Source organism: Peromyscus maniculatus, chromosome 22 (genome assembly GCF_049852395.1).
Source record: "Peromyscus maniculatus bairdii isolate BWxNUB_F1_BW_parent chromosome 22, HU_Pman_BW_mat_3.1, whole genome shotgun sequence".
NCBI lineage: Eukaryota > Metazoa > Chordata > Mammalia > Rodentia > Cricetidae > Peromyscus > Peromyscus maniculatus.
In genome coordinates this window covers 54674127-54962484 of record NC_134873.1, presented here as the reverse complement: position 1 = coordinate 54962484, position 288358 = coordinate 54674127, and the positions used below count along the sequence as shown (strand labels likewise).

Sequence of the window (288358 nt, the reverse complement as noted above, 5' to 3'; positions counted from 1 at the left end):
TTGGGAAAACTCACCAGTATGTCACCCTCATGACAGTCCCTCGCACACACAAAGGGACCCGGTGAAGCCGAAGAGAAAAAGGCCACCTGGCCATTCCTCCTCCCTTCGCTTAAAAACTCACTGTGACTCCTTCACCCTCCTTGTCAGGCAACGTTTCCTGAGTTCTGACACTGTCGCCACAACAAATGGGGATACTGGACAGAAGAAAAAGAGGCCCCCTTTGGCCCAAAGGAATTTGCCAGCATCCGAACCTGAAGAGAGACAGGCAATAAGGCAATCGAATAGAATACATGGTGGCATATCACTGTAACCCCAGCACTCGGGAGGCAAAGGGTTATGAATCTGAGGCCAACCTAGGCTACCTGGAAAATCCCAGGTCAGCCTAGGCTATAGGTGAGACCCTGTCCCCAAAAAAGTTTTTTAAAGGACGAGACCGTGAACCAAGGCTCTCAAGAAAGATAAATGCAAAGGGGCTGCTGTGCCTGTGCACCCAGAGGTGTCCCTCCTGAGGAGAGGCCAGGAAGGCTGCGAAGGGAGGGAGCTGAGTGGCTTGAGTCAGAGCTTCTAAAGACAGGGGAGAGCCGTTGTGGGAACAGCAAACCACTCCACCTGTCTTGAGTTGTAGGCTGTCTACTACAAACAAGACTAGATGGAGGCCAGCTTATAAAAAGTGAGGTCATCGGCTGGCAAGGTGTGACTCGCTGCCCTCTGTGCATTGAACCCTCTGTTACAGCTGCCTCTCTAAGATCCCAAGTGATGATTCCTGCAAAGGGGCAGCCACCACACCCTCCATGCTGGAGCTACAACCAAACCCTATACACACAACCAAAGCCTAAGAGAGCCGGGCTCCTCGGACCACGCCTGTGCTTGTCTTAGATCGGCTTCTTGTCCAGATGGGCTCCTAAAATGTATTTGTGGCCATACCCAGACCTGAGAATCTGGGCTCAAAACCCGAATCTCACCCCTGTGGCTTCTTGCTCACGTAACTGACACCCTCCCGTGTGTCCTTTCTCTCTATCTCTCCCCTCCCCTCCCCTCCCCGCCCCACCCCGCCCTGGGCTCACTGCTGTTTGCAGCAGCTGCTGGATTTCAGATATCTGGGAAGTCCATTAACTTGCTGTTTATTCACATCATTAGTGGAGCCGTTGGGCTAACTCAAGCCTGTCACCCCAGCTCCGCCCCGCAGGGAGAAGCATCCTCTCTGGCTACAAGCATGCTACCCCCCACCCACCCACCAAGTCCTTTCTGTTTGCTTACTCCCCCAACTGGAGATTCATATTTTGTACCAAGTCAGGCTGTTGATTCTGCCAAAATAAAACTCTAAATGTGATGGGATTCTGGAAGAAAACAGTCCCACCAATTCACCTGATCCAGGTACTGTGTTCTCTCCCCCCCCCCCCCCGTGAGATTGTATTTTAATTACAAGATTTCTCCCTGCTCTTTTCCCCCTCAAAGCCCTTCCATATACTCCTCTCCTCATCTGGGTACTTTTGCATACATCTATAGTTGTAAGTCACACATGAAACCCCGGCTTAGCCACTTTTCCAGAAGCTTGCCCACAAAATGAGCATAGGTTGCCCAAGCTGCAGTCAAGCATGACGTTTGCACGTGGCACCCGACGGAGCATTTGTGGAAAGGCAAGGCAGCACCAAATGATGTCTGCTCCATCCAGAGCTGCCTGGAAATTGAAACGAAATCTCCAGGGAGGGGACCGGAGCTCAGCCACTCAATGGGAAGCGCTCTCTCCCTCTCTCCCCTTTCTCTCCTGTCAAAGGCTGCTTTCCACTCGCTCTGCCTGGAATGGACGTGCACATGAGTTTTAATACGCTCAGTTTCTCTAGATGTAAAAGAAAAATGCATGCAGGTTAAGAATCCCTACTCTGAAAATCCAAAACGCTCTAAATTCATCTCTTTTTCTTTTCTTATCAGCATAACTCAGAACATTTTGGGGTTTGGGGTGTTTTGTTTTGTTTCATTTTTGTTTTTCAAAACAGGGTTTCTCTGTGAAACAGTCCTGGCTGTCCTGGAACTCGCTCTGTAGACCAGGCTGGCCTCGAACTCACAGAGATCCACCTGCCTCTGCCTCCTGAGTGCTGGAATCAAATGCATGCGCCACCACCACCTGGCCAGGGTTTGGGGTTTTTAATTAGGGATGTTTAACCTTGTACATCCCACACAAAGATTCCAATCTAACAAGCTCCAGAATCGGAAACATTTCCGGGTCCCAAACATTTTGGATGAGAAATACTCAACCTGTATACAACGGAAGGATGGAGGGACAAATTCCAGCTCCCTGCAGGGACATCTGTGTGCTGATTCAGCAACAAAAGCTTGCTAGGAACTGGGTGGTCAGTGGAGCTGGTGTAGACCATTCACTCTGGAAATCGGACGCTCAAGAGAAGGGATCGATTCGAAACAAGGATCAACTACCAGTCAGCTCCTGAGAACGGAAGCAGGCGAACTCCTAGGACATCCTCATAGCACCTATGAGGAAAGCCACCTAAAGAGTGAGGTCATCATCAGGCTGGAGCAGTGGTTCTCAACCTTCCGGAGGCTGCATTGCGACCCTTTAATACAGTTCCTTGTGGTGTGGTGACCCAGCCATAAAATTATTTCATTGCTACTTCGTAACTCTAATGGCTACTGTTATGAATCACAATGTAAATATCTGTTTTCTGATGGTCTCTTTGGGGGGTTGAGAACCGCTGTGGTAAAGAAGCAGCTATGAAACCTCCATGGTGCCTTGAGGTCCACAGTGAGTGAAGAGCACCAGCTGGACTCCACCCCTCCATGTCTTCCCTCTTAGGGGGAGGCTCTGGTCAACATCTTTTACTCTGGCTTTTATCTGTGTTGTCCTTATTTATTTTGGTTAAATGAATGATATAATTTTCACCAACATTTTGGCCAAGAATCAGACAGAGTCAAAAACCCATTTCAAGAGGTGGATAGTACAGTGCTGTCCAAGGGGCCAGAGCTCTTTAGTGCCCCAGGAAGAAGAGCAAACAAGACCGGGGTGGCCAGGAGGACAGGGTAAGGCCAACAGGGGGCGCTCTCCTCCTAACCGCTGCAGGTGCACACAGGTGGGGAACTAGCTCTTGGTAAGCAGAATGTAATCACTGCCGGAATATCGGAGTGGTCTGGTTTATTGGCGGCTTCTTGCTCAGCAACATCCACTTGTAATACTGGGATAAATGCAATCTCAGGGATAGATAACATCCAGTATTACTACGGTCATTCATGGAAGAGTGGTCATAAAGGAATTGGCTTTCACTTTGCACCGAAGATAGGCCTTGTCGACCGGTACAAAATAAATCCAAGGCAGGGAAGGAAGCTAGAAACACAAAGGAAATGGGGGAGGGGTAGAGAGATAGTTTAGTGGTCCAATGTCTGCCATGTAAGCATAAGGGCCTGACTTCAATCCCCAGCACCCACTGAAAAAAAGTGGGTAGGGTAGCGCATGCTCATAATCCCAGTGCTGGGGAGGCAGAGGTTGGGGAATCCCTTGGGGCTGGCTGTCCCGTCATTCTAGCTTAAATTTAGAGCTTTCAGGTCCCAGTGAAAGACCTTGTCTCAAAAACCAAGAATGATGGATGGTGACTGAGGCCTGACACCCATAGTTGGTTGACCTAAGTGAGAGAGAGAGGGAGGAAGAGAGAGAGGGAGGGAAGGAGAGAGAGGGAGGGAGGGAGGGAGAGAGAGGGAGGGAGGGAGGAGGAGAGAGAGAGAGAGAGAGAGAGAGAGAGAGAGAGAGAGAGAGAGATATCTCGATCAGAAAAAGAGCTCTGTGGTGAGAGATCTCGCCCAGGAAAAGAGCAAGAGTTCTGTGGTGGGAGCCAGGAATCACATGACCAGCTCTAGCATCCTAAGCCCTCACCCCCTGGTCCTCAACTGCCAGGTTAGGGCCATTAGCACTTCTCTGCTAACATTAAAAGGTTATACTCTAATATGCTGGTTATCGCTGATTCTATTGGAATATTATATGATTCTAATTATTCTGAATATTCTGCTAATAGTCTGATATTGGAAGAAGCCACATGGTGGCCAGACGTCGCTGTACAGAACAATCCGGGAAGCAACTTCCTCTGCTTCCCATGAGATTTCCAGCTGGATGAAAAAAACGGAGAGTCGGATTCTCAGGCCCCCACTCGCCCCCACAGGCTCCTGTCATGTCTCCTGCTTATTAAGAAAGGCCTGCATGTTTCAAAGCAAATGAAAAGATGATGCCTGTCGACTGGTTTCTTCGCCCACCACACAGCCCCGAGGGAAGGAGAATACCAAAATGAAGATGCGAAATGGAGAAATCTGCGCCTCGACAGAAACACCGTACAAGGGCAAGGAGAAATGCATGTACCTCCACTGCTTCCTGCCAAAACCTTCACGGGGATTTGGAAAAACAAGGTGTCTCTGTCAGGGCCCCAGCAAATCCAGTGTAAAGAACTGTGGCTGGTATTTAACAGGGCCCCAGAAAGCCTTTTTTTTTTTTTAAATCATTTTTTAAAAGGTAATTATTTTAACTGCTGATGTGTATAATAAACTCTTGTCAGCCTGACATTAAAATCTGTTTCTTTTCTTTGCTCCCCACCTCTTCCCCGGGAGCCCTTACATCCCACAAGCGTGGCACATGTTCTATTCTTGTTATTTCGGGGTTTCTACACAGAGCTCCTTGGTGGGCAGTTCTCCTGTGAAACCGTGATGTGTTTGCTTCAACACAAGACACCGTTTCCCTGCAGGGATGGGAAGGGGGCCTGTGATGTGGGCGGCCCTCACGCTGCAGTACAAGACTGGGTCCTTTCTGGGGGTGGCGAGGGCTTCATTACAGGCATTGTGGGAACAGAGCGAAATGCAAAAGGGAACATTACCGAGATCGTTAGAGGCTCGCGGCAGGAGAACACAGTTGCCGAGCGAGAAAAAGGAGGAGGACTGAGAAATCTTTAGGCTCTGTGATAACCTGAATTTGGCATGGCTCGAAGAATAGATCTTGGCTTTTGGGGGAAGTCCCCTGACTTTTCAAGATGGACAAACTCTTATAAGAAAGAATTCCTTATCTCTTCCGTGAGTTCCAACAGGGCAGAGAATGTGGTCAGAGCATCTTGCACAAGGGCTTATTAGCACTTCACAGGCATACTGAAGGCCTAGAAAGGCTATTCTCTTCCCAAAGTGACAACCTTTACCTATGATCCTAGCTCTTTTCAAGAAAAAAAAAAATCCTCACAATCCAGCCTGATGGTCAAATCTCTGAACAATTCAGGAACCTCAACCTGGTCACAGACCCCCACCCCCACCACCAAAATATAACCCCCCTGAACCTGGCCAGTCTGGTTGTCTCAAGAACACGGCACATTGCGTGCACGTCCTCCACCTACCTGCCATACCATTTCTTTTATTTTTCTCTCATTTTTAATCTGTCTTAATGAATTTTACACAATGTGTTTAGATCATATCCACCCTTTCCCCCAATTCACTCCTCCCAGACCCATACCCCCCTTTCCCTACTCATCCAACTTCATGTGCCCCCCTCCACCACCACCCCCCTCTCTTCCAATCAAGTCCAACTTGTTGCGGATATATTCTTGGATGTGTGCCCTTCCACTTAGCACGGTTGATCTACCACCGGCTGCATCCTTCAGACAACTGACTCTCCCTTTCCTAGCCGTTATTCATTGCCAAGAGCTCTTCATCTCGGGGTGGGACTTTGTGCCCACCTCCCCTTCAATGCTGGGCTTTCGTCTGAGCTGAGCCTGTATGGATTTTATGCATGTTGTCACAACCATTGTGTAACTACCGTCCTGTGTCTGGAAGATACTGGGCTTTGTTTTTTGTTTTTGTTTGTTTGTTTGTTGTAGTCACCCACCATCTTTGGCTCTTAGAATCTTTCTGCTCCCTCTTCTTCAATGATCCCTGTGCCTCAAGAGGAGGGGGTATAATATAGATGTTCCCTGATACCATTTCTTAATCACTTGTCCTAATAGCCCGTTGAAACCCATCCATACCATCCATGAACCTTTTCTACCACTGTTACCAAAATGACTTGAATCTTCTTTTAAGAAATAGTCAAATATATAAAAATATTTATATAGTTGTGTGTGTGTGTGTGTGTGTGTGTGTGTGTGTGTGTGTGTGTGTGTGTGTCTTGGAGAACTCTCCTCTCCTCTACTAGGCCAGATCAAGCTCTGAGTCCCATGAAGCAGAAAACCCACTCCTCTTTTTATCTACCAGATACAAAATAGAGCTGGACTGACCTTATGCTTTGGGACCCAAGAGCACAGAGTGAGGTTGAGGTGGTCCACCCCAACACTCCTGAACTCACCCTCATGCTCCTGCCCCCACACTTTATACACAGGGCAGCAGAGGCAAGGGGATAGCATGGTGCTGCTCTGAGTGGTGATACGGGAAACCAGTTATTTCCAGGGGCAGCCTCCTCCAGGTTGTCTGTCTCCAAGATGACACATTCCATGAGACTCGAGTACTTGGGCTACAGAAATTCTACCCAGGAAGCAGAGTCCTAGACACCCCCAAGTTTCTGTGAAATCTTCTGGAGCTGGAGAGTGAGCCTCAGTTCCCATGTCTGTTCCATGGGTAAACAAGTCCATTCCTCGGTCTCCTGGGATAGCAGAGAACTATCGGCAAGACACTGCTTTGGATTAAAATCTCCACTCTTCAGACTTCTTTCACTCAACGACCCATATCTAGTATCCCTATAACTCCCTTGGAAATCTCCATTAAATTCTCTCCCTGCTATCAGTCCCACCATGCCATCTTTTCTAGAAATTACCTCATCAATTAATTACCGTCTTTTCTGTCTATCTGACTTACGGAGTTCTTCTCTTTTCCCTGATTCCCATTTCTGCTTGCTTCTCGACATGATATTTCTCAAGAGTAAATCAGTACTGACTACCTTCATCCCACCTCCCCTTAACCTCTTCTACTGGGCAAGCTTTCTCAAGGTGGGCCTCTCAGACAGATCTGTCGGCCTTCTTACTTTCCATTCTTCTCAGCCAGAATGAGGTAGGCTACCTGTTCCTCTCCCCTCCATCCCGTCTGTCCAGCCTGAACTATCTCCTACGCCTGTCCACTTGGCTCCATTTGCCCAGGCTTAGGCCTTGCCTACCCTCTCTCCTGCCTCTGTCCACTTGCTCTCTAGGTCACCTCGGCCACTCCTGAGGTCTCAGGTGTCACGCCGGCAGCCATTCCAATAGCCTTGGCCTCTCCTCCAGAATGCCAAGCTCGGGTTTCTGACTTGGTGCCAGGCACCTCTACCTGGGGCTATAATGATCTCAACACACTTGCAAGCACACTGAATGTCTTCACTTCTGGACTCACCCTCCGTCTAAGCTCCTCATCCTAGGTGAAGGACCCAGCATCCTTCCTGGAAGCCCTGTCCAAAATAAGGGCGAGCTGTCCTCTGACCAGCTCTCACCTAGTGACACACTGCTGTCTTACATCAACCTCACCCTGCAAAACACACACACACACACACACACACACACACACACACACTCCCCTCCCCCCACCTCTCCATGCTCCAACTTCTCAGCCCCCCACCATCCTTGAGTTCAGGCTGTCCAGAGCTACTCAGGGCTAATGAAGAATTACACTAGTCTCTAGTCCCCCTCCACACACACACACACACACACACACACACACCCTATTTCTTCTAGAAGCATCTTGATTTCCAGGCCTGGCCATAGATAGTGCTTTTGCAACTTTGCACATCAACAAATTAAAAAGCCCTTCATTGCTCTCTTCTCTATAGCCCAAATTCTACCCATTTTTCAAGGCCACAAGCCAGGGATAACTCAGCAGAAACTCCATAATGTAACCACTCTGCAGCACATTACAGACGCGTGCTTGGTGCTGATGTATCATCTGTTGACACACATGTATGTGAAATGCTCCCTTGAACTCTTGCCGCAGTACAGTGTTTGCCCCTGGGCTTCTTTAAAAACTATCCATCTTTTTTTGCATCAAATTCTCTACTAACTTGGAAGTAAGTATTCTGGGATACATTTTTGTATTGCGCCCTCCTCAAAAATGCTTCACAGAAGCCCTCATTTCCAGTGCTTGTGACCCCATTTGGAAACAAGGCCTTTGCAGATATAAAAAGTGAAGATGAAGCCATTGGGGTAAGCCCAAGATCCAATGACTAGTTGTCCTGTCCTTAGAAGAAGAGCCAGTCACGGGGAGGGGAGATGGCCATGCAAAGACAGAGCCAGAGGTGGGGTGGGCTAACACATGCCATGGAAAGCCAGGGCTACGGGTGGGGGGTGGGGGTGGGGGGTGACCATCAACAAGGAAGGATTCCCTTCTGGGTTTCAGAGGGACACAGAACTCCCCATCCTTTTTCTCCAAACTTGTAGCTTCCCAGAATGCATTTCCATTCCTGTGAACAGCCCAGTTTGTGACACTTTGGATGGCCGCCCTGGGGAACAGAAGCAGGTAGGAATTTGCTCACATTTGCTTTGTGACCCCTCTGTGTCCACAGAGTCCTTGAAACTCTCAGTGAATTAACTTCTTAGTGAATTTGTAAACGAAATGAGCCAGGAGCACCAGGAGACTTTTGTCATGAGTGAAGATTTGATAAAAATTATCCCTTCAACGTGAGTGTCATTCATATTTAAATGATCCTTTGTATGTCCCAGGGTGGATATTGGGGATTGAATCCAGGGCCTCATGCAGTCACACAGATGTGGCAACACTGTTCCTCTTACTTTGGTTGGTTGGTTGGTTGGTTGGTTTTTTGTTTTTCGAAACAAAGTTTCTTTGTGTAGCTGTCCTCGCTGTCCAAGAACTGCTCTGGATCAGGCTGGCCCCGAACTCACAGAGATCCGCCTCCCTCCGCCTCCCAAGTGCTAGGATTAAAGGCGTGTGCCACTGCCTAGCTTCCTTTCCCTTTTTATTTTGTGTCTCAGCTCTCTAGGTTGGCCTTAAACTCAGTCCAGAGCTCAGAGAGCTCTGATTATAAATATATACAAGGAGACCCAACTAAGCCATCTTTTTTTTTTTTTTTTTTTTTTGGTTTTTCGAGACAGGGTTTCTCTTGTGTAGCTTTGCGCCTTTCCTGGAACTCACTTGGTAGCCCAGGCTGGCCTGGAACTCACAGAGATCCGCCTGCCTCCGCCTCCCGAGTGCTGGGATTAAAGGCGTGCGCCACGACCGCCCGGCTTTCAACTAAGCCATCTTTAAAAAAAAAAAAATAGTCATCATGTGAGTGAGTGCGTGCGTGCGTGCGTGCGTGCGTGCATGCATGCCTCTGTGTGTGTGTGTGTGTGTGTGTGTGTGTGTGTGTGTGCGCGCGCGCGCGCCATAGTGTGCATGTGGAGGTCAAGGACAAGGAAGTTTTGAAAGTCAGTTCTCTCTTTCCACCATATGGGCTCTGGAGATTAAACTCAGGCTGACCAGCTTGGCAACAAGTACCCTTACCGAGTGAAGCTTCTTGCTGGCCCTAAAATACGCCTTTTTAAAGGTGTGCCTACTGATAATAGAACCTCAGAGCTAGTCTTTGCATGCAGGAAAAGTGGATTTGAACCGCTTTTGAGTCACCTGTCCCCACCTGTCCCCACCTCTCTCACCTGGCCTCCCAACAGCTCATGAAACAGTGTCATAGCAGGTGGCTGGCCTGCAAAACCGTGACCTTGTCCCCATTAGCATAAGACTCCTTCATGAAACTAATGACTTCAAATACCAGCCAGCAGAAGGTAGATTCCCTGGAAGGGGAAAGAAGACGGACAGCTGATGCAGGCTTTCTCTGCATGCCAAAGGAAGGGCGCATAGATGCCACACCAAGATGCCAGAGCTGACACGGAGCTGGTTTCAAGTCAACCAAGAGAACATTTGAACCAAAAGCCTGGGTGAGAAAGACAGCTGTAGAGGAGGCTGGGAAGAGCATGCATTCTTCTCTCATTCACATGCTGAAAACCAGCTTGTGGGGAACATTCCAGAAAACCCTTTGATGGACAGAGAGGAAACACTTCTAAGCCTGGGTCAATCTGTCTGTTGGTCTCCACCAGTGCGGTGGCCATAAATAATACGTCTGAGTCACAGCAAAAATCCACAGTCTCTCTGGGGACACAGGCAGCCGGCAACAGGTGCACCAAGCCTGCTCCTGTGAGGAAACAGAGCCGGAGGGTAGCAAAAAAGACCGTCCCTGCTACAAAAAAATGCAAATGGGGCATTCTTCTCCACAGGGTAAAAACACAGAGCCACCAGGCCTGGCCAGTAATAGAGAAAGTCCCTTATTTCCCAAAGCCCCCTGCAAGCTCCCGATGCCTCTTTCATCTCTTAGCCCTGAAACATGATGCTACCCATGCAGTTAATTTTAATGGAGTATAGTCATGATCTCTGATACCATAGTCTTCATGAGAGTAATTTTAAATAAAACTAATGCCAGGCCACAGGGAAGAAAGTTCCACACAGTTCAGGCTTTTCTCGGGATGACTGTCTTGAAGTTTGTTTGTAATTATTAAACATAAAGCCCTTTCGAAAATAAGTTTGAAGTGTCCCGACTGGTACCCTTGGGGTAAGTCCAGTGTGGTCTGTGCCAAGCTGGTCCCAAACCCTGGGAACAGCATGATGTTCTGGTGGCCTTCTGATGTCCTGTCTCACATCTCCCAGGTATCCTAGTCTCTCTACTTGAACCCTTTGAGCTCAGAGGAGCAATCACCCTCGGCCGTCCTAATGCCATTGCTCTCTCCTTTCCAACTCCTTACTCAATCCTTTCTTTAAAGGCTCATCTGTAACCCATGGGGTTTTTAAAAACTCCATTAAAAAAGGAAAGTCTTTTCACCATGGAGTTTTTCATCTACATTTTGATAGAGCCCTTTAAGCAGGGACCTATCATTCTCAGGAACCACAGGTTCCCCTGCATAGAATCAGCAGACCGAAAGCACTCATTCTCACATCCCCGCCATGAGGGAAGATGTGTCCTCCAGCGGCCGCTCTGCTGACAGATGGTGGCTTGTATCAGCCTTGCCTAGCTCCTCACCTAAGTGTGGTCAGGAACTGATAACATCTTGGTTTGTGTCTCTCCAGAGGAGCTATATATCTGGCTTCTGACAACCATTTCTTCTCACTCAGTCATCTCTGGCATCTTTCTAAATTAACTGTGGAAGTCATAGAGATGAAGAGCTGTAGGGGAGTCAAGGAAAGATCTATATAAACAAACAAAATATTCATGAAGACACCAGTTAAAGTGCTCACTGGAGCACTGATGGAGACCCCGGGTAGAATCATCACAGGGAAGAAAGTAAACCAAGATGAGTGTAATAGCAATTTGTAGAACCTCCAGATAACAGAAGACACAAAGATGCACATGTAATCTGCTGAGAATATTTCTGGAGAGATATAGAAGGCGCCAGCCTCTTGGGACAGAAGAAGAGTCTGAGATAAGGGGACTAACCTCCAACCACTTGCCTGTTCATGATTGAATTCTTTACTGTGTTCATTTATTAATTTTTTAAATATTAAAAATAGAAATATAATTAAGAAATTGCAAAGTTGATGATACATTCAACAATATAAATCCTAACTGAAAATCTATCACATTACCCAGACATGGTGATTTATGTCTGCAACCCCAGCATTTGAGAGGTGAAGGCAAGAAGTTCAAGATCTCACTCAACTACAGAGGGTGAGTCAGTCTGGGATACGTGTGTATATATGTATATGATGTATATATTATATGATCCTGTCTCAGAAGACAAAAACAAAACAAAAAATCATATTACAAATTTTTGCATTAATTCACTCTGTGACAATTCCATTCATATATATAATACATTCTGGTCATACTCAGCCCTGGACCCTCTCTTCTCCTCCCACCCTTACCAATGCCCCTTCCTCCCACCACGTCCCCACCCCACTTTCATGTCTTTTTATCATTGCTTTGTGACCCTTGGGTTTAACCAGAGCCGCTCACTTGGGCACGGGTTCAGCACTACCTCCCAAAGCACGGTTAACAAGGAGACAGGCCCTGACTCTCCAATGCCTTCTCTTCACCATAAGGACACCAAAGAGAACAAGTAGCCAAGGGTTGCTGAAGGCAGGCCTGCTGGCCCTTCCTTCCCTTCAGTTCCTCTCCCCCTCCACAACATTCTCATATGCATGCCCACACTCTAGATGAGGATGCCTGGCGGTCTCTGCTTCGTTTACATGGCATGCATTCGCTTGACATCTAGGTGATCTCTCTCTTTGTGAATTAATCTCTGTTCCCAACGGGCCCTGGGCTGGGCTTCCAACACTTGATTCTTGTAAAACAAGAAAGCAGCCTCCAGCTTCCTCGGCTTCTCTAACCCATTTCCTTTACGAGGTTTCCCTGAGACAAAGAATACCCGCGGCTCATTCACTGGTCCCTGCAAGGACGCCATGTTCTTTCTTCCTTGGGTTCTTAGGTTTTGCCCACACCATTCCATCTGCTTTGAAATGTGAGCTCTCAAAAGGCAGTGACTCTCATGAATCGTGCCAGCACAGGCCATTCAGACACCTTCTGACACAGCAGTCCTTTTAGCTATGACACACTGGCTGGGGGATCAAGGAGCATCGGCCACGAGTCAAGTTATAAACTTACCACAACAATGAAGAAGTGAGCTCCTCCACCTCCTTTGGAAGCTTTCTTTTTGCCTGTTCGCTGCTCCCTGCTCTTCCTGACTTCCTAGCAATGCAATCGCTGCACTGTTACATAAGCCGGGGAGCGTCTAAATACTTGGTCTCTTTCAAGAAACCCACAAAATCAACACAATCGTTTGGTGGTTAGGCACTGGCCATCAACAAAGCCCAGACCGATGCTCTGTTGGTTCTGTGTAAGACATTTATCCCAGCTAAATTCTCTTCATTTGGCTAAATTCTATCCTTGACTGTTCATAAACTAGTTATTTTATTTGACCTGATTCTGGGGTCGAGTGGGGAGGTGGAAGTAAACCTAATCGTACTTTAAAATAATATTTTGAAGGAGGAAAGCTCTTAGAAACCAAAGTTTGAACATCAAACTTACTTTCTTCTCTCCTGGAGAGAAAGCAACTCTGACATTTCACTCTGGAGAATTTTTTTTTTTTTAATTTTAATGTATATTAAAACTTTTTAACCTGCCCACTCATTAATTAATTGAAAATATTTCCTTCTGGCCTCTAACTGCTCAGGGACCTCTCTGAGCAATTTCCTCACCTATAATTATGTGGATGGGCTGAGTAACAGGCTGCATTATTATCAAGTCAAATTGAGGTTGGTGTGAATGTAATGCTGCCCAATCAGAGGGCTTCTCACCTGCTGGGACCCAGATGACAGAGATGGTTTTCCCTGAAGGTATTCCCATAAGGAGAGAGCTAGAGTCCCCCAAATTGGTGGGGGGAGGGCAGAAGGTACATATCATCTGGGTGTTAGCATTCCATCTCCAAGGGGCGGGGCTGTAATGGCTGCCAGCAACCCCTTCACCCAGTTTCCAAGCAGGGCACTGGATGCTAGGACAAAGATGTACATGCAGAACTACCATGATCTGACTGCCCCTATTATGATACATCTTTTAGTCTTTCTCTGTGTGTGTGTGTGTCTGTCTGTCTCTCTCTCTCTCTCTCTCTTTTGGTAGTACTTGCAATCAAACCCAAGACTCACCACATGCTAAGCCAATACTCTCTCAGTGAAGTGTAACTCTAGGCTTATCACCCTAGCATGTCTCCAGGCACAGGGTAATTTCCTGGGATTGAGGATTCTTCCCTTTCCTGAAATACTAGGACATTGTCCTAAAGTGAGGGTGCCTTTCATGGGTCAGGCAGTCTGGCTCACATCTGAACTGCCCAAGTATCTAGAAACCAGAATCTTTTCTTCCAGCTCCCAAATGAACAGCACAACCCAGAGCAGCAAGGTCCATTCAGACACCCGCTAACAGCCTCACACGTATTTTTTGTAGAGCATTTTGGAGGTGGGATTGCAAGAAACCAGCGTATATGTTTACACGTCAATAACTGTTGGGACACAGCGTGGTGGGAGAGCCTGTGGTTCGAGTGGCCTAGACTGAGTTCCAAACTCAGGTCATCATCAGGCTTACCCAGCAAGGGCTTCCAGATGCTGGGCCATCTCACAGGCCCTTTCATTCGCTCATTGATTGTTGTTGCTGCTGGGTTTTGTTTTTGTTTTTTCCACAGTGTGTCACATGATCTCAGCTGGCCTTAAACTCCCTTGCAGATCTGGAGAAGGTCTTGATCTTAAAACTCCCAGTCTTCCCGGCTCCACCTCCCCTCTCCAAGTGCTGGGCTTACACGTGGCACCACCCCCAGTTTATGAATTACTAGGGGGTCCTACAGCCTGTGATTCATTATGCTACAACAGCCCTCTACTGATGGAGCCAGATCCCCAGCCCCAAGAACTGCGGCAGGAAGCAGTGATTGCATGCCTCCTCGTCTGTGGCGACACACCCCTTAAGCCTCACGTCATCTTGCTGCCTCTGTGTTCTACAAACCCTGAGGAGAGGAGATAAAGGAGGACATGCAGGTGCTGATGTCTACTCTGGAGCCCAGGTGTAGTGAAACTCAAGCAGGAAAATCACAAAACAGTACAGGCCCCTCTCTCTGCACTACCCCTGTGTTTTCTCTGGGTTCTACTCGCCTCCTTTTCCTCTCAAAGCTTTACCACAGCTGGGGGGTAGGGGTGGGGTGGCGCACGCCTTTAATCCCAGCACTCGGGAGGCAGAGGCAGGCGGATCTCTGTGAGTTCAAGGCCAGCCTTGTCTACAGAGCAAGATCCAGGACAGGCACCAAAATTATATAGAGAAACCTTGTCTGGAAAAAACCAAAACAAGCAAACAAAAAGCTTACCACACATTAGACGGACAGGCATACGCTTTGTGGATATCAAATACAAAACAAATATTTTTTTTTTAAAAAAAAAAAAAGCTAAGAGTGCATTCTGAAGACTTCCTGTGTGACTCTCCATTTTTCCTACCAAATTCCCTGTACTTAAATTTTTATATAATAATAATGGCCAAAACCTAGTGAACTATAACTTGCCCCTTGGGGCTCCTGGGTGGTCAGGGTTCTTCCTGTAGGTAGGAGGTAACCACGCTGCCAGGTCTGTCCTGAACAGGCTCTCTTACAGGTATATGCACCACAGCAGAGGGGTCCTGTCTGCAGTGTACAGGGTTTCAGGCAGTCCAGGAAGGCCCAAGCCATGTTCCACACTCCTACAGAGCCTTCCCACAGCAGGGCACCAAACATGTGGCAAATGACTACTAGTCATCCACCAAAGCTTCTATCGCCCCTCCCCCTTATCATGACTGGTAACTCTCAGTTTTTAACTATGCACATAAATATCTAGAATAAATACCATATTTCCAAACCTTCCATTCAAGTAAGTCCAAAGGGCAGGAAGATGGCTCAGTGAAGTACTTGCTATGCATGCAGGGGGTCCTGAGTTCAAATCCCTAGCGCCCTTGTAAAAAGCTGGGCAGGATGGTGGCACCTGTATCCCTAGAACTGGGAAGGCAGAAACAGGGATTCCTGGGTTTCACTAGCCAGAGAGACCACAGCATCAGTGAGTTCCAGGCTCCGTAAGAGCCCAGGCCTGAAAAATAAGATGGTACAATAGAGGAAGACACCTGAACTAACCTCTGGCTTCCATATGCATGGACATCTGTTTGTGCTGGAAGAAGTGCTGCCGGGGGCATTGGCGTGTATGCATGTATATACACATACACAAACACATACATACATACACACATATACATACACCACACACATACATACACCACACATACACATACATATACACATACCACACACGCCTACACACATATGCATACACCACACATACATACACACATACCACACACACATACACACATATACATACACCACACACACATACACACATACCACACACACACATATATATACACCACACACACGTACACATACACCACACACATATATACACATATACATACATACCACACACACACATACATACACCACACACACACAAATACACATACACACACACACCACATACATACACACAAATATACACCACATACACACGAATACACATACATGCATACATATATACACATACATACACACATACCACATACACACAATACACACATATATATACACGCACCCCCACACACATATACACACCCCACACACATACATATACCACACACACCACACACACCCACACACACACCACACACAAATGCATACACCACACACCACATACACACATACATATACCACACACACATACATACACAAACACCACACACACACACACCACCACCACCACCACCACCACCACAACCACTCACATTTTAAAAAAAGCAAAAGCAAGCATGAATGCCTTCCTCTCTGCTCTCTTACAAGAAGACTATGTGATGGCTGGAGTTTCTGGCAGCCTTCTTGAACCCTGTGGATGAAGGCCACACCCCAGAGATGATGGAATACAAGCCATGGAGCCAAATGCCCAATGTAGTCACGGGACACCATATAAATCCCACCTACTCGCCATCAGTGAGAAATGTGAGGGGCTGGCAGCATGCTGGCAGGAGGTGCAGTCACCGGTGACAACAGCCAGGAGGACACGGGCACATGGCTCAGGTACCGCTTCCGGCATCTCATCCTCGTTCCCCTTAGGTCCCTCTCCCCACGCTTGGGGTCTGAAATTTTGCCAACAGTGGGCACACAGCACCGTTAACTTTCTGCTGTTTGGATCTTCTGCTTTAGGCGGGCACCCTAACCTCTAACTGGTACGTAGTAAGTGGCACCCTACCCAGTCACCACAGAGGTAGGTGTGGGACCGGTTCTTACGTGTGCGCATTAGTTTTCCTTTCTCAGCTCTGCCCCACCCCGAGGATCTGTCCACCCCACTCCATCCCTGGTGCCGAATCAGTACCCAGGGTCACGATGGAAATTCAACAGATATTTGCTAATGACAAACTTGGAGGGACACAAAAGAAATGCCTGCGCTTTGCAGGGTGTTATCAGGCGCGTGAGAGGGAAAGAAAACTATTTTTCTTGCCCTAGGAAACCTGGCAGATGTTCTGTTTGCTTTAATTAACTCCCTGGCACTCCCTCCTGGCACAATGGCCATTGTTGGAATCAGAGCAGTCTTGTCCTCTCAGCCTTCAGGAACTATATGCTGAGGAATGGGCCAGAAGAGAAGTCGGGGCGCGGGGGGGGGGGGGGGGGGGAGTCAGGGAGAGTACCCATCCACAAGAGCCGGTTTAGAGCAAGGGGGACCAGAGCCTTGAGCATGCTAGGCAAGCACTCTACCACCAGACCACATTTTCTACCCCTACTCCTTTGATTTTTCCGGTTTGCTTGCTTGTTTGTTTTTGAGAGACAGTCTAGTTGTGTAGCCCAAGTGGGACTGGAACTCATGGTAACCCTCCTGCCTCAGCTTCCCAAGTGCTGGAATGATAAGCATGTGTCACCTTAAACAACACAGGATCTGACTGGGTCCCAGGCTTAGCTGTTGGTCACTTTTGTAACAATGAGATTTCCATTTCCAACACAGAACTGATCCCCTTTATCCTGCACACAGAAAGAAGCCCAGCTCTTCCCCTTAGCCAAATGTGAGTTACCTATGAGTCCCCGGCAGGGTTGAGGTCACCTGGGCCTCTGCTTCTCACCTCAGTTCAGCAGCTTCCCCATGGCTGACCCACTTTCCCACTGCAAGAGCGGGGTGGGGACGGGGACTGAAGGGGAGCCAGGTCTAGCTTCTGGAAGCAGCACCAGAGCCAGGCAGGCGGCTGTCCTCCTGGCATCCTCTCACCTGTGACTCCACCTTCTGTCGCTCTGCATGGCGTACTGCAGGCATGCTGCCAGCCCCACGCACCCTTTCCTACCGACAGAAGGGCTTGCAGGGCATACAAGTCCTGTGCCTCCTCCTCTCGGACACACGGGCCTCCCAGCATGCATTGCCAAGTGCACTATCTGAATGGAGTGTCCAACTGGAAAAGAAAAGAGAGCCAAGGTGCAAGCCCACACCCCTCCCCCCTAACACCCCCCCCCCACACACACACACACACACTCAGGTGTGAGAAATCCAAAGCCTCGGCTTGGCGGGGCCCATCTATCACCTGTCACTACTGGGTGGTGAAAATAATTGAGTAGGACCAAGCAACAACCCTTTAGTAAAATAATAGGCTATTAACACAGATCAGACGCCTCACATGGAGAAGGGTAGCCAGGGTCCAGGCCAGCTTCCTAAAGCCCGGCCTCCAGCCTGCGCCCAGGTGCTGGAGTAAGCATGCACTTAGGCAGACGTCCCCAGTCCACTCTCACAATGCCTTTCCCCCTCCCATCTTTCACTTTTTTTCACCAGGGACCACGACCTTCCTATTCACTACAATCAAAAAGACAAAAGTTCTGAAAAGGGACTCACTGACTGGTGCTCACACACTATGTGGCCCCTGTGGGTGTCCCCGAGAGCACGTCCCTCAGGCAGACAGCGACCACCCCATCACTAAACAGATAACAGGGGACACCCCTTCTCAACCCCCTCTGTCCCACTCTCAATAAGCCTCCTCTTCCTTCCCATCCCCCGATACAGCTCTCTAGCTACAGGCTAATCACGCCCTGGTGGATTGTGCATTTCGCATTCTTTTAATCCCTACCACAAATGACCAAGAACCAGCTACCGTGGAAAAAAAATGTGTGTCCAGACAAGGGATGGAAACTCAGGAACATCCCACTAAAGGCAGACACTGGATCTGGGAGTGTGACTGAGGGGACACCCAAGACTGTCAGGGGATGACTGTTCACTTAAGACGGCATTTGCTTGGCATCAGGATACAATCTTAGGTCTAAGAACTCATTCAAGGTAAAAAGGATGCTTTCTAAGATAGCCATAAATACTACTTCCAAGAAACAAAACTTTAGCCAGGAATGGTAGCATATTCCCACAGTCCCTTCACTGGAGAGCCTGGGTGAAAGGATTGAAAACTCCAAGGCAATCAAATCTAGTGAGTTCCGGGCTATCAGAATACCCTACCTCAAAATTCTCAATCAAACAGAAATATGGGCTGGGGATGCAGCTCTGTGGGTAGAATGTTTGCTCAGCATACAAGGAGCCCTTGGGTTCAATCCCTGGCATTGAATCAACCAGGTTGGCAGTAATGCCAGCATTTGGGAGGTGGAGAAAGGAGGATCAGAAGTTCAAGGTCATTCTTGGCTACACAGTAAATTCACAGCTGGTCTTGGATACGTGGAATCCTGTCTCAAAAGGGAGGAAAAGAAAAGATATGCAATGGCTTGGTTACATTCCACATCCCATTATTTCCAACTAGAGACTGAAGTCTATGAGAGCAAAGACCATGGCATCCTTTCCCTGCACTCCTCGGCCCTCAGTGGGATAGAGCATACTGGTGGCCTGACACCTACCCCAGGGTGCTTTTTTTTTTTTAAATCTCGCTGTTTCCCTGTTTCGGAGGAAGGCCGGACCTTCAGAGAGAGAATCTGGAAAGAGTTTCACCCTTTTGGTGAGTCCAAAGGAAGACATCGCACATTTCCTAAAGCCACTTGGCGGATGGCTTGGGGAAAAATGGTTCCAGTCCACAGGGGTGCTAATTAGAATCAATTAAAACTCTGCTGGGCTGCCCTGGCACTGGCTACCTTGTAGGACTTGCTCAGCCCTGTGAAAATCAAAGAGGACTCCCGAGAGAAAGAGATCCTGTTGTGATAGAGTCTGCAGTAATTGGTGTATGAACTCACTTACCCTGACAAGCCTCTTGACCCCACCCCAAGCCAGCCAACACCCCTAGGAAGTCAAATCTTGGCTGTGTTTGTCAAGAGGATCAAGGGCCTACAGTTGCTGACACCATGATGAACTCTCCCCCACTTAAAAAAAAAAATCAAAGAAATAAAGAGGGCTGGGAATACAGCTCAGTGGTAGAGTACTTGCCCAGCATGAGGGAGGTCCAAGGTTCAAGTCCCAGCACTACTAGATGGATGGATGGATGGATGGATGGATGGATGGATGGATGGATGGATGGATGGATGGATACATAGATAGATGGATGGGTGGGTAGATGGGTGGGTGGGTGGGTGGGTGGATACATAGATAGATGGATGGGTGGGTAGATGGGTGGGTGGACGGACGGACGGACGGACAGGCAGACAGACAGACATTAAGACTTCATGGTTTTGTACATGTGTCTACCAGTGAACAGTTATTATTGCGTGCTATGCCCCATCTCTAACCCAAGTAACTATATAACTGTGAGGCAATGCACATGACCACTGAACCTATTGTGGTGGGGTGGGGTGGAGTGAATTTCTTAGTCAAGTTATCAAGTTCAAACTTAAAAATTGTGACTAAACTTATGGTTTGTCGTATGCCAGTGATGACTTCACGGAGCCATTTTAAATTCAACACATCAATTTATTAATTTTTCAAATAAAAAACCCCACTCCTATATTTTAATAAGGCCCTCATCCACATTTTGTAAACACAAATGAAACCCAAGTTTGCTCCCCGTGAAGAATTTCTGGAAGGGATAACTCTGTGTCCACACTGCTAAGCCAGTGTATGCGAAGGCCACTAATAGCCTAAGACCGGATGCCGTCAGGGCGAAATGAATGACTCAGACACTGTGGCTCTCAAGAGTTGGGACTGCTGACTATGCACACAGGGACATCAGCCATGCTGATCCTGGGGTACAGACAGCACAGACTTCCCAAGTTTTAGAGCTTGGTGTCCTCTTCTCAGTACCCCTGTATGTCCTCTCCTGTGGCCCTGGCTAGTATGACACCAAGAAATAACCTGCATTCTGATCCTCACCTCAGACTAAGGAGGTAACAACTAGCAGAGCCAGATGGACTCTGGAATACTCACTCTCCCAGATATGATCGCTCTAGCAATCTGGTGGGGCCTTCCTCACCAGCATAAACACTAAAACCAAAATAGACACGATGCACCTCTGTTTATGAACATCATGAATTCCTGCTTGTGTGCTCGGGAGACGTCAGAACTATTTATAGACACGTCTAGGAAGACCGTTTTCCAAATGGCCATTCCCAAAGCATCTGGTGAGAGCCCAGGGTAGCCCCACGGCCTTTGACCTGACAGCACAGTTGCTTCCCAGTGACAGGCGAATGGAGAGGAGCTCCAGTGGTCCTGTCTGGAAAGGACACTTAGAGTCTGCAATACCGAAGTCATCGTAGCTTTAACAGCCAAGGCAGGGCCTAGAACACAGTCAATACATGTCTGCTGAAGGAAGAGCCCGAGCGCTGCCTGCAGAACTTTCGAGGATCTATGGCCCCTCTAATGGCTGGATGTGCTAGCCTGCTTTTCATCCTAAGTACCTTGGGACAAACCATGTCTTCCTTCTATACACAGGCTGAGCTCAAGAAGGTGCTGGGGTGGGACTACATTATCCACATTTGTTGTCCGCTCTCCTTGCTCTCCTCAAAAGCATTCGCCAGCAAGACGCCTTCAATCTGCAAGTCTGCGTGTGCCTGCAAGCGTGCGATCGCCAAGCTCAGCTGTGCTCTCTCGGGCTGCCTTGATCTTTCCTTCCCAGTTTGGCTTGCCATGTTCCGACCATGTAAACAGTCCAACTTTAATGTTTAACTCTGAGGACCATAAAAACATCACTCAGAGGCACAGACTGGAGCCTAAAGGACAAGAGTCAGCATCCCACCCCAGGTTCGCCCCTATGCGAGATACCGGGAGCGTGACCCTGTTTTTCCATCCTAGATCCCAGTGGAGGCCAGAGGAACATATGGAGCAGCATCCTGTCACCTCCGACACACTAGATCTCCTCACTTGGAGGGAACAGCCCTTGGTGCTGGCTCCCCCCATGACTGCTGATCTAAGTATCCAAACCCCATAAAGTTGCATACTATGAACAGCAAAGCAATCCCCATGCCTTGCCTGGTGACTTTTATTATTGTAAGAGCAATAAGTACTGGTCTGTGGGTGAAAGCCCCAGACTCATGTCCTAACCTTTCGTGCAAGCACACCCCTGTTTATCTGAGTGTCTCTTTCGGCCACTCTCTCAAAGTTATTAATCTCTCTCAAAGTGTTCTCCTTATACAGGAGAAGCCTCATGAAATAAAGTTCTAAAACAGGCTGAGCCTAGATTTGGACAAGAAACTCCTCATGTCCTTTGCTCTACTAGGACTTCACCTTCATACCGCATAGTCCTTTGGTCACACTTGGAAGAGCTGAGCTGAGCCAGCCAGCCCTCTCTGTCCCAGCCAGAGGGAAACTAGATAAAGAAAAATCAAAGTGCCTACAGAGGTCAATTCGAAAACCCACAGAAGGGTCTAACGTGTATCTGCAATCCAAGGCCCTGTGCTCTTAGAAGCACCCCCTATGCAGGTAAGCAATGCACCTATACCGCTTCCCTGGACTATGCCAGCCCATTCCATTATTCCAGCTCAACCACTGCAAGAAGACCTCCTAAACCATCACATCCATAGACCCACGAACTCAGCCTCCTTAGATCTGCACGGCTGCCTATCTGAAGCATCTACTTGACCCTTAAACAGACTCAGATTTGCACACACATGTACCGTTCGCCCACTCGCCTGTAAACCGAATGCAGGGTGCTCCCTTGCATTGTGCTCCCACCTTTCTCAGAGTGGGCATGCTATATAAACGTTTGTGAATGCATGTGGAAGAAAGGTCAAGGATTAATACTAGATCTCAAACCTCCAGCCCTGTGGAAATAAATAAGGCTTCCAATGCCTTATTTTTCTTTCGGAAAGGACAGGTGTGCATGTCATTTGGCTTCGGCAGCGTAGGATGGGCTACAGAAGGCCATGGGCAGATTTTATCATTGCCACGTTGCCATTTGCTGCTGCTCGCATATTTGTGAAAAATTATCCTTTTCTCGGGATAAAATTTTCCACAACTGCTTCAGATCCAAAATAAGTCATACTCCGTCTCTGTCTCTCTCTCTCTCTCTCTGAAAATCTGAACAATAGCCAGTCAGCCACGGAGAAGTCAGGCATCAGTAAAACAAAAACAAAACAAACAAACAAAAACAGAACGACATGGTTTCGTCTTTCAAAATCAATGCAAGCCTTTCTTCTGAAACGAACTTCAAGACTCGGGAACTTTCCATTTGTGTAGACCTCACCAAGGATGTGCCTTGTTACAGATAATGTGAGATCACGGGACAGGGACAGATCACAAACAAGAGGCATGTGTATTTCTTCATTGTACTGGCTTCAAGTTTCACACATTCCCAAAGTCGTGTTCCTCTTCCCCTATCTTCTAGAACATAAAAATGTGCTGTACTTGCAAAACTCTCAGAGTTCACTGGGCCTGAGCTAAATCTCAGGGAGATGGGGGTAAAGGGTATAGATAACCCAGGGAACTTCCCGGCAGCTCTCGCAGTCAGCCATTTGCAAAGGAAGATTGTCTACAACTGTTGCCAACAATGGACTCTTCGGCCGTCTTAGCTCTCATCTAGAAAACAACGTTCAGGCATAACATTTGTTTTAAAACTCTGGCCCATGCATGTACATTCTGATGCCCATAAAACAGGACGAAATTTTGGAACTCTCTGGTCACCTTAGCTAGCAAATGCATCTTTCATTTGGCCGTATCAGCTCCAAAACATCTGCAGTCTGCAGAACACTACAACATTAGGCAAACTTCTAAACCTGACCCCTAGTGATGTTAGCAAAACCCTACATCACAACCAGGGACCACTGCCAAAGTAAAATCGGTCCGTCTTAACCTTGTGTTGTTTTATTATTACCGCTTTTTAAGAGACCCTTTAAAAATATTCGAGGGTCTGAGGATGTAGCTCAGCTATAAAGTACTGTTGAGACTGAGGAAGGACCTAGGCAGTGTGTTCAAAAAAAGAAAGAAAGAAAACAAAAGAAAAAAGAAAAAATTGTCATGTAGTAATTCATACAAATTGCATATGTTCTGAATACATTTGAACATAGATACACTACAACGCAGATTTTAAAAAGAAAACCTTAAGTTTTGACATGACACATACATATAGCTCAAACCCCAAAAGAGAATAGGTAAAAAGGGGAGAAGTTGGTGTAATTCCTTGCAATAGGGCGAAAGAATGGAGCTCCCCTCCTGATGAGCAGACAGACCAGCAACTTGTTGGGCTGAGTTCTTAAAGACTCCCGGTCTGCTCACAACAGAAAGCTGACACTGACCTTGTAGAAGCAGAGAAGAAAAAGAACAGCTACCGACGGGCTTCTACTGGGTCCCAAACCTCCTCACACCTCCCATCCCTTCTCTCATGGTCCAGCTGTCTCCTTCGCTGCCTCTTAACCAGCCATATCTCCGACAGACTGTCCCAACCGTATCTAAAGCACCGACCAGAGAAACCAGCGCCCTCCCAGAAGCCAGGTCCCCAGTCAGTAGAATTAGACTGAGCCTACAGTAGAGAGAGAGAGAGAGAGAGAGAGAGAGAGAGAGAGAGAGGCATAGAGAGATAGAGAGACAGAGAGAGACAGAGGCAGGGGGAAGAGGGAGGGGGTGTGAGAGAAACTGACTGTGCGTGTGTTTGGAGACAGGGTTTAACGCAGCCCACGCTGGACTCAAGCTACTATATGGCCTAGGATGACTCTGAAATCTTGATTATTTTGCTTCCTCCTTCCAAAGTGCTGAAATTATAGGTATGTACCAACATCTCCAGCTAGGCCACAGTATTAGTAACTAATTAACTAACTAGTCACAACTTATTTTTTTTAAAAATTCCATCGCTAGTCCAGTCTCCAAGGAAATTAATAAAATCTGGAGCTAATCGGGCTGTTCCTTGCCTTTAAAATCCTTCCCTGGCTCCTCTATTATTACTCTCAGTATAAAGCCGACAATCCCCAACTGCTGTTCACCTGAAGCGGCCCCTATGATTCCACGGTTAAGTCAGAAAGGAGAGGGAGGAGGACAGATTCTAGGTGACAAAATCTGACATGTCCTCATGCTTCCCGCGCCCTCCCCCCACTTCATGGCAGTCCCATTTCTCTTCCCATCAGATCTCTGCTTAAAACTGTCTCCTCCAAAAGGTGCCCCGGCCCCACAACACCAGACTGGGGCCCCTTGGGGTGCTCTGATGGCGTCTATCACAGTGCCTTCCACGCTATATGATATGTCCCTTCGTTTATCTGTTCCCTGATTTAAACATAAATGCACAAAGTCCATATCTAGCCTGTCCCCAAGGCCTCGCATGACCATAGCCCATGAGTGTTCCAGAATGAGAAGTTGGATGAAGGAATGATCTAGAAAGTAGGAAGCAAAAAGAAGAGATGAGTATGCTCGATGCTTCCCCTCAGTAATGGCGACTGACCCCAGAAGGACGTGCTGCCCGGATTTGTCACCTGTGAGGACTCTGGACTCAGCTGTCCACAGCCCTTTGCATTGTTACAACCTTTCGTCACAATGTAGCAAAAAATGTGTCTCATTAACAGTGAATAAAAGGGAAAGGGAATGAATCGGATCAAGCACATCACATACATGTATTAAAGTATCACAACGGAACTCACTGATTTGTGTAATCGATACATGTTTATAAAAATTGCAAAAGAGACCTGGGGAGATGGCTTTGTTGGGGAAAGTGTGTGTTGCCGTGTAAGCAACGAGGGCCTGAGTTCGATTCTCCAGGACCCATATCAAAAATATTAAAAAGCCAGGAGTGGTCGTGCCTGCCTGTCATCCCAGTCTTGAAGAGGAAGAAACAGGAGGATGGCCTTAGGGATTGCGGGTCAGTTAGTCTAGCTGAAACTGCATGTTCTAGGTTCAGAATGAGAACCTGTCTCAAAGGTAGAGAAGAATTGCAAAAGGCACCTCAAGGTGATCTCTGGCACGCTTCTGGCTTTCCCTCTGCGTGTGGATCAGAATTTGCATCACAGGAGAAACCCCATACTCTCTATCTATGCTCTAGATCCAGCTTTCCTCCTCATACTGATGTATTCTGAGCTACATGTGATCAGAGTGGACTAGGCTCATGTGCTTTGAAGATATTATTATAATATCTCAGGTGGTTCGGCTGTACTTGTCTTGATTTTTTTTTAAATGTCTTTGTAGGTAAGCAACAGACTGCTGTAGATTAATAGAGGTGACCCACCAAAGGTCCACGGGTTCTCTATAGAGAACCCACCAAGGGTCCATCCTGAGCCTGGGGGAACCTGGAGACAAGATCTCTACTGACAGTGATTGGGGAGGTTGACTGAAGTCATCCCGGGGCTCCCAGAACTTCTCGGGTCTAAGAAGATCCCCCCACTGTGATGCTCAGCTTCTCCAAAACAAAACAACCGATGTCCGTTCACCACCGCCGTGATGCTGACATCAAGCAGAGAGATGTCATAGCAGAAGCTCAGCATGAAGCGACCGCCAGAGACAGAACTATCTCTGGCCTGAAGGAGGAGCAACTGACGGCAGAGGTACAACGTTGAGCCATTTCCATCCTGTGCCTCCCCAGCCTGCCCATGCTGCAAGCCTGGAGGCTTCCTGGTGGAGGGTTGCATCCTACCCAATTCTCGACCCCTCTGTGGGCTACAGTTCAGCCCTCCAAATACCTCAGGTAAATTCCTAGTGCAGGCAAGTGATAAGCACAGGCCTGAACTCTTGGTGCACACATAACCTTCAGCCCAGCCAGGACCCATCCTCCCCTCTGCCCCACCTTCGATGATCAGTGATAACCATGCCCAGCAGACCGGCAGCTGGGAAGGAGCAAGGTGAGATGGCGTCAATGGCAACCCAACCTGGATATGCACCACTGAGTTTTCCCCAAAACGGACTTTGAAACTTGTCAGACCGGTTTAAAATTAGCTAATGCCCAGGAGAATCATTTATTAAATGCATCTGGGATGATTCATTTAGATCCACTCCAGTTCTGAAATGATAAACGGCAGTGAAAATGACTGTATTTATCTCCCCAAAAGAGGACACCAATGCTCTCACCGCCCTCGAGTAAAAGACGGGACAAAGAAAGCAGGTGAAGACTTAAAACTAGTATATTATCCACGGGAAGGAAAAGAGGGCTAAGAAGAGCTGAGGCACAGGCTGAGATGCCAAGCGGCTCCCGGAGTTTCCTGGCCCCAGGAAACATTGCTAGCAAGGAGACTGCTTAATGTATGCCCATTCCAGCCCTGTTTGGTTTTGCAACTTGTAATGTTTTGGACTGCACTGTGTATTTGTAATTGACGGTGGAGTCCAGTCCCCAGGATTTGCCTGCCTTCCCTGGGCTTGGCCAACCTCAGGAACTCCCATCATAACTCCTTCCTTTTTCCTTCTCTGACGTAAAGCACCAGGCTAAAAATCAGGTATGTAGATGACCAGAGGCAAGTGGCAATCGAAATACTAGACAGGTGGATCATGGGTAACGCACTGCACAAGCATGAGGACCTGAGTTCGGATCTCCTCTCCCACATACAAAAGCCAGGTATGGCAGTGCACACTCGTAACCCCAGCACTGAAGAGAGCAGAGACAAGGGCATCCTGGGCATCCACTAGCCAGACAGTCTAGGTGGAAAAGGGAGCTCCAGGTTCAGTGACAGACCCCATTTAAGATAATAAGGTGGGAAGTGATAAAGGTGCCTGAAGGTGACCTCTGACCTCCACACGTGTGCATATGGGTGTGTACCTGCACGTACACACAAACATGCACTGGTGGTGGTGGTGGGGGACTGAATTGATAAAAGTCATAATCTAACACACATACAAAACAAATCTTATTACCAAAGATAATTGCTTCTCTCATTCATTTCCCAGACTGGAAGTCCAGTGTCTGCTCTACTTTGACCTTCGAGGTCATCAGGAAGACCTGGCCAACTACCTGTGCCTGTTGAAATTAGGGACCTTCGATGGGCACCTACTACTGCCATTTCTCTAAAGCCATAGAATTTCTGAATACTTACCCTGACACCCACAGATTTATGCACTGCCCTTGACCAGAGGCGCTTATTTTTGCATCAGACGCCATTACAGAAAGCCCCAACTGGTCAACTGCAGAGAACAACTAACCATGAGGTGTCCAGCTGATCCATCAACAACCCAACCCTTACACCTACTGTTCAGGCAGCATTGAGGACAAGGGACGCACAGACTCTAAGAAGCTGAGGGCCAAGACATCTGCTGTAAGATAGTGTCTTCCACATATGACGGCGATGCTGCACCCATGACATCTCAACAACACAGTCACCTAAACATGACTTGCACAATGACAACATCTGATGACATGCCAACACGCGTGGGAGGAAATCTCACAAGGCCCCATCCTTAGATGAAGAGCCACAGGCAACTAATATCTGCTGACAGAGAATCGGTCTTCTCTGAAGACAAGTTCCTGCCTGATAAATTATCCAATCCTAAGAAACCAGCCCTAAAAACACATAAGAGCAACATGAGATGAGATCAGCAGGCTGTGTGTGTATGTATGTGTGTATATACACACATACATACATATATATACATACACACACATAGGTAATAATAATTGAATAAGAGGTCATGAACTGGGGAGGGGCATGGGAGGAGCTGGAGAGGGAGTGGAAATGATATACAGTACTCATGTATGAAATTTTCAAAAGAAAGAAAAGATGAGGCTTGAAATAAAGCCAAAGGTCAAAAAAGAAAAGAAGGGAAGGAGGTGGGGAGAGAGGGGGAGGCAGAGGGGGGAGGGACCCTGAATTGTCAAGGCCAGCAGAGCCGGCACTGCTGTGGACTCTCTCCTCCTCCAGCTTCAACAGCTGCTTTCTCTTTTCCATTTGATTTTCCATCAGGAAGCTAGAGTTTTCTTTTTCTTTGGCTTCCAATCTGAGCTCTGGGCAGAGCCATAAAATTCCTCAGTCATTTATGGCCTGTTTTTCCTTTATAGTAGAAAAAGCACTAATCCCTCAGATTGAAATGTGATGTAATCAAGAAATGTGTCCATAAAGCAGTTAGCTGGGGCCTGACCCAGCACTCAGAGTTTATGTAAAGACCGTCCAGCACTTGATAGAATGTGGTCTCAGACAGAGCCCTGTCATGGGTGAGGACCTAGTTCAAGAGTCTTCTGAACAATCTTTACCTGTCACTGATATGTAACAACAATACTCTCTGGGAGAAAGAATACACGCTCTGCAAAACGTTTCTAAAACACCAGCCTCGGGGGCTGGAGAGATGGCTCAGCAGTTAAGAGCACTGGCTGCTCTTCCAGAGGACCCATGTTCAATTCCCAGCACCTACACAGTGGCTCATAGCCATCTGTACCTCCAGTTCCAGGGGATGTGACACCTCCATAGGACCCGGCATTCATGTGATGCACAGGGGCATCACACACGGACAGAACGCTCATACACACATAATGTCAATGTCAGCCTGGGACAGAGCCATGCACCTCACTGTGAGTGAGTGTCCCAGCCACAAAGAAGGAGGGACTCCCAGGTGAGCCCTAGGAAATGACAAAGCACCAAAACCTAAAGTTAGTCTCCAAGTCAGCCCCCAGGACCATGTTCCCACCTTTGCAACCAAATGCTGAGATCCACCTCGGCAGCAGAGCTTGAACGATGCCTGGCTTGGCCCATGTCATTCTATATGTCTCCAGAAGGGCAGAACTGGCTTTGCTTTCTAGTGTCACATAGCAAGAATGAACTCCTAGAGTATCATTAAGTCCTGCTGGTCAGGACTCTGCCCACACTATTTTCATATATAAACAATTATACAATCTATCTTCTTTCTTTTCCTTAGGCTCAGGTGCCTGCAAAAGGACATGGGAGTCTACTTTCTTCTTCTTCTTCTTCTTCTTCTTCTTCTTCTTCTTCTTCTTCTTCTTCTTCTTCTTCTTCTTCCTCTTCCTCTTCCTCTTCCTCTTCCTCTTCCTCTTCCTCTTCCTCTTCCTCTTCCTCTTCCTCTTCCTCTTCCTATCCCTATTCCTCTTCCCCTTCTGACAGGGTCTCACTATGTAGTCTTGGCTGGTCTGGATCATATTATGTAGACCAGGATGGCCTTGAACTCACAGAGATCTGCCTGCCTCTGCCTCTTGAGTGTCGGAACTAAAGGCAACCACCACCACATACTCTACTTTAAAAAACAAAACAGGATGGGCAGTGGTGGCACAAGCCTTTAGTCCCAACACTAAAGAGGCAGAGGCAGGTAGATTTCTGAGTTCAAGGTCAGCCTGGTTTATAGAGTGAGTTCCAGGATAGCCAGAACTACACAGAAAAACCCTGTCTTGAAAAAACAAACAAAACAAAACAGAAACAAACAAAAGAACAAGCATTAGCCTTTATGATAAAAAAGGGGCGGGGAGGGAACCACTAGCAGAAAAGAATACTGAGTCTTTCCTGCTCAGCACATTGGCCTCCCCCACAGCCCGGGGCATGGACTGTTTGAGTTTAGTGACAGGAGGAAGACTGTGAGGAAGTGTTTCCAGACGACAGCTAGAGTCCTAAGTGCTGTCCCCCGAACAGTGCCGCATGATGAAATGAGTTTGGAAACATTGCTCACATCCCGGTCATCTGTGGAAAGCAGAAATCAGAGGCAGGCTGTGCAAAGTCCTGCAGGGTACTGAGCTGCTCAGCCCACCACCTTCCCGTCTAACTGGAGTGTGCCCTGAGCACTAACCGTGTCTCAACCCCTTTGACTATGTGGGACACAATCTGGGGACCCCGATCCAGGGAAACTGGTACAACTCAGACCAAGGAAATCAAGCCAAGACCAAGCATGGTAGCGTATGCCTTTAATCCCACCACTTGGGAGGTAAGGGTAGGTCTTTGGGTTCAAGGCCAGCCTGATCTACATAGTGAGTTCCAGGACAGTCAGGGACCCCATATGGGGAAAAAAAAAAAAAGAACAACAAAAAAGAATCAAGTCATTCCCATGGGCTGATGGAATCACAAAAACGAACATACCCTGATACTTCACAGAGGACAAAATAGACACAAAAGCCGACCTAAGAAAGTTAAACAACACCAAACCCAAATCCTCTGCTAGCTAGTTTTAACCACCCTTCCCACATAGAGAGACCAACCACCCATGGGCAGGCAAAGTGATTACTGCAACCAAGAAGACAAGTTTCAAGTTCGATCAGTGCAGAGGGTAGTCACTCAGGCCAGCCTCAGCCAAGGTTGAGCAACAGATCGAAAGGTCAAGTGAAAGTCCTAGGGTACTAAACCTTCTGGAAAAGTCAGTGGCATTAACACACCACCAATAAACTTGGGTGGATGGAAAGATGAATGATGAATAAGGACGGACAGATGGGCGATGGATACAGATGGATGGATGGATGGGTGATGGATACAGTGGATTATAACATGACCATCACCCCACTAGGGATCAGGAAACCTGTTCTTTCACATTTACATTTACTAGGATCCTTTTTTTTTTTTTAACTTTGATCAAACCACTTAACTTCCAAGCCATTTGTTTCATTTATAAATGAGTAGTTAATGAATATCTGATATTAGACAGTAGAGTTCTTTTTCATTTTCAGTTGGAAGGAAAATGATGTATGGGAATTTCCCACACATGGCTGTCCATAAGAGAAATACAAGGGACAGTGAAGAAGGGAAAGAGAAAGTAAGGAGAGAAGGCATTGTGACCACTAGATTGCCTTTTGAATACAGCTTCCACGTGTAACTGAATAATGATAATCCATGCACAACAGCTCTGATAGCGGTAGCTCTGGAGCCAGGTCCTGACAACCTAGGCATGTGCAGCTAATAGCCCCCATTAACTACATATTATTATCCTAAAATCCAAAAGATCTGGGTGCTGGTCATCTGTCTCAGCCACCAAGTCATCCCATCATTTCCTTGGGTCTTGTTCCTCAAATGTCAAGCTAGGAATATAGATTTATTACTGTGGTGGTTCAAATAAGAATGGCCCATATATCTGACTGCTTAGTCACCAGGGACTGGAACTCTTTGACAGGATTAGAAGGATTAGGAAGTGTGGCCTTGTTGTAGGAAATGTGTTCCTGGGAGTGGGCTTGGAGGTTTTCGTAAGCCCATACCCAGGCTAGTGTTTCTCTCTTTCTATCTCTCTATCAATAAGGGTGTCGCTCTCAGCTCCTTCTCCAGCACTGTGCATGTCTGCCTGTTACCATGCATCCTGCCATGATGACAACGGACTAAGTCTCTGAAGCTGTAAGCCAGCCCCCGTAAATGCTTTCCTCATCAGAGTTGCTGGGGTCATAGTGTCTCTTCACAGCAACAGAATAATGACTAAGACAACTACCCCACTAGTTTGAAGGAAAAAAAAAAGAAGAGAACATGCATATTGTTAAACAAATGCATAAACATTGTGTAGTCTCACAATGGATGAGGCCAAAAACACTACATTCTCTGAAGTCTCTGTACAATAGTCAGAAGAAGTAGAGCTGTCTTGGGCTGGCTGGGATGCAGCCAGTGCTGGGAAACCCACCATCTACTACGGGGCACGAACACTAAACTCTCTAACCCTGGATGCCAATGACTCCACTAGGAACCCGGAGACACCACTATCTGATGTTGAATGCCACTTGCAAGGACTTCAAGAGATGGGGGCTCTTGGAAAACAGAAGGTTTCGGTTCACTGGGGGCATGTCTGCATCCTTAGCTGTTACAGATGCAGTCCTGAGGAGCAGGCAGGCAAAGGAGCATAAGGGTCCATGCATGCACATCTGATCCATCCCCACCCGATCTTTAGGACCAAGGTCAATGTCAACCCCTCTGGGAAGCCTTCCTTTGTCTCTCCCGGGACAATCTTAGCATGTCAGCCTTTATCAACTGTCTGAGCTGCAAAATGGAGGTGCTGAGTGCAGGGACCCCCTCTTCTTTATTTTCTCACCTCTACCTCGTTCACCTTAAAGTAGGCTGGGTGAGAAAGTCTTCCAGGACACGGTCTTTTTTTTTTTTTTTTTTTTTTTTCTAATTTGGGCCCAACATTAAGAAAACAGAAGCTGGGGAGACGCCTTGCTGGGTAATGTACTTGTGCAAGTGTAAGGACCAGACTTCAAATCCCCAGAGTCCGTGTGAACATCAGCCAGGTGTGGTGGCTGCCTGTAATCCCAGCACCTAGGAGGCAGAAACGAAGGATCTCCAGAGCAAGGTGGCTAGCCAGACTAGCTGAGTAGGTGAACTCCAGGTCCAAGTGAGAGAAGAACTCTTCTTCAACATAGAAGGTGGGGGAAGACCAAGGAGGACATCTGGCATTGACCTCTGGTCTCCACACGCATTTGCACAGACACGTACACCAGCCCCTCATATACATACATCCCACACATGTGAATACATACACACATACACATGCAAAAAAAAAAAACCCACAGGGTTTAGAAATCAATACTTACCTGCCTACAAGGCATTATGATAATGACTATAGCGTTCTATTTTCATATTTAAAATTGCCATTTGAGATTTATTTAAATTTGAGCTGGAATGTCAGGAAGTGACAGAGGAACCTACTTAGCATGTACACGATCCTAGGTTCAATCCCCAGGAGAGAGTGACGGCAGGAGAATGAGGAGAAAGACTACATTTGGAAAGGAATAAATAAATGATGCTGAGTTTCCTAAAACCCAGATCCCATTAAAAAGGCATTGTCAACCTTTCTGTGAGGAAGGCTACCTCGCCAGCAAAGACAAATGGGATCTGGATAGCTTACAGAGAATTAGTGTAACATAAACAAGCAAGTGTGCACACGCACTCATACACACACACAGACACGCACGCACACACGCATGCACAAACATACTAGTACACATGCACCCTGATACTTAAAAATGGAACTGGTAGTGTCTATTACAAGCATCTTAAGCTTTGAAGCTACTACTTGCCAAGAAGCACCTCTATTCACATCTTGCTCTCCCTGTGACCAATGATGTCTTCAAACGCGGACCCCACAATCCCTTGTGGGGGTCCCCTCTGTGCCATCTCTTGCACTACAGAGAGAACAGCCTGGAGATGAGGCCAGAGCACCAGGCAGGGCTCAAGGGCACCCATCTGAGCTATACATTTCCTTCATGGGGGCCTAACTTGCTCTCTAGGCACAGAGGCTTCCTCAGCCCAAGCCACAGCTGCAAATCCCCCCACCAAGGGTCAGACACGTGACTCCACCCTCACCTCCCACCCCTGCTTGTTTCGGAATCTTATCTGTCTTCCTCCCTTCTTCCCCTGAAATAGTCGGGCTGTACGGGTGCCTGCACACAGTCATGATAAGCAGTGATAAAGAGAAACTCTTAAAGAGCCATGTAGGGATAAGGAGGCTGAAACCATGTTCTCTTGCAGGGGTGAGGAGGGTGCCTTCTACAACACCAGTATCCTAGAAGCACATTTTAAATCTTCACCCCCAGCAATGTTATGCATGATGCAGACAGTCAGGCTAAGAAACCAAAATGCTGATGAACCTGGGAAGTCTCTTGCCTCCATGCCTTCACTTACATACTTTGGATGAAGATATATCACTTCTCTCTCCAAGTCGCAAAGTGTCCCTCATTAGAATTTAGATGTGCGTGACTCATTTTCTTTTTTTAAGGCTCTACAACCCAGGGATGTGAGTAGACCCAATGTCTACTGCTGTCCCACTTCACAACGGAGGAACTCGACGCTCGGAGAGGTTAAGTCTCTTCCCGGAGGTCACAGAGCTCATCAGCAGCGGAGTCAGGCTGGCGAAAATAAACAAGCGAGCTGTGAACGCCACACTCGGTGACTATATACTGGCCTATAAATGCTTGAAAGCGGGCAGCGAAGGCAAACTTGGCAAACCACAGCCATTTGCCATGCGACTCATTATAACGAGAGCTACCATCTGTCTAAGAAGTAGCCCTCAGATGAAAGGCACCCCCTAAACCCACGCGATAGTCAGACACACAGAGCTTCAGTCAAATGGCCTCCTTAACAACATAATCAGTCTCAAACCACAGAAGTCAAAATTTACATTTCACAATAGAGTCCTAATAACCAACATTTTTGTGTGCTTATCATCCGACAAGCATTTTCTAAGTACTTTGTATACACTATGCTATTTATTCCAAACAACACACTTAGATATCACAGGCTTTGTGCTACAGATGAAGAAATAAAAGAGGTTACGCAATTGGTCCATAGGTCATGTCGCTGGTTCAGTGGCCAGGGAGGAAGGCAGAGACTAGAACTCCCAACCTGCTAATGCAAACCCTGGCACCATGGTAACCATGGAGTTGCCTGCTTCAACATTTAGCACTCTGCTGAGCCCTTCTCAGGTTCTAAGTTTAAAAATATATCGGGCCGGGCGGTGGTGGCGCACGCCTTTAATCCCAGCACTCGGGAGGCAGAGCCAGGTGGATCTCTGTGAGTTCGAGGCCAGCCTGGGCTACCAAGTGAGCTCCAGGAAAGGCGCAAAGCTACACAGAGAAACCCTGTCTCGAAAAACAAAAAAAAAAAAAAAAAAATATATATATATATATATACACATTAATAATTAGAGTAGAGGAAAGTGTGCGGAGTGCAGTGGCACTCTGTGCCCTCTGCTCCAGTTTTTAATAAACCAAATATGGCTTCAAGAAGAAGAATGAGGGCTGGTAGTCAAGCACTTGCCTAGCACCCACAAGGCCTTGGGTTCTAGCCTCAGCACTGCAGACAGTAATGTTATTATGATAGTTGCAGCTTTAAGGGTGATGCTAGATTCTAAATAAATGATTGAAATCACCCCTGCCTTTTCAGATTTTAAGGTGTGTGTATGCTCACAAGCACCCAAATGTAATTTTAACACCACATTCTAATTTCATAGGAAAGGAAGAAAAACACTCCAGCACGAAAGAGTAAAGAGCATATAACTTAAGCAGCTGCACAAAATGTTTATCTAACCAGTCCAACATCTGTGCACAAGGCAGTACACCAAGTGATGGCACCAGACAGCAGGACTCTTCCTGTCAGAAATCTTCCCTGCCTCTCCTGGCGAGCAGGCAGGAAGCGCCCCACCGTACGTCAACTGCCAGACAGGAAGACTTCCAAACAGAGGCACAGACAGTGGATAGACACCACCGTGATTCAAAAGAGCTGCAGCCAGGAGCTGTCCAGAAAAAGGGAGATGGGGAGGGGGGTGCTCTAGGAATGGGGGTGTAGAAAGCAGAGCAAAAGGAGGACATGAAAGACCAGGCTTCAGCAGGGAAGTTCCTGCCAGGAAGTCAGGGTGGCCACCCCCCGAGCAGAGAAAGGAAGATGGTGTGTATCCCACAGGCCCTGGAGAGCTGGCCAGGTAAGGAGAATGGGGTCTGTGACGCAGGCTGTGATGAGCACAACCCCTGGCGCTGAATGGAAAGGTCTATGCTACCACAATCCTACACAGATCTCACACAAGGCCCCTGGGCTCCTTAGAAGTAAACTAACAAATACACAATAACTGATCTCCAAAGCTTCTCCATGACTTAGTTCTCAGTCACCTGAACTCCAATAAAGTATTCTTTCTAAACTGACAGCCAGTAGGGTCACCATGACCAGGCATTACACACCACTGGGGAGCAAAGCCTTGACCGTCAGTGTGGGAGGAGAGGTGCAGGGTCCCATGGCACATGACAGGATAATTCACGAATTGAAGCTCCCCCTTGGTGATGGTTGATACCTGTTATCAAATTGATAGGATCTAGAGTCATCCAGGAATGAGAGTGTTAATGTGGGCTCGTCTATGGCAATTATCTTAATTATGTCCCTGGAGGTAGGAAGACCTTGAATGTGGGCTGCACCATTTCATAGACTAGGCCAGGACTTGAAAAGCAGAAAGAAAGCTGAACACAGGCATGAGAGAACTAATGCAAGGCCCTCCACTCTTGATGGTGGATACATTGTAACTAGCTGCCTCAAATTGCAATAGTCTTGACACCCTGGCCCCTCGCCACTTCCGAGGACCGACTGTAACCTGAAACTGTGAACCACATAAACCCTTTCTCCTTTAAGTTGTGTTTGTCGGGGGATTTTTTTTTTTTTTTTTTACACAGCAATAGAAAATGAAACCAAGACAGTTGCTCCTGTCATAACCACAAGAAAAGTAACAATACACATCTGATGGCAGAGATGACCACTGTGATTTTACGGACTATGGAAGGGAGCTGCTCATCACAAACATCTCTTCTTTTGATTACTGCTAGAATTATTTTAACAAAAAGCTAATGTCCCTCCTTTGTCCTCAGAGGAACAAGATGCCAAGCATGACAATCCATTCCTGCTCATGGCCATGCTTAAGTAGTTGCCAGCACTGTAGGGAACAGATAGCCTCAGGACACTGCTATAAAAATAGAAGTCCCCGACTACATTTTATTTCCAGGTGAACACTGATACTTTTTTTTACTATAAGTATGCCACCCGCAATATTTAGGACACATCTTTGGTTTAAAAAAGAAAATGATTCGCTGTTTATCTGAAACTCATATTAACGGAGCATCCCGTATCTCATCTGGAATCTGGGCTCAGGGTGGCTGCAAGAAAAAAAGGTGGGTATTTCAGGGCAGCCAGGGGGGACAAAGGAAGGAGCTCATGGCTGCCAGAGAATACCTGAGGAAAACACCTTAAGGAGGGAAGGGTTTGCTTTGGCTCACAGTTGGAGGAAACCGTCACCGAGGCAGAGAAGCTATGGTAGCTGGGACCTGAGGCAACCAGCCACATGGCATTCATAGTGAGGAGGCATGGAGTAAGGCTGGTGTGCTCAGCTCAATTTCTCCTTCTCTGCTGTCTGGGACCCCCGCTCCTGAACGGTGCTGCCAACATTCAGGGGTGGATCTCTTTACCTCTTTTTCTAGGGTAGAAACTCCCCCGCAGTTATGTCCAGAAGTCTGTGTCCCACGTGATTCCAGACCCGGCCAGGTTGACAACATTAACCATCGCAGACTGACTGTTTTTATCTGCTCCTAGATGTGGCGCTGAGGATGCAGCTCAGTGCTAGAGCACTGGCTTAATATTTATGAGGCAAAGGGTGGGTTGTTCTCAGGCACTCATCAGCAGGACAGGCGCAGAGATATTTCTTAAATGCCCAAGTACGGCCATGTAACATTATCTAATTTAACTCTTATTACAACAACAACAGCTAAGAAGACAATTATTAACCCTTCTATAAATTAGCAAGTTTCAAGAAGTTAAGACTTTCTCCATCTCAGCCGGGCGGTGGTGGCGCACGCCTTTAATCCCAGCACTCGGGAGGCAGAGCCAGGCGGATCTCTGTGAGTTCAAGGCCAGCCTGGGCTACCAAGTGAGCTCCAGGAAAGGCGCAAAGCTACGCAGAGAAACCCTGTCTCGAAAAACCAAAAAAAAAAAAAAAAAAAAAAAGACTTTCTCCATCTCACAAAACAGAAGAGCCAGGCATCTTATTCCATCCTCCTACCCCAGCCCTCTTACCCCCCTCCTACCCCAGACCTCCTACCCCAGACCTCCTACCCCTGCCTTCCTCCCCCCCACCTCCTACCCCGGCCCTATGACTCTAGCCTTCCTTCTCCAGCCTCCTAGTCCTGATAAACCCTGAACACTTGGAAGATAGGCAAGAACTTCACACAGTTGAGAAAGAGAAGAAATACGGATGTCTAAGAACAATCATTAATGACAGTCAGAAGAGCAAATGGCCTTGTTGATTTCCGTCACTTACAGGCAATTATCTAAAATGAAGTCCGAGCTTAAAGATCAAGCATCATACTAGCTAACTAAAAAGTAAGCGTCTAGTTCTTCAGAGGAGTATGGCCTGGCTATTCGATGTTCTGGTGTTGTTTATTTGTTTGTTTTGTACTTTAACTCTTTAGCTTAGCATTTAAGTAATAGGTTTCACCACGGTGTTTTGTTTCATTTTATTGTATTTGCTGAGTTCTTTATTGAGACAACTCACACTGTAGCCTGGACTGGCTTGGAACTTGCAGCAACATTCCTACCTCAGCTGCCCAAGTGCTGAGGTCAGAAGCACGTACCATCACCCTCTCAGGTGTTTGCTCCTTAGGAAGTCCAGCACTGGGGTCTGAAGCCAAGTTTTGCTTTCCAAATGAAGCATCATGCGCACTGCCCGAATTTAGGCCAGAACAACAGAACCATCACTGTGTACTGTCCTAGAGGTTGAGTTTCTATAAGGAACCCAGAGAAGGAAGATGAAGGCAGATGTTTCAAACCTGAGAAATGAAACAAACTTCTAGATGTCGAGTGTGAGGGGCGGAGCCTCAAACCTCAGTGACCACACTAGGCCCACCAGCTACTGCGGGTGATGTAGGTCAGAATGTAACACTGTGAGAAAAATGTTATGCTTGTTCTGCCTGTCTCTGCTTTTTCTAGTCTCTATGTATCTGAAGTAAACTGGTGGTAGGGACTGGGTTTGCCAGGTTCCAAATGTGCATAAATCCAGGACTGGCTGACACCAAAGGCCATAGTCCATTCTTTAGACCCATTAGCTTGAACCAGCCAACTTTTAATTTTATGAAAAATGTGCCATTGATAGAAAGTTGTCCTCCATCCCCATCAAGTTATCAATATATATATATATGAAGCTGAGAACACCACATGGCGGATGGAGGTTAGCCCTTACACTAGATTCCTTAAGAGCTAAGAGTTTGACATATAGTGAGTGACTTGGTTCAACCTCTTGCCCCTAGAAAAGTTCCTAGAATACAGAAGGTACACAGAAAGTATTTATTGAACAGCTGCCTGGATAGATGGATAGATGAATAGATGAATACTCATTCTACTTACTGTTTCAACTTGGTTTTGCCCGTGTATGTGTATTTTTATGTTTTAATTACTGATTGGATTTTTTTCCCATTGAAATCTTACTTTAATCCCAACTACCCTGCCCTTGCTCAAAATACTAAAACCTACTTGTCTTCTGGCCCCACTTCCCTGTCTGTCTAGATCTCATTTTCCTCAAGGCCTGGATTAAAAGCTTCCCAGAAACCTCTGCCAATCAGCAGAGCCCATACCATCTCCTTCTCCTTGAGATCCCAAACTCACTGTTTCACAAAGGGACGTTGATCTTCACTTCCCAAGAGGTCCACTTGAATATGGTTCACTTTTTCTTTTTCTTTTATCTAATTATGGATATATGCATATATATATGTATATATATATATATATATATCATAAAGTGCTAGTTATTGATGTCTCACAAATACTAGTATTTATGATAAAATACATCTGGGAAAATGTCTGGCTATGCAGAGGTAAACAATTCCCTTTGCTTTGGGTCTTCGTCTGTGTGTTTGTGTGTGTGTGTGTGTGTGTGTGTGTGTGTGTGTGTGTGTGTCCATGCACGTATTCACAGGTACACACACATACATGCTACATGTGTGTAGGCCAGAGGTTGATGATAAGTGTCTTCCTCAATTGCTCTGCACCTTATTATTCGAGACAGGGTCTTTCTCTGAACCTGGAACTCACCCATTAGGCTAGACTGGCGGGCCACCAGGTCCTAGGGACTTCATGTCTCTCCCTCTCCAGCACTGGGCCTTCAGGCATGCACTGCCAGGCCCAGCATTTGACACTGGTGCTAGTGGAGCCAATCAGCTTCTAATGCCTTCACAGCAAGCACTTCCCTGAGCTATCTCACCTCCCCAGCCCTGTTGGGGCCCTAAAGTCTCTGACACATTAAGGTGCATCTGACTTTGTAACATTTCCCAGCCTCTTTAATCACTGAGACCTAAAAACATCACAAAGCTCCTACCCCTTAAAAGACAGTCTGACAAACACTGGTTGATGCTATCTATGTTCCATCTCTAATGGCTGATGGCTGAGTCTCTCGGCTACCTGAAATGGTTGAAATAACCATCAATGCAGAAGGCAATGGCATAGGATCCTAGATCTTACATTCTAGAAGGTCTGCTTGCTTCCTGGTTTGCTTTTAGAATATCCCCAATGGTTCTACGGCTTGATAATACACAAAGAGAGATCATTTTACATTTACTTTTTGTGGTCCTTGGACTCTAGGTAGAGAAGCAAGCTATGAAAAGTAGCTTAGTGGTCTTACAACAATGGAGAAGGATAGAGGGGGAGGAAAACTGGGCACTTTCCAGAGTAAACAAGACAACTTTGGGGAAATGAAAGAGACAAAATATTATCAAGAGGCAGGCTGGACAAAGTCAAAACTCAAAATGCAGGGTTTGAGAGGTCAGTCAAGACCACTGTCAGCAGGGGCCCAGAGAGCATCTGGCCATGCCAGCCCCTGACTTCACATGTGTGGAATGTAAGCACAGTGCCACTGACGGACAGGCATCATCTGACTCCTCAGTCAACAAGTTCCTGGGAGAAAGAAAATGTCAGCCCACCTAGCCCTGCAGAGGTAGGTCTAGGTGTTGCCGCACTCTCAAAGATCGCACTAAGCGCTTCCTCTCTGTTGTGAGTTTACACACCAGTGTATTTCTGATACTCCTTGATAAATAAGGTGTCTCCTACGCAGCTATCTGCTCACATGACGTGCTGCCCAGCACAGAAGGCATTCAATAAACATTTGCCCAATGGATTAAAGGAAAGCCAGAATAATAAATGACTACTCCACTCTGGCCATTGCTCAGCATCTTCTGTGTGGCCCACTGCCTTAGTTAGGGTTTCTATTGCTGTGGAGAGACACCATGACCACAGAAACTCTTATAAAGGAAATCATTTAACTGAGGTGGTGGCTTACAGTTTCCGAGGTTCAATCCATTATCGTCATGGTGGGACATGGTGGCATGCAGGCAGACGTGGTGCTGGAGACGTAGCTGAGAGTTTAACATCTTGCAGGCAACAGGAAGTGAACTGTGACACTGTACAGTGTCTTGAGCATATATGAGACCTCAAAGCCTGTCTCCACAGTGGCACACTTCCTCCAACAAGGCCACACCCACTCCAACAAGGCCACACCCAATCCAACAAGGCCACACCCAATCCAACAAGGCCACACCTCCCAATAGTGCCACTCACTCCCTTTGGGGCCATTTTCGTTCAAACCACCACACCCACCATCTTCCTTTTCTGCTCAGCTGGTGAGTTTCTAAGAGTGCATCACGAGTCGACTGGGTTACAGGATGGGCAGATGGACACTCCTACAAGACAGACCCGGAAGAGGGAGCCTCCGGCGAGTCCATTTGACTAACTGGTGAGTGGGTTTCTCAGACTTCCTGAACAGCTCACACTCTGGAGAGCCATCCATGGGTGAGAAAGGACACTTCCCATTCACAAGATGCTTCTATCTGCCTGGGAAGGAGACTGGCACTAAGGGATGCTAGGCTCCGAGAAGCAAACCAACAGCTCTACTCAAAGTGGATGTAGGTAACATCAAAGCGTACTTCCTCCCCCCACCCCGTCCCCAATAATAAATTCTAGATTCACCCACCATTTTTTTTTTCTTTCCAAACTCTTCTTGAGTTGATTACATTTCTGGCCTTAAATACTTTCCAGGTGGCAAACTCAGTGCGTGTTTGCTATGTTACCAAATAAAAGAGTCTCCTCCTTCCCCCACCTCCCAAATGCTGCTGGGGTTGCAGGCACACAGCGACACACCTGGCCTAAAGGTGACCTCCGAGAAGAGGGAGATAGGATGGGAAGATGGGAGGCAGGAGGTCATTGCAGCACCCAGGGTTTGGTGGCAGGCTTGAATTTCTCTTCTGGGCAGGCTATTATAGAGTCCAAACCTGTTCCCTCTGGAATTTCTATTTTGTTTGGATATGGGTGAGTTACAACGACACAGTACGTCCCTGTCCTCACGATTCTCTCAGCCCAGCAGAGGCTTTTGGCCATTTCCCATGGTTTCTGTCAGAAAACTAAATTTCAACCAGGTGCAGCCCTGCTGATTAACATTATAATAGATCGTAATTACTTAACAAGCCCATATATACCCAGAGGAACTTGGAGAGAAATGTGTTTTGCCAAGTGAAGCTTTTATTTATGTAAAACAGTGCAGGCCTGCTCTGGAGTTCTTTGGGCCTGTGTGAAGCCCCTGGAAGCTGCAGGTACATAGCTTCAGTGAGCTCCCTGAGACCAGGGGCTGGTGTCTCACATTTCATGTCTGGCCATGGCCAACTGCAAGGTTTTTTGGGGTTTTTGTTTTGTTTTGTTTTTTGTGGGTGATACCCCAGTAAGAATTTAAAGTTGATTTTCAACTCTGCAAATAAGGACAAGTGGGCTTTCTGTGTTTCCTCTTACCACAGCACCTTATACAGGCCCTGGGTACCCAGAGGGTACACAGCTCCCGCTATTAGAAGCTTCAGACTTCATGAAAAGTCTTTGGTATAGTGCAAATTGACCTGTGGAGATAATAGCGCATTCTCCTGTCAGAACATCTGCAAAGACTTCCACAGAATCCTTCCTCCTCTCTTTCAACTGTACGAAGGGATTGTTTGTGTAAACCCAGAAGCTAGTGCATCTCTCAACCCTCACCAGAGAACCTTCTTTCTGCGGTAGATGGAGATCAATACAGAGATCCACACCAGGACTACTACATGCAGATGATGTGAGACTGCGGAAAACTCGGCTCTTAATGGACCGGCTGCATCACCCCCTCACCCTGCAAGGCTCAAGGACCATTCTGGAAGAGAGGAAGGAATGATTACTAATAGTCAAATGGATATGAAAAAAAGAAATCCTCTCAAATGCTTGCCCTTCTGGTCTTCTCAAGCACATGTCAAGCTCTCAGGCTCCCAAGAGGCAGGAATGGTGCCACACACACCTTCCTTCCACCTGACCAGCACCCCACTACCTACCACTGTGCCGAGCCAGGCATGGTAGGTGAACGCATTTCTCTATTGGCATTCACCAATACACTAGGCCCTTGTTGGGTTGCTGAAAGGCAGAAATGAATAAAAACTTCTGTATTAATAGGACTTCTATCTTAATGCTAGATAAGATAAATAAGACAAGATAAGAAAAATTCGAAGCATGGGAGACAAAGATAAGAAAAAAAGAAACCATGTAAAGGGGTGTATAAAATGGAAATGGGGAGAGAAATACAATCAAAGTACAATGACAGATATATATATATATACATATAAATATGTGTGTGTATATATATGTGTGTGTATATATATATATATATACACACACACACACACACACACACACACACGTGTATGTATGTCATGATGAAATCCATTATTTTGTGTGCTGCCTTAAAGAGTAATTAGCCTTTAAAACTAAAGCAGTAACATGTCCGGGAAAGCCAGGCATGGCGACTGTTATCCCCATACTTGGAAGGTTAGAGCCGAAGAACTGAGGGTTTGTGACATGGTAAAGCTCGGTCTCAAAACAATATCCAATGATAAAAACAAAATCATAAATCCTGAAAGAGAGTGACAATTTGGATAAGGCCTCTAGAAAAGGCTTTACTGGGAAAGTTACATTTGAATAAATGTTTGATCCAGGAGGCTTTCTGTAGAAGAAACACTCTAGAAAAACGAGAGAGAGATGAAGGAAGAATGGGGCGGGGTCATGGTGAGCATGATACTAAGGCGACCCTGGGCCCTTGTGACAGCGACTCACAAACAAGGTGAAGAGCAGTAGGCAACAGGCCTGGCTAGGTTGTCTTACTGGAAGGAATTGGTTTTTTCGCCCCCCCTGAGGGATTTTTTGACAAAGTTCAGGCAAGGGGGAACCAATTAGGGCACGGTTGAGATAATCCAGACACAACGTAAGTGACTCGGGCCCAGGAGAGACATGGAAAATGGTAATACTTGGGATCTAGTCTCGTGGCAGACAGGGCAGATGCTGCTGCTGTGGAGGCGAAAATGAGAAGCATCAAAGACAACACCTCCTGGTTGCTGGCCTAGGTCTAGAAAGGTAGAGTTGATGTTACTTAAGCTGAGGAAAACTAGCTTAGATTGGTGGGGGGTGGGGGTGGGGCGGATTAGGCATACAATACCATACATATTGATTTTTAGATGTACCGTGCACAATCAAATGTCACTGAAGATAAGAAAAGCCTACATATAACTTATGGAGTTGCGAGTCCGGTATGATCTAGAGACAGGATCTAAAGTTAACAGTGTTGAAAATGTATTTAACTCCTCAAACTAAATAAGGCTGGTACAGTCAAACCAACACCAGTTTGTAAAGGCTCCTATATCTGATCACTAATCATCCTCCTTAAGGAATGAAACTTTGTCCACAATAGCCATACTTCCTAGGTCTTCCAAAGCAATCTGATCACAAGTAATTTAATTGCTTTCAAAATCTGAGGAGCGATTGGCAATTGATAGCTGCTGAGGGAAGGAGAATCGGGTTTTTTTAAAGAGTCTGGCCACTGGCTGGTCCACCACGCTCCAATGGATCCCCACACACTTAAGAGTAGGTGGGCAGCACAGACTGGAGTTGATGAGTTTTGAAAAATGATGACACAAAGTTGGATGGCTAAGGAAGGGGGCTGGATCTTGGAGGAGTTGTGGAGATGAATATAATCAAAATACACTGGATATATAATTCTCAAAGAATTAATAAAAAAAAATGTTAAGTATAAGTAAATTAAATTCATTTCTAGACTATCTAAGACTTTTCGTGAAAACACATTCACAGAGCAAAGAGAAAAATATCCTTCACTGGGCCATATGTTCATCTTAAGATGTTCATCTAAACCTATGATCATAATTCTTCAGATATTAACAAAATTGCTGAAGTGCAATGTGGCCAGGTCTTTCACTGCGAGCTTCATGTAACTTCCTTACTTCATTCACACAACAACCTTAAGAGGTGAGAATTATCATTTCCCATTTTACAAACCAAAAAACAGGCGTCCAGGGCTTAAGTCACACGTTCAAAGTCATAACGAGAAAGTGTCTGGGAAATACAGTGAGAACTCAATGACTCAGTGGCAAGTGACCACTGGGAAGCAAGAGAGTCTCAGTTATTCACTACATTGGCTGGGTGTTGAAGATATGAGAGAGAGAGAGAGAGAGAGAGAGAGAGAGAGAGAGAGAGAGAGAGAGAGAGAGAGAGGGCGCTAATGCTTGACTGCCATGAAACAAGAGTGTGGATGTGCTAGCCCTAGACCAAGAACTAACTGATAAAATAGTTATACAATACCCTATATGCCAAGGGAAGCAATACTGAATTAGATGGATGGCAAGTATCATAGGAATAGGGAAGGCATATACAAGTTGTCTTGGATGGACAATTCCCAGCCTAGTCATGTCCCCATTATCGAGCCTTTCCACTGAAAATTGTCAGAAATTCCCTAAGAGGATAGAGATATGTCCTTGTGCAATGTACAAGGACCCCATCAGGAGGATGTTTAACAGAGCCATGCCCCCAGAATCCACAAGGTTATCAGAATCAGAACAGCTAGGGGCTGGCCCCTGGCATTGGTGCTGTAAGAACCTCCCCAAAGAGATTCTTGTTGGCCAAAGGCAGAGCCAGCCCACTAGCCTACCCTTTCCAGTCCTGGGGGATTCAACAGGACAATTATTAAACATTCTTCGAGTAGATAACTAAGGGCCAGGCAATGGTCCAAGCACACTGTGTGTATAAACTCAGTTCCCCCACAACCACCATTTCAGGCAGATGATTTTACCATCATCCATTTTTTTTTTTTTTAAACAGAGGAAGAAACCAAATTTCAGAAAGGCTAAATGGCTTGCTAAAGGTCATGGAAGAATTAGGTCACGGGGAAAGGTGGCCTTAAAACCCAAGCAGTCTAGCCCCAGCATGGACCCTTCACAGCTGTCACAGTGAGCTTCAGCTGTCACTTTGACATATCCGGGAAGAAGGAACCTCTTCTCCATCAGATTGGCCTGTGGCATGTCTGCGGTGTATCTTCATGATCGCTAAATGAAACAGGAGGACCCAGCTCACTATGAGAGGTGCCACTCCTGGGCTGGTGGTCCTGAGTTAGATGAGAAAGTTAGCTGGGTACAAGCTGGAGAAAGCCAGCCAGTGACCAGTGTTCCTCCATGTTCCTGCTTTCGTTCCCACCTGGGGCTCCTACCTTGGCTTCTGATGGACTACAAATAAACCTTTTCCTCTCCAAATTGGTTTTGGTCAGAGTGGCTTATCCCAGCAACAGAAGGCAAACCAGGACAGGCACTCTGAAGAACTGCCTCCCTCTCAAAGGATGATGCCGTTCAGACATAGCCACTCTATTATAAATGCATCTGTGCCCGGCGTGGCGGTGCACACCTTTAATCCCAGCACTCAGGAGGTGTGCAGACCTCTGAGTTAGAAGCCAGCCTTGTCTACAGAGCAAGTTTCAGGACAACCAGGGCTACACAGAGAAACCCTGTGTCTAAAAACCAATAAGTACATCATAAATAAATAAATAAATAAATAAATAAATAAATAAATATATGTACTTGTAACAAGATAAATCAAGGAAGTGGCACAAGCCAAAGATGTCTGCCAGCATAGCACAGCCGGTCAAAGAGAGAGCCGAGCTCAGTTTGTACATGATTGAAGCAATAAGTGAGGAAACCCAGAGTAAAGGGGCCAGCAGCTGTCACTTACAGGCTGCCCTCAACGTCTTCTCCCTAGCTTGTGTCCCCTAAGCCAAAGCCACCACATTTAGCCCTCATCCAACTTCTATCTCAAACATGCATCCCAATATGTAGAGTTGACACAATTACCCTTACAAGTCTTGTTTTAAGAAATATGGGACTAGGAGATGACTCAGCCAGTACGGGACTTGTTGCGCAACCCTGAGGACCCAGGTTCTGCCTCAGGGGTCTTTAACCCCAGCACTAGGAGGCAGAACACGTGGATCCCAGAGACCGGCTATCTAACCAGACCAGTGGAAACAAAGTTTCAGTTTAGTGAGGAGACTTCCTTTCAAAAGATAAAGTAGGGTCAAGCGAGATGGCTGGGAAAGGTGCCTGCTGCCGAACCTGACTGTAAGTGTGATCCCTGGAACTCACAGGGTGGAAGGAGAGAACAGTTCCTGCAGTGTGTCTCTGACCTCCATGCATACATCCGTAAACACATGCACACGTGTGTGTGTGTGAGTGCACATAAGTGTGCATGCTAAGTAAATCAAAATAAGTACAGGAAAAAAAATGTGGACATCAATAAAGAACGACATCCTGACATCAACCTCTGGCCACCAGAGACTCTGGAGCCCTTCTTCTGTTCACAATTCCCACTCCAGCTATATTTCTCAAAGCAAGCCACTCAGAAGACAGACCACTAAACATGCCGATTCCTCACAATTCCCTCAAGCCACAGAATCCGGAGCTCTGAGCGGGGCAGGGCAGAGCATCTACCTTCCTGGTACCTTTCCCCAGTGACTCCTATGCACACCTGAGTCAGCAGCATTTCATCCCGTTCGTCAAAACCTTAGTTCAGATCTGCCCTTCTCTTTGCCTCGAGCTGTGTCGACAGCAGCCCCCTCTGTCACCGTAACCTGGAGTGTCTGCCTTCTGCGATGTCTGGAGGAGGGTTCCCTGCGCCGGGGCTTTTCACATTCTAAGATCCATCCCAATCTTCTAAACCTTCTTCTGCTCTGGAGTTTCAGTGTTCAGCCCCACATCCCTAATGATGTCAAAAGGCACTGGGATAAGCTTCCTTTCTTTATATTCCACATCCATATTTATCTGAATGTCAACCAAGAAAACGAAACAAACTGAAACCATCAAATCCAAACCTGGGATTCTATAAGGCAAAGTGGGGCTTGGGAAAAGATTAGCACAAGAAAAAGAATCAGTTTGGGGTTTTTATTGTTTGAGGCTTGTTTTTTTTTTTAATATTAAATTATAGTTCAGGTGGTAGTCAAATGAAAAGTCTTGAACGGGGCAAACATTGCTCTGTCTTGTCCTCAGCTCAGCCGTACTTATGCATTCCACAGCCCAGAACACAGGCGCTCTCCATGCCTTTCTGCCAGTGGTGCCCAAGCTTGGCACACTGTGTGCTCTGCAGGTATGTCTTTGAACATGACCTACACTTTTACACTCAATGTGGATGCTTCCTCCTTCCAGGAGCCTTCCTGGATTCTCCCAACCCTCCTAGCACACCCTGGTTTTGAACTTCCAACCTACTTTAGTACCACTCATTTGGAACCAAATGACCACTTAAGTGTCTATATGCCGCGGTTTAGTGCCCTTTCCCTAGAGAAATGCAAGCCCCTCGAGTGTAACCTGTGGCCTCTTCTTTATCCCTGGGTTACTTAAAATGGTTTAAGAGTCGCCGGCAGGATTTGATCACATAAGAGGAACTCAGTGGACAGGTGAGTACAGAGCCAGCTGAGATATTCCACAGAAAAGAGAGGCGCAGCCGCTTTGTGCTCTCCAGATGTTCTGCACATCCGATCACTTCAGGCCGGGTTTCAGAGCCATACCTACAAATGGGCATGTCTCTTCATTTCTTCCAGGAGGGGAGGGAGCACAAAGGTTTGAGCCCAGGAAATTCTCCCTACAGCTGTGATGCTGTGGGTGTCCTTGGGTGACAGACATGGGGAAGGTGGCCCTTTTGCACCTGTCTCTGTTTCCAGGCTGGTTAACCGTGTTGCTGGGGTCCCCATATTCATCTCAGAGAGCAGCCCCAGCATCCCTGAGTCAGAACCAGCTCCACGGTTTGATTCATTCTTTGGGCTGCTCTCGGTCTTGTTTTTAATCTGTCCAATGCCTGTCACATCCAATTCACACTTGCTACAAGGCAGAAGAGATAATGATTTTGAAAGCACTTTACGTTATCGCACACAATAAAAATGTCAGGGCCACAGCATATGAATCGGCAGGGCTAATAAATAACCTGGGAGGCCAGACAGGCTGTTCCCCACTGGGCAAACAGTGAGGAAGACGAGGTGAGGGCTCAACCTCCAACCCACCTGTGCTTGCCATGCGACCTTGGGTACCCACTTAGCTTCTCTGGAACTCAATGTCCTTGTCTGGAAATTTTGCCTGTGCACTAGAAGATCTGGTCTAGAGCCAAATCCAGCATAAATGTAAGAACCTTGGAGAATGGCTATCAAGCCACGAGCTAGACTGCACACTTCCCTAGAAGAGCTGAGGAGGAGAGAGGGTAGCATCCTGTTCTGCCTGCCCTGCGTCTGGAGTAGACCCCAGTTCAGTGTTACCAGAGACACTCTGAAGCAGCCTTCCAACTGGAACATGCATGTGGAAAACACGGACCTGCTGTTCACCTTCACTGCTCTCAGCCCACTGTTTATCCCTGCTTAGCACCTCTTGCAAAAAAAAAAAAAAAAAAAAAATGCCCCACCTTCCTGCTACTGGAGTCAAAGTGTTCTTCCCCTTTTTATGCAAAACCCCAGATGCTTAACACTCAAGTCTGTTTCTGAAGTTAGTGATCCCTCCATGCCCCTTTGGGCATCACCATGGATAACAGTAAAATGACAGGGGGCCAGAAGGGAAGGAAAGCTGAGTTCAGGATCCTACGGTTTGCCTGCTGTCTAAAGAGGAAGCCACCGATCTCTTAGAGCTCCTCAACTCATGTGGTTTACTAGGGTTGACCTAAAAGCCCCTTTAGTAACCATGGTTCCCGGAAGGCTCTATCACAGCCAGGAGCGTGAAAAGAGCAGTTTTCCCCCTATTTCCCCCTAAAATTCCCTGTCCCTGAAAAATATGTTTAAAAATATGCTGTAAAGGGATATGCCAAGGACATGTGCACCCTCTGACCCCTAAGATATTCATGAAGTTATCTGTGTTTCCAGCAGAAAGCGATTCTTCTGCAACTCTTCAGGAGAGCAGCACAGACAGCTCTGTGCAAACCAAAGAATCTTGAAAATATATTCATCCCATAGCAACACTTGCTCCAGATAGAAACACGCAACAAATCTGAAGACAGAGCTATTCATTTCCTAATTTAACACTGTTCCTCCAAGAAGAGAGGGGGTGGGGGAGGACTGGTTTCTCCAACTGTCCAAGTGCCAAGGTTGAATGCATTTGGTTTAAGGTATATTGGCAGGGCCTTTTTTTTTTTTTTTCAAAGTCCTAATACTTGACAGTGTAATCAGTTAACAATTAACTCAATTTCAGAAATAGTGTTTGATCATACAGTGTCTTGGCAATCAAACCATGGAAGCATGTCATCTTAAGATTCAGAGTCCTGACTTCCTACAACCATGAGCAGAACCCCCCCTTTTTTTTAAATACAGCATTCTAAAGAGATGGGCAAAACAAGCTGGCCTGATGTCTCTGGGACTCACACCTTCTTCTTGTATGTCAGCAGATGGACTAACCAGTGATTTAGGAACAAGGAGGTTTTGCACCAGAGGGATCTCTAAAGCTATTCCCTGGGCTACCCAGAACAACGCCAGGATGCACAAGAAACCTCCAGTCTGAGCTCCACGTGTCTCTCCAAGGACGGAGAGACTCACCCACACACAATCACTCAGCCAGCCCACCAGGCACTTGCAGAAGGTGGCAGGTGCCTCCGTCAAGCTATGCACCTGCATTCTGGGGCTCTCCCAACTTGCAAGCCCCCTGTACTGCCCATTTTCCGGAGGGCACATAGGGGCCAAGGGACAGTGCCCACCTGCCACATCTCATATTTCTTATCTTAATGTGTATGTCTCTCCAGCTACGAAATGAAACGTGCCTCTTCAAGGAAATTCACACACACACACACACACACACACACACACACACACACACACCCTTGAGCCCCATGACCAATCCTGAGGCAGCAAGTCTTTCCCTGGGGCCCCGGGCTCCTGGACGTGGAGGGGCTGGACTCACCCAGTCCTCGAAGTGATGGCTCCCATTCTGCAGCAACTCCTCGAATTGGATGGTGCAGTTGGCCACGAAGTCGTCGTAGCCTATAGGAGCATCGTGAAAGACAGCCAGCTCGATCTTGCGCCCATTGCACACATCAGTGACGAACTCATCATGCCAGGCCGGGCTGTTGGTCTTCTGCTTGGTGGCTGTTTGGCCGATGCGCGAGTCGTCCACATTGAGAGCAATGTAGGGGTCCAGAAGGAAAGTCTGTGGCCGGGGTCCCACTGCATGGCGTAGCGACCAGGCTGTGGGCTTCAAGCTCACGGCCTCGCAGATTTTGATCTTAAGAAGGCCATTGAACACTACCATGGTCGGGGCAGGGAACTGGAGCCGGGGTCACTCTGTCCGCCCCGAGGGCAGGAATGAAGAGCAGGCAGCAGGCGCGCTGGGAGCCTGGGGGACTCGTGGGTCCCCTCTCGCCCCACCCCACTCTCTCGCTACACCTTGTGGCGCTGCGCCCTGGCGCCGGCGATTCTCAGTGAGTGCATGTATTTCCTCGCCGGATTCCTAACGGAAAACAGGGAGGGGGGAGAGCTGGAGACGTCCGTTTTTGGAGCAAGTCTCTCCCCCCACCACCGGCGACACCTCCACGGGAGGAGACGAGCTGTCGCCTCCGCTGCAAGCCGCGGGGGCTGCCTCGCTGGTTCTCTGGGTCCGTGTGCGGAGAAGCAGGCGCCGCGCCCGGCGCTCACCTACCTTTCCGAAACATAATCCCCCGGCAATTTCGAGTCCCGGAGGGGGAGGGGGCGGCGGGACGGGGCGGGGACGAGAACCGGGGGCGCAGATTTCAACCCGGATCCTCTTCGCCCACCCAGCGCCTGCCTCGGACAGCGCGGGGCGGAGGGTGGACTGAAGGATGTGCAGTCTATCCGGAGGGATGCATGTCGAGAGGAAATGGTCCTCCCCGGAGCCAAATTTTTAAAAAATCCACAAGCCTCACAGTCAGCCCGGCCGCCGCCTCCGGGGCCAAGCCGTGGAGCACCTCAGCCGGCGATCGGGAGGCGCCCGGCTCCCGGGATCTCACATCCGCGCGGGCTCGGGAGGTAGAGGTGGCCGCCACTCGGGCTCGGGGCGCAGGCCGGCACCCGGCGGTGCGCAGCGCGGCGGCGGGGCAGGGACTGCGACTCGGCGCGGCCCCTCCTCCCGGCCGCCGGCGCCCGCCCGCCCGCCGCGCTCCCCGCGTCCGCGCTCTCGGCTGCCGCCGGCTCTCCGCCCGCCAGAGCGCTCAGCCCGCGATCTCCTTCCCTCGATCGCCGTGCGAGCGATTCTCCCTCCCTCTAATGCAGGAAATGCGCAAAAGACGTCAGTCTGTGTGAGTGTGTGTGTGTGTGTGTGTGTGTGTGTGTGTGTGTGTGTGTGTGTGCACGCGCGCGCGCGCGCGACAGTGTTTGGGGAAATAGAAAGTTTTGCCGGTTGGGGGAGCAATACGGGAAAAGTGAGCTGAGCAGAAAACAGCAGCGAGCCGGCCAGCCCGGTCCGGTGGCGGCGACGCGCGGGGGAGCTGAGGGAGGACTCGGCGAGGGTCCCAGGAAGGTGGCGGCGCTGGGATGCCGGGGCGAGTGTCGCAGGCCGAATCTGTGCGCCTCTGGTCCGCACTGGGAGAGCCGGGTCTGCACCCCGAGAGCAGGGAGGCCGCGCATTTCTCGCGCACTCTGCTGCCAACACTATCTTTTAGAGCCTGGGCTGGAGGAATGGAGGGGGTCGCAATGTCCCAGAAGACACAGCACCTTTCCCGACTCTGCCTGGACGGCGGCGGTCACCAGCCGCCCGCGGTAGAGCTGGCCTGGCTGTCACTCTGTCCCGGGATTCTCTACTGTGCCGCGGTGGGGGAGGGGGGACCCGGACTGTTGAGCTCTTTTGCTGGGTGTGAGTTTTGAAACCTAATTTTCCTCTTCCTTCTCCTTGGGGAGATTCTCCCCTCTGGGGATCTGTCCCGGACTTGCTCCGATTGCGAGAACTTGTTGACAAGTGGAAGCCTGGTAGAACCCCGGCCCGGCTCGGTTCGAGTGTCTGTTTACTTCTCAAAGTGACTCCTCCTACACATGCGGGACCTCGCGTGTGCCCCTGAAGGGGACGAGGCTCGGATCCACGAGCTGACAGCGGGCGCCCGGGCTGCGGGAAAGCCGGCTGCGCCCTCCTGGGGGCCGGTGGCTGTATCCATGCTAATTTCCTCCGTAACCTTTAAACTCTCTCTGGAAGCGGCGGCGGCGGCGGCTGGTCACGTGAGGCGAGCCCTAGGCTGCTAGGGAAGAATTTCCTCCGCCTGGGATCGGGACCGCGGAAGGCGGCGGGCGGGAGACAGCCCTGAGCCGAGGGGACTGGGAACCTAGGAGGGCCGGGAGGAGTGCACCAGGCCCCGGGAGTCGAACAGCGGGAACTTCCAGTCTGCGCCCGGGAAGGGGCTGGTCCAGCAGCTCCGGGCTGTGTGAGTGGAAAAAGAAAACCTCCGCCCTCACTCGTGTGCCAAGGCAAGTCCGGCTGTTTGTAGGGATCGTGAACAGCTGGGTGTTTATCTGGCAACTCTGATAAGTGTAGACCAAAATGTACAAACTGCATCCCGTCCACTTTTTCCTCTGTGAAAAAGGGTTATCATTCCCTGTGGCTTAAAGACGAGGCAAGAGGCAGTCTCCAGGAACGCCATATCAAGTGCAGTACAACCCCCCGCCCGGGCCCCGACACACACACACAAAAAGAGCTCAGGAGTTTCACTGGCATCCAGCAGATCTCCCAAAGTCGAAACCTGCAGTCACGCCCCCCCCCAATTTACTGATATTAGCTGGAGACGGTCCTGTTGCATGGGATAACTTGGTGTGCAGATAGTGCTAAAAATGCAGCCTTGGGGACGATTATGGTCTTAAGATCATTAACACTTAAAAACAATAATAATTTAAAAACTTCCTTTCAGGACATGCAGTATAAAAAAAAGTAATGGTAAATGAGACTGTATCTTCAGAATGTGTGTTTAGGAAGCAGGCCTCGTGCTAAAAAAACAAAAAAAAAAAAACCAAAAACGATTCTAAGCTTAAAGAATACCAAAAACCTCATTAAGCAAGAGTATTTAAGTCATTTTTTAAAGTAAAAGGTAATATGAATTTCCAAGATGAACAGAATATGCCATTTTTAGATCATTTTTAAATAGTTCAAAAAGTACAATTTGCTTTACTTAGTTTATTGCCACTCATTAAGCTTTTTACCTAAATGGAATGTTTCATTTGCCCTACCCTAGCCCTGGGCCTGGTAGGCAGTCAGCAAGTCAAGGATTGCTTAAACTTAGAGATCCTGGCTTAACTAGTTAGTTGGTGTTTCTGATTTAACTAGTTGGTGTTTCCCACTGTCTTGCTAATTTTATTCATCAGACCCTATCTGACACGCAAATAGAACTGGTCTAAATCTCTTCTTTTGGGCATATTAAACAAGAAATAAGTTTGGAATTAAAGAAACACTGAATTTGAACTTTTGGTATAACTCACCCCCTCCCCTTCTCTCTCCTCCCACACCCTGCTTCCTGCAGGCGAACATATTCAAGACTTAAAATACAGGAGTCTTTTGCTGTCTCTATGACTATCTTAAAACAGATAAGCTGCATCCTTCCAATACTGTTACCCTGCATCCTGGTTAAGATTATAGGAGGGAAAAAAAGTGCCTGTCTCTTAAGAGACTATCCATGTACACAATCAGACTGCCATTCTCAAGGGTAAACAATATTAGTCTGCTTTCAATTACAGGTCTTTTGCATGGGGAATACAAAACACTTGGCCAAAAAAAAAAATGCCAGTAGTATATTGGATGAAGCTTTATATTAAAAGGGAGAATGCTGGTGCTCTCCACAAAAGCAATTGCTCTCATTACATCCTTATTCTTAAATAAATCTCCCACCTTCCCACTCTCCAGCTTAGCCACAGGAAGATTCCCCAGGGACATTATGAATATGTGTGACAGCAGCTTGTCAAAGCACCCCTCCCCCGACCCTGATTTCAAAACAGGGTCTCACTTTGTAGCTCTGGCTGGCCTGGAACTCTGGCTGGCCCTGACCTCCTGGAGATCTTCCTGCCTCTGCCTCCTAAGTGCTGAGATCAAAGGCATGCGCCACTACAATATAAGGGAGCATTATTAAATTTACCTGGAGGGGAGATTCATCTAAAATAACCCGCTTCAGACTCCAGATGAAAAGGAAAACAGGCCCTTGCCAGCTAGGGCTTAGAATGTAAACTTCTGATCATAATTACTGCTTGGTTCATCCTTCTCTTGGCTCTGTATACAAATGTAAAGGACAGGGAGGCAACTGTATATATAGTGAGTAAAATGCCCTTTTAGATTGTAACAATAGTCTTAGATTATTTCATAATCTTTGAGAGAGGGCAGAAGAGAGGAAGAACAGTGATGTAAGAATGTAACAAAGACGATCACGCTGGGGGCATGGAGAAAGGACTAATAGTACAGTGCGGCAAGTCTGCCCAGGGCCGCACAGTCCATGTCGCAACAACAGTTCCAGGAAGAGGAGCAGCATCCCTTGCCTGGGGGAGCTGAGGGAAGCATCACTACCAGGCCCTTTGAGCCAGAATTCCGTCAGCAGCAGACAGGGAAAGACATGGGAGGCAAGGAGAACAGACCATGAAGCCTGCGGGAAGGAGCGTCTAGCGTGGCTTGTTCAGGTAGGAACAGAAGGCAAGGTGGGTAGGCACAGTTCCTAGGGCACGCAGATGGCTTTGAACTTCTTCCTAGAGAGACCCTGAACATTCTAGTGGTTGGGAAGTGTTGCTAGAATAGATTATTTTAAAACACAGTTTAATATAACTTAAGGGTATAACTCAGGGGTAGAGCCTTTCTCTAGTGTGTTTCAAGGGGGCCCTGGGTTCACTCCCTAGAACTCCAGTGGGGAGGCGCAGAGAGGACAGCAAATGGATGTTTTTCTCTTCTGTAACTTTGCCCCAGCAGACTCACCTCAAAACGGGGTACCAGAGATTCACAACTGAAGATGATTTGCACTCGGCTCAAGAAGGAAACCTTCGGTGGGTGTTGTTTAGATCTGCTAAAGGCAGCAGGGGCCAGAACCTTAGAGGCGTGTGTTAATATCTGTGTCCCTGCTGCTGGCCAAGTCTTGCCATTTAAAGGCACTTAATGGGCCTCAAAAAGGTCACCATGATCAGGGTCTATCGTCCATCCCTCGCAGGCCCCACTGAAAAGAATTCAGCCACCTGAGCCTGGGGAGATGGCATGCCCACCAGCAGAATAACAGAAGCCTTCCCTGGCCTTGCCAACCCAGCTCCATCCCAGCTCCCGCACACTCCCAACTCCGTCCTCGGCTCTCTGTGGGCTGCCTTTTACCCGGCCTACCATGGCTAATTTTGGCCCTGGCTCTACTCTGAACTCTGTTGCTGTAACTCAGAGGTCAACTTTCACTTGAACCTGCAAGGAGATAGTCACCCTATAAAGATTAATGGTCACCCCCATAAAGATTAAAAAAAATGGATGCAGGGAAGTGATAGCCTGATACCTGCTTTCCATCGTTCCCTGGAATGGCACCCCACTATCTAGGACACCACATGGAGATAATATCCTGTATATGTGCTCCTTTCTCTTGTGTTGTGCTGTGTCTAGAACCTTTAAATACCCACGAATCCACAGGTCTTTACTAACTGCTTGCTATGTAATAGGTTCAGGGATAGAGGGCAGGGTATGTGGCTCAGTTGTAGAGTACTGACTGGTCTTGCATCTGGGAAGCCCTGGGTTCAGTCCTCAAGAACACACCCACCCTCCCACTCCCCCCACCCCACCCCCACACTCTTCTAGGATGGGTGCTCTGGAGAACATAGTTGTTGACTAATTCCTCCTCAGCCAAGGAGATGAGTAGATCATTGCATTTAATTGTTTATTAGTCAGGGTGGAGCCGTCATTGGTTTAGATGAACTCAGATGTGCTGTTGGCTGCCACGACATGATCAGCAGTGCCCAGGTGGCAAGACACGTGGCACATTGGTGGAAGCTCTGTTCCACCTAGCATCACTCTTGTCCCTGTGTCCAAGCTCACTCAACATAACTGGTGACAGGCACAGAGCAGGGGCTGTCTGGAGGGTCTTCCATAGGCAAATAGTGATGGGAAACAACTAAGTCTCTGCTACTCACCAGCTGATAACTAAAACCAGTAACATAATGTGACCCCTCTCACCTGACTGCAAGGGGGCTGGACAGTTCTACCATCTGCACAGGCAAGGTTCTGGAGTATTGAGTGAGTAGCCCTGAAGACTGCTGTCGATATTACTCTCAAATAATCGGTACAGTAAGTCTGTATCCACCATGGTAGATAAAGAGCTCAGCTGGTAAGTGCCACAAAGGGGGTGGAGCATGGTCCCAGCCATGATCACAGCAAGTTTGGGACTGTCTGGTCCCCAGCGGACCTGAGCCACCACATAGAGAAGACATGGGTGACATGGGGAACCAATGTCCCCCACCATGCTCCCTTCTTTCCTTCATAGGTCACTCTGCAGGACCCAAAGACCCTTAATGCCACACTGGAACCAAGACAAACTAAGGACACAGCCACAGAGCTGAGGGGACTTGTTTGCTTCTCTGCAGGATGTGACAGAGAACTTTATCTATCTTTATTGTTAGGAATCTGGGACTAGAGGAATCTGAGACTTGCCAAAAAAAAAAAAAAAAAAAAAAAAAAAAAAAAAAAAGACAACACCAGCAAAAGAAAAACACTCATTAGAGGTCTAGACCCAAGTATTAAACCTCCTAGTTAAATTTACTGCTAAATAAATAAATAAACAAGCAAACATTGTCATACTGAAACCAATACAGCATCGTTTAATGATGACAATGTCAGTTACATTTAATTCCTTAGTAGCAATATTTCTGCATAACCAAGGTCTGGGCTTATCTTAATTTATTGATTCTAAATCAAACTGACCTTATACCAGTATATTATAATTCTTGTAACAAAGTACTTAATATATTATGATAACGATATACTTATGCCAAAGGGACAATGGAGTGCTTGTGTTGTTTTGGTGATTAAAAGGCCTAAAACCAAGCCAGGTAGTGGTGGCACACGCCTTTAATCCCAGCACTTGGGAAGCAGAGGCAGGTGGATCTCTGTGAGTTCGAGACAAGCCTGGTCTACAGAGTGAGTTCCAGGGCTACATGGAGAAAAATCTTGTGTTAAAAAACTGGAGGAGGGGGAATATCTCTCTCTCTCTCTGTCTCTCTCTCTGTTTCTCTCTCTCTGTCTCTCTCTCTCTGTCTCTCTCTCTCTCTCTCTCTCTCTCTCTCTCTCTCTCTCTCTCTCTCTCTCTCTCTCTCGACAGAGTCTCACTGTGCTCTGGTTGGTCCAGAACTCACAGAGTTCCTCCACCTCCTGACTCCTAACGCTGGGAGCCAAGGCATGCACCGCCCTGCCCGGCACAGCCTTGTTACAGTTGTGCACCTTGACTCCTGACACGTCTAGGCACATCAGTGTCGGCATATGGCTTCTGACACCTGTACAACTGCAACAGATACTCCCGCTGGCTTCCCCGTCTCTAGCACACTCTGGATGTCTAGCCGATCCACTTCCCCTTTCTCACCTACCTTTCAGGATCAACAAGGGCTCCAGGGCAGGGAATATTGCAGCTTATCACTGATGAGAATCAGGCACAATAAGTCTACTCACTCTGTTGCTAGACCTTCCCTTGGTAAAGGCCCTGGCCCTCCATGGACAGGGCATCCCTGTCCAAGCTGAAGCTGGAGCCCCCTTCTGGAACTCCCTAACACTTTCTCCTTTACCTCTTTATTCACGATAGAGTTATTTGATGCCTGTCTTAATCTGCTACTTCACCAAAAAAAGGAAAAAAAAAAAAGATTTAAAAGTTCAGAGGCTCAAGCATGACTCGTTTTTTGGAACTCCCAAGTATCCTAATGATTCTTCTGTGATAATGCTACGGATAGGGTTCTTTAGGGTGTCAAGAGTCAAACAAAAGGACTTTTTTGTATTTCAAACAAAAGGACATTTTTGTGTCGATAATGTTTGATCTAGAAACATTTAAAGAAAACATGGGTGTTATCAATGGCTTTCTTGTAGGTTCGCCATTGTTTCTCCAAATGCCTGTTCAGCATCAGTAGGATCAGGGAGGGCTGGGGCAGCACCTCCGGCCAGCGCCCGCCCGCATGCCATGCCCTGCTCTGCGAGCCCACGGCGCCCTCTGGTGGACGCTGGCACAGTCGCTGCTGTGAGTTGAGCTGGGGAAGAGGACCTTCCCTTTTTGCCCTGGTTTGCTCTGGCTTCTCCCTGTTAGATGCTGGGTACCCTAGTTCACAGTCCAAACCAGCGATGGACGGATTGGGGAATGGAGTCTAAGGAGGGGTCCAGAGGTTCTGTCATCTCGTGGCGAGCATCTGCAAAGTAGTTGGGCAAGGGAAAGAGTTCTTTTTATCTCTACCAGGGCTTTTGGAAGAGGCACCTAAACCAGGAGAGGGTGCGATGGGCGCCACGTAGTCCTAGGAGAATTCTGCTCTCACGTCACATGTACGCCATTACCCTCTCTTTTCCTCATTAGTCGCCATCTTAAGAATATGCTGTTGTTCTGATATTCTGTTAGAGAGGCTGCCTTGACTCAGTTGTCCAGGCTGGCCTCGAACTTCTGATCTTCCTACTGCTGTGCCTCCAAAATGCCCGGATTGGATATGCACCACCATGCCTATTTTTCACCTACTTTGGATACAATTTTTTTTTTTTTGAGACAGGGTTTCTCTGTTTCTCTGTGTAGTTTTGCGCCTATTCTGGATCTCGCTCCGTAGACCAGGCTGGCCTCGAACTCACAAAGATCCGCCTGCCTCTGCCTCCCGAGTGCTGGGATTAAAGGTGTGCGCCACCACCCCGGCGGATACAATATTTTTAACCCTTCTTCACTTCACCTTTCTCTCCTGCCACCGCTCAGCCTCAGTCCTTCCTCCTCCCATTTCTTAAGTTCCTTATTTTCGCTGCCTCCATTTCTGCACCACCTGCCTCTGAGCCCACCCACGGTGCTTCCTGGACCCGTCTCCCATTTCCACTATCCTCAGCCCTGGTTTGTAGGCTGCACCTGACAGAGCTATGCTCTGCAGTAGACGACGTAGGGGCCCCTCCCTCCCTGGTTTCCATGACATCTGAGCTCTCCACGCTTTTCCCCCACCTCCTGGCTTCTCCTCTCCAGTTTCTTTTGTTTTCTCTTTTGGCCTTCCTCTTATGTGCATCATCATTCAGCAGGCATGATGTTGAATGCCGAGATAAAGGCCCTCTGGAAGAGGAGAGGTGGGAAACGGGCCTGGGGACAGGAAGGTGGGCAAACGTCCCACTAACTGCGCAGAGAACTAAAGATGAGAGTTAACCCAGTGGTGTGTGTGTGTGTGTGTGTGTGTGTGTGTGTGTGTGTGTGTGTGTGTGTAGAGAGAGAGAGAGACTATAGAGAGAGACAGAGACAGAGAGATCTACAAGGGGGCTCATGAGAGGGGAGGAAGAGATCTTCAGAGAGGTGAGAAATAGGGTTGTGGGTGGCATGAAGTAGGAAAGGGAATTAGAAGGGAAGGGGCACAAATGTAAAGAGGGTACAATGAGTGTCACATGCATATGAAGGTGGCAGGATAAACCTATTACTGTATTCTAACCTAAAAAGTTAATTTTTTTCTCTTAAAAAATTGTTGTGGCATTTATTTCATAGATGTTGGAGTCAGAGGGCAGCTTTCACTAACCACTTCCTTCCTTCGACCACATGGGTCTCAACACTCCAACTCTTGTCATCGGGATTGGGGACAGCTTGCCGGTCCTGAAAAGTTAATTTAAAAAATTTAAAAGAAAAAAAAAAGGCTTAATCCAATGTGCTGGCTGGGTGTTTTGTTTGTTGTTTGGTTTGTTTTGTTTTTTCCCCCCTGTAAACTTGACACAAGGTAGAGCCATCAAGGAAGGGTAGCCCTGAGGGTGATAACCAGGACAAGGATGACACAGCAGTTAAGAACACCTAATGTCTTTGCAGAGAGCTGGCATCACCCATGTCCAGATGAGATCCTAGACCTCCACACACTCGAGGCCTCTCTCTCGGGCCAGGCTTGTCTACTACATCTAAGCAACAACCAGAGGCTCCCGGGACATCTTACTGGCCTGTGGGTGAGAGCTGAAGCTGGGTCACTTGCTGGGTCTTCTCTTTACTTTCTACTGCAACCTGGCCTGTGGACGCTGCTGGAGTTAAACTGCGGCCAGTTCCATCGTGCCTCACCACCCAGGCACCGGGTCTCCCTTCAGGGAGAGTGGTCAGAACCTGACCATTAGAGCACTCGGCTGGCGCTGTCTTCCTGAGAGGTCCCACTATCCCACCTCTGGGCTCAGGTGGTGTCTCTCACATTCTCACCTCCCAGAGGCACTTCCTTTTCTGAATCCATCCTCCATCACCCCTCCTCCCTTCCCTCCTGTCTTTTGGAACCTGTGGAAGAAGCTTTTCTAGGGGGCTAAGTCTTACAGACATAAACTCATAAACTCAGGAAAGCAAGGCTGGTGGAGGCTGTGTTCTTGGAGGGTGGGGAACAGAGGACAGGCGCTTTCTTCTGAGAGACTCAAAATTTTCCCAGAGATCTCAGGGGGAAGCCAGCAGCCCTGACTGGGATGGTCCTAGTAACCTGCAGGACTGGACAACTCAGGGCCCTGCGTTATGAGTTCCTAGGGGATCTGGTGAGGGGAAAGAAACGGAGGTGGTCCTTGCCTTCTCCAGAACTCATGCCAGTCCCCTTTCCTCACCCAAGTCCAGCACATGGGTTCTCCCTAACAAGACTCTCTGGTCCTGCCTGTGAGTCTCAGCATTGACAAAGTTCTTCGAGAAGATTCCGTTGATCACCACTCGCTGCAGCTCTGGAGCCTCAGGTTGCCATGGCTGGTGTACCGGTTGCCATGGCTGGCGTACTAGTTTGCTTTGCCCTAGAGCAGTATTTTAGCAGCACTAACATGGCTGAAGCCTCACTGCCCTCACGAGCGTACTCTTGCGGAGAAGCATACTCTTTTGGAGGAGCGTACTCTTGCCAAGGGCTGGCTTCCGATTTGCTGCTTTGTTTACGCCTTCTGTCCTTTGCTTCCTCTCTCCTTCCTTCCTTCCCTTCTTTTCTTTGGCAACAGGATTTTACTATGTAGCCCAGGCTGGCCTTCCACTTGAGATCCTCCTGCCTCACTCAGCCTTCCAAATGCTGATTGATGGAATTAAAAGCATGTATCACCAAGTCAACAGCTTTTTCCTTTCCTTTCCCTCTCTCTCCCTTCCTCCCCCTTCCTCCTCTTTCCCTTCCTTCCTTCCTTTCTGAACATCCTAAACATGTACTCTACCACTGACTTACAGACTCAGCCTCCATTCCTAATTTTTACCCCTCTTGTATTCACCTTCCCAACAGGGCTATTGAAAGTGTTTAAGCTTTAGCTCCCATGAAACCTGGGTCCACCGTGGCCTTTCTCTTATTCCTGTTTAAATATGGTTGGTCCCTTCCAAAACTCATACTGGAGTTTGTGATGGTTATTCTTGATTGTCAACTTTACTGACCTCGGAATCACCATGGAAACATACCTCTAACTATATGTATGAGTAATTTTTCCCCAAAGGATTTGACTAAATAGGAGGGCCCCACCATGAATGTGGGCCACATCATTCCATGAGGCCAGTCTCGGACTAAAGAAAAAGGCTAAAGTGAGCGAGCATCAAAATCCCTCTCTCTGCTTCTTAAATGTAGACATGATGTGAGAAGCTGCCTTATGAGCCTGCTGCCGTGACGGACTGTATCCCTATCATAAGATAAGGCCTTCCCTCCTGGAGTTGCTTTGGCCAGGCATTCTGTCCCAGCAACATTGCTAGTAAAGAGTTGAGTCCCTATTGTGAGGAATTAGCCAGGTGAGAGAAACTTGATTCAGCACTGCTATTTAGAAATGGAAACTTAGGGAGGTGGTTGGGATTAGACAAGGCGTCAGGGTGGATTCCCCAATTGGATGCTGGAGCCTTAAATTTTTTACTTTCTTGTGTGTGTGTGTGTGTGTGTGTGTGTGTGTGTGTGTGTGTGTGTACGTGTACGTGTACGTGTACATGAGGACGCCAGAGGTTAACATCAGATATTTTTCTCAACCTCTATTTTATGTATTTTCTCTCACTAAACCTGGAGCCCACTGCCACACTAGACTTTGTGTGGGTGCTAGGGATCTGAGTTCAAGTCCTCATGCTTCTATAGCAAACATTTTACCCACTGCCGCTACCTTAGTACTGTTGTCTTTATAAGAGGACGCATACACTCACATACACGCATGCACAGGTTTGATCTGTCTCTTGTCAAATGAAGTTCTGTGTCACCTCAAGCCTTGATTCAGCCAATCAAGAAGCCCATTCTCCTGATCCTGGAGTATAACTCTGAGACCAAATAAGACCTCTTTGCTCTACACCTTCCCAGCCTGGGATGGTCCGTTACAAGCAACAGAAAACAGAAATGCTACACCATGGTCGGCAAGCTCCCTGAATCGGGGACTGTGTGTCAGATTGCCAGTTTGTCTGCAGCACACACAAGGCTCCCAATAAACTCTGGATAGATGAAAGATGAAAAGAAAGGGTCCTTAGTATCCACTTAGCTAATGTCTCTCACAGAGAGTCCTCAGCACTGTCACCTGGGCAATCCAATGGCTGGCCTGAAGTGCCTGTCCCTCCAACACAGCCCAGTTGGATGCTTAGGGACTTTGTTCTGGGACCCTGGGTAAACTATCCATCACTTCATGGGCCTCAGTACAGTCAACTGTAGACCGTACGGAATGACCGGCATGTGGAATTAGGGATAGGAACAAGTAACTCTTAGGAAATGCCCTCCCTGGGAAACATTTTGTTCTTAATCCCTTTATCACCAGCTGCCAGCAACTTCTTCCCCTAAGGTGACTCATGGTACACCAAGGGATTTTCCTTGGGCCCGGCATCCTACTAAGGACAGCCATAAGCCCAGGTCTGAGTGGCCCCCACCCCCTGCTCTGCTCATCCCTGAAATAAGACACGAAGCTGCAAGGGGAAAAATTCAAGGAACCTGTGTAATAATGAAAATTAAAGCATGAGAACCAGCATGGCTTGCCAGCTTCCCTATGCAGCCGAGGTCAAATTCTCCCATCATCTCACCTAACAGAAACCCCTACTTAGGCGGGTCCCTAGCATGGCTGCCAAGGTTATTTACCTGTCTTGCACAGGACAGACCACAACAGAAGTGAACTGAGTCATGGGCTTCAGGTGCCAGAGCTGACAAGTGGTAATACCAGAACTGTAGCCTGTAGTGGGTAGCCATTCCAGCTTGGATCTGGAAGTTCCAACCCCCATTGAGACTCTGGCAACTGTCATGCCTACGAGGAGGGGCGAGGGGAGGCGCCTGGAGACCCGAGAGCTGGATGGGCCAGCGCTCTCTCTGTGCGCTCTCTGTGCCGGGAAGCTGAACGGTGAAGGTGGACTGTGCAGAGCTCCAGAGAACACCGCTGGACTGCGATACACCTTCCCCAGACCCTGCGACCTACCTTTCACTTAATTTGTGAGTTACGCCATTAAATAAATATCCTTTTAACTACGTGGAGTGGCCAAAATAATTTCTCTAATATCTGACGCCCAATGTGGGGCTCGAACCCACGACCCTGAGATTAAGAGTCTCATGCTCTACTGACTGAGCTAGCCGGGCCCGTGTCCTCCCTGGGCATGACATCGCCTCCCTAAGCTTCCACCCAGGCTGGTAACATGTGCCCCTCACTTATCTGGTCAGAACCAGAGTGCAGCCTTGTAAGAATGAAGCCCGATGCCACACAACTTACCTTGTGGCTGTGGGTTGTCTCCAAGAACAGAAAAGCAAGTGCTGAGGACTCGCATCTCTCCCTCTCCTCTGTGTTTGCACAGGCCACAGCTTAAAAATCACCAGCAAATTCGTTAGGGCACAGAGATGGAGGGTGGGGTTGGAGAAGCAAGCATTTTATAATCATTTCAATACAGGTTTCACTCTTCTTTCACAGCAGTGATAGCAAACCACAATTGGCTGAGACTCCTAATCAAAACAGACCAAAGAAATAGTATCGCTTAATTTCTCTAAATTTTTTTAAATCACATGTTAACATTTTATAATCTGTGCTTTAAAAAATGAATTGTTATAATTGCTGAGGTTTTAAGATTGGTGATGTACATGTGTGTGTATTGTGGGTCTGTACATGAGCACAAGTCTCTGAGGAGACCAGAGACTTCAGACTCCCTCTGGAGCTGAAGTTGGAGCTACAAAGCGGTTGTGAGCCACCAGGCACAGGTGCTGAAAACTGAACTCTTGTCCTTTGCAAGAGCAGTACGTGCTCTTAACCTCTGAGCCATCTCTCCAGCCTGTAATCAATGATACCCCTGCGCCCCACCCTGGAGCCAACAATTCCCCTGCTCCGCCCCCCACCCCTGCTGTGGATATCATTCTATATAAATAAAACACTGATGGCCAGTGACCAGACAGGAAGTACAGGCAGGACAAGGAGAGAGGAGAATTGGGGAAACAGGAAGAAGGAGGGGAGACACTGCAGCCACCGCCAGGACAAGCAGCATGTAAAGACACCGGTAAGCCACCAGCGACGTGGCAAGGTATAGATTTATAAAAATGGGTTAATTTAAGATAAAAGAACAGTTAGCAAGAAGCCTGCAACGGCCATACAGTTTATAAGTGATATAAGCATCTGAGTGATTATTTTATAAGTGGATTGTGGGATTGCGGGGCTTGGTGAACCTGGAGAGAAGCCCTCCAACAACACACCCCCTCTCACACACAGGTGGCCTTACCTCTGTATCCCCAGCTGACCTGGAACTCACTGTATAAACCAAGCTGGCCTGGAACTTGAGATTTGTCTGTCTCTTCTTCCTGAGTACTGGGAATAAAGGCCTCCTCAGGAGGAGGAGACATACAAGCAGGCAAAACACCCTTTCACATAAAATAGAGGAAACTTTCCATTAAAATAGGCCGGGCGGTGGTGGTGCACACCTTTAATCCCATCACTCGGGAGGCAGAGCCAGGCGGATCTTTGTGAGTTCGAGGCCAGCCTGGGATACCAAGTGACTCCCAGCAAAGGCACAGAGTTACGCAGAGAAACCCTGTCTCAAAAAACCTAAATAAATAAATAATAGTGTATTACATTGGTTGGTTTTAAAATTTGGACAAGCCTTGTCTTCCCAGAATAAAGTATACTTGGTAATAAGATACCGGATTTTTATATATTTCTCTTTCCAATTTACTGTAGCTGGAGTTTTGCTGTGTCCTGCCTGGCCCGCAATCAAGACAAATCTTTCCCATTCATGTCCCCCAAGTAAACACACAGAGGCTTATATTAATAAAAACTGCTCAGCCATTAGCTCATGTGTACCACTGACTAGCTCTTACACTTAAACCCATCCCATTTCTGTTAATCTATAAGTTGTCAGGTGTTCCATGGCTTTACCTGTATGCCATTACATGCTGCTCCCTGGATGGTGGGCTGGCATCTTCTGACTCAGCCTTCCTCTTCCCAGAATCCTCCTTGTCTGCTTATCCCACCTATACTTCCTGCCTGGCTACTGGCCAATCAGCATTTTGTTTATCAACCAATCAGAGCAATACATATTCATAGTGTACAGAAAAACATCCGCAGCAATTTACCATTATTTTGTTGGGGACTTTTGCATCAATACTCTTGAATGATACCGATCTAGTTCCCGCCCCCATTCTTATTTCCAAATGTAAGCATTTAGTGGTTGAAATGTCCCTCTGAGGGCTGCTTTAGTTATGTAATTTTCATTAAGTTCTATAATATTTTAAAGTGTCCATTGACGTATTTTTCTCTGGTCCATGGATTATTAATAAATAATAGAGAGCTCCAAGTTTGGAGGGAAAGAGTCGCAGATATCTTCCTGTTATGTACATCCTGGTCATATAATATATTATTTTAAATATAAATTGAGGTTAACTTTATGATCTAGGATATAGTTCGTTTTAGTGACGGTTCAAGAGCTCTTGAAAACACTGTAAATTGAGCTGTCAGGATGACTCAGTTGATTGCTGCCGGATCCGATGGCCAGAATTTGTCCTGGGAACCCACATGGTAGAAGAGAACTGACTCCCACGAGTTTTTAATCTTCACTGGTATTTTGTCACACCCACAGGGAGGTTGTGGATATGAGGCAGGGACCCGGCTCCGAGCTTCCAGGTTTCCATAGGAAGAAGAGCACATTTGGCAGATTCATCCCCTCGACTGAACCTGCCTGGGTGACCCAGGTAGCTGGAAAATCTGGAAGAGGTGAAAAAGGAAGGTGGGGACAGAGAATCGATGCCTTTTGTACAAGTATCTCATGATTCACTGGGCCCCACGTTAATTGAATAAGAAAAATCTCACTTGAATCCCATAGAGACCACCTAAAATAAGTAGTAATTGTGTACATGGAAACAGAGGGTCAGGGGCGGGGGTGGGGGGCATTACAAACATAATCGCACAGTTCCGAAATGTGGGAAACAGAGTCAAGTCGGTCTATCTGAGTCCATGTTTTCTAGATTAGGGATTGCTACCTTCTGTTGGAATCCTGAAAAGTCTCTAGAATGAGGTCAAAGGTGGCTGAGGACAGCGGCAGTGACACCAGCCTTCACATGCCTCACTGGCAGCTTTAGCCGCTCCAGCCCCTCTGGGATTTCTGGTCGCTCTGTTCTGGGTTTGTTGCTGACCTGCTCTGGTGACTGGCACAGGTATGAGCCAAAGTTACCTTGCAGAGGTTCTTGCTTTTGACCCTTTGTAGCCTACATCCCCCAGGCCCCAGCCCACACTCTCTGGTCCAGAAAACAGAATATCCCAGAAAAGGCACATCTGTCGTGTTTGTGCTGGGCCAGGAGGTCTCAGGGGTAGATTAACTGGGAACAAGCCCGAGTCCCCCTTCCCTCAGCCCTTCTGAACAAAAAAAATTTTTTTTCAATGAGCAATAGCTAAGCTTTAAAGGGAAAAAGTTAAGCAGACAGAATATTACCATAGAAACACAATGTCTAAATCCCTAAATTTCCTAGTTATCACCTGTTTCTCTCTTATATCCCACAGTTTAGGAAGATTATGCTTCCTTCCAACACTCTCCTATCTTCTTTAGACAATAATTGTCCTTTACCCAAGAAAGGAAACTGTCCAACTATTCAGTTCTCAGATCAAGCAAACACACATTTGCTCCTTGAGTTAATAAGCATGGTTGAGAAGAGGCAGGCGGAGAGCTCTGTTTGGGAAAGGATTCTGGAGATGCACGTTAAGGCTGGTTTCCTCTTCAGTGGTTTGTTTGCTCTAATTAGCTTTGAAGTCTATCAAAGGTTCCTCTGGTTGCCTCCCACACCCATCTACTCACCTACAGCTCAGTTTCCCTATGACATTTCTCTTAGAACAGGGAGAAGATGCAAGTTTCCAGGTCCCTGTCTGACGAGTTAGCAGCTGTGTGAACTGGAGCGAACCCCTTAATGTCTCTGAGTGCCAGTGTTTCCATCCACGAAGGAAGCAAGTCATCTCTGCTTCCTACTCACACTGAAGCTCACAGCCCGGAGGAGGCTCGTGAAAGCATTGAAAACTCCAGAGGCCAGTGCAGATGTAAATAACAGCTTTGTGAAAAAACAAAAAAAAAAAAACATTGTTCTTCCAAGGTGACAGCTGTCATTTCATTGTTCAGAACTCAAGATTGGACAGAAATCCTAAATGTCAGTAGTTTGTAGTTTAATGTAGAGAGAACATTTCTTTACATTTCAGGCAAAAGCTCGTCTATGATCCACTCCAAAATGTAGGTGTGTCCTAAAACTGTATCCCAAACAGGGAAAAATGCCTTCGGATGCCCTGAAGGAGCTGGCTTTTCTTTCTCCACACAGACTTCCTAGAACAACACTGCCGTGCACCATGGAGCCTCCCTCCTCAGGACCCATCTGTCAGCCCTCCCTAAGGATGCTCTTCTCTTGTGGGTCAGTTATGATTGTTAGAAAATGACTCTGGAATGAGAGTCTGAACGTGCTTCCACCTAGCATTTTGCCTGCTAGGTCACACAGGAGATCTGCCCTTCATAGCCTACAAGTCTTTCACACACAAACTGGGGGACCTTGTTGGACTCCCTCATCCCAGACAAGACACCTGGAGTGCACCCCCCCACCATCTTAATTAGCTTTCTAACTGCTGTGACCAAGGCAACATAGAGGAGAATTTATACTGGACTTCCAGATTTAAGGGGTTAGAGTCCATGACCAATATGGCAGCAGGCAGGCAGACATGGCCCTGGAGCCATGGCTAAGAGCTTATGTCTCTTCCCACAAGTATCAGACAGAGAGAGCTAACTGGGAATGGTGGGAGCTTTTGAAGCCTCAAAGCCCACCCCCAGTGACATACTTCCTCCAACAAGGCCACACCTCCTAATCCTTTCCAAACAGTTTCACCAGCTGGGGACCAAAGCATTCAATTATAAAAGCCTATGGGGACTGTTCTCATTCAAACCACCACACCCACACAACAGGGCTTCCAATTCCATTGTCTACCTGATGATGGTCCTTGGGACACACTGAGGTTGTCAAGGTCCCTTCAAGGGTTCCTGGGTTAGTCTCCTGTTGCTGTGAAATAAATTGCCCTAAACCCTCATGACCTAAGCATATATCATATTGTTCTCAGACTCAGGAATCCAGAGATGATTTAGCTGGGGGTTTTTACTCTGGCTCCATCATGAGAGCCTGAATGTCATCTGATCTGGAATGGATGGAACCTAAACCACATTTCATCACTTTTGCCAATATATCATCGCCAACACTAACAAACTCAATATCTTCCAGATTCAACTTGGCCTGTCAAATCAGAGTCAAATGTAGCTGGTAGAAAATTACTTACGAATCAATATATAGTTGGGTGTGGTAGTTGAGACTCTGACTAATAAACTCTCCTATAGGAGATCTGACTGAAATTTGACCAAATTGGAAAAAAAAAAAAAAAAAAAAAAAGATGGCCTCTAAGCCAGGGATTGAAAACGCAGTGTCTGGTAAATGGGCCACATCACAGTCATTGGAATCTGATTAAAAGGCATATTCCCTGAGTAACAGAGGTACAGCTCCACATTAGAAAGCTTGCCTGCCCTAGGTGAGCCCTTGAGCCCTGGATTCAAGTACCTTTATGGAAAGGATCTGGAATTCAGACAGGATGGTTGGTGTGGGGGTGAGTGGGTGGGGGTGGAGCAGATGTCAGTATGCTTGGAAAGCCGTCCTGCCTACATCTGGACAGATGAAGCAGAGGAACTTGTCACAAGAGAACAGTATTTTAAATATTCTGCTAGTAAAACTAAAGGTTTTTATTTTCCCCAAACCAAGGGACTGGAACATTATTCCAGTTTCCCACTGGGATGCTAACAAATCTCATCAGGAAGCCAGACCTACAACTCAGAAAACTCATGCAAGATAGTGGCTAGCATAGATCTGTCTGCCAGTTACTAAGGGGCCTTCTCTCTGGAAGAGAAGTCCTTTAAAACAATGACATGAATCTCAGAGGTCAACAGTATAAACATGAACTGTTTCAGATGGAAAAATGATTATAAGAAAACTTCACTGCTGATGCCAATAGCTAGGAAAACAAACAAATAAACATCAAATGATAAGCTGGGGGAAAGATTCATAATCCATATTAAAGGGCCTTTGAATGCTCCTTTCTGGTGACTTTTTCCATTCTACAGGGTTTTGAGGGAGGTTTGCTGACTCTTTTTACACTTCACTCTTGCTGGAAGTGTTGCTGAGTCCTTAAAACACAATCACACAAACAAAACCTCAGCTGTTTTTGTACAAAGCATCCAACAGCTACCATGGCTTAACCAGCTTTCTGTCAGTGTAAGTGAAATGACTGAAGTCACGCCATCTTGTCATGATCTTACCCTAGCTTTACTTTATGTCTGCTTGGGTGCTTTTTAGTCCTTGACCCTGAACAGTCACACCTTGGCAACACATTAGGAACTTTCCATGATCCTGACCATGGTCCAAATGCATGACCAAAATATCCGCTTAACGTATAGCACAAACAAAAGTCACCAGGTTCCCCTGAGCTACAGCTGACAATAATGTCACTGTGCGTTTTGGCTTTAAAAACTCTGTACCCCAGAACTTTGTGCCAAGAGTTTTTCTGAGGCACTAGTCTGCTCCAGTTTAAACAAAGAACTCTAATATGGCCTTATATGCATGGTGATCCATAACGTTCTCACCTGGCCTATAGCATAACAAACATTGCGGACAACTCATGAAGAGAAAAAGTCTATTTTGATCACAGTTAACACTTCTAACCCATGGCTCATTGAACCCACTGCCTGCTGACCTCTGGGAAGATAGCACATCGCTATGGGGATGTGTGGTGGAACAAAACCATCAACATTATGGCCAAATAGCAAAGGAGAGAGGGAGAGGTTCTGCAATCCTTTCAAGGCCCTATGCCGCTGACCTGAAGACTTCTGGTTAGGCCTCACCTCCTAAAGGATCCAGCTTCTCCCAGTAGTGCCACTGTGGGGATCAAACCTTTACCATGTAGACTTTGAGGGGAATTTAAGAACCAAACTACAGCTTGAGGTTCTTCTGCCCATCCTTTGGTGAAGAGATAAGCCATGAAACAGCTCCCTATGGCCAGAAAAGTGAAGAGGGAGACAGAGTCAGGGAGGCAGCAAGAATTCAAAATGAAGGGCTGGGAGGCAGGACCAGGGAATCACCATGTGAAAGAGTCTCCAATGGCGGTTGTTCTGTGCATAAAAGTTGGGAAACATTAGCTTATGACTTCTGGAAACAGACTGACAGTTACAGGAACAAATCTCACAGGAGGAAGTTATAAATGGCCCTCACACATGCAATTCCTCCTTTTTCTAAAGTCTAGCTTCAGCATCCAACAGCAGTTTCCTGGTGAACTATCTGAATTTCTTCATTTTCAGATCATGGCTTAGTCTAAACATACCCACCAGGCTTATAGCTTAGATGATAAGCTGTAATCTATATTATTATAGATTTAGACTACAATTCACACCTCCTAAGGTCAGCTTTCACTGTTTTGAATCATTCCTTTATGTTGATAAATTAATACATTTTAAACTTATCCTTTTATCAACCATGAAATTGGGTTGTTGTTGTCTAAAGAATGTTTCAGTCTGCAGTGGTGCTGGTGTTGGGCAAGTCATAGATGTAAAAACGTTGGCAGTTTTGAGTCCACTTGCCAGTGACTCTCTTGAAGGACTCTTGGATATGTTCAAATTTTCTTTATAAACAAAGAGGAATTGGTTTTGTTGTTGTTGTTGTTGCCTAACTTCTTTGTTTACTTATAATGGCTTACTTTTTCCTCCAGGCAAGCTTTATTTATTAAAGCACAAATAAAATGTCACCACACAGTGTACAAGAGCATTATCCCACAGCAAATATAAATCAAAACTCTAAGGAGATAATACTTTAAGTACCTAATGGCATGGTAAAAATAAATAAATAAATAAATAAATAAATAAATAAATAAATAAATAAATAAAAGATATCAAATTCTGGCAAGAACGTAATTCAAGACAATATTAATTACTTTTCCATTGCTGTGAAGAGACACCATGGCCAGGGAAACTTATAAAGGAAAGCATTTCATTTGGGCTGAAGTTTACAGAGGGTGAGTTAGAGTCTATGAGTATGACAGTAGGCAGGCAAGCATGGTCCTGGAGCAGTAGCTCAGAGCTTACATCTGATCCATGGTATGAGGGAAGAGGGAAAGATGGAAGGATGGATGGAGGGAGAGAGAGAGAGAAGGAAGGAGGAAGGGATACAGAGGTAGATAGACAGACAGACAGACAGAGAGAGACAGAGACAGAGAGACAGAGACAGAAATACACACACACAGAATTGGGATTGTTATGGGCTTTTGAAACCTCAAAGCCCACCCTAATGACACACCTTCTCCAGCAAGGTCACACTTCTTAATCCTTCCCAAACAGTTCTACCAACTGGGGACCAATCATTCAAATGTATGAATCTATGGGGGTCATTCTCATTCTTTTTTTTTTTTTCTTGGTTTTTTTTTTTTTTGAGATAGGGTTTCTCTGTGTAGCTTTGCTCCTTTCCTGGAACTCACTTGATAGCCCAGGCTGGCCTCGAACTCACAGAGATCCGCCTGGCTCTGCATCCCGAGTGCTGGGATTAAAGGTGTGCGCCTCCACCGCCCGGCGGCTTCATTCTCATTCTTAATTCTTTTTTTTTTTTTGCCGGGCGGTGGTGGCGCACGCCTTTAATCCCAGCACTCGGGAGGCAGAGGCAGGCGGATCTCTGTGAGTTCGAGGCCAGCCTGGTCTACCAAGCGAGTTCCAGGAGAGGCGCAAAGCTACACAAGAGAAACCCTGTCTCGAAAAACCAAAAAAAAAAAAAAAAAAAAAAAAAAAAAAAAAAAAAAATTCTTTTTTTTTTTTCCAGAGCTGAGGACTGAACCCAGGGCTTGCCTAGCAAGCGCTCTACCACTGAACTAAATCCCCAACCCTCATTCTTAATTCCTATGCACTGCCAGTGGGAATGAAAACCATTGCAGTTACCATGCTAAACAACTTAGTAGTTTCATATAGAATTAAGCACATATACCACATACTCAGAAATCCTGTTTTTAGATATTTATTTACTCAGGAGAAATGAATACATATGTCCACACAGACACATGTACTGGATGCTCAAGCAGCATTATTTATAATGGTCACAAAGTGGAAACAATTTAAATGTCCATCTGATGAATGGATAAACTACAGTGACCTACAAAGTGGGATACAACTGATTATCAAAGGAAATGAACTACTAATACATGCAGTGAAATGCATTAATCCCAAAGGCATTATATACAATGAAAGAAAACAGCCTGAAATGATTAGCCTAGAAGATTCTAATTTTATGGCACTCTGGAAAAGGCAAAATGATCAAGAATAGAGAGCAGATCACTGATCACTGGCTGGAGGGCACCAATTACAAAGAGTAGTGTGTGTGTGTGTGTGTGTGTGTGTGTGTGTGTGTGTGTGTGTGTGTGTGTTTGTATGTGTGTGTGTTTGTATGTGTGTATGCATGTGTGTTTGTATGTGTGTATGCATGTGTGTATGCATGTGTGTGTGGGGGTATGATGGTAGTGTCTCATAACTTGACCAAAGATGCTGTTCATTATACTGTTGTATGAGTTTTTTGGGTGTGTTCTGACAAATAAAGCTTGTCTGGAGATCAGAGGGCAGAGCTAGCCACTATCTAACTATAGAGGCCAGGCAGCGGTGCCACACACCTTTAATCCCAGCATATGGGAGGAGGAAGCAGGAAGATCAGGAGTTCAAAGCCACTCTGGGCTACACAGTCAAAAAGAGAAACAAAACCAGGCAGTGGAGGCTCACATCTTTGATCCCAGCACCAGGGAGGTGGAGACAGGAATATAAGGCAGGTAGAGACAAGATCACCACCATTCAGTCTGAAGATTCATAGAGACAGCATCCCCCTTAGTCGGTCTGAGATTTGTAGAGGTAAGAAGTCTCTGGTGGCTGGCAATTCCTGACTCCGCCTTTCCTCTTCCCAGCATTTTTAGTTTGGTTGTCCCACCTATACTTCCTGCCTGGCTACTAACCAATCAGCATTTTATTAAACCAGTTCCAGTGACAAATCTTTACAGTGTACAAGAGGGTTATTCCACAGCATTTCCCCCCTTTTTGTCTAATTAAAAAGGAAGGTTTTAACTTTAACATAGTAAGATTATATACAACAAAAATAGTTATTAAGTAAGAATTACAGTAACACTATCTAATCCATTTGTATTTGGCAAAATTAGAGAAAATACTTAATTATCTATCTTATCATGATGAGTCTAAAGTTTTGTATCTAATTTGCTGTCTATTATAACTAAGGAAAACTATAATTATACAACTGTATGTGTTTGTTAGAATAAAAAAGTTGAATTTTAGCCTGGCATGATAGTGTACTTCTGTTTAGCACTTAGAAAACACTGAGGTAGAGAGATCACTAGTTCAAATCCAGGCTGAGCTACAGAGAAAGACTCTGTGTCTAAGAACAAGTTGAGATTTACTTTATGTAAATTATAACTTAATGAATTTGGCTTAATAAGTGCACATTTACTTAGACATAGACTTATTTACTTAGACATAGTAAACGATGTTTTTCTGAATTGAAATTCTAGTTACTATATGAATAACTTTAGTATTAAAAGTTTTAGTACAAGAATTCCTCAATTTTTCAAATAACCTTTTAAATATGATTTGTTATTTTTACGTATGTATCTGTTTGTGTGTGTCCCTGTGTGTGTATATGCACACATGTGCAGGTTCCAACAAAGACCAGGAAAGAGCATCAGACACCCCTGGAGTTGGAGTTAGGGTCATTGTGAGCTGCCCAACAGTAGGTGCAGGGAACCAAAATCAGGTCCTTGGTGAGCATAGCAAGGCTCTTAACCGTTGAACTATCTCTCTAGTTCCTTCAGTAAATGTTTTTCAGAATGATTTACTAAGTTTACTAAGCTGGAATTTGGGCCCAAATTACTAGATATATCTAAAAATCCAGTTCATATATATAGAAAGCCCAGATGTGTCCCCTTATAGTTAGTCTAGACAAAACTAACTAAAGGCAAGCCCCGTTCACTGTGCTATACCATTCCCCTGTTCTCTGCCACTCAACCATCCATGGTAGCATTAGGATGTGAATGAGCCCCTTTGGGCTCCCATGCTTGGTTCTCAGACTGTTTAGAGAATTTAGGCCTTTGAGATAGTCCCTAATGAGAAATTTGCCAAGAGGAACTTGTACAACATGTCTAATTGCAACCAACTAAATGTCTCCTACCATGCGAATTTGCCAGACAAGTGGTGAGTGGAACAGTGGACCCCACAGTAGGTACAGTAATTTATCTTTATGCTTTTTATTGAGCATTAGCCCATGGAGATCAGAAGAGACGCTGGGTCTCCTGCAACAGGAATTACAGACGGTTTGTGAGCTGCCAGGTGGATGCTAGGAACTGAACCCAGGCCCTCTGGAAGAAAGGTAAGTAAGCTCCTATGAGCTGAACTATATCCACAGCCTCGATTGAGTGTTAATTTGTTTCTAATTGTATCCAGCACAAAATACTTTAGTATATAAAAAAATGAAGTGGGATAACACATTGCAAATTCCAAGTTTTTGCCTCAAAATAGAAATTACATTCTATAATATAATTCAATGTGTAGGTCTCATCACTCAGTTCATGTGAGAAATTTAAACATATGTAATCCCTTTGATCCCAGTTCCTTGAAAAAGCTGTACAATTAGCTTCCTTAGGTTTAATTTATGCCTCCTCCAGATCTGTTTAATATTTAAATCAAAGCTCAGGATTTTGATCCCTTGAATCTTTCTTCTTTTATAAGGGAGACTAACAAGCTTTCATAGGTTAAAAATCGGTCTTAACGCTAGGCTCTCACTTTTGGATTACACTGATGCTTCTGATCTGATTGAAAGAGTAACATGACAGGCCATAGGCCAAGTTTGAGAACTCCACCTATCAGTCCAGTTTACTTAACAAGACTTAAAAAAGGTGTACCAAGGAACTCCTTTCTCATTTGTGAGACAGAGGACAGTCCCATTTTGTGTACCAATTTCTTAGATTTTTTTTCAATAAATCTCTAAATTACTGGCTGAATTATTCAAAGAAGTTCACTGGGCCAATTTATTTTACTGTCTGGGACTCTTAACCATAAGTGGCTTCTGATGAAATGGGAACTAATATGCACATTCATGAAATAAGACCCATTTCAATTTGTGCATTGTATAACTTGAAACATTCTTCCATTATGATAATTTATAGTTGCCAGGTCTCTCCGGAGAAACAGAGCCTAAATGATTGATATAGATAAGATATGTAAATAGGTAGGTAGATAAACAGACAGGGGATTTATTAAAGGGATTGGTTCATGCAATTATGGAGGCTGTCCTGCAATCGTTGATCTACAATCCAGACAATCAGGGAAGCTGGAAGTATGGCTCACTCTAAATCCAAAGGACTCAGAATCCAACCTGAGAAGCTGGTGAGCAAAAGGATATAAGTCCTACAATTCCAAGGACATAGACTCTGGAGTACAGCATCCTAGGGCAGGATAAAAGGGATGTTCCAACTACAAGAAGCAGAGCATTCCTTCCTTCCTTCCTTCCTTCCTTCCTTCCTTCCTTCCTTCCTTCCTTCCTTCCTTCCTTCCTTCCTTCCTTCCTTCCTTCCTTCCTTTCTCCCTTCCTTCCTTTCTCCCTTCCTTCCTTTCTCCCTTCCTTCCTTTCCCCCTTCCTTCCTTCCTTCCTTCCTTCCTTCCTTCCTTCCTTCCTTCCTTCCTTCCTTCCTTCCTTTCTTTTTTCTGGACAGAGTTTCTCTGTGTAGTTTTGGTGCCTGCCCTGGATCTCGCTCTGTAGACCAGGCTGGCCTTGAAATTACAGAGATCCGCCTGTCTCTGCCTCCTGAGTGCTGGGATTAAAGCCTTGTGCCACCGCTGCCCGGCTCAGAGCATTTCTTTTTCCTTCACCTTTTTGTTTTGTTTTGACCCCCAGACTATTAGGTAGTGCTCACCCACATCATATGGAGGATCTTTTTTGTCTGCTAAGTTCAAGTATCACTGTCCTTGGGAAGCACTCTGACAGGCACACAGAGAAATAACTCCTTTCCATCTAGTGGGTGTCTGTTAATTGAGTCAAGTGGATATGCAAGATCAGTCATCATACTAAGTGATTGATTCTAAGGACAAAATGGTTTGCATTTTCACAAGTACAGTATGTTTTAAGTGATAGCCCTACTTTCTGTGCAGCAGGAGTTTCGACCATGTTTCTAGTATGGAGGAAGTTTTCCTTTACTCTGGTCTAGGGTTTGGTCTATTATTTTACTGAGAATTATTTATAAAACATTATTTGTTACCATACAGGTAGGAAATGAGGCAGGTGTTAAAAAAATCAAGGCCTAGTTTTTAGATCCATGTATCTTAGAATTCAGTTGGTGGACCAGCTGTGCTTAGATTGAGACTTTGTGTTTGGTTGGAGAGATGGCTCAGAGGTTAAAAGCACTGGTTGCTCTTTCAGAGATCATGAGTTCAATTCCCAGCAACCACATGGCTCTCAACTATCTTTAATGAAGTCTGGTGCTCTCTTTGGGAATGCAGTCATACATGCATATGGAACACTGTATACATACCAAATAAATAAATAAAAGAATTTGTGTTCACATGAAGCCAATAGAGAACACAATTTTATTACATTCCAAATGGATAGATAGGACCTATTTAGTGGTTCAATATTTATAGAGCAACTACTACATATATCTAAAATCTAGTTCACATATATAGAAAACCCAAATATGTTCCCTTATGGTTAGTCTAGATCAAACTTAAGTCAAATCCCATTCACTATTCTGCCATTCACTTATTCCCTGCAACTCAACCAGCCAGGGCAGCATCAGGATCTGAACGAGCTCTTTTGGGTTCCCATACTTGGTTTTCAGACTATTTAGTGAATTTAGACCTTTGAGATAGTCCCTAACGAGAAATTTGCCAGGAGAAACTTGTATAAAGGTTCAAAGTATTGTAGGGGATCCCAGAGTGGAGACAGAAAAGACCTTTGCTTTAGGCTGGTGGCATATGGATTTCTTATGAAGCAAAGTAGATGAATGAGTTTGAATCCTGGGTCTACAACTTAGTATCAAAATGTGAACTGAGATGAATTATCTTGCCTTCTTTAGTTTGTCTTCTTCTCTTGTATAAAAATGGGATTACAAAATCTCATCTAGTTCCTATGTGAATTAAATACACAGGGACATGCAAAAAGAGTTAGTTCTATGCATAAAGTGGGTAGTCAATAATGGTACATTGTTATTATTTCATGTTCTCCCCAGAGATGTCAAACCCAGAGAAAGATTTGACAAACAAGACAATAATACACAAATGGTAACAAACCAGTGAGGACCATGAGACGGTGAGCTGTGTGTTTTGGGATAATAAAATAAGTAACGTTCAGATAAATCCCCCCAAAAGTTCTAATTACTTCAGAACTTTATTGCATAGACTCAGGTGGGTGTCCAAAGTATCCCAGGCTGTGAGTCTAAACCAACGAATTTCTTGGAATTCAGTACTAAAGATCCAAAGGTAAACAAGAGATTGGGCAAGACAAGAGATTTTAATGGTGGGGCCTGGTTTGTACTTAAGTGATTACAAATTCCCCTGGACAGCTTATGGTGGGAGTGGCTGCCTTGCAGAATGCCAAGGGAAATGTCCTTTGGATGGTCTTCCTTGCCTTTGGAGTAAGCCACCTCAGACATATTTTAGTTTCAGATGATTCTTCCCCAACTTTTATTCTTCCCAGATGTCTGATGTCTAAAACTTTACCAGTTTTATTACTTTAGTAATTTTTTTCTATATCCCATGTGGAAGGCAAATAACCCTGTTGTTGGTTGAGGTTCAACAATGTGCTGGTTAACACCCACTCTCCTTCTCATTGTGTAGTGTGGCTCTTATTCCCTGCTTACCTCAAGCCATGAATCTAGCGGGCTTGCTTGGGTTGTATCTAGTTTCTAGAATTGTTTTCAAATTTCTTCAGGGAATGGCTCATGTAGAAATACTTTGTAGAGCCATGCCTTTAATTCCAGCACTTGGGAGGCAGAGGCAGGTGGATCTCTGAGTTTAAGGCCAGCCTGGTCCTGGTCTACAAAGTAAGTTCCAGGACAGCCAGGGATATACAGAGAAATCCTGCATCAAAAAACAAACAAGCAAACAGAAGAAAGAGACATACTTTGTATAACAGTCATTCACCTGGGCCTTTACTATCTTCTCTACCTTAAATGTGTCTGGCACATTGCAACACCAAAAGAAACTGAATACTAAATAGTACATTTAAGACTTTATTACCTACATTTTCTTCCTATAATAGTGTGTTCTCTGGCAATCTTGCAGACCTGTGAACTGAGGAGCAGGCAATATAAGACTGGAAGTTAAGAAAAAAAAAATGTTCAAAGAAATCTCAGGAACTTATTGCTAGTGGCCAATGGTTTAACACAATTTGGTTTGCTGAGTTTAAAAAGAGCCCTGCTGTTCTTCCCATCACAAAAATTATCTAGCGAAACATAAGCTCTTAGGATGGATCCGCAGCAAGGCCCACTCCCAGATCATTTCAATACCTTGCATTTCATTACCAGAGCCCCCTGGTAATGAGAGATAAGTAGAAGAAAGCTATTTTCTAGACTCTTCTAAAACAAATCCATCTTAAATTTTTTAAAATTATATTTTACTCACTTATATATTTTTATGTGTCTGTGTGGGTGTACATGTGTGGAAGTCAGAGGACAACTTGATTAGCTGGTTCTCTTCTCACCGTGTGGAGTCTGGAGGTCATTAGGGTTAGTAGCAAGTACCATACTCACTAAGCTGTCTTGTCAGCCCACCCATTTCCCCCCTCCCCCAAGACAGGGTTTCTCTGTGTAGTTTTGGTGCCTGTCCTGGATCTTGCTCTGTAGACCAGGCTAGCCTCGAACTCACAGAGATCTGCCTGGCTCTACCTCCCGAGTGCTGGGATTAAAGGTGTATGCCACCACCGCCCAGCCTACCCATGGGTTTTTTTTTGATCTATGAAATTATTATTTGAGATAGAATTTTCTGTAGCCCAGGCTGGCCTCCAACTATGTAGCTGAGGATGATCCTTCTATCTTTACCTCTCAAGTGCTGGGATTCCAGGCCATGCTCCGCTTGATGAATGAAATCCCAATCTAGACTAACAACAGTCTCATTTCTCTAATTTAGAACTTGATTTCTTATGATGTTCCTGTGAGTTTAGAGTTTAGTGGGGCTGGTAAAAATGATGGCACTGAAAAAGATGCGTCATCTTTAATTTCCTCTGGGGACCGACTTTGAGATGTATTCAAGGTAGGCAGGAAGAATTGCTGGAGAATTCTTATAAATGACTTAAAAAAAAAAAAGGTGAAGCCGGACGGTGGTGGTGCACGCCTTTAATCCCAGCACTCAGGAGGCAGAGGCAGGTGGATCCCTGTGAGTTCGAGGCCAGCCTGGGCTACCAAGTGAGTTCCAGGAAAGGCGCAAAGCTACACAGAGAAACTCTGTCTCGAAAAACCAAAAGAAAAAAAAAAAAAAAAAAAAAAAAGGTGGGATTTAGGATATCACGGTGGGTTTAAAATTAGTCTCCTTCCTAACCCAGAGAGCAGCACGGGAACTTTCTGTGGTTTAGGGTATAGCTTCTGCCAGTCTATTCACTTGGGGACTGTGCAACAGCCTCTGCACTTGATGTGACTAAAACGGACAACAAAACAAAAACCTGCCTCCTTGTGGAAAAGAAGTTATTTAAACCTAATTGAATTAAAAGGCAGAAGCTGTTCTTGTGTCAGAGGACAGCTTTGTGTTGTTGGTTCTCTTTTTACATGGGTTCCAGGAATCCATCCTGGCTTATCAGGTTTACTTAGCAAGCAAATTTATCTGTCACCTGAGCTCAATCACCAGCTCTATTTTTGTATTTTGAGCAAGGAAAACAGGGATATTGAATGTAAAGGGAAACGTGCTGAGGCTAGTGCATCAGGATTGTGGTCACTGTGTTTTTCACGGGACTCTGAGTGTGAAATAGGGCAGAATTTCCCACTCTCTGAGAACGATCTGTGTTGGTCTCAAGTTAACAACCCAGAGACTATTATTTCCATGTGCTGGGTTATCTTAACAGGTTGGATATAGTTAGGGGCTGGGGAAACAGGTCCAGAGGCAAAGCGCAATTTGTACAAATCTTCTAGGAAGTTTCTCAGAGGGCTCGGCTTCCAAATGGATGGATGTACTTGGCAGTATACCAAACTGCCTGAGACGGGAGTAAGATGCAGATGACTCTCCAGCTAAAGTCTCTCATTAAGTAAGGTTCCCCATGGGGTGAATGAGGACTTACCAAAGGCAGAAAAATGCAGACATTTCATAGCGTGGTGCAAAATCTATTATTTCACAGTTTAGAAAATAATGAAATATGCTATAAACATCCTTGTGGACGTCACTTAACGTTTTCAAGTGACAACAGAGCCTAACTCCAAGTTTCTCTGTCTAACTCCTTTTTATTTCCCACTACAAACGAATGATGCAATTAAGCGAACCATTCCTGATTTTTTTTTTTTTTTTTAAAAAAGATGAGTCAGGCTTTGTGGCCGAGACAAGAGGACCAGCAGGGGCAACGTGGTGGGAGAGCTCCAGACAGAACTGGGCTGTAAGAGTGAGATTCTGCCTCAATACCACAACAACAAAAAACCCCCAAAAGCCAAAGTTAAGGATGGGTGAAAAGAGCATAAAGCAGTCCAAGAGAGCCCAGAAAAAGGAAAACCAAGAAGCGGGCGCACGTTTGCCAAATCTTTACCCCCTCCCTGGGGTAAGGGCGTACCCCAATTCCCCGCAGACTCAAGTTGCGCCCCGCCCCGCCCCGCCCCGCCCCGTCCCGTCCCGTCCCATCCCGCCCCTCCCCGCCCCGCCCCGGTAGTCCGCTCTGGGAAAGCAAGGCGGGACTTCCGGCATTTGAAAAACTTCCGGCGGGAACCGGAAGATTCTGCGACAGAACTCCAGTCTACTGACTCGCCAGGCCGGAAGGTGAGCCTTGTGTCTGCCCGGGCGGCAATGCTTCGGTCTCGCTCGCATCTGTGTCCGGGCCCCGGTATTTTAGGGGCCACTTAAACGTTGTGAGTGCTCGTTTGGGAAGGAACAGTTTTTTAAACGAAGCTTTGCTACCTTTTAGTATCGGCGGTCAGTCTCAGAATCGACACCTGGGGAATCTGTCACCTGGCGCGCCCTTTCATTGCACAGGCTGTTAGAGCATGACAGGCGTGAGAAAGCCAGGGCGAACTTTTTTCTTTCCCCCATGGAGTCGGAGGTGAGGGAGGAAGCCCTGTCAGATCGCGGTGCGCGGTCAGATCCCATCTTCAGAAGTGCCCTGGGCACCTCGGAGGCGCTCCAGCTGTTGAGGATGAATGAGACGTCTAGGCAGCTTGCCTCTGTCTTCTCACATGGCAGCTCCTCTTTAATATGCCACCAGAAACGAGGATAGTGTTGGTACTTGTGGCTCTGAGTTCTAGGACCATTTCATCCCCTTGGGTCTCAAGATTCTCATTCATAAAAGAATACAGCAGGGGTTTCTCGTCGCCGAGGCTAGCTGCAACTCTCCTGCGAGGTTTTAGGTTGTTGGCTTTTTTTTTTTTTTTTTTTTTTTTAATCGCTTGAGGATCTCTGCTAATATCTGAAGCACTTCTGTTAGTTCCCTCAGGGAAACATTTAGATGCCTCTTGAGTTCTCTGTCTTTTCTCTTAGAAGTTTACATGCTGTTTTCCCTTTTTAAATATCAGTGGTGTGTATGTGTGTGTGTGTATGGTCTTTTCTAACTATTTTCACTTTCCAGAGTTTATAGTTCCTCCTCAGTGACCTCACAACAACCCCTAACTTGGAATGTGCTCATCCCTGCAGAGATAATTCAGAAGAGGGAATATTCTTAATCACTAAAGAATGGGGGCCTTCTTAATGTGTCATCACCTTTTCCAAATAGCGGTGAATGTTATGCATGGCACTGCCTAAGAGTGATAGAAAATGTGTTTATTTTCTCTACGGAGACCATATTTGTACATATATTTATTCAGTAAAAACTTACAGATCAGCTATTAAATTCTGGGCCCTCAGGTACTGAAGCAAAGCAAGCGTTTCCTTTTCCCCTGAATTTACTAAATTGAGGGGATCAGAAAGAAAGCAGAATATTGTACTTTTGGCCTGTTATATACTACTGCATACAGGATAGAAGGGAGAAAACAGGATAGAAAAACCCATTTTAGGTAAAAGAAGAAATTCGGGGTGAGAAGTAGCCAGATGTTTGGTATGCATAGGATTAGAATACTTCAGGTCGAGTGGACCTTATGTGGTAAAGATTCTTGCTTGTACGGGGACCGAAAGAAGGTGATGAGAAGCAAGCAAGTAGATGAAGGAATAGATGCCGTTAGGAATGGAATGTGTCAGCCCCGAAGAACGTCTTAGTTTTGATTCTGCGGAAGCACAAGATGGAAAGTCACTGAGTGTTTTCAGAGCATTTTAGGAATGATCTCAGGGAGACTGGGCGGTCGGGGCAGGAGTGGAAGAGCTTGAGGGCCACTGAGAGGTTACTGCAGCAGTCTAGGTAAGAGCTAGAGACTGCTGTGGGTTGTGTCCTGTGTCACCTCCAGATTCATAGATTGGGAGGTAGGACCTTTGCAGGGTGATTTGGATTAGATGAGGTCATAAGGGCCGGCCCCCATGATGACACCAGCATAAAAAGCAGAGGCAGAGAAAGCTCAGCCATGTGATGCCTTCTGTTTTGGGATAGTGCAGAAAGAAGGCCTATTTCCCAGTCTCTGGAATTGTGAGAAGGAAACTTGTTTTAATTAATTACCCAGTCTCATCCTCTGCTATAGCAATGGAAGACAGACAGAGCTTGGGGGCTCACTGGAGATGCTGGTGAAATAAGATCTATTTTGGAGGAAGAATTCATGTTATTTACTAATAGGCTATATATTGGGGATGGAGAAAAAAAAAAAGATTCTCCATTTTGGCTTTTCAAGTGGCCCTTTGGTGAGCGATGGGTATACTCATCTTGATTGTGAAATGTGTGTACATATGCCAAAATGTAGCAGATTTGAACATTTTAAGCATGGGCAGGGTATTTTATGTTAGCTTCCTCAGGGAAGCTGTTAAAAAAAGTCTCCAGAATTTGAGCTGAACAAATGGATAGATACTGAGATTGGAAAGAAGGGTAGGAACAGGTTTTAGAAGGGGAACAATTGTCAAGAGTCCCTCCCTTTATGGATGTGTCAAACTTGGGAAACTATGAGACCTCTAAGTAGTTTCAGAGGCAGTCTGTGGTATAAATCTGAATCATTTTATATGTGTATGTGCTGTGCATATGCACATGCATGTGCGGGTGCCTGTGCTCGAGGCAGCCAGAGGGCAAGGTAGGATGTCTTCATTTAATCACCTTACTGTTTGAGGCAAGTTCTGTCTTTGAAGTTGGAGCTCACCAATTGCCTAGACTGATTGGCCAGCAAGCCCCTGCGATCAGTCCTCTTGCCTGCCTCCCCAGCCCCATGTAAATCTGAACCTTAAACTCTGGACAGAGGAATTCGGATTTTTAATAAGTAGGTGCTATAGGTACAGCCTTGTACTGATTAATGATGTCTGGATGGATGCCAACAGAACACACACAGCTACAGAAAGTGCTTTTCTAGACTGCCTCACCTATATAGCTGTCTTAGTTAAGTACACTGTAGTGCTCAGGTGACAGAGTTGCCCAGTGATGTGTTTCTCAGAATGTGTCCGTTAGGTGACGCGTTATCTGTGCTTCAGACAGGTCAGTCATTGAGATTTTGGTTATCCCAACCAGTTTTATAGACCTGGGAGGTGGAGAAACAGGCCTTTAAAGTGGAGTATACAAATTTCTGAGAGGATACTTGATATAGTTAGTTGTATACAATTAATAATTTCTAGTTTCTCCATACACTCTTTCTAGAGTAGATCTGCCTGAAATTGGCCTGTGTTTATATATTTTCCTCCCCCCGCTCTCTATATTTTCTGTTTGTAAATAGGTACTTGTGTCTTATCCAATTTTCCATGTTCCATTAACTCTATTATCTATTTATTAAAGAGGTAGTTCAAACTGTGTGCTTAGGGAAAACTTTAAAGGCCCATGGTTAGTCTAAATTTTAACTATGATGGTTAATCTTGGTTGCCAGTTTGACAGACCTGGGAAGAAGGAGCCTCAGTTGAGTAATTGCCTCCATCTAATTGCCCAAAGGCATGTCTGTGGAAGAGAGCCGCCCCACTATAGGCAAAGCCATCCCTTGTACAAGCAATGGCTTGGCTTGTATAAGAAAGATAGTGGAGTGAAAGTCTGGGAGCAAGCCAGTAGGTAGTGTTCCTCTGTGGTTTCAGCCTCCAGCTCCTGCCTTGGGTTTTTGCCTTGGCTTCCCTTGATGGACTGACTATAACCTGCAAGAGGAAACTTTTTCGACACCAAGTTTCTTTGGTCATGGTATTTATCACAGCCACAGACAACCAACTAGGACATTAACCTACCAAGGATTTGCCTTTTCTAATTTAAATACCTTCCTGTTAAGGCTGAATTGTAGCAACAGACTTGGCATATAATTATGTGTTTTGAATTAAGATATACTAGTTCTCCCTTTCAAGACCCCCCAAGTGGAAGTCTGAAATGTTTAATAGTACCACACCCTACATATACCACGTTTCTTCCCACGTATACATACCTGTGGTAAAGCTTAACTTATACATTAGGTACATTAAGAGATGAACAACTACTAACAAGATAAAATAGTTTTAACTATATTGTAATAAAAATGTTAGCATTGCTATTCATGTTTTGGGGCCACACTTAAGTATACAGATTACTTGAACTCAAGCTCTGCGATATGGTGACAGTTGAGGTGACCGCTAAGTGACTGACATGTGTGTACAGAATGACTACTGGGCAGAGGGGCTAGCTAATTCATGCTCTTGGCTGGATAGAATAGGATGGAGTTTTGTTTTGTTTGTTTGTTTGGTTTTTTTGTTTTGTTTTGTTTGTTTTGGTTTTTTGAGACAGGATTTCTCTGTGTAGTTTTGGTGCCTGTCCTGGATCTCGCCCTGTAGACCAGGCTGGCCTTGAACTCACAGAGATTTGCCTGGCTCTGCCTCCGAGTACTGGGATTAAAGGCATGCGCCGCCGCTGCCCAGCTGGATGGAGATTTTTATCCTGCTGCTTTAGAATTGTGTGCAACTGAAACCTATTGATTGTTTATGTTTGGAATTTTCTGTTTAATGTTTATGGACTTGAGTTGACTGAGATAACTAAAACTGTACAAAGCCAACTTTTATAGAGGTGGTCTGATATTGCTCTGTGGTGTAGATTGGGATGATCAGAATAGTTGTTGGGTGACTGGAGTGTGGGAGGGATGCTTGATGGGGAGCTTGGCATGTTTAGATGGTTTTTCCATTGTTTTCTTTTGAAGCAGGGTCTCAAGTAGCACAAGCCGATCTTGACCTCTGATTCTCTTGCCTCTTCTTTCCAGCACCTTTAGATTTTTATGCAGGCACCAGATTCTCCAGGAAAGCATCTTCCATTGTCTTTCATGAAGGACAAGCATCTAGCTGGTGGCTTTTTGTTCGTTTGTTTTTGAGATAGGGTCTCTTGTATCCCAGACTCATTTTGAACACACTGTGTAGCTGAGCACAGCTTTAAGCTCCCTATCCCTCTGCCTCCACCTCCCAAGAGCTGCCCTGTCATGCCTGGTTTATAAGGTGCTAGGGATTGAACCCAGGACTTCATGCATGCCAAGGTAGCACTCTCCCAACTGACCTATACCCATCCCTGTCACTCACTGGTGACTTGGGGGGTTTAGCATTCAATTTGAATGGTTTGTATGTAAATAGTTGCATTCAATGTCTTCTAGTTTACCGACTCTGTTCTGGAAAGTAAACGTCTAGACTTTTTTGTGGGTCAGTTGCCTAGTAACGTGTGGGCTAGGGCACCCAGGAAGATCCTTTTGTCAGAGATATCCAGCCCCAGATTTTTTCACCCTTGGTCCTAACAATTTCAGCAATCATATCTGTTGTCTGTTTGTCCTTTCTGTCTTCCTTTGTTCCTTCCTTCCTAACTTTTTTTTTTTTTTTTTTTTGAGACAGGGTTTTTCTCTGTGTAGCGTTAGAGCCTGTCCTGGAACTCACTCTGTATTCCAGGCTGGCCTCAAACTCACAGAGATCCACCTGGCTCTGCCTCCCAAATGCTGGGATTAAAGGCGTGAGCCACCACCGCCCGTTCTTTCCTAAAAATTAAAATAGTTAAAAAAAAATTCTTTTTTAAAGGTGAGACTTGGGCTGGAGAGGTGGCTCAGAGGTTAAGAACACTGGCTATTCTACCAGAGGTCTTGAGTTCAATTCCCAGCAACCACATGGTGGCTCAAAACCATCTGTAACGAGATCTGGTGCCCTCTTCTGGCCTGTAGGCATACAAAATAAATAAATAAATCTTGTGAGTTCAAGGCCAGCCTGGGCTACAAAGTGAGTTCCAGGAAAGGCACAAAGCTACACAGAGAAACTCTGTCTCAAGAAAAAAAAAAAAAAGTAAGACTAAGGGCTAAATTGGTTTGGTTCTAAAGTGCCCCAATTACTGGCTTGGGATTTTAATTTTTATCTTGTGAAATCTTTTTGGCTTTGAGTTTTGAGATATGCCTGTGCCATCTGCATTTTCTCATCCTATTCAACACGCTAAGAGTTACCTTTGCTTCTTGTAGAACTTTTAAAGCTTTGTTTCATGTGATTTAAATCATTTGACATCTTTGCTCCTGAGGAGGGTGTGGAAGTTAAATACTTGCTTTCCTTCAGAGGAGCAGCTCGTTGTCTTGTTCCCATTTACAGAGTGAATGAATGCATGTTCTTCCCTGGCCTGGGTTGAATTGGCACTCTTGTCAGCCATCAACTTCCTCTTATTTATTCTTATTTATTCATTGATAGGATCTTAGTGTGTAGCCCTGGCTAGCCTGAAACTTTCTATGTAGACCAGGCTGGCCTGGAACTCTTAGAGATCCTCCTGCCTCTGCCTCCTTAGTGCTAGGATTAAAGGTGTGCCACATTCCTGTTCAGTTCTCTTTTTACATTTTATTTTTATTGTGGTAAATTGTCCATAAGAAATCCTATTTGCCTGTTCCCTTGTGGTAATAGCTAGAACTACTTATGTGAGGTAGGATGACCCCATAACCCTAGAAATTCCTAACAGAGAGCAAAGGACGAGAGGGGAGAGTGTCCTGTCTGCAGCTAGGAGACTGATTTCCCTCTGTCCTTCTGTTTCTTACCTAACACGGTCTGCCTCATAGTTCTGCACTCACTGGATGGAGCTGCTGGGAAATCATGTTCCTCTTTGTGACAACTGGTTTAGTATTTGTCTGTGGTATTACTTCCTCTTATGAGTGGTGTTAGAACCAGAGACTTACAGTATCCCACTGGTCCAGGGACTTGTCTCAGAGATTCCAAACATGCCAGTCTAATGCAGTTTTTATGGCTTGACAAACATTTTTGGGGGTAATAAATGTTACCAGTTTAAGTAAATGTATTTGCTAATTGTATTCAGTGATGTCTCTTGTCATTTGTCTTAATTATTTTTGTGTGCTGAGCCTTTGAATATGGTAAATATTTTTGGTGGCGTAGTGGTTAATCATTTATATTGCCAGAGGATGTTTGTTTTGTATAGGAATAACTTTGTTGTTTACTCAGTTAATTGGCATCATTTGTTCGACTCCTAACTTTGTGAAGATACTTCTGTTATAATGTAATCAGAAGATACAGAAGAGAAAAAAAAATATTTCTTATATTTGACAAAAACTTTAATAGATGACTTATAATTTGTTGACTGGTAGTGTCAACATAAAATGATACTTGTGAAATACTCATTTAATTCTAAAATAAACTTATTACCCCATAGGATCTTGTCTTTTTTTAAAAAGATGACCCCATACTCCTAAGGTATTTGAGGCCATTGGAAGGCTGCTGGGTCCTCTTCTGATCAGCAGGCTACATCCTATGGGAAGCCAGTGTTTGGGTTTGTGAATAAACCTTTTGTTTTTCTCCCCTCTATGGCATTTCTAATAGCAAAGCTTTTGGAGTGTTAGTTTTGAATGGAGAATCATTTTGTTGCCAAACGAAGTGATAAAACTATTCATGTCACACTGACTTCATGTTCTATTTCTTCCAGATGTCCTCATTGCCAAGAAGAGCAAAAAAACAGGCTCAGAATGTGGAATCCAAAGATGAATTTTCTTTCTTCTCCGAATTGTAAGCATATTAGTGTAATATGTTGTCGTGGGAATTGTGACTATTCTGTCACTTAGAAACTTAAGTCATATGGGTTGAAGAAATGTGTGTCCTTGTCATTTATCCATACAATAGCTATTGAACTCCTGCTGTGATCCAGGAGAGAAAATAGCTAACTAAATACATTACATAATATTTACCCTGGAACCAGGCTGAAGGAGGGCATGCTGTTGTTTACATTGCTTTAGAATAGTGCTCATAATTTTTAAAGCATTGCCACTGTGTGTAGGGTCACCTTTTGTTGTGGGGGCTACCTATGCTTTGTAGGATGCTTAGTGGCATCTGTGGCCTCTTACCAAATAGATGCAATAACCAAAAATGTCTTTAGATAATGCCAAATATCCCAGGGGCTCCAAATCATCCTCTGTTGAGAATCTTTGCCATAGAGTGTAGTTGGACATTTCCTGTCCTGACTGCCCAGTCTCAAATAACTGACTCAGAGGCTGAATATGAATTATAAATCCTTGGCCGATAGCTCAGGCTTGTTACTAGCTAACTCTTACATTTAAATTAACCCATATTTCTACTTATACTTTGCCATGTGGCTCATGGCTTGTTACCTCATTTTCTACATGTCCTGCTTGCTCGCTGACTGGCTGGCTGGCTGGCATTCTCCTTCCCATCATCCTTAGTTTGGTTGCCCTGCCTATACTTCCTTCCCAGCTACTGGCCAATTAGCCTTTTATTAAACCAATTTGAGTGGCAAATCTTTACAGTGTACAAGAGGATTATTCCACAGCAGTAGAGTACCATATAGCATATGCCTCTGATATTTGTAAAGAAATAAGTGATTACTGTTAGTATTATAGCATTATAGTACTATTACAGGTAAAATAATTATAGGTAAAATAATAGTATTATAAGCATATAAGTATTATAAAGTATAATAGTATTATAAGGTAAAATTAAAGGCGGTCAGGGGTTAGTAGTAGGAGAGCATTTTGGATAGAGCAGTATGGTGTTATTTGGAGGATATGCCAAGAGATCCATATAAGATTTTCTAGGTGCTGTGGCTTGGATAAATGTCCCACAAAGGTCACTACCAGGGTATTTAGAGAAGACACTTTTAAGAGTTGGGGGCTAGCCTGAGGCTCTTAGGTCACTGGAGGCAAGCCCTCCAAGAGAATTGTAGCACCTTGACCTGTCTTCTCTTTGTTCCTACCTCAAGATGTGAATGTGTTTCAGCACATGTTCCTGCGTTTGCCACCTGCTGTTGTTAGCAGAGGCACAAGCAGTGGGGCCACCTGATTTTGGAATTGAAGCTCCAAGACTGAGAGATGAATGAGCAATTTACTAAGTTATGTCAGCGTGGTGACCCCCAGCTTACAAGCACAGGAGCGCACACTGGAGTAGAGATTTAGATTGTGTTACAACAGAGAAGGCAGCAAACACAGACTTCAAGACAGGCATGCGCTGGTGTGCTTGGGGACCAGCAAGAGCAGTGTGCTCAGTTGGGAGCCGTCATGTCAGAGAGTGATAGGAAATGAGACTGGAGTTGGTGGGATCTGAGAGTCTATGAGGAGATGCTAGGACTGTGTTTGAAGGAAGTTAGGAAGCCACTGGAGGGTGTGGGCAGCCATCTACTTCATCTGGCTTCTGTGTGTAAAATATCGTTAGGGTTTCTTGGTGTAACTGACTATGGGGGACAGGAGTGGAAGTATTAGGGTGAAGCAAGGAGGTTGGTGTAGGAGTGGGAATGGTGAGAAATGGTCTAATGTGGTGTGTGTTCCTGAAGGTGGAGTGGAAAGGACATGGTGATGGTTACAGGCTGAGAAGACTAGAGGGATGGGCAGTGTCAGAGCCAAGAGTTCTGTTTTGCACTTGGCAAGTTGGTGGTGATTGCTAGACATCTAATTGAATGTGGATGTGCAAGGGGAAATGTCAACTTGGAGATATAAAACTGAGATTCCTTTCATGATCTCTAGGATATGACAAACTAGAGAGAGGAGGGGCTGAGGACTAAAGACTGGAGATTTCAACATTTCGAGGTTGGGGAGAGAGGAAAAGGTCAAGAGGACTAAGGAGAGGCGTGGGAAAGATGTGCTTGCTATGAGTGCTAGCCACTCCTGGCAGCTCTCATGGCACAGGGGATGAGCATTGACTCGCTGCCTTGAGCTACTTCCTGTGTGACAAGTGATTTGGGCATTTGTGTTTTCTTTATAATAGTGAAAAAAAAAATCTGTACAGTTAGCAACCTACCCCTGTGAAATAGGGTTAGTTCACGGTCCTGTGTGATATAGGTGATTAGACAGGAGGCTAGAAGATGTCCTGTTTCGTTGACAGTAGGAGGGGACTCTAAGTTCCTTTGTCTTCTCCTTGCCATTTCCTTTCCCCCTCCCCCTTCGCTCTTTCCTTCATTTTCTTTTCCTTCTCTCCCTTTCTCTTTCTTCCTCTTTCCCTTTCCCTTCTTCTCTCTTTCCTTCCCCTTCCCCCTCTGTGTGTGTGTGTGTGTATAGGGTATAGGTAAACATGGTCAGAACTTGTGATCCTCCTGCCTTCAGACTCCCAAGTACTCAGAGGACTATCTGGCAGAACACAGGTTTTCAAATGACAGTTCCCTTTGACTCTACCATTGGAGGGATTTTGATTTTTGTTTTGCTTAGTCTCAGGCTGCTTACCGACCTCTGAAAAGAACTCTTTGGTGATGTCAGTACTTTGGCCTGCCATTGCTATATTTTCTTGGAATGTAATTTAGGTGAGAATTCATCCAATGAGGTTCTTGCCTCTAGGCAGAACTGAGACCATTCAGGAAGTCAGACAGCCTCATTGATTAATCTCAGGTCATTCTTCCCACCTATACTGACCTCTCTAGGGGAGAAATAGAGTGAACCAGATGGGCGGAGGGCTGTGCTTTCTCTGCTCCTGATGTGGGTTTGATTCTTGTTAGACAAGCAGTGTGGCTACCCCTGACCCAGTCTATTCAGGGCACAAATCTATTCTGTGAAAGGAAAAAGGGTCAATAAAATAGTTAGCTGAAGGTCTTAGTGATGGCTTTTTATGCAGTTTAGGGTGTTTTAAAAGCTATTTCTCAGTCCTTTCATTGGGTTGAATAACTTAGTACATTTTAAATGGATTTGATTGGCATTTAGGAACCTAAGTGCTTTTTACTGTCAAGATTGAAAGGCTCACATTGACAATGGTGCGACATGACCCAGTAAGTGCCTTGAGGTAATGGTTGATTTTTTTTGTGTCATGATGGTGTGTGTGTGCTTATCAGGTGGGGGAAGGAGAGGGGAGAGACTCTTGGTAGTGTGTGGTAGGGAGAGGGCTCTGATCACTGTTCACTTCTTAGCAATAATTGTGCACAGCCTGTGCCCATATCGCTCCATTTTCTATCACACACTTTTAATTATCATTTAAGAAACATATGCCTCTTTTGACCTTTGTCGTTTGGTTCCATTTTTTCTGGAAGTTCTCCTGTCAATTGACTTCTAGGTCATCTGGCTCTGAAGAAGATGACAAGGAAGATAGTATTTGGGAACCTCAGAAGAAAGTCTCCAGAAACAACCGTAAGCAGCCTGCTTCCAAGGAAGCAACCAACCGTAAGCAAAGGCCGCGGGTGAAGAAGAACATCCCTCAGATGGATGATGCATCAAAAGACGTGGCTGTTAAGGAGGAGTTGGTAGGTGGTGTTGCCAGATGTGGGGAAGGCTACTGTATTTTCCAGATGGGGAGGTACTGTAAATGACAAAAACTTCAGGGCAGTGGTATCCCCTGTCACAGTCTCAGGAATACATACCTTTCCAGCAACTGTTTACTCAGCTACTTCCACTCTAGGCTAGGTGTGGAAGTGCTGGTTTGGATCATGATGTCAGCAAATATCTGTGCATATTGTGAGCCAGGTAGCATGCTCAGCATTTCACTCCGAAGATCTTGCTTGATCCTTATAACCATTGGGAATGGCTGTGGTAACTATCCTGATTTTATAGATAAGAAATCTGAGGCAAAAAATGTTAAGTGACTTGTTCATAGAACACAGCTAGTGAATGATGCAACTTGGTTTCTAAGTCAGCAGTTCAAAAGCTGATATTCGTCTCAGGGGAACTTTTATATCAGCCATGCTTGCAAGAATGATGTATATACCCGGAGTGCTGGTTTAATAAATACTACCTAGAATAATCATCAAAAGTGCTTGAAACTCTTACAGGTAGTGCTTTTGTTCTTGGAGGCTGAAGTAGGGGATTGAATAGTTAGAAACGTGCTTGATGAACATGGACTGGGAAGAGGGCCTAGACACGCCCATTTCAGTTTATTGATTGCCTCTGTGGTCACGGCTCTGGTCCTCACAGTCATTCTTGCGGGTCCTAATTGTGTGGAGTTAAAGTGTCTGAAGCAGCTATCCATCTCACAACAGGCTCTCTTATCAGTGGGGCTGAAACTCAGGATCTGTTTGTTGACTTTGCTTTGCTTTATTATAGATAGAAGAAAGCTGATCATACTTGGTTTTTTGTGGGTTTTTTTTCCTATTTCTTTGATGACTTCCTTTATGATAGATGCATTCTTTAGTTATGCCAACTCATATGACTTGTAGACTCAGTCATTTTATCTTCTTATCTCTGCTTGGATCCATTATGTTTTGAGTGCAGGTGTAGCACTCAGAAAACTGTGTTTTCAAGTACACAGGTGGTGGTTGGCCTTGGGTAGAAGTGTCCTCACTGTGGTTCTCAGTACTTACTGTCAATCATTCTGGAAAAGTCCTTGACAGAAGTTTAATCTCGAGTAAAATGTTCTTGCGGGTTGTGTTTGTGCTGTCTGCGCCACTGGAATGATGGACAGGCCAGCCTGGGACTGTAAGCTCCTTGAGGGCAGCCCTGGCGTTATTGCCGCCACCCCCAGTGCTGAGGTGGCTGTCAGGTAATGTGGCACATCGGCAGGGAGCAGTGGTGGCACAGATTGCTTCCTGGGCATCTGGGTAGGCTGCTGGGCAGCCTCCTCTCAAAGAAAAAAGATGCTGGCTATGGTGCTGTACACCTGTTATCCTAGCACTTGGGAAGCTGAGGCAAGAGAATTGCTCTGAGTTCAAAGTTAGTCTGGGCTCCATAATGAGTTCTAGGCAGCCAGGGCTATAGTGTGAGACCCCATCTCAAACAATACAAAACAAAAGGAGAAGAAAACTTCCTGCCTTTGGCTGCTGCTGCTGCTCTGTTTCCGGTCCCCCGTTTTCTGTCTGAGCAGGTGGTAGGTGTAGTCTGCTGAATTTCACAAGCATGTGGATGCTATTCTCCCTCTAGACAGTTGACTTTGATTGTATTTGTTTGTTTATTTATCAATTTCTGGATTTATTTAAACAAGTCAATTTATTTATTTTTAAGTCAGGTCTCACGTAGCCCAGGCTGGCCATATGACTGGGGATGACTGTGAGCTTCCATTCCTCTTGGCTCTACCTCCCAAGCCCTGGGATGACAAGCATGGGCTGCCATGTCTGGTTTTTATGAGGCTCTGGAGCTCAAACAGGACTTCGCGTATGCTGGGCATGCATGCTAGGCATGCTCACACTCAGGACTGAGCTGCATCTCTAGCCCATGGCTATAACTTAGTCTTGTTTCTCTGGCACATGTAGACCTATCATTTACTTGTTTTGTGAAATTCAACTTTATTTGTAAATCATCCATATGTTATTATAAGAAATAATAGAGAGGGATTCCATATACCCTTTATCTAGTTTTCCCCAATGGTAAAATTTTAGTGTCTTATGTTAGTATAGTAAAGTATAATGACCAGGATATTAACATTGGTAAAATTCTCTGTTTATCTAGCGTCCTCTGGTTTTCTATGTGTTTATTTCTGTGTGGGTATTTGTATTTAGCGTTGTACAATTTTATTACATGTGTGGTTTGTATAACCATTGAAAAGATCTCTCATGTTGCCCTTTCTTTTCTTTTTTTCTTTTTCTTTCCTGAGATAGGGTTTCTCTGTGTAGCCCTGTCTGTCCTGGATCTCGCTCTGTAGCCCAGGCTGGCCTCTAGCTCGCAGAGATCCAACTGTCTCCCAGGTGTTGGGATCAAAGGCGTGCACACCGCCGCCCCCAGACTTCATGTCGCCCTTTAGTGTCCCCATCACTGCTGTCCTTCCACCCGCTCCTGTGACTCCTGGGAGCTCTGCTCTGCTCTGGAAAGTTATGTAAATGTACTCATTTGTTTGTAACTTTGGGATGGGGTTTTCCCAACTCAGCATAGTTCCCTTGAGATTCCTTATAGTTGTTTTTATATGTATTGATAATTTGTTCCTTTTCCCTTCTGAGAATATTCCAGGGCAGTTGCTTTCTAATCTTGTAATTCTCATGCTTTCTTTTTGTGATTTCACAGAATAGCCCTGTACCTATTGTTGGTGCCGATTTGGAAGAGAAAAATCACAAATTGCATACGACAAAGACTCTGAAAACTGCAGCAAAAAAACAAAAAAACTCAGGTCCGAGGGCCAAAAAAAAGTTGAAAGTTGATGAGGAGACCAGCCAGCCCAGCCCCTTAGAAGGTGGAAATAGCAATATGGAGACACCATCAACAAGCACCACATGTGAAGATGTGTGCAAGAAGGAAGAAAGTGAAGACGACTTCACGTTTGGTCAGTCCCCTCGAAAGAGGATGAAGACTGAAGTGTGTCCTCAGGGGAGGCCTGTCAAGTTCCCCGAAGGCGCCAACAGCATTAAAGAGGAGGTGGAAATGAACTGGGACATAGTGCAGGTGAGTGTAGCCTGGCGTCACCTGTGTGCCGGGGGTCCTGGCCTGGCACACAGACTGCTCACTAACATAGTGCAGGTGAGTGTAGCCTGGCGTCACCTGTGTGCCGGGGGTCCTGGCCTGGCACACAGACTGCTCACTAACATAGTGCAGGTGAGTGTAGCCTGGCGTCACCTGTGTGCCGGGGGTCCTGGACTGGCACACAGACTGCTCACTAAGGGAAGTGCGGAGTTTGGAATTTGCTTTTTCAGTTTGCCAGGGATTTCTGGAATCAAGCTTTGGCCACTATTTCTATTCTTGGCTGTGCTGTTTTGTAATCTGGCTTATCAGTGGCAGCTCTTTTGCTAAGAACTGTGACTTCAGTCAAGAAAGGTCGTTGCCATGGTACGTTCTTGCACATCATGGTGTAGGTATTTCACACCAACAGATGGAGGCCTTAAAGGCTCATTGCTACATTTTTTGTTTTGAGTTTGGATAGTATTTCTCCATAGAAGCAGTATGATTAGGTCATTTGTTCATGTGTCCAGTATATTAGGAACAAGACCCAGCAATGTTTCAAAGACAAATTCTTTTTTTTTTTTTTTAAGATTTATTTATTTATTATGTATACATAGTTCTGTTTGCATGTAACCCTGCAGGCCAGAAGAGGGCACCAGATTTCACTACAGATGGTTGTGAGCCACCATGTGGTTGCTGGGAATTGAACTCAGGACCTTTGGAAGAACAAGCAGTGCTCTTAACCTCTGAGCCATCTCTCCAGCCCCCAAAGACAAATTCTTTAAGAATTCTAACATGAGTGCTGGGCGCGGTGGCACACGCCTTTAATCCCAGCACTCGGGAGGCAGAGCCAGGCAGATTTCTGTGAGTTCGAGGCCAGCCTGGTCTATAGAGCAAGATCCAGGACAGGCACCAAAAGCTACACATAGTCTCGAAAAGCCAAAAAGAAAAGAATTCTAACTTGAGGATTTCTCCAGGTTTCCTTTCCTTTCCTCGCTGCCTCCCTTTCCTTTTTAGCTGCTTTGAGGGATGATAGAGGAGACTAGAAGGGAGGCTCATGAGCAGTGAGCCTTAACCTTGTCTGCTCCAACACATTCCGGATATCAGGGTAGATGAGGGTGATCTCTTCCCTATATGTCCCAAGGGCATTCTAAATGGACTCTTGGCTGTAAATAGTTGCTGTAGAGCCCAGGATTTTTTGTAGTCTAAGACTGGGGCTGTGGAGTACCCTTGTTCTTTAGAGGGACATGTTTTGGGCCATGTTGCTTTTTTTGTTACCTATAGAGTGTCACCAGTAGTTTTTAGTCGTGTTTCTTCTCTTTAGCACACAAAGGTGTCTAGAAAGGTGCCTTACCGATTTCTCTGTCTTTTTACTGAAATGCACCTTGCAGAGAGTCATTGAGAAGCAGGCTAAACGGCTTTCTAAGTCTTCCTTGGCATTATTCGTTCAGATCTCCTAGGCAGTGCTTTCACAGAACAGGTCATAGCCACCGCACCAAATTCATTCTGAAGACTTGAACGAACGTCTTTAAACTCCCTCCTTGGTCCAGGGCTGCAGGGCCAGTGGACACGCCCCACCTCCCTTGCCTTGCTCTTGGTTAACGTGCTCCGCTGATGGCTTTTGCCAAGGTAGATCCACCTCTGGTTGTTGACGATGCACGGGAGGCAAAAAGGAGGGCTTCAGAGTCCTTGAAGTCTGTGACCTTTCAGACTGACAGTAAGCCATTCAAGTAAAGAACTGCCTTCTGTAGGACACTTTACTTCCTGTCCTGCCCTCCCCCCACAGCTTTGTCATGGGAAAAGAGATGAATATAGCCCATCCTAGCTAGTTTTCTCTAGATTACAAGGCATAGAAACTTACTTTCTGTTATAATTTTACATCTGTTATAATTTTACATTTATTTATTTATTTAGAGTGTTGGGGGGGGCTGGGTGGGTTCTGTGAGGATGATGTGATAGGCTGCCTAAAAGGATGCCCTTCAGGTGAGATAGGAGTCTTTAAGATAGTATGGCAAGAGACAGGCATAAAGAATGTAAAGCTGTGAATTTTGGTGATGACTGGGCTCTTGTGACAATTTACACACACCCTGTTGTAATTTCAGGTGTTTGCTTACAGGTCTGTAATTGCTGATAGGTAATAAGGCTTGCCATTTATTTATAACTGACTTCATGAGCTAGGCTCCACACCATGCACGCTAGTGGATATATTTGTTATCATAGTGCATTAGAAGAAATAAATGGGTAATCTAAAAAATCAGTTATGGTCAGGAGAATAGTCAGAATTCTTGTCTGTATAGTAGAAGCTGAAGAGAACCCATCTGAAAGTTACAAATTACTGACAGTAACGTAGTGTGGGAGTTCATAGGTTGTATCCTTTTTCTAACAGGTATCGCTAAAGTTGATCCCAGATTTTGAGAGATTTTTGTTCTGAAATGTGTTAATGTGAACTTTTAATTCTTTTAGTTTTAAATCTGGTTTTGTTTCTTTGAGGCAGGGTTTCACTCTTTAGCCCAGGCTGGCCTGGAACTCAACTAGGTAGCCCTGGCCCCAAATTACTGATGCCTGGGATTATAGGTGGGAGCCACCATGAGCACCAGCTTTATATTTTGTGTTAGCAGTGGTTACTTGAGTTTGCTAATGAGTTCTATAATGCTGGTGAGAATGCAGTAAACAAGGCATTTTGTAGTATACGCTCTCTGCTGGAGAGAAAGGTGGGGGATGAACTACTGAGAATGAGGAGGGGAAGCATGATGAGGAGCAGGTACCTGGCTGCCAGTGTGCGGGGCGGAAGCAAAGCAGCAGGAAGGACTCTTCCTCACAAGCCAGAGCAGCAGCATCCACTGTTCATCCCAGTATCAGCTGGAAACTCGGCCACTCGTTTTAAGACCGTAGGATCATTTCACGGCCATGGCCTACTTGAAGGATACAGATATACTAGTTTTTCCTTTACATACCAAGCAGTTTTCCCTCCTGTTAAGTGGAAATGATTTTACTTTTAGTTGAAAACAAATTTTAAATATAATACATTCTAATCTCTCTTTTCTCTTCCCTACAACTTCTCCCAGATCCTCTCAACTCACCCTTTCTCTCTCTTTAAAAAACAAACAAACAGGAAACACATCCCCAACACAAAACCACAAAAACAGAAACCAAAATCTACATGCATGAGACCAATAAAAAAATGCCCCAAACAAAATGGGACAGAAAGTCTACAAAAATACCATTGAATTAGTTTTGTGATGGCCAACTACTCCTCTTGGGCATGAGGCTACCCTGCAATGTAGTTAATATACCAAGTGAGACTCTGTTGGAGAAAACGACTTTTTCCTTTGCTAGTTGTTATCAGTTGCAGATAGCTTCTTGGTTGGGGTGGAGCCCATGTCCACTCTAGCTGAAGGCCTGCCTGTCCTCAGGGAGTCTCAGCTCCATGTCTGTGATTTTGGAGGGTGCTGTGAGAGCTGGCTCACCTCTGTTGGCAGTGTTGTTAGTCAGTCATATTTCAGGTAGAGAAATTCCCTGGGAAACCAAGTGGGAATTTATATGCTTATTTCTCTTAATTTAACCTAACGAACCCTTCCCTAACTTTAACTCTCCAGACAGTTCTTATTTTCTATGTGAACTTCCTTTTCTATGCTTTGTAAATCTCAGCTCCCCACACTAAAAACAAACAAACAAACAAACCTTGGTGAGACAGGAAATAGCTTTGTCTTAAAACTGTGTTGCACCTTCCCAATGTGGCTGAGGATAGTGCAGGTGTTGCAGAAGGTGGAAGGGAGGCGAGTTGGTGATACAAGTCAGAGCGAGCTATCCCAAATCGGCCAGCTATGTGTGCATTAGGGGTCGGGCACCTGGAATAGTTACGTAGAGATCAGACTGAAAGAAATGTCTAATGTGCACACCTTCTTCCACAAAATAAATATCCAAGTTTCGGGGCCGAGCCTAGGCAGGTGCAGCAGCCCTGTGGACCGTAGTGACATTCGCTCAATTAGGGAGGAAAGCAAGCAAACCCTTTCCGTGGCTCCTTTCCCTTTGTTTGAAGAGATGATAAGAGATGAAGTGCGCGTAGACCCAGACAAAAGTAGGGCAGGAAGTGGCGTGAGAAGGGACCAGTGTCTGAGCTGGCGACCTCACTGCCATTCTGCATTTGTATAGGTGCAGTAGTGCTGGTGGATGGAGCCCATTTGCTCGGGAAGAGGTTAAAATGCTGTTTTTATTATTATAATCTAGTTGGTGGCATTTGTTTTCGGCTTTAACAAGAACAAACCTGGATGTATTCCATACACATATGAGGTTGTCTAGGATGTTCAAAAGTCTAACCAAGCTACTTCCAGACTGTAAACAACAGAATCCCTCTTCATATGCCTTTTCAACCCCCGCCCCCCATAACCTCTTTCTGATTTCTGGCAGTGTGTATTAGATGTTCCCACTCGTGACATAGCGACATGATGAACTCTCTGGGTCAGGTGGTGAGCAGTAGGAATCAGCGGCTTTTCAGAAGGGAGCTGTTCAAGTTGCTGGCTTGGGAATGATTCTGAATAGAAAATTCTCTCCCTTTTACTCATTAGTGAGCCATTGAATTTGATGTTAACTCTTTTAAAGTGCAGATGTTGCTGGGTGATTAAAGCTGTAGTGGATTTGCTGAAGCCCAAATGTCCTCTTTTTAACTGAGGAGATGGGCATTTCCCTTTAGCGCTCTTGGGACACTTGGGGAAAAGGCACCTTTCTGGATGTTTCTGACAGCTAGAGGGCAGTGTAAAGGCATTCTGTCTTACCTGCTGCCATGCTCAGGAGAGCAGAGACAGTTTAAGTCCTTTGTACTTTTGCCTGATAAACCCTTTGCTTTGCATACAAATTGAATTTTTGAAGAGGAATATGGCTAGTGAGACTTGGGGCAATTTACTTCTTGGGCTCAAGTTTTCGTGTGTATAAAATGAGAATAATATTATTATATCTCATATACTTTAAGTGAGTTAATGCTGAGTGTGGAAGCATTCAGAACATAGTAAGCCTTATACAGGTGTCAGCATAAACAGCAGCACAAGTAAAGTCAACATTAAAGTAGTTAGGGTATTCCTCCATGGGCCCCCCCACCCCTCTGCAGTTCTTTCTCACTGTTCCTTAATAAGCGCATACCTGCTTTACGTACGTAAACAAGTGAAGACATACGTAAATACGTAATTAATGTGAGTACCTTAAAAGTGAAGACCACAGTCCCTGCCTGCTCTCCACACCCTGCAGGCTTGCGCTCTGCTCTCTGTTGGTGGTGGCCTCATTTCTCTAGGGCTTACCCTAGAGTATCTGACTCGGTGTATTGTAGGTGGGACCTAATAGCTTTCATTTCAGCAAGGTTGTAGATGCTGCTTATGCTGTCCCTCGGGACTGCAGACTGAACTACAGCTGTGGTCCACAGAGCTCACGGCTTCCCAAGCGTAGCAGGTACAAGTTGACTCAGCAGCTGACCTGGAGCCATGAGAGATCAGATGTTGACTGGCTTGTAGCTAGAGTTTTCCTGCCTTGCCCACAGTCAGGACAAATCTTTGTCACCTGCCAGTCCCACAGCCGCTCAGACCCAACCAAGTAAACACAGAGACTTATATTGTATACAAACTGTATGGCCGTGGCAGGCTTCTTGTTAACTGTTCTTACATCTTAAAGTAACGCATTTCTACAAATCTGTACCTTGCCACGCGGCTCGTGGCTTACCAGCATCTTCACATGCTGCTTGTCCTGGCAGTGGCTGGCAGCGTCTCCTTCTGCCTTCCTGTTCTTTTATTTCTCCTCTGTTAGTCCCGCCTATACTTCCTGCCTAGCCACGACCAATCAGGTTTTATTTATTGACCAATCAGAGCAACTTGACATACAGACCATCCCCCAGTACAGCCAAGTGCAGACCATCTCAGACACCTGCACTCAGGCCCATGGTCCTAATCATCCTCTATGCAAACCTGCTGAGTAACGCCACAAGGAACCCAAGAAGGGCTCCCACAGGACATACATTAACATCCCACAGCACTGGCTTCTTTCCCAGTTAGCTTTTTGGAAAGAGGATTAGTTTTTATTTTTATTTTTTTTTTTTTGCAGTGCTGAGAATTACATCCAGGGCCTTATGTATACTAGGCAGGCACTTTACCACTTAGCTGTATTTAGTCCTGAGTCTAGCAGGTCTTTCTTGTCGGACTTTATTTGGACTGACAGCCACCAAATAATGACATAGATTTCTTATTAATTATGAAAGCTTGGCCTTAGCTCAGGCTTGTTCCCAACTAGCTCTTATAACTTAAATTAACTCGTCTCTGTTAATATATGTTTTGCCATGTGGCTCTACCTCTCCTCCATTTTGTATGACCAACTCCCTCTGTCTGACGGGCAAAATCCTCATGACTAGATTCACCCCCTGAGTTCCTCTCTCTGCCTGGAAGTCCCACCTCGTCTCTCCTGCCTAGCTTTTTGTTAAACCAATCAGGTGCCTTAGGCAGGTGAGGCAAAACATAGACACATCTTTGCCCAGTGTAAACAAATATCCAGCAACACCTGGGATTTTTTTTTTTTTTAATGTCTTGACTATCACTGGATTAGCATGGCCTAAGATGCTTTTGAGTTAGAGTCTAAGGAAACCATCATGTTCAACAATGAAGGTTGGCAAGCAGCTCATGGCTAAAGGATGTGGTGAGCCTCAGAGAGTAAGTGAGAAAGCTCGGCATATCAAGGAAACATACTTTGGCTTAGGTTTTCTGAAAAAGACATAGAAAGAAATGCTTTTTACAATACTAAAAATGGTAAACAGTGAAAATCTGAAAGTTAGTACATCAGGATAGGAGTATTTTGTTTGTTGTTGTTTTTGTTTTTTGGTTTTTTTTATGTTTTTTGAGACAGGGTTTCTCTGTGTAGTTTTGGTGCCTGTCCTCGGTCTCGTTCTGTAGACCAGGTTGGCCTTGAACTCACAGAGATCCACCTGGCTCTGCCTCCTGAGTGCTGGGATTAAAGGTGCACGCCACCACGCCTGGTAGGATAGGGGCTTTTGAGAAGGGTAAATATATTATCTTATTAAGGAAATAATTATTATTCCCTCTACCTCTTTCCATGTTTTCAGGTAAATCTGCTTTTCAGGGACTTGGGGGGTAGATTCCTGCCAGGTGATTGATAGGGCCAGCTGAAATTAACTTCTCACGGAAGAAACAATAGAATGCAACAATCTCTGAGCAGATCAGAATATCATATCTCCCAGGGCCAGAGGCATTCCATTCTTTTGGCCAGGACACCTAAAGAGGGAAAGTCGTGGTTACCAGGTAAACAGGAGGTGGGTCCAAAGCCAACCATGAGGGAAGGGTCTGACCTCGGTAGCTTCCAAAGCTACTAATTCCTGTTTAACTGTCTAACGTTAGAGTGGATTCCAGATGTTTTGGGATATCAGTGATGGTTTTGACCAGTTAAATGACATGATCTAGTATACATTTTGAGAGGAATGTTCCCCATGCTCCTTGTGGAAATAGGAATAGATGAGACTGGAGTGCCTGCAGGGAGAGTGTAACTAGAGTTTTCCTGCCTTGCCCACAGTCAGGACAAATCTTTGTCACCTGCCAGTCCCACAGCCGCTCAGACCCAACCAAGTAAACACAGAGACTTATATTGCTTACAAACTGTATGGCCGTGGCAGGCTTCTTGCTAACTGTTCTTATAGCTTAAATTAATCCATTTCTATAAATCTATACCTTGCCACATGGCTTGTGACTTACCGGCGTCTTCACATGCTGCTGGTCATGGCGGCTGGCTGGCAGTGACTCCCTTTCCCTTCCTGTTCCCTTAATTCTCCTCTCTGTTAGTCCTGCCTATATTTCCTGCCTGGCCACTGGCCAATCAGTGTTTTATCTATTTATCAATCAGAGCAATTTGACATACAGACCATCCCACAGCAGGAGAGAGGTTAAAGGCTGTCCCAGTGACATAGGCTGGAATGAGACTATGCTGTGGGGTGGGAAAGGGAAGAGAATAAAGAAATGTTGTGTAATTGGAGTTGACTAGTTCTTACATGAATCAGACTTATGGTTTGGATGTGGATGCCTTTTCTAGTTTGAATTAGTGTTTGAAAAGATAGCACGTGAGGAATAGTGGAGGGTGTGTAAGTTTGAGAGGAGGATCACTGTACAAATACAGGGTTGACATACCCACTAGGTTTCTGGGAGACTGTCTTAAATAATTGGCTATGGGTCTGGTGGTAATGTGGAGAAGAGCTGAGCCTGGAGATATGAATTTGATATCCTCACCAGAGATTTGATATCATCCCTTAGAATGACTGCTAAGATTTAGGATCAGTTTTTAAGATGCCTAGAAGGTGAGACATCTTCATAGTCTCTGGGGTTCAGCCATTTACTGCATCTGTTGTTTTGAAAACAGTTCTGTCATACATTTTGGTATGTTTGTTCATCATCATCATCATCATCATCATCATCATCAGATGATGATGATGATGATTTTGGATAGGGTCTTACTTCATAGCCCAGACTGACTTCAAACTTCTGGTAGTATTCCTGTCTCAGCCTTCCAAGTATTGGGATACAGGCCTCACTGTTTATCTTTCTTTGCAGGTTTTATCTGAGAGAACTAATATTGAACCTTGGGTTTGTGCCAACATCATACGCCTTTTTAATGATGACAACACAATTCCCTTCATTGTACGCTATCGAAAAGAGCTCATTAATAACCTCGATGCCGATTCCTTGAGAGAAGTTCGCCAAACCCTAGAAGAGCTACGGTGAGAAACCCAAGGGAGGGAGGGAGGAGTGGGTGGATCTCATGGAGACAGAGACTTGAGCACTTGAGGGGAAACGAGAGGAAGTGAGTTACTATTTGGATGGGCCCAGTGCTCTGTTTTTATTAATTGCTGTCATTTAAATGCAGTCCTCTTTTGCCAGGCAAGTCAGGTCTGTCTTCTTACTTAGGCCATGGGATCCCTATGCTGCCTGCTTAGCTTGGGCCTATATATCTATGGGAGTTATCGGCATCTTTTTTCATTGAAATGATTGGCTATAATGGCAGAATCAGGACTGCTAACAGGAAGCTAAACATGTTATTTATTCTAAGTCTTCAACAGCTTGCATAGCACTGTCCTCTTACCACTCCAGAATCCCCGAATGGAGAGTTCTTGCCAGTATAGTTAGTCTTTAACCTACAATAGAGTGACTTAATTTTGCAACTTCATGATCATCAAAACCATAAGCATTCAATAGAAATTCTACTTTGAATATTTTGAATTTTATTTTTTTTTAATCCTGGCCTGGCAAGATGCTATAGTGACTTTTACGATGCTGCTCCCAGTCAGCCATGTGATGATGAAAGAAAATGATACTCTACAGTACTGCCAGTGATTTTTTAGGAATAGGTGTTGCCTTAGTTTCTTCTTCTATTGCTGTGATAAATACCCCAACAAAAGCAACTTCAGGGAGAAAAGGCTTATTTTGTTCTCAGTTCCAGGTTTTACATCACTGTAACCCATCACTGTAGGGAAATCAAGGCGGCAGGAGCTTGAAGTTAAGAGCCTTGGGTTAATATATGAATGTTGATACTCAGCTCCTTCATGCTACCAATGCCACTGCTAGGTAGATTTTTGTAAATCAGAACAGGTAATGAAGTAAGATTGGGATTATGACATACACAGCAGGATTGCACATTCACAGTGAAAAAAAAAAAATAGTGAAAATTAGAGGACCTGCTGGCCTGCCCTTCCCCTTGCCTTGTCTGTGTATTGATTCCTAGAATCAGCTCTTCTCCATGGAATCCAGTTCTTTGCCAGTGGAGAACAGTGTGTAGAAATCAGTTCTGTGTGTTAAGTGTGCCCATCCTGAGCACCACTGCTCCAGTAGCAGTGACCATACCTAATAGTCAAAAGAGCCAGATGTCCAAGTGACATTCTTAGGATTTCAGTGCTTAGGAGGGAAAAAAAGATGAGCTGGGGCTAGCTGTGGTAGAGAGTAAAGAAGAACCCGGAGAGTAAAAGGGGCAAGTCAGAAGCATATGGCGGTTAGCTGGGATTTGAGCAGTCAATATGTCACAATGGTGAATTATAACCACCAAATAAAAAATAAGAAACCAAAAGTCTGTAGGGATATGAATAAATCATTGAACACATCAGAAGTTTAGTGAGGAATACGATGGTCTCAGAGTATCCCTACACAAAACACGTATTGGTTACAGAGGGAAAAAGAGAATGCTTATATCAGAAACCACAAGTGTCATCTTTGTTGTTAGTAATAGGCTACACGGAAATCTTTTGTCTCTCAATGAGATGTAGTAAAAAGAACAGTCTCACTTGTATGCTATTCCTGCCACGAGCCCTCAGAGTTTAACTGTAAGGTGACATCCCAGGAGCCCAGACTTGAAGTAATGGGTAGGAAGCATTTTAAAGTCAGAGATTTTGAAATCCAGGAGAGCCTGGAACATTGCTTCAACTCAGAGACTGCACCTGCCAGCTACCTATACTCTAGTGAGACTCCACAGAGGCCTTCACCAGCACTGTTGCTGAAACCTTAAAAGGCCTCAGGTCTGCGAGGGAGAGCATAGTGATGGGTCAGGGTTAACTGCCCGACACTGGTGAGTTTATTGCGATTTACTGGAAATGCAGCCTCAAGTATTTGGGGGTGACGTTACTGTCAAACGCGTCAAAGAGAAAGCAGTGTTGTGTTCCTTGTTTACTTCCCCTGCACCCTCTCTGCAGTGTGAGGTAGCCTTGGGAGAAAGATTGGACATGTAGGTCGCATATACTATGTAAGTTTTTAATTCCAGGGCGGTTGCAAAGAAGGTTCATAGTACAATCCAGAAAATTAAGAAGGAGGGGAAGATGTCTGAGTGCTTGCTAAAAGCCTTGCTGAACTGTAAAACATTTGAAGAGCTAGAGCACGTGGTAAGGAACTTTATCTTTTAATGTAACATCTCTTAATGCCTGAATGCTTATGATTTGGGATCTTTTATCACTAAGAAAGAGCACACTGTAAAAAGCTAAAGCCATCGGCCACTGGGATTTAATTCATCAGGGTTTTTATCTTTAGTCAGTACATATTTACTGAATGCCTCAGGAACTTGGGTTTACACATACGGTAGTAAGTAGTTCTTACCCTCAAGGAATTTCTAGTCACGTGAGGAAGGAGAGTAGATTGTACAAGTGTGGAATGCAAAGGGGATGGCGCAGCTGGAGACCAAGCCGTGAATTCTGTGGCCTGTAGCTGGCACAGCTGCCATGTGGTTACTTGCTGGTTTTACATCTGTGTGCTTAGTCAACCACAGGTGGAAAATATTTGAAGACTATTGTCTGTATTGAACAGGTACATACTTTTAAAAATTACCCTCCCCTAAATAATGTAGTCTAACCAGTGTTTACATAGCACTTACATTGTCTTAGTTATAGGTAATCTAGAGGCGATTTATGTTTACCAGAAGCAGTACCTAGGTTGTATGGAAGCGCCACTCCGTTTTCTATAAGGGACTTGGTATTCACAGAGGCCAATCCCTCATGGATTCTGTGGTAAGGTTGTTAGAAGCTATGGGCCTGGAAAAATTCACTTTAGGAAGGGTTTGTGGATGAGCTTGTCAAGGTTGACCACTGGGAAACAGCAGCTTTTAAAATTCAAGTGAGGAGGCCGAATCTAGAGGACATGTGGGAAAAAATGATCAGAGAAGTCTGAAGAGAATCTGGAGATGATGATATGTGGAACAGAAGGAAGAAGGCTTGTGAGTGAGGTGATGAGTAGGGAAACTCAACATCCAGATGATGAGGGTTTAAGATGAGTAAATCCAAGCAAAGATTACATAGAAAATTATAAAGATAAAGATATGATGCATAACACTGATACTGGTTGTAGTATTAAAGCAACTCCACGTAGTTAAAAGGAAGGTTTATTTTGTGGGGTAACTTACAAGTGAGGGGATAGGTTACAGGGTCTAGGAAAGGTGTGGCGCAGTCTGGCCGTGTTCTCTGGAAAATTCTGCTCAATCTACCTCCAGCATCCAGGATCCAGGAACCAAGAGTGCTGGCCCATCTGGATCTCAGGTCTAAAGGGCTCCTGTCTCAGCCCCGCCTACAAGGTGTGACAGTTACCGAAGCCTCAATGGGGGTAGTACTTCCAGGTCAAAGCTGGACTAGCTAGCTACCCACCACACACCTCCGTAGTCTTAGATAGTTAGTATGAGTTCATCTCTGAGGGGAGAGGGCAGAGCATCAGAGGGAAGGATGTCTGTTTCATTCTTAGCATGTCCTCTAGCCCTGCAGCCTCGTGTTCATTTTGGCTTTGAAAACAGATTCCTATGATATGTTCTCTGCCTTTTTTCCTAGTCTGCTCCATATAAAACGGGGAGCAAAGGCACCAAAGCCCAGAGAGCAAAACAGTTGGGACTAGAAGGAGCAGCATGGAAACTTCTGGAAAATCCAGGGCAGCTCAACCTGCTGTCTTACATCAGGCCTGATGTTCAAGGTACTGGCTTCCGACACGATGTCAGCCCTACTGCTGCGTAGCAGCGTTTAGAACACAAATGCTGAAGTCAAACATGTCTTCACTAATGACCATATGACTGCCTGTTAACAGCAGGTAAAGAGCAGGCGATTCTAGCAGACATGTCCTGGCCAACCCCTTGCTTCTGACAGCCTCCCCACTCCGGGCTTTGCCTGCCAGGCCTCTGCACTCTTCTTCCTTCACTTGCAAGTGTGTTCTCATACACGTTTCCCCAGTTCCTGCTTGCTCTTTCTTTAGTCAATAGAAGGCCTTGGTTCCATTATTAATTTATTAATCTTTTAAGATAACTGACATTTTACTGTTAATTGAAATCACTCCATATCCCAAGATTATACCATTCTCCTATTATCTTTCAAAGCCTTTGTTTTATTTCTAATTTATTTTTCAAACCAAGTAACTCAGATATCCTCTTCAAAAAGAATTTTAATACTTCTGGCATGCACAAAGTACAAATTGGAGCCTGCTCTTATATTTCTGTTTCTAAGTAATAAGGGGACTTTTTGTAAAATTTGCTTCCAAATGTGTTCTGGCCTTTTCATGTGAGAGAGAATGAGATGGGGCCCAAGAAGAAGATTTAAAAGATTACTGTTGTTTTTTGGAGACTTACTTTTCAGTCTGGACATGAATTTGCTGTTTTCTTGCCTCATCTTCAAACTGAAATTACAGATTTCTCAAAAACATGGATTCTCTTATGTTTAAGTAATTATATGTATTAAGATATACAGTGTTTCTATACATATGCAAAATTAAGTTCTTTTTGTAGTCAAACAAAACTGACCTGAAATCAAATTAATATGTATATTGTCTCACACAGCTACTTTTTTCTTCTTTTGGTGGTAAGATCACCTAAAATTTATTTTCTTCGCCAAACTCCAGTATGCTATATAATGAACGAAATCCTTACGCTTGTGCATTAGATTTCCAGGCTTATTTAGCCCGTACACCTGCAAGTTAACTCCAACTCTACCCTGTATTTTTCCATCCCATTTCTAGTTTTTCTTTGACTTTCTGTTAATTCTTCAAACTGGGAGACATGCATGTCAACAGGGGGCAGTCTATGACAACAAAATCCATATCGTGTACAGAATTATAGAGATATACAGTGTATCAGCCATATTCCAATGGATGGGAATTTATGATCTTAAAAATTGAGTATATGTGTCTGTAAAATTTAAATTATCTGTTCACAGAAGCACATACATTTTAATATGTTTGAGAAAGGACAGGAATATAAAGGATTATTTAAAGTTAGAAGTGGATTAAAATTAAAAATTTGTTTAATTTTTAATGCTTATTTATAGTTATATTTTCAATGATTTACATTTAGTTTTTTAGTTTTTCCTTTGCTATGCTTTGCCTTATTCAGTTACACTCTTACAAAGTCTGACTCCATTTCCTCTCTGGGCCGGGTGCTGAGGACTGGATCCAGGAGCAGTAAGCTGAGAGCTCACATCCTCAGCACAAGTGTGAAGCACGGAGCAAAATGGGTGTAGGGTGAGGCTGCGAACGCTCGAAGCCTAGCCCAGCGAGCACTTCTTCCAGCAAGTGTTCAAATGCCTGAGCCCACGGGGACATTCTCTGTCAAACCACCACACGCTGCTTTTTTTTTTTTTTTTTTTTTTTGTTTTTGGATTTTCGAGACAGGGTTTCTCTGTGTAGCTTTGCGCCTTTCCTGGATCTCGCTCTGTAGACCAGGCTGGCCTCGAACTTGGCCTCGAACTCACAGAGATCCGCCTGGCTCTGCCTCCCGAGTGCTGGGATTAAAGGCGTGAGCCACCACCACCCGGCTACACACACACACACACACACACACACACACACACACACGCTGCTTTTTAAATTTTGTCGAACTGTTCCTTCCTTCTCACTTCCCCTTACTCTTCATGCATGACACACATACATGGTCACTCTCAATTCTATTACCATGTTGTTGTTTTTTTCCTAAAGAAATATTTTAATAATTCCTATTATTCACCAGAGAAATACTTTTAGAAACCATATATTTTGGTTTGCTTTTTTTTTTCTCTCAGTAGAAGACATTTCTTACTTGCTACAGACTAAGAACTCGATCTGAATGAAAACCTATACTGAACCGAAGATGGGCTTTGTCCTGGGATCCCAGCATCCCTGTGTTGATGGGCCTGATGGTGCTGGTGCTGTGAGAAGGCCCAACTACAGACGAAGTGTTAAGAAATGCTGGCTTTTCAGTTTCTTTTTATAGTCACAATTACTATTCCAAAATGTCTCCGATTCTGTCACTGTATAGATTTGATTATTTGATTTCCTGGTTCACTGCCCCTTCTTTGTCTTGATTTTACTGAAATGCTCACCTTGGAGCCTATAGTAGAACAACCAGGAGTGGGGCTTTTTCCAACGTGCAGAGAGCTTTTCCAGTCTTTCTGGCTAGAGCAAACAGGCATGCAGTAGGAAACGGCTGCCCGAAAGGCTGGTGATTTCTACCTCTCCCTGAGAACCACTGCTACAGAGAGGTGACTCAGGGACTCCCCTAGCAGTGATTTTACAAAGCTTTTGTCACAATCATCTTTGATGCTCCCATTGTCTGAGAATCTGCAATTTTGACCCAAGGACAGTCCTCAGACTAGCATAATTTTAATGATAAAGATTGACTGCATGTGTAAGACTTCTAAATGGTGTTCTTCCATGTGAGGAGGGTTTCCAAAGTCCCTTTGTTGTAGCAAACTTGTCCATTCCTTCTGTTCGCTGCTTTCAGTAATGGATTTCATTGTAGGCCACTTTTAGTAGTGACTTATCTCCCTGCTGCTTCAATTTCTCTGTGATGATCCTCTGAGGTGCTTGGGGCTTGGGTGATGATGCTCTGAGGTGCTTGGGGCTTGTGTGATGATGCTCTGAGGTGCTTGGGGCTTCAGGTGTTAGTGCATAGTGAATAGTTTTCTTAGCTCAAGCTCCATCCAGGGAGAATAGTAGCACATGACTGCATACTATGTGCTGTAAGCATTCTAAATCCTTAGCATATACAGGTTTCCATATTGTAAAGTAATTTGTCACTGAATTTTTCCTCATATAGAAATTCTTTTAAAATGTAAGTAGAGTTCTTATTAATTTCAATTCAGGTTTCTTTACAGTAAGTACTACTTCAGTATTACTATACTGAAATTACTATAACATAACCAAATAGATATTTTTATCTTTATAAATTATGACAGAATAAGTTCGTTGTTCTGTTCTCTTTGGTTTTTCTACCTTTTACACATGAAAACGATGTTCACAGAAAAAAATATATATGACATTCAGGGTTTCTGTAATTCAAGTCTTGATGTAAATCAACAAAAGCAAAATGCACACGAAATAATGAAGACGAGAAGTGAAGGAGCACACAATGCAAATGCTCTCTTGTCAGCATGTGAGTTGACACCACAGGGGCCGTGCTCTGTCTGAATTAGCGAGCCGAAAGTGCTTGCAGCCGTTCCACAGACTGCCTGTAGACGGTTCACTGTGAAGATGAATACCTAGTGTTGTCTTTATGAGATTAAGAAATTCAAATGGGGGGCTGGAGAGATGGCTCAGAGGTTAAGAGCACCAACTGCTCTTCCAGAGGTCCTGAGTTCAATTCCCAGCACCCACATGGTGGCTCACAACCATGTGTAATGAGATCTGGCACCCTCTTTCGTATACATAATAAATAAATAAATCTTTAAAAAAAAAAAAAAAAAAAAAAAAAAAAAAAAAGAAATTCAAATGGGTCACTTACAACCTGGAAATGCCTCATGCTAAAAGAGCAATATTAATAAAATTGCTTGAAAGGGTAAATTTTTGTAACCCACAAAGTTCCGTATTTGGGATATGATTCATGAAAACATGTTTCTTACAGCATTCAATCTTTGTAACTACATGAGGGAAATAATGATTACTCCATATTTATGGGAAACTGAGGCAGAGAAGGCAAATAACCTCTTCCAGGTCCCAGACTTGTTAAGTGGTAGAGCCAAGAGTTAAGCAGCTGAGTCCGAAGCTGTGTGCTCTCCAGTGCATGGTGTGTTAGGAAAGGGCGGCATGCTGCTTCTAGTGTTTCTTTGGGAATGGAAGTGAGTCACTCCCGTGATGCCTTTCTGTCCTAAGTTTGTTAATTTAAGATTTTTATATTAACTAGAATTTAGTTTAATATGTCTAATTATAGACCTTACAGCCAATCTTATACTGCCTGCTTCTGGTCTCCCTCTACCCTCCTAAAGGCCTTTCCGAGCTCAAGGACATCGAAACAGGAATACAGCATATTTTAGCAGACATGATTGCTAAAGACAAAGATACACTCGACTTCATTCGGGACTTGTAAGTAATTGTTTTGGTGGCTTTCTGCTTTGTGGGACTCTTGCTATCAAGGTCCCACGGTTAGTGTTAACCCAGTATTCTTTTGAAACTGCTTTTCAGGCTTTTTTTTTTTTTTAAAGCTAGAATTCTCTGTTCAAATGACAAAGCCCTAAAATAGCTAAAGTTGTTTTAATTGGATTATGGGAAGGGTCCTATCGGAGGCTCTGACGAACATAGTTTAAAGCCATTGCTTGACATGGTGTGTCTGAGAGGGATGCGTGTTCCTTCAGAGTCGGTAGTATTGCTTCTGCTGTGTGCTCTGTTGACAATTCATTTCCGGGATTTACCCGTCGTCTCAGTTCCTCCTGTGTCATCGTGGTGAGAAATCTGACGTAACCAACTTAATGGTTGGCTCACGGCTTCAGTGGGCTCAGGCCATCATGGTAGAGAGGGCGTGGTGGAGCCCAGCAGTTCACACGATGGCGGCCCAGAAACCTGGGCAAGGGGCAGCAGTGCTGGCTGGCTTTCTCCTTTTCCCTTTTATTCAACAGTCTGTGTGAAGTCCATCCCCCATCGTGGGATGGTGCTGCGGCTCTTCTCCAGTCCTTCCTCTTTGGCAGCACACTCACAGTGTCTTGGGTGTGCCTCGTTAATCTCGTGGGTGTGTTTAAATCCAGTTAAATTGATAAACCATTCTCTATGCCAGTGGTTGGGTTGCCTTGGCAATGTGTGAGGCCAGGTATGGATGAAAATACTGACCCAAAGTGCATAGCTTTGGAGAGAACAGCTGTGGCATCACAGTCTAGTTTTATGAGGTTAGAATATGCTTTTGTCAGAGCCTACTGGGATTACAGTTTTTATCTCATGTAAAAGAGACATTAAGTCAGGTGTGATGATGGCACAAGCCTTTAATCCCAGCTCTGGGGAGGCAGACATAGGAGATGGAGAAAGAGGGGTGGGGCATGGGTACAGAGACAAACATTCATTTAAAGCTCCTCCCTCCCTCCCTCCCTCCATCCCTCTTTCCCTCCCTTAATGTGTCAGATTTGTGGTTTTGGTTGTGAGCCTCCCCTTTAACACATGGGCCATCTCTGACCCAGTGGTTCTCAACCTTCCTAATGCTTCAGTTCTTGAATACAATTCCTCATGTTGTGGTGACACCCAAACATTAAATTATTTCATTGCTGCTTCATAACTGTAATTTTGCTATTGCTGTGAATTATAATGTAAATATTTGATATGCAGTCCTGAAAGGGTCAAGACCCACAGGTTGAGAACCACTGCTTAACCCAGCGTACCAGTTTTATAAATTGTCCTGGTACTCCTTTTGCCCCTTCTTTTTTTATCTTTAAATTGACTGTGACAGCTGCACTGATTAGAGAAGGGTGACTAGATGATTGGTCTGATTCTCATCAGTAATTTCAGTCTTTTCTGCTCATAGAGACTATCTGAACTCAAGCATTTTGGATGGTTTGTGTTGTTACATAAATTGATTTTCAAGGTCTGTGCTAGTATGATTGTCCATTTGTTTTGAGACAGGATTTCCCTAGGTAGCCCTGGCTGCCCTGGAACTTGCTATGTAGACCAGGCTGACCCCTAAACTCATAGAATTCCCCTGTGTTGAGATTAAAGGTGCCTGGCTGGCAGAGTCCTTTTCATGGGGTAGTAATGCCAGTTTCTTATTTGGACACCATTCACTAAATTTCATTTGGTAATGGTTTAATTCTTTTTTCTTTCCTTCATTTCATATAAATGTGTAAAATGTAAAGCATACATAAGTGTTTGTTTGTTTTTCGATATTTGTGTATCTGATCAGGTGCCAAAAAAGATACATTTCTATCCAGTCATCTCTTGCAAAAGTATCCTCAAAAAAAGTAAATGAGAAAGATGTTGATAAGTTTCAACTTTACCAGAACTTTTCCTGCAACATAAGAAACATCCACCACCACCAGGTAAATAAGAACACTGCCTCTGATAGTAGTAATAATGATACTACTTCATTAAGAATTTACATGTTTTATGCTATTTTATTGACTAGTTTGTAGACAACTTGTAAAACACTGTCATGTTTTCCTGACTTCACAAATGGAGAACTGGAGACCCTGAGAAGTTAGTGACACTGGAAGTTTTCACAATAGTATTCACTAGTGTGATAACCCAGGTGACTTGCTCCTGTCTGGTGAGGTCCATTAGCCCTGCTTTCTGTGTGCTGAAGTGTGAGCACAGGCCATTCCCAAGACAGTTGCAGCCCAATTGTTAGAATACGGTGTATGTGGTCTCATTTGGTTTTATGAACCGTAGTCATCATATCTCAGCCTTCTAATTTCATTTTTCAGCTTATCTACCTACATATCTATTTATTTTACTAGATGTGGTCATAGGTGGTATACTGTGCAGAATGTAATTTAAATAGCACAGTGGCAGGAGGGGCGTTACAATGAAAATAGCACTGGTTTATCTATTTACATAAGTAGTTACCATAACCAGTGTTCTTTATTTCTTTATATGGCTTTGAGCTATAGTTTAGTGTTTCATCACTTCAGCCTTAATGACACTAATATTTCATGGGGAGCAGGTCTAATAGAGTCAGACTCCCATAGATTTTATTTGACTAGGGAGTCTCTTTTTAAAATTAACTGTAGTAAACCGTCCACAGTACAGAATGTACACTCCTCACCATGTACATGACGGTTAGTGGTTTCGCAGTGTTGTGAACCAGCTATCCCCAAATGTGAATGCTGTTTTTGATTTGAGAAATCTGATGCCAGTCTAATTCTCTGTGCCCTATGAATGCTAAAGACGTCCTGTATTATTTCATTTATTCTTTTTATTGATTTTATGGTTCTTTTGAGAGGCAAGGGGTTGGTTTGAATTAGAAGACTGCCAGTATTCTCCCAAGGCGAAAGTTCTCATTAATCATTTTAAAATGTATTTTTTTTCCCTATCTACATTTTGCAGCCTGTGTAGAGAGGCTAATAAAACGTGTTAGAATTCTTTACCTTTTGTATGATAATTAATTATTTGATTATCACAGTGTGCTTTTCAAAAAATATGGTTATGTAAACATGAAACTCACCGTTTTTACTCATTGTAGCATGACATGAAGAGTCCTCATTCACCCCACAAATACTTCTTGAGTATTTATGTTGTGGTGGCTTTTGGAGTATAGAGAGGACATGACCACTGCCCTTTAAGATTTGAAATAGTTCACTATTTTTTTAAATACTTTTTAATTTTTATGTGTATAATTGTTTTACCTGCATGTATGTATGTGCACCATATGACATGCCTGTTTGCCCACAGAGGCCAGAAGAGGAGACTGGATTCCCTGGAACTGGAGTTTACAGATGGTTGTAAACCTCCATGTGGGTGTTGGGAACCAAGCCTGGGTCCTCTGTAAGAGCCGCAAGTGCTTTTAGCCCCTGAGCCATCTCTCCAGCCCTGTTCCTTTTTGTCTAAGGTTCCTTATTTTACTTTTTTGTCCACTGGATTTGTCATAGGTGATGAAACACATACTTTACAATGTTTAGGTGCAATGTAGCTATTTCACTTAGTTATAGACTACAAGTACAGATAATAAAACAGTGATTTGTCATGCTACCTACAGTGAGGGCTGAGGGCATAGTTTTGGTAAAAAGTGGTTGCCTAGAGTGTGGGAGGCCCTGGCTTCTTCCAGTCATTATTACACACACACACACACACACACACACACACACACACACACACACACACACTATATATATATATATATACATATATATATGTATATATATGTATGCATATGTATATGTATGTATATGTATGTATGTATATATATAAATGTACCAGTGACCATATAAATTTACTAAAATTCATTTTGCAGAAATGACTTTGGTATCATATTTTGTCTCTGTGTGTGTGTGTGTGTGTGTGTGAGTGTGTGTGTGTATTTAAGCAATGTTTTGTTTCATACATGTCATATCTGAGTTAGTGGATGAATTTAAATTTATGACTGATACAGGCTTCTGGCGATGATAGTGCTCATGCCTGAGAAAGCAGAGTAGTTTTAGAACGTTAGTTTGAAAAACACTCTTGTGTTGTGTGAAGAACTTTTAGGTTCTTGCGTGCCTGAGGGGTGCTGCCAGGTCACAGATAGTTTCTAGTCTCTGAGGTAGTGAACCCTCCTTTTCTCTTCCGAGTAAATATGTCAGCATCTAACCCCTCTGGAGACTGATGGGCGAGGTGCCACAAGGCTGGGGCCAGCAGCACTGCAGTAAGGAGCAGCTGTCCCTAGGTCAGTCGGTCCTCAGCTCCTGGACTGACACCCAGCCTGCCTTCGTCCAAGAACCCTTCCTTCCTTCCTTCTTCTTCCAGGAGCCCTTCCTTCTTCTTCCAGGAGCCCTTCCTTCTTCTTCCAGGAGCCCTTCCTTCTTCTTCCAGGAGCCCTTCCTTCTTCTTCCAGGAGCCCTTCCTTCTTCTCCTTCCAGGAGCCCTTCCTTCTTCTTCCAGGAGCCCTTCCTTCTTCCAGGAGCCCTTCCTTCTTCTTCTTCCAGGAGCCCTTCCTTCTTCCAGGAGCCCTTCCTTCTTCTTCCAGGAGCCCTTCCTTCTTCTTCTTCCAGGAGCCCTTCCTTCTTCTTCTTCCAGGAGCCCTTCCTTCTTCTTCCAGGAGCCCTTCCTTCTTCTCCTTCCAGGAGCCCTTCCTTCTTCTTCTTCCAGGAGCCCTTCCTTCTTCTTCTTCCAGGAGCCCTTCCTTCTTCTTCCAGGAGCCCTTCCTTCTTCTTCCAGGAGTCCTTCCTTCTTCTTCCAGGAGCCCTTCCTTCTTCTTCTTCCAGGAGCCCTTCCTTCTTCTTCCAGGAGCCCTTCCTTCTTCTCCTTCCAGGAGCCCTTCCTTCTTCTTCTTCCAGGAGCCCTTCCTTCTTCTTCTTCCAGGAGCCCTTCCTTCTTCTCCTTCCAGGAGCCCTTCCTTCTTCTTCCAGGAGCCCTTCCTTCTTCTTCCAGGAGCCCTTCCTTCTTCTTCCAGGAGCCCTTCCTTCTTCTTCCAGGAGCCCTTCCTTCTTCCAGGAGGCCTGTCCTTCTTCCAGGAGGCCTGTCCTTCTTGTTCTTTTCTGGTGCTTCTCTCACTGTTGACCTTCTTCCTCTGCTGATTTTAGTCTGTCTTCCTTACTGCTATTTTCTGTAGTAATTCTGCCTGATCCCACTTCAGAGCTATAGCTTAAGTTTCTGCCTCAATCTCTGATTTCTGTGTTTAAGAAAATAGGGTCAAATCTCAGTTGGAGTGTTTTCATCAGGTAGGGTTGCTGGATTTTACCAGATGTTTCTGTATCTATTGAGATGATCATGAGCTCTTTTTAGTCAATTGACATAATTCAATATATCAATTGATTGTAGGGAGTGTGCGTGTGTGTGTGTGTGTGTGTGTGTGTGTGTGTGTGTGTGTGTCCACGCGCGCATGTGTGTACATGCTTGATGCGGGCAGTAGGATCCCTTGGAGCTGGAGTTAGAGCCCTGATGTGGGTATTGGGTACCCAACTCACGTCCTCTGGAACAGCAGCAGATGCTCTTAGGCACTGAGCCATCTCTGCAGCCTCTCATCTTAGCTTTCGAGATAAGGTCTCTCACTGACGTGGAGTACATCGATTTGGCTAGACTGGCTGGCAAAAAGCTCCCGAATCTTGCCTGGCTGAGCCACCCTGGTGCTGCCATTACGGCACAAGCCTCTATGCCCTGCCTTTATGTGGGTTTGAGGGATCTTAACTTGGGTTCTCATGCTTGTGTGGCAAACACTTTTCTAACTGATCCATTTGAAGAAAGTATAAATTATTTTTCATATGTTCCTTTGTAAATAAAAAAATAAGAATGATACTGTTTTTGGCTATAGGTGCTTAATTTGTTTCATAACTATAGACTGGTTAAGTTTATCATCGTTTCATTGATTATCTGTCTTTGCCATGTGTTTGTGTCAGATTCTGGCCATTAACCGTGGAGAGAATTTGAAGATACTGACAGTCAAGGTCAACATTTCTGATGGAGTGAAGAATGAATTCTGTAGGTGGTGCTTACAAAACAGGTCTGTTTATGTCTATCCATAAAATTTGCTTTCTAAAATACCATACTGATATTACTGTCTATTGATATGAAAAGATGTATATTATGTTAAAAAAACAAGCGACAACAATGTATATTATTTTCATTTTGCATTAAAAAACTAAGTATGGGGCAGAGAAATTGCCCAGTGGGTAATGAGACTTGCTGCAGTGAGTTTGGTCCCTAGCGAGAGATTACCAATTCTCGGAAGTTGTCCTCTGTGTGTGTCTAATAAATTAATGTTTAAAAAAAGTATATTTGAGACATATACCTAACTAGAAAGTAATCCATGAAGGGGATAAGGTTATTAACGATGATTGTATCTGAGGAGAGGACTTTTCCTTCATTATAGTCAGGTGCTATATAAAGTGGTCATTGACAACATGTATGTGATTTTGGTTCCATAATTATTATGGAGTTGAAAAATCCCTATTGCTTACTGGACACACAACTAAAGAAGCAGCAAGAATGAAAGTAGCTGCAAGACAAGGAAAAAGAATGTCCGAGAAAATTCACAGTGACTCGTGCTATAGAGGCTTGGGTAGGCCTTCCTGGGCTCCTCAGAAAGCCTGAAAGCGTGCATCCCAGCACCAACGTTAGTGCTCCTTAAAGAGAGCCCCAGGGAGACTCTTGGGAAGGCACTTAGGGAGACCTTGTTATCATGAGACACCAGATGACAGCTCCCCACATCTTACAGCCACTGAAGACCCTCCACTGACAAGACGCTGAGGTAGAAGCAGCAATACTGATGGTTCTCACACAGTGTAGCCCTGAGCTAATATGTGAGTTTTTAACAACAACAACAACAACAACAACAACAACAACAAAAAAAAAGACACACCCTAAAAATGAAACCTACGAAGGAGAAAAACTTGTAGAGTGAGAATATAAAGAGAATATTTTCATGTAGCTTTGATGTATTTCAAACTCTTTTATTGAAGAAAGAAAAAAATTTAGTAACTTTGGTGCAGCCTAAGTGCACAGTGTTCAAAGTCTTGAGTCATGTCCTTAACCTGTACCATCACTCGGTGCTCACTGACTCACCATAGAAGTGTAGAGACCTGCCAGCTCCATGTGAGTGAGTGACTTGCACAAGCACACTGTATGGTATAGCTCTATACCATACTGTTACTGGGCCTGTTCTGTGTGTAAGTGTGTTTAGGGCTATAAATCCCATTTTGTTATACTTGATGCAGTTTATAATGTAGTGACAAGCTGTACAGATTCACAATATGCCAGCAATCACCTATCCATATAGGTTCTTTTAGGTGCACTCTGCGAGGTTTGCACAGTGACAGCATCACTTAATATATTCTTCAGAACCCATCTTTATCATTAAGTGATACATAAAATATCTTGTTATGCCATCTATTTCATAGAACATGTTGTTCCTTGTAAAAAAAACAAATTAACAAAAATGTCATCTATATATTCATGTCTGATGTGTTTTATCTCCTAAAGATTGAAACACTAATGTCATTTATATCATATTACAGTATAATTGAACAAATTTATCTAAAATATCTATATTGATCTAAAATATTTTGCACAGTAAGGATATTGAAATAATGATTAAACTTACCAGATTGTTAAGAAAGTTAATTTTTAAAATTAAACTTCTCATCTGTTAATGATACCAGCTTTGAAGATACCAGCTATGTTTATATAGGTTTTTAAAGACTTTTAGTTTAAATTTTGCTTTATGTCTTGGAGCCTCACAAGAGCCTATTTGATTGCTACAGCAGATTTTATATCTACCATTTGATGCGAAAGCCAATGCAAAGACATAAAGAGACTCACATTGCTGCTGTTGTGGATTTTGTATATGCTGATTACTAGCCCCCTTGGGAGAGCTTGTGGCGGGGCGGGGGGGGGGGGGGGTAGGAGGAGGGAGCTTGCCAGGAAATCTACTAAAAAGTTAGATCAGATGTTCTTTAGGAATTAGCACTCTCCTCAACATCATTCTTATGTTAGTTCGATGGAAGCCAGTTTGCTTAAAACCATTTCCACTAAGGAACAGCTTGCTGAATCTTCAAATAATGCTATGAAGGCAGCCATCCAGTCAAATGGGGGTCTGTGTTAGTAGATAAGTTGCATAAGCAGTTATGCTGAACCCTTACATTGGCATTCTGTGTAGCTAGTTTGAAAACATTGAGATGGAGCTAAAGTTGAGATAGAAACAGAAGGTTAAAAAGACAGTTTGTTAGCACTCAGGAGGATGAGGCCAAAGCATTGTGAGTTTGTGGCCAGCCTGGGCTATATAGTGAGACCTTGTCTCAAAAAAGTAAAACCAAACCAAACAAAATACCACCCCCAAACCAACCTCAAAACAATCCAAAGGTGATTTGTAGTGACCATTTATAATAGCACCTCATTGGTAATGAGTTAATGGGGACTATGGAGGTCCAGCCCCTCGATAGTCCCCTCCCAGGGTCCAGGAAGAATCTACAACCAGTTGATAATCAATCTTTGATGAGAAGAAATGAATCTATGTACACAAAATTCCTTAGTCCATATACTTTATTATTCTGTGTCAGTTACAAGCTTATATTCCGCTCTCATATTTAGCTCATTTCTAGCCTGATTTCTCTCTACACTTGTCTGCGGGCCCCTCTAGGTTCTATCTTAATTCCTTCATCTAGTTCTGCCCCTTCTAGGTTCTCATCCATCTTGTTCCTTCCCATATCATCTCCTCTCCCATCTCCTTCTCTCTCCTCATTTCTTTCTTCCTCATCTTGTTCTTCCCCATCTGGGTCTTTCTCATCTTCCATCTCGTTCCTCTAGTACTCTCTTGTAGCCCTTCAATCTAGTTCTTCCTCATCTCAGTTTGTTCCTCTCAAGTTCTTACCCATCTAGTTCTTCCATTCTCTTTTCTCTTCTCCTTCTCTCTGTGTCCTGGAAGTCCTGGTATATAAAGCCAGGCTTTCAGGGTCAAACGGAGGGGTGATAAGAGTCACATTGAGAGGCAATAACCATTAATTATCATTTGCAACCCTAAAGGGAAATGACCAATGGGGAAATGAATTAACTAAAGGCTAAATTTGGGTAATATCTAAGAAGAGGGATCTTATGTGCTCAACTATTAAACTCTTAAACGTGATTAGTAGAAAATGTTAAGAATCTATAAGTTGCTAGGTCAATGGGAGAAAATAAAACTGTCTTCTTTTTTCCTGTGACTCATATCTGTCCAAGCTATCTGCCATTTTTCTGCAGGGTGGGGGAAAGTGTGCTCGGTTGCTAGGCAACCTGTACAGCTAGATGCCTCTGGTGATAGTTAAAGGGAGATCTGGAACTAGAGGTAAGGTTTGGGAAAGGAGGAAGTAAAGCTTAATTGGCACATCCGCCAGGCCTTCTCAAACAGGTAGCCTGGATGGTTAAGTCTGTTCTTAGAGAATACAGAGGTATCTCTGATAAGGTACTTTCCTCCATCTGGGGATGGACCTGGCTAGATGCTGTCAATGATGATAATTACAGGGAGGCTTGAACTGGGGTTCTGGCTGAGCATAGCTGTCAGTGCAGACGGTTATCTAAATATTCCTAGAAGTGGTTAGATAAAGAGTTAGAGGTCTATAAAGTTAGTAAGGCTGTAAGAAAGGAGGATCCGAGCTAAATTGTGTAAAGATATTACTGAACATCCACCTGACCTAGGCGGTGTCTCCTTGTGGAATTTGTCTTAAATCAGGAGACTTGCATGTGGACTGTTATTGCTGCTAGTCCTTGAAAATGGCCAAGGGAGATATCTGATTCCAGAGAAAGCCTTTCCTGAGGCAGTTCTCCAAATACCTGGAATGTGTATGTCCAGAGAGTGATCAGTCCACACTGTTAGCCCTTCTTAGGGAAAAGTCAATTGGGAAAACTATGAAGGCACACATGGTTTTCATAACAGAAGACAGCTGATATGTAACAAGCCAAGTAACACCAAAAACTCCTTGGGATTTGGCTTCCTCTGGAGGAATTCCCTGATTCCTCCAGGTAGTGACGTTGCCATAACCAGCTGAGTTCTTATGATATATTCCTGCGGCCTGCAGCAATGAGTCATCTGCTTAGGTGTGTAGAAGAAAATATCTGAGAAGGTGATAAATGGTTTACCCCTTAGCTCTATGTGAGACTTTTAATGTTCTTATTGTTTTTGTGTGTAATTATAATGTTTTAAAAGTATTTTATTTGTTGACAATTTCCTGTATTTATACAATTCATTTTGATCACATTCGCCTATCATTCATTGTCTTCCTTCAGCTCCCTCTAGTGCCCCTCCTCCATTTCCCTCCCAGTGTCATGGCCTCCTTTGTTGTTATTAGTGACCCTGTGCGCCACACTTGTGCTTCACACCTGAACACGAGTGTAGGACCGTCCATTGGCAATGGACGACCTACCAGTGATGTCCTCAAAGGGGAGTGACTACCTCTCCCTTACCACCACCCACCTCCGTGAGAGCTCCTCCAGGGTTGGGGCCGCACCCCACTTCATGCTAGAATGTTGGCTGGCTGGATTTTGTGCAGGTCACCACAGCTGCTGTGAGATGATGTGGGCAGCAGCCATGGCATGTTCAGAAGTCAGCATTCCACAGCTCTCCTCATCTCCTGGCTTTTACTCAGCTCTCTGCCCACGTGTCTGCGATGGTCTCTGAGCCTGGCATGGCGGGGTGGGAACTCAATGCGGTTGCTTGACCTGCAGCTGAGCAGTCACAGTTGATTAGCTTGGCACTTTGACCCACCTGAGTCTCTGCGTTAACCACTCTCCACTGCAGAAAGAAGCTTCTCGGACCAAAGTTGGGAGCAACACATGAGTTTAAATAGATAGAGTTAGAAGGTAGTTTGACATCGTGGCCGTTTAACAGTGGGTTCCTCTCTAGGGCCCATTGGTCTCTTTAATCAGAGACTTTTGATGCAGACATGGAAGATTTTGATATGTTGTGTTTTCATTTTCATTCAGTGCTAGGATTGTTTTTTTTTTTATTGCCTTCTTGATTTCTTCAGTGGTTGAGTTATTCAGTAGTGTATTGTTTAGTCTTCAGGAGTTTGTGTACTTCTATAGTGTCTGTTGCTGTTGATAGGTAGTTTTATTTGATTGTGGGCAGGTAGAATACAGTGATAATTCAGTTTTCCTATACATAATGAGAATTGTTTTTGTCCTATTAACATGGCCGGTTTTGGAGATGACATTTACTGCTGTAGAGAATTACTTACAAAGAACCAAGAACAGAGGTAGGAGATGATGGCAGCTTAGACTTGGGTGCTAGCAGTGGGAAACCATAGATGGATTTGAGCAATCTGCAGGAGGCAGAATTTACAGTTGGCTGGGCAGAATTGACACATTCTTATAACTTGAACAAGCTAGATGGTGACACTCTTTAGCATCATGCGATAGCATGTTCAGTGCTACATAATTATGGTAAGAATGGGTTAACTAAAATTTTGTTATTAAGTTAATTACAATAACAAGGATTTAATGGGTACTAAACATGGTATGTTGGTCTGGGCCCAACAGCAGAACAGTTCCTCATTTGGATGTGCTGCTGGTAAGAGGATAAATGTGAAGAGAACTCTGAGCTTGTCAGATGATGTGAGAGTCCAGTAATCCAAGTTTCTGTTTGCTCTTTAAACAAAAACATGTGTGCAGGATGGTCTCAGCAGGTCCCTGCTCATGACTTGGATTGTGTAGCAGCAGTTCCTTTCTGAGCTTGCAAAGCTGTGTGTCTGACTTGTTGAGCAGATTTCTAGTGTCTGACCTGTGCTGCTGTTCTTCCTATAGAAACAGGTTTAAGGGAAACTGCTACCTGAAGCCAGTTATGTAAATGTAGAGCCATGAAGGCTGGCTGGAGAGAGCCTGCCATTATCTTACCTAGGAAAGTGAGGAAAGCATAATTCTTTGCCAGAGTGGAGGCTATTTCTTTGTATATGGCTGAACAAAGAATTTCCTTGTCAAAAACATACAGTTCAGGGCATGGATCTTTTCAGTTATTGCCAATCTTTCCTTTCTGGACCATGCAGACTTTGAAGTTTTGTGATTGCTCTTGTCATTCTGGACTTTACTGAATGTGGAATTTGGGGTTGGTGAAGTCTTGCAAAGGTTTTTCAGAAGTGTGTATCTGTTGAGTTATAAAAATAACCATTAGTTTTTGAAGTGGCATCCCATAATCAAATATTTTATCACCTAGGGCTATGGTAAGAAGTATGGCTGTGAGCTCACCGTACTATTTCCGGACTGTAGTTTTCTCAGTGCTGTAACTAGATCCTAGGAAGACAGTGAAGGAGGAGAATTGTAGAAGAAATAGAAAGGAATTTGTACAGTGCATGGAATGTGGCTAGCTGTTCTCAGCAGGACTGGTCTGCAGGTGAGCTGAGCGGGCGTAAGCAGTGCAATGCATGTACAATATCAACATTCCCACAGCCTATTCATAGGGAGAAGAGCAGAGCGCTCTAATCTAAGCTATGGGAGGATCTTGTGGCTTGGATGCTCCACCAGGGGATGTGGCTTTAAGACGACAGGTAACAATCATTTCTAGCTTTTTTGGAAAATAGTGGTAAAACTTTGGAGCTTAAAGGGAACCACCCTTGTAGATATTAGACAATGGATGTCTACATTAAACAGGAAACCACTCTGTTAGTCTTCTAGTGTCTAAGCACTGTTCTCCTGGCATGGTGTCTTGACCCAGAACTATGTTCTCCTGACTCACCAACTGCCATTATATGATGTAATGTATAAGACCTTTCATGAGCTGGCCACTGCCATATTTTTAGCCTCATTTTCCCAAATTGATGCTATCATTGGAATACCTTGGCATTATAAACTTGATTGTATCTAGTTAAGGCCACTTAACTCAGATTTTGCTTTTAGCTAGTACAGCGTACTGCCCTTATCCACACTTTTGGGTGTTCAACATGTTTATCTTTTTAGATTTCTACTTTTGCATTTTTATGGTATACATTGTATATGTGTTTATTTATTTTGTTTTGAGACATGTAGTTCAGGTGGGCTCACTGTGTAGCTGAGGCTGTCCTTGACCCGCTAGTCTTCTTGCCCCTAAGTGCTGGAATAGCAAGTGTAAACCACAATACCTGGGTATAACACTTGTCTCCTTGATAGACGTGCGCTGCTCTTTGTCTCACTGTGACCAAAACACTTGACAGAAACAACTGATGAGAAGACTGGTTTACTTTGGGGTCAGTTGTCAAGGACTGTCGGTCCATTGGGGCAGAGACACTGCATTTGATGGCAGGGGAGCAAGAGCTAGTCTCAGGGACTCAGACCAGGGAGCAGAGAGTAGGCAAGGACGGAGAAGTGCAATGGTCAGAAGTCTTCCAGATGACCTCCTTTCTCCAGCCAGGCCTACTTCCTGAAGGTTCCTGAAGTAGTGCCCAAACCTGGGAAGCAAAAGTGCTCGAAACATGAGTCTATTGGGAACATTGTAGGTTTAAATAACATGGGACTTGTATGTCTGATTCTTAGCCACTTCCTTCCCACCTCTCAAGTAGGGAGGACTGTGGGGAGTAGCAGAGATTTTGGATGGAGAGAATGATGTGTCTGGCCTAAAAGCACATTTGTTTAAATTGGAAAACAAAACTATATGTTGCTGACCTAACATCCTTTGTAAGGGTTCAGCTATTTGCTATTGTGTGATCTTTAATGTGTGTTCACTGAAGTTTCATTTCCAGCCTAAATTATGGAGAGGAGATTACCTTAGGTACATTAGCTTTATTAAAAAATTATTCATACTTTGCTAATGGCTTCTGCAGAAGAGGGTGTTGAAGGGAAATGCAGAAATGCTGGTTGTGTATGGAAACATGGAGCCTGTGGGGCTAGATTTGTCCTGGTAGTTTCTCTTTGCCTTTCTGTTCTTCCCCGGTGTCTAATTGGTTCTATTCAGTGTGCATGCATGCTGCAGGGCAGACACTGTGACCTGGACTGGAGGTCAGTGTGCATTCATTCTGCAGGGCAGGCAGTGTGACCTGGGCAGGAGGTCAGTGTGCATACATGCTGCAGGGCAGGCAGTGTGACCTGGGCAGGTCAGTGTGCATGCATGCTGCAGGGCAGGCAGTGTGACCTGGGCAGGAGGTCAGTGTGCATGCATGCTACAGGGCAGACAGTGTGACCTGGGCAGGAGGTCAGTGTGCATGCATGCTGCAGGGCAGGCAGTGTGACCTGGGCAGGAGGTCAGGTTGTCAGCAGTATCCAGATGAGGTTCCATAATGGTGCCACAAATTTGGAGATGCTCTTCCTTCTTTGTAGAATTTGGATAGCTTTGATTTTATGGGTTTTGAGCTAAAATAACAAAGGTTTAATTTATTTTTTAAATGTTTTTCAATAGGATTCACTGCAGGTTTTTTGTTTGTTTTGATTTTTGTTGTTGTTGTTATCATATGTGCTTATTTTTAAATTATGTCAAGCTTTTAGACAGCACTCACCACTGTCCCTCATCTAAGGATGTAAGAGGTGGGGAAGAGGGTGAGAATTATTAAACACATAAACCCAACTTTAAGTGACAGAAACATCTTGACCAGTGTATTTATTGTACAATAAATGTAAAAGGAGACTGTGTAAGAGGTGATGTTAAGAGCTCAGAAGAGGGTGAGATCAGGGTCCACTTAGGATAGATACTTGGGTTTTAGAGTAAGAATCTAACTTTTTGTTAAGTTTGAGATATGTAAGGTTTAAGTCAAAGCTTGCTACCAAGAAGAAGAGAGTGCCTAGAAACAAGATCCATACAGGTTCTCTGTACCGCCTCCCTTCACTCTCAGAGAAGAGGGGAGGAAATGGGAAAAGCTGCTACAAGAAAACACTAGAAACTGAGCAGCAAAAGTTCCGTTTTTCAGAGTCCTAGAGACGGGGATTAAGGAGCTAACAGTTCAGGCCCTTCGTGGGGCTGTCTTCTGCAGCTTTCTCCTGTCACAGAGTGGATAGGGAGACAGGGCAGGCTCCACTGGACGCCTTTATCTGATGCTGATGCTCTCTGTAGTCCCCTCCATAAATGCCTCACAGGAGGGGCTAGGCTTCCAAATGTGGGTTTGGGGACGGGTGAAGCTCAGTCTCTAGTGCTGTAAGGATGTGTGGGTGTCTTTCAGATGGCTCAGGAGTTTAGCCTTCACTAGTAATATTTAGAGAGGACAGTCACAGCAGTATAGTTTGTATAGTGAATTCTAGGGCCTCTAGTGCTACACACAGAGCAATCCTGTCTCAAAAAACCAAAACAAACTCTTCCAAACTAAACAACAATCTCCCCCTCAAGAGATGCTCCTCTCCACATGTCAGATGATACCTTTCAACACCACAGCCTGAGGACAGCCTCTCCCAGATTATCCTTCTATGGTTTCGATATAGTCTCTCCCTGTCCCCCAGCTCCCCTCTTCAAGGTGCCCTTTCATGGTCTCTCATTGGCAATTCACTTTTATCATGAGCTTTTTCTTCATGTAGGTGGAGGCCACGTGGCTTCGCGCGGCCAGAGTTAATGAAGATCTTACATAATTCACTAGATGATGCCTTTAAACGCCTTATTGTTCCTCTCCTCTGTAGAGAGTTCAGGTATGTATCCTATTTAATTCTGTGTATTGTCTACCATTAGGTATGGTCTTCATGGAGTATGGAGCAAATGTTCGTTAATGTGAACCAAGCCAAAGAACTTAGTCAGACCAGGTCTTCAGTGTGAGCCTTGGTTTTAATTTGTAGATTCATTCTCATGCATAGATCTCACAGCATTCTTCTTAATTGTGATACACTTTTTAGTCCTGAACACAGTGTCGACACCCCTTCCAATTCTGCATTGCTGATGTTGCAGTTTGACAACCAAGCCAAACCTGATTTTATTGATTAGAGATCTGGCTGGGGAAAAACAAACTGAGAAGTTAATGGAGAGGTTACTTGGAAGCATTTGCTGGAGGTAATAGAGCCAAAGAAAGCATAAGGAGCTTGTGAAGAGTGAGACAATCTCACTGTTCTGAGGAGAGAAAGCAATTATGCCTGGTCGTCTCCAGTGGGAATCATCTGGATGAGCAATGACAGGCACTGAGGAGGAGACAGAAGGAGCGGTGCCAGTGGGCTCATGGGAGTTCTGTGAATAGCCAAGAAGATGCAAGAGCCCGAGGCGGCAGACACTCACTTTCTCTCTTGATATTCTCTAGCTCTTGTCTTGGTAGTTAAGTTCCAGACTGCACGGTTTCATGCAGTCCTTCATGTGTACTGTAGAGCATCACTTTTTTCTTTTCTTTTTTTTTTTTTTTTTGTCGAGACAGGGTTTCTCTGTGTACTTTTGGAGCCTGTCCTGGGACTCGCTCTGTATAATCACAGATCAAGCTGGCCTCGAACTCACAGAGATCCATCTGCCTCTGAGATTAACGGTGTGCACCACCACTGCCTGCAGATCCTCGCTTTTCTTGAAGCTTCAGCCAGGCTCCCTGGGAATGGTGGTATTGAAGCTGTCTGGTCAGCTCACTGGGCTTTCTAGCCGACTGATGTTTTCCTGTTCCTCCCTTGTACATTAGGTCTTTGAGTTCAGACTGTCCAGAGCAGGGAATGAACATGAGAAAAATGAGCTCCACTGTTCAGTTTCTGTGGCTCCATGCCTTTGTAGCCTAGGTGGCCCCTACAGATACTGTTCTGTTTGGAACTCTGTATTATCTGTGATGTAATGTCTCTTGCTTTCCCTGCTGTGGCATAAACTTTAAGGGACCTGTTTTTTATTTATCCATTTATCTATTTGTGTGTGTGTCTCTCTGTGTGAGTGTATATACACGGTACACGGGCCGGTGCTTGTGTACAGTGGCAGGAAGAAGGTGGTGAGTGTGCTCTGTGAGTTGCACATGCTCCGTTGAGGTGGAGGTCTTTCCCTGAACCTGGGGCTTGTGTCTGCTCTAGGCTGGAAGCCAGCAGGCCTTAGCAATACACTTGTCTACACCTTGCTTGGGTGTAGCTGGGGTGAAGGCATTTCAAGACACTTAGCTTGTTATGTGGGTGCTAGGATCCCAACTCCAGTTGCCATGAGTATGTAACAAGTCATTCATTCTGTTGTTAAGGGGAAAACAATCTTATGTGAAATTTCAGTGTGATACTTCTTTTTCTTTCCTGGTGTTTTTCGTGTTTCATTCACCATCCAGTGGTATTTTGATATTTTGCTTTGAATGATTTTGTTTTGACTAAGCAGTATGTGGGATTCTGTAGGACACAGTCCTTGTTGGATTTGCATTGTGGATAAATAAGAGCGTGTTCCTCTTTTAAGAGCAATATAGATTCTTTCAGTTCCTAGTTAGTTTGCAGACATTGCTCAGAGCTGGGTCTCCTTAGAAATACCCACTGGACAGCAGCTGAGGAGGGCAGGCAGAGATGGCTCCACTGTTGACTTTGAAGAAAAATTGTATGTTTCTTTAATTCAGAAGAAATTTATCCTAAAGATAGAAAAAATGATTTCTATGGTTTTTGTTCATTTTGTTTACTTTAATACTTCGTTTCTGTTCTGGGCTATGGTTACAGTGCATGTCTTCAGCCAACATGCCTGGGTTTTTATGTGAATGCTGAGGACCTGAGTCAGACCCTCATGGCTGCTTGGCAGCGACTTCACCCAATGAGCCATCTCACTGCCCCACATGACTGTCTAAAATCCTATCTCATTACTTCACAGTCGTCTATGGAAGATCCTCGCTGTAGGTCTGTGTGCCCAAGGGAAACTTGATGCTCCTCAGAAGAGCCTGATGACTCGGGGCCTTGGGGATTTATCTCATTCTTCAGTTATTATGTCCTTGCCATATCTGTTTCTCTTAGAGTATGAAATCACTTTCTTTTTCTCCAAAGAGCTGGGAACCTCCTGGGCCACTTTGGTTGTGTGCGGTGTCCTCTCCAGGCCATCCCTTTACTGGGCTGCCTTTATTTGTGTAGCTCTCATTCACCTGAGCTGCTCCTGGCTAGGTCCCTAGGAAGCCTAGCATCCCCAGTGACCCAGTTAGTTAGTCTTTCCCGTTTATTGTTCTGCTTCTTCCATCATTCAGTGGTCTTCAGGGCAGCCATGTGGCCTTTCACCTTTGTATCTCTTAAACCAATCCTGGCTCCTTGAAAGGACTGCCAACCAGTGATTTCACAATAAATGAAGCTCAAAAGGAAGACTTAGAAATACTTGTAATGATACTTTTTATCTTGTTTTGCAGAAGTCAGAAAATTACAGTGAAATATTAGAGAAGATGAGAATAATCTTTTTGTTGTTGTTTTTGTTTTGTTTTGTTTTTTGTTTTTTGAGACAGGGTTTCTCTGTGTAGCTTTGTGCCTATCCTAGAACTCACTCTGTAGCCCAGGCTGGCCTCGAACTCACAGAGATCCGCCTGGCTCTGCCTCCCGAGTGCTGGGGTTAAAGGCCTCCCGAGTGCTGGGGTTAAAGGCGTGCTGCACCACCACCACCACCACCACCACCACCACCACCAGCAGCAGCAGCGAGAACAATCTTGACAAACAAAATTAAGCCCAAGAAGCAAACTGTAGCAGTGTACATCTTCACATATGGAGTTAATCCCTCCCCACAGAGACCCCAAACACACTTTAAATTGCATTGTACTCATTTTTCTCATAGCCAATGACATGTATTTATTTGGTCGAATAGAGAAGAAGTACTTGCTATAACATCATTCTTAGGAATTTCAAGAGATGATACATTGAGAGCTTCAGGTTTCCAGCTGCCTTTAAGCCCATCATTGGCTTATATTTTCATCCTGCAAATGTCTTAAAAGTCCACTTGTAGCAGCTTCTGGGTAAAACAGAGGCATTGTTCCATGAGCCTGGTTCTGTACTAGCTCTTAGGATCTATGGCATTGTCGAGTGCCCGAGAATGACAAGCGGGTGGATGTGGAGAGGAACATAGACAGTGGCATTGAGACTTGATGTCAAAATAGTGCACTAAAGAATGTTGTGCACTAAAGGCTGCCTGTGGCCTTGTCCTTCTTGTTTTGTCTATATTTTTAATCATCCGATAAGCTTTAATTTGACTTGCAAATCTTTACAGCCTCTTTCTCATGTATATACATGCATATTTAACTCATGACTTGTGTATGACAGGGCAGCTAGAGAAGATAGAAGATAGAGAAGACTCAGACAGTTGGCTTCAGAATTGTTTATGGTGTCATGTTGCCGTGGTTAGTGGGTAGACTCAGTGTAACTCAGGGATGGATGTTTACCCTGAGGACTCTACACAAAACAAACGGTGCTCTTTTTCTGGAATGGAAATTTGGATGAATGAAAAACTATTTTTTGTGTCATCCTCCCTCCCCTGCATTTCTAAGAGCCAAACTGTCATCGGACGCAGAGAAGCAATCGGTGCTGACGTTTGGACAGAATCTCCGCCAACTCCTTTTAACGAGTCCTGTTCCAGGGCGCACCTTGATGGGAGTGGATCCTGGCTACAAACACGGATGCAAACTGGCCATCATCTCTCCCACCAGTAAGTCTTCAGCTGGAAATAGGAGACTGTGGGGATTGATCCTAAGTTTCACTTCATAAATTTCATGAAGATTTGGAATAATGTTTGTTTTTGAGGCTTAGAAATTGTTTTCTCATGGGGCAATGGGAATCAGGGTGTTTCCCTTATTTCTGGATCAGAACTCTCACAGACAGACCATCATTTTCCCTGTGTGTCAGTGGAGAGAACCAGTCCTGCACTCTCTCAGCAGCTGTAGGCTCGGGCCATCATACCTTGCCCATGTGGTGCTGGGCTTCAGACCCAGGGCATGCTAGGCCAGCATTCCCCCACCTGAGCTATATAGAACTTGAACTTTTAGTTCTTACCAACTTTATCATGTATTCTAATTATGTATATTATATGATAATTGCATATGTGTACATGGTAAATACATATACATAATTATCAGACGTTTACAACTGTGAATATTTAGTTAGACTTTTTTTCTGTCTCATATAGTTACCTTCCTATGACTTTTCTTTCTGCATTTCTGTGTTCTCTTTTGAGAACATCTTCATATTGCCTGAGAAGTTCCATGTTATTACTCTTTATTTTCTTTTCTTGAGGCAGGGTTTCACTGTGTAGCTCTGGCTGTCCTCGAACTCACAGAGATCCGCCTGCCTCTGCTTCCTGAGTGCTGGGATTAAAGGTGTGTGCATCACCACATGCTGGCTTCTATGTTGTCTCCTTTTTTTAAAAAAAAATATTTATTTTATGTATATGAGTGCTCTGTTGACTTTATACCAGAAGAGGGCATCAGATCTCACTATAGATGGTTGTGACCCACCATGTGGGTGCTGGGAATTGAACTCAGGACCTCTGGAGGAACAGCCAGTGCTCTTAACTGCTGAGCCATCTCTCCAGCACTATGTTGTCTTTTTTTTTTTTTTTTTTTTTTTTTTTTGGTTTTTCGGAGACAGGGTTTCTCTGTGTAGCTTTCTGCCTTTCTTGGAACTCTCTCTGTAGACCAGGCTGGCCTCAAATTCACAGAGATCCCAAGTGCTGGGATTAAAGGCGTGCGCCACCACCGCCCGGCCTATGTTGTCATTTTTGTGTGAGTTAGTTGATGAAAAGTTTTCTCAGTTTTTGTCTGAAAAAGTTGCTTTTGTTTTCATTTAAGATTTTTTTATGGCTAGATTGATTAATTGGGAGTTAAAGATATTGTTTCCCCTTTTTTTGGCTGATATCTTCTTACCCTCTGTAATGAGTACAGACTCTTGTAAGTGTTCCCGTTAAAAGGAATATCCTAGCCCAGCAGAGGCAGGCAGACCTCTGAGTTCGAGGCCAGCCTGGTCTACAGAGCGAGTTTTAGGACAGCCAGGGATACACAGAGAAAAAAAAAAAAACCAAATAAATAAATAAATAATGAGTAAAAATAAATAAAATAAAAGTAATGTGCTTTTCTTTCTGGTGCTAACATTTCTCTGTGATTTTCAAAGTTTTTGTGTGGTATGTTTAACAGTGTATATGAGTCTTCATGAATTCCATTTCAGACGCCATTATATTATTATATCTCTCATTTTTTCTTCTGTTTTTTTAATGTTTACTTATTTTTCTGCTGATTAGTAATCTTCCAGCCCTCTCTAATTTATTGTTAAATCAATTTGTTTGAGTTCTTTATCTAGTTTTTTATAGTTTTAGAATTTCTCTTTGATATGTAGTTATACGTTATAATTCTCTGGTAAGCGTCTTCACTTTTAGTTTTGTTGTCTTTGATATCTCTTTGCTTTGTTTCTCCAAGGACATCTGTTCTGTGGGCCTCAGGCTGGGTTTCCGTTTCTCGAGTGCTTTCTTCTCTTCCGCTGGCCATATTGTCTCAGAGTTGGTACATGTGCTGCCGAGTCCAGAACTTGCTTTTTCTTCCATATGAAATGAATTCTTGTTATTTCATTCATGTGGTTTTATGATTCTGCTATGTATTACACTCATAGTTTCTATAATATTATTTTTTAAATCTCATTTTCATATATCGTGCTCTGTTTTGTGGGCATATTATGCTACACTTTTATTTTCTGCTTTAAAATAAAAATCTGTGTGTGTACACTGTCTGTCATCCTTTTGTTTCACTCAGTTTTACATAAAGTTACAGTTCAGGTAGTTTCAAGAAGGTGAGCTGGGTCGGGACAGGCTTCTTGGTGTTTAAAACTAACTTTCTTGGAAAAACAACAACAGCTTTCTCTTCTGTTTTCCAAGTCATTAGAGAAGCCAGCTGTGGTGGGGTGGAGAGTGGCCCTGATGGGTTCTGGAATGGGCTTCCTTGCTGCATTCTCGTCTTCAGTGCGAGTCCTTTGCATTCTGAGCTTGACTTGCCCAGTGTAGCTCGGGTTCCAGCTCTTTGTTTTCACTCTGATTCGTCCTCTTCTCTTAGCTTCTGGAGTCCAGGAGGAGGAGGTTTTCTGTCTTCAGAATGTTACCGGACAGCCTTTACTACTTGTCAGCCTGGCCCTTGGGCTCTCCAGTATGGGGGCTCCTCCCTTGGGCCCCGCATCCTCTGTTGCTCTCCTCTGCTCTGTCCTCAGATGCCTCTCGTGGAGGGCTTCTGTCATCCCCACCTGCCTGAGTGTGTGGTTTTGTGGGGATTGTTACCTTTGTTAAAAATACAGCCGTGGGGTTTGCCTTTTGTTTTTCTAGTTGTCACTGCTGTTATTAATTCCCCCACATGTGGGAAGAATTGACAATCTCAGTGTTTTTCCTGTACCTACTGAGACGTTGTCCTTCACTGTGCCACTGTGATAAGTTACAGTGTTTAGGTGTTTTCCTTATTTTTGAAACAAGACTTCACTGTGTAGCCCAGACTAGCCTTAAACTCTCTGTGTAACCCCAGATGAGATCTTCCTACCTTAGCTTTCAGAGTCCTGGGATTCTGGCCCAGCTAGGTATTTTGCTTTGTTTTGAGAATGTAAGATTACACTTGGCCATGCTGCCTTCTGGACCTGTCAATAGATGAGTTTTCAGTATTGTGCTTAGTTGTTCCTAGAATGTGAAACACAAATGTTGTCTCAGTCTGTGTTGATAAAGTTTGGTTCAGAATTTCTGTTTCATTTGCTCTGAGTCTCCTTTCTTTTTAAACATTGTAGCCTGGTCATGTAGCTTCTTTATTTGTAATGTATTTGTATCTTCCTTTTCTTAATTGCTACTATTGAAAACCTTGTTTCTTACATATATTTAACTTGAAATTTCATTGATCCTTTGTTACACTTACTTCTTCCCTGTTTTCATTAGCTAGTTTTGGTGAGGGTAGCTGGCCTGGAGCTTGAAGCAGTCTCCATAGCTCAGCCTTCTTAGTGCTGGATTGTATTACTCATTTCTCTCTCTCTCTTTTTTAAGGTTTGTTTATTTATTATGTACACAGTGTTCTACCTGCATGTGTCCTTGCAGGCCAGAGAGGGCACCAGATCTCATTGCAGATGGTTGTGAGCCACCATGTGGTTGCTGGGAATTGAACTCAGGACCTCGGGAAGAGCAGTCTGTGCTCTTAACCACTGAACCATCTCTCCAGCCCGTATTACTCATTTCTTACCCTCTACTTTCTTGGTGACTATCCTATGACCCTTTTACTAACTCCCAATTGTGTTAGCTCATTTATTTCTGTTCATTGAGTCATCACCCTGAAACTTTTTATTTCAACTAAAAATTTTTATTTAAAAATAAAACACTTTATGTATAATGCAAGATAGAAAAAGCCTGAAGTTCTTAAATACACAGCTCAAAGAAATAGAATAAGCGAGTTTATCCATCAGCAACTGAACAGAAAAAGAACAGTCTAATGGAGCCTGGCCTAGGAGCTGTGCAGTAGGTGTCAGTTCTCTGTCAGTAGGTGCTGTAGCAAAGTATCCGACTAGAGCTGGTTTGTGTGCAACAGGGCAGTTCTTTTACTTTGGAAGTAACAGCTTTTTCTGCATCCCTAGGAGAGCCTGATCGAGTGAATGTGAGTGATTCAGACTGCATTGTCATGATCTTTTATACATTTTAATTTGTGTGGGTGTGTGCTTCGACACTTGTTCATGGCGGTCAGAGGTCAGCTTGAGGCAGTCCTTTCTCTTCTTCCACTGTGTGGGTCCCAGATCCAAGCAAGGGTGTCAGGCTTGGTGGCAAGCATACTTACCTTCTGAGACATTTCACAGACCCTTATTTTAAAGATAAGCCAGTTCCATTTTCTGTTGCGACTTGCTTAATAGAAACAGCAGTGAGTTATAGTTTGCAAATGCCTTTTTACAGCCCTCCCACCCTCCTTTTAAGGTCAGATTCTTCATACTGATGTGGTTTATTTGCACTGTGGACAAGGCTTCCGAGAGGCAGAGAAGATCAAGAGGCTTTTGCTGGATTTCAAGTAAGAAAATTACTTTAGTGCCTCAGCCATCATGGGTCCCTTTGAGCTTCCTAATTTGGAGTGTGCCGTTAAGGGAAATAAATGCCTAGGGAGGGGAAAGGAACCTGGTGCACAATGCTGGGCCAATTGGTGGACAACTCCTACGTGGAGACAGTGGGGAAGTGCTTTGCCCTCTCTCCAGTAGAGGTGATGATGTGGGTACCTGGGAAATCCTCCCCACACCCTCCTCCCTCCCTTACTTTGTCCCCTGAAGAAGGGATGTTGTATTAGTTAGGAACTTCAGAAATTAGCATTGTGTGATTTAGTTGTATGTCTTGATTATGGTTTGGAGTGAGCATGAGTTGACTTCTGTTTAGTTTGGCTTTTTGTAGACAAGAAACCGCTGCCTGTCTGTCCTTAAGATGACAGTAAGGCGTTCCTCTCCTGCCCCCTTCCCAAACACAGGGTGATATGTTCGTCTAGCGCAGTGGAGAGGTTGCATGGGTAGATGCAGGATAAGAGTCGCGTTGAGCACTGTTCATTCCGTGTGCTTTCTCAGATTGGTTTCAGAGTGGCCTTGAACTCATTCAGGTTTCGTTCTGTTTCTCCCTTGAAGCTGCAGCACAGTGGTGATTGGAAATGGAACTGCCTGCCGGGAAACTGAAGCGTACTTCGCTGACCTGATAATGAGGAACTACTTTGCACCATTGGATGTTGTTTACTGGTGAGGACAGTAGGAGACTTGCCTTCTTGGAGGGTGGGGGCACTTCTCAGGCTCCTCTCTTCATGCGTTTTCCCTTCCTTTTTGAAAACCTATGTCTTGTTGCCTCCCGGGCTGTCTCTTACTGTTAATAGGACTATTGCAGGGATGACTAGAACAGGGCAGGGCCCTGCAAGCTCTCACAGCCTCAGCCCTACCAGAGCTCAGTTTACTCCCGTGGAGTCTCCCAGACTGTTCTTGATATGAGGACTCTAGTTAAGTGTTAACAAATGAGTATGGTGGAATACCAAGTTAGCAACCACTGACTGTGGGTAGCTTACTCTTCTGCCAGAATGTTAAACCATTGTCCCCTAGAACAGAGAGCAAGGTAGCTGTTGCAAAAGGAAGTGTTTCTGATGCTCCATTCTCATTTCTCTTCCTGAAGCGTTCCCATTCCATACAGGTGGAGAGTTGACTGGGGAGTTGCTATGAATTAGTCTCCTGCTGCTTAGGCCTGGCCCTGTATTTCAGAGTTCTGCTTTCCTTTTTCAGTGTTTTCTTCTTTCTCTCTGGGCCTCAGACAGCTATGTCTTCCCTTCCAGTGGGGAGTGAGTCCTAAGGTTCAGTTCTGGGAGAGAGAAGTGGCTAGGACTGGAGGAGGCATGCTCTAAGGCCATCCGCTTCTGCTTGGTGAGAAGTCCATAACAGAACAGTTGAGCAGGGCACAGACAGGATCAGCAAAGCAAATGAGAGCAACCCTCCCACAAGAGGAATTCTAGGGTTCACTTCAGAAGGGCTGAGCGGAGCGGCTAGTAACCTGTGTGCTGAGAGTGCAGTCAAAATAAGCCAGGAAGTCTGCCGGGCGGTGGTGGCGCACGCCTTTAATCCCAGCACTCGGGAGGCAGAGCCAGGAGGATCTCTGTGAGTTCGAGGCCAGCCTGGACTACCAAGTGAGTCCCAGGAAAGGCGCAAAGCTACACAGAGAAACCCTGTCTCGAAAAAACCAAAAAAAAAAAAAAAAAAAAGCCAGGAAGTCAACGCAGGCTAACGAACAGGCTTGGAAGGAGGTCAGGGGAGTGAACGTGCCGTGGGAATGTGGTCCAGGAAAGAAGCAGACTGAAAAGTGCCTTTGAGTCTTCCCCTCTGCCGCTGTTCAGTTGGCTTGGGCAGCCTGCATGTCTACCTTATTCTGAAAACTGCAAAGGGCACCAGGACTTTGAGAAGCTGACTAAATCCCCTGGACGTAGCTGGTTCTGTTTATTACAGCCCATTTCATTCTTACCTGTTCATCTTAATCTGATGTAAATATCCAGGAATAGGTGTAGTGATTATCTATACATCTTGGGAATATTGGTATAGACCAGCAATCCCAGCACAGGGAGGCTGATGCAGGACGGTATCTGTAAGACCCTGCCTCAAAAATGCCAAGAGAAAAGTAGTGAAAACATACTGAATTTGCTCATGGAGCATGCCTTCTTTGAACTTTAGTATGTATTAGGGAAAATGAACCACGAGGCCACACAAATCTAGATTCATTAAACTTGATGGAGTAAAAATCAGTGATGTTTAAACAGCCATAATTAATGATAAGCCATTTGTATATGTACTAGTTGAGATGTGTAAGTTAGTAGAAGTACAAGGCACATGGATTTGTGGTGTTGCTCATGTACCAAGCTGTATTCCAGAGACGCTGTAGAAATGTGCACTTCTGTTACATGTAGTGAGAATGCCTATGCCCTGACACGTATGTAGTGTGCCGCTCACTCTTCATTTCTGCCATCCCTCTTCAGAATACTGGAAACTCCGGGTAGTTTTGAATCTTTGTATGGGGCACTATGGTGTCTCTGTCTGTAGATGACTCATCCTTCTGGTTATCATTCCAGCTCTCTTTGTCATGGGGTGTTACTCCCTAGTGTTCTGGTGGAATCTGCTTGCCAGCCCTTTATCTTTAAGTGCTGCAGATGTCTAATCAGAATTTACAGCGAGTGCTGGAGGAGGATCCGCGTTGATTTCAGTTGGTTGTCGTTTGCCAGTTCAAAGTGTCTGCGGAGACCCGGGCTCTCACCTCCGGTGACTCTCCTTTGTCTCCGTGCTTGCTCTCTCTGTCATTTTTGTGTGCTTTCCCTTATGTATTTCTGTAATCTTGTCAGATTCTTATCATCTGCCTTTGAATCTTTCCAGAACATCATAGTGAAGCCTCTAGTCCATCCTTATCCACCGTTCCAACGCTTTTTATCTGAATGTGCTGCCACAAGTTAGCATGTGCCATGACTTCTATCCTGCCTTACACTCATGTAACCACTCACCTTCTCTCATGTATTTCTGTCCCCACCCTTGATACTTTGTAAACCATGGTACTTCTCTGTACCTGGGGAAATCATCCAGGGGTTCAAATTGTAACTACCAAAGGGAGAAAAATTAAACTGGATCTCAGTGGCAGAATTTAACTGGGATTCAATTGGTCACTTACATTTAAAGTTGGACACATCACTGAAAATTCATGACATGTAGAGTTCATTTATAGTTTATGATAGAATGATGTGTTTTCAGTTTTATGGCACATAGTAGGCCCTTGCTTTGTTTTTTTTTTTTTAACCGATTAAGTCAATTTATTAAAATAGTTGACTTAAGCATCTGCAATAGTGACTTCAACTTTCACTCCTAGCTCAGTACTGATGGAAGTGATTTGTTTAACAATCTCGGAAGGACTGTGTAAGTCAATGGTCACTTGTGGGTTCTCATTTGGAAATGGTCCTGTGTCTTGAAACCTTCACTGTACCTGGCTTTCTTTTGGGCCACCAACCAGCTCCCAGATCATGACATGGAGCCTTATTAGTTATGAATGCTCATCCTAGTGTAGGCTTGATTCTGGCTAGCTCTTTTAAATTAACCTGTTTCTCTTCATCTACCTCGTGCCTTGGGGCTTGTTACTTTTCTTTCCTTCCTTTTGTCAGTCTTACTTTCCTGCTTCTTCCCTGTCTGCCTGTCTATTTGGTGGCTGCCTGGCTGGTTGGCCCCGGGCATCTCCCTCCTTCTCCTTCTCCTTCTCTTTCTCTTTTCTCTGGAGCCGAGATTTCTCCTCCTGTTTAGTCTCTCTGCCCGCCAGCCCCACCTACCCCTCTCCTGCCTAGCTATTGGCTGTTCATCTCTTTATTAGACCCATTGTTGCACCTTAGGCAGGCAAGATGCAACAAATGTAGCACATCTTTATATAATTAAACACACATCCATCCATCGTTAAATAAATGCAACATAAACAAATGGAAATGTTTACGCAGTTGAAGTAATATTCCACAGCATAAACAAATGTGACACATCTTTTTAACATTCCTAGTTAAAGGAACATTCCACAGCACTTCCCCACAAGGTGTTTTCTTGTAGTGCTTCTCTGTGTCTGGGTAGGCATGTGCACTGGTTTCTTTCACTTTCACGTTCTTCTTCTTTGTGCCTCTGATAAGTTGGCTCACAGCCTCTCCAGGACTTCACCTTGAGGCTGGTGAGGGTGAATTGCCACCTCAGGTTCCCAGGGCATCTTTCCTGTATCTTTAAAAGCCGTGGCTGTGGCTCAGCTTCCTGACGGACTTGTTGCTCAGCAGGAGTGAACAGTGGTGAGTCAGGACGAGCAGACGGAACAGAGCTGCACACACCACCACGTCTCCTAGGCACTTGTTTTTAATGTTGACTGTTTCCTTTCATGTTATAGTGTCACATAATTATTTTCTAATGTTATACTGCTATATTTTTTGGCAAGAGATATCATTTCCCTTTTTATAACAATGGTACAATGTAGAAATGGCTCAACCCTTGGGAGACATTGTGTTTATGTGTATGCTGTAAGTGTTTACTTTGCTGACATGTCCTCAAATTAAGGGATCATGTTCTAATGCCTTCATATTAAGCTCATTACTTGTAGGTCTACCTGGATAAACCTAAATCTCTCTCTCGCGCACGTGTGTGTGTGTGTGTGTGTGTGTGTGTGTGTGTGTGTGTGTGTGTGTGTGCATGCATGTGTGTGTACATATCCATGCATGCACATGTGGATGTCAGTGTTAGGGGTTTTCCCCTTATTCTATACCTTTTTCCCTCCCTCCCTGCTTCCCTCCCTCTTCATTCAATTCTCTGTGTGTGGTGTTCTGCTTGTGTGTGCTCCCACCATGCCTGCAGCGCTCACAGAGACCACAAGTGGGCATTGGATCCCCCGAGATTGTAGCTAGAGTTTTTCTGCCTTGCCCATAGTCAGGACAAATCTTTGTCTCCCGCCAGTCCCACAGCCGCTCAGACCCAACCAAGTAAACACAGAGACTTATATTGCTTACAAACTGTATGGCCATGGTAGGCTTCTTGCTAACTGTTCTTATAGCTTAAATTAATCCATTTCCATAAATCTATACCTTGCCACGTGGCTCGTGGCTTACTGGCATCTTCACATGCTGCTTGTCATGGCGGAGGCTGGCAGTGACTTCTTCCTCCTTCCTGTTCTTTCTTTTCTCCTCTCTGTTAGTCCCGCCTATACTTCCTGCCTAGCCACTGGCCAATCAGTGTTTTATTTATTGACCAATCAGAGCAATTTGACATACAGACCATCCCACAGCACAAGATAGTTACAGATGGTTCTGAACTGCCATGTGGGTGCTAGGAATTGATCTCTGTAGACCAACAAGTACTCTTAACAGCCAAACCATCTATCCAACCACTCCATGTTTTGAGACTTTGACGCTCACTAAACTGGAGCTGGACATTGGGATGGATATGCCAGGTAGCAAATCCCTGGGATTCCCCTGTCTCCATCCGGCCTGGCACTGGGGCTTTTACATGAATGCTAGGGATCTGCATTCAGGTCCTCATGCTCGAGCAGCAAGGTACCTACTGTATAGTGTTTATTCATATTTACTAATAGTAAGCATTAAACTGTTTTGATCAGCTAAATCTCAAGACTATTGACTTATAGGTTGAAATATCTCTTTTCTAAAATGCTTGGGACTAGATGTGTTTAAATTTTGGGTGTTTTTAAAATTTTGGCATATATCACTATACACACACACACACACACACACACACACACACACACACACACACGTCTTGTGATTAGGACTCAAACACAAGGCTTTTTTATACACAAAGCCTAAAATAATGTGTTTATGCTCTGACCAGGCAGGACCTGTCCCATAAAATGTCATGTCAGCATCAAAACATTTTATGTTTTTAGCCAGGTGGTGGTGGTGGCGTATGCCTTTAATCCCAGCACTCAGGAGGCAGAGGCAGGCAGATCTTTGTGAGTTCGAGGTCAGCCTGGTCTACAGAGCGAGATCCAGGACAGGCTCCAAAACTACACAGAGAAATCCTGTCTCGAGAAAAAAAAAAAAAAAATATATATATATATATATATATATATATATTTGAGCATTTAGGGTTTTATAGACTTAATATTTTCTTAAAGATAGATGTTGATTTTGGAAATAAAACAATCGTGTGGTAGAGTTATATAATTGAATTGTGAACTACTGGAGTAAGTTTAGTGTTTGCTGTCTTACATTTTCATCTCCAGTTGGCAAGCTTTAGCTGAAGATTGCTCTAACTTGCAGCATTGTGTATCTTTTGGAGATCACAGATACATGAGTCACTCCAAGCCTGTGTCTAGCAGTGCAGAACAGTTCATGCTGTTGTTTGACTTGGTGTTTGTGTCTCCGTCCTAAAAGCTTTACTGTATGCATGGATGCTAGCAGGCAGATCTCACAAAGAAGAAATAACTCGTCTTGCTTCCCAGTGAGCACTTTTAGTAGCCAGAGTTGGAATGGATTGAGAAAGTACAGTATGTGATGGAAGGGAGCAGAGAGGTCCTGTAGCCAGGTCTGGGGATGTGGTTTGGAGGTTAGGTGTAGACTAGGCCTGCTTAGTGAGGGACAGAAGTGGCCAGGTCACACTGGAGGAAAGCCCTGGTAGGAGACGTGGGAAACACGCACCGAAGCACACTCTTCTTTCATTTCAGTAGGCTAATAACTTTTTACAGGAGGAAAACATAATTTAAGGAATCATCACTTTTTTGCTTGAGGTAAGTTGGTGTTCCTTCTAGAAACTCTAACAATTGTAGGGAATTGGATGGGCCTTAAAAGGTTAGCTCACTTGGGGGATAAATAAAAGACTTTAAGATGAAAAAGTCAATTAAAGAAGAAAAGAAATTAAATATACATGTTACTACAGACTAGCTAGCGAATGTGGCTGTGTGATAGGATTTCAAATCCATTGCCTAAAATGTAACTTATGTCTTAGATTCTGTTTCTCATCTGCATGTGGTTTCTAGTGTTATGAAAAGGAGTGCCCACTGTATGTTCCCTGTGCTGTTTCTCCGTGTGCTGTCATCATTCTGTGCCAGTCACCATGCCCCACAACATTGACACGTCACTACCGATGCTCTTTTGTGTGACTACAGCCAACTGTAGTCATTCCTTACTGACATCTGAGCTTTTCTAATGATGATCATTTGAAATGAAGCTAAAGCAAGTATTTCACACTTAGGTTTTTGCACATACCTTTTGTAGATGTAACCGTCTTATTAAATAAGAAACACAGAGCCAAATACAGAATTAAAAGCCAAGAGATTAGAGCAATAGCTGAGAGCTGAAATTAAAAACCTTACCCTTCACTGCCGCTGCTGTCCTACCTCTCCGCAAGAGACCTACTTCCTGTGTGTCTGTCTTTTTATAGTGCTTCTGTTCTGCCTTCTCATTGGTTGTAAACCCAACCACATGATCTCCTTGTCACTGCCCGTCTATACAGACCTCCAGGTCTTCTATGGTTGGTATTGAGATTAAAGGCGTGTGTCTCCATGCTGGCTGTATCCTTGAACACACAGAGATCTGCCTAGCTCTGCCTCCCAAGAGCTGGGATTAAAGGCGTGCACCAACACCGCCCAGTTTCTGCTATGGCTTGCTATTAGCTCTGATCCCCAGGCAACTTTATTTATTAACATACAAATAAAATCACATTCAGTACAATTAAAATATCACCATATTTCCCCTTTTCTATTTTAATAAAAAGAAAAAAGCTTATAACTAACATAAGAAAAACTATATACAAAAGTACAATAACTATATACCATATATACAAGTAATAAATACCTAAACAATGTCTAGTCCATTTGTATTTGACAAATTCAGAGAAAATAATTCCCTCATCTATCCTATTTTAGTAAGTCCAAAAATGTATCTAATTCACTTTCTATCCTAACTAATCTTCAACTATAACTAACTAATCTTCAACTGCCTCAGAGATCCAAGATCTTCAACTGCCTCAGAGATCCAAGAAGGAAAATAATATTACCCAATAAAAAATAAAATCAGGAAGTGCATGTAAGCAGCTTCCAAAAAAATCGTGAGTTGACAGAAACAGCCAGCTGCCTGGGCAGTCACCTGAGGTTTCTCCACAGTGTTGGGCATCATCTTCAGCCTATAAGCTTTGCGTATCTGACAGACTCATTTGTGAAGTAGGATGTACACAAGGTCAATAGTTCAACTTCACATTGGGTGAGAGCAGTCCATGTACCAGAAACACCTGAATTCCACTAGTGTCATGTCATGATTCAGGATTTTAAATTCTGGAAATTGTTGATGTTTTTTTAATTCAGCTGTCCATTCTTCTTGGCTCTGTGTGTATGTGGCTTCATTTCACCATCCCGTTCTTCTCCATATCCTTCTATTAAATGCCAGTCTACTATTGAGAGGTGTGAGTTTAGTTACTCTTCAAAAATAACTGTTTCAGCTGCTGTTCCACTGCACATCAGAAGCCATCGGCCCACTGCCTGTTCAGCTGCCTTCGAAGAAAAGGGCACGGTACCTTTTCTCAATTGCGAAGGCCACTTCAGGGATGGTGCCATATTGTCCTGGCTTCAGAAGATGCCTTTTGATAAAGCCATAACCACACTTGTTTTTGGCAAGAATCAGTAGTCCTTTGTTTTGTGTCCTGTCTGTCTATTTTGTCAGCAGTTGATTCAAGGATACTTTGTTGTCCAGTGGCTAACTTTTGCCACAATGAAATTTAACTCCTTATGCAGTTTCTCCAATGCCCATATTTTCTCTGAAGTAGATTGGTACTGTCAGGAGCCGACATGTCTCATAGTCATAACAAAAAAGAAAAATTTTCGAAGTTATTAAAACATTTTAAATGCCATATTCTGTACATCTCTGAAGGGTTTGAAGATGACCTGTCTATCTAAAATATATCTGCTCAATCTTGAAAACATACTAATATGACTACAAGTTCTATTATAATGTCTAACTACTAACTTTCATTTCTTTATATCCTAGTAGCTGGAAATAATAACATTCAAGGATCAGAAAATTGCATTACATTGTTAAATGAATGGTATAAGTACAATTAGAAATATTCATATAGCATTTTGTAACTATCAACTTCAATATATATAATTTGTAGATAATATAAAACAATCCAATCCAATGTAAAGTATTTAAAACTAGTAAATTGTCTTTTTCTTTTTTTTTAAACAAGAACCTTAAATCTGATCTCCTTTGCTTAGCCCTTTTCCTAACCCTTGACAACAACTTATAACCAACCCCCCTAAACAATGAAAATTATCCCAGACCCCAAACCCATTAAAAGACCAAAAAACCACCCTCCCCACACCACCTCTTTGGGAATGTGGGCATTGTATTCTTAAAATTATTTCCTGCTGGGTATGGGCGAAAGTATCTTTATCCTGAAAAGAAAAATTTTAGGTTAATTGTCAAATTCTAGGAAAGGTAACTAACTATATCCTTCGTTATCCAGTCGGTGTATAATGCCAAAGTTCAGGGTTTATCTCAAGTCCTTATTCAAGTAGTCTTTGAAACTGGATCATCTCAGCTAGCCCTCTCAAAATTGCTCTGAGCACTTTGTAGTTCAAAGCTGATCTGTAGATGATGTTTGTTAGCTTAGTGATATTATTATTGTCCACGTGGAATTGTTATTGTTGTGGGGCCCCATCTTCTTCCTGGAGACTTCAGTTGATGTTAGGCCTGGCCATGATTTCCTGGAAAAACTGATAAGAGACTCGAACACAAAGACATATATGCAGCTAATTGAAGCCTTTTTTCTAGAATTAGTTAGTATTTTATATGACCATTCATATCTTTTTTTTTTTTGTTTTTGTTTTTTCGAGACAGGGTTTCTCTGCGTAGCTTTGCGCCTTTCCTGGGACTCACTTGGTAGCCCAGGCTGGCCTCGAACTCACAGAGATCCTCCTGGCTCTGCCTCCCGAGTGCTGGGATTAAAGGCGTGTGCCACCACCACCCGGCTTTTTTTTTTCTTTTTTTTTTTTTTGGTAACCATTCATATCTTAACAAAGTTTAAAATGTATATATATCTGTATATATACATATATATATACAATATAATATATATATATTAATCTTGTAAATTTTGATATAAAATTCATACTTTAAGAAAAGTTTAAAGAATCAGAATAGAATCAAAGAGTTGAGATTAGTAATAGAATAGTCCCTTAATTAATTTGGTTTTTCTCCTGTCCCAAAGCAAAAGATGGCTCTTTTCTTCTGGCTTGATACAGGGAGTTTGCATTTTCCTTTTTTTTTTTTTTTTTTTTTTGGTTTTTTCGAGACAGGGTTTCTCTGAGTAGTTTTGTGCCTTTCCTGGAGCTCACTTGGTAGCCCAGGCTGGCCTCGAACTCACAGCGATCCGCCTGGCTCTGCCTCCCGAGTGCTGGGATTAAAGGCGTGCGCCACCACCGCCCGGCTGCATTTTCCTTTTAACAACATACTTGAGTTTAAAGAAGGAGAGAGCCATTCTCCAACTCCAAAGTCAGCTTTAAATTTTAATTGAACTGGGACTACAAGAAGACCAAAAGTGTTAAATTTCTTTAGAGAAGATTAGACACAAACATTTAGGAAGACTTATAAAAGTTTATAGATGATATACCAATAGGCCATTTTACTGTTTCCTGGCATAGATGATTTGTCCTTTTTCATTTGTCTCATTTGTCCAGTGTTCTTCAGATTCCTTAGCCTTCATTCTCCTAAAAGACAAAAACAAAAACCTTTCCCCAAGACCTTTATTTCTTTGAAACACTTTCTAGTAATGGAATACAGATTTTTAAAATGAATTTGTTCTTTTTTTTTTTTTTTTTTTTTTGGTTTTTTGAGACAGGGTTTCTTTGTGTAGCTTTGCACCTTTCCTGGAACTCGCTTTGGAGACCAGGTTGGCCTCGAACTCACAGAGATCCACCTGCCTCTGCCTCTCAAGTGCTAGGATTAAAGGTGAACACGGCCCGGCTGTGCCACCACCTAGCTGAAATTTACAGTTTTAGTAGGGTCATTAAATCTGTCACTTAGTGCTTAAAGAATTGACATTTAATTTTTAATATCACTTCTGAGTTTCCTCTCTAATGTTCTACTTTTCTCACACCTGCTTGATCTTGCTTCCAGGTTTTAGCTCCTCGTGAACATGTTCCTAGGCTTGCCTTTGTCTCCTTAGTCATGGCATACGTGGTGTTTCCTAGTTGTGTGAGGGTAAGTCAGTCTCTACCGTCTGTCCTGACTGCTGGTTCTTTGTGGTCCTTTGTTTCCTTTGCTGTTCAGTTTCTACTGCAAACCCTGGTTTCCAGGGGCTTTTTCTGTGGAAATTCACTGAGGCCTGGATTGATTGTGCGTATTTTCAAAGATTTGCATTTGCTTCTGGTGACTCCTGTAGACAACGCTAGTTGGGGTCAGTTGAAGGTTGTTTGTTGTTTGTTTTTTCTGACCACCCAGGTAGCAGGAATTTAGCCTGCACACTGGAGAGCTGACTCAGGGCTCTGGATTCCAGTCAGTGATGTCTGGGACAAGGTTTGAGACAGTGTTTTCACTGTGGTCTCGCATACAGGATACAGTGAATTAATTTCTATTTTATCATTATTCCAAGGGCTTAACCCTTTTGGGTCCCAGCTTTCTAAGGGGAGAAATCTCTAGTTAGCACCTTTGGTGGGCCCCAGATTTTGTCTATTTGTTGGCGTTTGTGAAGCTCTGGGAAGCCCTGAAGCTAGAACATGAAATTCACTCAGTTCAGCACCTGCTCTCAGCCACAAGCTTCAGAAAGACCTTTCTGCATGTGTTTCATTGCCTCAGTGTGAGACTTTCTTTCATGCTGACTCATAGATGCCTTTTAGATGGTGGATTTTGTTTATGACTTTTAGTTGTAAGTAGCAGGTTAACACGGGTGTGTAATCTTTCATACTGCCCAGAAAGAAAAGTCATAGCTTTTGTTCTCTGGCAATTTAAAATTTTTTCATTTCATAATTATGTTCAAATAAAAGTTGTTTTTTTTAAACTCAGAAATGCAAAGGAAAACAAAACTATTTTGTAATCTATTACTCAGAGATTGGCATTCATATTCTACTAGATTTTTCTAGCTGTTTTATTTATATATTTACTCATGCTACAAATATTTTTGAACCCAAGTTCAAATTTAATCAGCTAGACTCATTATTAACTTGTCTGAATGAATTCAGGGTCATCCCTGGCTGAATCATGGGTGCCTAGCAGAGATTTTCAGTCTTTCTTAGTCAATAGAACCACCTTATGTCAGCAACTGAAATGTTCTTTACCATGATCACCAGAGCTCCATGGTTGATGAGTTAGTTCTATGGCAGGTCTGCTTTCCTCCAGAAAACACTAGTGTAGGAATTGGTGGTTGGCCTTACCTCTTTTTCTTGGTGTTCCTTTTCTGTTCCAGTCTCAGTAGCTTCATCCCTGTAAGCGATGGCCTCAGAATTTATAGGGATAGGAAAATAAAAAATGTGTTTAGGAAGAGGGGGTGGTTGTAATCTGGAGCTTGGGCCTTCTGGGTCGATCAGATATAATCACTGGTCTTTCATGAAGTATTTTCAAGAATTTTTCTCTTTGCTTGTTTGCTTAGATACCGCCTGCTAGGAATCTTGGTGTCTTCTCCATTGGGCCAGTTGTGACCAATTTAGGGATCAGGCTTCTGACTGCTTTTACTGGATCATTTTGTGTCTTATGACCCTTAGACAGAATCTCTTGAAAGCCTAACATACATGCTTTTCCATCCAGGCCCATTTTATTCCATCATTCTTGCTTGCCTCCTCTCAAAGGAGGGAGGGCCCCTAACATCTCCTGAGCACAGCTGTTTATTTTTTGAGTTCCTCTCTCATAAACTTGTGCTTGCAGTAATCTGTTTCTTCCTCATCTTGCCCTCTCTGCCATATTTTTCTTCCTTTGTCCTTGGAGGCGTGGTCAGCTTCTCCAAAGCATGTTTATGAGGGTCTCCATAGTCCAGGGAACATGGATGACGCTCAGATACTGTCTGCATGAAGCCCTCTGGCATGGTGTGCGGTGAGTGGGATGCCTTTCCCCTTGAGCCGTTGATGTAACAAAAGCTGCAGCATTTCATCCTCCGTCCTAAAGACGGTTTCTCTCCCTAACACCCAGATACAGCCATGTTTTAGGACAAATGTTTCTGATTGCTTTGTAGCTTTTATCCTAACAAACACATCTCATGATGGGTCAGGACATGTCACTCAGCACCCAGACTAACAGGCATAGTTCTGTATGCTATGAATGAGAGAGAGCAGTAAACGACACCAAGAACCTTCTATCGAGAACAGTGGTTCTCAACCTGTAGATCGTGACCCCTTTGGGAGTCACATATCAGATATCCTGCACGTCAGATACTTACAGTACAATTCATAACAATAGCAAAATTATGGTTATGAAGTAGCAATGAAATAATTTTATGGTTGGGGCTCACCACACATGAGGAGCTCTATTAAAGGGTCACAACATTAGGAAGGTTGAAAACCACTGATCTAGAAGCTTTCATTCTAGAGGGGAAAATGTACATATAAATATGCATGGATACACACACACACACACACACACACACACACACACACACACACGCACACATGGTGCATGAATTAGTCATACAATTCACATGGAGAATTAAAAGCAAGGGAAGAGTATAGAGAGGGGCAAGAAGGACAGGTTTCAGGAAGAGGAGATGCTGTCTTCGTGGTCTTCAGAAAGCCACCTAAGCTGAGGGAAGGTGTGTGTGTGAATTTATCTGTTCTTATTTGGCTATATTATATGAGCTCTCTAGAGCCATGTTCCTCATAATGTAGATTACAGTCCATTGGTGATAGCTAAAAACCATTTTAGTTGAAAAGAACAGAAAATGTGTATCTTACGCAATAGGCCAAATATCATCTCATGACACCTTAGCTTGCATGTATGGGTTAGATACTGGGTTGTGATATACAGTGTGCTCATTATTTTTACTGGCACAGTGAGACAACCCTTTAAAAGCTTGTAAACCTTGAAGGCTGCTAAGAGGGGAAGTTGGCCAGCAGCACTCTTTAAGGAGCAGGTGGGAAGTTTTTAGAAAGAGAATTTGGGCTGCTTTATAAAATGACAAAAGATGCTCACTATGAAAGCAAACAGGTCAGCAGTTCACAAAACACAGTGTATGTGACCAAGGCAGCTAGGCTGCACCTGTGCCGCTCAAACCATGACCCCTTCTAAGGGCTCCTGGAAATTTAAATTAGCCACAGAATTGTCTCAGTAAGATCCCTCATGTCAGAACACTTCCTAAACACGTTGGTTAGTGACACATCAGGGTTTATTGTGATTTCATTGCAAGAGAAAAGGCTTCTTGTAGACTAACTGAGACGAACTCTTGGGAGTAGGATTTTATTCAAAAGAGAATATAAAATCGTTATTGTAGAAAACCAAAACTGTTTGGGTGATTGGCTCTTGGAACAAGTCTTATGTCCGTTAAAATGTATCAGGTAATTGCTTTAAGCAATGTATTAAGAATGCTGTAATTTTTTTTTTTTGTAAAAGAGTTTGAATTTTCTGTGTTTAAACTAAGATTGGAACACATTTTCTTTTACATTCAAACATTTTCTTTTGACATCTGCTAGCGTTTAGTATCTGATTTAGCTCTTATGTATGTAATCATGCTGTTTTATATGCAAATATTCCATCATGTTCTGAATAGACTACATTGGCTTCCAGGGCTTTGCCACTAGGAAGAAAAAAAAAATAGAAACTAAAAGTGAAAACCAATTTACATGTACTGACTGCAGACTTCCTGCCAAGCATGACTTTTACAAAGACATAAACAGAGCTGAAAAAAGTATAAGTAGCCAAGGATGTGTGTAAGAGGGGATATCAAAAATTGTTCTTAGAGACTAAGGCTTAAGGCCCAGATGCTTTTATGTTTGCTCTCCTATGTGCTAAGTGTAACATAAAAGGCTTTAATGATTATCTGGAGGGAGAGAGAGTAATATGCGGATCCCACTGCATGTAGGTAATTCTGATTGCTATAAGCCTCACTGATGGCCAAGACAAAGTAGGATTGCTCACCTCTCCTCCAGATTTGGGAACTACATGACTTTAGGGCTGCAGATAGGAGTGAGTATCACAAAAGAAGACAGGATTATAATTACAATAGGACGACCTCTCTAAGATAAGAAAGTTTTCGTGTCTTATTTCATCGTCTTGTGCAGATGAAACGTTCCCGATGTCCTGGGTGGATTTATGAATAACACTGTGAAAGCACAGTGTGTTGCTGAGGTGTTGTGGGAACTGGAGAAAACAGTTGTTACTTTGCTGTTCTGAGAATGACTATTGGGTGTGCTCCTGTCAGACATAACACAGTAACCTCCGAAGTCAGCGTGCTTTAGAAATTGAACACCAGACTTAGCAGACACTTCCTTTCTTCGCCATACTCTTTAACAGTCTTTCTAGACCCTGTGGACAAACTAGAGGTGTGGCTATGTGGCTTCCCAAGGAATGCTGATTAAGGACTGGTGTGAGGGCCGCAGTGCCTTGCCACATCCATGGGGCCAGTTATTGCAGTCAGATATGGAGGCATGCTTTTCAAATCTGTGGACACTGAGATCGACTGGAGTCAATACTTGAAATTTTGAAAGGCCGTAAATTTTAGATACAGTCTTATTGTGTGAACTATCATTCAGATAAACGACTTTTGCAGTGTGAAAGGGTATTTCGTGCAGATTTTGATGAAATAATTTCTAAGGTTTCTTTGATTTCTGATTGTGGGCAATTCTTTCAAACACCATAAACCATCTGAACCTTCTCCTCTTGCTTTAGTTGAAAGAAATTTGCTTTCTACCAAACTACTGAACTTTGCTGTACAACCGAGGTGTATTTATTTGGCTGTGTAAAACCCATGATGCTGTTTTCTCGGAGGAAACATGGTTGCCTTCCTTCTTTCTCATTACTCATTACCCTTCCCTGCTTTTCATGGGGAGCTTTCTCTGTAATTAAGAAGGACATCCCATGACATCACTGTGTATCTTAGGCTGGGCTCAAACTTGTGATGCTCTTGCCTTAGCCCTCCTAATGTTGAGACCACAGGCATACACCACCATGCCTGGCATGAATTAGTCTTGGAACTTGGGATGGCCTCCATTGTTTTATGGGTCTCAACATGGTCATTATAAGTCATGACAAGTTAAGGTGATGTGGTATTTCAACTCTGCGTTTTTCTGTAGTCATAGCCTGGGAAGATGTAAGACACTACAGAGTTTTGTTTCCTTTGACATCTCAGCATTCTCCATTCCCACACTTGCCATAAACACTGGCCTCTTCTTAATAAGGCTTCTTGTTGGAATATTTGTGCTATTTAGTCAATTTAAAAATAAATCTATGTTCCTTTTGTTGAAGGGCCAGGATGCTTTTAAACATACGTAGCTAAATAGTCTGCTTAGCAAAGTAGAGTGGGAAAGGAGGTATAAGGAATAAATAATAAGGGAGTTTTTTCAAAATAATGTTTAGATTTGAATTCAGTTTGACAGTTTTTGATAAAAATAAACTGTGTTTTATCAGTTTTGTAGCCCATGTGTTCTTGTGTCTTGAAGTCCAGTTTAAGTATCTGCAGGAGTTGCACCAGCCCACCCTTGACTGCATCCCTTCCTGGAGATCTTGGTTTATTGACTTAGATTAGAACTGGCCTGGAGCCCAGGGATGGTCACTTTGCATCTTAAGGTTTCTGGTTACAAATCTGCTTTTGTTGCCAGTTCCAATATAGATTCTTGATTGTTTTTGTTAGTTTTATTGTAAGTTCTTGCCAAAGATACAGGGTAGTGTAACCAAAACAGATGTTCTATTTAGACAAGTGTACATGCTGTAACAGAATGTGGATGTCAATTAAACAGCAAAGTGTTCAACATGGCTATAATAAGTGATGAACTTGGAGTTTTGTTTCTGATAACCTTTAGGTTATAGAAGAAACAGTGCTCATTTTCAACAGTTACTTTATAGTTTTCTCTGCAGTCTCAGAAATAGAAGAGTGGAATTATTACCTTTCCATTGGTGATATTCTTGTTAGTGCTGGGAACCATAGTCTAGGAGATGGAGAGCCTGTCTTTCGGAACTTTTAACAGCCCCGTGCATTCTCTGCTGGATTCTATGACAGAGGAAACACAGCATGCAGAGCAGGGTCAGATGCAGTAAGTAGCTTTAGCTGTTTGCTCGTAGTTCCTCTGTGAATCCCGTGTGAGGGTCAGTGGTAAATAATGCAGCCATTTCTACTTTGAGATAAGCTCTTAGCCTGTTCTCATTCATGTTGTATTCTTTTCTGTGACATTGGACACCTTGCAGTCTCCTGTCACTTTTGAAAAAGAAGTGTTCCATTGATCATTCAGAAGCATGTAAGCTGTTTCTTAGTGCTCCTGTCTGGGTCACACTGAGTCACTAGGTTCTTTCTGTTTGCAGCTCATGTTAGAATAATTCAAAATTGCAGGGATTGTTTGCTAAGATCCTTTTCATTTGGCCATAGGATTTCTAGATTTAGGGAACAGAAACTCAGAGTTGAAAACAGGAGCTCTTGAATCCACCTTATTTATGGTTTTTGGTGTGGTAGGTAGGTTTTGAGTCTAATGTTTTATGTGGCTAAATCTTTGTATTAGGTACTCCTAACTTAGCGGAATACCACTTTCAAGTCCCCACATCCGCACATTTCTAAGGTTACACCCAACTTCATTCCCATTACTTTTCTGCTTCATGGCACTTGCATATTGAAGGAACCCTAACATTTGGGTTCACATTATGATAATGAGGTTTCCGGATTAAAGGTGTCGCAGGTCTAGTTGCAGAAGAAAGTTCAGAAGCGCTTGTAAAGCTTGCCTGATTGGTGGGTGGAGGTGCTTTTATTTATTCACTACTCATGCAGCGTTAATCCGCATTTCATCAGGTACCTACAGTGCTGTAATTCTAGACGGCAGTGACCTTGGGTCTTGATTTACTTCAGCTCCGTTTTCTTTATTAATGTGCCATGAAAGAGGTACATGAAAGATAGCCAACATCAAAGCTCCTTTTAAAGTAAAATGGTTGATAGGAATTCCCTGTATTTAACATTGTCTGTCAAATGTTTCAGCTGGTTTGCATCCCTTTACAAGCTATTGCTTGCTGCACTAAAGAACATTTCAAGCAGTTGTTTCAAGTGTTCAGGGGATGAGGTGGGGGTGGGGTGGTAGGGATGGTGGTGGTAGTGGTGGCGGTGGTGGTGGTGGTGGCGGCGGTGGTGGGGACAGTATTGAGTCGTCAGGAGAGTAAAGGGGAGGCTGAGAGCATGCTCTTCCAGCTGTGCTTCGCCCAGTCTGATTTTATGTTTCCCACTCTTCGAGGGTTTTCACATCAGAGCATTGCTGTGATTCAGTGGAGCAAGCATGTTCCTTACCTTGGTTAGCAGAAAGTTGAAAAGGTGGCCAAAGAAAGTCCTCAGACTTATGTGACAATAAATAAAAGGTGATGTCAGTGTTTTTCTAGAGTTGTTTGAACAGTTGAACTTCACAGAATATTTATTCTTGACGGCTTCATGGGAAACAGAGTCTGAAGGACAGAGGAAGTGGGATCCAGAGAAGGCTGGCATGTGTGTTGTGAGATATATTTCCCATAGGTGCATCTTTTAGAGGCTGGAGTCCCTTGGGAGTCAAGGGTCCGAGGGTAGAACTTCTTGTAGCTAAGTTTTGAACTGGCTCTTGTTTTTGTTTTGTTTCAGTTTACAACTGTTGATGGCTTTTTGTCCCTGCCTAAGAAAACGATGTTTGCTTCTAAGGCTCTCACCAGTTTCCCAGGGTGTATATCCCTCATCCTTACTGTTGCCTTTCTTCATCCAGAGTAGAAAATAGACAGTATGGCCTGTTTTAGAAAGTGAAATTTATTTGCCTTCAAACTTTTATTTTGAACATACCAACATAATGCTGACTTGTAAGTCTTTTACAGTCTATTATAATAAGATCTCTTGTTAACAGTATGTATTAATGTGTATTTGTATGTAAGTAAAATACTGCAAAACTGGTATGTGTACATATAATATATACATCTAAAATATGTATTTACTTTATGTGCCTATATGAGTTTATATATATCATGTGCAGGCAGATGCCAGAGAAGGCTGGAAGAAGGGATCAGACCCCCTGGAAGTGAGGTCATAAGAGCTTGTGGGCTGCCTGACGGCACTGGGAACTGAACTCAAGTCCTCTGAAAGCTTTCTTAGCTGCAGGGCCATTTCTCTAACCCCCAGATTTCCATATGTTTATATTCTGTAATTTTATGTGCACTTACCTGCTTATTTTTTTTCATATGTGATGTGAAAATAAATTTCAATCAAGACCTAGTCTTGGCAGTTTATTGGACCAAAGATTTTGGCTTATAGAATATAAGACATCCATACTTGAGTGACATGGAGGAGTTTAATGATCACCTTTTCCAGAAAAGCCGATTATTTTTAACCATCTGTAATGATCAACACAAAATGAACACAGGTCTCTTTTGGGGTTTTATGAAAGGGGTCAGCCCAGTCCAACAAGCAAATGTGCAGTTTATTTGCCGCCAAAAGCTCTGATGAAGAAAGGCCGGTGGGAGTGGTACATCCTGCTCACGTCCCAATAAAGGCGGTGTAGAATTGGTTGGCATCATTGCCATCTTCCATATGTGGCTCTTCGTTTGCCTTGAAAAGAACGGCGTCTGGGGTAGAAAAGATGCATGCTAAGGTTAGCAGCAGGATGAAGGCTGGAGATGGAGCTTTTCTATCTGTTCCCATTGCCCTTCAACCCGGTACCTCTAGCTAATAGTTGTGTATAGGATATTGTTCTTGTGTGTTTTGAGACAGGGTCTCGCTGTGCAGGCTGGCCTCAAACACGATTGTGTTGCATTATAGTTGTGCCCCATCATGCCTCATGAGAAGTTGTTTTGACTTGTAGTCATAGACAATGAATCCGTGATCCTTAGAAAGCATTTGTTTTCTTTTGGTTATTGTTTATTTATGTAAGATTTTGGATTTTTTTTGTGTGTGTGTATTCTACCTTATTGGTGATCAACATAGTTAAAGCACATAAAGTCATCCTAGTGTTAGGTGTGTTGTTATTCAGACATATTAATTACAGAATTATTCTAGATTGGCAGGGCTATAATAATCATGGATCAGGAAGTAGTATTTGTTAGCCGCTTGATAGTAAGCGACTTGAACTTGCCAGTGAGCCATCAGCTTGGCAGTTATCAGTCTATTTCTGGCTGATTCGTATGTCCACTTAGTGTCTTAGCTGTGTTTCTCTACACTGTTATTAAATAGCTGACAGAGGCGTCTGAAGGAGGCAGGGTTATTTCAACTCTGGTGTGAGGAGCGAGGGTCCATTGTGGCAGTTGGAAGGCGTGGAGGTTGGAATGGAAGGTGACTGGTAATGAGGGCTCCACGGTCAGGAGGGAGAGATGAATGCTCATGCTCCTCTGGCTTCCTCCTTGTCCCTGCTGTCCAGTTGTGGATTCCTTTCCCGTTGCTGCCCACAGTCCCATGGGCCAGGCCTGCTCGGTCACGCCCTCCCCGACACTCACAGGCCCACCCTGTCAATTCCTACAGTGCTGCAGAACAAGTCAAGTGCACACCCGAAATGGTCAGCGCCTTTACTTGCTGTTTGCCTAAAATTAGTGCGGTTCTTGAAAGCATTCTGATTTCTCCCTTCGGCTTGTGAGTTTCAGGAGTCTAAGGACTACAGGGGACCACAAGAGGTTTGGTAGGTCTCCCTCATGCATTGCAGGTCTGATGAGGTATTTCAGTATTTTGAAACGGCGCTGCTATGTTCATGGAATTGGCCTTTTCCATGTGGTATTTTAAGTCACTTTCAGTAATGTGTTTAAGGAGCTTCTGACTTCAATTCAGATGTTGGTATTGCCAGAACTTGGTATTCTGTAAATGCAGAGAAGCCTTTGCAATGTCTTCAGTAACAGGAAATACTTAGGGAATGCTCCATCCCCAACTGAACCATGGCTTCTAAATGTAGCATTCAGTGACTTCCTTCTCTTCAGCCTCCTGGGCGCTTTTCAATTGGAACTCACTGCTTGTTCAAGAGAAAGTCAGACACCTGTTGTCTTTGTCTCTTCTCCTTTTGGGGGTTCTGTACCTGTCAAGCCTTTTGAGACCGTCTTTTGTCTACTTTCACTCGGAGATGCCAGTTTTAGATGATTTATACTTCAGTGGGAGACACAATAAATAAGTAAAATTTGAACCAAAAACTGGTTTTGATTTTAAAGAGTTTATCTGGGAACAGAAAGACCCTTCATGTTTCCCATCTTTCCTACAGATATTCTCTCTCTCTCTCTCTCTCTCTCTCTCTCTCTCTCTCTCTCTCTTAATTATTCCTTTGCTATTTTGCATGATGGCTCCTTTTTATAGATAGAACCCTGTTGCATGTACTATTTTGGGACTTGCTTTTTCCTTATGAAGATTATCTTAACTTTTCAGATCAGGGATTCTGATCTTTCTCATTCCTGAATTTTGGCAGGGAGACCCCAGGAGTAGGTAAAGACAGCTGGCCTGCGGCTCTCTCAGGACTGCGCAGGGCTTTCAGGTTTGATTTGCTCCCGCGCATCTTCCTTTATGTTCCTGCCTCCCCCACGTTCTCTTGGTTTACCTTTCCTTAGTGAGAGCTGACAGGTTTGTGCTCAGTGGGGAATATGAAATGCATTTGTCTTCTTGAATTCCTTATCTTGCTGGAAGTTTGCCTTTTTGGCATTTTATAGAAGTGAAGTTATTTCCTTTGAATTCTAGTCCACAGTTGAGTGCTCAAGATCTCACTGTAGTGTTCCTGTTGTTTTCACCTTTGTTAGTACATTCAGGAATCTTCTGGTTAGAATAGACAATTGCCTTCTCTTTTGACTATCAAAATTCATCTGCTCATCAATTAAGCAAATACTTATTGAGACCTCAGTCTGTGTGCCAGGCTGGGTAGAAGTGAAAGTTGATCAAATCGTGTGAGTGCTCACGGGACTTCAGCCCAGCAGCAGCTCCCGAGTTCTAGCTTCCTGGTTCCCTGCCCCTGTGCCTGTCCTCCGAGACAGCACTGCTCTGCAGCTCGGCTGGCCTCCTTCCAGCAGTGTGACTTGTCGTGTTAGCAACGTGTTCTGTGCACTCTTGCACCTCTCCTCATGGTTAAAGTCAGCACATGTCAAGCACTCCTCCCTCAGTGCCTCCTGTGCAGATTTCCTTTGTTTCATAATCTGTGCTCTGCTGCCACTTATCACTCGACCTCTGACTCTCTTCATCTACCAAGTGGAAATAACAAGATTATCTATTTTGTAGGGTTTTTTTTTCTCCTGTTGTTTTTGAAGATTAAATTGAGTAAGGCACTAAAAATGCTCAGAATTGTTCTTGGTAATAGTGTGCAATCAATAACCATGAGTTGTTATTATTTTTATTAAATGTATAGTGTGTATTATTGTTCCCACTGTTTCCTCCTTGGAGTTACCTTTTTTCATCTATCACAGCCTGTCCAGAGTCTTCAGAGCTTCTTACACATTCCATCCCCCATGAAACCCTCTTAGGTATTTCAGGTTGCGGTTAAACTCCCCCAATACTTTGTCTGTACTTCTTTTTTTTTTTAAGATTTATTTATTTATTATGTATACAGAGGAGGGTGCCAGATCTCATTACAGATGGTTGTGAGCCACCATGTGGTTGCTGGGAATTGAACTCAGGATCTCTGGAAGAGCAGTCAGTGCTCTCAACCTCTGAGCCATCTCTCCAGCCCTTGTCTGTACTTCTGCTGATATACTTCATGTCTAAGGTTTGTTATACTATACCTGTTATCTAACTGTTACATGCGAGTAATTTCGTTTGGATTCATTCTGTCAGACTAGTAACTGCTTTGCCCAACTTGGCAGTCTTTCATTTGAATTCATTTAAACTACCTCTTTTGCCTGCATATATTGTATATTTACACACACACACACACACACACACACACACACACACACACACACACACACCTTTTTAGTAAAGACATCCTCAGAGGGCTATGCTTTCTAAGTTAAAACCTCATATTGTTTACATATTTGGAAATGTTTCTGAAAATGTCATAGAGGGGCTGGGGACGGTAGCTCAGTTGGTAAAGTGCCAGCCTAGCCTGCGTAAGGTTCTGGGTTTGACTCTCCAATACCACATAGACTGGATGTGGGGGCACACACCTGAGGCTCATCACTGGGGAGATGGAAGCAGGAAGGCCACAAGTTCATAGTCATTTTCAGCTACACAACTAGGTCAGCCTGAGCTACTCAGTATCCTGTCTTGAAAAAAATCACCAAAGCAAGGGAAGCAGTGATGTTTAATGAACTGGGTGCCCAACGCTTGGTTTAAGACAAAACACTATCAGCCCATTGAGAGTCCCTTGTCTGTCTTCCTTCACATTTCCCATCTCTCCTGCAGTGACCTCCCTCTCTTGAGTTCTGTGCTCATGGCTCCTTTGCTGTTTTGCATAATGGCGCCTTTTTACAAGTAGAACAATTCTGGGACTTGCATTTTCTGTGTGAAGATTATTTTGCATTTGTTTTGAGAAATGTCTGTGTCTGTGATTTCTTCACTTTTGGTATTGCCTGCATATCTATATGTATTTTTCTATTTATTTCTATTTTATGGAGATTTGAGTTATGTTTTTGGTTTTGTTTTTTAAAGGCCCAAGTTATTTATTTTCTAAATAATAGTTTATTGAGATAAAAACCACACACTTTATAGTTCTTCCATTTGAAGTGTGCAATTCAATATACTTACACTTGAGATATACAATTCAGTAATTTTTAATATATTCCTATATAATGTAGTTGTCACAACTGTTGATTTAGAAGGCATTTTGATCATCCTAAAAAGAGTCTTTGTATCCCTTGCCATCACCCCTCCTGATCCCCATCTCTTTTCCTGTCTCTAAGCAGCCGCTGCCGAGGTTGGGGTGAGTTAAAGCTCCAGTTCCCTGGGTGAGACTTTGGCAAATGTGAAAGCTTTAGGAGGTGGGACCTTGGTGGGAGTCCTCAGCTCTTAGAGGCACGCCCCTGAAGGGACTGTGGGGCTGCAGCTCTTCTGTCCTCTGTCTCCTGACTCAGGAGCTGAGGGCTTTGCTCCACTGCAGGCCTCATGAGGATGGTGTCTCTCTCTATTTGTTTAGACCCGCTGTCACTTAGTTTATAATGCCTGGTCGTTTCAGAGTGTGCGTTTTTACTTTGTTGAGGTGTGTGTGTGTGTGTGTGTGTGTGTGTGTGTGTGTGTGTGTAAAATATGTATAACATATGAATATATATGAATAAGTAATATATTTATATATCATGAGAAAATTCTGACTTTTGTCAAATGCCCTTTTTCTTTGTATTTGGACAGGAAGAGCTTGTACAAAGAAGTATTTAAAGATATAACTTTTATACCCAGTCTGCCTAAGTCTGAGTCCTAATCTAGCACTTACTATCTTTTTGGTTTTGATCTGGTCATCTCATCCCACGGGTTTCATTTTCTTCACATGTAAAATGGAGTAAATATATGCAATATTTAGGAAAGGATTCTACCACGATACAGCAGGGGTACATTCTATCCTCTGTGAAGGAAGAATATTGAATCTAGAGTTGAATAAGCAGGTGTTCTCTCTCTCTCTCTCTCTCTCTCTCTCTCTCTCTCTCTCTCTCTCTCTTTCTCTCTGACACACACACACACACACACACACACACACACACACACACACACACACACACACGTCCAGAGTTTGGAGGACAACCTCCCCTGTTGGCCTCTCCTTTCACCTTGATTTTTCACCTATTTGAGGTTGGGTCCCATGTACTTCCGGAGAGTTCCCTGTCTCTCCCATCTTTTTGTAGGAGTCTCGGGATTACTCAGTGTGACATGTGTTCTAGGCCAGCTCCTCACTCTCACACGACAAGTACTTTACCTGCTCAGCCATATCCCCTGCAAAAACAAGCAGTTCTGTATTTTTTTAAACTCAAGTTAATGTGTGGGATTGCATCAATAGAATTAACACATTTTTTTGTTGAAAAGAGATTTGATTCTATTTTAAATTCTGTGTATGTGTTCTAGGTGGGGTATGCATGTGAATGCAGTCCCCAAGGAGACCAGAGGAGTAGGATCCTCTGGAGCTGGAGTTATCGGTGGTTGTGAACAGTCAGCTCAAGTGCTGGGAACTGAGCTCTGGTCCTTCGTAAGGGCAGTATATGCTGTGAATTGCTGAGCCATCTATCAGAGCAGTATATGCTGTGAATTGCTGAGCCATCTATCAGAGCAGTATATGCTGTGAATTGCTGAGCCATCTATCGGAGCAGTATATGCTGTGAATTGCTGAGCCATCTATCAGAGCAGTATATGCTGTGAATTGCCTAGCCATCTATCCAGCTCCCTCAAATTTTCCTCTGACTCATCCAACACTATTGTTACTGGAGCTATAAGATAAAGAACGTAATGTAAATATGTTCACTATACTTAAGGAAAGAAGAGTGTGAACGACTTCATCTTTGGAGGTGGGGGACACATGAAATCGTACTTAATCAAGTATACCTTTTGTAGCCCTAAAATGCCACCACTTGCAAGCATCACAACCCAGATAAATTCTTTGTCTCTTTTTACGATTTTCTAGTCTGCTGCCACCTCCTCTTCCTCTTCCACCCATAGGTAGATAAAGCCAAATCTGCTGTTTCTTCTTGAGACAAAAGATACAATGCTACCTAAAAATTTTAGAAGCTCACTTTTACTGTTTGTAACTTGTTGATTCATTAACATAAGTCAAATAAGTCACACAGACATTTGTGCTTAAATAGACTTAGTTCTTTGACTATGGCCAACTCCTTTATATAGGAAACTCTCCGGGCATTTTTGTTGTTGTTATTGTTGTTGTTGTTTTTGAGACAGGGTTTCTCTGTGTAGCTTGAGCATTTCCTAGAACTCATTCTGTAGACCATAGAGATCCGCCTGCCTCTGCCTCCCAGTGCTGGGATTAAAGGCGTGTGCAGCCACCGCCCAGCTTTCCGGGCATTTTTTACCATCTGTGCCTTTCCAAGTTATCGCTTTAAAGTCTGTCCACAACATAAACAGGCTGTTTCCCTGTTGGATTCTGAAGAACGCCAGCGTGGCACACCTTAGAAATCTAAGCAGAAGATTGCTACTTTTTCCTTCCCTCTGCTTCCCAGCAAGGTGCTGTGGATTAAGGAAATGAGAGCTGTGACCTGAGGCTTTGAGCCTCTGCCAGCCTCTGCATTCTCCTTCCTAAAGCAACTGATTGCAGGGGCTGCCTTTCTAGCTTGAGATTAATGTACAAAACTGTTTTGCCTGTTTCTTTTTTTGAGGTAGGATCTCATCCTGACATCTTTGCCATGTAGCCAAGGCTATGCTTGAACTCCTGACCCTCCATGGCCTCCCCCAGCCAATGCTGATGTAACAGGCATGTACCACCACACGTGGTTTCTTCATGTTCTTTGATTCATTTTTCTTGAGATCATCTCAAACAGCGGTGTTCAAGTAAACTGAGAGGTGATAATGGTGATAATTGCTTAGATATTTAGGAAACTCTTTGAAGGGGCAGTGTCGACTGAGCTAATTAACAGAGTCAAAATAGAGCAGAGTTAGAGTTGTGTGCTCCATATTTTGCTAGTTTTGTATCCCTGGGTAAATGATCTAACCTTCAGTTTTCTGACTTGTAAAAATGGGGGTGATAACAATACTAATAAGATTATTATGGAGGCTAACTTTATGAATGCATTTCAGTGAATCTGAGACGCTATTAATTTAAGACATACCATATTTATACAACTGTAAAACCCTGCCTATTAAATTGTCATTGCACTTTCTCATCACCAAGAGCTTTTTGAATCGTCTAGACATAAATTTTTATCATAGATTACTCTTATAATAAAAATGTTAAAATAAGATCGACCAAATTATTTTTGAAACTCTATATGTATTCAAAGACTCGGTTGAGAGTGAAGTTTGCCTTTGAGTCAGCAGGCGATTTCTGACAAATTACTGCAGCAAGGCTGAGCTGTAGACTTGCTCAAAGCCTGTCGCAGCAGCCCCTCTTGGCTCTGAAGTAGCTTTCATCTTCTCTGAGGGACTGAACAGCTTTTCCTGCTCTGACTTACCCTACTGTAACCTACTTGTTATTTAAACTGGCCTCTAACCACAGCAGTTCACAATGAAAATTCTCACTAAGGGAAAAAGTTGACTCTTAGAGAAATTGAAATTAAGCAAGTATATCAGAAAGCAATATGAGCACTCACAAAAATAGTACAGGTTAACAAATAAAATAAATGTCAAAACAACTAATATTGAGAAGTTGGAATAACCATGGCAAAGCAATGGGGGGAAATATGGTCTGATGATGTTTGAACTGATCTAATAAAACATTTAAGTAATATTCACTACTGCAGAGTGTTGGTGGGCTGGACACACTCGTGACTTACTTCTGAATTCACCCATCTTTCTGGAAAGCTCATTGTCTGTGAGTCTGAGTTTTTTGCAGCTACAGTGCATATCACTAGCAGGTTGCACATAGCTTTACCTGTTAGCTTTTTTACTTGTGTAAACTTAAGGACTAGTGAACCCTCGTTAACAGGTAGAGCTCCACAGATGAGCATGTGGCCACATGTTCACTGCTGTGTCTCCCAGGACAGAGCAATGCCTACCACGTGGTAACCCACTTGACTGTTTGATAACTAAATATTCTACATAACCAGGGCTGTGGGTGCTAGGGGATTTTGTTTTGTGTTTATATTTGTAAAATGCCTTTTCCTTCAGAACCACTTTGTAATTTCTTTCAGCATATATATATGCATATGTATGTATATATATGCATATGTATGTATATATATACATTCACATATATATTTAGCATTTTAAAAAAATCCTTGTTTTGATGAAATTAGAATATATCTTGGTATGCCTGTGTACTTTATATACTAAGAAAACACAAATGCTACTGTTGCTTTTGAAGAAATATGGGCCCCTGCAGGTAGTTTGAATGGTAATAATCCAACAAACATTAGAGAAATCTAATATGTACTCCACCATCCAGGAGTAATTGCCATTATTACATTGGTATAATATGTATATTACAGGATTCCAGCTTTGCCTCTGGGATGCAGGTGTGTTTGTACTTAACATTAGCAGTATCCATCTTTTCCGTCACTAATGTGAAATACATAACATTTTCAGGGTTTGGGAGCAGCATTTTACTATATTTATTTTATGGTTAATACTCTTAATATGGACTCTTTGACAGAGGCTTAATCACATGATTTTACCACCAATCAAAATAAAACCAGCTGCTCATTATTCCCATTTTGTTGGAAAAATAATAGTGTTGTATAATAATAGTCTTATATTCCTATTTATACATTTAGAATGTTCATTTTGTCCCCTTTTAAAGACTGAATGATTCTCCTTTTAATCCTTCTTGTAGTCTGTATATTCAGTAGTTAATCCTCAAATCCTGTTTTTGAAGTGAACATAATAGGTTCCCGATACTTTGAAATGAACTCATCGGAGATCTTTGTACTGGGTTTAAAGTCGAGGTTGCATGCTTGGCTCGGAAGGAGTTGTTTTAGTGGGTAGAAAAGATAACTGGCTTGGAGGACAGGGCCAGGCTTGTGGAGACCACAGGTGTACCCAGGCGCTCCCTTTAGCAGGAGTGTGTCTCTGGGACTGGCCGGGCTTCAGCCAGCACGCCTGGTGACTGAGAAGATGGGTTTATGGCCTGCCTCTTTAGGAGTCGTCCTCTTGAAGTGGTCAGCAGTGATCTTCCTGTGGAGATTCGTTAGAAACACTGCAGTATTTCCATGCTCTTTCAGATGTTGCTGGATTGCTTCCGTCACAGAATTTGTTTGGGCCCCTACACTTACCTGTTATGTCAGTGATGAGGTGTAGACAGGAAGTAAGCATCTCCATTGGTGAGAGGCTGTCGTGCAGAGCCCCTGCCCCCTTGGAGATGGCATAGTCTTCAGTCTAAGCTTAGACCTCTGCACTGTACAGCCCTGAGTTTGGACCTCTCCTCTGTGCCTTGTTAGCTGGCTGACCTTGAACAAGAAGCTTAATCTCCCCTCACTTCAGTTATCTAGTTAGTAAAATGAAAGTAATACTCCCTGCTTCTCAGGAGTCTGTGGGTCACACAGGATCTTCTATTTCAATAGAACAAGCAGCTCAAAGTAGTGGCCAAGAACCCGGGCTCTTGGGTCAGATTGACACTTGCAGATCCTACCTGTGTCAGTAACTGTTGGTGTAACCTTCACAGTTCCCTGACCTGAACTGCTTCCATTCCTCACGACAGAGGCTAGTGACAGGTTTGCTGTGGAGGTCTTCAAGATTGGTACACATGTATTCTTACTAGCCAGTGCATCATTAGTTGTCTAATTGTAGTAGACTCTAGAAACTGTTGGTGCTTGGTAACAAGTAGGAAATGTCTAATTCTGCGAGGTTCCACATTTTATGTCTAGTAGGATATGGCTTCATCTGCGCTTGTTCCTACTCTATCCAAATTGGTTTCCTTGAACTACCGTTAATGTCCAGGTGTCTGTCATAATGCTTAGCAGTGTGTTTTCTGACAAGGAAAATAATTCCCTTTAAAATTAAGAGACTAGAGGTTTGAGTAAAGATGTGTGGTGAAGAATGGAGTCTTAGCTATTCATCATCTAAGACAGACTTGGAGTGTTGGGTTGAAAATGCTTTAGAAATTGCCAGTGCTATAAAATTTGTAAAGTGTAAGGAAGTTGCTAATAACGTTTTTAAGTGCTTGATGTAAAATGTGGAACATTTTGGAAAGTATTTAACTCAGAGACACTGAGATGAAAACAGATACTTCCTTTGGAAAGTCTGAGTAGACTTGGACAATTCACTGGTTTCCATAGTGATAGAGCCAGCAGGGTAGAGGCAATCGCAGCTTTTCCCAAGTCATTTTCTTTTCACCATGGACAGTCTAGAAGTGTGGCGTATTTGTTTTCTTCTTATCCGTAGATTATTGTAGGCATGAAAGAAAACTATTTTCCTGCCTTATTTTACCATGAAAGTCAGCTAAAGTATCTGTTGGCATGTGTTTCTGAGTGGTGTTTGTTTGTTTGTGTTTTTCACTTTAAGAGACAAGTGTATTTGAAGTCATCTTTTCCCCTTCCCCTCATAGATGAACTGAGAGAGAATTCTTTCGCACACTGGTTTCTCATTGAGAGCCATTCCCGTTTAATTGGGGGATCGATTCTGTCCGGATTGTTTAGACTTGCTCGTTACGCCGTTCTCTGCTTCCCACGGCGACTCACGCTTGCTCTCTGGGTCGGCACTAGTTTACCACATGTATGTAGCATGTGGTCTTACTTCCCACACTGGGAATTTGGAGACAGCCTAACAAATGGCCCATACTGGCCTCACACTGGTGATTCTTCTGCGCACTGAGATTGCAGGCATGTGCTCCATGCCTGGAAAACTACTACGAGTTTCAGATGGTTTGTTTCTTTGGGAATTATTGTTATGGTTTTAAAAAAGTCAGGAAGCTTGCCCCTAGTTGATGATGTTGCACTTTATACTTGAGCATTTGTATTGGGTAGTAAGTCAAGTCGTCCATCCATCCATCCATCCATCCATCCATCCATCCATCCATCCATCCATCCATCCATCCATATCTATATATCATGTATACCATGATGTGCTTAGAGAGGAATAAAGGTTGATTTTAGTAAATCCTTTTAATTCAGACTTTATTGTAATAGCCAATGAGTGTACTGCTGCAAACTGAGTACCTGTATACCATTTCTCATTTAATTTTCACAGCGATCCAGAGTGTGTCTAGGAAACTGAATTGCAGCCTACAATGGATTAAAGAACTAGAGGAAGGGAGACTGGAGGGTAGGCCCTACATCCCAGCTGTTCTCTGTTCCCTGTAGCCTTCTCACCTTCACCATTCAGATATGGTGGTGGGGATCAGAATGCCTGACTTGAGAGTCAGTGAGCCTTTTCCTTTGAGCACAGAAACAAACTTCTGAAGGAGGCTCAGATGAGTTCCTATGTTTCTTGGCAGTAAGAAATTTGCTTAACTCAATTATAGTGTGAGAAAGGAGCCAGAATGCCTTCAGATCTAGTTCATCTTCTTCTCTAGAAGGGATCCGAGATATGGTGATCAGGCCATATGGACTTTGGTTTTGTTTAGATCCTGAAACTCTTTCAAATAGTTTAAAAATTATCAAGGTTGTAGAATGTAATACCTCCTCAGAAACTTTCATCTTTAGCACTTTGGAATTCAACACAAACCTAATTTGTCTCAGTGCTATTTGAAATTAATTATTTCATTAACTGGTTGAGTTTTTTGTTTGTTTGTCTTTTGTGCATTCTGGGTGAGTGGATCTTTCAGAGAGTAATGTAGCCTTTAGTGTATGATAAGTTTGTGTGTCACGTCATTGTCCTGACAGTTTTTGAGCCTGTGATATTATCCGGTGTCAGGAAATTGTCATTGGAGTTTACCTATGGGCTCTCACTATTACGTAATACAGAATGCAGGGGAAGAGATGTGAAGTCTCTTCAGCACATCTGGTGTGTTGTCCTGTGGCTGCAGTTCTGCTGGAACAGAGGGTGAGCATTACAGAATAGTGGTGTGACCTGCAAGGAAGGCATCTGGAAGGGGAGCTTGGCTTGAGAGAGGTGTGTGCTGCAGTGGGAGCCTGTGAGCCCTGCTGTGTGCTCGGCTGGTCTTTCCCAGCAGGGGGCTTGTACTGCTGCTCACTTCCTGGACAGAAGCTTCATTTAGGTTAAGGTGTAAGCGCTCTCTTTCCCCCAACAGAACATGAAGGATTCAGGTTTCCATGATTAGCATAAATATGATACAGGCATAAGGAAAAGTATTGTTCACTTGCATAAATTCTCAGTAGACATGCCAAAGTTAAAAGCTCATGAAAAGAAAGGCAAGCATTTGCTTTACCAATGGTCCCTTTGCATTGTAAAAATTTGACTTTGTAGTCAGATAGCTGCTGAGCTCCCAGCTTGTGTATAAAATGCATTGAGAAGGAAATGTGGGTTATGAAAATTCTTCAGAAGAGTAGATTTTCCTGGACCTCCCCACACATAAAAGGGAAGCCTTATATTCGAGTCCAAAGTCTCAGTTGTCCTACAGAAATAGCAAAGAGCTCAGTACATATCAGTTTAAAAATCCCTGAATTTGGTATCCCAAAACCAAGTTATTCTTGAGCATTTTTAAGGTATCTTTTGTTAGCAGATAGGTAAAACTTGACATGTTGTTGAGGTTATCCTGTATAGATGCAGATTGTCTTGTCACTGAGTGAATAGTACCTATTCTTCCTTATGTAACCTGTACTGAATGTTTCCACAGCTGGGATAGGTTCAGCCAGAGGACTCTGAATACATACAGGTCATGCAAATGAAGGTAAACCAAACAAGTATGCCCTGTAGGTAGAGAACCTGGAGAACTGGAATAAATGCCATGGAAACGTTGTTTCCTTTTCTTTAATAGCCTTTGGGTTTCGAAATTCACTTAGGAAAGCCATGTCCTAACCATGAGTACCCCTTTGTCACGGCCGTGTTCTCCATTCTGCCCTGCTAGAGATGGCCATGGCAGTATACCTCAGGCTCTTTGCAGGGTAAGGTAGAGCAGAGGAAACAGCCATGCTGTGTGTCTCAAAGAACCCTTGTGTGGGTATTTAAACAAGAAAGGAGATTGGCGTTGAAGTCTGTGATCAGGGCAAACATTAGTAATTGAAGGTGGCTGTTGAAAATAATTCTTTACATCCCTGGGTTCTCGCAGTCTTGATGAGGGAAGTCGGTTGAATAGGAAATGGTCTGTTTGTCATCACTTGAGCCACAGAGCTGGGAACCCTGCTACCTAGAAAGAGACCTTAAAAGGCATCAGCAGAGAGACGTGTGATAATTCAAGTCAAGGGGCTTTTTATGAAAGGGATATATGTATGGAATATATACTCTTGAGTTTTTGCTATTAACCTTGTCCCTTCCCACAGTGAGGACCTCTTTGATTATCTGGCATAGCATCAGATGATTTTTGCCACACTATAAGTTATACATCACTTGGGCAATGCTTTGTATAAAGTCTTACTCTGAGAGTCTTATTTTTTGTCCTTTGCTTGCCTTTTCAAGAACATTTTAGAACTTTTTGGGAGAAGATTGTGGATAATAGTAGATTTTTCCCAGTACTTGTGTGGATAAATTATAAGTGTACTATAAAACCTTCCCCTGACCTGTGAGTAAGCTGACTGCCAGAGAGTGTGTCTTAAGTCCACATAGTAGGCTGCTCGCAAGTGACCACCTCGACCCTGTAGTGTGAGCGATGTGCAGCTTTTGTAAGACAAGGTGAGGAGAAAATGCTGTCCGTAGAGGGACTGACTTGTTCATGCGAGGCCGCAGAGGACATACAATGACTTGTGGGGTCTCATCTTCTCCGAGCCCTTCTCTAACTTGAAACTCAGTTGGTTACTGTGCGAAGGGACAGGTGCACTGACCCCGTCAGAAGAGTGAGGAGGCTTCCTTTGACTCGGGTTTGTTAGTTCCCAGCCCCCAGCGTGTTTGGATCTCTAGCCCAGGCTTCTTACAGTTCTGTAATCCCAGGCAGTCATTCATCATGAAAACACTTGTGTTTCTCCTTTTCCTTTGTGTTTGTTCATTTGAAAAGCCTTTCAGTCGGAATTGCAGCCCTCATGTGATTATAGCTATCAGTAGCACTTAAACTAACTGCTGAGATGAAACTTTCCTTTTTGGACCCAGCTAATTTCACGTACTAATAGAAATGCACACCCCCCTCCCTTCAGAAGCCCATCTTTGCTAATTGGTAGCTGCTCTTTGGATTGAGCTTGGGTTCCTTAGGGACAACATTTGATAGAATAATTTTTGACATTTTAATTTGACAAGAAACAATTCAGGGAACACATTTAGACACGCGCCTGCAATGGAGGCTTCTCCAGCTGTGGCTGTGGACTCTGTGGGAACTGCCTTTGGGAGTCCCTGCGAGCAGTTCCGAGGCGAGTCCCAGCTGCTTGGCAGGCTCTCGTGTAGGTGCTTCCCTCAGTTTCTCTTCCATTGTTGGACGTGTTTCTGTTGGTATTAGACTATGCGGGGAACAGCTAGTGTATTACATCCTTTGTGATGAAAGCTTCCCAGAAGGATAGGCAGTATCTACAGCATAGAAATTCTATGCCACGCTGTTTCCTGTTAGAAAACATTGCTAGTTGGTATTTGAATATATCATGGTTAATTTTTAAAGATTATTTATGTTTAGTTTATGTATATGGAGGTTTTGCTTGCATGCCTGTCTGTGCACCACATGCATGCAGTCTGCACAGAGGCCAGCAGAGGGTCTCAAGCCCCTGGAACTGAAGTTACAGAGGGTGAGCTGCCATGTGGGTGCTGGGTATTGAATACATGTCTTCTGGAAGAGCAGCCAGTGCTCTTAACCACTGAGCCATCACTCTAGGTTAAAATTTTTTGATGGATTCTCATTCCCTCCCTCCCTTCCATTTCTCCTATCAGTTTTCTTTCTCTTTCTCTCTCTCTCTTTTTTTTTTATTACCCATGTAAGTATGGAGGAAGGGCTAACATCTTTGGTTACCATTGTGGCAGGCATACGACTATTAATTGCCTTTTTTCCCCATGAAGACTTGGGGTATAAATAACTTGTATTTTTATAACTGTCTTAGTTAGGGTTTCTATTGCTTTGAAGAAACGCCATGACCACTGCAATTATTACAAAGGAAAACATTTAGTATGGGCTGGCTTACAGTTTCACAGGTTTAGTCAGTCCATTGTCTTCATCATGGCAGGACATGGCATTGTGAGGGTAGATGGTTCTGGAGAAGAGTTGAGAGTTCTGTATCTTAATCCTCAGCTAGCAGAAAGGAACCGTGTCATATTGGCCAGACTCGAGCTCATAAGACCTCAAAGCCCACCTCCACAGTGACACACTTCCTCAGCAAAGCCACACCCACTCCAACAAAGCCACACCTCCTAATAGTGTTACTCCCTATGAGTCAAGCATTCGCACACATGAATCTACGGGGGCCATTTCTATTCAAACCACCACATAGAGTCACTTTTCAATTACATGTAGCATTCCATTCATTAAAATTGTTCACAAAAATGCCACTATTCTATAAGGAAAAAAGTCAGAGTTAGCATAGTGTCTCATGGATGTTTATATTCTAATTTCTTTGTTTTTCATTTGCAAATGAGCTGTGTTAGAATATGACTATAAGTGTTTTAATATTATTTTAAAAGGTTCTGTTACTTAAATTTCTAAAAGTTTGAGTTAGAAAACTTGAAATTAGCACAAAAACATTAATGGAAGCCCATAGTTATAAAATGTCATGTTTTTGAGACATCAAGTTGTTTAAAATTTACTTTGGAATGAAGACTCATACTTAAACCAGATTTAGGGGAAATAAAAATAATCGTACAGGTTCTTCCAGCCATTGTACATGGTTGCTGTTGGCGGGCTCTCCAGCTCTGGGGTCTCAGGAAGTCTGAGTCTAAATTGTTGAGGGTCAGGTTATATCGCAGATTGCCACACATTGTATTAAGTACATGTTAGTGGCAGCTGTAACTTTTCCTCCCTTAATTTTTGAAATTTCTAGTATTTTAAAACCTTTTCTTAATTTTCAGAATATATACCTTTCTCTGCTAGTAATGATATATATATATATGTATATATATGTATATATATATATATATGTATGTATATATATATATATATATATATATATATGAATAAAAGTTCTGTGACAATCTATTGGCCACATTTTAACTATTTGGAGTAGGAAACTCAGAAGAGACAGGTAAACATAAGCTTACACAGCGATGTATGTTTACCTCTTCATTGGTCAGAGCCCCCCACCCATCTTTTTCTTGCCACTTTATGATTTTATCTTAGCATTGAGAATTATTGAGATAGTATTTTGTTTGCTAAAAATTAAGTCCAAGAAAATAAAGTTTTAAGATTACCAGGGAAATCTAAAAAGACATTAGAAAATGCAGGTAGTTTGAAAGGAAAATGGAGTGTCTGTGGATGTGTTTTTGTTTCGGGGAATGTCCATGACTTTAATAAACACAGTATTTTGTGCTTTGGTTTGATCGAGGAGATGGCTGTGAGTGCCATTAGCCTCGCAGTATTTAAGTGCCCTAGATTGTCTGCTCTTCTAAGTAAACTGGGGAACTGATGACTGTTACTGTGACCATGTCTCAGCACCGGGCTTGTGTTTGAGTCTGGCTTGTCTTTGCCCTGCCTCTCTCTCATTGGAGTGGGCATCAGTCTGACTGTAGGACACAGTGTCCCTCCTGTGTGTCATTGGAGTGGGCATCAGTCTGACTGTAGGACACAGTGTCCCTCCTGTGTGTCATTGGAGTGGGCATCAGTCTGACTCTAGGACACAGTGTCCCTCCTGTGTGTCATTGGAGTGGGCATCAGTCTGACTGTAGGACACAGTGTCCCTCCTGTGTGTCATTGGAGTGGGCATCAGTCTGACTGTAGGACAGCAGTTGGTCCCTCCTGTGTGTCATTTGCATGGCTTGAGGAGTGGCCATCCCTGCCAGCAGCATCCCCCTAGCCTTCCACCCACATTCATCTTCCAGTAATGAGCACAGACTGGTTGTTATCCAGGTTCATGAGAAAGCAAGAAAAGAAGAACCTTCCATTTTAATGTGTAAAACAGAAAAACAGGCAATTCTGGGAAGTCTGGAATCAATTAAGTCAGGAAAGGGCATAGGAAAAAAGACAGCAGACTTGGAAATATAAACCTGCAAAGTACATGGTGAACATGAAATTAAATTAATTCAGAAAAGTTATCTTCATTTTGTTTATTTAGGTTTAATTTTATTTAATAAATTGATTTTTGAGCTATATATATATATGAGAGTATCTTTAATCATTATATGAATGCAGTTCTATGATAATTGGTGTTTTTATCTGTTTCATGCTATGTATTTTATTTGCGTGTGAATAAGCTTGTGCTTGTGTGTGTACACATGTAGTGTACATGCGTATGCAGGGGTATGTGCCTTTGCATGCCTGCGTGGAAACCAGAGGAGGAGGCAGAATGTTCTCCTTTGTCACTGTCTGCCTTATTCCCTTGAGGCAAGGTCTCTCTGGCTTTGAACCCCCAGCCCCCTTTCCCTGACAATCTTTCCTTCTTTACCCTGCTCAGTGCTGCTGGTGCAGGCATGCGGCCATGTGTGGCATTTTAACGTGGGTGCTGGGGGTTTGAACTAGAGTCTTTGTGTTTGCACAGCAAGTGCTGTTACCTACCTAGCTTTCTCTCCAGCTCCCATGCTGTTGATTTGAACTAGCCTCAGAAAAAGATCTGAAAGTATGATGACAAGAGATACTTGTGTAACTGCCCGCTGTTGAAGAACCGTGTTTGCCAGCTGCTTAGACAGCAAGACGAAATAAAGGAAGCTGTACTGAGTGTGTCTGTGGGAAAATAAATCCAAATGTATGGCAAATGCATGAAGGTCAGTGACGCAGTCATGGAGGTCAAAGCAGTGTCGAGGGGAAGAAAGAAGCAGTTGGTGAGCACATTAGAAGAGCATCTGAGCCGGGCGGTGGTGGCGCACACCTTTAATCCCAGCACTTGGGAGACAGAGGCAGGCGGATCTCTGTGAGTTCGAGGCCAGCCTGGTCAACAAGTGAGTTCCAGGAAAGGCGCAAAGCTACACAGAGAAACCCTGTCTCGGGGGGAAAAAAAAAAAAAAAAGAAGAAGAAGAGCATCTGAATCCTGATGCCCTTTCACTGAGCCTCTGTATGGTAAAACATCATTGACTTCAGTCCAAGGAGACCCCGCCTCTTGTTTGTGCCTTGTCATGTGAGGCGTTGCTGTGTGTCATGTGGGTTTGGGGCACTGGTCTTAGATTCTAGTTGGGTGCAAAATCCTAAATTATGCTGAAGTTACTTTTCCATGGATGGGTTGTGTCATTAACCATGTACTGCTGAGCTGAGTGTATTCTTGTGTGTTCAGTTTGATGGACTTGACCATCACTTGACTTTGATGTGTTGATGGTGAATACACTCCCTGAGCAAACATGTATCTGTCCCCAGGGTCTTAAGCTTTTGTTACCCTTCCACCACCGTTACAGTTTCCGAGGTCCAGCTCAGAGGGGAAGCACAGTCGAGGTCTTGCCAATTTTGTTTTGGGAAGATTCTGGAGAAAGATGGCTGGGAGGGTGGACTTGAGTAGAAGAGTGCTAATCCACAGAGTGGATTTTTTTTTTTTTCCTGAATCTTGGTTTTACCACTTGGTTTCAGATGATACAGGTTTTATTCCTTTTTGTTGGTGTTCTGTTTCAAAAATAAGGTTGTCTCTGATGCATACTTGCTCTGTGGCCGTGAATATGAATGTATGTTAGTTTGAGTGAGTGGGTCTTGTACTCCCAGAAAGCTGTCCGTAGTCGTGTGCTTACTGAAGCCCTTTTGGTGCTGTAAGTCCTATTGTCCAGTGATGCCAAAGCCATTATAGTTGGTGTAGGTATGAGCTGTGATCTTCAGGAAATGACAGTTGCTCACTGACACACTTGTTCCTGTTGTCCAGTGACACAAACTGCATTGTGTAAGTGTCAACGATTTATATTATTTACTTTAGAATAACAGAAGATGGTCTTGAGAAAGTAATACCCACTTGTAGACTAAACAAAGAGTTCTCCAACCATTTTCCTCTCTGCCTAAGAAGGATCTAGTTGGGCCAAATTGTTATACAGACAGAATCTGCATGCATATATATACCTTTGCATTCAGTGGTTTTCCCCTTTTTATAAGAGCCTTGAGTTGAATGTTTCTCTGGACAGCTAAGCCTTGGCAGCACAGGCCTGTTCTGAGAGTGACATCTGGCACTGGGCTGATGGAACTGTGGCTGAGCTTTGCTCTTTCCAGAATGTGCTTTCTAGCCAGCTTTTGTGGCTCTGCCATGACCACGTGATGCTGCTTCTCCTGCCTTCCAGCTCCACATGTGATGCTGAGGCGTTCTGACACCTGCCATTTGGAACCTGTACTTGCTGGAAAATGTCAGGATTTTCAGATAAGATAAAGACAGATAGAAATGATCATCCTCCCCTCCCTGAAGGGGGCTGAGGGCATTTGTCTCTGGATGAATCGCTGAGTGGTGCAGTCCCCTTGCTTTGGGAGAGCTTACACAGAATTTGTCCAAGATCTCCGTGTGTTTATGTTCTTATTCTCTGTTAGACCTCTGGGATGACAGTAAAATGCTGTTTGGACAAGGAAATGCTTTAATAATCACTTCTGGATTTCACTAGATAAATGGTAAGAGTTCAGACAGGAGTTCCTTTCCTCGGTCCTTGTGATTATCAAAAGCCTAAGTGGGAAGCTGCAGCTTTGGAAGCCGGTTACCGCTGTGGTCAGATCACCATCACATGTGTACCTGGTGCCCTTCACACCTGCAGGTCCTTGCTGGTCCTCTCCCCTTGTTCTCCTTCCATCCTTCAGCATTTTAGGACCACAGAGGAGTTTGTAAGTTAAGGCAGGAAAAGTAATAACTTCATGTGTTCCTTAGGGTTACTGGTTGAAGAAAGGAATTGAACTCTGGCATAAACGTGGAAGTTTAGAGGACTATTGCTGCTATTATTATTGTTGTTGTTATTATCATTATCAGTAGTAGTAATAGTTTATTTTTACCTTGCAAACTTAGGACTGAATTATAACTGGCTATATGCAACTGAGTAAACTATTTCCTAAGTCACGTTACCTTGACTCTCAAGTCTAACTTAATCACAGTCTAACTCAGAGTAATTTGGGAAAGACGCTCCCATGACTTCAGTCTTTCAATTTAAAAAATGTAAAAAGTTGAGAAGAAACTCTAAATGTGTATTTCTAACAATGAAATATTATTCAGCAATAAGAGAAGGCATTAGAACATGCAGATTGAAGAAGCTGCACACAGAAGACCAAGCATTGTATGCTTCCATCAATATGAAGTGTGCAAAAAGGAAGCATGTAGAGAGGTTATATTGACGGGGACCTGGGGCTGCCAAATGAGAAGGGAACCCACACATAATTACAGAGGATCTGTCTGCGGTAGAAAATGGAAATCATGCTTCAATGTGATGGCTTAATTAATAAATGTCCTCTGTCCTCTGGCATTTGAACACTTGATTCTCAATTGGTGCTACTGTTTTGGGGGGCTTAGGAAGCGTGGCCTTACTGAAGGAAGTGTATCAATAGCAGTGGGCTTTGAGGTTTAAAGCCCGTGTCCCATTCCCAATGCACACTGCTTTCTGCTTTCTGCTTGTTGTTTAAGATGTGAGTCCTCAGCTTCCTGCGTCTCCTGCTGAGCCTTCATGTGGCCGTAATGAGCCCTAACCTTGAAACCATAAGCCCTTGGTTGAGGTGCTTTATCACAGCATTAGAAAACTAGTATGCTTAATAAAACCCAAACTGTGTACCCAGGACCAGTAGCACCAGCATTGTCAATGAACTTGTTAGCAGTGCAAATTCTCAGTTTCTGTGGAGCAGAAACTCTGAGGGTCGGGTCCAGCAACCTGTGTTGAAGCAAGCCATCCCGCTGATTCTGAAGCCGGCTGCAGTTTGAGAATTTCTGCTCTAGAATCTAGAGAAGTACATTGGAGATGTGGGTATTGTCTAGTTTGTGTGCATTCAGTTTACCCTGTTCCTAACTACAAAAAGATTTCAGTTAAGGGCTGTTCTAGTAGTCTTAAAGGAAATTACAGGGCAATGTGAGTAAAAATAAACTTCTTTCATGTTCTTGATATGTTCCCCCAAGAAGCTTTATGGTTGTAATGTTTGTGTACCACATGTTAGTCAATTCCTGTGCTCTTTGAGGCTTGCGTGAGTTAACAAACATAGCATAAACAGGTTCATTTGCCATAACAACAGTGGAAGTTTAGATCCTTGAAAGGAATTATTTCTCCTAAATATTTACACAGTGCAGTGTAGCAGAGCTAGAAGTGTGCAGTGATCCTGGCAAAGTGAAGATCTGGATATTGATAAAGAGTAAGTGGAGCAGCTGGCTGAACGGAACTGTCATTCTCTCCTCCTCCACTCTGCAGGCGGTATTTCCGAATCCACACTTACAGAGAGGGCTGAGCTAGGGGAGATCTCATACGTGGTGTGGTGTGTGTTTTGGGGGTTCTTTTCAGCATTGGCTGGGTAGCCAGAAGGAATTCTGATGGTGGAGACTGCTGTGGGCGGAAGGTTGAATTTGTACTTAGAATCTTGCTTTCTTGGGGCTTGGTAAAGTTGCCATGTGACCTCTCTGAAAGGAGGCTTAGGTTCCTTTTGTGGGGAAGTAGAAGTGTTGGATGGGATAAAACTGCTTTAAAAGAGGGGAGCAAAGGAGGTGTGGACGCCAGAGCATGGACATAGTAAATTCAGGTCCTTTGTCTGTGGAATCGTGGGTGGTTGTGACCAGTTCAGTTAGGGAAGTGTTAGAGTGTGGTGCAAACCTCTGTTGCCTCTGAAACTTGATTAACTGCAAGTGGAAGGTCTGGGTTATCACTGCCAGCTCTGCCTTTTCTCTATCTCACTTTTTATCTCTCTTTTACAGTGCCCTCTACTTCGTGTGTTTTATTTTTCAGACATAGTCTCAGCCGTAGCCCAGGCTGCCTCCCCCTCACTCTCAATTGCCCACCCCAGCCTCCCCGGTGCTGAGACTGCGTGAGTCTCCTCACTCTCTTGACTGTGTGTCTCTCCCAATCATTTGCTTAGGGTTTGCTTTACTGTTTCAGCCAGAGCTTTAGCTGCTCAGCATTAGGTTATTGAGCCCTTATTGGAGTGATAAAGTATTATATTCTCTGTTTGTCTAAGATCCTGACTATTTTTTAATTTGGATACACAATAAAGAACATTTTGGAATAAGTTTTGTTGAGAATGATTATAGCAATCTGATTTTATCATGCTTATTAGCAGACAAATTCCCATTGATGCTCTGCAAATTTTGATTGTCAGGTTGACAGGATCTAGAGTCACCTAGGAGGGGAGCGTCTGGCCATGCCTGTGAGGCATTATTTTATCAAAGGTAGCCTCTGGGCTTGCCTGTGAGGCATTATTTTATCAAAGGTAGCCTCTGGCCATGCCTGTGAGGGATTATTTTGCCAAGGGTAGCCTCTGGGCTTGTCTGTGAAGGATTATTTTACCAAGGGTAGCCTCTGGCCATGTCTGTGAAGGATTATTTTACCAAGGGTAGCCTCTGGGCTTGCCTGTGAGGGATTATTTTGCCAAGGGTAGTCTCTGGCCATGCCTGTGAGGGATTATTTTACCAAGGGTAGCCTCTGGGTTTGCCTGTGAAGGATTATCTTAACTGGGTTAATTGAATTGGGAAAACCACACTTTACAATGGGTAACCATTCCCTGGGCTTGGGCCCTGGACTACATAGAAGCCAGCTGGGCATGTATATTCATCCTTCTCTGCCTCCAGACTGCTGATAGAATGCAACAGATAGATGGCTTAAGCGGCTTCCACTTCCTCCTGCCACGACTTACCCCTTCGAGAGCGGGCTGTACCCCCAAACTGAGGGGAAAAAAAAAAAAACCCTCTTCAGCTGCTTTTGACAGGGTATTTTTATCACAGCAACAACAACAAAAAATAACCAAGACATACATTTAAGATTAAGAAATAGGATGAATGAAGCAGACTTTACCCTTAGTTAAACATTTGATTGTCATTCTCAATGAATATTTAGATTCATCTCTAAACTAAACTCAATCAGAATAAGAAAATGCAGCTGATCTTTTATTATGAGCAGGTGTAAGTTGAGTGCATATGAATTTACCCTTTAGAGTTAACTGTAAATCAGGAGGGTCATCATACTTTTGGGTGTGGTGAGGACTTGCACGTAGGATGACATGTTTTCAGGTCACAAAGTATTGCTCAGGAACATTTGAATGATAGTTAGAGCATCCTCAAGCCTTCAGAGCTTCCTGCCCTCTGAATGGTGTCAGTGATGACCCTGGAGCTGTGTCGTTCTGCTGGAGTTTCTCCACAGATAACTGAGCTGAGCTGCTTTTCCTGCCCCACATTCAGCAGGCAGGACCTGTGCTTACCGGTGGCTGGCCCTGTGGCTTGCTTAGTGGTGTCGTGTACTTTTTTAGAACAATTTTACACTGGTCTCACACATAGGTGGGGTTGGGGTGAAATACTTTTCGAAAGGAAAGATGATGAAGGTGTGGGAGAAAGAATTGTTGTACTTACGTGGAAGCCATGCAGAAGAAACAGAGGCACTTGGTGTTTCTGCTCTCCGTCCGCAATGCTGGCACCTCAGAGGAGGCTCTCAACTCAGCAATAGGGACCAGCTCTCCACTCCTTAGTTTTTCAGTTTGGCGGTTTGCTTCCCCTAGAATGGCACTTGAAGGTCTCTCGCTTATGGTATCAGTCTTGACCCACGAACAGCAGTCGATGTGTGATGTTCAAGGCATCGTGAGACGTCGCTGCAGTTCAGTATGTGAACAGAAACCCGTGAGGAGAGTCAGATTCCTTGCTTGAATGCAGGGTTTGTGTGTTTGTTTGATTCTTTTAAAGAATAGATTTTATTTTTAATCATGTGTGTTGGTGTAGTGTCTATACCATGCAGAGATGCTGTGAAGCCAGAAGAGGACATCAGATGCTCTGGAGCTAGAGTTAGAGAGCATCATGAGCTGTGTGATGTCCCTACCCGCTGAGCCATGTCTCCAAGCCCTGCAGAGACAGTCCCATGTGGCATAGACAGGGCTCCAGTTCACCATGCCGACGAGGCCAACCTTCAGCTCCTTTGCCTCTTGTACCCACCTCTCAAGTGTTGGGATGACAGGCTTGAGCACAGTGTCCAGCTTTTTTCATTTATTTAATTTACTTGGGGGGCTGTTTTGTTTGTGAATGGCATGAGAAGATTGATTGCTGGTGCTATGAGGAGCCTCAAACTAGAAATTCAAGTTCTGTTTGGCCCTTGTTAATTTTGAGCTGCCCTTCTTAGGCTTCTTTTTGCCTGGAAAGTGTTCTTTTCATTCCCTGTGCTGTGAGACACTGCAGGACAATTAGTCAGGGGAACTCGGTTCTATTGAAATTGCTCCGTAGGCAGTTGATAGGATTTCCACCTGGGAGTACATGGAGAGCTAAGGAGTGGGAGACTCTCAATCCACCCAGACTCACGGTGGATCCGGTGTGGTAACTGACCATTGTTAATGTTGCTCTCGGGAAAAGGATCATTGTGGGAAATACTGCTAAGACTTTTCTCCAATGGTATTTGAAGGGTTGCTCCTGGCTTGCCCACCACCAGATGGTGCTAGTGTTACACACCTAAAGACAAAGGCCGCTGTGCTGGTGAAATGTGGAGCTGAGGTGTCTGTTCTTTCTTCTTCTACCCTTAGTGCTTTCTTCATGCTCTGTCCTTCCTGGGTTGCTTCTGAATGGAGTCCCTGTTTAATATTGTAAGCAGAGAGCGGATCGAGCCTCGGTGATGACAACGGATAAGTTGTGAAGGAACTTGTCCTTCCTGTAAAAGTTTGCTTCCTGCATTTGCTTCTTATCCAGCCTGTGTGTCAAACTGACACCATGAGTTTTCTGCTCAGTTGCCCTCATTTTATGTAGCCATTAAAATACTATGTTTATGATAATCTAAAACTGATGTTCAGAGGTCATTACCAACAAAATATGTCCATCCAGATTTAAGTTGAAATAGAATATTTTAAAATTTGGTTACATTTCAAAATATTAGCCATTCCTTATCAGTTAGCAATTATACTTAAATTTTAAGCTTTTTTAAAATTACAAATAAATATTACTTGGCTATTACAGAAAATAAAAGGAATAATTTTTGTTTAGATACTACTCACATAGTACATGACTTTTTTTTCTTTTTGTTTATACATCTGTTTTAAAGCTCAACTTTTTGTGGCCATATAATTTTATTGTCAGCTTTTCATTTAATTATCATGAATATTTTACTGAAGTCAAAATCTTTTAGATAATAATTTTGATTAACAACGTAATTTTCCATTTACTGAACCCTTTAAATGATAGATATTTTGATTTTCATTTATTTTTTGGTCACTTTTAGATTGTAAACAGTGCTATTAAATTTTTGTGTTTCTTAATTTATTTCATATGAATTCTAAAAATATATTTGCTAAATCAAGAAGAAGGGATAGTTGTAACTTTTGCTTGTTTTTATTTTATCACCAAGCTTTATAGTTAAATGTCCTTACCCATGTTTGAGTTTTTCCCCATCACCTTCCTGATCATGGGCAGAGTGTCTCTGTTTTTGTTGTTTGCGTTTTGAGACAGGGTCTTCCTACACAGCCTAGACTGACTTGTGATCATCCTGCCTCAGCCTTTCCTGTGGTGAGGTTACAGGTGTATACTACCATGCCCAGCTAAGTAACTCTCTGAAACGGTAAGCCCCTCTAAGTAAAGAAGCTTGGCTGATTGTCTTAAGCATTAAATCCTAGAGCCCCTTCTGTTTGTGGAGCTTGAGATTTGGGTTTATTACCTGTCCTTAAAATATAAACCACTATCCATTCCTACTTCATAATAGACTACCTCATGGCCAGAGCGAGGAATCACTATGTTGTTAGTGTTTTTTTAAGGGATAGTAGTAAAATAAATAAAATAGAATAGAATTAATATAAAATAAAACTAACACAGTGGAGTTGGACCAGACAGACAAACATCAGGAAAAGAGCCCGAGAGAAGGCACAGAATCAGAGACCTAGTGCTTCCGAGGACTGAGATTCATGGGCTCATTCAGTTTCTCTAAGAATGTTCCCAGTCTTGGAAGAACTGCATTTAGAAAAAGTGTTTTGAAGACTTGAGTGAAATGCGAACTTTTCAGCGGAGCAGAGGTGTGATACATATATTTTAGGTAGACAAAAAGGAGTCACATTCTTAGGAACACTTAGAGACACGGTCTGTATTAGTGGAGGAATCATACTCTGGCTGACTTTTTTTTTTAAATCTCAGTAACTACATTTTTATTTAAGTAAATTACTTTTGAATTAAATTCTTCCACTAACATAAGGAAGCAAGTAATTTATTTGAAAATCAGAGGAAACAGCAAAGCTATTTTCATATTTGGAAAATGGGGACGAGATTCATGCTGAAGCTTGGTGTAGCCTTTCAAATGACTATGAAAACTGTTAGTAACTTCAGGAAAAACTAACAAACCAACCTTTTCTTATGAAGCAGATCTCACTTTAAAGAAGAAAGCACAAGGCACCACATTCTCTTTACAGTCTGAGTCACTAGGACAAGTGTTCACAAGACTTTCTCAACATAAAGTCTGTTGTGTTAGAGCTGAGAGATTTTTCAATTCTGAAATTGAAGTCTCTTTAAGAAAAGAATCAGCTGTTGATTTATGGTGTATTTTATATAACTAATATCATAGACTTTTACTTGAGGAATTAAAAATACAGCATTTTTACTTAGAGAGTTTTGGGGGAAATTTTTTAGTGAATTGAATGTAATTGTTTCTGTATTGTAGGTATGTGACTTTCTAGGTTACAGAGGTGTGGCTTGATTTTTTTTTTTTAACATAAAAAGACACAGAAGATCCCAAAATAGTGTTTAAGTAAAATATTTCTAAAATTACCTATTTAATTTTAGAGAACCAGTATACTAACATGCGGATAAGGGGGAAATGGAACTCCATGTCTGCTTCTAAAATATGCCTTTATATATTACAAGCTCAAGATGTCAAATGTCTCCATTTATGTGTTTGTCTTAGCTGTATACTTCGAAGGACCTTCGTAATACTGTGAGATTCTTAAAGCGTTAGCTCATTTGCAACTTTCTCACCTAAAATTCCTTCAAATAATGAGTTTTGGTTACTCCTGTTGACTTTATGGTCAGCTATATAAACTAATCAGATTGCTATGATATTAAGGCTGGTTTATACTGGAGAGGAATTTACTTTTTAAATAAAATTCTCAGTACATCCTTACACATGATGCTTTTACAAAATTCAATGTTATTTTCTTCATATTTCTGAATTTTACAGACCACTGGGATAATTCCCTGGAGTTGACTGGGAGACTTCCATTGAACAGAAAATGCCTGATAAATCTGACATGCATTCTACTGAGTGTCTGCCCTTGAACTTGAAAATGGAAAAGTGGGAGAGGGACATTATAGTTTTGTTCTTAGCAAGTTCTCTTGGTGAAATTGTCACCGGTCTGGTTTGTTTTGATTTTAGACATATACACATCTTAGGTCCATGTATGTTTTATATTAGAGTAATCAGTGTTGAGGTTTATCTGTTTATCTAGATTATTTAGCTTTCTGACCCATAATTAGTACTTGACTGTTTATTGGGCCCATACTATTCAGTAAGTATGGCATATGAAATTTTGTACATTTTGTATTGATTTAATATTAATGTTAATGTAAGATCTTTTGGTGCAATGTGTCACATCTGTTTTGTATTCCTCTGTTTAAAAGAAGTGGCAGTATGGAATTTAAAGGAATATTTATTATCTGAGTGTTTTTCTTTGCAACAGTTTCCCCTAAGTTTATTGAGAATTATAACCTCCAAGAGACAGTGAATCACTTGGCAAATTCTCAGGTACCCAGCTACTAAAGGTCACAGTTAACTAAAATTTTAATTTACCATTTAAGTTCCCTTCACTTAAAATAGCTATAACTTTGGAAATTTCTGGAAATAATATAAAGTACATTTGTGGAAAGATTTTTTTAAATATTATTTCCTTTCAATAATGGGTCCAGGCTGCATTCCGTTGATTGATAATTTTTTTTAGAAAGGACTTCATTAGGTTAATGTTGGTTGTGTTGAAATGGTGCTTTTCATAGCTGGTTACTGGATAGTGCTCTCCAGTGGTAGTTTCATGACCCTTTTGGAGACCATGGATTTCCTTAAATAAGCAGTGAAAGCTCCAACCTATGTTCCTAGGGCACAGTATGCATAAACACAAGCATTTCACATGTAGTTTTAAATAAGCCTACCTCTCCGTCTGCCCATTCAGAAGCCAGGTAGGGAAGCGCTGCACTGAAGCTGAAGTCCCCCGCACACTGAGGTGCTTCATTTTTAGATTGTATTTATTACTTTGTGAGGACATGCAGGCATGTGTGTCTTGGCTCACTGGTGAAGGACAGAGGACAATTTTCAGAGGCCAGTTCTCTGCTTCCACTCCCTTTCTCCGTGAGTTCTGGCATTGAATTCATTGAACTCGGGTTGGTCGTCAAGCTTGGTGACATGCTTTTATCTGCCGACCCATTTCACCAGCCAGTGTTTCCTTCGCTTTATTTATTTAATGCTGCGTTTTGTCTTTGGTCATCATGTAGTAGAAGATGAGGATAATCTAGATCTTATGTTGGAGGGAAAAGCACAATTTTCTTTTAGTTTAAACTTGGTCTCAAATTAAGGAATGTCATATCTTGGACATACTTTAGATTCTAAAGAAGCAAACTCAGTCTCTCTTTGGGTCAGGTGAGGATGGGGGGCGGGTATGAGCTCTTAGGGACCTGTTGTTAGGAAAGTGGATCTTAGGAGAGGTGCTGGCAGAACTGGGCTCTCCTGTTAACGAGAGCAGTGCAGTCCTTAGCAGTTCCTTGGTTGTGATGGTCCAGAGCTCACACTTGGGGACAGGCGGTTAGGATACAAACCCCGTCCAGTTGTTCATCAGCTGTAACCGTGACCACATTGCCTGACTATAAATAGACCTGACTCGCCAGCGAGCTTATTTCCATGGAGGACTTGGTTTCGTGCTTCAGCAGAATTTTGCTTTGCTGCCTCTTATGCTGTCCTGATTGTGGCGTCACTGAGGAACGAAGAGCAGCTGTGCTTTTCAGCAGCGGTGCCCCTATTTCCTGTCTTCAGACAGTCTAGAGCAGTGAGAAGAAGTTCTCAACCTTTCTAATGCCCCCAACCATACAATTATCTCATTGCTACTTCATAACTGTCATTTTGCTACTGTTAGGAAACGTAATGGAAATGTCTGATATGCAGGCTGTCAGGATATTTTAACCCTAAAGGGGTTGATACCCACAGGTTGAGAACTGCTGCTCTAGAATAATCTCAAGTGTTAGAGACTTACAGTTGTCACATTTCAGTCAGGAGTTTTCCATTTGATTTCTTAGGGTTTGATTATTAGCAAAGGGCAATATGTTAAACATTATCAAAGTTTGTCCCAGATGGATGAAGTGGAGTTTGAGGAACCCAGAATGAGAGAGGTTGCTAAAAGAATAAAAATTAGACACATGATTCTCTTTGAGTCCTCATACCTGGATGGTCATGGGACAGAGCTGAAGGTCTTTTGGGTGCTGAAAAGTAGATGGTGTTTCTTAGCTTTCATGTCATAAATAAGCACTCCATTTTAAAATGTTTGATGAACCATGCGCTGTCAACCACTGTAACAGTGGTGCCTGTGAGATTGTTCTCACTGGTTTATAAAGTACTTGGAGCCACAGAAAAAGGAAGAGGGTGATCTGTGTGGTGCATTGATTAAGTAAATGATGAACTGACTGCTTGAATTCCTGCCTAGAGGGAAAGCTTCAGGTTTCCGGAAGGGATGGTTCTGAACCCTTCTGAAAGGGGGTGGTAGCCTAACTGACCTTCCTTGTTCGTGTACATTGCTAACTAGAGCCAGGTCATAGCAACTGCAGCATCATGGCAATGGCCTCTACTGCATGTTCTCCCATGCACATAACTACCACACCTACGACTGTATACTGCCCAAGATGCTTAGGGTGCTTGATGCAGATGGAATTCATAGATGCCAGTCAAAAATGCCTCCGAAACACAGGGGACCTAAGCCTGCATACTTGCTCTGCAGAAATGCAGATAAACATATCTCAGTGCTACTCTATATGGTGGAGTAGTCGATACTGTGGGTTTTGCTGACCTCTGCAGAGAACACCTTGCCTTGGTATTTTCTTGTAATGCCTAGTTCCATTCATTTATTCTCTCGGGCCAGTTGGAACGATTGGAAAAAAGTGTTCCCACTTTCTGTCTTTTCAGTATTGTCAGTGAAGCAGGTGCCTCCATCTACAGCGTCAGCCCTGAAGCCAACAAAGAGATGCCCGGGCTGGACCCCAACCTTAGAAGTGCAGGTGAGCAGACATGCTCCGTCACATGGCATGGGATTATGATAGTCTGGATTTGCATATGTGACCAACTAAATATCTTACATACCATGAAAATGTAAAAGATATGCCACATGTATAAAACTTGGCACATTCACATGCATTATACTAATACCAGGAATTATGAAAAAACACAAGGAAGAGTGCTCATGCGTTTTTAACTACCTCTCAGTACTCTAGAATTAACGAACATTTAACACAAAAGTCTTATTAAAATTAAATGCCAGAGTCAATAATAAGGAAAATAGAATTCTTATAAAATAATCATTATAGCGTTTTCTTGGCAGTAAGTAGCATAAACACAAAAACGCACTGCCAGTGTGTGAACGTACATAGACTTTTGTTTTATTGCTAAATGCTTGGCAACTGGATATTCTCTCTCGGCCTCTGATTGAGGCTGTCATGGTAATGCACTGCCTTAAAAAGTGTGCCTTTCTTTTATTTGTTCTTGATTGTTTTGATGTCTAGGACGTGGAATAGTTAAAATTTTGTAATTGAACATTAAAATGCTTTGAGACATCCTGAGAAACTAGTTGGTATAAATAAAATTTTTGAGTGGTTTTCTTTGTAATGGGGGATAGTTATGCTATTTTCTTAAAAATTAATATTTTAATTTTTGTCCTTAAATATTTTCACTGACTTTAGGCTTTTTTTTTTTAACTCTATACCTGGAAATATTTTTGCTTTGATCCAAAGCTTTAAAAAATTTCTTTTTTTAAATCTGAAAGACTCTGTTGCTTCTCTTAGATAATTGTTGAAATGAGACAGTTCCCTGGGTAAACTGTCTTCTCAAATCGTGCTTCTTCTGTGATGGCTCCCCTATCACAGTAGCTCAGCCTCCTTCACCTGCTGCTTGCCTTGGAACAGTGCTAGTGATGACCACGGTAGCAGTGCGAATATCAGTCATCAGTGTGGGAGCTGCTCATCCTCATCTCTCTTACTCGGTGTGCAGGAAACATCAAATTTGGTACTTTACCAAGATTATTCTTCCCACTTTGCAAAAGGAGAAATTAAGGCTTAAAGAGGGTATACATTTTGTGAGTGTCCTTATAATATTTATATGTAGAATTTCTGAATAAATGATAGTTTTATTTACTTAAAAAAAAAAAGGTGAAAGAGCTCTCCAAGTTGGCTTTATCTTCCAACAGAGTGTTAGAAAGAATACTTTTGCCATAATTTCTGGGAGGATATAGTCCCTTTGGCCTTCAGACTGCTAAAGAAACTGCTGTTTCTTCCTAAGTACTGGCCCATGCAGGTGCACAGGTGTGCTAGAATTATAGTAAAGCCAGATTACAGTGTCCAACAATGCCCTCTGCAGAGAGAGGGTTAGAAAAAGGCAATGAGTAGCATGAATCTTGAAAGGTTCTTATTAATAAAATCAAGCCTGAAGCCAGGTACTGGGGTCAGCACTGGAAGATCAGAGAACCAGAACAAGCCACAGATTCCTCACTTTGGCAGTTCCTCAGCTGATCTTGTTTCCTCAGACTGGAAGCCTCCGAGTCCTCATCCAAATGGATCTCAGCTGAACTGCTGCTCAAACGCCTAAAAGCTTAACCAGCCTGGTTCCTGGTTTCCATGCTTTATATACCTTTCTGCTTTCTGACATCACTTCCTGGGATTAAAGGCTCGTGTTGCCATGCCTGGCTGTTTCCAGTGTGGCTTTAAACTCACAGAGATCCAGGTGGATCTCTGCCTCTGGAATGCTAGGATTAAAAGTGTGTGCTACCACTGCCTAACCTCTATGTTTAATATTGTGGCTGTTCTCTTCTCTGACCCCAGATAAGTTTATTAGGGTGCACAATATTTTGGGGAACACAATATCACCACATTTCTCCTTTTGTCTGAAATTAAAAAAGCTTATAACTAATACAAGAAAAACTATATCCAATAAGTATATACAATATATAAGTCAAGAATTACATTAACACTGTCTAGTCCATTAACATTTGACAGATTCAGACAAAAAACTCCATTAATATATAATGATGTCCAGTCCATTAACATTTGACAAATTCGAACAAAAAAATTTTCATTACTTATCCTATTTAAAACAAGTAGTTTCTTTTAAAAGTAGATTCTATAATTGACCTTTTGTCTTATATCCATATTAACAATGCTCTGCCTACTCCGATTACTCTGATGTCAAAGCGTACCTAGCTGAGTCTTCAGTTGTAACAGACTGCAGGTATGCCTTCCTTTTATCTCAGCCTGCATCTACGCAGAAAGTGAAGAGATTTAATTTATTCTCAGGACGCTCAAGTCCTCAAAGTTTGTCCATGAGGAAAACAGTCAAAGAAGCTTGGAGTCTCCAGTCTTGGTTCCTAGGACCGACTTATTTTTTGAGCCTTTTTTTTTTTTTTTTTTTTTTTCTCCCAACATCTTGCTCTTCCCTGGTAATTTGTGCCCAGGATGATTTCTTACTTCATTTCCGATCTCAGCACCTAGGTGTGGATTTTACCTTTAACCCCTTTTATACTTTAGATATAATTTCTCCCGATGAGTGTGAATGAAGTTTGTTCCCTGGCATGGCAATGTTGATAGATGATTGAACCTTAGAGAATTGGGGCCTAGTCCTGGGTTGAATCAGAAAGCTGTCACCTTCAGAATGGGCAAACACTAGTCTCTAAGTGAGTACATTTTCGTAAGAGTGCGTTCATAAGTGCCACACCATGTTCTTTGTCCCTTCAGCATGTGATGTTCTTCTCTTTCCTCCACATCATAATCCATTTGGTCCTCACCAGAAGCCAAATAGATGAGGCAAATCAATTAGGCTTTCCAACTCTACAACTGTGAATTGAATTTGAATGAGCCTCGTTTTAAAATTAGTGACCCAATGTCAGGTATTTTGTTACAGCAACTGAAAACAGACTGATATAAATCCTCCATAAATTTGCTGTGCTGGATTATAACAGAATTGTAACATTTTATAAGCATTAAAAGGTATCTGGAATAACCTTCATAATGACATCCTTATCAGCTTATTGAAAACAGTTGTTCTTGTATTAAATGTGTGTGTCCCCTTCAGTAAATACATTGCACATAAGAAGTGTTAACATTGAGTTGATAGAACTAGTAGATTTCTGAGTTAACACAGGAGAGTGAATATTGCCTTCATTTTTTTCCTTACTTCTGAAATCCTAAAAAAAAAAAAAAAGACAGAAACATGAACAAATAAAAACAAAGGCTAAAAGAGTGAGACGAGAGAGCAGCAGCAAGTTCTGAGACCTGAAGCCCGACCGATGAGGCGTCAGTGAGCCAGGCAGTCCAACCAAGTTGGGTCTTAGGATAAGATAATAGACCCACAGTCAGCCAGCTAGAAGATTGGGGCACACCACTGATTCAGACACTGCTGTGGAGCACTTTGGAAGTATGTTGGGGAGGGTGAAGGGGGTGTCTAAAGGAAGAGGGTTGGTTGAAAGTCTGTTTCAAAAAGTGATGAAAGCCGGGTGGTGGTGGTGGTGGTGGTGGTGGTGCATGCCTTTAATCCCAGTACTCAGGGACTTCTCCACCTTAGATGGCATATTTAACATGTTTTTAGCAGTGGGGCCTGAGGTTGCGGAGAGTAACCAATAGCTTTGGCAATAGCCTGTGATGTTAGGAGATGTTCATGAGGCCCCTTTGGCCAATGATTCAACAAGATGTTCTTGGCACTGGAGGTTATACTTGGTGACAAAAGATGTCTTGGCACATTGTCTCCTCTATTATTTGGTGACTCCATTTAGATTCCTTTCTTAGATATAAGTATTTTAGGAAGCTTCTACAGCAATAGGTTTCCATACTTCCAGGTTTCTTGATCATGAATTGTGATGGTGTGGATTAGAGCCAGTAGGTGGATTCCAGAGCAGACTCTGTATACCCTACAGTCATATTTAAATCACTCAAGTGTATTTACTAGCCAGCATAACATGGCTGTCTTTTTATAACATTCTAACATCCATTTATTACTACTAAGAATATTAGATATGTCTATTGATAACAATGCAAGGTTATTTGAAGCAAATTCTTTAAAGCAAGAAGCACTCTACCTATGCTTTTTTTTTTAAAGAATGAAAAGATAATTGTGTGAGAATTGGAGCAAAATGTTTTGTTATTTTTCTGAATCTGTAGTCCTTTCTATGTGTGTCTTAATAATGCCTGGGAGTCTTAGCCAGGTGTGGTAGCTCATGTCTATAATTCCAGCTTTTAGGAGGCTGAGGCAGGAGGATTATCATGCCCACATAGTAAATTCCAGGCTAGCCAAGGCCACAGAAGGAGACCTTGTCTCAAAAATAATAAATAATGCCTGTGCTCCTGGTGATATAATTAGGTCTGAATATTACATTCATTCCTTTTTGTGTAGAAAAAAGAGAGAACTTTGAAATTTAATTAAATTGGAGGTGGGCACTAGAGGGATAGGATTAAGTGTTTGTATCATGAGGAACTAACCTAAGTAATTATCTGAGTACTGCTTTTCACATTAAGTCATACTTGTTTTCTGATTCTGTTTTTTCAGTTTCCATAGCAAGACGTGTTCAAGATCCATTAGCTGAGCTAGTGAAAATTGAGCCGAAGCACATTGGAGTTGGAATGTACCAGGTAAAGCAATATGGATCATTTAATTTTTGGAATCCATCAATACAAAGAGCATGCTTAATCCTGGCATTGTATTTAACCATTACTTGGAAATAGATTTTCATTTTCAAAAGTTTTACAGTTGATAGGAAGGTAGTTAAAAGTTGCAGCTATCAGGAAAAGAGAGAATACTTATTTTTCTTGTCTTAATTATTTTTAAATTAATTTAAAGGTTTAAAAATTAGCTGTAGTCAGATTTAAAGACTTTGAAAACATTAGGCCAGGCATGATGATGTAACAACATTACAACTAGGTACTTGATTTGGAGAGCTGGTCTTTTCAACTCTGTTCTAAAAATGGAGGGAGTGTGGGCCATTGGGCTGTGTGGCTCTTTGTTTAAACCAGAATGAACTCTTGCTTGTTTCTGGCCTCCTGGGAGAAGCCTCTGGTATTTACTGTGACCTTTTCTGCATTCATTTCTGTTTGGTCATTAGTAGTTTTCAGGTGTGACCCAGAACAGTCTAAAGTCCTCTAGCTGTTGCTCCAATGCCATCATCATTGTGGTTTTTGTAGATACTGTATTTTTCAATTCTTGAGGTTGAGTGTATGCACTGAATGATTGAGGACAGCTGTAAACCTTGACCAATTGGAGCCATGGTGGCATAAGAATGGTATAGAGAGCTTACGTATATGGAGGCCAGGAGACTCTTGTCAAAAGTATTGCTGAGGATTGTTCAAAGAATTGTTCTGCTGTATGTTTTATGCCTTGGTAGAGACACTTTATGGATAAAGATCATTGGTTCCACCTTGAACATGTTGGTTTGAGATGCCTAGGAGATATCCAAGTTGGGGCTATTTGTCTAAGAGAAGTAGCCATGCTAATCCAGAGTGCACATAGTTTAACAAATAATGAAAGTGATTGAGGTGCTAGACTGAACCACTGTGTTCTTTAACCGCACAACCACTCCAGTGTGTCCACACCCACGTTCCATGAGGTAGCAGGAAAGACATGTGCATGTGAGGCTGTACCCAGGGAAATGCACATGGCTGTGAGGAGCCACAAACATAAGAAGGAGTCCCATCAGTCGGTGGAACTCAGGAATTTCTGAAAGATATTAAGCATGAATAATAGTATAATTACATAATAATTATAATATAATAACAGTATATTATACAACAACAACAACAATAATAATAATGGAAAAAGCCTGGTGAAGCTACAGCCCAGAACACATACAAGTCATTTGTTAACACAAAAGCTTGAAACCAGATAATGTGTTAGGGAAATTATTTGCCATAAATTTATATGTATTGCATGTTAATTACATATTTTACTTTTTAAGAGTTTGGATTATTTCCTTGCTGATTTGTAAACATTTATATGTTGGTTTATTTGAAACATTTACACAAAATATCTAAAGAGCCTGTCCGTGGCATGTCACCATTAAAAGTTCAGGCTTTTGAGCCACATAAACTTGCAAGTGCCTATTAGTCCAGGTACTGGAATGATTCATAAGAGTTCAGAACTTCCCTAAATACCATAGCAAGGCCCTGTCTCAACTATAACAACAACAACAACAACAAAATTCAGGTTTTTAAGGAAGATTTATTAACATGAGGACTCACTCTTGATGTGATGTTTTCAAGTTACACAGAGTTGGTGATACAGCAGTAAACTGAGTTTCAAAATGCAGCTGTGAACTTCTGTGGAAGAAGAAGACAATACCTGGTAGGCTGGATATGATGAGAGATTTTCAAATTGTCTGTAATGAATATGTATTTTACTGTAAAATACATATGCATTTCTATATCCCAGCCTTTGGACCACGTCATGTTAAGTCTTCATGCAATGTATTTTCAATACAATTATAGTAGGCCTGACTTTCTTTTCATTTGGGTCCACTTTGTGATTTTGATGTAAATTTCATCCTGACTTAAAACACAAGAACAGCCAGATAAACACTGCTGACTGAGAAAATGAAAGGTGTTCACAGAAGTTCGATGAACTAGCAGAAACTCCAGTGTTATTCCAGTGGAAACTGAAATGCTTTTGGTTTAATGGCAGCTAAGATCCTTGCGGCAGCGCTCCAATTCTTGTCTGAGAAAACGAGGAGAGTTGATTTTAAAAACACATGCCTGTCATTATTTCTGGAGAGCAAGGCAGCCAGTGTGGTCGAATGACAGCATATCCTTGATTGACCCCTAAAGACTTTGCTGGAAAGTGGCTTGGTGTTGCTCCCAAGAAAACACTCCCAGGCGAGAGCAGGATGACGCAGGGCTGCCTGGGCTGGGCGCTGTGGGATGTGGGCAAGGACGGCTTAACTTGGCCTCGTCATACCCTGAGTTTCAGTTTAAATAAGTTGCATTTACCGGTTCTTCTTTCTTCTTGGGACTGTGTTCTTGCACTTTCCCACTCGTTAGCACTTGATTTGGTAAAGTGTCTGACCAGGGAAGTTGCAAGGACTCAGAGCAGCCCTCTTTCCTCTTCTTGCCCTTCTGTTAGATCATTTCATGATGTTCCAGAATGAAATAGTTGTGCAAACCATCCTTAGTCCTCACTCCTGAGGATGACCAAGAGTCACTGTAAAAGGAAAGTCACCTGGCCATGGCACTCCATGTCTTTTTGGTAAAACCTCACAGGTAGCAATTTGCATGTTCTCCTCTCCCGCTCTGTGGGATCAATTCTGGGCACAAACAAACAAATAAATCAAAACAAAACAGGCAGCTCTTCATGGAAAAGTACGCCAGCACTTCCAGGTAACCTGCAGGGCTGCTCAGTGTGATTTTGTGTAGGTCTGTAGAGGTAAGGCTTCTCTTCTTTTTGCTGTCATTTGCTTAGCTATTTTAAAACACATTTGAACTGCTGAGTAAGGTGTCATTGTAGAGTGAGACTCTTCTGAGTCTACCCATAGTTATCTGGGTGACTTGCTTAGATCTTCACTGTTACCATTATTAGCACTGACACTCAGGCAAAGGAGAAACAGAGCACTTCCCAAACCAAGGCATTAGCCACTGTGCTGAGTGGTTTGTATCAGCTTGATGCAAATCTAGAGTTATCTCAGTTTCTTCAGCTGAGAAAATGCCTCACTTGGACAAGACTGTAGGCAAGAGTTCTTGATTAATACTTGATAGAGGAGGGCCCAGCTTACTGAGGCGGGGCCACCCCTGGGCAGGCAGGTGGTCCTGGGTTCTAAAGAAAGCAGGCTGAGTATGCTATGAAGAGCATGCCAGTAAGCAGCACTCTTCCATGGTCTCTGCTTCAGTTCCTGCCTCCAGGTTCCTGGCTTGGCTTCCCCTAATAATAGACTGTACCCTCTGAGCCAAATAAATGCTCTTATCCCCAAGCTGCTTTTGGTCAATCACATGGTCTCAATCACAGCAATAGAAACCTAACTAAGGTAGATACATAGGTAAATTTCCTGCAGTCTCATCCTTGACTAGAGCAGGACACAGGCTGTCCTGCTTACAGAGTTACAAAAGACATTTAAAAGAGCTTAGTAGTCAAGCTTTCTTCACTTGTGACTTAACTGAATGTAAAGGAGTAAGTGACCATGACAAACAGTGGGAGCCAAACTCATATATTAGAATTTGTTCATTATTACTCAAAATTTTAGTTTTAAAAATTAGCTCCTGGGGCTGGAGAGATGGCTTAGCAGTTAAGATGGCTGCTCTTCAGAGGTCCTGGGTTCAATTCCCAGCAACCACAAGGTGGCTCACAAACATCTATGGTGGGATCTGGTGCCCTCTTCTGGCATAAAGGCGAACATAGCACTCACATACATAAAAAATTATCTCCTGAGTAATTTTCTTATACCTGGGTAAATTAAGCTTCCTACACTGAAATATTAGCTTCAGTTTTTTTTTTTTCAGGAAGTGTATGCATACTCAAGTACCCTGGTGTAAAGTGTTAGTATTATTTGAATAACCTCTTACAAGTAATACTCTGAGTTAACGGTAACATGTCTAATTTCCTTTATCTGGTATTTGCTTGCCCTTTGCATGTCATTAACTTTGGTAGTAAAACCACACTTATGCCAGTTTCTACTTCTTCTGACTATTATGTATTAGCATTTAAATCCACTATGGGTTATAAAACTTTAAGATGTTTTCAGTGTTTAAAAACTAGTTAACATGAATATTGAAAAAGTCATATTATATTAAAACATGACCATAAAGTGACAGATTAAACTACACCAGAATCTAAAATGTTCTCTGGGTCAGAAAACAATTTGACAGGCCACACACAGGGAGAACAGAGATAATCCTGTCCACTCCTTGTAGGTGTGTGGATCGGTGCAGCCTCTAGAGAGCGGTTGAAATCAGTGACTCCACAGTGCTGCTGCTAGAGGTGCATAGCCTAGAAAAGTCCCTCGTGTTGGTGCAAGGGGTCGGGCACAAGAATTCCTGGAGACACTGGTACAGACATGTGCCCTTTGTCTGGAGAATGGAAAGAGAAACTAGTATAATGTACTGACACTGGTCGGTGTTGTATGCAGTGAAATGAACCAGTGAGAGCTACCTACAGAGAGAGAATACTGAGAGAGAGAGACAGACAGACAGACAGACAGAGAGACAGAGAGAGACAGAGAAGAAGAGGAGGAGGAGGACCTAGTGAGAGCTACCTACTGAGAGAGAGACATAGAGAGACAGAGAAAAAGAGGAGGAGGAAGAGGAGGGGTAGGAGGGCCCAGTGAGAGCTACCTACTGAGAGAGAATACAGAGAGAGAGAGAGAGAGAGAGAGAGAGAGAGAGAGAGAGAGAGAGAGAGAGAGAGAGAGAGAGGAGTGGTATCTGTGGAGGGCACCGGAGTGTAGGCTGACAGGAAGCTAAAATGTAAGGAACAGCACTGCCATTCCTGGCTAGACGTGTACAAAGATAAAAGGACACACACAGGAGCGTACTCCTAGAGCTTCTTTGAATGAAGCGTGGAGGGGAGGCAGTAAGTGTTTCCCACTATTAAAATTATGCAGAAAAATGGGGTCAAATGTTAAACATGCCCTAACTTGGCAACTTGACTTTCAGTCAGTTTTTAATTTCTCATACATGTGAGAGTTAAGAGATTTGGTTTTTTCAAGACAGGGTTTCTCTGTAGCTTTGGAGCCTGTTCTGGAACTTACTCTGTGGCCCAGGCTGGCCTCGAACTCACAGAGATCCACCTGCCTCTGCCTCTTGAGTGCTGGGATTAAAGGCGTGCACCACCACTACCCGGCGAGGATTTTTAAAATATATAATCAGAAAAGTGATCTTCATTTTTCATTGAAAAATGAAAAAAATTACTATCATTGGTTGTATTTGTTTTCATAATGCTAATATAGATGTTTTTCTTTGAGACCTAATCTTGTACAAAATTCGGTAGTCTTTAGTGCTTGCTTTGATACTGTCTTGAGAAAATGTTCTACTCATAAACACCATCTTCTGTGAATTTTATGATTAAACATCATTTCTTTTGCTTCCTTGGTAACTTGTAGAGATTTCACCCAGACAGACGGTTAAGATTCTGGCATTCATTTACTGGGCCACTGATGTTCTTCAGAGTAACGTCATATCTGACTACTCACCCTGTACTTGAGCTTTATAGCACTCCCCCTTTCTCTTACTCTGAAATGGTCTGAAATATAAATGTTAGGGTTAAGCAGGAAAGATTAAAAAAGAAAAGCAATGAAAAATAACCCGATTCAGACCGTGCTCCTCAGAGATTGGATTTTGCTTGGTCTGGGTTGGGCCTCACATGACAACAATTTTTTGTGACTCTGCTATCCAGACCCTGTGGGACCCCCAGAAGCTGCTCAGGATTGCCATAGAATTGGTTTAAAGTGTACATCCTTGTGTCCTTTCAAGACCTATAGGATAGGAAATGTGGGGGGAGAGCCTTACAGCCTGCTTTGTGGGCTTAGGTTTAGGAGCCCTGATCGGTCTCTAATGCTTTTTGTTTTGGGTGGATTGTAACCCGTGGAGGGCTTGTTCAAACGCAGACTATGGTTCAGTGGGTTTGGGGTGGTCAATGAGATTCTATGTTTCCAAAAAGCACCCAGAACATACAAGACACCCTCCTCAAAACCTCCCAGGCCCCACCCGAGTGCTGCCGAGTCAGAACAGGATTTTCCTAAGACTTCTAGTGTCTTGACTACACATTACGATGTCTGTAATGTTGCAGGGTAATCGGGAATTATCATCAGGCAAGCCAAGCATTGAGGGAAGCAAACAGTGATATTATATGAAGCATCACGAGAAATAAGTGGGGTCCTAACTTAAGATACACCTCATGGTTCTTGTTGGAAATGGAAGGAGGGGGAGGTGAGAAGGCTTTATTGAGGAGTATTACGTTCAAATTAAGGAGGACTTTCTGGTCACAGAGGGAAACCACAGGTAACAGTAGTGTACTGCACACTTTGGAGAGAAGCAAGGGTCCGACTGCTTTTACCATAAAGAACTGATGTTTGAAGAGATAGAGTTAACCTGATGCAACATTGCACGATATATACATTTATCAGGCATCATCTAGTACCTCATTAATATGTACATTTTTATATATTGGCAATAAGTTTTCAAAATATAAGATTAATATAAAGAAAATTCAATGCTGACCATAACAAGAATAGTTTGACTAGTGTTAGAGGAAGAAATCAGCACTTAGTTCAGGACTGAATGAGAAATGTACATGATAGAGACTCACTTACAGATCTTTAAAGGTCAGAACTAGAATATTTTTTAAGTGTGACTTGGAGGAGGGAGAAGTTGGGGACTAAGGAGGGAGGAAGCTGAGTATGTGAGGAGACACATCTAAGGAGGAATAGCCTGAGCAAGGAAATGGACTTGAAGAGTTTGAGAAGCTCATGGTTGTGGCTCATGAGAGGGATTGAACCCAGGGCCTCCCACATGCCAGGCAAATGTTCTACTATCCACAGCCACTTGTATGCACACACGCATCCATGTACACACACACACACACACACACACACACACACACGCACACGCACGCACGCACGCATGCACACTCATGCATACATGTGCACACAAGATACATTTTATCAAACTCCATTCAGGCAAATGTATCCTCTTGTTTTCCTTCAGCCTTACATTTTGACCCTTAAAAGTTTTCATTCCTTTATGTTCATTTTACAGGTTAGTTCATCTCTTTGATTGCAGAGGTCTACTTCTGTAGCTTGAACCATTTCCCATCAGAACATTGACTGTCACAGGGGTGTGGGGGGCGGGTGTGGGTGTGAGTGTGGGTGTGAGTGTGCATGTACATGCATGTAGGTGCTTCAACCATAGCACTTCATCTCTTGAGTATTGATACTCATTTCATTGAATAATTATGGCCAACTCTTTAAAGACATGATTTTAATATTTCATAAATAGCCATCCCATCTCACAACCCATTTTAGTAAGTTATACTGGGCATATTCCTTTTTTAGAGCCTTATTTGTTAAGACCTTAAAGACCTGAAGGTGTTTTGTCTCATTCATATAAGGTCTACACTGATTTTGAGCTTTGCTGTTTTTCCCCACTGAAGATTTCAAACCTTTGCATTTAGTTCATAGTAGGTGGCTGGTCTTGCGAAAGCTTTGTTTACATGCCTCTAAATGTGATTTGTCCTAAAGCTGAGGTAGTGACATGAATGACTAATGCCACATTTTTTTGTCTCTTTGTCATAATAGAATTTCATGTTCAGTACATGAAGGCAATACTTACTAATTAACCTTTTAAGAAAGTAATTCTTTCCTTACTAAATCTGCCATTGACCCAGTAACCTGGGGTCATAAAATGTCTTCTGAAGATGTTTTATAGCATTGTGTGCCGTAGTCTCGCCTCTGTTCAACTCCATATAATAAACATGCTAAGCTTCCGGGATGCCAAGGCTTCGCCATCAGAGAACCCAGACCACCTCTTCCCAGCGTTTCTGCTCTCTGTGTCGGTCACTCTGTTTTTCTTCATTCCGTCATTGCCTCCAATCAGGCCAAGTTCAAGTTCCTGGAGGCTGAGTAAGGGATCGGTAGAGAGGTTTAGATAGGTGTGATTTTCTCTGCTCTTAGTTAGCCAGAGAGAATCTTGCTGGGACAGGGAAGAGCTGGTTTGCACACCCAGCTCCTCTGTTTTCTGTGTCTTAGAGAATGACTGGGGAAGGAAGGGTTGCTGTTGATGAGGGAAGTGAGGTTCTTACACACACACACACACACACACACACACACACACACACACACACACATCTCTTCGTTCTTCCCCTCTGAATACTCATCTCTCTCCACAGAAGGACTTCTTACCGGGATGGAAGGGAGGCGTGCCGCTGTAGTGTCAGGGACCAGCCAGTCAGTACTTCTCTGGACTTTACCTAAAGTGTGTTTATCAGAAACGCCTTCGTCCCAGCGGGCTCACTGCAGTAGGACCTCCGTGTTAAAGCAAACCTGTCTGTCAATAGAGAAGTTTATTGGCTCTCTTAACTGAGCCTAAGAAAGGTTTAATATTTTGAATTGGTTGGATATGGACAAATAGTATATATACACTAAACTGCCTTAAGATTCCTCTAAAAATGCTCAATTTGAGTATTCATATAGATACTCTGTTTTGCTGAGTTTGGAGATACAATTATGTCTGGGTTACTGGCATACCATGGAGCATCTTGAATGCAATTTTTAACTTAGGCAAAAAACTATCTGCAATATAATAATATTCATGGGGTGGGGTGGGGACTTGAGAGGCTATTGGTATAGTGGTATACATGCCTCACATGTGAAATGTCCTGGATTCAGTTCCCAGCACTGTGGGAGGGAGAGTCGAAAAACACAAGTACTATAAGATTATAAATTTATACTAGTTAATTCATGACTGAGAAGAGAGAGATGTGTAAATATGAAAAAGGCCACTTCTGAACTGGGTATGTAAAACTGTATATTTTGAATTTATGGCATCTAGTACATTCAGAAATGTTAATCATAACTTTGTATGGTGAGGGCTGTTAATCATGGTCCTTAAAAAGACAGCACCGGTAATTATAATAACTTGAGATTCCATTCCGTCTTACATCCAAAGGAAGGTCTCATCAGCATAGTGACAGCACACATTAAATCCATGCTCCTATAGAAAAGACCCAGGTGTAGAGGGGTTAGAGGAACCATGAACCCTATGTCTGCAAAGTGATTATAGTGTGACACAGTGCAGGAGAGCTGGCCACGCTGAGTTATAGTGTGAGTTCACCAGTGGCGTGCAACACTACCAAACCCATCTTTTGTGCATAGTTGCATTGCAGTATCTTTCCGGTAATCAGAGAGGAATCCAAAGGATTCCCAAAAAATAGACTGTGAATTTATGAAAGTTTTCTTTCCCTCTCAACTCGTTTCAATCACATTTGCTAGCAAGAAAGTTCATTTGCTAGGAACTGTAGAGGATTATCTTTTTCAGTCCACAGGAAGGAAAGCATCCGTTGCCTGACATTTTAAATAACTGACTTTAGGAAACACCTTTGTTTGCGGGTGAGAATGCTACTTGCTTGATGTAGGGCACTGTTAACTGGGATGAGATCTATTTTGTAATCATCACTAGCAGACACCCAAGTTGTTTGTTGTACAGTTTTAAAATTGCATGCTAAAACCTGCATGCTTTCAAATGTGTAATTGATGAAAGAGAAGTCTCTCCTGATGTGTCCAAGTCTTTTGTTAGATTATTTATTTGGAGTAAATGGGCCCAGAAGGTATGAGTACAGTTAGGTTTTGTTGGAGGGGCATAGACTTTCTGAGGCATGATGTGCAAGTGAGTGTTTTTAAATCTCAGAGGTGTGATTATGTCATAACAGCCCTAACCTCTGGGCTTGCTTTATTACTTTTATTAAAACAAATCTGTATGGGGGTGCTATGTATATTTTGGTGATGAAGGAAATGAGGTGGTTAATTTATTATGTGAACAGCACTTTCAACTAACCGCAGCATGATTCACTGAGAGTGCAGTGGAAAAGCCCAGCTCTGCAGACATGTCTGCTCTTTGATTTGTGGACCTTAACTTTCAACACCAGAGCGTGAAGTTTATCTACAAAACAATTCTTTTTTTCTGTAATATTTTTGTCTAATTTTAAACTTGAAATTTTCCTTCATTTTATTGTGAGCACTTATTAAATCTAAACCAAACAGTCCTTGCCAATGACCTCAGGGGAAGGTGGGGCCGAGAATCCATGTGTGGGGCCATTAAAAAAGTGGGTAGCATATCTTAACGGTTTCCAAGCCCCCTGTGTGTACCACAGAAGAGGCCTTGGTGGAATAAATTGGCACCTCCAGGCTTCAATAAATGAAGATAACTGTGTAGAATCAGACAGGAGGTGGGGGAAAGTCAGGCATCTGAGGTCTTCCCCTTCCTACTTCGGCATCTGCACACAACTGCAGTGGGAAAGTCTCCTGCCGGAGCCCCTGACGAGTGTGTATTTGTGGCTGGAGGGTGCTTGTGGGAGGAGCTGAGAGCCTTACACCACAGAGGTGTGTGTACTACTGAGTGAGGTCGGAAGAGGACCTGAGCATCTAACAAGCTCACAGTGCATATAAAGCTCCTGTTGTGTACTCATAAACAGCCATTGAATGGCCAAGAAAGGTTGTTTTCTTTGGAGCTGAGCCATGTCCAGCATAATCTGGTGATGTGAACCTGCCTAGAAGGTGAGTGAAAATAGGTCATCTTTCCAGGGCAATGTTTGAAAGACTCGTTCATTTTCCAGATTTGCCCAGTAGCACTCATTTATAGACAAAAAAAAAAAAAAATCAGTCAGGCATTGTAGACAAGGAAAATGAAAGCATTTAATATCTGCGACATCACCAGTTTCCATGAAGTGCGAATAACAATCCCTTTTCTAGTTTGTCTTGTCTTTGGAAGCTAGCAGACTGCATTTCTCTTCAGAGTCCTAAATTTACTCCAGAAATGATGACTCCATGCCATACTTTCTGGGGAGGGTTGGCACTGGCAGAAGAAACATCATTTGTGGAGTTTGGGGGGTATAGAGGGCAGTGGAGGCTGCAGTGTCTGTAAGCGTGGACGGGAAGGCTGCGGCGGGCACCTGGACAGGAGCTGCTCACGCAGCCAAGCCAGGCCGTCCTGTGATCATGCACCCAGACATGGGCAGGCAAAGGCTGACATACCGCTGTGTCTGTCAGTAATGACACAGCCCCAGCTTGATAGAAATGTAATCTTAAAAGAAGTTGGATAGTAGGCAAACTTGTTAGCCATACTGACTGGTTCTCTCCAACTCCCATGTCTTCTTGCTAGAAGAAGACAACCATTTCGGACAAATAGTCTGGGAGAAGTCAGTTGTGGACTGTATGTGACCCAGTAAACGTGGGCTTCTCTTCATAATGTTTTTTGCTGCATTTTAAAAGATTGAGATTTAACAGTTATTCTTGGGAATTTTTTTTGAAGTCTGGTAGTCTTGCTTCTCTAGATCCCCACAACTCAGTGCAGAACATCACAGCTATTTCTAAAGCCTGGGTCCTGGAGAAGACTTGATTCCTAGCACACCCTCAGTTCTTCTCTTTGCCCCGCTGGGTCTGCTTGCTTAATGCGAGTCTTTGCAGTTCTTTCTGATAGGCTACAAGTAGCTTCCTGAATAGTTTGTGCCTTAGCCCTCTCATTCCAGCACCCCATAAGTTTGAAATACAGACAGGCTTTTTAAAGAAGTGATCCAACCATCATTTATTACTGAAATTTACAAAGATATGTGTTAACAAATTTAGGCAGCTTTTTGGGTTTTTAATATCCAGATTGGTGGACGCGGTAACAGAAGTTAGCAGCCCCGTGCTGACAGTGGAATACAGACCATATCCAGCTGAGTCTGCTCTAGGCGCATGGCCTGAAATAAATGTCACCTTATACTTGAGAGTGAGACAGGCGGAAAAGCTTTGTGGGAATGTTATATTTGTCATTAAGTTTGTAAAAGGAAATTTGAATTCTAGGTTAAAGTTCTCGGTTAATCATTGTATCCGGGGCACTATGTTCATTGACCTATGCCCATCTTTGCAGTTGAACAGCTTCAGTTCAGGGTGTGTTTAATCAAAATTTCCCTGAGAGCTAAAATTCTTACACAGACAGAGCCTGTCTTAAACTTAAATCACGTAAACATTCTCATGGCACCATCCTCATTTTAGCGTGGTTCAGTGGAGAGAACACAGCCTGGAGGCATCATGGCTTTACCTTGCCATGTCTGCTTGGGGAAATAATTTCACTTCTTCATGCTTTGTTGGAAAATTAGGATACCTATATGTTTTCTAGAAGAATGTTAAAAAAGACAAAGAAAAATAGACCTGAAAATGCCTGAAGGTTCAGCAATGAAAGTGCTTTTGTTTCCTAGGAGACATTAAATAAATTCCATGCACTTTACAATTCTTTAGCCTTTGTTGTTGTTGTTGTTGTTAAAGTCCATTTTATTCCACATATTTATTCATATGCTAAGCTTATCAAGTATTCATAAATTCACTTAATGTCAAGGTCACTCAGCTCATACTGGCACACATAAACATGTTCATTCCTGTCTGCCAAAAGGGAGGACCACAGAAGCTGTAGGACAGACTTCCAGAACAAAGGACCAGAGTGGCAGCCTTGCATGGTCATAATCCAGGAATGAGGAAGTGAGCCCTGAGCTGCCTCTCACCAATAGTAGGAATGGCAGAGTGTCTTGCACAGGGAGAGATAGGCGTTTGGAGTTGAACTGGAGCATGCCCGTGAGACTTCTGTTAGTGATTAACTAGAGACTTTCATCCAAGTCTGTAGTGCTTTACTTGTTATCCGTGTACATTTGATTCTTCTGTTGTGGTTCAAATCCAGTGTTTAAGTTGACTCACTCTACTGGAGGTAGGAGTGAAAGAGAGGAGAACGCTTGAAAACAAACACAGCCGGTACAACAGAAACAAACTCCCTAGTTCGCTGGGACCCACGATCCGCTTGTGCCTTGGCAATAAAAAGCAGCTGTTTGTTTGTTGACAGCCTGCCTTGCCGCTCCCATAATCAAGCTGTTTCTAATCATGTAATTACTAGCTCTTTGGTGTTTGAGGCTTGTTGTAGATTTATAGTTGGTTACATAACGTTTGCCAAACGTCACCGTTTAGATAAAAAATTAGTGATTCTCCTGTAGTGATTCTACTGAAATATGAATGTGGGTTGTAATAAAAGAAAGATGCCTGAAGAAACTTCTGGCATACATTTGAACTGAAGGGAATGCAGAGGGGCTTTGTATGCATGTTTTCTGAGAGTGGTGTAGTAGGGGTCTCACTGCTTACCTTGAGGACCCATCGCCCATCTGCAAGGCATTCGGTTTCTGCTTACACAAAGGTCGTTAGTCTGCACACATTCGGACAGTAGGCAAAGTTTGTTCTGATCCAGAGGCCATCTTTGCTTGCCCCATGTCTTTTTGACATCTTCCCCTAGAACACTGTTCTGATGGTGAAGCCAGGAATGAACGGGAATGAAGTTAAATCAAAGTTCTTTGTATCTGCAACGATGGTTCAGCCCCCGGGGTAGCTTTACCAGTTGGAAAGAACCTGAATGTGCCTCTTACTGTCGACAACGTTTCCAGGCTGTTCTATAAACAGCCTCTTGGCTCTGCACTGCTGAGAGTCCCATCTGACGTGAGGAGGCTCTGTGCTCTAGGAAGAGAAGCCAGGGAGGTGAGTGGCTGCTGCTCCGTTTAATTTTCCTGAAGAATAAAACCTAAACGTTTCTGATCAGTTTCAGTCACCTCCAAGATGTTGCTCTTGGAGAGGAGGCGCTTTGGAAAATACCCTTTGAGCTGCAGTGTGGTCCGCTTGTACTCTTCAAGAGTGTCTCTCGTGGCTCTGCAGTTGGCTTGATACATTTGAAATCACAATGGTGTTTAAAATGCCTGCAGTAGTATTCTTCCGCTGGTCAGAAAGGTATTATGGAAATTAATGATTCTCTGTATAAAGATGTATTTTAAAAGCTACAGTGGATAGTCATTCTTTTTGTGAGAGACTGACTAGGAAAAGGAATGCATTAGTTTAAAATGTGTGAAAAGTCAAATTGTGAAATACGTATTTTATAGTATATATTTTCACTATGCTCATACTCTATCTTTCATCTCAAGTTCACTCTTTTCTAAAAGTGCGAATCATAAAAACATTTTACTTTAAAAATGTTTGTCAAAATTCTTCTCTTGCCTAGCCAAATGAGCACAGCTGTTAATGTGAATTAGACCATAAGTGATGTCACCAGGTCCCTGGTGACAGTTAATACGTGGAGGTCATTACCAGAATATGACACGTTCTGATTTTGTGAGCTTAATGACACCAAGAAAATGACATTTCTTTTAGCTGCTTTTAAACTGTTTGATTACAGTTAACATCAGGATTTAGCCTGGACCTGCTGCTTTGTACCCACGCTGGGCTCCTCGGCCTGGACCTGCTGCTTTGGTAGTGCTCAGATGCACGGTTCAGGCAAATGAATCACAGATGATCCATTTAAAGGCGCGTTACTGCTTGGATGTCAGGGGAAGTAAATCCAGTTGTAATTTTGAGAACTTCATCCCCAAATCATTTAATGCTGTATTTCATTTCAGCTTCTCCAAGTTTAGGTGGATAAACATCAATCTGGTATAAATAAAAAATGTGCAAATCCTGATTCCAATGGCCTACTTGGAGGAGTGACAGGGTGCTAGGAGATATCACAGGTTATTATTATACCTTTTTATTTCATCTTCTGTATTAGATGTTAACTGTTTGGTAATACTTTCTCAAAAACTGTGTTAAAAATTTATCATTATCAAGCCATTAAAAAATACTGACTTATTATCCGGTGATTAACATCCATGGCCCTTGTTTTTGAATCAGATTCATAAATATATACATTTTTCTCTGTCAGTCATTGTCTAGAATTTCAATTTTGCTCTGCTTTCCATTACATACCATGAATTATATGAAATTAATTTAATCGCTACTACAAACAGAAATTGAATGTGCCCTAATCCAGAGTTACGTTGTTTGCTTGTACAACTGTAAGTCATAAGTAATTAATTTTCCCTGGAAAATTAATTCACTTACCATTCCCAGTAGCATCATGTGTTGACACAGGGTTCTAGGTAGTTTAATATTTTTCTTCAGCATGTTGGCCTCAACTTTAGAAGACCTTAAATGAAAACAAATTAAAATTTACTCAACTGAATATAATTTGGGTTTATTTAAAATCAGTGTTGTTGTTGATGTCATCCAGGTGATGACTCGAAAATTATATTCAAACTTTGCAGATTCTCTACTAGCATATTAACACATCTGAAAAATCTATCTTTGAAAGGCTGTTTATATGATGGTAGTTACTAGCCTGTTCTGAACAAACGTTTTCCAGGACAGCATTAGACAGTGCAGTGTTTGGGAATGTTTGACCGTCATTTGCTGAGCACAGCAGATCTAGGAACTTACTTATTGGGCACTTTGGCCACCTAGCTGGCTGTCATGTCTGCATCGCACAAAGCCTGTTTTCCAGATCTTTCTACCTCCAGCTTCACGGGGTAGAAAGATCTCTGTCTGGTACGCTCTTCTTAGAACACGAGAGATGCCCGTCAACACCAAGTAATGGTTGCTCTGTTCACTGAACCCGTCTGGTTCTTTCATCTTTCCTGCTTAGGACCCTTCTCTCCCACTTCCCAGAAAGGCCAGTGTGGAAAATGAAATGAGTACACATCTTCCAGCTAAAGGAATTAAGTTCCCCACACTGCTGCTTATATTTGGGGAACTCAGAAAATATGAGCAAACCAAATTTAGCTTCCTTTTGCATTTGCCAGAAGGTTATTTAGTAAGGTGACTTTTTTCCCCTGGTTCATAGAACTCTATAAAACATATAGTGTTTATAACTCTGTTTATGTTGATTTAAGTCACTAAGGTGAACTCCAGTGATGGTGGCAGTGTTACGTTTTAACAAGTGGGGGCTTATTTCATAAATGTGCCTCTGTGGCTATAGCGTTAAAAAGGCATGAGGTTGGCCGTGGTGTGCTCTCTATGCCTTCTGCAAAGAGAATTGGCTGTTTAATTCCAGGATAAAGGAAGCCTGAGAATACAGAATCAGCTCTGTTTCTTATTCCTTCTGCTCAGTGTTGCCCAGCTCTTTGCGCTGTGCAGTGTCCAGGGAGAGGGTTTGCTTGCTCTTCTCACTAGAGGGAAGCAGCAGAGGAGTCCCCTTTCCTGGAATTGATTTTCCTCTTTGAGAACTAGGAGTGTGGCTGTCTTCTTTATCATCCTCAGACATGATGAAAACTCTATATGTCAAGTTGTAGGCATGTCTGGGCTCTGACCCAAGTACAGACAGTTACGTGGTCATGTTGGTGAGGGAAAGTGATCTCTCACACATAACTGAAGTGGGCATTAAGGATAATGATTATTCGAAAACTCTCTCGCTCCCCACCATCTACCTACAGTGGTTACGTGTGCATGTTTTGTAATTCTGCATGCTGTTTCTGCAATGGCCTTATTCTGAAGTGAATCAAATAGGTTTTCTTTATCTCATTTTGAAGTGGGAAAGTATTAATAAACACTTTTGCTTTCACAGCATACTCTCAGAAAATTAAATTCAAATGAGAGGAGTTTGTCTTGTTGGCCTTTGTTTACTTTTTTGGAATGAAATGGGTATTTTTAGAGAAGTATTAATTTTATCATGAACGAAGGCAATCCAGGCATTATGTGTACAAACAGGTCTCCAGAGTGTGGAAGTAAGAGGTGCTGAATTGGAGCTACATATATTTATTTACCTAACATTGGCAAATAGAAAGTTTACGTAAAAGTTACACAAAATTCAGAGAAGCGAAATTGTCTGTTTTTTCTTAGTTTAGGTTAGAATAGAAAAAAGCAAGACTTTGTCATAGAAATAAATTTTTAAAATTTTCATATCATTGAGATGATACAAATTTTGTAAATTGGTAACTAACAGTTATAAATGTGTCAAAATTGTAATGTTTGTCACGCGCGGACAGATAAATGAGTATCATGCAAATGCTCAAGATCATTAGCAGAATCCGGCTTCAGTTTGGTCAGGAATACTTTGTTTTAGCAGAGTGTAAATAATTATAACTGTTCTGAAGCTGCCCCCTTAAGTGTGGTAGAAGGGAGTCTGCAGACCCTTAGTGCTTGCCAGAGAAGGATCGTGATGTTTTATCACGTGTAACTCTTCAGTGGGGCCCTTCCAAATGACACTGAATGGAAAAGTTAGTTTGTGCTGAAAGAAAACTGCACAACTAGTCATTTGCTTTCTGTTCCATGCTGTTTTTTCAAAAGACCAAATTTGAATATGCTTTTGCTTCTACTCACAGAAGTAATAATTGAATTAAGGTGATACATAGGAAGGTAAAATGGCAGTTTGCCTCTACCTAAGATTAACAAAACTCTCCCAGGTCCTTCAAACTGAATTATGTTCCCATGATTATCTTATATGACCTGGATTCCACACAGTGACAATGGAACAAATTGGGTTTTTTACTAGATGCTCAAATCAAATCACCAACAAGGTAGGCAGTACTGTGCTGAAATATTCACGTGCCTGTTGAGGCTGCCCACCAACCTGTGGTGCAGAGGCTAGCTCACCTAGATAGGCTTTTGCGCCCGCAGCATCATTTGTGGTTTAGGAGGATCTCCCATCTGATATATAAAAACGTGTTGTCAGAAAGCTCTGTGTTTGTGTACAAAGGTGACTCTGGAGTAGACTAGAGATTTGTTCATTGCAGTGGGGGAATCGCCACATTTGTTTCCCTAAAGCTGAGCAGCAGAACGGGGGAGAACTGGGACCCTTAGATCATGCCATGTGTTCCAGTAATGCAGAACTTTTTTCTCTACTATAATTTTAGAAGAACAAGTTTTGAGTTGTGATTTTTCATAAACCAGATTTTCAAAGTAGAACTTCTTCCCAAACTTCATCAATAACATTGAGTTTGTAAATTTTAGGATAAAGGAACACTAAGAACCTTTTTTTTTTTTTTTTTAACTTAATCCTTGTGAAATCTACAGAATGCTCGAGTGTGGGGCTTTTGCCTTTTCCCTCTGTTCATATAAACAGAGTGGAGGCTAATCTATGCGCCGGTTCCTCTCCTGTGCTGATTAAAGAAACGTATTGTTGGTTAGCAGCAAAGTTGGACTGACTTTAACGTTGTTATTGACTGTGTATGCTGTAATGTAGAAAATAACTGGAGCGATGTGGAATGAAGTGGATTATTCTGTAGGAAGAGGACTTTACTCTGCTGGGGCCACCAAGGAGCTTGGTCATGATTGACAAGCATCTAGTGGAGTCTTTTCTTTTTCTTCCTCTTTTTCCCCCCTTAACAATGTTGAAGTCAGTCAAAGTATATATACAAAACTGAGTGAATACCAGTTTCCCCAGTACAGGGGCTATTTTTTCAGGAAGTCTAACTCAAACCAGATGTTTTGCCTAGATCTAGAGTTTGTTGCTGCCAAGTATCTCATCAGAGGTCAGAGTTCTGGGCTCTGGGCCCTGCTAGAATTCTTTCACAAATTGCTATTCGGTGAGGTTTTAATCCTAATGGAAAGAATAATGTGCTTGTAAAATCTGCAGTTATTACAAACACAGTATACATATTGTGAACTTCAAATGGCTACATATTTCACTCCCATAAACAGGGACTGCAGATGGATGCCTAGTGTGCTAGCTTTAGACATCTAACTAAAACCTAGTGTACAGTTTATGCCACGCTAGCCATTTGCATTTGTAGTGTCCCAGCGACAGTAATGCCTGTGACATTTGGGTGACACTGGTGACAAGCTCCTGCTCTCCACCTTGACAAATTTTATTTTTTAACAAGATCTACAACTTCATACAGCCGTTTGAACACACAGGAATTCAAAGCACTCAGAAATAAATATTAGATATTCTCACGGGAAGATCTATGAACGTGACAGTATTAAGTGAAAAGTCTTCAGGTAACTCAGAAAACTCATTGTGTCAAGATGCCGGGGTGCATGTTGAAAAACATGTCTGTTGATAACCAATGCATTTGCTCAGACTTCTTTAAAATGGTGACTATGATTGTGACTCTTGGGAAAGAAGGGAGATTAGTGAGATTTATCAATGTTGTATATTTAATACAGTAGATATTATTAAGTGCTTTTTTAGGGGCTCTGTTGACCCTGACCATAAACCCGAGAGAAATTCTGAAGTACCTAAACTGTGTGGAACCCAAGAATCCCTATTTGGCCAGTTGATAAGAGTGTTAATTAGACTAGGCCTAAAATTAAGTCTGCTGTTGAGGTAAATGTAGCCAGTTTTTTGTGTGGACAGTATAGTAGAAGTGCACATTTGTGAAAAATAGAGAATAGAACTTAAAAAAAAATAAAGACAAATTCTAATGTCTCTGAATTATGCCATACCGTTCAAAAGCATCTTTTCGTTCCAGTAGTTTGTAGTATTTATTTGGAGATCAGAATCTAATTTCCTTTTTGTGTTTGTATTTAAGTGACACCAATATAGGGTGTACTAAATATATAAATACAGCTCAAAGAGGTTCTCAAGTCTTGGAAATAAATAAAAGCAGTTAACTCAGGGGCTTGCAGAATTCTAATAGGACCTAATAGGATGTGTGTAGTAGGGTAGTGCTTTAAACTACCAGTCTTGTTTCGTGTCTATAAAAGAAAATTAACATTGAGGCCAGCTCTGCTGCACAGACCGACCATTCAATTGGTGTTGGGAGGGGTCACCATCTCTATGAACTGACTGCCCTAATTGCTGCCAGCAAATGGAAAAAAAGAAAATATTGACGAGTGATACAAAGAAATTTTGTTTAGAAGATCTGTAAATCTATCAATTTCTTTAAAAAAAAAAAATCCTTCTTCCTCCCTTCCCCTTTCTTCTGTCTCTCCCTCTCTTCCTTTCATGTGTGCTGCATGTGCATATATATCCCTCTGTCTCTGTCTGTCTGTCTGTTCTCTCTCTCTCTCTCTCTCTCTCTCTCTCTCTCTCTCTCTCTCCCCCCCACCCCCCCGTGTGTGTGTGTGTGTGTGTGTGTGTGTGTGTGTGTGTGTGTGTGTGTCCTGGAGATCAAATCAAGGGCTTGAACTAACAAGGCATAGACACTACCACTAGGCTTCCTTTCCTACTCTAAACATTTTCTGATTGATCTTTTATTATTGTATACCTCTGAAGATACATGATTGGCCGATCTTCCACCTAACTGTATTTCTTGTTGTGCATTTAGAACTTGTCTTTTAGATTTTCTGTATTATATAATTGCCTACAAGAGGATCTTTCTTGAAGACAGGTTTAGTATTGATTTGTAATGTTTTTATTGTCTTTGAAATTCTGAGCAATAAAATAATGTGTTTTTTATATGTTCATAAGCCTCAGTTAGTAGATTATTCTCCCAGAAAGCCAGGGGATACCATCATCAATTTCTGTAAACAAGTAGAGAATAAATGTCAAAACTTAAGTCTACAGTCCATTTTATGTGGCATAATCATTCAAGTGTAATTTAAAACACAGTCTGAGACTATGATCACATAATGAGAAACAAACAATTTCATATTAATGAGAACCCATTTGCCAATAATTCTGTCATTTGTAACTTGAATCAGTCATCACCCCTGCAAATAACCCTTTCAAGACATTATTTGCAATTTTGTCCTCTGCTTTCTGTCCTTGATGTTGTGAAAATGGCTGTCTACTGTTACAGGAATGAAAAGAGATCCCATTCAAACATCTTTTGTGTTTCCACTTTCAGTGAAAAATGTTTTTCAAACCTGCAGCTGGTTATTTCTGCAGGAGTTCCCACTTATGCTGGGATTTGATTGACATTTTGAAATGGCAGCTTTTCATGAAAAGCTGTTAACTTGTAGAATTCAGTTATGGCACTAGGACAGACTGACTTTGTTCTGTGGCTGGGACCTGTCCAAACTAAATAGAACCCTGCATCTGAATTTAATAGTCTGCTCGGCCAAGATAGGGCACTTTGCCTTTTATTTTTCCTCCAAGACTGATGCTTCTTATGTGTACTAAAATGAGTTTGATGGATATTCATCCCAGCATCCTTCTGTTCCGTAGCTGCTTTAGTTGACATATAGTCATCTTCTTGTCCCCCTCCTGACCGTCTAATGGACCAGGACAGGTTTGCATTTTTAGATATAATACTAATTGAGGAGAACTTCTTAATTTGCAGCTAACATTACAGAGCACAAAAAAATAATATATATATATATTTTAAGGGTTTTTCTTTTCCTGGTATAAAGGACCTAAAACTTTTGGAATTACACTCCTCCTATGGTATCTATTTGTTCCTTAAAGTGTGTTACACATGGTTGTACAAACCTATCTGGTGTATGATACTATGCAAATATAGTCCAATATTATTCATCTGCTTATTTAACCAGTAGACAATTTCAAGGACGGTATACTGGGTAGTGAAGTACATGAACTATGCTTCAAAGGAACTTTTAATTCAGTGTCTTATTATCTGTAACTGCCAGTCCATGAAGCTGTTAGCTGCTAAGGGCTTTTCCCTGGTCCTCTATTTGATCTCTATATAGTGACATTCTCATGAGGTTAATATGAAAATGTGTCTGTTGTGCTTTTCTATGGCCCTCTGCTATCTTTTAGAAAATGTAGATAAAACCTTTTTCCCTATGGGGGGTGGGCTGGGGGGAAAGGGAGGGGGGCGGGAGGGGGGAGAACAAGGGAATCCGTGGCTGATATGTAGAACTAAATTATATTGTAAAATAAAATTAAATTGAAAAAAAAAAAAAAACCTTTTTCCCTCCCAAGTGCTGTGGTTGTGTTACATGAGGACTGCTTCTGTTGAATATCTCTATGGGACAGTTTGAGTTTCTGTCAAGAAAGAGTACTAGGAAAGATAATCGCTATCGATTCTGATACTGTTAGTTAGTTAGTTAGTTAGTTAGTTAGTTAGTTAGTTAGTTGTTTGAATATATTTTGTATTATTGCCCATGCTGGCCTTAAACTTGAGACATTCCTCCTGTCTGGACTTCCAGGTGTTGAGACTTTAGGCATGTCCCCCATGCCCAGCTTCCGATTGCCTTTGGAAGCCTGGATTTTTGATTCAGATTGCTTACCTGAAATTTCACTGGAATAGCTGACTCCAGAAATCTCCAGCAATTTGTGTTACTGTAAGTGCTTAACACTGCTGCTGTACCCTTAGAAAAGAAACATGCATACCTGTAAGAATATGAGCAAGGGCTACACAGCATGCCTCTGAGTCTGTTGGTCTAAGATACAGTGGCTAATGTTTTTCCTTCTGTCAAGTTCAGGGTTGAAGTTCATTGAGAATACAGTAGTTCTTAACACTTTCATCCACAGGGATAGGTTGGGAAGACCCTAGATGATTCTTAGATCATATGTAGTAGCAGACCCTATATATGTGTGTATGTGTGCCTTATTTTTTCTATACTGACCACACCCATGTTAAAAATTTCACATTCTAAATTGAACACAGTGGGAGACTAACAATAATAGTTGTGCAGACCAACTTGACACTGTAAAATATATGACTATGCTCTTCTCTTTAAATCCTTTCTTTCACATTTATTTTTGCACTCTAAGGAAATACTTCATATCTTCTCTTTGTTGTATGTAAATTGCTAGCATAAGCTCTCTTATACATTAGCTGTTACTAAGTGGAGTATGGGTTTCCTGAACACAAGCACAGAGGTGCTGGGACAAGCGATCTGATACCTAAGATAGCCACTGAACGACCCAACCGACGGGCAGTAAATACAGCACAGATGGCCGGGACAAAGGAACCATCCATGTCCAGGGACAGGCAGGATAGAGGAGAATTTGAAACTGAAGAATTTTCTTTTATTTCTGAAAATTTCGATTTAAATTTTGGGCAAGATTGACCACCAAACCGAAGCTGTGGCGGGCACAACTGCAGACAAGGATCACTTGCACTCCTTGTATTGAACATGGGGATTTTAATGTTCTTGGATTTTAGTATGCTACCCGAGTTTGCTCCCCAACAATTGATATAGTTGAAATAAAGTTATCCATGTCCAGTTGTGTTAATATCAAGGATTTCAGAACATTGGTGAAGCCTTATTAATGAAAGTAATGCCGCTTTGAAATGGCAGTCTCTCGGTGCCTCCCAGGACTTTAAACATTTCTAATTGCAGCGAGGTAGGTAGTCTGTTTTCCCCTAGTTACTGCTAAAGTAACTGAAGCCCAGCAGACTCAGCATCTTGAATAGTAGAGCCAGGATTGGAAACTGAGTCTGCTTGGATTCAAATCTGTGTGCTTACTAATTCACATGTAGAGGTAGGTGCTAATACTCCTAGAACAGATCACTTAAAATAGTTACTCCTTGCTTGGTGGTGGTGGTGCACACCTTTAATGCCAGCACTAGGGAGGCAGAGGCAGGCGGATCTCTGTGAGTTCGAAGCCAGCCTGGTGTACAAAGCGAGATCCAGGACAGCTGGAGCTACATAGAGAAACCCTGTCTCGAAAAAACAAAACCAACCAACCAAGTAAACAAAACACAATTGCTCATTTTGTTTGTTATACTGCAAACAAAACAATACCTAAGGTTCCTGGTATTGTTCTTTATACTCGCATTAACCAGTATCCTGTTACTTAATTTTTAACTGACTGTTGTACAATGTGTGTTGAGATATAGAGAAGAAACAAAGCTTTTTACAACAAAAAACCTGATATGCATGTTATGTCTATACTAAGGAACAGTGTGCTTACTCCATATATAAAGTGATGTTAGCTTTAAGTTTGTATGGTGCAGTATATTGAGAATCATAACCTGGACAGCAAGCAAGCTCTCTGGATATCCTTTGATATGCTTCCACCACCAAAGCTTTGCGTGCCTAATGCCTGTTCTTAAAAATGCATACTTAGTATTCCCGTTGGGTTTTCTTTTGGCAAAAGAAGCTGTTTTGTAGATTCTGGTTAAAAGGAGAAAATTGGCTTCTCTGTGGAACAAAACGTAAGTATGTTCCAAAATTTGTAACAACCTCATGAAGGCTAAGTCACTTCTTTTCAAAGCCCCGTTTCAGAAATGTAACACACCCTTTTAAAAGTAATTATTTACAAATCATGGGGAAAGGTGGCATTGGGGGTGGGGTGGGGTGGTGCCCTCTGAAGTGATCTCTGCTGTAGACTGTGTAAAGAGTTTAATACAAGGGTGTATTCCACTCAGTACATGGGAAATTAGAGAGAAGGAAATGGCACCTGTCTACCCTGGTGGAGAGTTATGGGAGGTGTGTAAATGTTTGGCATGTTGAAAATATTTTACTTTCATGCTTGAATGATAGTTTCACTAGATACAGACATTCGGATTGAAAATCATTTTTCCTTAGAGATTTTCCTGCACACATTCTATTATCTACCATCAGTCATATCCATGGTGATTTGATTTGCATTTCCCTTGAAGAGTAATCTGTGCTTGGAACTTCTGAAATTTGTTGTTGCTTGTGGTGGTTTGAATGAGAATGCTCCCCTCCCCCAAAGCTCAAATATTTGAATACTTGGTCCGCAGTTGGTAGAACTGTTTAGAAATGATTAGGATGTGTGGCTTTGTTGGAGGAGGTGTGTCCCAAGGGAAGGGGGACTGGTCTTTGAGGTTTCAAAAGCCCATGCCATTCCCAGTTAGCTCACTCATGCTCTTCCCCCACCCACCCACCCCCACACCATATGCTTTTGGATAGATATGTGAGCTCTCAGCTACTGCTCCAGGCCTGCTGCCATGCTCCCTGCCATGATGCTCATGGACTCACCCTAAACTGTAAACAGGTCCAGTAAACTTATTCTTCTGTAAGTTGTGCTGGTCATGGTATCTCTTCACAGTGGAAAAATGACTTAGACTGGAGCTGGTACCAGGGTATGGGCAATTGCTGTGACAACCCTGACCATGCTATTTTTTTGGATTAATGTGGAAGACTTTGGGATTTTGGATTAGGAAAGCAGTTGAATGCTGTATGTGGGTACTTGGAAGACAATAGCACTGAGAGCAATAAGGACTATGGAAGCCTGGCTCAGGAGGTTTTGATGGGAACTGTAGTAGAATATTATTTTAAGGTGTTTTGTTTATTACTTCTGTTTATGTTGAATTTGTTGAACTCTGTGAAGCTGTGTTACTGTGCCTGTATAAAATACCCGATGGTCTAATAAAGAGCTGAACAACCAATAGCAAGGCAGAAGAAAGGATAGGCAGGGCTGGCAGGCATAGAGAATATATAGAAGGAGAAATCTGGGAGGAGAAAGAAGAAAAGAGATGGAGTAAAAGGAGGAAGTAGCCAGTGAAGGAGGAGGACTCCAGAGGCCAGCCAGAAAGCTCCAGAGTAAGAGTGAGATTTACAGAAGTAAGAGAACGGGAAAGCCCAGAAGCAAAAGACATATGGGTTAATCTAAAGTTAAGAAAAGCTGGCAAGAAACTAAGCCATGCTAAGGCCAGGCATTCATAAGTAATAATAAGCTTCCATGTGTGATTTATTTTGGAGCTGGGTGCTGGACCCCCCAAACAAAGCAAAAACAAACAACAGGGAACAATGTTAGCAACTCAAGTAGAGACCAGTCTGGATATTTTGGCTGCTTTTTGCGCTTGTTCTAAGAATCTGCCTGAGGCTAAGTTGAAGAGTGTTAGACTAATTTTATTGGCAGAGATTTCAAGATATCCTGAAGTTGACTGTCACTTGGTAATTAGTGATGACTCCTATGCAGGTTTACAATGAAAATGAGCAAGTGGAGAAAAAAGAAGTGTAAAATGTACAGTTTGAGGAAAAACAGGAACATCAGGAAATTTAATGTTGGAGTCAAGGTTTGTGCTGACCAAAAAAAAAAAAAAAAAAAAAAGAGGTCAAATGTCAATAAAAGGGAGTGGTGATCTTGGAGTGAGACCCCACCCAGCTAATCCTGCAGTATATGAAAAGAGCCAAGGAATTATCTGTTCCTAAAGAGCATCAACAAAGGGAACTATATGCAAATGTAGTTCAAGGAAGGGGCCACATTTCGTTCCATTGAGACAGCTGAACTTGGCTCAATAGGCTGTGTGGTTCTGATTTTGGAGTTATGTAGGATACAGGAGGAAAGGGATTGTGGAATCTTCCTCCACAGTTAAGGAAAGCCATTGAGACCAGGTGGATGGCAGGGGAATCTTGCTTGGAGACCCAGAGGGGCCATTGTGTGAAGCTGTGAAAGTGAAGCCTGATCATGTTAGAAAGCTCAAGATGTTGGAGATGCCAGACCTGTGAGATAAGTGCCCAGGAAACCCGAATATAGGAAATGCAACCAGCCCAAGAGGGAAGTGTGTTACAGTCAACAGAGCTGGAGGGGCAGAGGCATGAGACATGGGATTGCCCTGCTGAGTTTTGTTCTTGCTTTAGTGAAGTAGTTCCTCACTGTGCCCTTTTAGAATTGTAATGTATAATCTATGCTCTCGTGTGTTGGAAATGGGTGATCTACTTTTTGGTGTTACAGGGATTTGCAGTCTTGAGTTTCAGAAGAGACTTTGGACTTGTAAACTGGGCTGAGACTGAAAGTCTATGAGGACCTTTGAAGTTGGACTGAATACATTTTACATTATGATGTGGCCATAAGCCTATGGGGGCAGGGAGCAGGGTGTGATGGTTTGTGATAGAATGGCTCCAATAGGCTCATGTATTTGGATACTTGGTCCCCAGTTGGTGGAACTTTTCAGGAAGGATTAGAAGGTGTGACCTTGGAGGTAGTGTGTCATGGGAAGGTGGGCTTTGAGGTTTCAAATGCTCATGCCATTCCCAGTTAGTGTTCTGTCCACCTCCTGCTTGTGGATTGAGATGTGAACTCTGAGCTACTTACTGCTCTAGCAGCATGGCTGCCTGCTGCCATGCTGCCTTCCACAGTGGCGATGGACTTACCCTCTGAAACTATAAACTCTTTCTTCCATGAGCTGCTTTGGTCATGCTGTGTCTTCACAGCCATATCACCATGAATGAGACCTTGCTGTTGCTCTTTGTACCTTCCCATTACCTTGTCTTTTTCCATTTGATGGGATGCATACTTCTTCGGGGACTCTCAGAATCTGACAGTGTCCTTTCTGGGAAGTTATCTTTTGCTGTAGTTATGGGCACTGTTTTCATATGGTCTAACTCTACTAAGTTGGATATTGGATGTGCTTTGTCTCTCTCCTTTTTACAAATAAATGTTTAACTCTTGGTTTGTGGTAGTGGTATTGATATTCTTAGGGAGCCCTTCAGCTTTTCGTCTAATAGCTTTATTTTGGTAATCCTATTTCTAATTTTTAAAAATATATTCTTGAGTTCTACTCCCCCTTTTTGATGTTCTCATTTTTAGCTATAATATTATATTTAATATTATATATTAAATAATATTATATTTAATTTTTCCCTTCTCCCTGTTATCTTGATGTTGCTTAGAATGAAGACATTTCTCAGCTTTTTATGGGAGTCTGGTGTTCTCTTCCAATTTAAAAATCCAGTCATTGGTGAATAGATATAGTACTAAAATGACTCCTACTCTACCCATAGATCAGTGTCTCTCATCCCTCTTTGGAGAAACTTCTCACTGTAGATGGTAATTAGCATGAACCTCAACTGGTCAACATATGGAGAAGAAGGAACTCTGAGAAAGGCTCAACCCTAAAGAGGGTGTGTGTATCACTCCCTGTTCCTACAGAGGCTCGGGGGTCTTCTTGGAAGATTTCGAGAGCCAGATATGGTAGATGGCTTCAAGGAAACAGTGTCATTTGGGCACAACAGGCTGGCTCTACATATGACCTCACAGCAACTGTGACAGCATAGATGAGAGCTATGCAAGCTCAGGCCAGACCAAAGCCCAGCACTAGCTGGGGAGCTGTTGGCATTTGGTAGCTGCTGGGAGACAGGGGATTGGTTCTCTTTAAGGTGTAATAGCTGGTAGGTCACACTGCAGGGCAGGCCCCATTCCCATGAGTAGTTTGATACCACAAATTAGCCTTGATGGTTTGTTTGTCTTTGTTTTTCTTTCTTTCTTTCTTTCTTTCTTTCTTTCTTTCTTTCTTTCTTTCTTTCTTTCTTTAAGAAAATGAAAACTCAAAGTAGAAAGATGAGGATGAATCTAGGAGGAGTTGGGGGAGAGGAGATGAATATGATCAAAATACATTATGTGAAATTCCCAAAGAATTAACAGTCATCCAAAGCGGACAGGAGCTCTGATTTATGTAGCAGGGCTCACTTCATTAGCAGGCTCTACTTTACCAGGATCTTTGGGGGAAAGTGTCTACCTGCCACCTTAAGGAGGACTTTTTCTGATGGCTTTATAGGTCCTCCTTAGTGGGAAAAAAAATGTGTGTGTGTGTGCCTGCATCCCCATTCCTCTTAGATGGAGGAAGGTGGAATAAATATTTAACATGCTGCTTGGGATAAGTCTTGTGCGTGGCATGGTTGAGCAGCGCTCCTGCTGAGATTCATGCCTTAGTTGGAAAGAGGCTCTTTGGTATGTAGCTTGTTAGATGAGGTCGTAATACATTAGCATGGGCCCTGATCTGATGACCAATGCCCTTATGAGAACAAAGTCCTCCTGACACATGGACAGAGAATACCATGTACAGAAGACAGGGACTGGAATGGTCCCTATGAGGATCATCATGTTTCTTTGGCTACTATTCCAACACTGCACAAAGGCTGGACTCCTGTATGAAGCCAGCCCAGTAGGAATCAGTCTTTGGCCTGTTGGTTCTTACCCTCCTTGGAAGGCAACCATTATATAGCCTGATTTTGAATAAATGCCCCAGTCTTACCCAGTATGACCTCTGACAACATCTCAAGCCAGAGCTCTGGAGAGCATCTACCTGACGTAGAAAGCTCCTCCTCAACTCCATTCCCACTGTGAATGTGCAAGCTGCAACTTCCTTCTTAAGGCACTTAGTGCTGAGGACCTGAAGCAAACGTTTGTCCTGTGCTGTTGACATTTTCTAGTGGCAGGTGTACCATAGCGGATTGGGCGAGGAAAACAAACCCTGGTGTAGCACGAATCTTAAAAGGTCTTATTAATAAAAACAAACCTGGGGCCAGGTATTGGGGTGAACGCTGAAAGATCGTAGAAGCAGAACAGGCCACAGCCACCTCACCTTGCCATTTTCTCAGCTGATCCTGTTTCCTCAGACTGGAAGCTTTTGAGTCCTCATCCAGAATGAATCTCAGCTGAACTGCTGCTCGAAAGCCTGAAAGCTTAACCAGGCCAAAAGCTTCTAGTTCCTGGTTTTCATGCCTTATATACCTTTCTGCTTTCTGCCATCACTTCCTGGGATTAAAGGCGTGAGTCACCATGCCTGACTGTTTCCAATGTGGCTTTGAACTCACAGAGATCCAGAAGGCTCTCTACCTCCAGAATGCTAGGATTAAAGGTGTGAGTGCCATCATTTTCTGGCCTCTATGTCTGTCCAGTGGCTGTTCTGTCCTCTGACCCCAGATAAATTTATTAAGGTGCACGATATACTGGGGAACACAATACCACCACACCCTGGTACTTTGTGTCCTTGTTCTCCTGCATGTTTTCTTCAGCTTCACTAGAGGAAAGCTCTAGAGCTTCCATCTTGAAATGTAGTCCTTGCCCAGATGGTTTATGGGTGAGTTTTCTCAGTGGTTGCAGGTTTTGTCTGATGCCCCGTAAGAGCCATCATTAAAAGCAGGTATTGCCCAGGCATGGTTCAAGTCACCGACAATGAGTGGCTTTTTTCATGTCCGTGCATTGGTTTCTTTCATGCCTTTCTAACTTGGGTTTTGGTTCTTAACTAGTGCTAACTCCTCCTCTGGTTTCTCTTTACCCTCAAAAGGTATGGCTTCTGTAATTTCCCATTGTAGAGAGAAACTTGCCTCCCTGTGACCCCTAACCTATGCAGTAAATTCTCCAAAATTAATTTGAGTTCTTTCTGATCTGTGCCCACGTGACTCTCCTCAAGACTCCATTATTAGACTCTGACAGCCTTTTAAATTTGTAAGTGCCACAAGTATGTCACCAGAGACTAATGGGTAAAAAGAGAACTCCTTCCCGGAGAGGATATGGGTAGAATATTTCAAGTGGCAGATCTGCATCAATAATGTTCATGTTTATGGGGTGTTGAAAAGCATGGGAGTCTTAAGCCAGAATCATGTTCAGCTGAGTCCCAGAAATTTTGACCTCAGAAGCCAAGATACATTCCATTTATTCCAACAAATGTTTGTCAAGTCTTTTGCAACTGTTTGAAAGACAATTGTCATTCTTTAGAGCCCTAAACGTTGATGGTTTTGCTAGGACATCAGTAAAAGCAACAGAAGCACTGTCTTTTGTGCCCAAGGTGACCTTTCTCTTGCTCTGAGTTCCTAGAACGAAGAGCCAATTTGCTCTGCGCTTTTGCTTTTATTTTTCTTTGTCCTCTGGCAATATTTTTTTTAAATTTATTACACACATATTTGTGTGTGTGTGTGTGTGTGTGTGTGTGTGTGTGTGTGTGTGTGTGTGTGTGTCTCTGCATCCACACACATGTGGAGGTTAGAGCACAGTTTGCAGGAGTTCACTTTCCCTTTCCATGTGTGGGTCCTAGGGATCAAATTCAGGTCATGGGGATTTGTGGCCTGCACCTCTGACACAGCCATTTCCCCAGCCACTCTGACAATATTTTTGAGAAAATTTGCATCATTCTTTCTAATTGATTTCTGGCCTTGTTTTTATGTCAGAAGTTTATGTTTCCTGTACAGTGAGCAGCCACAGAGCAAGGACCTTTCTTTTTTTTTTTAAACTGATACCTAGAATTGCTTCTGCTTTCAGGCAGAAGATGTTAGTGTGTTTGGGAGACTGAGAAGTACATTCAGAGGAAATTTGGAAAAACATAAAGGAAATCACCCTGAATATGATGCCAAGTAGCATGTTTATTTTTGCTATTCTTGACAAAGAGGATAAGAGCTTCTAAAAATTACCGTATTTTTGTCTTTGTATTGGCATAATCTTTGATGTTTTTCTTGAAAACTGCTAACAAAAAGAACTAAAAATGAAGCCATCATAAAATTTCTCTAAGAAATTAAAAGTTCTTAGGAAGAAGGAAAAGGAAAGGAGAGAACAAAGAAAAACATGGTTTAAAAACTTAGTATAAGTCCATGCCATTGCAAGCCTTACAGTTGTCCGTACTGTAGATGCTAACAAGCTTATCTCTTTCCAAGGCTTCCAGGAGGGGTTGCCTGGATAGTGGAATAGCATGGTGATTTCATGGGGCAAGCTTCTCATTACGTAAAAAAGCATTGTTATGCAAGTTGATAAGATGACAGGTTTCTTAAACCTACTACAGTGAAGCCACTAAAGCCACCACACTGAAGGGCAAAAAAGGGAAGCTAGGTCTTAGGACGTAGTTAAGAGGGGGTGAGATGATTCTCCTCCCGTTGTACAGCTGATGACACTGTGTTCAAGAGTGTTTCACTTACTCTCTCTACTAGGCTTCGTTTCCATTTCTGTAATAGTAGGGGGCAGGAACTGTCTGGCGGCTAAGTCAGGCAGCTCAGAAGCTGGAGGCCAGCCTGGGCAGCTTAGCAAGGCTCTGTACAGAGCGGAAAGAGAGGGAAGGTGGGGGTAGCTCTGACTTCCAGCTGCTGGGGTTCAGATGACTGCACCACTCCTTAGAGACCATTACAGACTGTAAGCTGTTAGCATCGAGAAAGACATCTAAGGACTGGTAAGCCCATCCCTTTTATCTAAAGAAGTTAAAATCTCGTTAAGTGACTTGTCCACCACTAGTTAATGTTCTCTTACCTTCTGCGCTTTGTATCTGCTACACAGCAGCAGGTTCTAGGTGTCTTATTTCATGGACTGGTAACATCTCAAAGTCTTTGGTGGCCTCCAGTGGCCAGGATACTTGTAAGATCTCCGACTCCTGGGATTCACACCCTGACCTTATCTCTTCCTCGACTGGACCCGTCTTTCTACCCAGTACTTCACAGGGGAGGTGGTGGTGTGTTTCTGAGTCCCAGTTATCCAAGGTATTCTCAACTTCAGCTAACACCGCTTTCACCCTTCCTCATGGCTCCCTCACTGGGAAGGAGGCTGCCATGTCATGTGCAGCCATATGCAGTGACCTACATGGTGAGGACTGGTGCCTCGGATGGTGGCGGCGGCTGCCTCTGGGGAACTTCTTGCCCACAATTACCTTTAGCCTGACTGTTGCTGCACCTTGACAGAATGCTCACAGGACCCTCCTGAGAGGCTCTGTCTGCTAAGCCTCCTGTCCAGAGAAAAGAAGCGCTTGCTGTGAGCAGCCGGGCTTCGTTCAGGTGGTTTGTCACACAGGCGTACATAACTGAGGCAGAGGGGCTGTGGGGATCTGATGCATTTCTAAAGAAAAGGACCGTCTTCGCATCAAAATAGCAGGGATGTCATAATTACACAGTAAATGACAGTTATTTACAGGGAAATTATCTGTTGAAAAACTTGTCCCACTGTTCTTTTTTCTGTTTTTCTGTTGAGCACTGACAACTTTTTCATCAGCTGGCATTTACTTCATGCTGAGTTTCAGTTGATGACTTCCACCTTTGCCCTTGGTTTATCCTCAGTTATTTTCTAGATAAAGGACAAGACTGTTGTCTTTTGAACTAAACCAAGTAGTGTAGTGTTTCCTCTTCTTGTGACGGAACGTGCGGTTCCTTCCACATGAAGACACTGTGATTGTGGTGTGCAGCTCCTCTTCTTTGTGACTAACCCGGAAATCTGAGCTCTTACAAAGACCCTTGAACACTACAAATTTGTTTTTTCCATTTTTATTTGGATTATGTATTGTCTTATTTTTTAGACAGAGTCTCACTTTGTAGCCCTGACTGTCCTGGAACTTGATGATGGCCTTGAACTCACAGAGATCTGCCTGTCTCTACCTTGAGTTCTGGGATTAAAGGTGTGCACCACATCCCCTTTTCATTTTTTAAAAGGCAGTTGTTTAAAATAAAATTTAGAAATCTCATCAAGACGTGTAATTACTCAGAAAGAGAAAGATCAACAAACAAACCCCAGTTGTTGAGACATTTTTCTTCCTCTTTCTCCCTCTCTCTGCTGTGTGCATCCGTACATGTTCACCTCCATATACACGGTTCCTCTGTGAAGGAAACTACCAGTAATGGAAAAGGCCCAAAGTAGTCATTTCCTTGGAGGAAGAAATACATCTGTCATTCATAGCTGAGTTGCTTAGGTGGCTAATCATAATTATTTTCAGTGTGTCAGAGAAAATGGTACAATTGATCCTTCTTAGTGATGAAAGATAGAAAAATTAGAGGGAAGGAGACAGGAGAAAGTAAATTATAGTTTTATGATAGATCAGACTAGTACCCTGTCAAAGCAAGTTGCCATGTCGTTTCTTTAGAAATCACTTCTCTTTCTTTTTCTCCCAAAATTGTGCACAGCTACCACTTAGGTAAGATTTGTAATACAGAATTTTAAAGGTTTATCTATCATAACCTTTAGTCATAGCAAGTCTTATGAGTAGAAAATATTATAACAAAAAAGTATTCTGATGATTATTTTTAAAACTTGCCCTTAAAAATTATAAGCTAGGTAAAGTCAGTGAGTTTTCTTTGTAACTGAAGCAAAAAAGCTGGGGTCTCTGAGTCCTGTATAGGGACATCGTGTTTAAATGCTTGGGCTCCGGAGGGGGAGCCTTTGTCTTTGGCTACATTGCCAGTGTGAACATAGACTATTTACCTAACCTTCCTGCGCCTCAGTTTCTTCTTCTATAACATGGAAAAGTAATGTCTCCTGTACCACAGCATTGTGGGGAGAGTTCAGACAGTGTTCTAAGATTGTACACATCTACTCGTAACCAGTGTTAGTGTGTTCTAGATTATTACTTAAAATGGGTCGTCTCTGAAGACTTGGGTGAACTTGGCAGCCTTCTGCTCCTCGTGTGAACAACTGAGCAGAATGGTGGATCGTAGGGAAGTCCAGCCCTGTCACAGTCACCTACAGAGTACCTGCCGTTACAGATCAGGTGCCTGGGCCAGTGGCTGCCACTGGGCGTGTGAAACAACTCTGGAGGCTGTGCTTTATAAAACAGTAGAATGCCACCTTCTCTCTTCCTTCCTTCCTTCCTTCCTTCCTTCCTTCCTTCCTTCCTTCCTTCCTTCCTTCCTTCCTTCCTTCCTTCCTTCCTTCCTTCCACAGATGGATTTTTCAGAATCATTTGTACATAGCAACTGTAGGAAAAGTTGTACTCAGGTTTTTGGTGACTTTCTTGCTTACAGAATGTACATTTCCACTTTGGTCCCTCAATACTCTGGACCCTTGTCCTGCTATACTGCGCCTCCTTCTAAGACTTCCATATGTTCTTCCCATTTGCAGGACAGGTGGTCCATCCTTTACATCTCTGAACTCCTAACCTAAATACCCACTACCTATAGCTTGTAAATTGGAGATCTAATAGGCATCCCAGACTTATGCCTAAAAGAGAACTTAACCTCCTCCCCGCTCCCAGTTGATCACATCCACCCAATTAGTAAAACTGTAAACCTCATTAAAACTTTGCTATATTAAAAACCTGAGGCCAGCCTCAGCTCTTCCTAGAGGCCACCCACAACTCCTTGCCACCTGGGTGACTGCTTATTTCATCAACATTAGATCATTGTCTTTACTCCATAATGTCACCTCATCCTAGGAATGACAGCCACATGCTACTCAGAAGCAGACCATGGCTCTTTCTCATAATCAAGAGGTCTCAGTTACAGGCGGTGAGTGTCACTGAAAGTCGCCTTGGGAGTTTCAGTTTCCTTAGTGGTGGCCTGTGACTATGTGGGGTTTGTTGGTTTGTTTTCCTTTCTCAGTGCTGGCATGGAACTCAGGTCCTTGTGAAAGCAAGGCATGCTCTCTTTCTAAGTGACAGCCCTAGTCCTCCGTGTGGCTTTTAGACAGCGAGGCCTACTACCGTTTCCCGTTAGAATGAACTGTGCTCATCTCTTGATCTTCCATTCAGAACAGCACATGCTCCTGACAGTTCTGCTTCTGTGACTCAGACAGCAGTGCTTCAGGGTTAGAGTGCCCACTGTGTTCCTGTCCCTTTTGTTTCTTCTCGGTGTCAGGAGAACAAGGGAGCCTCTCCAACGAAACCGGAAATCAAGTGCAAATTCACCTTAAAAACCAAACTTACTTACAATAATCGGCTCTAAAGTGAGCCTCACACTGATAAAATAGTCTCCTTGGTGGTTTGAATGAATGCAGTGAATGAGTATCTGAGCCTAACGGGGCTGATCCATGAAGACAGTGTTCAGTCTTTATTTCCGAGGAGGTGGGAACATCTCTACTCCTTTTCTGAATTCTGGAGCGCCTCTGCCCTTCCCCACAAGCCATCATCACTCTGTGGGACAAACCAATGGGTGTGGTTTTGCCTGATCATGTCATGACCCATGGAGATAATTCTGGGAGAGGGTTAATTGTCAGACATGAACTGTCAAAGAAAGGAAAAAAGGAAAAGACACCATGGGCTGGAGCTTGATGTCAAGAGCAGGCATGAACTGCAGACTCTCCTGCCCTGGCCTCCTGGGAGCCAAGATAACAGACACACTATGCCCAGCAGAAGAATGGGTATAAATGCACCACTTCCATGGCAGAAACCAGACTGTCTCTGCACCTGTCAGCTGTCTGTCAGGGTCCACAGCTGTTTGACCTGTCTAGCAGTGGTGCTGAGTCGGTTTTACTCCGTCCCTGGCTATGGTAAGGGGTGTCTGTAAATGAGTTCTGAAGGCTGACTTGAGAGCTGGTCAGGTCAGAACTTCGTAGTATTCTATGTATTTTTGCTCCAGATCTCCCAGTTTCTTTTGACTCTTGATTTGTGTCAAATTAGTGAAGTTGAAGATGATAAATGCTACGTGAGTTTAAAGACGGTGTTTAGTTTTCTTGACTGGATTCCAGGAAACAGACGAGAGGGTTTGCAGTGAAGTACCTGATGTTGTTCTGACTCGGGTGGGAATTAGCAGGAACTCTTCTTTAATCTAGAGCCTCACCCCGAAACCACTCCTCTAAAGACGTGGTGAGTGTGGAATGCAAGGCCTGTGCTCAGTCTTAATATAGTATATGAGAACATCTTGGCTTTTATTGTAGAACTTGGCTGTGAATTTGCTGCTGATTGTGTCTGCTAAAGAGTTTTCTTGAAGCCGGGCGGTGGTGGCGCACGCCTTTAATCCCAGCACTTGGGAGGCAGAGCCAGGCGGATCTCTGTGAGTTCGAGGCCAGCCTGGGCTACCAAGTGAGCTCCAGGAGAGGCGCAAAGCTACACAGAGAAACCCTGTCTCGAAAAACCAAAAAAAAAAAAAAAAAAAAAAAAGAGTTTTCTTGCCAGGTGGTAGTATAGCACACCTGTAATTCCAGCACTCGGGAGGCAGAGGCAGGTGGATCTCTGAGTTTGAGGCCAGCCTGGACTACAGAGCGAGATCCAGGACAGCTAGGACTGTTATACAGAGAAACCTTATCTAGGCGGGGGTGGGGTGGGGGGGGTTCTTTCTAATACGCATTGGGACATAATACTGCCATACCCTCAAGCTGTTCTAGGGACCAGTATCTCTTCTTACTTGAGGTAACTCTTTTTCTTTAACTTAATTCTCAACTCCTGCCAGAAGAATCCAAAGGCTGAAAGGCAAGAAACTTGCCGCAGTCGCCCCCCTTCTCCAGGCAGCAGGCAGCAGGCCCGGGAGTGGAGGTGCAGGGAGTAGTCTGCATGGCTCCTGACCACAGAAAACCCTCCTCGGCTCAGCTAGTGCTTGGTGAAGTACAGATGAAGATGGCAGGATTCAGCACTCAGTGGGTACCAGGTACACACTTCCCATGGGTGTGTGCATGGCATGTTCATTCCGCAGAGGAGACCAGGAGAGCAGAGGGCAGAGTGTTGGAGCCCGTTCGTTGTTCACCCCTAGCAATGCAGAACGCTGGGCGAGCTGCAGAATTTCTGTAGAGCACATGAGGCCCTGGGCTCCGTGCCGCCGTGTCAGCTTGGAGAAAGGGGATACACAAGGCAAAGGGAACCTTGCCTTCTCTGTCTGTGCTGCAACTCTGTGGAAATGTGCTGGCGTGGGTCCAGTGACGGCTACAGCAGCCTTTGGGTTCACTGGGGAAGGAAGCCATCTTTAGTAATAATAGGCGGAAGCCAGTCGATAGCCAGTGATGTGTGTGGCCGCTTGTGTGTATGGGACATGCATTTGAGGAGAGAACATGTGACTTTGGAACTTAGAGATGTTGTCAGGGAACCTTATTTCCATATTCAAAAACAACAAAACCTTGCATTGGTTCTTTCCAGTCATGGCCGCCTTAGGGAGACAGTTACACACCAGGCTGTCAAAGTGTCTGTGCCCTCAGAGGTTCCCCTCTATCTCCCCTAGCCTCAGATCAGAGTTTCTACATGCTTTTATTTTTAGTTTATTAGAGGAAAAAGTCTCTGTTGTGGCTAAATCTTTTCACTCTCTTTTTTCCCCTGAAGTTTGCTTTTATGACTAAGCCATAAATCGCTAAAAATAAAGATTTACAGTGGAAATGTCGACTCCTTTGTATTGTGTCAGGTCAAAATCTGTCACTAATTGGTGGGCATTTGTTCATACCTATGTCATGAGCCAAGATTATGTTTTAGCTGGGTGGCCACACATGGGGCAGGTAGGTGTGGTCCAGTTCAGATGTGTTAATGCTTTCCTTGTTGTGATCAAGTAGGTCATACCAAGCGTTGGTTTGAGAAGTCTGTGGGCAGGCATTTAGGATTTATGGGCCTCTCCTGAGCCAGTATTGCCCCTCTTTCCTCCCCTATATCATCCTGTGTCCACTAGGGGACATAAGAGCACCTGCTGCCGGACAGAGGGAAAGCCTGAGTTGGTTAAAATGTAAGCGCTGAACAGTTGGGATAACACGAGAAGACGCTGTTCTTGTTTTCCTGTTCATAAAGAAGCTGTACGTTCTGTTTAAATCTGTTTCCATGGGGAACTAAACCAATGAGATGGGAGCAAAGCCGCAGCAGACTGGGCAGCTTGGGCCGCCTGACTGCTCCTTTGCTTTGAGTTCTCGGTCCTGGAAGGCTGTAACAACCTCGATTCTAGCACTGAAAATACAACTTTATATAGACGAAAATCCTCTTCAGAGTCAGGGCTGTGGAGTATCTGGGGAGGTCATCTACTGTCAGCCCAGGGGACAAACCCCAGAGAATTCTCCGTTTTACACCCAGTCACTCGAGCTTCGAAAGCTGAGCTAAAGAGAACAGAGTTGAGTATCAGTGTTCCCCTCTAAACTGTTAGCTTAGAAAGTCAGATCTCTGAGCTCACAGTTTAGAAACTTAGGTTGGAGTGGTGCTTGTTTATAGTTGTGTGTGCGCAGTGCACAGGAGGGGAGGCCAGAGGTCAGCATCAGGTGTCTCCTTCCATTGCTTTCTACCTTATTTATTGGGACGGGTTCTCTCATGGAACCAGAGCTCATCAGTTTGGCTAGGCTAGCTGGCCTTGCAAGAGAGCGCACCACCCAGGCTTTTTCTGTGGGTGCTGGGGACCTGAATTTGGGTCCTCAGGCTTACATAGCAGACAGTTACTAACTGTTTATTTTAAATTATTTTAAAATTATAACCTGTATTAAAATACAAAGATTTTAAATGATGAAAGGCAAATTTGTCATTTATTCAAGCATTTATTTCACTAGACCATAGCATGAGTGTCCATACTGCGAATTAAGGTCTACAGTTTTCTTTCTGTTTTCTAATCTACCCAGTGCTCCTCTCTTCCTCCTCTCTTACTTATTTTGGACAGAAAAGTCAGAGTTTTGGGGTTTAATTCTATTGGATGTTCGTCTGCATTTCTTTGCATTTTTCCTTGGTGGTTATGGTGGGGTTGTACTATGTACTCTTACTGTCCGCAGTGGCCAGCTTACCCCACTGCCCCTCCTTTGTTTTCACAGACATGGGATGTATGTGTCACCCGTGTGACATATATCTCCAAATACCGTGTTATCGCTTCTGTTTAAGTGCTCCTTTATCTTCAGGTAAAGTTAGAATACACACAGACTCATAATTTTATGTGCGTCCACCCATTTCCCATCTGTTGTCAATTTTCTTTAGTCAGAAAAGCTCCCTTTAGCATTTTTGTCCTGCAGGTCTGCTGGCAGCGAGTTCTCATTTGTGTGAAAGCACCTTTGGTTTTCCGTTGTCTGAGAGATAGATTTGAAGTTGACAGGGTTCCTGTGTTTTCCTTCCTTATACCACACTTGGAAGATGCCATGTCTTGTCCCTCTTGTTTCTGATAGTTCAGCCGTTGCCCCCGCCGCCCCTCCACATACAGTGGCCCTTTCTCTGCACCGCTCGCCGTCTCCCTGTGTGTGTTCTTCGGGAGTTCGCCCACAACGGCCCTAGGTATGGTTGTCCTACCGTACTTAAGGGGCAGCATGCTGCTTGAATCTCTAGAATATTTTTCAGAAGAGTTGGGGAAATTTCACTATCGATTGCTCATATTTCTATTCTGTACACTCTCTGTTCTGATGTTTCCATGACGCACACTTCTCCATTTTAATTTCTGTCCTGCAGGTCACTGAGGCTCTGCTGTCTCCACCCCATCCCTTCCTTGGAGTCCTGTTTTTCTGATAGGATAACATCGACTGATCTATGTATTCAGCAGTACATTTTCCCTCCAGTTCACCTTTAAACTTAATAACTTTGTTTCTATTTATTTTATTTTACTTCAGATACATTTTTGCAATCTTGTGGTAATTATGCCCCCCTTCTCTTCTATTTTTCATGTTTGTTTGCTTTTTGTTGGTTTGTTTGCTGGTAATCATATTGGCCTCTTAGTAGCTTAAAGCTTCTTTAGAGTCCTTATCTGCCATCTGGGCTCTCCATCCTAGGCTGTTGTCTGTTGAATGATCTCTGTTACAGATCACATTGGCTCACTTTTTATATACCTACCTATTTTATTTTATATGGTGGACACAATGCAAACTTGGTTTTCTGTCAATCAAGTAACTTAGCAGCTGATCAGACCAAATCTGATAGGAATTTTGAGAGGTTTAGGTTTACAACAAAACTAAGCAGAAACCAGAGGACTCCCATGTGTTTTGCCCTGCTAAATTACAGATTCTCAAACTAGTATCATCCTGCATCATACATAGTAGTGTATTTATTGCAACTGATAAACTGATAATTTAATCATATTGTTAAATTATCACCAAAATCCATAGTTGAGGGTATTTATCTGTACATTTGGACATAGGTGCAATGGTGTGTATCTAGTATTCTAAAATCTTGCAGAATAGTTCTGCCACCCTGAGAAGCTGTCTGTGCCATGCCAGTTCATTCCACTTCCAACCAGCCGTAAGCACTTTTTCCATTGTTTCTAAAGGCAGCCTTTCCCAGAACATGAATTGGAGTCATACAGTGGGGTAACCTTTTGAGATTCACTTCTTGTACTAAATAATGTACATTGGGGGTTTGTTCATGTCTTTTCATGATTTGCTAGCTCATTTCTTTTTATTACTGATTAATATGTTACCATCTTGGTGCTTCTAAGCTTTGGAAATTATGATGAACCTGAAAGTTTCTGTGATGATGTAAGTTTTCAGTTCATTTGGGTAAGGACCACAGAATAGAATATTTGAATGTTCAGACCTTATTAATGCTTTGATATGGATTCCCCAAGTGACACAATGTGAAGCTTCTTGCATATGCTTACTTAGCATCTGTGTATCTTTTGTCATTTTTAATAATTACTATAGAATCTTAAAAGTTTCTTATACTTTTTGTTGTTAGATATAACTTTTTCAAATAATTTCACCCAGTGTGTGGTCTGTCTACCCTCTTTTTTTTTTTTTTTTTACAGTGTCCTTTTCAGAACAGATTTTAAGGTAACAAAGTCGGTTTGTCACTGTATTTATTTCCACTGCAAGTCGGGTCACGTAGATTTCTCCCCTGGGATTGGTGAAGAGTTTCAGATTTCACATGCAGGTCCACGATCCACTCTGAATTCGTTTTGAGCCTAGAACATTTTTAATATCTTTGTCTGTAGTTGCTATAGCAACAGTTGGTTGAAGAGATGCTCTTTGCTCCGGTGTTGCCTCTGTTCCTTTGTCAAAGACCAGTTCGATGCACTTTCATGTGACTCTTTCTGAGCCTTCTGCTCCTCCAGCCTGTTTTGTTTGTTTGTTTTTTGTTGTTTTTCCTGCTACCTCATTGGTTTTGATGACTTTATAAGTTTTATAGCAAGTTTGATCTTGTCAATCCTCTAGTCTTACTTTTGCCTTCAGTATTCTGTTGGCCAATCTGAGTCTTACCTTGTCTGTATAAATTTTAGGATCAACTTGGTATCCCTAAAGGAATGTGCTACAATTTTGACTAGTATTGCTTTGAATTTTATAAATCAAATTGGGAAGAACTGACATCTTGACGATATTGAGTTGTCCCGTCCATGAACATGGAATAGCTTTCACTCACTGAATTCTTCAGTGTGTTTTGCCAAAGTTTTGTGATTTTCTACACACACACACACACATACACACACACACACACACACACACGGACAGGGAGTATTTGGCTAGGTTTGAACCTAAATTCTTTATTTCTGGACTGCTAAAGTAAATGGTAATTTTTTTTTAATTTCAGGTGTTATTCATTCACTGATTATAGAAATCTGACTGAACTTTATATTAATAAAACTACCTGTATCCTGCATCTTTCCTGTGATTTCAACAAGAGCAATTTAATTTTTTCTTTTCTGGTATACCCCTCTTTTTTTCTTGTTAGCTAAGTCCTAGAGGATAATGTTGAGAAGGGGCGTTGGATTTGTTCTTACAGTAGTAAGAAACCTAGTTTCTTAACATTAACTATGATGTCAGGTGTAGGTTTTCCTGGTGAGTTCCCTCCACTCAGATAATATACCTACTGCATTGCCTTGTTATCTAATATCAGCTGTCACATAGTAGGTGTATATATGACAGGATTTCATGACGCCAGACAGAAAAGTTTCTGGAGATTTGTGAGCTGAATGGAGATTCCCAAAGGTACATTGTGTCCTGGAAACAGAGTGAAGGAATCTCCATGAACATCTGTGGATACTCATTTGATGCCCTGAAAGCTTAGGCTTTTAAAATGAATCAATTTGTCTTGTGCAGAACAAATAAGTTGTAGTCCCAAGGATTTTTCTGTCAGATTGGCTTGAATAATTGACTCCCACTGAATAGTAAAAGCTCATGCAAGCTGCATGCTTGCTGCCACGTTAGCAAGCACGTTAGTGGTGCCAGCAGCCCTTCTATATGCTTCAACAGGAGGATTTGCAGAGGCTTCTTTCCTTCTGGGGTGTTTTTTCTTCTCCTGACCGCCGGCCATATTTCAGTCTGTTCCCAGATCCTGAAAATCCCTCTGGTGCTGAAAGACTAGTGCCCTTTGCCATCTTAATCCCAGGGCCCCACAAGCACAGTGAGCTGTTCACCAAGCAGTTTGCTCATTTAAAGCGCAGAACTGCTCAGGGCAGTCGCGTGTCTGTGTTTTAAGGAATGTGCTTATGAAGAGCTCTTGTCCTTGTTCTGCAAAATCACTTGTCTTGTTGCATGTACCAGTTCTGTGTGATTGGATAGAGCTAGAACCCGGTGGCTCCAGGCTCTCTGTCCTGTCTGTCACGGGGCCTCTAAAGCCCTTTGTCTTCCCTTCTGTTTTCTCAAATGGTTCCCATTCTCCTGTCTCTTCTTTCGGTCATGGGTCACTCACACACTCCCCTGGATGACTCTCAAACTGCCATGTGTCAATCAGAGCAGAGTAGATGCAAGAGGAGGACATGAGGGAAAAACTTGCCCTGCTTCAAGTTAGGTGGCTTTTCCTCGTATGGTGCTGCTGCTGTTCCGTTGTTTTGTTTTGCACATTGGCTTCTAGCTGTATTTTGTATTTGGGTCATCTTCAAGGGCCAGAAAGGGACCTGAGTGATAGTAAATAAAGACTAAAAGAATACTGTGCAGAAAAGCACACGGGAATGAAATGGAAATTCAGCATGGGACCTAGAAAGTGAAATGTTGTTGCTTTAAAGCTGAGTCTCCAGTGTTGCATCTGGAAGGGCTTTTTAAAAAAATAATTGTGAGATAGTTTGGGTGCTTCAGGAGGGAATAAAACAAGCAGTTTGATGAACAATTCTTCAGAAGTTTGTGGTAAAGTAATAATAAAAATGTGGATTCTGACCTCAAAAAAGCTGACTAGCATAAATGACCATTTATAATCCTCTTTTAAAATCTCATAAATTTTATGTAAAAATATAATGGCCCAAAAAGTATGTCCTTGAATTTGAAGGAGTCTGTTTATACAATTCACATAACTTGCCAAAAAAAATGCAGAGTTGGGTAACTTCTTTCTGAAAATAGAATGGCCCATTTTTCCTGGCACGGGTCCTTGGGGATTATTAGCAGTCAGTCCTGGGGGCCTCACGTCTTGGACCAGTGAGTGCAGGTAGCGCCATGTGTCATACCTCGGCTTTCAGCAAGTCTCAGCAGAGCTCCAAGAGACTTTGCACGCACATCACTTGGCGGCACAGGCAGCGCCTCGTTCTGTGAGCACCATGCCTGGGAGAGAGAGGGTAGCAGCAGACACCTCTGCTTCAGCTGGTGTCAGGGGCACAGTGTGGCACCTTTAGTACTCCCTCCTCCCCAGACAGACGGGAGGATATTAACCCCTTCCTGAGCAGAAATGTGGAGGAGATCATCTGCAAAGCCCGTGATGAGCAGGGATAGCAGTGCTTGTGCGGATTTTTACCTAAGGAGCTGCTGAGGGACACATTTCAGCCCAGCATTGCCGTGACATTTTTGTAGATGGTATTTTGGTGAAATAGCTAGCCTACTCTGATTTTCATTTGGTTGGTTGATTTTGTTTTATTAAGTCTCATAATATGTCACTGTGTATTTCTATTTTCTATCATGTATTTCCTGAGCCCCTGTGGAGGGACTCTTAGATTGTACATGTGTACATGTACGCATGTGCACATGCAAACAACACATTCACCCTTAATTTGTATTGCTGTTTCCCTGAATAGAGTCTCACTGTGAAGATAATATGTGAAGTCATAGAAACACTTTGTCGATTGTTGTGAGAAACCAGTTAGATGATGTTATAAAGCCTTAAGGAATGCCTGACTGTAAAAGTTCAAAGGTGTTTGGTAGTATGCCAACTTGTTTTCATCGCCTCTGTCTTTCTTGCTAGACTTTGAGCCCTAGATAAGGCATTTGGTCAGAAAAATGTTAGTGGACTCAGCTCAAAGTGGCTTGAACAGTAAGGAAATCTATTATTCTTTATTAAGCAGTAAGGAAATAGTGTTGCTAGAAACCCAGAGGAGTGAGTCCAGAGCCGGTTCATTCTGGAGCTCCTGTCTTTCTGTGTATACTGTCCTCAGTGAGTTGGCTTCTCTCAAGGCCGTCCTATCACATGGTGCAAAGCTCCTAATGGTCTGTATTGAAGAATAGTGGCCTCTAATTCTAAGCCCCTAACAGATTTACTCTCAGATTTCATTTAGCATCATTAAATAAATAGAACAGGACTAGCATGGCTGGCTTCGACTATTGCTTTTCATTCCTCTGGACCCATCAGAGGAAATGTATTTTGTATTGTGGTCACATTACCCATCACACATATATTTGAGAATATGTATATGTCACTCTATACAATGAAATCTAATTTTTTTAATGTCTTGAAACAATGTAATAACTTCTACCACTTGCTGTGGTTTATATATGAAATACACAGCAAAAGGCACATGTAGTGAAGGCTTCATCCCCTGTCTGGGAAGGTCTGAAGACTAGGACCTAAAACCCAGCTAGAGGAAGTAGGGAACACACGGGGTTCATTGGGTGCTGTATCTTGTTCTGGGTTCTTTCCATCTCTCTGTGCTTCCTGATTGCTGTGATGTGAACTGCTTTGCTCTCTCATGTCCTCCCGACCACACTGAGAACCATGAACTGAAACAAATCCTTCTCTAAGCTGTTCATGTCGAGCATTTAACAGCACGGTATTAAAAAGGCGAGTAACACACTATTATTATAAGATGAGGCATTAGAATGTATATTTAGTATCAAACACACAAATATTAGAAAAGATTTAATGTAGATAGGCTGTTGGTGAACTTTTTCCAGACCTGAATATGTGAGAGCAGTGTTGTGCAGCCGATTGACACACTCAAGCTTTGTTCATCTACTTCTTAGGTTCACACTCATTATTCCTGGTGTAGTAATAGTGATTAATCTCCCCAAGTGTCATTAATGTGTCCAGTACTCAATAGAAACTTATAGAAATGCGTGAATAATAGGATTTGGGGATCATTAGAAACCGTCTTGGAAGCTGCCTAGCAAAGTGTGTAAAGATAGGTCAGCTAAATTTAGTTTATGATCCCAAGTTGAGTTCTGGATTGGTAAGACAGTTCTTTACAGAATGGTTAGGATACTTCAGGAAACTTGAATACAGGCTATGCATTAGATAATTTTGTTGTGCCAATAAATTTCTTGCTTTTAATAGTTGTATTGTGAATATGTGTGGCAATGTTCTTGCTATTTGGAAAACACGCTGGAGTGTCTATTTGATGGAAGACTATAAAGAAGCTCTTTTTACTTCTGTGGACTCTTCTGGAAAGGCAAATGTTTATTCACCCCAGAGAGGGCACAAACCAAAGCAATGCTTCCACCCAGGCTGATGTGGTGAACAGTGGGTTTATTTAATTAGGCTCACTTACAGGAGCTTGCCTGATGCCCTAAGTGTGGGGGACAGCTTGCTCAGAGCTGCACGGGTGGGACCCCACTAACTCCAAAGACACATTCCCTCCAAAGACCCCAGGAGCCCAGAGAATTACTACATCAGCTGGGAGGGAAGTGCAAGAAGCGGCTGCAGCCTCGGGTGCCCTCTTTAAGATGGTAACGCATTCTGCTCTGAAGCTAGCAGTACAAGTAATACTTCTTTCTGAATTTGAAATTAAGTTTAGACATGTCATGGATGGTTTGCAATCTAAAAATGTGTGTTCTTGAGTTCATGCTTACTGAGTGCATTATATGTATGCATGTAGTAAGGTTTTTTTCTTTGAAAAGTTAAAAATACCTTATTTTTTTTATTCCTAGTCACTACCACAATTATAGGGCAATATGCCTTATGTATTGAAAAGAAAAGGACAGGGCTACAACAGAGAAAGACCTCAGACATGTACATCTAATTGACACGACATTGCATTAACCAATAGCTGCACCTTTTGCACACTGGCTCTCACTGCCCTGAACAAGAAGGGTTCCTGGTTAAGCTGCTGTCGCTTTTCTCATTTGGTTTGCTAGCATTATGTGCACCTATTTTCATAAGGGGTGGCATTTTCCTGTGGTATCTTTGTCTGGCTTTGGGGTTAAGTTAATAATGGCCTTGTAGGATGAGGTAAGACGCTCTCCCTCCTGCAATTTAGGAGATTTTGAGAAGTATTGACAATAATTATTCTTGGAAATGTTTAGTCACATTCACCAATGAAGTACCTGGACCCAAGGTCTTTTTATTGGAGGGATTAGAGTTTGAATCCCTTGATAGGTCTGCTCAGGTGTTCTGTTTCTTCTTGGGTCGGTTCCTAGGGATTTTGTGAATTTTTTTTTTTACTCCTTTGTGGTTTAATTTATATTGGCTAAACAATGCACTTTTTACATTGTGTAAATGTCTGATTAAGTTTTATTTAAAGTTATATTTAAACCACACAAAATAAACCCTCCATAAAAACTGCCTTACTTTATGTTTTTGATCCACAATGTACTTTTGGTAATAATACTTTGTCCTCGCCTTTACCAATATTTGGTATTTTCCACCAGTTTTATTTCAGTCTTTGTGGTTGGAATACTCAAAAGTGTTTCTATTTGTTTTTAAATTGTGAAGTTTTAAAGCTGGCATCTATAAGAGCATCATTACCAAAGATACACCTTCAGTCTATCAGGTTTTTTTTCCTGTTTCCCCTTGTATGTGGTATATGAACGTGTATGCGTGGTTTAGAATGTGTGGAAACAGATTCCTTAATTTCAGCTCGGTTACATCTGTTAACAGTGTGCTTAAGAGGAATAAAGGGATTTCCCATGGTGTGTGTTAGTCAACTACCAATAAATATGGGCAGAAATAAAACAGTCTACAAATGGCATTTCCTTCATTTTGATTGCTACTTTGTCTTTGTCTTTTCAGCACGATGTATCCCAGACTTTACTCAAGGCAACCCTGGACAGTGTTGTAGAAGAATGTGTCAGCTTTGTGGGGGTGGATATCAACATCTGTTCCGAGGTTCTGTTACGGTGAGACAAGCATTTAACTTGCTAGCTGAGAGAAGGGGGCGTGTGTATAAAGTTGTCCAGCATAGAAAATCTATAGGTTTATATGTTCCTGTAGAATAACCAGAGAGGAAGGTGTCATTTAGGGAAAGAATTGCAAGAGTTCACATTGTTATTTTTAGCAGTGCACGGCTGAAATGGTTCATGGCAACCACTGATTGCATCAACGCTGCTGATAGACCTTAAATAGGGTTAGTGAGGAAAAGTGCCATTGTCTGCAGAGTAGATGCCCTTCGCTAGCCTAGTCTCTTACATGCACCTGTCAAAGCTGAAGGGGACCAAAAGGTGAGGGCTTCTGAAGGGTCAGGTGTGTCACGAGTCACCTGTCAATACTGACTGGCTCTTTTCCTGGCAGTTAGAGAACAGTTCCTCTTTCTCTCCTTTTCCTTATTTTGGTTCACACTCTTGCTCTGGATGTACAGGTCTGCTGGTGTGCCATGAAGTTCCTGGATCCTTCTCACCAAAACTGTGAGAGTGGGAAATGCCTTCCATGTTCTAAGATACCGCTTTCCTGCCAAAGCCGTGAAAGTCCTAATTCTATGCTTGGAACTGCAAGGTGGAATTAGTGTTCTCTGTAGTAATAAGCTTTTAATTGAAACCAAGCGAACTCCTTATTGATACAGTTTTCATGCCTTTATGCCAACCATGCCATTTCTGTAGTTCAGTGTTGTATATCAATGGACCCAGCAGACCAGAAGATTCTAAAGGACTGCTACTTGATGCCCTTCTCTAAGCTGGGCAGAGATTGTTGGCTTTTGCTGGGTCAGGAGATACAAAGGCTGTGAGCTGTGCAGAGGAGCAGCCGCTCTGCTGCTGCCTCAGTTCCCGGCATCTCGAGCACTGACGGGCTCGTCCGTCCCTGCTGTGCGTTTTCTCCCCGTCCTTCTGTTGACTAATGGCTGGCAGGGTGTCGTCGCAGGTGATGTTCTGGGCCTGTGATTTGGGCCATCATCTTTTTAGGTGAGAGCTTTCTTGTTTTAACTTTTGTTTCTCTTATTTTATTTTACCTTTTACTTTTTTTTAGGCACATTGCAGGACTTAATGCCAACAGAGCCAAAAACATCATTGAGTGGCGAGAGAAGAACGGGCCTTTCATCAACCGAGAGCAGCTGAAGAAGGTAAAGGGCCTGGGTCCAAAGTCCTTCCAGCAGTGTGCCGGCTTCATCAGAGTCAACCAGGACTTCATCCGAACGTTCTGCAGGTGACTGTAAAGCCGCTCTGTTGTTATTGTTACCCTGCCTGCGGACAGCGAAGTTCTAGATGCCCAGTGTCCGTTCACTCACCCCACAGGGTTGAGGATGCTCTGTGCTCGGCTGGGAATACAGCAGTCAACAAGGCAGAAAATCGCCTCTTCTCAGGGCATCATATTTTAATGCTTGGAAAGGACAATGAGCCAACTAGTCAAACAAGTAGATTCAGATGGTAACTAAGTGCTGTAAAAATGAAGGGATTTGGCGCTGTCCTAGGGGGCCAAGCAGCTGCTTTAGTTACATTACGTATTAGACAATTATCTGAGCAAAGTGAAAGGGCCAGCTGCACAGGGATCAGTGCAAGTGTCCAGCGTGAGAAGACTAGTGGCAGGGCGGGTGTGGTGTGTTCACACACAAGGCTCAATTGCATGACTGCAGCATGCAGGGGGAGGAGAGGGAACCACGTGACTGCAGCATGCAGGGGAAGGAGAGGTAGAGACTTGATGTATCCACACTGCACTGCTAACTTCACACTGGCCACCAGTCAGCAGTTGTGTGGACTGAATCGAATCCTTCCCTTCTAGTCCAAGTTGCCCAAAAGCAAAGAAATTGGATAAACTTGGTAGCCTTTATGGACATGAAGGAATGAATAGCCTTTATGCTTCTGATCCTCTGGGAATTCCTGCTTCACTGATGCATAAGTTTTTCTCTCCACAAAATTATAGTAAAGGCCATGCAGAAAGAGTTTCATTCTGGGGTAGGTTAAGCAAATACCAGCCCCACATGATGGTAGATTGCTTTGCAAGGCTCAGTCATGAGCACAATAAGGAAACGGTTGGGTTTTGATTAGTGAGTGGAACAGAGTAATCTCAAATCCATTGTAACCTAATTGGAATTTAGCTTATGATAAGGTGACATTTCATATACTGGTAGAAGATGGATATATAAAATCACAGAAAAATGTAACTCAGAAAGTTGATACATGCAGAGGACGCTGGCATCCTAACTCGCTCTTATTTTCAGCAAATTCCAAGTAGATCATAACATTATATGTAAAGAGGGAAACTGAATGTATATCAGAAGACATGCGAGCTCTTGCAGAACAGCGGAATAGTAGGACTTCTTCCATAGCAGAACCCAGAAGCTGGGGCCAGGGAGGCAGCTCAGTTGGAAAAGTGTAAAGTGCTGCGGAACCAGCACGAGGACCTAAGTTCCAGGCCCTGGCAACACGTTAAAGCCCCCTCAGGTGTTAAGGAACGGTTGTACCCTGGAGGAAGATGTGCTGCTGGGATTGGTGTAATAAACAGCTGAATGGCCAAAGCTAGGCAGGAGGTGTAGGTGGGACTTGCAGGCAGAGAGAACCCCCGGAAGAAGAAAGGCAGGGTTGCGAGCTAGACATTGAGGAACAGGATGTGCAGTTCAGAGTAAAGGTAACTGAGCCACGTAAAAGAACGCAGACTAAAAGATATGGGTTAGTTTAAGTTATATGAGCTAGTTAGAAGAGAGCCTAAGCCAAGGCCAAGCTTTCATATTTAATAATAAGTCTCTGTGTCATTTTTTTTGAGCTGGCGGCCCCAAAAGAAAAGACTGTCCACACCCAGGAGGCTGCGCTCACTGCAGTCCCATGCTGGTGTGGGGAGAGGGGACAGAGACATGGTGCCTGCTGCAGGCCGGCAGCCCTGCCGGGCCAGTGAGAGACCTGTATGGGAACAGTGAGGGGGTTAATAGAGAAAGACTCCCTAGCCTCTACATACACACACGTGTAACACACACACACAAGACCCAGAAGCCAAAAATGAAAAGTGCTGAGGATAAAATAATCTTTTTTTTTTTTTTTTGTTAGCTTGTGTTTTAAAAGCTTGGTCAGAAAGTTCAAATAGTGTTTTAAAAGAAAGATGTGAGCTGTGCCTTGCCTTCTGACTTGTTAGTGTTTCTTGTATGTATTTCCACATTGTAAATGTAATTCCACACCATTTGTGTGTGGCATTCACTGCTAAATACGAGCAGAAGGCTTATGCTATATAACTGTTGGAAACTTTGTTTTACTCATACCTCTTTCCAGGTATTTCATACAGGTTTGTATTATTTTTCCTGTCATTTTCTACATGGCCTGTATAATATTTTAATTAAATTATAGATGGGCTGTAATTAAACGTAATCATTGCCTTATTGGTAAACATTTGAGTTGTTTTAAAGCCTTATATTTTTTCATTGGTATCAGTACTTGAAATTTTTGTGACTGTTGTATCTTCTAGACAACCCATGCCTTTAACAAGAATATCATATCCATTGCTACCTCAGTGATCTTTGCCTTGAAGTCTTCTGATTGCTCACATTGTTGCTCTGCTTGCCTCTACAGAGTGTGTTTGGTGTTCTTTTCGTACCTGCTGTGGCATTTAACTGTTGCTGTGCTTCTTGTGAACACGTGGTTGGTCTCATGCTTTCCCTCAGGCTGACTCTGATGCATTTGTGTGTGTTGTATTCACTCATTGCACTGAATCTTCTGTCTTCCGTATTTTCCATCATGCTTTCTCCTCATGTCTCTCCTTGTTTTCCTGTCACATGTCCATTTCATCAGCAGCTCTGTCCCCAGAAAAAGGCTGGAAACTTAGGACTCCCCAGTTTCCCAGCCTGCTTCTCTCTAGCTCTGTTGTCCTTCATGGTGAGATTATGCACGGGCACGTGCACGCACACACATGCATGCATACATACAGTAGCATTCTTTAGATTTTTATATATACACATATATATATATACATTCTAATAACATTGATGAGCATTTGTTTAATGTTTACCTTTTGATTCTGTACTTCCCAGTTTTTCTATGGTGCATATTATTGTATAGGTTTTGCTGAAGTTTTACATGTTGAGATGTTTTTGGTTTGTCCTCCTATTGAATGCTGGTTTGACTCTGCATTCAGGGCATTTTCTTTATACCTTCAAGGTTATTTGTCTATGTCCTGACATCTCCTGTTTGCAGTGTGAAATCTAATGCCAGTCTGATTTGGCTTGCCTTATCTTTAAATACTGTGTTTGATTTTACTCTCTTGAGAGCTATTGTCTTTTTTCAGATAGATATTCTGAAGTGTCCTGTTGCTGTGTCAGATGTGAGTCTATCTTTATGGTCTCATTTTGCATTCAGTAGGTTCTGTTGGGAACTTGGTTTCCCTTCAGCTCTGAGAAACCATCTTTGCCATCTTACTGTGATGGTGGTGATTTTATTTATTTCTTCATTTCCCCTAGAATGTCAATTGTGTGGACTGAATCATAACAGAAAATGTATTAATAGTATTTTAAGCAAAATGTGGTAGTTTCTGTGCAGTGAATGGTTGCTGTGTGTGGTTTGCATAACAGAGGACTAAGTGCATGGTTAATTACATTCCTTTGCTTTTCTGCCCCATTTCCTCACTTTTTATCCTGATTTTTCCCGACTGTAGTAGTCAGCCCACTGACTCTTCAGGCCAGAGCCAGGGAGCTGCCACACTCACCAGTGAGAAGCTGGGCAAAAAGAAGACCAAAGCAGATGCCACCCTCACTCCAAACCCCCTGGACCAGACTTGCATCCATCCGGAATCCTACGACCTAGCAGTCAGGTGAGCCAGAGGGCAGCTCCAGAGCTCTGCATGTACACAGTGAGTTCTGTACAGCACATGGACTTTGGCTGGGCCTAGTGGGGGCAGAGACATGAGGCCATGCTTAACATGAGAGCGGTTTTCAGAAGTTCCTCATTGCTGAGCTGGCCACACATCATTTTATCGCTCTTCCTGGAGCTGTGTCAAGGCAATGAGCCCTGGTTCTAGGGGAGAAGTGTAGAGTGGAAATTGCGTGGCATTCACGATGTGTTTGGGAAATTAGTGTGACTCACTTGACTAATACCTGGTGTAACTTGTGCTCTTTGAAAGGCAAAGCCTTTTTTGAAATCATAAACAGCCAGCTTTCCCAAGAAATTATGTTCTGTTGGGTTACTAGAGTCTAACGTACTTTTAGTGGGGACACATTAACAGAGAACAGTGCTGAGATTATTTCCAGTACAAGGGCAGCTTTGACTTTAAATTTTTTATTCTATTTGTTTGTGTGTGCATGTGTGGAGTGGGGTCGGAGAACAACTGACAAGAAGAATCAGCTCTGTCCCTTCTAGCGTGTGGGTCCTGAGACTAGAACAGCCATCGATCGGGCTTGGCAGCAAGACTCACTCACTGACCCATTTTATTGACCCAAACCAACTTTTGTAGTTGCATGTTTAATTATCTTTAAAGCTTTCAGTTACTTCAAAACCTGTGACTTGATACATAACCAAAAATTCCTATGGTTCTGACTAGATTATTCAGTAGTAGATTTAGGACCAGTTTGTTTTAAGTTTGGGATCTATGGATTGCATTGAAGTCATTTGTATTTGCTCACATTGGTAAATATCATTAGCTTGCTTCCTTCATCAATATCTGCTATTATAAAGGTACAGGAATAACTCAGAAAAGGAGATGAGAAGCTTGTCCACCAACACCACGGCAGTCTGCACACCCCTGTGTTTGATTATGAGAATCATTGGCGCATACAGAGAATTCCTCTACATCTGTGTCTAGATATTAGCATATCCCTGCAGCTGCCTTTCTATACATCTGTCCATATCTGTCCATCTGTTTATCCACAAACCTATTTAGTGCTGAAATAAGAACAGTGGAGACAGCAGTGTGCTTTTCACTAAATTCTTCATGCATAATATAATAATTCCTTAGGTTTTTCTCGTAAAATTAACATAAAATTAAATTTTAAGTGTGTATTTACTGACTTTTGGAAAAGACCTGTATCAATGCAACCCAAAACTCTTTCAAAATCAAAAAACAACTACAATAAAAACTACTGCTTCCATCCCCAAACATTCCCTCCTCTTGAAGCCAGTCCTGACGAAACTCCCAGGAGTTTGGTGTAAATAAACTCACTGTTCTTAGAACTCCTTAGAAACACTGCCACACAGATGTGCTCACCGAGTGTCCCAGACACTGCCACACAGATGTGCTCACCGAGTGTCCCGGACACTGCCACACAGATGTGCTCACAGAGTGTCCCGGACACTGCCACACAGATGTGCTCACAGAGTGTCCCGGACACTGCCACACAGATGTGCTCACCGAGTATCCCGGACACTGCCACACAGATGTGCTCACCGAGTGTCCCGGACACTGCCACACAGATGTGCTCACCGAGTGTCCCGGACACTGCCACACAGATGTGCTCACCGAGTGTCCCGGACACTGCCACACAGATGTGCTCACAGAGTGTCCCGGACATTGCCACACAGATGTGCTCACCGAGTGTCCTAGACAAACTGCCATGCAGATATACTACCTTGATTACTATTGAACTCATGTTATTAAATTAGCAAGTCCAAAACAAAATCTGTGTGGGTGTTCCAGACTATTTGTATTTTCCTGTAATTTTTAGAACCAACTTGTTAATTTCCATTAAAAAATAATACAGGTCGGGCAGGCACACACCTTTCATTCCAGCACTCAGAAGACAAAGGAAGGTGGATCTCTGTGAGAAAGAATTCAAGGCCAGCCTGGTCTATATATCAAGTTCCAGGCCAGCTAGGAGTACTCAGTGAGTCCCAACAAACAAAAAAGTAAAAGTTAACTAATTCTGTTTTTCTATTTACTTAGACCTTCTTTCGTTTTTCTAAGTAAAGCTTTTAGTTTTCTATGTACCACTGTTACCTGTGATGTGCGACTGTGTGGTGTTTTCACTGATGTTATAGATGCAGCTATAGGTTATTGCTTCTCTTTCTCACCATGTAAAGCTGCAGTTGATCTTTGTGTAGTGTTTTGCCCTGAAGACCTGTAATCCATGTATTGGTGTGTTTTTCTAGAGTCCATAAATTGGGTGATCAGCAAATAGACTAACATTTTAATCTTCATGTTTTTAGTTCTTTTTCTTGCCTGTTGCAGTGACCAAAACATTTAGTATAGTGCACAAGAGTAGCATGAGGCTGTCTTAGGGTTTCTGTTGCTATGAAGAGACACCATGACCACGGCAACTCTTATACAGGAGAACATTTAACTGGGGTGGCTTACAGTTCAGAGGTTTATTAGTCCATTATCATTATGGTGGACATGGCGGCATGCAGGCAGACATGGTGCTGGAGAAGGAGCTGAGAGTTCTACATCTTGATCCACAGGCAGCAGGAAGTAAACTGAGTGTCACAGTGAGTGTAGCTTGAGCAAAGGAGACCTCAAAGCCCACCTCCACAGTGACACACTTCCTCCAACAAGGCCACACCTACTTCATCAGTGCCACACCTCATAATGGTGACACTCCCTATGAGATTATGGGGCCGATTACGTTCAGGCTACCACATTCCACTCCCTGGCCCCCATAAGCTTGTAACATTATCATAATGCAGTATGAATTTAGTCCAACTTCAAAGGTCCCCATATTCTATCACAGTCTCAACAATGTTTAAAAGTCCAAAGTTTAAAGTCTTTTCTAAGATCCATGTAATCTCTTTACTGTAATCCCCTATAAAAACAAACAAACAAACAAAACATATCACATACTTCCAGTATATAACTCTGACATCTTCATGGGAGCCTAATTAGCATGTTATATTGTACAAACCAGTCTTTTTCAATGTGCATTTTTGTGTTTCTTTAATCTATGTGTGATATGGTTTGTAAGATTTTCTGGTTTGCTTTTATTGTAAGCGTGTATCCCTCTCATTTAAAATCTAGATCTTTTTCTTTGGGTAAGCAACTGTAATCGGTAATAATAGTTCTCAGCAGTGGTTCCTTGTGATGAAGCCATAGAAACAGTATTGCTTCGCCAAAGACTCAAAACTTACGTGGCTCTTCACATACATTGCCAAGTAATGTACTAGTGTGTGATGCTGTCAGCAGGATTCAAGCCGGGACAGTCCTGATTTCCCCTGGTAGCAGGCATTGCTGCCAGCTTTCACAGGGACCACTTTCCACCTGTGGATTATCAATGCCCATCTGGTGACTTCACTTCTCTCTCTGCTTCCTTTGGGGGTGACCTGTTTGCCCAGAAGCAAGGCAGTTGTAGACCGTTTCATAGGAAATTTCTTTTACATGCAGTCCCCTCTGACCTTAAAACTTTGGAGATGAAATGGGTAATGACCTAATTACCCTTGGTGTGTTTTCCAGGCCTGAGCTGTAGTAGTCATATCTGACTTTCATACACTTCATCTAGATGACACTCAGCATAGACAGTTCCTACTGGCAGGTAGAGTCCTACGAGTCTTAACCATTGAGCCATCTCTCAGCCTCCCAAATGCTTGTTATTGGTGCTTGATTGAATCTTGGCCAGCAGCACCTGCAGATGCAGAGACCTAGCTGAACTCTCCTTATGTATTTGTGTGCTTCTTTCTTGTTTGTCTGTCAGGTTCTTGGTGTACTGAATTCTGCCATTGTGTGAGCTGAAAACTTAGTCTCCATTGTTTACCTTTTGTATTTGCTCATAATGCTATGGCTTGGAAATAGGAATGTTTCATGTTGATTAACTGAATTTTTTTCTTCCTTTTATGTAAAATGGCCCTTCTTTTAATACCCTCATCTCAGGCAAGCCTGGTATATCCTTAATTTTTTGATATTCCTTATGGTTCTAATATTTACTCAGGGGTTTTGTTGGTGTGGTTTTCTTCACCACTTGGAATGTGGTAGGGCCTGGAGAACATAAAGATGAGTAGAGGTAATGTGCCCTTAAAGGAACACACTAAAACAGGATAGAATTTAGCCGCGGGGGGGGGGGGGGGGGGGGCTCATTTCCAGACAGGGCTGTCACGTGTGTTCATGCAGATGGTGGGACAAAAAGAGGGACAGGCTGGAGAGCAGAGAATGTAGTTCCAGCTAGTTTAAGGAGTTGTTGCTAGACCAGTGAGAACAAACATTCATCAGTTACCTCCCCATTACCAGGCATTTTAGATGGACCGTGGTGTATACAGCTCACAGCAACCCCAGGAAACTGGTGCTGCTGCTCTTCCCATTTCAGGCTAGCCAAGTCTCAGGGAGAAGGTAAACTGCCTGAGATATAAGCCAGGTCTCCTGTCACTCAGAGCCTGAGCTGTTAACTGGATCATACTTTTCAGACTGGAGCCAGATTTGAATGCTGTCCCTGTGGTCATGGTCTTTTAAGAGTGCTGTTTTCTGAATAACACTGTGTGGTGTTCAGAAAGTGAGGTGCCCCATAAGGAAAATGAGCGAGTATTGGGAGTATCTGCTTTGGATGTTCTCTAGCATCCTTGGCTGATAGCATCCTTCCTACCTCTCAAGAAAACATTCCCCATCTGCTAAGTGAAGCTTTGCCTATTTTTTTTTTATTGAGGTGTCTGCAGGAAATGGATGTTCTCTAGAGAAGACAGAGTTTTATACTATTCTGCTGAAGATGTGTTTCCTGGATGTTGCAGTAAAAAGAATTCCTTTGCCTTCTGTTTTAGAATTAAGTAAATAGATCAATAGTGCCCACATTTGCTTTCTTCTTAGTTAAGAGAAGATAGAGGAACCAGAGTAGAGGGACCTAAAGCCAGAAGGGGTTTGTCAGAAATGTGAGGACGGAGAGCATTTAAATGAGACCTGGTGGAAGAGCTCACACCCTGGAAGACAGACACGAACCCAGAGCTTGAAAACCGGCATCCCTCCAGCCCTTTGAGGACCTGTCTTCTGGATTCCTTTAACTTACTTCCAGGTCTCTTCCCGTTCCCAGGATAACTTCGCTTCCTCCCTCACTGAAGAGTATCAAACTACCCCACAGCCTCTTCTGGCTGTGCCCTTCTCTTTGTTCCTTCTGCCCTGTCTTCCCTAGCAAGTCTGCTCCGGGATTCTGTTTCCACTTCGCTTCTTCCATGCCACGGTTGAAGACTCTTCACTGTTTTTTTTGTTTGTTTGTTTTTTTTGTTTTTGTTTTTGTTTTTCAAGACAGGGTTTCTCTGTGTAGCTTTGCGCTTTTCCTGGATCTTGCTCTGTAGCCCAGGCTGGCCTCGAACTCACAGAGATCCGCCTGGCTCTGCCTCCTGAGTGCTGGGATTAAAGGCGTGCGCCACCACTGCCCGGCCTGACTCTTAACTCTTAATAGTCCACTATTGCAGTGGTCTCTGTGTCCTGACTGTTCTGCCCCTAAAGGAAGGAAGGCAACTAGGTGAATAATGCATTTTAGCACTATGAAATTCTAGGACTGCCCTGTGTCTATTGTCTTCTCCACCTTGCTTACTGGTTTAGCTCAGACTTGTTACTGCTATGATCCAGTGTCCTCTCCTGAGAGCCAAAAGCAGCAAACATCTTCTAAGTTCTCGGGAAGAGACAGAGATGTTTGCTACCCATTGTACCTGCTTCTCATACCAAGTGCCTTAGAACTGTCTGCTTCTAATTCTTACTTCTCTTCCTCTGATTCCTTTTCCGTTTCCTATCCTTATTCCCCTTGTGAAATTGCTTTCTCAGCCAGTGACCTGCTTATCAGAACCGTCCTTAAACCACTTACCCGTGCCGCCATATTTGACGCCATCAGCTTGAGGCTGCCAGAAGGAATGGGTCTGAATATTTAGGGAGAATCGTAGCTGGGTTAAAAGCTGGTGAGTGACAAGATGAAAAGGCTGCTGTTGTCTGCTGTCTTAAGAATAGACTGTAGGGCAGAAGAAGAGCGTGGAGATCAGACAGACTAAGTTCAGTGTCCAAGGCAAGAGATGGTGCTAAGAGCCAGGCAGCGGCAGCAGCACTGAGCGGTGTGCACATTCTCTGTGGGTTTGGAGACTAGAGCCGTAAGTTATGGGTGACAAGAACAATATCAACACCAGGGACACTTGTGGAGGACGGAGTGGAAGCTCACTGTTAGAAGAGGAAGGAGACTGAAAAGCTACAGAGTGATCCCATCATCTCTTCACTCCCAAGGCTTTTGAGATCATCACTGTGCATGGCTCCTAAATTTACTCTGATTTTAAGCCACTTTTGTAGAGCTCAGACTGCGTCCAGATGCCGCCTCAGCAGCTCGAGTCTAGCATGTTTAAAGTTGAAAGCTGGATCTTTCCTGAACTCCTGCTTCAACCACAACCTTCTTCATGGCAGATCATGTCAGTTCATCCTTTCAGTTTCTCAGTACAAAAACCTGGAAATCGATCTTGTGAGACAGCTGTTATCAAGTACTGTTAGCGATACTTGTGAGCTTTATAATGGCCACTTACTAATTATTGCCCTCTAGGCCAGTATCTGAGTGTTTTATCCCCCTGCATTGGTAGGTTTCTTGAGAACATAAGTCATCTCTATTCATGTTTTAGTTCTACACACCCTATTGCAGTGTGCTACATGTCTCAAATGATGAATAAAATCATCACCAACAAAATTCATATGGTAAATACTGGAACCAGTAACAAATATAGCAGGAGGTGGAGAGATGGCTTAGGGATTAAGAGCACTTGTTACTCTTCCAGAGAACTCTCAGTTTCCAACACCCATAGCAGGTGGCTACAGCCACCCCTAACTCCAGCCCTAGGGGATCTTTTGGCCTCAGTGAGCACCGTGCGCGCGCGCATGTGCGCGCGCGCATGTGCGCGCGCATACACACACACACACACACACACACACACACACACACACACACACACACGAAAACACACAGATAAAAAGCAAGTAAAAATAAAAGGTTTTAAAAACAAAAATATATTAAACTGATCTTAGAGGTCAGGAGTCTTAAAAAAGACTCGTTTTGCATAAAATCAAGAAAAATAGGATTAGATTTAAATTTTGTCATTAAACACCTTCTTTTGATTTAACTGTATTTTTTTCCACTTTATCTTACATATTCACAATAGACTTGGATGGCAAAAAAACAACCAACCAAACAAAAAACCCCACAGTGTAATAGCATAGTTAAAGTTCAATTGTTCTTGAACCCATAACATAAACAATGCATCTGAAAAGTTGGCATCAGATTTGTTAGACTGGTGGCAATTAAATTAAAGATTAGTTTTGGGAGGCTGTAAGCTCCAGTTGGCTAGGGACTCGGAATCTGGCTTCCCACTGTGTCCACGGCACCCAGCAAAGACTGATGGAGCAGCTGAAGGAATAAATGACAGGCTAGAGAATGAAGGGGACTATGTAGAACACTGAGGACAAGAAACCACACCAGTGGACTTTCACGGAGCAAAAGTAAGTGTTTAGCTTTGCTTCTAGCATTTTTTTTTTCTGTAGTCTAAAACAGTTGAGATCAGTGTGCAAGTAGAGCTGTTGTTAGAACACACTGGGTCATCTTCCCTGGCATTCTTGCCTCATCCACATACCTACAAAGTACCTCTTTGAGAATCCCAGTGTGCCAAAAGGATTTCAGCCCTCCAAACAGAATCCCATGCCCCTTCACAGAGCATTCTGTCTGCTTCCAGTGCCCTCTCGGAGTGTACAGACTGGACAAGCAGAGGAAAGACAGGGGCCATTTCTTTCTGCAGTTTTTGTTGTGGAGAAATTCTTACATACTCCTCCACATGTGAGTAGTTTCATTGTGTCGGATGCTGTAGCCATAAGTAAAATCAGTGCTGCATTATGAGGAGAAGCAGGCCCAGCAAGAGCATGTGTAGGGTCCCCGCCCCTCCATGCCTCCTCTCTTTGTCCTACCGTTTCGGTTGGTCTAGGAGCCCGGCACGTATCTGATTTCCCTTCTCGAGCTAGGAGAGAAGGGAGCTCTGGCCACAGGTTCTGCTCAGCCCTCTGCATCACAAAGACCTGGCACTCACCCAGAGGCTGCTGGGTTAAGAATCCGATGCACTGCCGATAGTTAAGCTCCAACGCTCCTGTGCTCAGTTTAACTTGAAAAATGCCAGGAAATTTCATGTCAAGACTCACTCAGCACTCATTTTGATATAGTGATGCTGTTTCCATTTGGGCTATTAGAGAGCGCTTTAGAAGACTGGTTCCCAGAAGAGCCGGTGTAGCAGGGGAAGGTAGGTGGTGCCGTTGTCGTGTGCCAGGTGGGCAGACTTCAAAGAGCACTTCCTGTCAGCTCAGTGCCGAAGTCCTGGAGCTGTGCAAGTTGCCTCACTGCCACAGATCTGCCTGTTTCTGTCGCTTACAGTCAGTGCAGCAAAGTGTATTTTGAGAGTGTCAACAACTATGAATGTAAAATTCCATCTAGGACAAGAACAATCACAGAAGCATGGCACCCTACTTCTGTAGGAAGGGGAGGTACTTCTGTACAAAAACTAAGCCATGGCCGGGCGGTGGTGGCGCACGCCTTTAATCCCAGCACTCGGGAGGCAGAGCCAGGCGGATCTCTGTGAGTTCGAGGCCAGCCTGGGCTACCAAGTGAGTCCCAGGAAAGGCGCAAAGCTACACAGAGAAACCCTGTCTCGAAAAACCCAAAAAAAAAAAAAAAAAAAAAAAAAAAAACTAAGCCATGTTGACTTTTGATTTGAGAAGCTGGAGTAGGTTTTTAAGACCCAAAGTAGAAGGACTCCATCTGAGGCACACAGTGGACCAGCAGCAGGACAGCTGGGGACTTTCTTTGGAAGTCCTGCCGTCAGTGAGGCAGAGGGCGTCCCCTCAGTACTGAGTGTCCTCAGTGAGGGCCTCTGCTGCCTGAGCCTGTGTGTCCAAACTACGGTCTGTGGAGCTGTTGTGACCTCATACCGAGTTGTGCCCAGCTGGAAGGGAAGCATGTGTGCGTGTGTGCGTGCGTGTGTGTGTGTGTGTGTAACAGCAAATAGGTAGTCCTGGGAGATAACTCGGAGGGTAAAGTTCTTGACACCCAAGTGTGAGGACCAGAGTCTAGATATCCAGAACCGAGTAACTGCCAGATGGGGCATAGTGGTCAACCTGTAATTTCACCCTTGGGGAGATGGAAACAGTGGGTCCCCAGAGAACGTGGGCTTCGAAGACTAGCCAATAATAGATGACAGTTTACTTAATCTAAGTATCTCACTGTGTTCCCAGGAAGTCATACTCAAAAGTGATATCAAAAGTGCCATCACAAAAGGGGGACCTGATGGCAGAGAAGCTGCCTGCTGAGGAAATGGATGAGCAGACCATGACACTCCCAGAAATAGCACACGCACTGTTCCAGCACACAGCCTGTTAGGCTCCTGACAAAACTAGTGGAAGGCCCCGGAAGTGAAGGCCAGACTGCCTGTTCAAATCCCGGCTGTTGACCTCAGATCCCCGGCCTCAGTGTTCTCGTCTACTGAATGAGTGAAATAGTAGTGCCGACCTCACGTGACTGAGCAAGTTAATGCATGTCATGTACTTCGCTCCTGCAACACAGCAGTGTCTGTAGTGATCACTGTCCTTTTTACTGTCATCAAGAAGGTGCTGTCAGCTAAGCTATAGGACAAAGCAGGGCAAGTCACAAGAGCTTCCACCGTGCTGCTGCTGCTGCTGCTGCTGCTGCTGCTGGTGCTGGTGCTGCTGCTGGTGCTGCTGGTGCTGGTGGTGTCGGTGTCTTGTTCTCCTCTGTGATCTGGATGTAATTTGCACATTTAGCATTGTTAATTAATATTAATACCAGCTCCTGGGACTGAGGAGAAGGCCGGTTTCTCTGCTGTGTGTGGAGAACAGCCTGTACTCCCAGTAGAGGAGAAGGGAGGGAGCTGCAGGCTAGCTGTGGATTGTGCTAACTTTAGAATCTTCCACTGTACAAGTATTTGTCTGTCCTTCTCCTTGTCTGCTCTCGCTCAAGTCTGGAGCCTGACGCTCAGGAAGGTATTGATTCCATCTCCTGTTATCCCGCCTTCCTGCTCCCAGTCAACTGTCTTCTGCTTCTGTGTCCATAAATGAACTGCGTCAACCTCCCTTCCCCGCAACGACAGTGTCCCCAGCCATTCAGAGGGCAGCCAGAGACTTACTGAAGTGGGGGTTGTTAGGAGGCTTCTGCTAGTTTTCAGAAAGGAAAATCATTGGCAGTTGGCCCTGTGGTACAAAATCTGTCTCTTAGGAGAGTCTCTGTCACTTGGGCTTGCTCCACGTGACACTGGAGTGGCTTGCTTCAGCTTTTCCTTCTGTCAACCGCCTGTGTGCTTCTGAATGCTATTGCTTTATTTGCCCTCCTCTTTCAAATAGTCACAGGCACTAATCCACATTATGGCTTTACAGGCAGTAAATTAAATTATATTAATTCTAAACACAGTGTTTTTGAACTATATAGAGGCTGCAGCCTTTGAAACCGCTAACTTAATTTTGTTCAACCCTTACTCAGTAACTCAAAAAGAGCCAAAGTTTCTTTCTTTCAAATTTGGTTTAAAAAATAATAATCAATTGCTCCCAGGCAGTAGTTCTGGGTGCCAACTTTTATCTGCAATCTGACTCTTGTGTCTGCACTGAAGCTCCTCTAAAGTCAAGGGGTTGAATATTAATGAAGATATGAAGGGCTGCAACTTTCACTTTAGCTCCTGCCCTGTGGCCTCAGCTGTGTGACTTTGTACTAGTCACTTAATCTCTCGGGGTTTGATTCTCTTATCTGCAAAGCTACATCTGCAATAAGATTTTCCAGAGAGTGAAATGCATGTTTTATTGAGCACTTTGAAAGTATGCGCCTGTCTGAAAATAAAGTCCTGCCTGAGAGGACAGGCAGACAGACAGGAAACTGTCCCACCTGGCCTCTTCTTCCCTGGCTCCTCTGCAAGCTTAGTCGAGGCCAAGGCTCTGTTCTCTTGATGTAGTATCTCTCTCTCCACATGAAATCAAGTTTACTGAACAAAGCTAAGCGTGCTTTTCCAGTGTATTGTTAATTGGCCTCAGCATTTTGTTACATTCCTTTGTCACAAGGCTTTGATTTTAGCAAATTGTCATCATTTGAGATAGGGCGTGTATATTCGAGAGGGCCTGGGCTCACTGGAAAGGAGGTGGTCAAACTGGACGCTGTCATCCTGCCTAAGCCACCACTGGGCTCTCTTGTGTGTGCGAAGTGGGCCAGTGTCTTTAAAATTGTGAGAAAATCTCTCTCTCTCTCTCTCTCTCTCTCTCTGTGTGTGTGTGTGTGTGTGTATGTGTGTGTGTGTGTGTGTGTGTGTGTGTGTGTGTGAGAGAGAGAGAGAGAGAGTGAGTGTGTGTGTGTGTATGTGTGTGTACACGCGTGCATGTGTGCGCACGTGCCGTTTACGTGTGTGGCTTTTAGATCAAACTGTGATACTTATACCGTGTGTGGCTCACAGCAAGGTGTTGGGTTGTTCAAGAATAGGTGATCAGTGCTGTTTATGACACTGGTTATTGCTTCACCTGTCTTCGATGCTTTGGTCAAACGGAGAGTGTCAGCTGCTTTTGAAGTAAAGTTCCTTCCCTAGACTGAAGTGCTGAGGCACGGAAAGTTTTCCCGAGACGGCTGCATCAGAACAGGTTCTCCCTGCAGCTACTGCGACACGCAGTGAGTTCTGCTTCGAGCATTGTCTCACCAGCCCTTAAACGGAAGGAAGTGGCTTATGGGTCTGCAGGAGGTGAGAGCCGGTGCTCAAAGACCCCCGCGTTCCTCAGTCCAGGGCAGCAGCTTCTTGGTTCTCAGTGACTTTCTGCTACTGAGTGATGCAGGAGACATTCTGAAGACATTCTAAATGGTGCCACAAAAAGACTCCGAAGCGACCCCACTCTGGCCCAGGAAGTGCATACCATCTAAAACTGCACTCTCAGGGCAGAGTGGGAGAGTTTTCACAGCAAGCCCCATTATATTGTTCAGGATATCTATCTCTACTCCTTCTGTGGTTGATTAAATCCTAAGAAAACCCACGAAAATGCAGTTTCCATGATCACTCTGCTGGCTTCTGTTGGCAGCTCTGGGGCCTTCCATAAATGCACTTTACTTGGATTTTCACCTGCTCCTGGGGTTTGTATCAGCACAGATTTTTAAGGATTCTGCCCAGGTCTGTGTCTTGGTTTACTTAGGAGAATTTGAAGGGTTCTTAGTGATGAAAGTGCAGTCCCCATGGCTGTCAGCTGGTGTGATCACACGATGTCTAGTATGGTCACGTTGGCACCCTCACCATCAAGCCAGCCTGAACTCACTGTGCACAGCGCACCTGCATCCACCAGCGCGGGTAGGCAGTGGGAGAGGCCCAGCAGGTCTGATCTTTTGCCACACTGAGTTCAAGTTTCTTCTCTCCTCTTTACAGTTATAGATTTGAATCTATCCAAGTATCTGGAGTCTGCAGAGTAGCAAACCATTGCTGGACTTTGAGTCAGTGCCCCACTATTTAACACACACCCCCAGTCTAGAAGCCAAATCTCCCCACATGGAATTTCTCCAAACATCAGCAGTTGTGACCCACCTCTCTGTTTCCTTCTCTTTCCTGCTCTTGTGCTTAGTTTTTTACTGATTGACAAAATTCCTATGAAATGGAACAACTCTAAAAGTCTCTGAAAACCATGGACTTTGCTATGGAAGCATGGCTGGCTCACTTTCTCTCTCTGTCTCTCTGTCTCTCTCTCTCTGTCTCTGTCTCTCTGTTTCTCTCTCTGTCTCTGTTTCTGTCTCTCTGTCTCTCTCTGTCTCTCTCTCTGTCTCTCTCTCTGTCTCTCTGTCTCTCTCTGTCTCTGTCTCTGTCTCTCTCTGTCTCTCTCTGTCTCTCTCAATGGGTTGTAAACCATATGTCCTCTTTTTAAAGTGGTGGTGTGATATCACCGAGGTTCTTGTGTGCTCCCCAGGGTGTCACGTTGCTCTGTGTAACAAACCCTCCAATCCTAAATCCCTGGGCTGGAAATGATTACGTAAATCTGAATGGCCATTTCCAAAGTCGTATGAATCTGGAGAATTCCTTACTCTTGGGGGGAAAGTTTTACAAAGATTTTTCTTTTTCTTTGTGGGGAGAGACCTGGCCTTTGTTGCAAGCTTCTGTTGAAAATCTCAGAGCGTTAGCTTGTGTGGCTTTGTGTTTGAAGGGTGAGCATGGTCTCCACTGCGAGCTCTGTGTTTTAACTTTGTGCAGATGTGTGCTAAAAGAACATGATGTGCTTATTTGTTGCATTTATGCTACTTTCTTACTTTAAGTAAGATGGATGAAATTACATATTAAATAAAAACAGCAGCTCCAACAGCAGTCCTTAGCAAATGGAAAAAGCTTTCCAGAGACAGGAGGAAAAACAAGACTATGGCTTTAATAACTCATTGACTTGTGAGAACTGTCCGTTTAAAAGCTCGTGTACAAAAAGTTCTTTGTGGGATTTACCCGGTGTTAACTGCCTAATGTTTAGAAGTGATCTGCCATTAAATTGTGCCGGTGTGATATTACCCAACACATTGTATTCTAGCTTACCAAATATAACAGTGATTTTCACGTGCTGGCACAGACGCCTGTGTGTGAGATGAGAGTCCAGTGACTAGGAGGAGCTTCACGGCCATGGGCAGGCTCTTAAGCCTCCCTGGCTTTCTGTTTTCTGCATTTCAAGATTGCTGGGACCCAATGAGAATGTGCAGTGAGCAGTGCTTGCTAGATATGTCGTTGTGGGCTCATTCTGGGTTCCAGGCCTCTTACAGTATGCATTTTCCTTTTGTGCTTTGTGTTGGCCTTAGTTCTCAGTTCCACAGGGAAATTTGGAATCTGTGGAATCCTTTTCCTGAGCAGCCTCTGAGCATGGAGTATCTCCTCCTACCCTGGGCAGCCAAGCATATCTGAGACCCAGTCAGGGTGAGGTCCACCCCAGTGCTGGCTCCAGTCCTCCCCAGTTTCCCTCCCTTCGGTTGGCTTTTTCTGCGTGGCCTGGTCAACTTTAAGAAAGTTTTCAAAATGCAAGAACTACTTAACTTTGTTCCTTCATCATTTAAAAATAGGGTTGATCGATACAGAGCATTAGCTGGAAGCAAACGTGATGCTTTCTTATTGATTTCAGCGGCTACTGCCCTCAGGCTTCTGGGAGGATGAAAATGATATGTGAAATATACTCCCGGGTTAAACAAACCGATTTTCTTCTTAAGGCTGCAGTCGCTATAAGCAGCTTTTTTCAAGTGGTTGTGACTTTGTAGCAGTTGCTATCTCTCCAGTGTGTGTGTGCACATGTGCATACACACACACAATACAATCTTAAGACTCCAAGTGGCCTGCTGAGTGGGTGTTTGGGGAAGATTTCTGCCACATATATCCATCCCAAAAGTCCACTAATTTTAGGCATCTTAACAAATGGTTAATGGTGTGAGCCAGAGTATTGAGGAGCTGGAAGGTGTTCTATGTAGTATCAGATGCACACCAGTAAAGCCAAATTGGTGAGTACCAGAAAGGACTGTTCAAAGAGCAGGGCTTATTGAAAAAGTTATAGACCAGAGTTAGCTGTGGGCAGAAACTGCCTGTGTTATCTGCCTGGTCAATCAGAACTCCAGCAGCTGGGCCCTGTCACCAGCCCATGGTGCTGCTGTCCATTAGTCAACACAACATACCGGCTGCCTCTCCACCTGCTGGGGAAGCAGTAGACATAGACTGAGGAAGTAAATAGCCCAGGCCTCCAGATGATGCTCATGTCAAAGAAGGGTATAAGCATCACTCCTTCTTTTCTTCCTAGACTGCTAACCAAAATATATCCTCAAGAGAATTTGTTGGATGCTAGAGGATCTTTAAAAAAAAAGGGGGGGGGCTCTAGAAATGTAGAAGGGTTACACATTTGAACCCAACAACAGACACCCTAGTGAAATGCGAGGTAAGAGGCCTTCCCCACCAGATACGAGATAGTCAACACTGGAGTGTCACTGAAGAGGTCGACACTGCTTGAGCACAGTGCACACAAAGTATGGGAACGGCAGGCGACCCGTTCTGCACAGTACAGTTGCTGCTCCGTGGGCTAGATGCAGAGACAAATGGCCCGCAGTTTCCTTCCCTTCCTGTAGTCAAGAGGCATTTGTGTCACTGTCTGTCTGATTGCTGCGTTGACATTTGTAAAGTGCCATTAATCCTAGGAAATGGACCTTAATGATGGAGAAACATACCCAGCGAAGGGATGTCAAGAAAGGGAGCCATGGCCCGGAGCTCACAGGAAACTGGAGGGAGCTGCATCTTACCCATCAGTTTTTGTTTTGTGGTGTTATGGCTTTACCTGAGCTCAGTAATGGGGTAGCATATGTGCAGGCAAGGGGATCGCAAGCATTGCAGCTATGTGGTATATCATAAAGTATATAAAGAACATTCATCTTTAGATTATATCTTTGATGGTTTAGTTTATTTGCCTCCTTTTGGAAAAAAAATCATTTTTTTTCTTTCACACACCCCCCTTTTATCCTTTTGCTGTGGGCTGTGTCCAGGTTCTCTTATGGATGCTGCTTACATGTGCTATTACTGACTGTGCATGCACCCACACCCAGCTGCCCTCTGGTGTTTATTTTCCTGTTGAACACTCCATGCTTTTTAGGTAATTTTGTTTATGTGTGGCTCAGTGGCATTTGTGTCATTGACTTGCAGTCTGGCAGGTCACAGAGAGATATACACATAGAGCAAAATGTGGAACATGAGCAGAGTGTTTGTTAGAAGATGGCAGTGCTGACATGTGCCGTGTTGGATTGTGGTATCATCAGTAGATTGTATTTGACTGTTAATCCAAATTAAATTGTTTTCCTAACTAATTGTAGGAAACATGAGGGAAATATAGATAGACTTATCTAGAAAATACACGGGACACTAAACTGTAATGAACAGCACACGGTAAAATGTTTCCTGGGCCAACACTGAGCAGGTGCTGCCCTTGGAAAATAGCACGAGAGCTTAAATACACCTCCTCCCCCTGCCCACATGCCCTTCAGCTAAGTCACTTACTACAGCATAGAACATACCATAGACTTAGCAAAGACCAATCCATGTAGTAGCCTGAGGTAAGGGAATCTAAAGATGACCTGTGCAAGGAAATGTCAAAAGTAATATTACTGATAAATGTTGGGCTTCTCTTCCCACTGAAGGTTTTTGTCATTCATTGGAGGGACACTGCATGAGATTGGAAAGCCTGAAATGCAACAGAAAATCAATTCGTCTCTTGGAAAAGAAGGTATAGAGAAAACGGCAGAAAGGTTACAGACGACTGCACACACCTTACAGGTCATCATCGATGGTCTGAGCCAGCCCGAAAGCTTTGACTTCCGAACAGGTAAGTTGAACGTGAGTGCTAGCCCATGCCTTCATGTAGTTCACATCATCGCCTTTGATCCTCACAACAGCGGGTGCCTGAAGGAGAACAGAGTCTGTCGTCCTCTGCATGAGAGAGCTGAGGGTCAGCGTTTGTCCTGCGCAGTCACTAGAATCGCATGGAGTCAAATGGAAGCAGGGCTCTACTCCTTGTCTGCTGTTGATTGGCCAGGGCACTAGGCTAGATGGTCTCCTGTGCTGTGCTGCTCTGAGCATGCTCTCCCCAGTGTCCTGTAAACTGTCTTCATGTCCCATTCACACAAAAAGTGAATCTTCTTCTGGAATTGCAGCCTTCCACGTTTCTGGATTTTGTGTCCCTGAGCGGTGAACAAACAGGATGATCATCTGTGTTGATCATCTTCCTGATTTAGAGTGCCCTTGGCTGTCTGTGCAGGCAGAGGGTGAAGGAAATAGAATAGCCAGAGCTGTTGAGAGCGATGGCCCATTGAGACAGAACTGCCGCTGGAGAGAATAAAACCCCGAAGAAGACCAGTGGTGTCACAGCCTTCCAGTTGTCCTTCATGTAAAGTGGCTGTTCCCATAGACGAAACTGCCAAGAGGCCTGCTTCTCTCTGTGTGCATTCCATGGCTGTCTTTTGCAGCAACCCTAAGATCAGTGTCTCTCACACAAGGTGGGAGTGGTGACATGCCTATGCACCACTTGGATAATTGACGAAAATACTTGAGCTACAGGTGGCCTGTACTGGCTTTTCCTGTCCATCTTGGTTTTCTGTCATGGTGTTGATTATCTCAGTTACTCTAGGGCCTCCAAGAGAGGCACTCGGTTAACCCAGCAGAGCAGAGGGCCTTCCCTGGCTAGCCTCTTATTGGGCAGAACAGAGCGTGTGGCAAGTACAATTGCAAATAGGTCTCTGTAAGCAAACTTTGCAACTAGCTTTTGTCCTGGCTAAGTCACAGTTTTCAAGATAGTTGAGAACTGTCATTTTACTACTGAACATGTTCCCAAGGCAGATGACTCTTACTTTGAAGGTGGAGAACATTTCCGTATTATGGTATTTGTATTATGTTTCTTTTCTCCATTTTTCTCAGAAGTATTTCCTGTTTTAATGGCCTCATTCATTCCTTGTCCTCATCAGGCTTCAGTTTTTTTCAGTGGCATATCAATTCCTTTTTGTTGAAGTTTTCCTTGCAAGTTGGTTTCCTTAATTAGGAACGAACTGGTTGGGGTTGGGGATTTAGCTCAGCGGTAGAGCATTTGCCTAGCAAGCGCAAGGCAAGCACAAGGCCCTGGGTTCGGTCCTCAACTCCGAAGGGGAAAAAAAAAAAAAAAAAACAGAAAAGGAATGAGCTGGTAACAGTGGCCTGATTGTATGTGCTGCCTTGGCTCTCAAGCTGTTAACATTTGTGTGTAACGGAGGATTTTGGTTTCTCCGTGGCCCAGGCTGTCTTGGGGAACATGTTGAATGGTTCTTGACTCCGGTGTTCATGCAGTTAGACTGAGCGGCTGATCGGAGACCTTGGCATTGGCAGCAACTTGACTTCTGCAAGGAAAATGGGGAGAGTTTCCAAGCATGGAAACCCGCCTCCTAGGCCTGGGGACCATCCTGCCCTGGCCCTGGGCGCCTGGGTTTGTTTCACTTGGCTTTGAGAGGCCTCACCTGTGTGGGTCGAATGCCCAGAGCTTCCCCGCTTTGAAATTCAGATCGGGTGAAATCCCAGAGTCAGTTCCCACATGGGTGTGCTTAAGGAGGACAGTGAGGTTTAGGGTTTAGGGGTTTTCTCTTGTTTAATAGGAGTCGGGGAGCTTATTTCTAAAAAATCCTCATCTTAAGGTGGTTGGACTGAGGGAGGAAAAGAAAGGTGACCAGTTGTTAATACAAATGTAAAGGATAACTCAACAAATAATGAGGGTGAAGCCAGCAGCTGTGGAGGAAGGGGAAGGGACGGGGTGAGGGAGAGCGAGGCTCAGTGCAGGAGAGCCCAGCCAGATGTGTTCTTTGTTCTCAGAGTCAACACTGTGATCTTAGGGACGGTCTGAGCCATGGGGAAATGCAGGCCAGGATAACTCACAAGCCGCACTTCAACTCTCCATCTCACTTCCTCTCAAAGCCTTGGTTGTTTTATTATATCTGGAGCCCTAGTGACCGCTGACCGCTTTGTCTCACTTTTTAAAGGCTAGTGTTGGTGAACAGAACTATGTATGGTGGGTGGGCCCGGAAAGGGCTGTAAAGACTGAGATGGGGACCTAGGTGTCTTCATCTTTCTGTATCTAGCATCACGCTGAGCATCTGGCCACGAGGTAGTGATGGGAGGCAGTAAATATTCAATCCGCTGAACTGGAGGAAGAGAGAGAAGGCTAGCTCTGCCTGGGGTGGGTTTCTGAGCCATAGGTGATCGAGAGCCTGTACATCCTGATTGAATAAATGTGTTGAAATAGAAAAAAAATGATTCCTGAATTCCCAATTTGGGGGAAGAAGTAAAGAGAGAACATTTGACTTCACCCACATTTGTCCAAAAGCTAGTGGAGCTTCCACCACCTTGGAACGATTTAAGAATCCAGGGACGGAAAGCCAGCTCCTACTCTCCTGTCTCCAGGGTGCTCCCTTTCTGAGCATTTGTGACTTAGTCTGGTGTGCTCACCAAGCAAAGGTACACTCTGATTATCCTTTGCAGGAGAGAAAATGAGATCATCTGTCCAAAGCCTTACAGACTGTGCTCATGTTCACACTAGTGAGACGGACTTTAGAGAGAAGAAAATGTCTGAGAAATTGTTCTTGAATTGTCTGTGTCAACTGTTTCTACCAGGATGTATTTTTTCTAAGACAGGCCTGTGTCCTCAGCTCCTTTTGTCTCTTCCCTCAAAGACTAATATTGATCTGGGCATCTGTATCAATCAATACACAGCGAACGCCAGTCCTCTAAGTACAGTGCCTTGGTTACACTGACGTTTGCTCTCTTTCCTCAGATTTCGATAAACCTGACTTCAAGAGAAGCATAGTGTGTCTGGAAGATCTGCAGGTGGGAACAGTTCTCACCGGGAAAGTGGAGAATGCCACTCTGTTTGGGGTTTTTGTGGATATAGGGGTGGGCAAGTCGGGCTTGATTCCTATACGAAGCATCACAGAAGCCAAGCTATCGAAAACAAAGAAGAGAAGGAGCCTGGGCCTGGGCCCTGGAGAGAGAGTGGAGGTGAAGGTCCTCAACATTGACATCCCCCGATCTAGGATCTCGCTCGACCTCCTTCGGGTGTTGTGAGTTCCCCACCGAAGGCCAAGCACCAGTGTGTGGTCTTGTTTCTACTGCTGGACAAGGACACGCAAAGCTGATTGATGGAGCCTGACAGCAGATGAGAGGGAGTCCTGACTTCCCCTTTGAAAACAACTAATGATGTCCTCACGTGGCGCTGTGTGGCAGCGGTTTTGTCACCTTTTGTAATTCTTCCTGGACGCACTATCTGTAGCGGGTGGCTTCACTTCTCTCTGCTAGCGTCTGCTGTCTTGGACCTGGGTGGAGTGTCGTCGTCTTTGAAATGCATGGTGTTGGTTGACACATTAGGACTAGCAGTCTTTAATCCTGCCATCTTATTCGTTGTTAAATTAGGATTTTTGCACATAATTCATAATTTTATAATAATTTTTATTTTCCTTTACCAAACCAAGCAAAAATATACCAGTAAAAGAGATTATCATGTGTTTATGACCATCAAATGAATGATTCAGTGTGTTCTTCAGAAGAACATGTGTATTGACCCCTACAATAAATGACTGGCTGGTGACTTTGGTTTGCTGTGTTCATTGAGTGAATGCTAAAAACCACACTGAATTAAATATGTAGTTTGTGAAACTGTGTAGTTTGTGGGGAAGAAGGAAGATTCTGGAAATTTCAATAATTACTTTAATTGACTTAGCATATCACAAAGAGCATATTCTTTTCTTTCTTTTTTCTTTTTTCGAGACAGGGATTCTCCGTGTAGTTTTGGTGCCTGCCCTGGATCTTGCTCTGTAGACCAGGCTGGCCTTGAACTCACAGAGGTCTGCCTGGCTGTGCCTCCCGAGTGCTGGGATTAAAGGTGTTCACCACCACCCAGCACATATTCTTTTCTTAACTGTCAGGATTAAACTTCAAATGAGGATAAAAATGGCCTTGGAAAAGATTAAGCCTAGATCAGATGAGAAGTGTCCAGACCAGTGAAGGAGGCGACCCCGACCAGGTCCTTGTCCGGTGGAAAAGGTAAGTGTTGCGTGACAGCTCAGGGTCGATGGTGAGTGGTGCCCTCACTGAGCACTGCGGCTATGGTCGGTGTGCACAAGGACCTGACCGTGGCTAGTGCGTGGAGGATGAGTGCTAAAGTGTGGCCAGCCCCATTGACTTGTCTTGGGCAAGTAATCCTTTATCTGTGAGCAAGCACCCATTAATTATCCTTGCAGACTTTTTGGTTCCTTTTGCCCTCGGGGTGCCCAATTTGAGATCATACAGTTGTAGCTAGAGTTTTCCTGCCTTGCCCACAGTCAGGACAAATCTTTGTCACCCGCCAGTCCCACAGCCACTCAGACCCAACCAAGTAAACACAGAGACTTATATTGCTTACAAACTGTATGGCCATGGCAGGCTTCTTGCTAACTGTTCTTATATCTTAAATTAATCCATTTCCATAAATCTATACCTTGCCACGTGGCTCGTGGCTTACCAGCATCTTCACATTCTGCTTGTCCTGGCGGCAGCTGGCAGTGACTCCTGCCTTTCTGTTCTTTCTTTTCTCCTCTCTGTTAGTCCCGCCTATACTTCCTGCCTAGCCACTGGCCAATCAGTGTTTTATTTATTGACCAGTCAGAGCAATTTGACATCCAGACCATCCCCCAGCACAGCCAAGTGCAGACCATCTCAGACACCTGCACTCAGGCCCGTGGTCCTAATCATCCTCTATGCGGACCTGCTGGGTAAAGCCACGAGGAACCTGAGAACGCGCTCCCACAGGACATACAGAACATCCCACAGCATACAGTCACCCAGTGGTAGCAGTCAGGAGGTAGTGTATCTCATGACAGTTCTGCCTGGTAGCTCTCTATTCTAACTAGTGAACCTTTGAAGGGTGTCTTTGAAGTCCTGTTTGCCTAACTTTCATGCCTGGTGCTTTTCTGCTGCTTCCTGGTTTTCACCTGGCAACGAATGTTACCATTTTCAGTCGGCCTTCCTACTCAACTCTCCTGGAGGTTCACAGTGCGGTGAGTGCCGAGCCATGTCCCAGGATACTCTCAGGAAGGAGCCTCCCACTCCTGGGCACTTTGGATGGAGGACCCAGGCAGCTCTGGACCCTCGATGGCTAAGCCCTCGTGAACACGAAGGGGACTAGTACTCACTGTCCTAGAGGACATTGCAGTCAGCATGTCCTCTGCCCCTTTTCTCTCAGACGTGGTGGAAATTCTACAAAGCCCATCCTAGGAGAAGGTCCATATCTCATTCATCACTGCAACTCTTATTGATACGGGTCTAAGAGTTGGAGTTAGGTTGGAAATGATGATTATAAACAATACTTTTGCAGAGTTTGGCTATAGAGGAGGGAGAGAAAAGGTATAATGGCTAGAAGAAGTGAGCCAAGAGAGTTTCTGTGTATTTCTAGAAAAAAGATATAATTTGTAAAGATTAAAATGAGTTTGATACAGAGGATGGGAAAATCACTGAATGATATCCTTGACTGAGTGGGGTCCAATGGAATCCAGTTCACAGGGGTTGTTTAAGATAAGGACACAGTAACAACTGTACTGTCACCTGCTGTAAGAGGGAAAAATCAGAGCCAGGCGGTGGTGGCGCACACCTTTAATCACAGATCTCAGGAGGCAGAGCCAGGCAGATCTCTGTGAGGCCAGCCTGGTCTACAGAGTGAGATCTAGGACAGGTGCAAAGCTACACAGAGAAACCCTGTCTCGAAAAAAGGAGAGAGAATCAGTTTTCTCCTATACAATGGCACAGTCTATCAGTCATTCCAGGACAAGCCTCATGTTCAGGAGTAGCTGACCAACATATAATGGACAATGGACTCCACGGGGTTTTTTGTTCTTGTTGTTCTGCTTTTATTTGGTTACAATTTGTTAGGTTTTTTTTTGTTTGTTTTTCTTATTTGATGTGGGTTGTGCTTTTTTCTTGGTTTGGGGGGCTCTGTTGTTGTATTGTGTAGCATGAATTGTTAGAAAGTCTTATTAATAAAATCAAACCTGATGTCAGACGTTGGGGTGAATGCTGGAAGATCAGAGAAGCAGAACAAACCACAGCCACCTCACCTCGCCAGTTCCTCAGCTGATCCTGTTTCCTCAGACTGGAAGCCTCTGAGTCCTCATCAAAATAGATCTCAGCTGAACGGCTGCTCAAAAGCCTAAAAGCTTAACCAGATCTACTTCCTGGTCCCCATGCCTTATATACCTTTCTGCTTCCTGCCATCACTTCCTGGGATTAAAGGCGTGAGTCACCATGCCTGGCTGTTTCCAACGTGGCTTTGAACTCACAGACATCTGGACAAATCTCTGCCTCCAGAAGGCTAGGATTAAAGGTGTGAGTGTCACCATTTTCTGGCCTCTATGTCGAGTGGCTGTTCTGTTCTCTGATCCCAGATAAATTTATTAGGGTGCATGATATATTGGGAAATACAATATCACCACAGTATTGGGTTTTGTTTTTCTGAGAAAGAACTTAAAAGTTGGGTGAGTGAAGAGGGAAGAATAAGGTCAAAATATATTTAAATTTTAAAATTCTTTTAAACATTAAAAAATTAAATAAATTTTAAAAATATAGACATACAGAGTTCATCCATATTAGTAGGAGAGGAGATAGGCTATTTGAGCACAGAGGTAGGAGTAAATGTGGAAGTTTACAGAAGATCTCTGGATTTCTTCTATTTTTCTTTTAATTTTATTTTAATAACATTTTTTTTCATTTATTTTACATACTAACTGCAGTTTCCTCTCCCTCCTCTCCTCCCAGTCCCATCCATCCTTCCATCCATCTCCTTCTACTCCTCTGTCTCCATTCAAAAAAAGGCAGGTTGTCCATGGGCTTGAACAAAGCGTGGCACATCAAGTTGAGGTATGATCAACCTCCTCCCCTGCATCAAGGCTAGGCTAGGTAATTCAGCATGGGGAACAGGTTCCTAAAAGCCAGCTAAGCACCAGGAACAGGTCCTGATCTCGATGCTAGGCGCCTTACAAAGAGACCAAGCTACACAACTGTCACATGTTAGGGTACTGGAGTTGTCCCACAAAAGACCACCATCCACATATGCAATCAGCAAGAACATTTATTATCTTGAGAGTAAAGCTTCCAGAATGCTGGGTCCGCACATCCAGCACAAAGGCAAAATGGTGACCCTGAGAGAAGCTCACAGGCTCCTTTAATACACAGCAAAAGGAATTCTAGAAGCAGTTAGGTCATCCTATCTTTGATTGGCTAAGCAAGCAGAGGTTACATTAGTTCATCTCTGATTGGCTAGGGCTGCAACTTTTCCATCTTTGGGCATGTTTGGATGAGTCCCAGGATCTGTCCCTATTTGGTCATTGTCTTAAGATATTGCAGGGGGCTGGCTCAGGCTTAGTACATGCAGTCCCCTGTTGTCAGGGGCGTTGTTGATTGATTGTCCTTTGTTCGTGGCTTCCTCAGAAATGGCTTGTCTAGTTTCAGGAAGCTGGAACTGGGGCCTAGTTTTTAACTGGGTTATTAGGAGCCTGTCAAGGTATTTGCTTGACCCTCTCATTACCTCCTTGAGTCGTGCTTCATCTCAAATCTTGGAGGTGTGTCTTCTTGACTGATAGGCCTATATTGTTTTAAAACCATCTGTTGGGCCATGGAGATCCATTCCTTAACAAACCTGATTAATGATATGAGGTCTACAAGTTAAGGCCAGAAGAAGAAGAACTAAGGGACCAGCTAAGGCTGATAAGGGGGTGGTTAACCAGAGTGACCAACTGAATAAGGATTCATACCATCCCACATCTTGTACTTTTCTCACTGTCTGTCCTGTCATCTTTTTCTGAGCTGGGCCATGCAGTCTAATAACTCCAGAATGGTTGGCATAAAAACAGCATTGTTAAGGCCATGTATAGATATAGACACCCCCACCCCACCCCCGTTGAAGGAATAATAGTCAAGCCCTCTCCTATTTTGGAGGACTACCTCAGCTAGAGAGGAGAGTGATTCCTCTAAATGTGTGACAGAGCTTTCTAGGGTGGCGATATCTGCGTCTGATGCCATCCTTAAGGCCCTATAATTTAGGTGTTGTAATACTAATGCTGAAGTTCTGCTACCTATGGCCCCAGCTAAGCTGAGGCCTAGGAGGGAGGATACCAAGACGGCTGTGTTGGCTTCTTGTTTTGTCTGTCTTGGTGGTCTCTCTAGTTGGTAGAAGACCTTTTCATCAGAGTAGTAGACTATTCTGGGGACTAGCTGAACCAGGATGCAGACATCTTTAGTCTGACTTAAAACCTGAGCATTGACACAGGGCATCAGACCAGAGGCACATGCCCACCAGGTATTGTCAGTGGAATCAAGAAACCAGTTCTTCTCCTGCAGTGTCTAGCAAGGGGCAGGGCCAATGAGGGACGGGGCTGGCTCAGCATGGCCCTTAAATTTCAGTATGCATGGTTCCTATTATCCCCTGTGGTAACATGGGCCATGGACATCATCACAGACCCCAGCTGCAGCAGGAACACAGACTTAGACAAGCCTTCAGCAGCAGCTTGAGCCCAGGCATCACCATGGCCCTGATGGCAGCACAGGCTTTCCAGATTGGTATGGCCCCAGCAGAAGCAAAGCCCTCCAACACCAACATGGTCTCAGGAGGCTGTCCAGATGCCCCCCATACACCTGAGAGATATGGCCTCACCCCTCACCATGGGAGTGGGAGAGCTGGCCCCAATGGCATGGGCCTAGGAGAGTTGGCTCTGTCCCTTACCTGAAGGGGACTATCCCAGTGGCTTGGACTGATCAGCTCAGCTACCACCCAGACCCACATCCTGGGCCTCGGGTTGGCCCACCCTAACATCAACCCCACCTGTGACCTGCTGGAGTGTGTGAAGGAAATGGTCCTGTGTTACGATAACTGCAAGACCTCCATGACTTGAGGCAATAGCAGGACATCCAAGAGGAGTTTTGGTGAGGGTTCAGTGATGATGGTGTGCCAGAGGCCTTGATCCAGACCAATGACTCATTGCAATGGACATTTTTTCAGGTGTAGCTGATTGGACAAAGGGGTATATTGCATGACACACTGCAGCTCCCAATGCCACTAGGATGAATGAACAGGTGTTGGAAAGATAAGAGGAGTGAGGTGGTTTTTTGTTTGTTTTGAATTAATTTTGGGGGGTAGCTGATGCAAGGGTTGGGGTGGATATGAAGGGACTGGGAGGTGAGTGGGATTGAGGTACATGATGTGAAATTCCCAAAGAATCAATAAAGAATTATTTTAAAAAGAAAAGAGAGAGAGAGAGAGAGAGAGAGAGAGAGAGAGAGAGAGAGAGAGAGAGAGAAAGAGAGAAAGAAAGAAGCCAGTTTTCATTGGATTGTAAGTTAGATTACAGAGGTGGGAATAGTCTTGTGGAGGTTGGCCCAAGCAGAGACTGTTTTCTGTCACTAATGGCAATGTGAGCCTCCCCTTATTCTGGGAGGTTCATAAATTATTAACCTCTAAGTTTTACCTACCATCCAGCCTTTGGCCTTCCTGCCAGCATCAGTAAATCTGATTTTTGCTGGGTTGCATGACCCCCTCCCATAGATTCCTCAGCCACATTTTGGCTGTTGCTCTGCCCTGTTAATTGGGACAAGGTTCCCATTCTTTGGGACCTTTCACCAGATACAGCCTGAAGAGACACAACTCAAGGAAGCACAAAATTAGTAGTATGCCCCTCCACAGGTTTCTTCTTGGGCCTTATTTCTACCATGTCCAGGGCAGACATAGGAGTAGGGGAAGTGTTTCTGTATTATGGAGTCATTGAGTTTCCCCAAGTCAAAATACCGGTCAGGGAACTAGGTCCCTGGGGGAACCATGTGGGAGGTCTCTGGAGTCATGTTTAGTTGGAAAGGCCTTGGTCCATCCTGAAAATGTATCCATGCAGACTAATGAATATGTATAGCCATATAGATCTGGTTTTACCTCTGTGAAGTCGATTTCCCAGTTGGTCCCCTCTCTCGATGTCCAGTTCTTGTTACCCCACTCTGTGTTTATGAGGTGACAAGTGGGACATCAGCCTATAGCTTCTGCTATCTTAGCTTGAAGGTCAAAGACCTTGCAATGTGCTCTCCTAAAAAGGTCTTGTATTTTCCTTTCTCCCAGTGGGTACTCTGATGTATTTACCCAACTATTTGGGTGGCAAAGTCAAATGGGAGAATGACTCACCCCTCTAGGATCTTAAACCATCCTTCTTTGTAAGCATTGGTGCATGAGTGAGTTCTTTTTTTTTTTTTTTTTTTGGCAAAATGCCGTTTATTGAAGGAGGGAGGAGGTCTTAAATTCAGGTTTACAGCACAATGGGAGAACTCTGGAGGGCAGAAGTTCGCTACTGATCTTTTACAATCTTGCATCTAAGCTGTTAACACCCATCATGCAGGATACACAGACAAGGAACTTCCCTTAAGCATTCAGGAGGGTGGAACCCGGCAGGGAATTAGCATAGGGAGGATATCAAGGTTAAGGTCAGCAAGCAAGGCAACAGTTACCCAAAACGGGGGCCAGGCACCTACAGGTCCCCCTTTTACTAAAAAATGAGCTTCTGATTTAGATTGCGTGGGACGTCAGCAGGTCACCTTACCCGTCATGGAGACGCCTGCCCAGGCCACACAGGTGCTCTGTCTTAGGTTGGTGAGTCCCCCCCAGGAATTACCTGTCTCTGAATACTCATTATCATACAGGCTCAATTGTGTGTGAGCTGCAGAATTAACTGCTGCCAAAGATCTCAAAGTGATGCTGGGCTTGCAATCTGTGTGTTCGACACAGAAAAGACCAACAGAAGTCCTAACCCATCCATAGCCAGTAGGTTAAAGGCAACTGAGCCATTCCCTTCCTTAATGAGCTTTATTGCAAATTGGAGTGAATTCTTTAGGGCTCTTGATTGGTATAAACTGGAAAGTCTGCAAACATGGGTGCTACCATTTTTGGTGGTGATGCTAACAAGATGGTTGCCATCTGAAGAGTGGCTTCCTTCGCTGCCATGTCTACCCTTTAAGATGGGGTCATCTTCTTTCTGGTGTCCTGGGAAGTACATGACAGCTATTTCTTGGGGTAGCTATATGGCCTATAGTAGGTTGAGAATCTCTTGGGGAGGGGGGTTAATAGTCTTTCCTTCTGCAGTCAATCCCCTCTCCCTGGTGATGGTGCCTGGACATGTACTGTGGCGAATGCATATCAGCTATCAATGTAGATGTTAGGTTTCTTACCCTTTTCCAGCTGTAGCGCCTTAGTCAGAGCTATTAGCTCAGCACTCTGAGCTGATGTTCCAGTAGGTAGAGCCTCTCTCCATATGACTTCATCTTCAGTGGTAACCATGTTACCTCAGCCCTTGTCAGAGGGATATCCTTGAGGTCCAGTCTGATCCCAGGCTCAGAATGTCCACACAGTCATGGAGAGGTTGGTCCAGGTCTGGGTCCAGAAGCAGGGTGGCAGGGTTCAAGGCACTATTGTTGGTGAACTGGATTCTGGGTGGGTTTAAGAGCAGAGCCTGATAATGAGTCAGCTAAGTGTTAGCAAGCCATTTATCAGGAGGGTGTTTAAGAACTTTAATAGCATAGAGGGCAGTCACTTTAAGGGTTTGTCCCAAGGTCACTTTGTCTGAGTCTTTAACTAGTAAGGCTGTTGCTGCAATAATGTGGAGGCAACGTAGCCACCCAGTAGCCATTGGGTACAGTCTTTTGGACAAGTAAGCTACTGGCCTTTTCCGTGGACCAAGGGTTTGTGTCGGTACCCCTCTGTCAACTCTCTTTTTCTCATCCACTTATAGATGGAAGGGTTTGGTGACATCTGGTTGTGCCAAAGTAGGTACACTTAGTAGACCTGCCTTGATTTCATCACATGCTTTTTCCATCTGTGGAGTCCAGTCAATGGGAGCCTTCCCTCTCCTTGCGGCTTCATATGGGGGATGTGCCAGTTCAGCAAACCCAGGAACCCAAAGCCTACAGAACCCAGCAAAGCCCAGAAGTTCTCCCACCTCTCAGTGGTTGCTGAGTTTGGGAATCCTTAAGAGGGTCTCTTTTCTTGCTTTCAATAGCCCCCGTTGAGTATGTATCCCAGATAAGTAACCTCTGTCTGGCAGAGTTGAACTTTCTTTGTGGAAACACAGTACCCCAGTTCTCCCAAGGTAAAGAGCAGCCTCTCCGTAGTGATTTTGCAGGTTTCCGAGGTATCAGACACTATCAGAAGGTCATCCACATATTGTAGTAAGCTGACATCAGGGTGGGCTTGTGGTACTCACCCAAGTTCTTGTGGAGTAACTCGCCAAAGATGGTGGGAGAGTTTTTGAACCCTTGGGGCAGTCATGTCCAGGTCAGTTGTCCATTGAATACATCTTCTGGTCTGTCCATTTGAAAGCAAACAAGGGCTGACTGGCTGGAGCCAGTGGCAGGCTGAAGAAAGCATCCTTGAGATCCAGCATAGTATAGATAACCCGTTCCAGGGGTAAGGTACTAAGGAGGGTGTATGGGTTAGGGACTATCAGGTGAATGTCTTCAACCCATTTGGTAATCACTTGGAGGTATTGCACTCATCTATAGTCATTAGAACTGGGCTTTTCCACTGGCAGCAGAGGTGTGTTCCAGGCTGGCTGGTAGGGGATCAGAATGCCCAGGTCTCTGAGGCACCTAATGCGGGGTGTGATGCCCTGTTTGGCCTCCATGGGCATTGGGTATTGTCTGCCCTGTTACATCAGCTTTTAGCTGTATTAGTATAGGAGGCTGGTGTGCTGCCAGCCCAGGTCCCCAAGTTTCTGCCCATGCATGTCTTTTTGATTTGGGAGGCTCATGGACAGCTTATATTCATCCATGTGTGACATGGAGAGTATGTGTAGTGCTTCCCCCTTTTGATCAATCACTGCTCCAGTTTGATCAAACTGGATGTGGGCCTCCATTTTGGTCAGCAAGTCTCTTCCTAACAGTGGGTATGGGTTTTCAGGGATGACCAGGAAAGAATGGGTTACTCAGCCCTTTCCTATGTCTGCCAGTCTTTGGGTAGTCCATGATTATCAGTTTATCCCAATAGCCCCTTGTACCCAAGATTGCTTCTGTGACATACAGCCCACAGGCTGTTTTAGGATGGAGTGTTGTGCTCCTGTGTCCACCAGAAAACTATGGGTTTCCCCTCCACCTTTAGGATTACCCAAGGCTCAGGGAAGGGCTCCGAGCCCTGTCCTCTTCAATTACTCATTTCTTCCAATTCCATTACCTTCAATTCTGAGCCCTGCTGTTCAGGGCATTCATTCTTCCAGTGACCCAATTTTTCGCAGTAGGCACATTGGTTTTTCTGCAAGGTAGGCCTTATTTCCTAGCCTTGTCTTTAGGCCCTTTCCTTCATGTTTTGAATCCCCAAAAGTCAATTTCCTTGCCTGTCTCTTAGCTTCAGGGTCACCTGATGGATCATGGTGAGTCCCTGAGTCTGTTTACCTAGGGCTGTTGTTAGCCCCTTAGTTTCCCTATCTTCTGGGGTCTCCCTGTTCACTTTTTCTGTGACTGCAATAAGTTCACCCAACCTCATACTTTCAAAACCTTCTAGACTCTGTAACTTACAATGGATGTCTGGTGCTGACTGGTTGACAAAGGCCAGGTTCACTGTGGATCTGTTCTCTGGAGCCTCTGGATCCAAGGCTATATAAGTCTTGTAGGCGTCTATCAATCTTTCCAGGAAAATTCCTTAGGCCCTTGGCTTACTTGACATACTTTGGATAAACTTGTGGGCTGCCTTGTGCAGGGAGACCCCCCCCCATTAGTGTCTAGTGGTAGACTTTTAGCCTCTCCCTACCTTTTTCCATATTGAAGTCCCAGATGGGTTGCATCAGAGGAAAATGAACATTGATGAGGTCTACATTGGCCTTCCATCTGGGCCCAGAACTATTTCTGGGCCTCCACCAAAATCTATTCCCTCCTCTCAGTAGTGCAGAGGACCTGGAGTAACTGGTAACCATCATCCCAATTTAGCCAGTGAGTAAAAATCATATAATCTAACAGATTAATAAGCCTTGTAGGCTTTTCAGAAAACTTAGGGTTTTGTAACTTCCAATGATAAAGGTCACTAGTGACAAAGGGCCAATGGACCAGCTGTGGCCCGCCCTCAGCATCTGGTGGTCCTACAGCACACAATGGGAGGGCCATGGAATCAACCTCAGCAGGTGGCTCCTCCCTCTAGGAGGGGGTGCATGTGTGTGAAGGGCTTCTTAATCCTTCCACTGCCCCTTCTCCCTTTCTGGCCTCCTCTCTGGTCCCTCCCTCCCTGTTCTGTCCTGGGGTAGGGAGGTGGGACAGAGAAGAACTCCTCCAGGTTGCCTGGAGATGGAAGGAGTGGATACAAAGGCATGGAAGGCTTGCCTTCTCTTTTTGGCTCCTTCTTCTCCGCAACAACTGCCAATTTGCCTTTGGGGGAGGAAAAAAGGGTTTTGACAATTTAGGGGGCTTCTCTATAAGGAATTGCCAGGTGGTGACATAGGGAACCTGATCAGGGTGCCTTGGTGACCCACAGACTGTGTCCTTGACTGGATAAATGGTCGAGAGGCCAAAAATTCCTTCTTCTAGCCATCCCACATTGAGCATAGGACATTCATTTCTGAAACAAACAAAAAAAAAAAAAAATGGAGAGTTTCTTTTTCAAGACAACAAGCCCTAAGTCATTTGCCTGGGCTCAAAAGTCTTTAAGATTGTCCAGCAGGACACTCAGAGGAGTAGGCGTAGAGGCTGCTTGCCCCATCTCCTTCAGTAGAATAAAGGAGGTTAGTAAACAGAAACAGACAACAACAACAACACAAACAGGTACTGGTACAATACGTGAAACAGAATGGGGACGATAGCTTATCTCACCGTAAGCGAACTCCACTGTGCAGGAGTGACCTGCTTTGTCCCACGTCAATTTCCAGAGTCTCCAAAGGGACCGAGGCCCTTCAAGGCAGGTCAGAGATGTCTCTCGACCCACACAGCATGAGTGCCACTAGTGCGTCCAACCTGCCACACCTGGGCCTCCAGGTTCAGTGAGCTTGAGCTTCCGCGAGAGAGAGACACAAAATGCTTAACAGTGACGGGCAAAGAGCACTCACCAGCTGGCCGGGCTTCCAAATGCTCAATGTGTTGGGAGTCTTTGGGGGAGTTCCCGGTCAACACACCAAATGTTAGGGTCCCGGAGTCGTCCCACCAAAGACCACCATCCATTTATGCAATCAATAAGAGCGTTTATTGTCTTGAGAGTAAAGGTTCCAGTGTGCTAGAGCCACACATCCGGCACAAAGACAAAAATGGCAATCCTGAGAGAAGCTCACAGTCTCTTTTAATACACAGCAAAAGGAATTCTAGAAGTAGTTAGGTCATCCTATCTATGATTGGCTAAGCAAGCCGAGGTTACATTAGTGCATCTCTGATTGGCTAGGGCTAGCAGGGGCAGGCTAGGGCTGCAACTCTTCCATCTTTGGGCATGTTTGGACAAGTCCCAGGATCTGTCCCTATTTGGTCATTGTCTTAAGATATTGCAGGGGACTGGCTCCGGCTTAGTACATGCAGTCCCCCTTGTCCCTGTTGTCAGGAACGTTGTTGATTGGTTGTCCTTTGTTCGTGGCTTCCTCAGAAATGGCTTGTCTAGTTTCAGGAAGCTGGAACTGAGGCCTAGTTTTTAACCGGGTTATTAGGAGCCTGTCATGGCATTTCCTTGGCCCTCTCATCACACACATGCAGAGGGCCTCAGTCGGTCCCAGGGAGGCTCCCTAACTGTTGGTCCAGAGTCTATGAGCTCGCAGGAGCTCAAGTCAGCTGTCTCTGTGGGTTCCCCCATCATGACCCCTAGCTTGTACAATCCTTCCTCCCTTTCTTCAACAAGATTCTTCAGAGCTCAGCCCAGTGCTTGGCTATGGATCTCTGCATCTGCTTCCATCAGTTACTGGATCGAGTATCTCTGATGACAGCTAGGGTAGTCACCAATCTGATCACAGTAGATGGCCAGTTCAGGTATCCTTTCCACTATTGCTAGGAGTCTTAGCTGGGGTCATCCTTGTGGCTTCCTGGAGGTTTCCCTGGTACCATGTTTCTCCCTAACCTCAAAATGGCCCCTTATTAACATGTCTCTTTAGTTACTCACCCTCTCCAACCCACCCCCCATACCCAGCCCACCCAACCCACTCCCTCAAGTTCCCAACCCTCTCCCCCTCCCCACCCCCTCCCCCAGTTTTCCCAGGAGATCTCTTCAATTTCCCCTTCCCAGAGAAATCTATGTTTTCCTCTTTGAGCATTCCTTGTTATCTAGCCTCTCTGGGGCCTGTGGACTGTAGGTTGGTTATCCTATTCTTTATATTCACTTATGAGTGAATATATACCATGTTTGTCTTTCTGGGTCTGGGTTACCTCACTCAGAATGATTTTTTTTTTCTCATTCCATCCATTTGCCTGCAAGTTTCATGAGGTCATTGTTTTTTCTTTTTGTTTTTTGTTTTTTGTTTTTTTTTTTTACAACAGAGTAACATGCCATTGTGTAAATGTACCACATTTTTCTTATCCATTCTTTAGTTGAGGGGCATCTAGGCTGTTTCCAGTTTCTGGCTATTATGAATAATGCTGCTGTGAACAGACTTGACCAAGTGTCCTAGTGGTATGATTGAGCATCCTTTGGGCATATGCCCAAGATTGGTATAGCTGGGTCTTGATGTAGATTGAGCCCCTATTTTCTGAAAAACTACTATATTGACTTCCAAAGTGGCTGAACAAGTTTGCACTCCCACCAGCAGTAGAGGAGTGTTTCCCTTACTCCATATTCTCTCCAGCATAAGCTGTCATCAATATTTTTGATCTTAGCCATTCTGACAGGTGTAAGATGGTATCACAGAGTCTTTTTGATTTGCATTTCCCTGTTTGCTAAAGATGTTGAGCAATTGCTTAAATGTCTTTCAGCCATTTGAGATTCTTCTGTTGAGAATTCTCTGTTTAGATCTGTATCCCATTTTCAGTTGGATTATTTGGTATTTTGATGTCTAGTTTCTTGAGTTCTTTATATATTTTGGAGATCAGCCCTCTATCAGATGTGGGGTTGGAGAAGATCTTTACCCATTCTGTAGACTGTTGTTTTGTCTTATTGGTGGTGTCCTTTGCCTTACAGAAGCTTTTCAGTTTCAGGAGGTCCCATTTATTAATTGTTGATCTCAGTGTCTGTCCAGGAAGTATTCTCCTGTGCCAATGCATTCAAGGCTACTTCCCACTTTTCTCTTCTATCAGGTTCAGTGTGATTGGATTTATGTTGAGGTCTTTGATCCACTTGGACTTGAGTTTTGTGCCGGGTGATGAATATGGATCTATTTGCATTCTTCCATATGCAAATATACAGTTATGCCAGCACCATTTGTTGAAGATGCTTTCTTTTTTTCCATTGTATAATTTTAGCTTCTTTGTCAAAAATCAGGTTTTCATAGGTGTGTGGATTTATGTCAGGGTCTTTGATTGAATTCCATTGATCCACCAATCTGTTTTTATGCCAACACCAAGCTGTTTTTATTACTATAACTCTATAGTAGAGCTTGAAGTCAGGGATGGTGATACCTCTGGAAGTTCCTTTATTTTACAAGATTATTTTAGCTATCCTGAGTTTTTTTGTTTTTTCCATATGAAGTTGATTACTGTTTCAAAGTCTGTGAAGAATTGTGTTGGGTTGATGGGAATTGCATTGAATCTGTAGGTCGCTTTTGGTAAGATTGCCATTTTTACGATGCTGTTGTTTGTTTTTTCTCTTTTGGGGGGGGTGCCAACCACCTCCCAGATAAATCACACACAGAGGCTTGTTCTTACAAATGTCCAGCTTTAGCTTGGCTTGTTGCTATCCAGCTTTACTTAACTGTAAATTATTCCGTCTAGCTTTTGGGCTTTTACCTTTCTCTATTTCTGTATACCTTTCATTATTTCTTACTCTGTGGCTTGCTGTGTAGCTGGATGGCCCCTGGAGTCCTCCTCTTTCTCTTGCTCCTTCTTTTCTCTTCCCAGATTTCTCCTTCTGTTTATCCTCTTCTGCCTGCCAGCTTTGCCTATCCTTTCTCCTGCCTTGTTATTGACCATTCAGTTCTTTATTAGACCGTCAGGTGTTTTACACAGGCACAGTAACACAGCTTCACAGAGTTAAACAATCACAACATAAAAAAATGTAACACACCTTAAAATAATATTCTACAACATTACTATGTTAATCCTGCCGGTCCATGAGCATGGGAGATCTTCCCATTTTCTGATGTCTTCTTCAATTTCTTTCTTTAAAGACGTAAAGTTCTTGTCATGCATGTCTTTCACTAGTTTGGTTAGAGTTACACTAAGGTATTTTGTATTATTTGTGGCTGTTGTAAAGGGTGTAGTTTTTCTGATTTCTTTCTCAGCCCATTTATCATTTGTATATAAGAGAGCTACTGATTTTTTTCACTTAACCTTGTATCCTGCCACATTACTGAAGGTGTTTATCAGCTGTAGGAGTTCCCTGATAGAATTTTGGGTGTCACTTATGTAGACTATCATATCATCTGTAAATAGTGTAAGTTTGACTTCTTCCTTTCCAATTTGTATCCCCTTGATCTCCTTTTCTTGTTTTATTGCTCTAGCTAGAACTTTGAGTACTATATTTAATAGATATGGAGAAAGTGAACAGCCTTGTCTTGTTCCTGATTTTAGTGGAATCACTTTGAGTTTGTTTCCATTTAATTTGATATTGGCTGTTGGTTTGCTGTATATTGCTTTTATTATGTTTAGGTATGTCCCTTGTATCACTGATCTCTCCAAGGCCTTTACCATGAAGGGATATTGGATTTTCTCAAAGACTTTTACAGCATCTAATGAGATGATCATATGGGTTTTTTTTTTCTTTCAGTTTGTTTATATGGTGAATTACATTGACAGATTTTCATATGTTGAACCATCTCTGCATCTCTGGGATGAAGCATACTTGGTCATGGTGGATGATATTTTTTATGTGTTCTTGGATTCCAATTTGCCAGTATGTTATTATATAATTTTGCATCAGTGTTCATGAAGGAGATTAGTCTGTAATTCTCTTTCTTTGTTGTATCGTTGTGTAGTTTGGGTATCAGAGCAACGGTAGCCTCATAAAAATAATTTGGCAATGTTCTCTCTGTTCCTATTGTGTGGAATAATTTGAGGAGTATTGGTATTAGCTGTTCTTTGACATTCTGGTAGAATTCTGTGCTGAAACCACTTGGTGCTGAGCTTTTTTGGTTGGGAGACTTTTAATGACTGCTTCTATTTCTATGTCCTTAGGGGTTATAGGTCTATTTAAATTGTTTTTCTGGTCTTGACTTAATTTTGGTATGTGGTACCTATCCAGAAAATTGTCCATTTCTTTTAGATTTTCCAAAGTTTGTGAAGTACATGTTTTTGAAGTATGACCTGATGATTCTCAGGATTTCCTCAGTGTTTGTTGTTATGTCTCCCTTTTCATTTCTGATTTTGTTAATTTGTATATTCTCTTTGTGCCTTTTGGCTAGTTTGGACAAAGGTTTGTGTATCTTGTTGATTTTCTCTTTGTTTCATTGATTCTTTGTATTGTTCTCTTTGTTTCTATTTTATTGATTTCAACTCTGAGTTTGATTATTTCCTGCAGCCTAATCCTAGATGAGTTTGCTTCTGTTTGTTCTAGAGCTTTCAGGTGTGCTGCTGTCTGACTTAAGTGCTGAATTCTAACTTTATCCCATGATGATCCGATAAAATACATGGGGTTATTCTAATTTTTTTTAATCTGTTGAGATTTGCTTTGTGACCAAGTATGTAGTCAATTTTAGACCAGGTTCCATGGGATGCTGAGAAGAAGGTATATTCCTTTGTGTTTGGGTGAAATGTTCTGTAGATATCTGTTAAGTCCATTTGAGTCATGACATCTGTTAGTTCCCTTATTTCTCTGTTAAGTTTCTGTCTGGAGAACCTGTCCATTAGTAAGAGTGGCATGTTGCAGTCTCCCCCTATTAATGTGTAGGGTTTGATGTGTGATTTAAGCTTTAGTAATGTTTCTTTTACAAATATAGGTGCCCTTGAATTTGGAGCATAAATGTTCAGAATTGAGACTTCATCTTGATGGATTTTTCCTGTGATGAATATGAAATGTCCTTCTTCATCCTTTTTGATTAATTTTGGTTTGAAGTCTATTTTGTTAAATATTAGGATAGCTACACCAGCTTGCTTCTTAGGTCCATTTGTTTGGAAATCTTTTCCCAACTCTTTACTCTGAGGTAATGCCTGCCTTTGAAATCGAGGTGCGTTTCTTGTATGCAGCAGAAGGATGGATCCTGTTTTCATATCCATTCTGTTAGTCTGTGTCTTTTTAAAGATGAGTTGATATTAAGAGATATTAATGACCAGTGATAGTTAATTCCTGTTATTTTTTTTGGTTTTGATGGTGTTTGGGACAGTGTTTTTTTCTTTGGGTTTTGCTGGTATGAGATTATCTATCACCTGTGTTTTCCTGGGTGCAGCTAATTTCCTTGGGTTGGGGTTTTTGTTCTAGTACTTTTTGTAGGGCTGGATTTGAGGATAGGTTTAAATCTGGTTTTGTCGTGGAATATCTTGTTTTCTCCGTCTATGGTGATTGAAAGTTTTGCTGGATATAGTAGCCTGGGCTAGCATTCATGGTCTCTTAGTCTCTGCAAAATGTCTATCCAGAACCTCCTGGCTTTTTGAGTCTCCATTGAGAAGTTGGGTATAATTCTGATAGGTCTGCCTTTATATGTTCCTTGGTATTTTTTTCTTTGCAACTCTTAATATTCTTTCTTTATTCTATATGTTTAGTGTTTTGATTATTATATGGCAAGGGAACTTTGTTGTAGAATATTATTTTAAGGTGTGTTACTTTTGCTTATGTTACATTTGTTTAACTCTATGAAGCTGTGTTACTGTGCCTGTCTAAAACACCTGATGGTCTAATAAAGAACTGGCCAGTAGCAAGGCAGGAGAAAGGATAGGTGGGACTGGCAGTCAGAGAGAATATATAGAAGGAGAAATCTGAGAAGAGGAGAAAGAAAGAGATGGAGGGGTGAGGAGATCTAGGGGCCAGCCACCCAGCTACACAGCAAGCCATGGAATAAAAGTAAGATTTACAGAAGTAAGAAAATGGGAAAAACCCAGAGACAAAAGGTAGATGGGATAAGTTAAGGAAAACTGGCAAGAAACTAACCCAAATTAAGGTCAGGCAGTCATAATTAAAAATAAGCCTCTGTGTGTGATTTATTTGGGAGCTTAGTGGCAGGCTCCCCCAAAAGTTTAATCTCCAACAACAATTTGTCATTCCAACATGGGCTGTATTTCCACATAGGACTTAAGAATGCTAAGGGGAAAAAAAGTGGAGATATGGCTTCTTTAAGAGTTTCAGCTGGACAGTTCTGTGGATCAGTAAACCCTTGAACAGCTAGTTACCAAAAACAAACAAACAAACAAACAAACAAAAAAACCCTAAGTAAAAATGCAGTTCCTGGTCAGACAAACCTCCAATATGGCCGCAAGCTTCACGCTTGGTTTTCACACCCAGAGAAGCAGGTAGAACCAGTTGAGAGCCATAAGCAGAGAATCCATCTATAGGTTAGCAGTCTAAGATTTGCTTTTATAGTCAAAAAAGACTGAAGATATGCAATAAAAGAGACTTAGATGGAAAAACCTCTGAACAGGTTACAGTGTGTTTAACAATGTGTGTAGGCTTAAGAAACAAACAAAAAGAGTATAGTCATAGAAAACACATGAATAGTTTATAACATAGTCTTTAAAGAGAAAGTAAAAGAGAAAAGCCATATAAGATGGGAAATACACAGGTAGTCTGAATCCTGTATGTTTTTGTGTTGATTTTGAATTTTTTGATTGTTGAAAAGCAAAGAACCAGCTGCAAAGAGACCTGGAATTGAAAGAGGCACTATTGAAATAAATCTTTTAGGAATGCCTTAACTTTTAAAATGTCAAAAAATATATTTGTCGAATGGAAATCAAATATGCCTTCGAGTTTTGTTCCTACAGGAGATGAGAGGCTGTAGATTCCTTCAGTGTTACTGTGGATCAGGTTTGATCAGGTGAGACATTCTGACTCTTGAAAGGTGATCTCTATCAGCAAAGATTACTACTGGTATTCCCAGGACTTGCCATTATCTGACATTTTCTCTCTGAGATCCTAAAGATACTTTGTCCACAGACAGCAGGAAGCAGTATGGAGAAAACTATGTTCACATTCCCAAGAGTTGGGGGATGTGTGTGGTTTTTGGTCATTTGGTGGGCTATAGATGCTTGTCATCATTTATTGGGGTTGTTTATTGTTACTGGTATTGGCAAGGGAGGAAATTATGCAAATGGTATTACACTCAGGCATTTCTTTGAAAAAAAGAGGGAGGATATAGGAATGATAGGATAGAAGGGTAGATTGTTGAATCTACTTTAAATAATAGGGTAATTGCTGAATCTACTATAAACTAAGGGACAACTATTGATCTCAAGTATTTTGTATTTATAAGGACTTTTGTATATTGATACAAATTTAAGGTAAAATTTGTTACAACACACTATATATTTCTACTTTTATTTAAAGGATTTTTGTATGTTGATATAAATTTAAAGTTATTTTTATTACACTGTATATGTTTCTACTTTTGTCTAAAGGGTTTTTGTATATCAATGCAAATTTAAGGTTGTTTTTACTATTACATATTGTATATGTGTTTCTACTCTTGTTTAACATATTGTACCTATGCAGTTTATTTAAAAATGTAAGGTAAAGTTCTAGTTTTTGAAAACTATTATTATAAACTATATAGAACAATCAAGAAACATAGGTCAGTAGTTAGTCATTCATAACAATCAAATTTACAGATATGTTAGGTATATTTTCTAGGTTAAATAGATACATTTTAGATAGATGGTCTGCAAATACTTCAAAAAAACAGAATATGGCATTTAAAATGTTTTGTTAACTTAAAGTTTTTCCATGATAATGAGATACTTCTGCTCCTGGCAGCACCAATTTACTTCAGAGAAAATGATGAGCATTGAAGAAACTCCTTATGGAGTTTGCTTTCATTGTGGCAAGGTTAGCCACTGGGTAAAGAAACTGTTTTTGCCTTTGACTGCTGACAATGTGCTGTGCAGACTGGACATGCGGGACACAGAGGAAAGTGACTATTGAACATTGCCAAAATAAGGCAGGACATTCCTTCAAAATTCCTGCTTTACAGAAGAGTCCGTCAGATATTCTGCAGGACACAGAGAAATACAACTGATGAACTTTGCCAATACAAGGCAGGATAGTCCTTCAAATTTCCTGCTTCACTGAGAAGTCTGCCAGATACTATGGGCCTGTAGGCTGAAGATGGATGCCCCAATGTTGCAGAAGGAACTTTGAGTGAGTGAGTATCCAGGCAGTCAGATGTCTCTGTCATTGCTAGAGTTTTGGAAGTTGTTTGCAATGTGTTTTTTGTTTACTCAAATAATATTATCCTTCTGGGATCTTTGACAGAGTTGAAGACTAGATAGTTATAATAAGTTTCCTTAGTTATGATAGAGAGTAAATTAGGTATAAAACTTTAGATTCATTAAGATAGGATGGATACTGGAGTTTTTCTTTTAAGTTGCCAAACACAAATGAACTGGAATCATTATATTGTGAATGTAATCTTGACTTGAAAATTGTTCTTACTGTGTACAGTCTTATTATGTTAAAGCCTTTCTTCTCTGTGTGTGTAGAAAGGGATGTCTGGATAAAGATCTTAGTGGTTGCAGAGGAATGCAGGGGTAAAATATGGAGACTTAGACTGTTAGAGGCTGGAGAGGTTGCCTAGTGATCCTCCAGAGGACCCAAGTCCAGTTTCCGACACCCTGTAAATCCAGTACCAAGGCTCTAACACCCTCTTCTGACCTATGTGGACACATGGGTTATTCACACACACACACAAATATAGATATACCTAAATGGAAATTTAAAATCTTGGGTAAAATTATAGAAATGGCATAAAAATCACAAGATTCTGGCTATTTTGGGAAGGTAGCAATAAGCAAATAGGATTTCCTGATGAGACAGACAAAAGTCAAGTATGGTTCCAAGGCTTCTGTCATAAGTAGAATTGGTATCTACTGACATGGAGAAATCTGTGAGAGGAACAGTTTGAGAAAGGAGTTCATTTGGCAGGCATGAAATTTGAGATGCTCAGTAGAATATATCCAAGTGGACGTGCTAGGTTAGGTAGTGTCTTGGTTTCTTTGCCTGTTGTTGTGATCAAAATGCTCCCACAAAAGCAACGTAAGGGAGAAAGGGCTTATTTGGCTCACAATTCCAGGTTATAGTCCATCATGGCGTGGCAGAGAAGTCACAGTGGTGGAAGCTGGACAGAACGGGTCACATTATGTCTGTAGTAAGAAAATTAATAAATGCATACATGCTAGCTGGACAGAATGGGTCACATTATGTCTGTAGTCAGAAAATTAATAAATGCATACATGCTAGCTCAACTCACCTTCATAATTCATATTGTCCAGGACTCAGAGCCCAGGGGATGGTGCTGCCCACAGTGGGCAAGTCCCCCACATCTCTTAACATAGTTAAGAAAGTCCCTCATAGACGAGTCTACAGACCAACCTAATCTAGACAGTTTCACAGAGCCTCTCTTCCCAGGTAATTCTAGAATGACGCAAGTGGACAGTTAAAACTAATATCACAGACATTTTACTGTCTTAAAGTCCATAGGAGAACTCTGGGAAAGCCTATAACTACTTAATGTTATGAGACTGGATGAGACCAGTAGTGAAATGAATGAATATAAAGCAAAAGAGAGCTTCAAGAAATCCATGACATTCAGTCATAAACTCTCAAATCTCCCCTAAGGCTAGAATTTATTTCTTTTGTACTAGGAGGGTGCTGATGGGAGGGAACAAAGAAGTAGCTAATCGAGATGGTCTGGCTAGTTGGTAGAGGCAGACTCGGTCCATTGAGCAGGTTCTAGGAAAGGTAGAGGGGTGAAGAGGTCAGGCGCCACCACTGAGCTCTCTCCTGCCTGGAGTGCTGGGTGTGCTAGCTGCCAGGCAATGGTGAGAGCTCCGGGATGGTGGAATTCATCCTGGTGTTTTAGAGAGCCCCAAATAGCCCCAGACTGCCTCATTTGGACTGCACACCATGTGAGAGAAAGCAAAACTTGTTCGTTTAGACTGGGAATTAGGTACATTCCCTAATACATGTCACTCTTCCAAGCTGTATTCCTTCCACCAAGAAAACTGCCCCACATGTAATAGGCACTCACCATAAGTCAATGGATGAGTGAACATCTAATAAGACCATAAAATTAATTAGGCAGTGGCCTAAAGATTCCTGTTTATAATAATACACTGTAAAATGTCAAATATTTAACAACATAAAAGATGACAAAAATTATAAAACTTTACTACGGGATATAAAAACGAAGAGCAGCCACTTTAAGGTTTCCTGGTCCCTGAGTGGTTAACGCTGTGTGGTGCAAAGGCCGGTTCTGGGCTGGGAAGATACCAACTGCTCTTCTAGAGGACCCGGGTTCTGTTCCCTGGACCCCCGTAGTGACACACAGCCTTCTGGACCTCCAGCTCCAGGATGTGATGCCCCCTTCTGGCCTCTGTGGGTAACGAGCACACACAGTATACAGACATAACCTGCAGACGAAGCACCCAGACACAAAGTGATTGTTCTTCAACATTAAAAAACACCAGTGCTCAGGAAATAGCACCTGTGAAAGCAGATGATATAGACACGCTTTTCCAAAATTCCAAATAGCTTTTTTTTTCTGTGTGTTAGTTAGTTGTTTAAATGTATTTTGAAGATTATGTGAAAAGCCAAACAATACTTTAAAAGAATAATTCAGCTGGAAGTTTTGAGGAAAATGTCTAATATTAAAGTATATGCTAAAGCTGCTGTCATGTGAACAGTGGGGCTGGACAAACAGGACACAATAAAACAATATGAATAAAAGCAGTATATGTAAACAAGTGGTATTTTGAATTGGGGCAAAATTATATTGTCATATCACACATTAAAACATTCCAGGTGGATTATACATGAATAAAATTTCTTCTAAAGGTTACCAGCAAATGGGAGCTTTGAGAAACCTTTGAATAGCCATGTGAAATACAAGAAAAAGGTGTGGGAAAGCATGGATCTGTGAACCTAAAAATTATACTCAGAAGGACATTTCCTAGGCTGTGGTGATGGGGTCCAGTACCAGGTGCCAGGAACCGTGAATGAAGAAAGCATCATTGGAGTGTGTCTGCAGCCTAGTGGACCTGGAATTTAAACATCAGCCAGATTCACTAAGTTCAATATTGTGGGCACTCTGGAGTTTGCCAGGCTGCTGGCCCCTGTAGGATATTGGTGTCCTCTCATCGTGCTGGAAGCCAGGAGACTTTAGAAAGCTTAGCTCTGGATTAATGGAGTACTCGGGTGGGGGCAGGAAGGTCTATATTTCTAACTCCGACCTCGGAGTTAACACTTGCGTTCAAATTGGAAACGGCAAGAAAAGGACGGGATGGAAAAACCAGAAATAAAATCAGTCTCCTCGTTTTGGCTTCCTGCCTAAAGCCAGCCATAATTATGAGTTGGGTTTTATTAACAGATCATGGAGAACTCCTGAATGACCGGGCTCCTTGCCAACGCCGTCTGTTTCATGGGAAGAAAGATGGGGTTTCTTCTCACTCACTCATCTTACAGGGCGAGGATGGCTCACACAGGCTGGGTTTCTTATTTAGGCGAGAGGGTTGGCAGACTCGGGTCCTAACAGCACTAATTATATTACCTTTTAGACGTTAAGATCACCCCCAGAAAAGATGTGCTGCTCCCTTGCCCTGGAGTAGGCCTCTGGATAAAAACTGTGATGCCCACATCTCAAGCATCTTGGAGGAGAAAAAGCCACATACTGAAGTAAGGAAAGCATTCATCTAAATGCCACAGAGAAACGCCACTAAACTTTTTGTAACACAATTGCCATCCAGCAGGCCCAGGATGTTCTGCAGCCCGATCCTAGCAGGCAAATTTACAGCTAGAGAGACAGTGGTGAGGAAGAGATGGGGGCGGGGTGAATATGTGGTAGCTTTACGTCATTGGAGAACCAAAATTCGAGAATCCCGTTTCAGCCAAGCAATCAGGCAAAGTCCAGTTCTGGATTTATTACAGTATTTTACAGAGCATTCAAGTAACGTGTGTGCACTTGATGCTGAGTAAACACTGTCACAGCAAACAAAGCGTTCCACCCCGTACAGCAAGGAGGGGCATCCCCTGCCAGGCAGCCTGCCTTTGGATGTGACCCAGTGTCTGTCCCCTTGAATAACCTGACATGTGCGTCCCAGGGTCAGTTCCCTCAGTAATGAAGAAGGTAGCGCTAGAGAAACAAGTTTCCTCAAATTCTTTGCTTCACACTGCCAAGAGATTCATGGAGCTAGAACACAGCATGTTCGTTTGGTCACATTTGTGGCGTTGGTCCTTTAATAACCCACATGACTGAACTCTTAGTTATGCTGTCATTTTCCCTAACACACACCTGAAGACTTCACGGCCATTTTGTCTTAATTT

General features: G+C 43.5%; 2 protein-coding genes and 1 long non-coding RNA gene across 7 annotated transcripts in view; 2 read left to right on the top strand and 1 right to left on the bottom strand.

The window, feature by feature from the left end:
- The window catches only part of Prkce (protein kinase C epsilon), a 505293-nt gene extending 452677 nt beyond the window's left edge, over positions 1–52616 (bottom strand). The window contains exons 1-2 of one of the 3 annotated variants that reach the window (XM_042267318.2): positions 52178–52308; positions 51443–51988 (exon numbers count right to left, since the gene is read on the bottom strand). In XM_042267318.2, coding sequence (XP_042123252.1) covers positions 51443–51790 — 348 coding nt within the window. In that variant the 5' untranslated portion in view covers positions 51791–51988; positions 52178–52308. Of the gene's footprint in view, positions 1–51442 lie in introns of all 3 variants that reach the window. The other 2 variants (XM_006986497.4, XM_076559041.1) reach the window with 2 other exon arrangements.
- Positions 52617–67253: 14637 nt separating this feature from the next.
- On the top strand, positions 67254–69119 carry LOC143270163 (uncharacterized). The gene is made up of 2 exons (XR_013047141.1): positions 67254–67756; positions 68866–69119. It is a non-coding gene; the product is annotated as an uncharacterized LOC143270163 (long non-coding RNA).
- A 13832-nt stretch (positions 69120–82951) lies between these two features.
- Srbd1 (S1 RNA binding domain 1) lies at positions 82952–264397 on the top strand. Of its 3 annotated transcripts, none has more exons than XM_006986498.4 (21): positions 82952–83066; positions 90229–90308; positions 93783–93969; positions 96653–97027; positions 105604–105770; positions 107798–107915; positions 109341–109479; positions 113730–113826; positions 115622–115757; positions 119748–119851; positions 129280–129387; positions 133119–133276; positions 137534–137624; positions 138220–138327; positions 187544–187635; positions 192161–192243; positions 239270–239376; positions 240437–240613; positions 244040–244195; positions 260439–260623; positions 263588–264397. In XM_006986498.4, exons 2-21 carry the CDS (start codon positions 90229–90231, stop codon positions 263875–263877), a joined length of 2958 nt encoding a protein of 985 aa, XP_006986560.2. In that variant the 5' UTR covers positions 82952–83066; the 3' UTR covers positions 263878–264397. The 3 variants fall into 3 exon arrangements, with proteins under 3 accessions (XP_006986560.2, XP_042122775.2, XP_042122774.2); XM_042266841.2 differs by having other exon boundaries at positions 83063–83155; XM_042266840.2 differs by lacking the exon at positions 82952–83066 and adding an exon at positions 83322–83346.
- The last annotated feature ends 23961 nt before the right edge of the window (positions 264398–288358 follow it).

Excerpts from the sequence above, each read along its gene's own strand:
- Srbd1 (XM_042266840.2), top strand. Across the intron at positions 137,625-138,219 it reads AGGCTTTTGCTGGATTTCAA|CTGCAGCACAGTGGTGATTG; the intron begins GTAAGAAAATTA and ends TCTCCCTTGAAG. Across the intron at positions 240,614-244,039 it reads TTCATCCGAACGTTCTGCAG|TAGTCAGCCCACTGACTCTT; the intron begins GTGACTGTAAAG and ends TCCCGACTGTAG.